General features: G+C 38.1%; 3 protein-coding genes and 1 long non-coding RNA gene across 5 annotated transcripts in view; 1 reads left to right on the top strand and 3 right to left on the bottom strand.

Moving 5' to 3' along the window:
- The window catches only part of hs3st3b1b (heparan sulfate (glucosamine) 3-O-sulfotransferase 3B1b), a 22,279-nt gene extending 13,788 nt beyond the window's left edge, over window positions 1-8,491 (bottom strand). The window contains exon 1 of the mRNA XM_055175358.2: window positions 7,627-8,491. Coding sequence (XP_055031333.1) covers window positions 7,627-8,162 — 536 coding nt within the window. The 5' untranslated portion in view covers window positions 8,163-8,491. The remainder of the gene's footprint in view (window positions 1-7,626) is intronic.
- A 5,886-nt stretch (window positions 8,492-14,377) lies between these two features.
- Window positions 14,378-65,828, bottom strand: cox10 (cytochrome c oxidase assembly factor heme A:farnesyltransferase COX10). Its single transcript, XM_055175357.2, has 7 exons — window positions 65,670-65,828; window positions 64,504-64,646; window positions 62,590-62,878; window positions 62,372-62,496; window positions 22,742-22,812; window positions 18,587-18,819; window positions 14,378-15,413 (listed from the first exon to the last, which is right to left on the bottom strand). The coding sequence occupies exons 1-7, from the start codon at window positions 65,725-65,727 to the stop codon at window positions 14,989-14,991; spliced, it is 1,344 nt and encodes a 447-aa protein (XP_055031332.2). The 5' UTR covers window positions 65,728-65,828; the 3' UTR covers window positions 14,378-14,988.
- A 26,338-nt stretch (window positions 65,829-92,166) lies between these two features.
- Window positions 92,167-152,740, bottom strand: LOC129420906 (uncharacterized). 2 transcript variants are annotated; one of them, XR_008636940.2, is made up of 5 exons: window positions 152,603-152,740; window positions 149,559-149,756; window positions 144,346-144,396; window positions 95,761-95,884; window positions 92,167-92,350 (listed from the first exon to the last, which is right to left on the bottom strand). It is a non-coding gene; the product is annotated as an uncharacterized lncRNA (long non-coding RNA). The 2 variants fall into 2 exon arrangements; XR_012369304.1 differs by lacking the exon at window positions 144,346-144,396 and having other exon boundaries at window positions 92,170-92,350.
- On the top strand, window positions 151,901-202,682 carry LOC129420905 (heparan sulfate glucosamine 3-O-sulfotransferase 3A1). The gene is made up of 2 exons (XM_055176066.2): window positions 151,901-152,858; window positions 201,195-202,682. Exons 1-2 carry the CDS (start codon window positions 152,311-152,313, stop codon window positions 201,817-201,819), a joined length of 1,173 nt encoding a protein of 390 aa, XP_055032041.2. The 5' UTR covers window positions 151,901-152,310; the 3' UTR covers window positions 201,820-202,682.
- The last annotated feature ends 85,676 nt before the right edge of the window (window positions 202,683-288,358 follow it).

Here is a 288,358-nt window from a genome sequence, read left to right as displayed (position 1 = left end):
TTGTTGCCCTGGAGCTTGGTTCACGCTGTGCTCCTGTGGGCAGATCGGCAAAGTGTGTGTTCCTTTAATTGTCTGCTCTTTTCGCGCTGAGGTTAATGGAAACCTCGGGGAGTCTCTACTTCTCCCCTTTTTTCTTTCCCTTCTAATGCTCTGCTTTCACTTTCCTCACTGAGAGACAGACAGACCCACACACAAACACAAACAGTGCCCCTCAAAATCATCTACAGTCACAGTTTTCCATTATACTGCTCCTGTGGACGACCCGAGTCAAATTCCTTTCCAGCGCTCCCTGCTTTCTCATGTGTCACTCCTTCAACTAATAATCCTCCTTGGGGCGTCAGACTTTTACTAAATGAGCTCTGGTGATCTCACACTTGAGAGGACAGACCTGGTTGGAGACATGAGCCAGCCATTACTGAACCATACTGCGAGCTGTGTGAAGTAGCCCCCAGGCATCTTTAAATGTTTATTTAGCTACAGTAAATGAGCAGTTACTGTCTGGAGGAGGAAGGCTAGCATTATTCTGACATGCAACATCCAAATTATCACCTCATTTATAAAGGGTCCAATTCATGGCGAGCTCAGAAGGAGGGTCCGTACACAACATGGAGGGGAGTCTCAAATCTCTATTTTTTCGCCATCTTCTTTCAGGATGAAACAAACAGCAGGAAATTATTGTTTACATTTTTCTTCACACACAACACCCCCTGCCCTCGTTCTCAATGTTCATGTATGTACCTGTCAATAAGGGCATCTTTTCACTGTGAAGGTCAAAAACACAAGTGGTTGACATCCACTTCCAGTTGGGAACTGTCTGCCTCTAGTCTGTAATCCAGTCAGAGGCTCATGTATGGGGCGGCCATGTTATTTAACTTTTTTCTAGGGGGGAACAGGAGCATCTGAATGGCAGACCACCGCAGTGGCCCTCTACTGTCTGGATCTCCCCAGGCCACCCCATTCACAATTAGCCAGTGATCATTTGGTGAATGAAAGCCCCATTCTTTATCCTTAGTCCCTCTCTGATTGGTCTAACACACGGGTAAAGCCATGCCAGCTCAAGCAGGGGACACTGGGGGCCCCTGCACTCTTCCTCTCTGTCCTGACCAATGTGCCCAGTTGGGGGTGGCTTCTGTGGGCACTGAGGCCTACAACAGCCCCGCCTCTGACTGGGGGACGCAAAGCTCGATGTGGGGCCCTGCTTTAATGTGGGATGTAAAGATACATACATACTGTAAGTTCTTATTAAAGACACACACACAGAAAATATGCAGTTTACACACTAAACAGTTGGGCTGTTTCAACCCAAGGTTGGGTAAAATATGGACAAACCCAGCTGTTGGCTTTAAATCAATCTTTGCTGGGTTGTTTTGATCTAAAATGCTAGACTGTTTCAACCCATGGTTGGGTTAAATATGTTTGAACATATGAACAGGTTCATTTAAACTAAAATTTGAGTTTTAAACCATGCAGTAAAACAACCCAGTAGCATAAATTAGTCATTCTATCTCCGAATATACAGAATAAATCAAAACTATATTTCATGGTTGATTCTCGTGAAATTAGACTTATGAGGTGTCATAAAACATTTTGATAAAAAAGTTAATGCAAAGTAAGAGTATCAAAACAAGAAGCATACAATCTCTTCACGTACTATTTTGTACATAAATGACATCATACAAACCAATTATGTTGTTTTTTCCACATTTAAGGGGAAATTTGTCATTACCGCAATGTGTCCATGAATGGATTTGGGTTCTTTGACATGTAAAGCAACATGTGGTATTTGGTGATCATTGGTAAATGTAGAGACAGTTATAAGGAATATAATGTGTACAAGATCAATTTTCTCATTTGTTTAAGCCCTCAAGGAACTAACATTTTTAAAAAATTATTGGAAGGGACATAATTGACTGTGACACTCAAGATGGCTAGCAGGTAAGCAGTTCTTATTTTTTCTCTCCAGATAAAAGTTGAAATTTTGTTCATAGTACCTAGACAACTCTTTAGTTCTCATTACCGAAACATGAGTTTGTAAATGCATATATTTAATGTAATATCATGTTGCGGTAATGATAATTTTTTTATAATGATATTTAAAAAAATGTAAATAATTCTATAGAAAATATTTTTTAAATCCTCTAAAAATAATGGTTATAGTAAGTTCAGACCTTCTTATGTGCAAAAAAATGGCTTCAAGGGCTTTTTAAAATTTCTGATGCTGGACACCTTCTAAATCTGGATTTCGTGAGAATCACCCTTTAGCATTTTTTAAGTAGCCACCCCTTGCCTACAATTAGCAAAAGGTACTATTTTGCGCATGTATCATTACTTCAAACATTTAGGCATATGCCTTTGAATCAAAAGTTTTTTGAAGCCTTGAGGAACAATTCAGTCATCCTCAATATTTGACCGATGGCTTTCGTTACACACGATCTTGTAGCCCCAATGCCACTGCCCTGTCCACCATTACATCTCAGACACGACGACACATCGGTTGAGTGTGTTAACTGCAGCTTACATGTAACAAGAGGAAGACGAGAAATAGAAAGTGTAACAAACGAAAACAGCAAAGCCAGAGACTACTAAAGTAGCTCACTTCTTAAAATAAGTTTAGGAGACTGTAACAGACCGATAGAAATGGAGCTGTGACCGAACACAAAAGCAGAGTAATCCTTTGGTCTAAAGGATGCTGAGCAGTTTAGCCAACACTATAGCATTGTTTGTAAGCGGTCCTTTCAATGTCCTCATCCAGTGTTGTTCAGACTCTCAGCAGAGGATTGTCAACCTGCTGACTGCTGAATGGATGACAGGTTAAGGTTCAGATCCAGCTGAGCAGAGGAAGTCTATTGTACCATGAGACTGAACAGCTTGTAAAGAGGCTCCTTCATCAGTTAATTTATAACAGATTTGCCAAATGTACTATAAGTTAAAATATAATACAAGACGTGTAATTCAGTAAGGGATTTCATTTATATTCCTAAACTCGTATCATTTCATGGGGACAAAGAACACTATGTGTGGGTGGGTGTTTTTCGGAAAGATGAGGGGTTGATCGGGTCTCACCTGCAGTGCAGATGGTCTTTACACAGGCAGTGTTGCTCAACAGATTTTTAGATAACCCAAGCCATAAAGACCTTTAACCCTACACCACACAGTACCCAACATAGCGTAAACTAATCAATACATCTAATCCCACAGGGTCTAAACTGGCTTCAGTCATTGGTTTGTGCTCATCTATGTGTAAGGGTAAATCAGTCACCAATCATCAGTGGTGCACAAAAAACGGACAGCACTGTCATACTCCCAATCCTGTAAACTACAGCTCACTGTTTTCCATCACACCCTGTGTGCACAGACAAACTTTGATCTTTGGTTTGATCTTTCACAGCTCCACTTAGACAGGATGGGCCCTGCTTTGTACAAGCCGGAAAGAGGCGGTCACTGTCCACAGCGTCCTTATGGGTCACCTACACGGTGGTGTAAACTCCCCTGGTGTGTAGGTACAAAAGCAGGTGCACCCATCCAGAACTGACCATTCTATGGATGGGTTCCTCATCTGGATGAGGTGACAGGGGGTCATAACGGCTTTAAAGTTAAGAACTTTCAAGTGACAGACTTCCGAGAGCATTCTCGGAACGGAGCCTTTTCCTCTCATGGAACAATGCTCTAGTCTCTTTGTTAGTCTGCGGTTACAGGTTGCTATTCAGAAAACTCACCCGTAATCTCAGGATGGACTCGGGGATTGCACACTAAAGAGTGTACACTAAAAGAATAGCATTATTCTCAGCTACACCTTTTACCAGAAGCAAAAAAAACCATCGCCTTTAGTCACAGTTGCATATTGGCTTTTTATACTTGGAAGAGATGTTTGACTCCCTACGCTGCTGGTAGATTTAAGCATTACGTAACTATAAGTCACCCACAGCACCAGAGTCTCCACAACGCTCGGCGGTCCAGCTGAGACCCTGTCTGCCTAGGTGGGTGGGATTTTTGTGAAGCCAACATAACCGCTTATTTAATCATTAGAGCTTTTGAAAGAAACCGTGAAAACAGCTCAAAGATTTTTGCAAGATCTTACAAATCAGAAAAATACTTGAAAGTGGATACTATGAAAGCAGAACGCATTATTACACCATAAATCAGCTCACTCTGTAATTTCTTTAACAAATAAAGTGACAGTTTTGAAGACGTTCTTGATAGAAGCTCATTACAACAAAGTGGAAATGTGGCGTGCATGCAGATAACGCTATAGTTTATATAGGTCTGAACCATGCTTATAGCATCTAAAACTGTACAAACTGGTCTATATTAACAAAAGCTCATCTGAAGTCTCTATTTCTCTGTCTGATGCATTTTTTTGATAAACATAGACAGCATATTTATTTTATTTCCTTGCAGTCTGAGAAACACAGATCAATAAAGCACAATTTCTTCTTAATATGGACTGTGAACACATGTGTACAAATGAAACTACTCGACCCGACCTTATTAAAGACACAGCTTGCATGCTTTCCATGCCCTGGGATAGTTTTAAAATACACAGTTGCACACATCTGTACCATGAACTCCCTTTTCCATTGCACAGCAATCTAACACTTTGTATGTGGGACTGTTCGGTCTTGTGGTGAAGACACTTTCTTCTTAGACTTCTCTACTTCTGTATAATGGCAAAAAGGAAATGAACGCTTGTGTCAAAAAGCAGACCGTTTTCCGACCAGTTGGAGACTTACTCCAACGCGTCTGTCTTTCAATTGCTCCAAATACTCCAACACAGTTTTGGATTTTTGTTTTATCAGGGTCACATTAAGTTGCAGACAGAGAGAAAAATAAAAAAGTCTGCATTTGTTTGTCTGTTTAACAGCAGTGCCCAGATATAAAATTTCGTAGTGGCATCAAATGTCCAACTCAAACCAGCTGCAATGCTATGTGAAGGAATATAGTAAAACTTGAGACACAGAAAACCGTTTCAAAACTTTCTTTCATAGTTTATATGCACAATGAATATGGCAAATGGCTCAATCAAAATGTGCATTTAGGATTAACATCTGAGATACATCTTAGAAAGTTCACCAGACAACTAACTTTTCAGCTTGGCATGTTATAAAAGAGAAAAAGTGATTGTAACAAGACTTTATCCTGGGTTTCTTATAGAAATCAACTGTGTTATCTCAGCACACTGACTTATTTAACCACAAGACTTTTATATTAAAATTATAAACAGTGTTTTATATAAATTATTTAAAATATGTATTTTAACTAAACCCTCCATATTATCCCCCTAAGCCCACTTTATTGTTTATTCATTTCTGTTAAAATATATTTAAAAAAAAAACAATATCGCAAGGCCCACTATATCTCAGACTACTTTTTGTTTACATATTTCCGGTAATGTTGCAATTAACACTTTTAATTACTTCCTTGACGTTTGTGTTCTCTGTAAACAGTTTATAAAGAGGGTAATGGCTTAATGTAAGCAATTTATTTAGTTGGACAAGGCAAGGATACATTTAAAGAAACATTTTCGTTACTGCTTTGGTAAATCATTAATGGGATGGGCTTACCGATAATTAACATTTTTGATGAATCTGCTTTAGACAGAATTAAGGCATCTCTGTTAAAATAATTAATTAAATAAATATGTTGTCCTATTGCCTTTTTTATCAAAGGTAATTTTTATCAATTTCGCTATTCTTTTACTCGTCCCTTTATAGAGGGGCAGTGAAACGTCTCATATATTTTAAAGCACTCGGGTTTTAGTCCTCAAACTTGCAAATCTGTTTAAAAGGACGGGCTTGCAGTCCGAATTTTGTCTTCGTTTGGTGCACGGGCTAACCAGAGACTCTCGTCTCGGGCAATAAATCACTTTTTCTCTAATCGGTTTTGTTTTTATACAGTCTATATATTCGTATAAACAATTTTAACAATCGAACAGTAATTGTTTTATTATTTGTAAAATTGTGACACATGCAAATTGTAACATTTTAATAACTACAATAATAACCGGAATATATTTCCCAATCTATAATGCTGAAGTTTATTTTAAAGAAATGATTTAAAAGTTAGAAAGAAACACAGCAATGAATTATGAGCTCTCACACAACCCCCTAAAACATAAGTTGAAAAAACGAAATGGGCCATTTAATGGTTTTCAAAACACGTTCAATTGTAACACTAAACCTAAATTAACTTTCTGAAATAAATTCGTAAGACCGAAATAAGTTACATAAACTATAACAACAGTTTACGGTTTTTAACACCCTGCTGTAAACTGTCCAAAAAGACAAATACAGCTGCATTCAGCTAAACTTTCAATTAGGCCATTATAAACAAGTCAACTACATAATTTACAAGGTACTCATTTTATTGACCAAACCAACGTGACATTCCTGTGGCATGTATACTTATTTATATCATTTTTTATTTTATTTATTTCTCTCCATTCAGACGACCATAAAAACTTCAGTAGGCTACAAAGCACTTGGAAAAAGGTCTAACCTATTGCATTTAATTCTCTTATTTTCTGTTGCACTTATATTTCGGAAATAAAATAGCAAAGCCAACTAGACCGTTTTTAAAAACACAATTCACATGTATAAAGTTGTAAAAGTGAAAGGAAAAGTGCAGCTCCGTTAACCTGCAATGATCCGGTGTGTCCAATAGGGACCACTGCGCTACATCTGTGGTCAAATAGGCTTCCTCTCTCAAACTATTACAATCACAAAATCTGTAATTACCCACCGTTCGTGGGCGATTATGTTTATTTGAATAATATCAGTCGAAATTATTGTGTATTTAAAGGACCGTGTTCAACATTTCCGATTTCGGTTCTTTCCGAATAACTGGGCAAAGTCTAAAACTTTGACAACAACGAAACCAAAGTAAACGTTTAAACTGGGTTGTGAAAACTAAAGCTACTGCCTACGACTTTTTCCAAGTCGGTGTTTTTTTCATCCTTTGTATAAACATTAGAGAATTGTAAATTAGACTGCATCATTAAGAAGTAACATTATGCATTATACCATAAAGTAATAAAAAGTTTGACATTGAACCATATGGTCACATTTCAATAATAATAATAATAAAACAGCATGATATAGGCCATAATAATGCGGGGTTAAGAATATATTTGTACAATATTTGGACATCTGATAGGGCAAACGAAATAATTCAGGACCTATTGGACCATAGTTATAATCAAAAAATCACCTTAAAAATGCTAAAGCTCAGAGAAAGCATTTAGGCTACTTATTTACATTAACCAATAAAAAATAAATCAACACGTGAATTAAACTTAATTGTATTTCTACTATGACTACCGAGTTTTTCAGCATTTAGTCTAAACCTGAGGTCATTGAACTTTTGTGTAAGTGTATGTCACTGTGTATTATTGCTTACGTCTGTCTCTATGCTTATGAGAAACAATATTTCTTGAAATGTCACATATTGACAGAAAAAGCTTTAAAAGCGGACATCTTAAAATAAACATTAGCTAAATAGAAATAGCAGAAGTTGTCTGGATAGATTTGGAATAAGTGCGTTAATAATAATTCGCTTCACTGAATATTGTTATTAAGCCTCACAATTAAGGAAATACACGTTTTTGCAAGCGATTATTACTGATCTTACCTGTACCAGTCCAGTCCGTTGTCATAGTTACGGTCGAAAAAGTGCGGCTCCGCTCCGACCGCTCGGATATCAGGATGCACGCGCAGAAACTCCAGCAGCGCGCGCGTGCCGCCCTTCTTCACGCCGATGATGATCGCCTGAGGCAGCTTCTTACTGCCCGAGCCGTTGGAGAAACTCGAGAGCGGAGACACTTTCTGATCCCACTCGGCTCGTTCCAGCTCCACTTCATTTTTAGAGAAACCTCTGGGAGCCCTCCTGACGATAGGCTCATCATAATCAGACTCCAAGTCCGTCCACGAGCTCTGCGGTCTGGACACCAGTTTGGACATCACCGGGTCCTCTGCGACGAACTCCGTGTCCCTCGCTCGGTTAATACTGTCCGCGACTAAAGTTGACGGCATGGTGGCACAGTAGCCCACGCAGGAGTACAGCATGTAGACCCAGAGGAGCAGCATGATGAAGAAGAGCCCGAGTTTCTTCTTCCCGGGACTGACGGAGAGCGCGTAAAGATGCTGACAGGACGGGCTATATCCCATAAGCCCGGTGGACCTTCACACTCCAGCTGGACATACTGACGGGTCGGTACAATTCTGTCCAGGTCCGGCCTCAGGAATCCCCGCTGCCGTTACGAGCCATGCGTGCGCGATAAAATAAACACCAATCCACGGAAATTAAATAAACTACCCCAAAGTGGACCGAACATCTAGGAGCTCAATTTAAATTCACTATTATGTGCCATAACTCGAGAAAACTGACGAACTCGACCGGTGCACTTGATCCCCTGTCCGAAACCGAGCTGTGGAAGCTGCTCCCGGTCGCATCCCCGTCCCGTCCTCCTATGTGTGAGATTCTGAGCGCACTGAGCGGAGTACTAGACCTTATACAGCGCTGATGCGGGTGATTGACACCTGGGCCGTCCTACCGCAATGCAGTGATTTGAATAATGGCGGAGCTGTTGAAAGAAGCCTGCCAATCAGAGGACGATGGAGGCGGGGATTTGTGAAAGGACGCTCGGTCGCGGTTTAACGCTCTTATTGGATAGATTTTGTTAGATTGAAATGCTTTTATTCCTGCGAGTTTCTAAAAGTATTAGAAATAATAAGCAACTAAACGCTTTACGAAGGTAACACGATTCAAAAGCTAAAAATACGTTTCTAAAAGTTTTAAATACGGGGAACAAATAGAGTAGGCTATTATCTAGGCCTATATCTTCCTAATTTTACTAAAGGTTTAAATACACAGACAAGGCAATTGATGCATAAAGAAACACAGACTTGAATGGTCTGTCTATGTCGTTAACTCTTAATTATCTTATAATGTGTATTACTTTTTAATGTTTATTATTTTAACGTAAATGTTGTGCAAAACTTTGTTTTTAAATGTGCTTTATAAATAGGCTATACTTGTCTGACTCTACTGATTGAATAACTTAATATAAAGCGGGAATACTAGAATACAAACGTGTCAAAGTTGTACGTCCATGCAGTTATTTGATGAATTAAATGGGTCAAGCCAAGCAGAGACAAATATTTAGATTGCTTATAAACTTTTGCAACGCAAGAGAAAATTTGCACTTCACCTATTACTGTAATGTAAAATAAAATCAGATGTGTAATCTCCTTATAATACATTTTAATTAGCAGACTATTAGATCAAAAGTAAAGCAAAGTCACAAGATTCAAAGACAAGTCAATTCTCAAATGGTCGTCTTAGCTATATTAAAGAATAAATATAAATTCTGTAAAATGAAGATTATTTAAAAAAAAATTCGATCCGTCAACTTTATAAACCTTTATAATGGGACAATTTTAACTCAAATATATTGCTTTAAGACGTTTTTAAAAAATTTAACTATTAATGATTTTTTATATTTCTAAGTTTATAATTACATTTATTTGCATATATTTATTTATAATTAATGGCGAGCGCAAATTTAACGGCACAGTAAACCAAAACTTTTAATTATTTTAATATTTCGGTAACTGCGCTTTTAAATTGAAAAGTTTTTAGTAATTTGATATTTTCTTTGTAATAGTTAAAGGTGACCAGCGTGCTCTTGGCCGATTTGGCTATGCATGTTTTCGACAGAAGATATTACTTTAAAACGAAAAATAGAAAAACAACACATGTCGATAATAAAATGTAAGATTAATTTATGTAAAACATTGTATAACAAAATATATAACGTTATCACCGAATGTTAGAAATGTGTTGTACTCCTAAAAAGTGGCCCTACGGACAATTTAAGCTAATATTGAGAGGAAAAACAGTCATATATCAGATTATCCGACAGCAAATTTTATATATTTATATCGTATGGATGGCGCACCGACAATCAAATAAAAATTTAATAAATCATAGGCCCCTATATGTACTTGCCTCGATAATGTGTGTCAGTATTAAAAAGACCACAGAAGATTAAAGTTTAGGTCAACTTTTTGAACATTAAAACATTTTTCTAAATTGTAAATCAGCACAAATTCTCATTGTTTAATTTTCAGATATTATCAATTGAAACTTGGTTAAACCTTTTCCTCTTTCTTATCTTTAATAATCGAGGAGGAAAAAAATAACATGGTAAAATCTTTAAAATCAGTACTGCATTTCCCCCCTCATAATGATGCATATTTCTACATCACTATTGACTCTGGCACAGACCTTACACTTTTCTGTCGCCTTTAACGACTATAATGTATAAACTAAACCACATTTCTAAGATTGATGTCACTGTGTGGGTTAGAGAACGAGTGACTCCCTGAAGAAAAATATATCTGTGCAAGTTTTAAAGAATATTTTGCTTCAGAAACATTAGTTCACCCCATGACTGATTTCAAGCTAGTATAAATCAATTACAAAAAGGCCATTCCCCATACCGTTCCCTGCTTATTTGTGCCAGGAATACTTGATGCAATACTCCCAAAGTCTGCCAAAAATGTTTGCCATCCTGCTTAACATGCTTAGTGGGCAGTTAGGAGTACTTTAAAGTACTGTTTATAGCTGTCATTCAGAATTGGGTTTAGAAAGAAAAAAAATTATTAAACGAGAACAGATTTCTAAACCTATTAATTTAGAGTCCCCAGCTAACTCAAAGTAAACATGCATCTTTTTCAACAATCAAAACTGAAATAATCCTGCATCTCATTCTAATATTTCAAAGCATTTGCTGCCCGTAGATGAAAAGAGAGGAGAAATCCACCTGTTGCAGTTGTAACAAATGAAGGTCTGAGAGGCTGTTAAAACGGTAATGAGAATCCAAGCTGGATGAGAAAAACCACAGAAAGCCAAAGATCATTATGTGAAATGTCCTGAGGGTTCACAGAGCTCATAATGAATGAACACACTGTGAGAAACTCCATGACTGTGTCAAACGTTATTTTTCATGAAAAATATCACTATTCCATTCACTCCATTTTGGCATTAATCAAGACTGCAAAGAAAAATGTGAGCATATACACACAGCATTTAAAAGCCAATATTATAATACTATTACATTATGATGCTCATCTATGGGACAGTCTGTCCTTCATCCCACACAGGGTGCCCACAGACACCCCTATAGCAAAAGCCGTAAAATCATGGTGGGAGAGTCCACGGATCTCGGGAGGGCTGGAACTGCTATTTAATCTATTGACATGTTAGGAACAGCTGTTTCTTTTCCCCCTTCATTCCTCTCTGATGTGAAACGCACTAGCGCTGGCCGCATCCAAGCCGGACTTTACGAGGGTGAAATGGCGTGCTGGCTAAATCTCTCTGGTTGGGAAGACCCGTACAGTATGCACGGGTCTAATGGAGGTGGTGAGAGAAGTGGAACCATATAGCACAACTGGGAAGGAAACGGCAAAGTGGTATCAAGTGTTACAGCCGGACAGGTGCAGAGGTCGATACTTTCGAGATTATAGGTACTGATATCTTAGCCAAATGTGTCCAGAGCAGGCAGACATTGTTTCCAGGCATGGCCTGGTGATGCAGTGAATACTGTAACAGAATTTAGCTATTAGGGTGGTCCTTATTTTTCAACTTGTAAAAGTTCACGCTCTCACCCTAGCAATATGTTTGAATAAAAAAAAATTGGGCAATTTTTTTCAATATTAATTAATATTTAATGGTTGCTCAAGACCTTTGAAGTTTAAAACATTTGCGTATTATGTAATACTTTGTGCTAGCATAGGATATTGTTTTATAATATATACTTATGGCAGAAATTGACTTATTTGACCATGCTACATGCAATTAAAACTGTTGTTTTAGTTGTGATATGTCTTACAAAGCAAGAAAGCTTCAATGTGAATGAAGCACAATATACACCGAGACAATGGCTGAAGCAACACAAAGCAAGTCCGCTATATGATTACTCGGATCAGAAGAGACTGGAACAAAGTTACCCTCCAAGAAGCAAGTTTTATGTGTGTTGTGCATTTTTAAATGGTACAGTTTTGCAAAAATATGTGATTTCGAAAATATTCAAAGGATTTGAGCAACCTCTAGATATTGTAGGAACAATTCAAAATTTTGCACAGTGTATTTTTATTGATATCCTAACACACTTACGGGGTGAGAGTTGAACATTAAAAAAAAGGACCACCCTATTAGCTATGCATCCTATTGCAGGAAGTGAACTACAGTACATGCCACATGCAAATGTAAAGCAAAACAACAAAAAATAAATTTCTAGCAAAAATATTTATATAATTTATATTATATTATCATTTATCATTACCAAATAAACATTCTATGGATGCACGAAACAGAATTCCTGCGATTACTTACAATGGTATCTACTGATACCTATACTGATTGTTTTTCTTTTTCATTCTTGTTTCAAATTATGATGTCATTAAATCCTAGAAGTGCAGAAAGTACAAACTGCCATAATGTTGTCATCGTTACCAAGTTCAAAATAATCACATTAGTTCTGGTGCATTTTTCCACCCCTTATGCTTGCCAGGATATAATTTGGCCTGATAATTGATTGTTTATAAACAATCGGTCAATGTCCGAAAGTGGGGAAAAAAGCGTGGTGCATCTCTAAACATTACACAATAAACCCTTCAAGGGTTAGTTCACCCTAAAATTAAAATTTTATCATAAATCACTTACCCCTGTGACATTTTTGATAAAAACCCGGATGCTTGTAAACGTCACATAGACTGGAGTTTGATTTTTGCAATCAAGCCCAGAAAAGAATAAAAAAACAGACAAATCTATCCCTTTAGTTCATTAAATGACTCACCCTCATTTCATTCCAAACTCATAAGACCTTCGTTCATCTTCAGAACACAATTTAAGATGTTTTAGATTTAGTCCGAGAGCTTCTTGACCCTTCATTGAAAATCTACTACCTGTATACTGTCCATGTCCAGAAAGGTAATAAAAACATCATCAAAGTAGTCCATGTGACATCAGTGGGTCAGTTAAAATGTGTTGAAGCATCGAAAATACATTTTGGTCCAAAAATAAAAAAAACTACGACTTTATTCAGCATTGTCTTCCATTCGGCCTCTGTTGTGAAACGCACGTGCGAGACTGAAGTCACCTGACTGCAGTGACGCGGATGACGTGTTACCCTCAGACATGTTTGCAAAGGTTTTTTTTTCAAACTTACTGCGTGCGTCTCCCTCAGACTGTAAACGAAGCCTGGGCGCACAAAAATAAAACAGCTGGGGCGCACCAGATAACACGTCAGCTGCGTCACTGCAGTCAGGTGACTTAAGTCTCGTGCACGTGGTTCACAACAGACGCGGAATGGAAGACACTGCTGAATAAAGTCGTAATTTTTGTTATTTTTGGACCAATATGCATTTTCGATGCTTCAACACATTCTAACTGACTCACTGATGTCACATGGACTACTTTGATGATGTTTTTATTCTTTCTGGACATGGACAGTAAACCGTTACTAGATTTTCAATGAAGGGTCAACAAGCTCTCAGACTAAATATAAAACATCTTAAACTGTGTTACGAAGATGAACGGAGATCTTACGAGTTTGGAACAACATGAGGGTGAGCCATTAATGACATTATTTTTATATAATACATTTTTAGGTGAACTATCCCTTTAATAATATTATGAAGCCACAAGAACAATTTTGTGCACAAAGAAAAAAAAATCAATTTTATTAAACAATTTGTTCTCCTCTTTGGTCGTCCAGTGCGCGTTCACGAGCAACTACGGCACATGCGCCATGACCGGCTAACGTAGTTGCCTGCATACAGACACAGAATACGCTGGCAAGTAACTTGTGCATTTATAGGGGCTGCTAAGGATTGTTTACAATGTTTGCATAATGGCTTAAAGAAAGTAAAGTGAACGCTCTCTTTTTGGTCATGGGTGCTAAAAGATGCAACATTAATTTAACCTGAATGCAACCGGTTATTGAATAAAAAAAAAATTCAAATTAAAACCCAAACACATGGCTGATCACAAGAATTTTTATTTAAAACAACTCTTCGTTCTTGTGTCTTACAGGTCATTTTTACAGAGAGGTCAGAAGTGGGTAAACCGTAAAGGAGCTGAATGAAGAATAAGAACCCCAATCGCTGTATCATTTGGACTAAGCATTTGCAGAGTGGTAAGCACTGTGTTACATTCATTTAAAATGAACACAATTCTGTTTAGAACAAAAAACTCTGACTGAATTGAAAGAGGGACCTTAAACCAGAAGAGAGCTCTTCAAAGCAAACATTCAATATCATCAGTAAACTCAAAGGGACGGATTTTTAAACCGAGTATGCCGAATAAAGTATTGGCAAGCAGTCACACAGGATTTATTTACCGAATCAGAAAGCTGAAATGTCTTAAATTATCAAATAATATCAGGAGAACAAAACAACGTTCTTACCTGTAGTACTTGTGTTCCTATTTGCATTAAAACAAACCGTTATTTATCTGGCCTATAATGCATCAAGCCAAAATGTCCACAGCAATGACCACATTAGACCAATTTGTAATGTGTGATGCATTGTGGTTCATTATTTTCAATTATCAATGAATTCCTTTGTACATACAATCTACATGAAACTTGTATTTTTTGTACATTAATTGTCTATGATAATATTGACTAATGTCAGTATGTTTATAGACAACAACGGGACTATATTGAATAAATATATTATATATTTACACACAGTATTGATTTGTGTACAAGCAACCTGAGTGAAACCAAAGATCTGTACATGACTTCTGTGTATCATATTTTTTCCCTGAAACCTCGATAACAATAGAGAGGTTATGTCCGTTATGCATGTTCCCTATTATGTCTCTCCCTTTTTTACGCATAACATTTGGTGTCTTTTCTCCAAGATATTATTTTTGAGGCAGCAAGTCGACCAAAACTATGGCAATGGTTTGACTTTGTTAGCTCTACAAAGCCACAGATGTCGTACCGGTCGCCGTTTCTGCCTCGTCCCGCGTCACACGGCTCTTCTTGCAGGTGAGCGCCAGCAGAAGCAACGTGGGCAAATGCCAGAGACTGCAGAAAAAGAGCTTGCGGGCATTCTGCCTGTCGCCATGGCGATAGAACCGAAAGGCCAGGTAGCTGATGTAAAGGTTAATCGGCAGGGACACTAAAGGGAAAGTCCAGGTGGTGACGTCTAGCACAGGACCCAAGGCCGACAGCCCAATCAGGCCCACGCTGTGGCGGAGGGCCACGCGCTTACAAAGGCCAGGATGGGTGACGGACATCATTCGGTAACCGCCGCGCGAGTAGTCCTCTTTCAGGTTCCAGCTCAGAGCGTTAAAGTGAGGAAACTGCCAAGAGAAGAGGAAAGCTCCCAACAAGAGTGCTCCTGGAGAAGAAGAGAGTGCAAAAGAATGAATAAGATCTCTGTGACATTATAACACCATCAGTGAAGGTGGATGTGTACAAGCCGGAAGTGCGTGGCAGAGCATCTAAATAAAAAAATATGAAAAAGTATGTTACAGGCTGGTTTATAAAGCCAATTTTGCCCTTAATGAGAACTGTGAGGGGGTGATTTTTTTAACTCATTCGTTTAATTTATATTAAGCCTTAAAGTTCTGCATAATTAAGGGCGTGGCCACTTAAAGGACAAGTTCAGTATTTTATACTTAGCCATGTTTTCAGATTGTTTATGATGAAATAGAACGGTTTTGACTGAGATTTCGACATATGTGGCTGCCCCGAGAATTTTCGGGTGCTTGTTGTTTCACCTCCCACCTCTACAATGGGTTTGTAGGTGCACTGAAACAACCCTTCCTAAAATGCATTAAACTTTCGTTTACAAAGACGTGAAACTCACCGAGTGGTCAGGGGTGTTCACTGATATGCTCACACAAAAATCGCTGCAAAAGATGCTTTCCAACAGGTGTTTTAGCATTCGTTGTAAACGTGTGGACCTATTTTTCCAAACGCCTCACAGCCGTATATTCTTCCGTTGAGAGCTTGAATAATAGACACTCCAGCCCAGGTGGTGGCGATAATCCGGCTTTGCCAATTGCAAGAATAGTAACAACGTTCCCGGTGCGGAGTAATACCGTACCTCACAGCACTTCTAAAACAAGTCAATGGAGTTGGACAAAAACTACGATAAAACCTGTTGGTTGGAATGCGTCTTTTGCAGCGATTCTTGGGCCAGCATCATATGTTGAAATTTCAGTCAAAACCGTTCTATTTCATCATAAACAATCTGAAAACAGGGCTTTAAGTGTAAAATACCGAACCAACCAAGCATCTCAGATCGACTCACGGTCGGCATCTTTGCTCATTTTCGGTTTTCTGCAAGTGACACGCTGGCACGATGGCGATGGCGACTTTGGGCTTTAAAAAATGCTATTCAAAAACCTACGAGTGACGTCACGGACACTATGTCCATGTTTTATACAGTATGCATATAAAAAATAAAGCGAATATGCGGTCTAGATTACTCGCCAGATTACTTGTTCATCAAGGTGCTTGTGTGAATGGAAAAATATTTTTGTCTTTATTTCCGAATACAACCAGATGTGCCAATAAGCACTTTGCTGATTGGCTTTCGTGACAACGCGTCATGCGAATTTTCGAAAAATTTACTTTTGTGTAAGACACGATTGAAGCAAGTATCACACATTCAATCGTGTTGCCAAATTTATGTAATTTGCATGGCCCGGCATCATATGCAAATAATAAAAGGGACACATCACTTTTTTGAAAATATGCTAATTTTCCATCTCCTAAAGTTAAACCCTTGATTTTTACCATTTTGGAATCCATTTAGCTGATCTCTGGGTCTGGCATTACCACTTTTAGCATAGCTTTGCACAATCAATTGAATCTGATTAGACCATTAGCATCGCGCTCAAAAAAACCAAAGAGTTTTGATATTTTTCTATTTAAAACTTGAGACTTCCGTAGTTACATCGTGTACTAAGATCGACTGAAAATTAAAAGTTGCGATTTTCTAAGCAGACATGGCTAGGAACTATACATTCCGGCATAATAATAAAAGACTTTGCTGCCGTACCATGGCTGCAGCAGGTGCAATGATATTACGCATCACCCGAAAATAGTACCTTTGGTAACTTTTAATAGCAGGGGAGTATTTTCGGGCACTGGTAATACCATATCAATAAATAACCATAACTTTTTGGTCATTTTGGAGCGCGATGCTAATGGTCTAATCGGATTCAATGGATTATGCTAAGCTATGCTAAAAGTGGTACCGCCAAATCGGCTGAATAAATTCCAAAACGGTAAAATAAGTAAATAAGCCAATTTTCAAAAAAGTGGAGTGTCCCTTTAAGTTCGCTTTTGTGTTCACACCAACAGACTATGATAGGTTTATGCCAGTGGTTCTCAAACTTTTTCTGTGTGTGGCCCCCCTTGTGTACAATGCATTTCTTTGCGGCCCCCCCAAAGACAAATTTGTGCTAAAATGTAACATTTTTATTTAAAAAAAAAACATATAAAATGATTCAAATTAGTGCAATTGGTTAGTAGCCTTATATTTTTTTGGTTTAATTACACAGAATTCATGATAAATTAATGTATTTTATAAAATCTCATAAAACTGGGGCCCCCCTGGCACCATCTCGCGGCCCCCAGTTTGAGAACCACTGGTTTATGCAATAGAAAGTTACAACTTTTAAATCTATATCGTTTTTTTTTAGAACCAGCAGAGGGTTTTGTGCACTTTGCTTCATCACAGCAAAGATCTGTCACATCCTGCTGGGTAGAAAACAAACACTGTTCAGCTGAACTCCGAAAGGTGATACCGTACAAACAGTGGCCCGTGCAGGGGTAGCAGAGCATGGCGCGTAAAGCTGCCTTTCTGCGAGTGATCTTACGATCCACTAGGAAACAGAGCGCAGGGCGGTGTGATGAAGATCTGAAACTTTTAGGTTGTCTTTCCTGTCGCTGTGACACTTAGTAATTAGCACTAAGATTTAAAGCACACACTTTTTATTCATCCGTGCCTTTGAAAAACTGATCTCATGGTTGCCACTGTTATAGGTTTGTTAAGCAGGCAACAGGACCCCAAATGAGCTCCATAAACACTTAAGCAAGAAACATCCTTGGAATAACACAGGATGTTGAGTGTATACGTAACTACAACACTCCTAAGTGGACAGTGATCTTGCGTCAAAGAAGAGGAGTCACTTGAAGTCAGACCGGCAATATGGGACACAGATGTCGTTTAAAGAGGCTACATAACCAGTTTTAAAAATAAGTTGCTACACAGCAAGTTTGTGGACAAGACTGTAATAGTGTTGTAACTGAACGAGTAGGACCAAGGACACATTTTTGTATGAGCCGGATATGATGTTTTTGCTCAAACCACTAACATTCAGCTCTGACCTTGTTCACAGACTGTTTTCTATATATACACTCTATTCAAAGTCATTTCATTAGTTAGTAAAGTACAAGCCAGTACTTTTTCACTAATTCAAAGAACTAAAAATGTAATGATCAATTAGTATAATGGATCGTCACTGAGTTTCATGTGTGTGTCAAAAACTCACATACCTGGATCAAGAGAGCCAGTGGCTGCCGTCCAGCCCATTACAGGTGGGATGGCACCCACCACCGCGCCCACCCAGGTGTTAGTGATGCTGAGGCGTTTCAGGGGAGTGTAGCAGCACGTGTACAGGAAGATGTTCAGAGCACCCAAAAAGCCAGTCAGAGGATTCACACCCAGGGTCAACAGGGTCACACCTGGGATCCCACACGCCAGCGCGAATGACACGGCATGAAGGGGGCTAAGAGAAACAGAGATAATGTATTTGAGAAGGGGACAGGCTCACGACTAAAATTTTAAAAAGAAATGGATAATGACCACATGAGTCCCCATATAGTAAATTGCGTCATCAGAACAGTATGTGCGCATTGTATGAACATTACCGGAATTTTGTAACCGGGTGATTCTCGCGAAATTAGACTTATGGGGTGTCATGAAACATTTTGATAAAAAAAGTAAATGCAAAGAGTATCAAAATAAGAAGCATACAGTTACAAACATCTCTTCATGTACTATTTTGCACATGATTTCAAATGACATCATACAAACCAATTTTGTTGAACAATTTCATTACCGCAACGTGTCTATGACTGGATTTGGGTTATCTGATATTAATTTTTTTTTATTTCAAAAATGAAAAGCTTCAGTACATCTTATACTATAAACATTTACAGTAAAGAAACGTGTGGTATTTGGTGATCATTGGTAAATGTAGAGACAATAATAAGGAATATAAATGTGTCCAAAAAAAAAAAATTCTCATCCTCCGCAACAATTTTCAATCATTGTTTAAGCCCTCAATGAACTAAGATTTAAAAAAAAATAAATAAATAAAAAATAGTTGGAAGGGACATAATTGACTGTGACACTCAAGATGGCTACCAGGTAAGCAGTTCTTATTTTTTCTCTCCAGATAAAAGTTGAAATTTTGTTTGTCATATTACCTAGACAACTTTTTAGTTCTCATTACCGAAACATGAGTTTGTAAATGCATAGATTTAATGTAATATCATGTTGCGGTAATAATAATTTTTTATAATGAAAATCTAAAAAATGTAAATAATTCTATAGGAAATATTTTTAAATCCTCTAAAAATAATGGTTATCGTAAGTTCAGACCTTAATCTAATACGTGCAAAAGAAATTGGCTTTTTAAAAATTCTGATGCTGGACACCTTTTAAATCTGGATTTCGTGAGGATCACCCAACCGCGTATACTTTGTACATGTAGCAAGCGCATGCGCATACAGAAGGACGTACTATTATGCAAAGCTGTGTGTTCGACCAAACCTCCGGGATTCAGGGCAACTTTGGACCCAGATGCTGCTAGCATGCGGCAATATGTGCCGACCTCACAGTCTGCGCTACTTTGTTGGCATTGGTTTTGTTGTGTCCCTACCCAATTGTTTTTTAAATGAACAATAATTTGATTTGTCATGATTTGATCCCTTTAGACAAACTAGCAAGCTTGAATTATTATTTTATCCAAAAATAAGTTTTAGGCCATGTGAAACATTACAAAGAAGCAAAAAAAGTGTGTCACATAAATAGAAACACAAAAAGAACCCAGCAGCTAAGATAAATCTGTTGTGTATCACAAAACAAAGCATTCTGCTTCTCTGCACCAGATTAAAGCTTTCCTCACCACATACGCTTCCATCGGACAACCGCTTCCTTTAACGTTTATTAAACGCAGTCCTCGAATCCTGCGCGGGCGTCTGGTTCGAATTCACAACTAACTGCTCCATAAATTAGAGGGGCATTGAGACCAAAGCAGAGAGGAAAGGAGGCCAAATTTTCTGCCTAACAGCAGGAGATTCCTTTCTAATGTAATTATCATTGTTATGTCCATTTCATGTGGTTAAGAGGTCTATATGTGTTCATAGGAATGGGATCAGCTGTTTTAGTGTCGAGGCTATTAACGTTACGAGCAAAACCGCTGGAATTTCCTTCAATTTGTGAAAAATTAGCTAATCTAACTTTTCCACAAATAAACCATGCATTGTTATTGTTTATTTATACACCGAAGCCTACTTTAATGCAATGCAATAAAATAAAACACTTGACCGTCACTTGATGCGATCTCGCGTGGCAGGTTCTCCCAGAAACAGTCAAAACAAAAGGTTGAATGCTAATAAATAAACAACCAACTTTAAATTAGTTTTTAAAAAAGCTAAACTCTTCACAGGGACCTTGAGAATGCCGCACGGCTTTCGTGAGAGATTTTGCGGGTTACGTCTTTAACGTTGACCTCTGTCACATTCTTATAATGTAAGGCAGTCACACACACGCCAACATCAAAGAGTGTAATAACACACTGTCAGATGGGCGAGTGTGTTGCATGGTTGTAAACACGCTACACTAGGATGCATTTAATGGGCGTAATGATATGTTGTGGTGGATGACACTACTGTTAGTATGCTGCATATTTGTGTACAAGTCTAAAAGGTCTGTAAGGTTGTCAGGTGAAGATACGCATGACACAAAAACATCAAACAAATTCCTCCTGTCATTAACGCAGTCAGTCGGGTCCAAAAATATGGTGACTTCAAACTACAAAATTAGTGACTTGCATGTAAAGATGCCTGTGTACCTGTGTCAAACATCAATGTGCCTAAAACGATTTGTGATTCCTTAATCTCATATTTAAATTGGAGCTTCGGTGCAACAGTAAGAACACAAGCACTAGACATTCAAGTTTGAACCCAGCCTGCAATGTATCTATTTAATAAAGCCTGACAAATAAAAACAAAAACAAGGCTAGGGTGAAAGCAGTAGGGTGAGACGAGAGGAGAAAAAGCAGTCAAAGAAAAAAGTGAGCCACGCCCACATACACCTGGATCAGGTTACGCAGGACAGGTGCACAAGCGGCTGGTCAGCGCTACAGATATTAGACAAAGGTGTATAGTTTCTGATACAGCCAGGCTCGCGTATACACAAACAGCGGGCTACTTGAGAACAATGTAAATGACATTACATAACCAGTGTAGGGAAGCTATTTCATTCTGCAGTGAGTCTTTACAAATCACAACAAAGACATCTAGGCTGTGTTTCAAAACCTAATGAACCTAAAACGCCAACAAATTTGTCTGGGTAGGGAACACACCAGGGTTTGAACACATAGCCGTAAGGTTAAGGCCTGGGATCAGAATATCAGGAATGTAACAGAACTTTGATTTGTAACCTAAAACATGCAGTAAACTTATTAGGTAAGACATTAAAGGGTCTTCTTTGAAGCCAGTGGTTAGTTTCTTTAGGAACGGGTTTTCAAACGAAGATCCCTAAGATGCTTCCAGAAAATTTCAGAGCAAAAAAGACAAAAATAAAAATTGGAAAAGTTTACTGAACATTATTACAATTTCATTTCTACATGTTCATATTAATTTCTAAGTGTTAAGCTCTCCTTTGGTGCGACATACATTAAATAACTGTTTATATGGTGTATTTTCTTTATCTCACACACTGGGATTTGTAAGGTAGTATTCTCTTTTAAGCTGCTATGAACAAGATTAATGCAGTATAAATACATTTGAATTGAAAATGTTTGACTTCAAGTTTATACATACAACATTATTTTAATTGTAGCCAATGATTTAAGTTTAAAAACAATGTGCTTCCTTAATAAAATCACACTATTTATCGAACACAGTTTAAATGTTTCTTTTGTTTATGAACAATTAAATGTTTGTTTATGAAATTAAATGTATATTTATATGTAAATGTTTTTATATTTATATGTATATACACACACACGTGTAAAATAAAAATTGTGATTATATAAAGCCAACAAAGCTAAAATTATTTTATACATATATACATATATTTCAAACATCATAATGCCAAGGACCCCCAAAATGGTTTTATATTTTATATTGAGCGGTGTATATATATAAATATATAAATGTGTGTGTATGTATGTATGCATGTATGTGTGTGTATATATATATATTTTTTTTTATATATATACCGCTCTATTTAAAATATAAAACCATATTTGGGGGTACTTGGCATTATGATGTTTGCTAAAAGATAAATGAAAACGTTGGCCGTTGGCAAGGATTATTAGAAAAAAAACTGGAATCAAACATCTAAACAGAAGGAAGAGACACAAAACAGAGAATTATAAAGTAAGAATTATAATGTATGGTTTTGAATAATCTCACCTTATTTGTCCTCTCACCAGAGGTCTGTTTTTGGTTCGATTCATGTTTGAGTCAAACGGCACCTCAAAGTACTGTAGAGGAAAAAATAAAATAAATGAAAATTAGTATGACCTTACAGTTTTAGCATTTTTTTTTTTTTTGAAAATTAGAGAGGTAGAGAGAGATTGTGATATAACATACATTTCATTATCTCGGTTTGACCAAACACTTTTTATAAATTTATAAATAAATGTATTCATTTTTACGTCAAAGTTAAAAACTTTCTTTATTACAAAACATTGTTATATAACTGTATTCAGGTTTCTTTATATTCTTTTTTACTCTCTTCAGCACTTTAAATAGCTTTTCTATGTTTAAATGTGCTATTTAAATTAAATTTACTTACTAAATACTACTCATTTCAAAACACCACAGTAAATCCAAAAATAAATAAATAAATAAACAAATAAATAAATAATAAATTGTATTATGAGCAGATATTATTATATTATATTATTTCCAGCTCTATCACATGCACATATTGGTAAATATCATCATGCAAATCTTAAATCAAAAATGGCATTAGGAAAACTTTTCTTTTAGCCACAGCATTTTGGTAAAACAATCACTGCATATACACTACAAATGTACTATCTAATGATACATTGCTACTAGACAAAAAAAGCAGACAAGAGATATTCAAGTACTCTCCAAAAACATCTGCTCAATATCCACAAATGCATGAAAACCGAACCGTTGCATGAAATCCGAACTTAAATGGATCGATATGAACGCATGTGTCTGAGAAAGCACGACAGAGGTTCCTTAGGTGCAACAGGGACGATTAAGTTTTTAAAAAAAGTTTTGTTTTATGGCCGTCTGCAGGGGAGTCTGTTCAAAACTCACCAGGGGAATCCACAACGCGAGACTAAAATACAAACACGTGAAGCATTTAAAGCCAGGAACCAGTTATTCAGTGTGTGAGAGAGCACATGCATCTAATGAAGAAAACAGAGAGCTCACTTTTCAACTAAAGAATTTCAAGACCCATTTCTTCTAAAATATGGCCCACATAAAATAACTAATAAACAGATAATACATTCTTCTTTTCCTTTCCTAAATTTACTGTCCATTTGACATTGGAAAGAGAGGTCCCTATTTGAAAATGCTCTCGTGGTAGGTAATACATTTCACACGGAAAACTTTTGCTTCATATACCTTTGAGAACGGATCATATCACTTCTGTAGCACAACAGGGGGGGAAATACATATTATCTGTGACGGTGCGAGTCTGTCTGGCATATCTATGTCCCATCTTGAGCCGTCAGAGAAGCGCTGCTAGCGTGAATGGTATGAATGACAACATCCATCATTTATATGACTCTTCACAGCATGCATTTCTATGCATAAACAGAATAACCCAATAGTTCATGAAAGGACTTCATATTTAGTCTAATATTCAACGGACAGGTGAATAAAACATCAAGGATGTCAACACGGGAGATTGACACTTTTTCATTTTGTTGCAAAGTTTTTGGCACCGGTTGTATCCCAAAGTAGCACGACGCAGAGCAGAGGAAGTAAAAGCCCAATGTGTGTCGTATAAAGTTAAGTAGAGGGTCTGTTAAGTCTCAAATTTATTCTCTCGGCCCTCGATATTATTGCACTTGAGATGCAGGGCATGGCAGGTCACAGATGTGGTTTTAGGGCCGAGGTGTTAATTCTATTTCCTGGGTCAGGAAGCGCGTCAGAGGGACGTGAGAGAAAGAGAGTGAATTTTTTGGTGCAAAACTGCTCTCCAAAGTATTAGCCAGATGCTAACAAGACCAGATCCTGGAAGCCAAGACCAAGTTGCATGAAAAGACTCCCAAAAAGCCTTGGAGATTTAGTCTGGGCAGATAACTAGCTTGGTAGCAAACACACAGCATTCTTTGATGCCCTCACAATGTTTTAGGTACCTGTCAGACGCTCTCAGGTTTTAACCATCATCTTATTTCACAGTCTGTCTATCCTCATACAATTTTTCTCTTTTTACACTGGTACATCATCTGGTTTACATCAGCACAGAAAGACCCCTGCCATTTCTGCTTCGGTGCATTTATTGCTAGTGGAGATCATTCTTCACAAAAGAATTTAGTAGTGAGCGTGAACGAATATAAGGAGGGATCATGAAATTATGGCCTGTCACATCTCCTTTTCTAAGGCCCGACATAATCAGATTCTCTGGTTTCATCTGAGGACCTGCATTAATCAGATCGAGTTAGCGTTGTTTCTTTAACAATAAAAAAAAGTTTTCACAGAAAGAAAAGATCTGCTTTCAATTTTAGAAGAACAAAAAGAGTTCTGCCAGTCCCACAGAACAATTACAAGATAAAAAAAACAAATGACTGAAAAACTAAATGATATAAGCAAATTAAACATTTTATATACAGGTAACACCTTTTATTACACGGCTCGTTGGAATGCTTTATTCTGATTGGCCAGTTGCAACATTTGCAGATTTGTTATGTAAGGCATAACGTATAGGCGGCCGGTAGTTAACCGGTGGGTCTTGTATCACACTACAGGGGCTTATTTCGCAATAACAACCGGCTGACTGTACATTATCCCGCTTATTACACAGCCATTTACCTCATACGTAAAGTAAGGAACATTACATTTTAATTTGAAATATTTTATTTGCTCATTTTTAACGAATGCAGATCTTCTGTGAGGAAAACTTGTTTATTTTTGGTTTTAAGATAAGACACATACGTCTTTATCTCATTTGGGCCATGTGGCGCGCATGCAAGCTTGCGGTGTGAATCGCGTCCGCACTAGGGATGTTAACAATTAATCGATCTTCGATTAATTGTCGATAAGAATTAAATCGATAAAACTTAACGATTGTCGAAAAAGCAAGCACGTGTGTCCGGCGTCTGTGCAAAGCAAATACACAGCTGGTGAAAAAAACTAACCAAGCGTGAAGAAGTTAAACTAGCCATGATCACAATGCTGCTCAATGCCAAACACACACTTGGGCTTTTTGTCCTCATTCGAGACGAGGCTGGCTGCTAACGTAACAAAATTGCATCCGCAGAGGATCTGAGAGGGTCCGATGCCGAAAATCTAAACGCAGTTAGGATACTGAAAGCAAAGACCCTCTTCAGGGAAGCCTGCAAGATTAGCATAGCAGCGCTGCTAACGCTGCTTTACACAGGGAAGGCGTCCAGAAGCCGTTTTTAATAAACAGATTAAAATGAAAAACTTAAATTCTGGCAAGAAACTGTTAAATGTAAACTGTAACTGACTGTCGTTACACTCTGAACTCCCGCAACATATATCATTGATCATCATCATGACTGCGCTACACGCTAAACACTGTTGCGGGTTTTCTAATGGAAGGTTGAAGTCTTCATAACATAAGCATCTTTGCTGAAAGTACGCCGCAGGTCAAAAGCTGAGGTAACGACGGGAAAAGTGCCCTTTCGTGTGCTTCTTGGATATAATTACAACAAGCAATGTATCGACGACTCAGAAAGCGAGGTGAACAACTAGAAAAATAACACTTGATGATAATGAAACTTTTATTTTGTCATGGATGCATGCGACTGTGCGGAGTGCCCGTTATGAGGCGGAGTTTACTGTGTCTATTAGTCATTATATTTCGTTACGAGATTAAATTGATGATTTTTATCAAAATACCAACTACATTGACTCATTTTACAATCCCACTAGCATATTATTTAGACAAAATAAAATCTTTTAATTCGCGTGAGGAAGCTGGCGTTTTTATGCACACTTTTATGTCATTGTCTATATGCCACTGCTGTAATGGCTTATTGCACTATTACGGTTAACGATTATTCGATTGATTGATCGTTAATTTAAATGATCATCGAATATGGGAAAATGCATAATTTGACATCCCTAGTCCGCACTATCCTCTGAGATGTTTTATCAACTGGCTAGTTATCCTCCAGACAGTGATGGTCCGGACCACATCTTTCTCGTTTCGGTTGTGCGGCGCGCATGTCCGCTTGTGGTATGAAGCACTATTCTCCAAGATGCACTTGACGGCCTTTTTTGCAGAGAATTTTTTTTTTTTGGACAACCTAGTTACGGCGGAAGGGTTTCCCAGCTTAGGCGGGCTGCCCGAACTGCAAAGTGCTACCGTGTGTTATTAGTTTTGAGCGGCTGTTATCTGAGATTATAACACAGCTTCTTGGAACGCTTGATTCTGATAGGAAAGCCATGACATTTGCAGGTTTGTTATTACCAAATAACAAACACTCAAATCTAACACACGGTTACCCAGATGTGTTAAAAATTAGCTAATAAAATATTTTAAGTGAGTATTTAATGTTCCTTTTCTTACTTATGATCATACCATCAAAGCTTATTTCTGCAATCACAATTGGCTGCTTATACATTATCTCTTACATATATTAACTAATACATAAGGCTTAAAAACTTTACATTAGTTCAGAAACAGAAAAAAAATAAAAGATGTCAATCCCTGGTATAGACACACAACATCATCCTGTCGATATTCTGCATATTCTCAACGAGACACGAACATGCATGAAGTCTAAGCAAATATACTGTACGTGTATACAATTCAGCTGCTGTACATCAGAAGGATGTCGGCATCGGTACCTTAAAAGAGGCTAAAGTAAACAACACCTGCGCAAACATCAACTCAGCAACTTCAACTTGCTTTTTTTCTCTTCCATCTTTCCAAACATAAAGGTACGATCCAAATTTTCAATCAGCGCCGTGCATATTGCCAGTGCACATATACGATGATATATCTCCACGCTGTCCAGGTGCATGGATCAGAGTTCGGGAGTTGAAGTGCTAATACTGAAACACAATTACCTGCCAAATGTCTGAAAACAGCATCAGCTGCAATTCATCTCGAGGTCGCAGGTAAATTTCTCTTAAGAGAAGCGACCTCCAAATTGCGGTTGAAGTTCGACTTGAGGTGTGCAAGTTTTAGTAAAACCCTGCAGAATCGGTTCCCCAGATTACAGCGTTTATAATACACTGCCAAATGCTTTGAGCACATGTATTCACTACACTAAAAAGGTGCACAACTACAGCATGGACTAAAATATAAATGAAAAAAAACCTTGAGATGAACTAGGGGTGCACCGATAAACTGGCCGATAATCCGATGAATGCCTCAATGAATTACGTTGAAATGCCACTACATCCAAAAACCAGAGGGCGCTCTCGTGCAGAAACTTAATATGCGCCGCAGAACAAAAACCATTTACACACACTGCTCCGAGAAATGGCTTTATTGCTGTTCTTCAAACCTTTTCAGGTATATTCATGATTATAAAAAATATGTATAATGATTATGTTTGATGAGTGTTGCTTTTTCAAACGCATGTTATAAACGACTCAAACTAACAGTGATTTCAGATCGATAAGAACTTATCGATCAAATGCCGTAGTACATGAAATAGTATTAGTGCATATCGGCATTTTTATCGTTGCATCACTAAGATGAACTTTCACTGATGTTATTTGTTGTTATAAACCAAATACTTGACCAACATTAAAACGGTTCATTTGCAGCCCATCACAGTTGTCTTCGGTTCACGCCAACCAGTATGGTGTGATCAGCCATTCTGGGTCCCTGAAACCAGTAAGAGGTGCTATTATGTTGGATCCGTGAGATTAAAAGACAGAAAACCTCAACAGATAAACACCATTAGTTATTCCAGATCTATTCCAAGCATTACATTAACATTCACATCCACACATTCTGCTATCTCCACACAATAGCAAGTAAATCATGTGGGTACCTCAGTTTTACCCTTGTATGCGAGATGTGATCATTTGGCCTCGCTGACCATGCAGCACTGATGGGAGCTGGCAACGGCTCAGTTGGCACAGCGACGCGTTTGATGAACCGCCTGTACGAGGCTGAGTTTAGTGCTAAAATGTCCACATGCTAATCAGCCAATTACAAATGTTCTCCTCTATACTACTGTAGTGCTGCCTCGGTGCGAATCAATGCATTCAGTTATTTCGCCAGCAGGCGCAAATGAGATGAAAGGCTGGGAATGGCTTCAGTGCGTTATGGATGCTGTTACCCTGGGCTGAAGACAAAAGGAAATCTGCACGTGATCGGTCGAACTGAAACATGAAGACCCGAAGATTTGGTTTTGAAAGCAGCCTTGTTAGTCACTTTAAGAGAGGGGATATGAGATCATCTCCTCGCACCCAGGATAATACAAAAGCACCCCAATCACTGCTGATGTCCTCCAAGACATCCTGGTTTGGTTCCAGCTCTACCATTTGCAGATGTTGTTTCTACCATTTGCAGATGCTCCATTTATAGGGCAATATTAAAAGGTATTTTAGGGCAACGATGTATGTAAGATGGATGACCGCTGTCTGGGTCAATTGGGAGTTGGAAAAAGGGGCCAAGTTGGTGATTCAAAAACCTCCTGTGGGAAAAAGGAGCTAGTTCATCATCTTTGACCCAGTGTCAGTTCACATAACCCAGGCTATCACAAAGGTGATGCCACACTGTAAACAAAGTTGGATCGACTTAAAAAGTAAGTTACCTGGTTGCCTTAAAATTTGAGTTACTTCAGTTACTTCAATATTAGTAGACACAATATATTTTACACAACTTTTAACTTTAAGTTGAACCAACAATTTTTTTGCAGTCTACATCATAGCACCTACCACTGGTTTCAGATTACAGTCTGCCAGAATGGCTGATGGCACCAACTGGTCGAAGTGAACCAAGACAACTTTGATGGGTTGCAGATATAACATTTTAATGTTGGTCATGCATTTGGCTAACATTTTAAAGGGACACTCCACTTTTATTTGAAAATATGCTCATTTTCCAGCTCCCCTAGAGTTAAACATTTGACTTTTACCATTTTGGAATCCATTCAGCCGATCTCCGGGTCTGGCGGTACCACTTCCAGCATAGCTCAGCACAATCCACTGAATCTGATTAGACCATCAGCATCGCCCTAAAAAACATGACTGCAGGAGGCGCAGCGACACTACACAGCAGCCGAAAATAGTCCCCTTGGTTACTTTCAATGGTAGGGGACTATTTTCGGGCAATGCGTAATATCATTGCGCCTCCCGCAGTTGTGTTACGGCAGCAAAGTCCTTGATTATTACGGCAGAATGAGAGTATAGTTACTAGCCATATCTGCCTAGAAAATCACAAATTTTAATTCTCCATCGGTTTTAGTACACGATTTAACTAAAGAAGAGTCAAGTTTTAAATAGGAAAAATATCGAGACACTTTGGTTATTTTTTATCGCGATGCTAAATTGTCTAATCAGATTCAATGGATTATGCTAAGCTATGCTAAATGTGGTACCACCAGACCCGGAGATCGGCTAAATGGATTCCAAAATGGCAAAACTCAAATGTTTAAATCTAGGGGAGCGGGAAAATGAGCATATTTTCAAAAAAAGTGGACTGTCCTTTTAATTTACACATTTCGTGGTATAAATTTTTTAGTATGCGTGTTACCTGGGTTCAAACCCATGACCTTTTCTGCTGCTAACGCAATTGACTTTCTGCATTCTTCTCTAAGATCTGACACAATAGCAACATTTCAAATGATAATAGGCGTAAAATGCTGGTAGTCTTTTAAATTATAGTGATTTGAGAATAACGCTATGTTCCTTACATTCAAAACATCTTGGCTGAAGTAACAATCGTGAGAAGGCTCAATACCTCCACTATTAACGCACATTAATCATGATCCCATTGATCACAACACTATTTTAAGTCACTGGCAAAAAAAAGACACATTACTCCAAGTAAGAAGGCGCACACACATCAATGTGTTTGAAGAACGCATGAATGTGTGTTTAGATTACATCTGATGCTTCCAGCTGTGTGTGACAGCACAAGGCTCATGGGAATGCGTTCTTGCAAATGCATCCTAAAACGCTTGCTTTCCAAATGTTTACACTCAGACCTCCAGTTTAGTTTATGTCTTCATAGAAATTAAACTCCACTCCGCACTGCCCTAACTCCATTGTGTTGAATTTATTGCCATCAACAACCTGTGGCAAAACGCATTTTTCCTTTAAACATTCTAGCTGAAGTTTACTTCTCAAGAGACAGGCTGACTTCAGATGGACACGGTTTGCTTGTCAGAGCGATAAACTTTTAACATTCCACCTTAATGTAAGTGGGACGACAAAGTGACATCAGTCTAAACATTCTCCAATAAAGGAACTCTGAAAGAAGAGGTTTTATCATCAAGAAGTCAATGTCAGCACCCACTTCATCTACGCCCATCCATGCGGTAGGGATGTCAAATTTCTGAGCAGAAGTGTTTTTGTTGAGAAAGAGGCCTAGCTCGAGAGGTCACACATCCTTATGCGGTAATACACAAACAGTCTGTGTTTGTCGATTCATCTTTCAATCATCTATTCAGAAGATGCATGTACATTACACCGTCCACAGCCACACGCACATTCGGGCAAGTCTATTGAAACATGCCCAGCGGACATGAGAATTCCTAGTGCTATTTCACCTGAAAACCTTTTCAATGGCTAATCTGCTTGATTTATTCTCTTTTCTCTATTAGCAGTTTGCGGTAAGCGCTCAAGACATGCCAAGACACGGGTCACAGGAACCTACTGTATGTTTTCTCTGTTGCAACCACAATCTGTCTCTCTGTGAAACCACAAAAGCTACCGCCAAGATTGACGCTCTGAACGCTGTTTGCATTCCGTAATTAGGCTGCCTTTTCACATCTTTACCTTTCTGTCTACCTGCATGGATAGGACACTAGGACGAGAAGATGAAGGAATGAGCTGATAGCAGACAAGAACATTTGAAGTTACATTGCAAATCTTTAATCATGACTTTTAATCATGTTTAACAGTTAAAGGGGTCACATGATGAAAATGTCAGCATTGCCACCCTGCAGGTTTGAGCAAAAATGTGTCGTTTTGGGTGTGTTTTTTAAAATTCAAATGAGCGGATAAAGTGCAAACACTGATCACAATGATGGTGGTTTGTTGTAATTCAACTCAATTGTGCTGTCAAGTCCTCCTTTTCTCTCTCTTTCTCTCTGCACTAAACGGCAGAGCAGTTCAGATTAAGGAGGCGGTATTATTCTAATAAGATATCCTTATGACATCATAATGAAAGCCAAATTTCAATGACCTGTTTTTGCTCACACCTACAAAGTGGCAATGTTAACATTTTCATCATATGACCCCTTTAAAATACCTTCAAGTTTTTATTGTTGTGTGTATTCAATAAAATTTTATTTATATCAGAATTGTTTAATTGTTTCAAAGCAGCTTTACATTAATAAAAGCAGGAAAAACATAGAAAAATCAGCTGACAAATAAAAGTAGGATAGTACAGCGGCTAAAATTAAACCATGCTAGCGAGCGGAGTAATAATGTAACGTATAGAAGAGAGTTCTAAGTTAAGACCATATCAGCTAACTCCCTAGGGGTTGAAAAAACTCATAGGAGAAAAAAAACCCTAAATATGTCTATATGGTGGTTTTAAAATGCTTTAAGGCAAACCATGTGAAAATTAATCATTTAAAGGAATAGTCTACTCATTTTCAATATTAAAATATGTTATAATCTTAACTACGAATTGTTGATACATCCCTCTATCATCTGTGTGCGTGCACGTAAGCGCTGGAGCGCGCTGCGACGCTTCGATAGCATTTAGCTTAGCCCCATTCATTCAATGCCACCATCCAGAGACAAAGGTAGAAGCGACCAAACACATCAACGTTTTTCCTATTTAAGACGAGTAGTTATACGAGCAAGTTTGGTGGTACAAAATAAAACGTATCGCTTTTCTAAGCGGATTTAAAAGAGGAACTATATTGTATGGAGTAATAGCACTTTTGGGAGCACTTCGACTCGCCTGAAAAGTCCGCTTCCCTTCTCACTCTCATAATGGGAGAGGGAGGGTGTTACTGCGCCGAGTCGAAGTACTCCCAAAAGTGCCACCACGCCACAAAACATAGTTCCTCCTTCAAATCCGCCCAGAAAAGCGCTACGTTTCATTTTGTACCACCAAACTTGCTTGTATAACTACTCGTCTTAAATAGGAAAAACGTTGATGTGTTTGGTCACTTCTAACTTTATCTCTAAATGGTACCATTGAATGAATGGGGCTAAGCTAAATGCTATCGAAGCGTCGCATCGCGCTCCAGCGCTTACGTGCACACACACAGATGATAGAGGGATGTATCAACAATTCGTAGTTAAGGTAATAACATATTTTAATGTTGAAAATGAGTGGACTATTCCTTTAACAACTGTATTGCTGAGTATTTTTTCATAAAATTTGAGTGTTTGGCTTCTTACATCTCAAACATGCAACAAATCATGTCCAGAAAGTTGTAAAAAGTGGATCAGTATTTCGAGACATAGATATAATGTATGGATGGTGCATAGACTCAATTGCAGCACTGCTGCTTCAGCTCTATGTCTATGACATAAGCATGCGCTGCTGCTCATGCGCACAGTGTTACGTTTGAAGCTTTTACCATCAGAATTAAAATGTATGTGTGTTTGTGCTGCAAAACGTAGCTCACATATGCATTTTCCAACCAGACACAACAGCTACGTATCTGAAACTGACGAAAGTAGCATCTATGAACATATGTCTATTGTCCGAGTTTGTGCGATTGAGTGGAGGCAGGGACTAATTTGCACATTTATATCTATGGTCTGAGCTGCTGTGATTAATTAGAGGCAGGACAAATTTTTAAAAATGCATATATCTGTATACTAAATGAGGAAAGACTGTATAGTTACATTCAAGCTATTTTAAAGCGCAGGAAAAACTTTTAAATATGCTATTATGATGCTCAAAGATGAGTTTTACGTGATAAAATTATCAACTACAAGGGGACTTAAAAAATAAAAAGTTAACTCAAAGTAAAATGAAATGCTTTTTGTTTCTAAATTAAATTTAAGACTCTTTCAAAGAATGTAACTTTGTGGTACTGAAAGAGCAGAGTATATTCACTTTTTAAGTATCAAGTGAACATATTACACCAGTGCAGTAAAATAAAATGTTGTTATATAAAAAATTAATGCTTTAAAAAGAATACAGTACAAATATCTTAATAAATAAATATTTTATTGTAAAACCTGTTAAGTGTAGCTGTTCCAGGTCTACATGCATCTATTTTTACCACTCTTTTACCGCAAGGAATTCACTGTATTTTGCTGAATAAGTTTGACAAATTACTGCTCAAGACTGTCTTTCCGATTCAATTTAATGCATGTAGACACTGAATGAGGATGAGAACAAGTAAGTGACCAAAAATGAAAGACGAACACATGTATAATGTCCATTTCTCTGGTCTATAGCACTTAAATATATAGAAACTGGAGATCTGGTCATGGAGGGGGAGGCTCTAGCTCAGGCAAACTATGGTTTGATCGGCATCCTCTCCAACATTAAAGTTGGTAATTACAAAGCAGACACTAATTGTGGTTTTTCAAATCTATATGACAGGGTGCTTTAGCAGCAGTATCTATGGAAACCAACCCTATTATTAGCCTGAAGGTTTCTGACAGATGGAGCATGGATTGAGTTAAAGATGCAAGTCTCGTTTAAATGGGCGACTCAGATTAACCTCCGTGAAAAGGCGCTTGTCAATTCGAACCAACTCTGAAAGCATCAGGCACCGCTGGAAAATCTGGTGAATTATTAACGACTGAAGAATAGTGCCATCCACTCTAACAGATGGAAGCAGGGTGGTTCTGAAGAGCCTGACTACGTGTTAAGAGTTCCTGACAACCCTTGTCCTCTCTAGCTTCAAGCCTTTGGCCCTCGAGACCCTTTCCGCTTCTCTACGTCCCCTGGTCAGGCTTGTCGAGAGAAATGTCAGACAGTTAGTTCCTGTTGATCCCCAGAGTGAGTCCTTAACCATCTGTCACGATTAAAAGCTGCAAAATGGCTTCTGTCAAAGCAGGTTAACTGCGATGACAGAAAGACGTGTTATAGAGCTATAAAAGGGAAATGGAAAAGCTAAGAAAGTGGCCAAGAATAAAATAATGAGCTAGTAATTGTTGATTTCTGCATAATGAAAACATAAACGACATATGTACAAAACACTACTATGCAATTACATAACTTTGAAGTTTTAAAATCATTTAGTTCTGGCAAGCCATTGCTAAATGGTTATCACAATTCTCACATTTGCAGTAGGCTACTGCTTCGTAGAGTATAAAGAAAGACAAAACATGCATAAACCCCCACCCAACACTATCCTCATCACTAAGAGGCTGTTTACACCTGGTATTAAGATGCATTTCGGTCGATTGAATCCCGTTTTGGTCGATCTGATCACAAGTGGACATCGGTCAGATCACAAGTGCAGGGTTTCCCGCAGCACTTTGTAGTTCGGGCAGCCCGCCTAAGCTGGGAAACCCTTAACTAGGTCATCAAAAAAAAAAAAAAAACGCTGCACAAAAGGCTGTCAAGTGCATCTCAGAGAATAGCATGAACAGTCGAAATGGTCCATAAGTGTCTGGGGTGATAGCTAGTTGATAAAACGCGTGTCCATGAGAACTGTAAGTGGCTTTATGTTTTGGGTTTATTTAAGCCTGTTATTGTATTAGTCTATAGTTCTTGCATATTTAAAGTAAGTTAGCTGGTGATTTTGTTGTTTGAGCAACCTGCTAGCTAGGTTGCACGTGCCTGTTGATTAGATATGATTGTTGAGCGCTCTTGCTCACGTTATTTATGTGCATTATTTACAGTACATGCTACAGTAGTTACACTCCTTTAAGATAATTTAATTAATAGTGGGAAATAATCCGTTTTTACAATCTTTATTTTCATCATGAAGCGTACGCCCCGTCCTTTGATTGCCACACTGCCCGGCTCCGCCCACGCTCCAAACCCTACCACCTTAACTTACACATTTTCTGCGGGAAACCCTGAAGTGGACGATTTATCACATTTAAATACATGTATTTATTAAACGTAAATTGGGTTTAAAAAAAATTGAGCTTGTTCACTTTCTACCACATTCAGTAGTTGAAAACGTTTTTGACCAGATTGCTTTTGTGATGTAGACGCTAATGTGGTCAAATGTGTTCGAGCAGCCACAAAAGGCCACCTACTCTCCGCCTATTGATCTGATTGTTCAGCGCTATCTTTAGAGTTTCATTGATAAAACCGAAGCAGCTGCTCTCCGCCTTTCATTTTTGTTTCATTTTGAGAGCGTTTAAAATTTTGCGTGAGCTTATTTCATCAATTGCTTTGAATATCAGAGAAAGCTTGTACGCGGACTTTGACATAATATTAGTTCACGTCAATTTAAACCCATCATTTATTCCGCTCGCATTTAAACGAAAGCAGAGGGACTCGCCCATAGACCACCGCCTCAGAAATCAGGACAGAAACGGTCGAAAGTCGACAAAAGAGACGGATTAAAATACAAGGTGAAATGTCTCTCTTGTCCACTTGTAATCCGATTGACCAAAACGCATCTTAATACCAGGTATAAACAGCCCCTAAAGCCTCATTCATACCAGCTGCGACTTTCTCGCTGTGTATCGGCAGTCTCTTTCAATGAGGCGTTTCTAAATCTGGTTGACATTAACAAATTAGTACCGTCCAATCACGTGACATGAACTCCACTGCTTCGCTCCCATTAATCGCTTATTTGCAAAAACATTTGTTAACTTTCTTGCATCGCTGGACACGGCCATATGGTCGCCAAAGGTCACTTTCACTCATGTTGCTGGAAGTCGCCAAGCTTCCATTAAAATGAATGAAATTGCGTCGTTCTGCTACTGCTGGTCGCTGGTGGTCCGAATGTGGCGTACATTTAAAAAATTCAAGCTGCTGCAAATGTTGCAGTGTTTGCTTGTTTTTTCATTACATTTTGCGATTGCAGAATCATCAAATCCTGGAGGGACTGTCTAAATTATATAAAATAAAAGAATGACAGTAAAAAAATTATAATAAAAATTTTTGGGGGGTGTAACGGTTCTCGGTAAAGAATCTAATCGTCCCGTTAATATATATATATATATATATATATATTAAAAATACACTAAAACCAACTCTAATATACTGTAAAAATTCAAGAATGAATCGTGTATAAAATACTATTTCGCAAGATGTAAACCATTTATCATTAAGCTTGAGACAAAGCCTGTAAACAGAAGCACTCATCTTTTCCACATGTTCTGAGGTTAGCCACCTTTGAGGCTTATTCTGAAACTCAATTAATGGGTCTGGTGGCTGAAGGACAGGAATTCATGCTTCTTAAACCTCAAAAGCTCAACCACATACAGGATATGGCTAAAACAATATTACAGTATGTTTCCAACAATCATTCACAAAATTTCTCTGATGGTTAGCCAATCCATGCACAGTAAAAATCTGCACCTTGATTCCGGCATTGTAGTCAAAGCATTTCCTGTAATCTGATGCAACAATCTGATTTTCATTAGACATCAATGACACCACTGTCATGAAATCAATGGGGTTGTACAAACACCAGTAGGGGGATTTAAAAAAAAGAAACAGAAAGAATCGCAAGGCTGATACGATCGACCTCGCATTTATCACCTGTCTGTAATGAAAGCATTATTCTGAAACCAACAACAGCTGGCTGTTTACTGCTTTTGTGTTCACTGCATTTAGCGAGACAACCGATAACAAACATAAAATGAGCGAGTAAATCAAACGTCTTTACACTTTAAAGCTTCTCTGCTTTGGAAAGGAATATAGCCAAATTAAACTCAAAGGAGAAACACAAATCTTTGAGCTGCCAAATGATGTCTTGGATCTAAAGCAAGGAACTGAAAAATATAGCAAAAACTTTTTGAGGTTGTGAAGCGAATAAAAGACAGACGATATGGATTCACTGTTCCTTTCAAACAAACCGGTCAGAATTTATAAAATATGGTTACAGCATGCTCATTGGTGTACCTTCAAAGGAAAGACATTAGATCAACAAGCGCACAATGGTCGATATTACATCACTAAAGAGGGCAAAGACATCTGCAGCTGATGTGTAGCTAGGCAAACTTTCCACAAAATACAGCGAGATAAAGACAATCCTGCCCGCAGTCATGCTTTAATCCCAAAGATGTTTCATGATGTCACATCTGCAAAGATCAGAAGGAGGAATTAATACATCTAAAAGTCCGCTAGGAGCCGAACAAAGAGCAAGAGAAAACATTTGTGAAGGCGCGTTTCAAATCAACACTGAACCGTTCCACTTAAATCCCAAGTCAAAAAGCTATCCACAATCTAATAACCTGTTGACTATTTCTGCCATGTTAAGATTTAACATGCAGACAAGTTGATACTTCTTTTTCTTGTTTCGGTCTTTGCTAATAATAGATCAGCGTGGCATGTAAGATGCAGACTTTGACTCACAAAGTTTTACCACAAAAGACAGGGCCCGCAGGTGAGTCATGCGCTGGTACAAACACCGAAAAACCAACACCCCTCCTTTTAAGCCACTTACACGGACAGTAATCCACAATTACACCGTTCGTGACAGACCATGAGATGTCAACAAGTCTCCTAGAACCAAACTGAGTCGTAACTGCGGATGCAGAGGATACAGAGGAGACGTGACTGGATCACATACAGGTGGTTTTATCCTTTTAAACCTAACAGAATCCTAAAATGAGTTCAAATTAAAGCAAAACTTTTGAAATGATTCACATGGGTTAGCAGGATAAATGAATGGCTTGGTTGTAAGAAAGGGTCAATATTAGCAAGAAGGGCTACTCCCCGCCGTTGAGAGCTACTATTAGTCAAAAAGCAATGTTTTTGGAAAACAGCGTGCTGAAGAACATGTCCGAAACTGTAACAGACGGCAAAGTGCAATTATGCCAATGCAAGCTGATTTTCATCTCGTACTTCAAGGCTAGAAACATTTTAACAGCTCATCACACATACAGCTTTTCCGAGACCACAAATCTACTATTTAAAAGGTACTAGACATTTATAAGCACAAAAGAAAAGCAGGGCACCTGTCTAGTGCTGAAAGTGCAATAAAAGGCAACCATTAACAATGGAAATTTTTTGAATAAAAGATTGGAGTGGGATAAAAGCTTTCTGGGAATGTAATATACGTTTAAAACCACTGTTACAACAGATAATAATAAGGTACTAATAAAGAGGTGGACAAAAAAAAATTCAGCCTAAATATTTGCACCTATACACTAAGAAATGCTGGGTTATTTTTCAACCCAGCGTTGGGTCAAAAAGGGACAAACCCAGCCTTTGGGCTAAAATAACCAAGAAAATGTTTATATTTGACCCAACAATGGGTTAAAACAACCCAGCATGTCAAATTTAGGGATAGGCATGAGTAATCGATTGCTTGAGTACTTGGACGTGGCATCGATGATCGATCACGAAAACAATGATCATGTGGGTTTTTTTGTGGTTATGGTGGCATTTGGATATCTGGTTAGCGTTACAGCGCCTGTGGTAGTAAAGACTGGGTGCGTGTTTGACGTCGATGTAAGCTGCGCAGACCGGCGTATGTTTGGATGTGTTTAAAAGCGTGCAGTTTGGTGCACATACACAATTTTGTGCAGATATATGCAAGTTGTATAATACATTTATGTTATAAGGCTTAATATTATGTAGAGTTATATAGAAAGCACTTCAGAATGCGTTTATTAACCCTTTAGTTTCACTTAATAATGCAGCTATTCCTGTTAAGAGGTTTCTGTTAAAAAACATTAAATTCATTAATAATCTAGCATGAGTTTATTGTTCTGTCATAGTTTCTTCAAAAATTTTAGTTTTTTTTAATATTTTGTTTTCACCATGACGCATTTGATTGCCTCGCCAAAGTTTGAACCCATTACTATTTTTAATGCTTTTGAAAGAAGTCTTTTTGCCCATCAAGCCTGCATTTATCAAGTAAAAAAATCGAGTACTCGTTTGTCAGACCTATGGATTAATTGAAATTAAAAAAATAACATACATGCACATCCCTAGTTAAATTACAAACCGATGTGTTAGGTTTGACCCTTTTTGACCATCGCTAGGTAAAAAAAAATTTTTTTATGTGTATGCAAAACGCAGGGCTCCCTGTACAGTTTAAGCGATCCCGAATGGAGAATGAAAGTAAACGCAAGCACGCATTCAAACGCAATTTCAATACCCAATGCCTGAATTACATATAATATAATTACCTATCCGAATCTGATAGAATACAAAAACATTCAAATCTATTTTTCCTACCTAAGATAGCCCGATGGGGAGGGCGGAGATACATCTTTGTAGCCCGAAAGGAATTCACAATACCCCGGAGATGTCGGGCTAGTGATTTTGCGAGCCCTGCAACAATGCCCACTGATATGCAACAAATCTACTTCTGCATTTAACCCATACCATGAGTAGTGAACACACACACACCCAAAGCATTGGGCAGCTATACCTACAAGGTAGTAAATTTACCTTGCACAAATGCACCACAGTCACAGCCTGCCAAGTGCCATGATTTGAAGCTGAAACTCTTGGGTTACAAGCCCAACTCTCTAACCATAGGCTACAACTGCCCTCCTTTGTAAGTCAGACATAATTTTTTGATTAATTATCTTGAAAAATAGGTCACGAGCCAAAATTTTGTGTCAAATTATTTTTTATCGAAACATTGGATTAGCCTAAAAACAGTGCAATATCAACACTAAAGGCTGCACTGGTGGACACTTTAATTTTGCGGCATTGGCAATTTCTTCATATGCAACTAACTCTTGCAGGTTAAAATTAGCATTCAACACCAGCATGTGCTAACAGGGCTGCTTTTGTTAATTAGTTACGCATCCTAGTACCAAACAAAGTGTCTCTAAGTGTCTCTAGACTTAACAAACACCTAACTTCAACCAACTTGCATTGCAACATTACACAGGCAAAAGATATCCATGAATTTGTATAAAGTAAAATAACAATTGCATTAAATAAACATTGTTATTTCCTTACGGCAAGTAAGTGTGAGTTTAGGACATGAAATAGACAAAAACAGCAGTATATGCTTGAGTTATATTTACACCCTACATCTGCTTTGCCTGCACTGTCTTTACATGCATCATTTTCACTGTTTATTGGAAAAGATAGGGAACAGCATCTCACACGGGAACATTAGTATGCTCATTATATAAAGTAAACAGGAAAATTACTGCTATGATAACACATTATTCTTTCCAATGACGGATGCTATTCTGATTTCCTACAATCTAATCTATTTGGTGCCCTCTATTACATAAATTACGATTTTGTTAAGGTGGTCAGAATACAGGCTGAAAATAAAACATCTGCAAATATCTAATTTTTAAAATTAGTTTGTTCTAGAACATTCGCATCAAATGAAAATGACAAAAAAGCAGCAGCTAATCTTGATCTCAATAATGTATGCCTCTATTACAGTACATCATTAAGGATGTAGAAAATATAACCTACGAAAGTAAAACCTTCGAGAGGTTTACCTAACAAAAACTTACACACGGATTCAAACCATTATACTTCTATGAAACACTACAGCCTTATAGGAATTTAACTTTCATCATAAAATACACTTAAATGTGACCCTGGAGCACAAAACAAAAGTCTTAAGTCACGGGTGTATATGTAGCAATAGCCAACAAAACATTGAGTCAAAATGACTGATACCAAAAATCATTAGGATATTTTGTAAAGATCATGTTTTATGACAATATTTTGCAGATTTCTTACCATTAATATATAATAGGCGATTTCTCATTTTTATTTATTTTTTTGCATGCTCGTATTCCAGATTTTCAAATGCATCTCTATTGTCCTATCATAACAAACCATACAATCAATGGAAAGGTTATTTTTTTCAACTTTCAGATAAAAAAAAATGGACCCTTATGACTGGTTTTGTGGTCCAGCCAGGGTCACAAATAGTCATTAAACATGTCTATCATTTAAAGAAACACGCCGACTTTTTGGGACTTTTATTCACCGTATCCCCCAAAGTAAGAGAAGTCCACACATACCTTTTTCACATCTCCATGCATGCAGTAACTCTGTCTGACGCACCGAACGCTAGCCTAGCTTAGCACATAGACTGGAAGTAAATGGCTCCAGCTAGCATACTGCTCCCAATAAGTGATAAAACAACTTCATAATTTTCTTATTTATATGTTGTGATTTTGTATGGTCACAGCGTGTACAAATAACGAGGTCATATGAGACACAGCCATCTCTAACTGTATATATACTGGAAACTATATTCTCAGAAGGCAAATAACTGCTGCTTGGGTGGAGTGATTTGCTCGCAGCACCTGAGAAGCCTGATGGTATCTTATATAACCTTGTTATTTGTACATGCTGTGACTATACAAATCACAACATATTTTGGAAAATGTTGCCGTAATTTTTCACTCATTGAAAGCAGTATGCTAGCCGGAGCCATTTGCTTCCAGTCTTTGTGCTAAGCTAGCGGTGGGTGCGTCAGACAGGGTTATGGCATGCACGGAGATGAATAGGGTATGTATGGACTTATCTAACTCTGAGGGATTAGGTGAATAAGATGATGTCCCCAAAAGTCGACGTGTTCCTTTAAAAAAAAATCTCAAAAGAAAGTTTTTATTCGAAATATTGAATATAGTGTGAGTAAATGAGAGAAATGAGAGTAAATAATCCCATGAAGCACTACAGCGTTTTTGTACTTGTCAGTCAGACGTACAGAGAAATCTAATCTAATCTAAAATAAATGGCCTTTAGCATTTTAAGAGCTCAAAAACAGTAAAACCTCTTCTTACAGTAAAGTGGTGCATGTTCCTAAGAAACCACCTGGTGTTATTACCATTAAAAAAATTACATTGCATAACATGTCAGATTCCCTTGAACTTACTCCTAAAACTGAAACTTGATTAATTGGTTAACAAAGAGTCTGCAACATCAGCACGTCTAGACCTGTAACCTCAGCTAATACAAACCTGAACTGCCTGCCAAGCGCTTCTGTGTTGATGTGTACTCATCCTATTACGGTAAATACAGGGATAATAAAGTGATGAGAGCACGGTAAGACACTTCGCGTGCAAGGGTGCTGTCACAGCGTGAAAACAGCTTTGATCAAACGCGCCGACGACGCACCGCTCCACCTCAAGAAACGAAACCCCTGGAGAAGGTTTGTTTTCTTTCCTTTGTACGATATAGAAGCTACCTGCGCGGCTGGTGACATCTGAAGTCAATGAAGCCTCGCAGACATGCATAGAAGAGTGAACGCCTGAACCACAAATACAAAATCCATGAGAAAAGCCATAAACCACAAGAGCACCAAGGCTCTCAGAGAAGGCCGCAATCTTTTGAAATCCTAAATAAATACAAGGTAGCCCCAAGGGTGACCAAAAGAGCTTTTGAGATCTTAAAGACCACAAATTGTCCATTGCACAAGAAAACAAAACCAACTATGACTAGCACTTCATCAGAATGCAAGAATAACCCTGTATAAACGAAACATGCCTGAAGGTGAAAGGCAATAGATTTTGCACAATGCAAAACCCAAAACGCAGAGGATCATTTTTTAGCCCGACCACGGCTTTAGATTTAAAACAGGGTCAAGGGATATCAAAACTGACAGCGGTAGAGCAGATTACCCCTACAGAAAAACAATGCGATTGTAAAGACCTAACCGAGTTATGTATCGCTGTGACATGGCACTCATTTGGCATCCAAAAACCTCTGGGCAATCCTTGCCCCGCAAATACACAATGTAAAAAAATGTTTTTAGTCCACAATAAACAAACCACAACTCTCACAATGTATCAAAGCATCGTATGTGGGTGATTCTCACGAAATCCAGACTAACAAGGTGTCCAGCATCAGATTTTTTTTAAAAGCCCTTGAAGCCAATTTTTTTTGCACACATAAGATTAAGGTCTTACTATAACCATTATTTTTAGAGGATTTAAAAAATTATTATTTACATTTTTTAGATTATCATTATCAAAAATGATCATTACCGCAACATGATATTACATTAATATATGCATTTACAAACTTATGTTTCAGTAATGAGAACTAAAAATAGGTACCATGACTATATGTCACAGTCAATTATGTCCCTTCCAACTATTTTTATTTATTTTTTTTTGAAAATGTTAGTTCATTGAGGGCTTAAACAATGATTGAAAATTGTTGCGGAGGATGAGAAAATGTTTCTTGGACACATTTATATTCCTTATTATTGTCTCTACATTTACTAATGATCACCAAATATCACATGTTTCTTTACTGTAAATGTTTATAGTATAACATGCACTGAAGCTTTTTTTAATCATAAATATTTCCATGTCAAAGAACCCAAATCCAGTCATGAACACATTGCGGTAATGACAATTTTCCCCTTAAATGTGGAAAAAAACAACATAATTGGTTTGTATGATGTCATTTATGTACAATATAGTACATGAAGAAATGTTTGTAACTGTATGCTTCTTATTTTGATACTCTTACTTTGCATTTACTCTTTTAATCAAATGTTTCATGATACCTCATAAGTCTAATTTCGCAAACATCACCATGTTATGATTACATCGCAAGGCAAATCTGCAGATCTATATTTGCATATACATTATAGACGTGGGATATGTTATTCAAGTTATTAATGGGATGCGTGTGGGACATTTTTGGCCGGTTATAGCATTTATTTAGTGCCTGATAGTACCGTGTATACATTCAGAATGACGTTGGTGAGAAAAGCCAAAAACTATTACAAAATCCCAGAAGACTGTAAACAGCTTGAACCAAAAAACGAATTAAACTTCTCTTCTATGGTGCAAACGAAAATTAAACGAATCCCATCTGGCAAACACTACTCCAGCCATAGCCATAGCTACTCAAGTCCATACGGAGCCTGCGGCGTAATATCCCATCGAGTACAGTTTGACATAGATTGACACCTTGTGGATCGCAGCGAATGAGAAAATTAACTATTAAACAACTCCCTCTGTTTAAAAATTCATCATTATCCCGAACACCATGAAGAAGGCCACCGAACAGCCCGTGCCAGATGATCAGAGATCGCCTACTGATTAAGAGTCTTTTTATGCCAACCTCCCGATTAAAGGCTTACAGCAGAAATGAAAGCAGAAGCGATTTATCCCTATTGTTACAGAAGAAGTGTTACAGACCTATAAAAAAATAAGTGGCTACCTACCTCGAGAAATGCTTTCACCTCCAAAACAGGTGGCCACGATTTGAGTGCCCCTTCAAGACACCAGTCACATCACGAGCAGAACTAATGTGATTACCGACAGTAATAAAGGCGTCATAAATAATTGATCAGGTACAGCACGGACCCCTGAGCAGACACCATTGGAACATTTTAGGAAAATCTTAATAGAGTTCTGGGCTCTTAATGGATAGGCAAAAACAGACAAAGGAAATATTGTACAGCGTGGTTAATGACCATTTGCCAGCCGGTCTTGCTTTGATTTGAGGACACATTGGCAGTAAAACTACAGACCACAATAGCGTCATGTCGGTGGAATTTTTAAATTGTTTGAAAACGTATCGCCTGTCGCCGCATCTCACAGAAGAGCAGATAAAACTGCAGGATGGGGCTTCAGAACGAGACGGGTCGGGGTGTGCCTTGACGGGGCATCTGGTTACAGCTTACGATTCCTCCAGAGGTTCTACGTAGCAGCGGGCCAACCTTTAACATGATGAACGGCTGTAACACACACAGGTCCAAAGGGACAGAAAGAGCTGTCAGTGATTCCTGATCTTTAACAGATGGGTGACGAGGTAAAGGGATTATAGCACAGGAGTGAAGGGATAGCCCACTGGTTTAGACATGTGGCCCAAATTAAGATTTGAAAGGTGTCTGCCAACATGAGGTGGACTTAATTGGTAATGAACTGTAACTTTTCACTGCATGAATCCCACCTAAACATGTACAGGTCATTTTTTACCCCAAAAATAAGTTAAAAGTTTAACATTTTTTAAAATATTTTTGCAAAGGCAGCAAAACACATACTAATTATAATCATTTGTGTTAATTTTTTACACTTTTTGTGTTATGCTTTTAACACATTATCTGTCATTTTGTGTTGCTTTTGTGTTAAAAGTAACACAAAATGTGTTGTTCCAATAATAACACAGAAATGTGTGGATTCTGTGACAACGCATTTAGAGTGTCGTCCCTAAACGAACACTGATTGTGTTGTTTTTCACAACTCCATTCTAATGCTGCGTTCACACCAACCGCAAATAGAGTGTCTGGCGTGAATGATTTCAATGTTAAGTCAATGTAAAGATGCGCGTTTAACCGTGTCTGCAGGTCTCACAGCGCGAAGAAGACGTTTAGCGCTGTGCGATTCCGCTCGTTTGCGCGAATGACGCAAATTGAGCGTAGCTGCGGGAAACGCAAAGTTGAAAAATCTGAACTTTGGCAGAAAATTGCGCCACGTTAACCAATCAGGAGCTTGCTCAAGCAGTGCCGTGATGACAGGAAGCGAGCAGAGTAACAGAAGCCCCTCCCATGACGTGAATTTCCGCATGAATGTCTTGAATGACTAGAATTTCACATACAAATAAAGCAAGTAAACTCAAAATGTTCAAGCGTCCAACTATGGGCGAATAACGCGTTTTTGCCGCCTCTACCGCGTCTGGTGTGAACGCACAGTAAGACTGTGGTTTTGACTTGTTTGGGAATATTTAATTAAAAAATGAAACGGTGCTGGACCAAAAGACAAGTCAGGGCTTAATTACAATACAACCAGCATTGTGTCGAAAAGGGATGAACCCAACCCACTAGGCTGCATTTTAACATGTGCTGGATTCTTGCAACACAAAAGTGCTGGGTTGTTTTAATCCATTGATGGGTCAATTAAACAGTATCTGGGTTAACTCAAACCAATGGTTGGGTTCGTCCCTTTTTGACCCAATGCTGGGTTATTTAGTAATAATAATTTAATAATTTGTTACATTTATATAGCGCTTTTTCTGCAGACCTCAAAGCGCTTTACATATGAATGGGAGAATCTCCTCAACCACCACCAATGTGCAGCATCCACCTGGATGATGCGACGGCAGCCATATTGCGCCAGAACGCCCACCATACACCAGCTTATTAGTCGAGAGAAGACCGAGTGATATAGCCAATTAGTAGATATTGGGATGATTAGTAGGCCAATGGGCAAGTTTGGCCAGGATGCCAGGGCACACCCCTACCCCTGGACCATAGAGAGTCAGGACCTCTGTTTAACGTCTCATCCAAAAGACGGTGCTTTTTGACAGTATAATGTCCCCGTCAATATACTGGGGTGTTAGGACCCACACAGACCACAGGGTGAGCACCCCCTGCTAGTCTCACTAACACCACTACCAGCAGCAATCTGACTTTCCCAGGTGGTCTCTCATCCCAGTACTGACCAGTAGCAACCATTGGGTAAGTTTGGGGTGTAGTAACCAAAAACTGCTACAGTAAAACCTTTCAACCAACACATTGCTCGCGAGACTTTGCCAACAAATATATCACTGCCGACAATGTCACATAATTGTTGCAAACATATTTTACAGAATGTTTCATAAGGTGTAATTCCAACATGCAAAACAACGTCGCTTGATGTTAATGATACTCATCAAAAATAAATAAATCTGCACATTTCTCTTGCAGATAAAGTTTTATGTCTTAACATTTCCCTTCAATTTAATCTCTTACACCGTTACAGTACATTGCTTCTGAAGCGGCCGCCATATGCATGCAAATATGGATTTTAAAAATGCATGGAAGCTACAAGCAAGCTGCAATCAATTCTACTGTTTATGTCAGAGAAGATTAAGGGCGTGATGCCTGCAGTCAGAAAGTGAAGCCTCGTGGGATAGATGAAAACTTTAATTCCCCATCTATAGGATCCCCCGTACTGAAAAACATTCGGTGCTGTCAGACGTGGAGATCTGACCAGATTGTTTCCTTTATACGCTACACATTAAAATTTCATGACACGCATCATTAAGGAAAACTAAATCAGTCTGAACTTAAGGTAAGTAAAAACAGAGAAGGTAGTTATGTGTACGGCTGTGATCAAATCAGAACAAACCAGAAATTTTGTTTAACAGCAGTGCTCAATGCTAAGGGCCAAAATTTTGACTGGCCCCACCAAAAAGCACTAAAGTAAAACCGGCCTGATAATTGTCTTTATTGTTTTTGACCCATTAAGACTTATTAAATAAGGTTATAATGCCAAAAACTACTTGATTACCTCGTACATTTTGTTAAATGTTGTACTTATTGAAAAAACTCCTGAGGGTTTGAAATCATCTTGTACCAACAGGGACAGAAACACCCCAGAAACTGTTTAAATGTCCGTAAAATCATTAATGCCATGAGAAAAAAAGTCCAGATCAAAACGCAATCTGCTCAGATGAAACAAACTCACATTATAAAAATTAAATAATCAAGTATAATTATACTCAAAGTTGTATTCTGCTCACAAAATGTTCACAAGGGCAACAACCTGTTTGACGAATTGATGAGACTATTAAGCATTATTTTACATTTTCTTACTGGCACATGTTTGAGCATTCCCTTGTTGATTTGTGTACAATACAAGAAAGATGAAGACATCAGAAAGATAAGGAGAGAAAAGGTTAGGAAGGTTAGTTAAATTGACTAGTGAGTTACAATTATGTACATTATAAATAATAAAATATTTATTGTCAAAAATAACAAAACAAATCAAAATATTTTGATACCTGATTTTATAATAATCTCTATTTCCAGCATCCTACTTGACCTCCAAGACAATTACTGACAAACTTGAAAAATGTTTTATGGTTCGTCATCAGCATTCAACATTCTGTTCCATTCTGTCCAGCATGAACACGTTCAATGTAAACACTGCATAAGAAACTATTTTAACAATCATACAAAGCTTATTCAAGTAAATTTGTAGTTTACACAGCCATATAAGAGACATGCAAGAAAATATGAGGTGAAGCATAGAGAGGGGGTCAGGGACCTAGGTGTTTTGGTTTGGTTTGACAGCGTGTGTTTACACTCTCACGTGCATGCAATCCTCGGGCGGCCCACCGCAGGCCTGCACAAAAAACAGCACTCATGTCTCTTTGTCTCACCGTGTGTCATGACACAAAATCATGCCGGAATACCAGGACAGGATTTACAAAAACAACACAAAGTGTGATTCACAACTGACAACTTTCAAAAAGAGAAATGACAGGAAAATGTGAATGGAGTTCTTGTTGGCAAGAAGCAGCACAAGAAGTATTTTCTTTGCATTTCCCTCTTAACCTGACTGTTGGTGTTTAAGCTTTAGCTTGAGAAAAATACTCATTGGACCCAATTATATCATTAAGTGAAATTCAGGGTAAAGTTTTGATTGCAATCAACTGAACACCCATTGAGCACTTTACAGTACACTACTCAGATTAAACCCTAAAAGCAACATCTCCTCAGGACCAGACTTGCAATAATTTAGCAATCAATAAGTCACATATCCATGGAAACGTATCTCATTGATCAAATCTCATTGGTTCTTGCGTGTCCTGTCACTAGTTGTCCAAATAAGTCATATTTGGACTTACTGTACTGGGGTGTGTTTCCCAAAAGTAAGGGTGTACAGGATCGCAGTTGATCTGTGGTTCGGCTCGCATGCGATTCGCTGATTAATACGCAAACTTAAATAGGGAAATGTTATCATTTGCATGCGTTTCAAAGGGTTGCAAATGTTAACACTCAAGTTATTTTAAACAATTTAACAGCAAAAAGGTGCTAAAGTACGCAGTTTTCTGTAGGATCAGACACACATGCGGTTGAATGTGTCTGGTCCAACTCCAATCAGAGGTGATTATCCCTATGCCCTTCATAGATCAGAACTCTTGATTAGTTAACTTTAGAGAGAGTTGCGGTACTGTTAGAGCTGCATAATTTTGTATAAAATGAGAATCACGATTCTTTTGCTTACAATAAAGATCACAATTCTCTCACGATTCTCAAGAACTTTGTAAATTATAAAGATATACAAGCCCTGAACATTAGTTTAACATTAGTTTTTACAGGTGCAAAGAATTATGCTTCTGAAAGTTTCAGATAAGTGTAGATAATCTTTAAATTCCGTTAATGTTAATTGTAGAGTGATTATGTATTCATTTTATTTAAAGAAAAATTTAAAATATACATTTTAAGTAGCCTAAATAAAAAAACAAATTTTACGATGTTTTGGTGCAAATTGCTGCCACATGGATTGACATTACTTCATGGTAATGAGCTATGATGCGGTTTGGTGGCAACCAATCGGAAGGCGGAAACCTTTGCTTGAGAGGATTACAGAGAATGCATTCGAGCGTCAAGGTTCTTGACGAACGTACCTTCGCATTGCTCTGCCTTACTCATTCTCTTCAGTTTCTGTTTCTTTCTGTCTAACTTCTCTGTACCAGTGGAGCGAACACAAGAACATCTGGCTTGCGCAATAATAATTGTGACGTCAAGACGTCATCGCGGCCGCTGTGATTATGTGTTGTTGAGAGAACTGACGAGACTTCTGCTTTTTTCTTCCTTGAAAATATAATTACCTGAATTGTTGAAATGCTGGATTAGGATCATTCGGTGGGGTCAAATCGAGATCACGATCTTTTAACAATTAACCGTGCAGCTCTAGCCACTGTGTTTCATACTGTAGTCAATTAAAATACATTTGGCAAATAGAGCAAAGGAAAACAACTCAATTTTCACTTTATATGGAGCGACTGTTTATGCTGCATCTCCTTCCCGAAGCGGCGTTCGGAATTCACCCTCCGTCTGTGTGTGTGTGTGCGTTTAAGTCCACTTAAGTGCATACACAGAGAGACGCATTTCAAAAAGCAAGCAAACACAGAGCGCCAGCATTACTAAACGGTGCAAATTAGCATGAGAGCGAAATAAATAAATAAAAAACGCTGATGGGAGTGGTAATATCTTCGGGTTACTTACTAAAAAGCGCAAATTAAATAACATGGGCGCAACAGCTTTTTTCCCCAACAGTGACTGTTGTTGACAGGAAGTTGGTGTGTCTAGCTAAGCAAAAAAGTTGAGAAAAGTTCAACTTTATGCAAATAATGAGCGACTTTTGGAAGAATAAGGGTGAGTAGGAGAGAATGTTCAAATTTGGATGAACTCTTCCTTAAATAATGCAGTGTGTGCAATTTCTGCACCACTTGCAGCATCAAAGTGACTTGAAATTTGTTTGAGAAAACAAAGCATCTAAGTAGTAACACCCTAAAATTGTGGTGACGTTTACCACTCAAATATTTCCTATTTAGTTTACACACTGTAAAAAACGTATAAAATCTAAAAGCCCAAATCTAAAGTCACGAAAGTCGTGACTTTACGTGACTTTATGTGACAAAGCGCTGTGTCCCTTGGCAGAATGCAGTATCAACTTTGGCTGGCCATTGTTAGGGGCTTTGGGTTTTCACAACATTCCTGACAGTTTCTAAACAAGCATACTCTGAAATAAGAAACCACAAAATTGCAATGTGACTTCAGGAAATACTACACGGCCCCAAAGACTAAATGCTACAGCGTCCGATTCCCTGCCCTGTGTTTCTTCTGTCTATTTTATGGTAAACATCATGGTCACAAACAAAGATGAACTTATCTGACTCCAGAGATCACACGAATCAGCTTTTAACTACGTTTGATGCCACTGAAAGCAAAGCTTAACGGTATTCACCTTGGTTGAGTGTATAGCGGCCTCCACGAGCTTGAAAAGGTTAATCTTTGATCATGGCAAACCGCACAGATGTGACAGAGCTTTTTTCATAAAAGACAAAATACTACAGGCACCACATTTAAAGACGTCATTCATCTCTTTTATTATCTTCTTTGGAGTTATAGTAACCAAAAGAATGAGTTAAGAGTGAGGATCAATTACCAGCAGGTATGGGTGCGCCCAATAACCGTCACATTACACAAGATGAGTCAGGATTAGGAGAATGAGATCAGAGAGTTGTAATGACCAAACTGCGCTGCACGTGATTTTGATGTTGTTCGACCAGACTTTCCAACTTGGTTTAATTTACATAAAAACAACAAAATTGCGATCTTTGCAAAGAGACCAGCAAAAACTAGACAGACAGAAATGTAAACAAACACAATGAACTTTCGCTGGCCATGTGTATGACAGAACTGTGTCAGTAGGGTATGTGCCTTCATGTAAGCTGCTATCAGATACAGTGACAATCACGTCACAAGAAGATTTGCATGCATACAGACGTCTAAAGCTTCAAAAAGTGCTCAAGGCTTCAGGAACAAAGAGACAGACTGTATACAAAATCTCTGTTATTGTATTGCGCTGTATTTAGAGTCTTACACAGTGTAAACAAATCTGCCTTCAAAGCACTTAAAGTGCAGTTTATATTTAAATTAAAGGCACTCTACATTTACATCAAATTCAATTTATTTATGTTGACTTCATTTTTCAAACATGATCCATGATCTAAGTGTATTTGTGAATCAACCCATGAATTTGTCATTGCTATTACCCATGCTCTACTAGTAGCTACAGAATCCAATTCACATAATTCGACTCTTTGAATGTCCTGCCAAATTGTATTTTTTTGCAGTTTTGGCCCTAGGCTACTAGGTTGTACAATGCTATATAAAGTATAGAGTAGTGCGCAAATTTGCACTGCTATTAGTATGCAAGACTTTTGAACAAACATATACAAGTAACAAAAAACAGTCTCCATGCTTTTAGATGTTGATGTCATGAAGTTGATGTATACATTTGATTTGCATACATGTGACCATGGACCACATCATTGCATGGCTATATATGTAGCAATGTCAATATCAATTTATTTCAGCTATACACAATCAATTTTCAACTATATACAACACCAGTTGACCAGTTTGCTTTACATCAATGCAAAAGACAATAAAATATCATTACAGTACAGCAATAGCGTTCTTGAGCTCTGGAAAGGTGCTATATAAATAAAACTTATTATTAACAATACTTTATATGGGTCAAAATCATAGATTTTTAATGCCAAAAATTCTTACGCTGCATTCAGACCAGCCGCGGTAAAGGCATCAAGCGCAAGTGACTTCAACGTTAAGTCAATGTAAAGACGCGTGGACGAATAAGGCGTTTAGCGCGGCGCGGTAGATGTGGTTTGCGTAAATTGAGCACTGCCGTGGCAAACGCAAGAGTTAAAAAATTTGAACTTTGGCGGAAAAACACACCGCGTTATCCAATCAGGAGCGTGCTCTAGTAGTGACGTGATTACGGGAAGCAAGCGGAGTTGCAGAAGCCCCTCCCATGACGCGAATTTCTGCGTGAATGTCTCGATGACTAGAATTTCACGCGCGAATGAAACGAGTAAACTCAAAATGTTCAAGCGGCAAACTATACACGGTAGACACGAATTTGATGCCTCAAACGCGGCTGGTGTGAACCCACGGTTAGGATATTAAGTAAAGATCATGTCCTATCATAAATATATCAAAAAATGTATTTATCATTAGCAATATCTGTTGCTAAAGACCTCATTTGGACAACTTTAAAAGGCGATTTTCTCAATATTTTGAATCTTTTCAATAATATTTTTCTCTGGCATTACAAATAAATTGTTACATGTTAAAACAATCCACTGCATTGTATCACACGTTCTCTGCTCTCCGTGATGCAATAATTTCAGCCATTTTAAGCGCAAATTAATATTAAGATTTTTTTCAGTACTAAATAATCGTGCAAATGGCAGTCATAAAACATGCGTAAACATTAGTAAATCGTGTTGCTTGATTCATTTAAATAATGCGTCTAAAAAAATTTTTTGCGTCTGAAAGGGAAACTCCTAGAAATGCATATGCATTAAGGTCAGTCGCAAAAATAACTAAACCAAACCTTTTCAGCGCTAATGATCCACTGCGCGTCTTTAGTAAATACCGACATTGTTATTTAATGTTAAAATGGTGGTTTGCGCTGGCGCAAATCTGGCCCTTAGTGTATAAACCATTCAACTTTAACATGTAGGGCAGCTCATCAATGCAATTTCCAGAACAGTGGACCAATCAGAAGACCTTGCAGGAAGGGCAAGCGTTGCAAGCTTTTCTTTACAGCACTTTAACAAGAGTTTTAGTAGACTGCAACATGGCAAATGAGGCACAAATGCATCCCAACAGCTTCATGTTCTGAACGGCGCTTTTTAAAACCATTCCAATCCTATCAGTATGACAGTGTTTTGTTTATTCGTACCATGTGTGTAATTTAAACTGGTTTACTGATGTCACTAGTATATCGCTTAGCATTATAACACTTTTACAACATACTCAGTATTGGAGGATCAAACCAATAATATTATTAGTTTAAGTAGGATCAAACCTACTTAAAACTACAATTTAAGATTCTGTTTTTCTAGTTTGGGCGAAATTTTTGAGCATGCATGTATGCACACTCAGACCCGATGCTAAATGAGAGCATACAGGAGGCGGTGAGACAGAGGTACCAGACATAGTCTCTTTCCATACTGTATGTGTGGAGTGAAACCTCTCTCCAAATGCCAACTGCTCACCACAAGAAAGCAAGCTCCACAGCCTATGGATTAAATGTCCTCTGAAGCCACAGAAAGCCTATTAGTCTCAGGCGGATCTTCTAGAAGCGCTTGCGGATGTCACAAGGCCATCAAGACGGCACAGAGCAAAGAAGTCACAATGTGCTTTTGAAAAACCAAGTCGCATATAAATACTAATGTGTCCGAATGTTAATTGTTCAGAATGATTTACATAAGAATAACGCCTGATATCCAGGATCTAACGTCGTCTTTTGCTTAAAAAGGAGCTTGTGTGATTGATGGGCCTGTTGTACTCTATCACTCCTCTGTTTTTGCTCAATTAAAACATCAAAAGACAACACTTCAAACGTAACAAATTTACAGAGAGACCATCTGTCCACCTTCACATGCAGCATACTGAGCCATTACCTCCGCCTCTGACATCTCGTATCCATTTCAAGGCAAGAAACTTCTCAAGCGCAGGTTAGACATGATTATACCAAATAAATAATAGCGTGAATTACTAATTTTGCATCAGTTTAAACACTGCTTATAGCTGTCCAGTCGGCTATTAAGTATGCTGATCAAATAGTTTCCCACCTTGGTCATTCCTATAAATACCAGATATTAGAGGTGTGACGAGATCTCGCAATATTTAATGTGTCTCGCGAGTTTAAATTTGTCTCGCGAGATTTCTTGTGGAGGTGAAATGGCGGCCGTTTCTCAAATAAAACACAAATGTAATGTGTTTGTTAATGTAATGTTGTTTAATGTAACTTGGTTTTAATACTTTATTTGAACCAATTATTATTGCATAATCTTCGTTATTATGTAATTTTAAAGGCTACTTCTAACTTGGGTCTATTTTTATTAACCCAAAAATAACAAATTACTTCATTATCAGTTAGCAAAATAATTGTTAGGGACAATCCTTGATTAGTTAAAACTTTTAAAAATAACATGATTTCAGTTTCTTATTCATTTATTTTATCATTGAGGATTTCTTAAAAAGTGTAAAAATATCGCCTCGTCTCGTTCTCGTGAACCCAATCTCGTGTCTCGTCTTGTCTCGTGGATTAAGTGTCTCGTCACACCACTACCAGATATTTAAACAATGAATTTAGAAACGAGATTAACAAAAAAAAGTGTAAATCGCTGCTTTTATTTTGTCACTTAAGATTTTAATTTATTTTTACGGCAGTATACTGTGACACTTTGCAGAGTAAACGTATATGAATTTGAAGTTTTACAAGAACGTGAGAATCCTCAAACAAAGTGTCTTTAGCATTAAAATCAAGACAGCAGCATTCAATCTCACACCTTGGGGATCATGAATAGCTTTTGAAAAAAACAGCATTCATCCCAAATACTTCCTTGTTTATTTCCGCACTTCTCGGCCTCCACATCTTGAAACAACAAAGTGAGGTGAAAGAGTTACAGCACAGTTATTAGTACCTGCAATGCACTTACAGTCAAAGTATGAAAGGTTGGATGTAGGTGAGCGTCACCAACCGACCTGTTTTTAAAAACCTAACCAAGGCTTGATGCAGTGTGTGATCGTGACCTTTTCCAAATTATAAGGCACACCTACGTTTTGATGAAGCTCAAGGCGTTATCGGGCTCATCAACTTGGCTGACATTTTAGAGTCACAAGCATTCCTGTACCGAAAGCTTTATGCTCTGAGCAAAGAGCAGATTACGATTCACAAACCAGAGCATTTAAATGTGCATCTCTCGCTTTCTGTTTCTTTTCATTCTAGTCTCGGCAAAAGCTTTCCAATGAAAAGCCAATCTGCCCTAATTTATTTTTTAAGATACACAGCAAGAGCAGAAAGCAAAAGACTCAGCATGTGACGTACAATTGGCTCACTTAAACGCTAATTTCGCTTTTCTCTGTAAAAGAATGACAAAGTGCACCCATATCGAGAGCGTTTCTTAGCATTTGTGCAATGCACAATGAAACTCTGCTGGGCATTGGAGGGCCATGTGAAGTCAAGCCAACCCTGCAATGAGACTTCATCCATCTAGTTGTACACAACCAAAACAATTGAAAGATCAACAAACCGCCAAGCAGGCAATTACTCCAGCAGGAATGCTTTTGCAGAGTCAAGGTTAAGTAAAAAAACAGCGAATAATGCATTTCTAATGACCTACAAGTGGATGCAAGTCATTTGCTGAGGACTCGTAACATCACACATCTAGCCAAATCTGTGAGTATTTTGTGAATGTTAGCATCTTTTTTTATCATAAACCCTTTCTATATACACTAGGATTAAAGCATCAAAATTTTGAAAACTTTGTTGGAGAACCATTAATAAATTATTGTAAAACTATGTAGAGCAACACGAACAATGTCCTGTAGGCCACCATTGTTGTTTTGGTTACACTCACGCATGCATATAGACGGTTTCAGCAGTAACAAGCAGCTTTCGTGGAAAACACGTAACTTCCGGTAAACTCTGCTAAGACGAAATAACAACAAAATCCGTCTAAAGTAGTTTATTTACATAACAAGCAAAATAAACAACACGTAGATTAAATAGGAAACCAAAACATTAGTTTTTTCGACGAGGTATTTGTTTAAGAGTTCAGTTTCAGCAACTAGTCAGACCATTAAACAAACAGAAACCGTAAGTAAAGTTCGGACCAGATGCGTCCGACGTCACCACACGTGCGTTCGATGAAACAGTCTATTAGGGCTGTGACGATACATCGCGTTTTCCATTAAAAAAAAGACCTGTCTGAAATCGATTCTGAATCGCAAGGCTCCCATTCCGTGTTTCATACACAGCTATGCTTAGCGTACTACGGCTCTGTGATCAGTAGGAAGTCCTTATCAATCTAAAATCACTATGAGTTTGAGTCATTTATAATGTGAATTTGAAAAAGCAACACTCGTCAAACACAATCCTTCAAAATATTTTTATTATCATGAAAATACCTGAAACAATCTGAAGAACAGCGATATAGATATCCCTTTAGACATTTCCTGGAATAGCGTTTCTATTGCTACTTCTTCTATGACACAAATGGCGTTTCTACACGAGAGCGCCCTCTGGGTTTTAGATGTGGCGGCATTTTACCATAATTCATTCAAATTGAGAATGAATTGAGAAAACGTGCATTTGCACGATAAATCGTCACAGCCCTACAGTCTATAGACTAAATGAACACATACACATGACGTCACCGTTACCACAGAGGCAACAATGTGTCATTATTAAAAACTTGCACTTTGAATCCCATCTAGTGTTGGGCGATATGCCCCATTTTGAGATCGTCCTATCATCAGCCTGTGAGATCGGCGATACACGATAGTATCGTGGGGCGGGGCAGTAGTTTACTCATTTTTTTCATTTGTTATTTTTTTACTCATTTAACAAGTCACTTGATGGGTGGACAAAAAAGAACAAGAGCAACACCGTCATGACCGCAACCTTCTTAAAACTGATGCCATTAATGTGAGCGCGTCATTTAAACCCTAACCATGATTACTTAATAACTGTAAAAACATGCATCTGCGCGTGCACATACAAACAATTCAATGCATTTGTTTAGTGCTGTTGCAGAAGGCTACACGTGTCAAGCAGTGGTGCTCTCAGATGAGCCTTTTTAAACGCATTGGTCCAGCGGAATGCAATCATATTTGAAACACAATCATATATAAAACACGAGGGATGTATTGCTACAACTCCTTGAAATGCATATCATAAACAGTATTAATACTAGTGATGCACCGATGCATCGGCCGCCGATATTTATCGGCCGATTTTTGATAAATTTGAAACCATCGGCATATCGGCAATAGCACGAGAAAGGCCGATACCGATTGTTTATTAATTAACCGCATAAAGTCAATGAATTGCATGTCTGTTGTTCAATTAAAATGATTTAATGTTTGGGTGTGCACTAGGGCTGTTCCGAATACCATTTTTTGAGCTTCAAAGTAGTAGAAATCAAATCAAATATGCAAAGCTTCGGAAGGAGGGGCTGAACATATTTTTCTCTTTGATAAAGGCAGGAATCTGTGTGTGTATGTAGCGGCGTGCCTGTCACACGTGCTGCGAGAACAGCATTAGTGAAACAAAACACCAGCAATACTTTTAATAAGGTAACCTAACATTTTTCTAACAAACAAACACTCCCGTATCAGAAATTAGAAGCATAGTAATTACTGATAACGTAAAGGGTAACTTAGGCCATTTAAATAAAACAACGTAAAATAAATGAACGAATGAATGAAGTTCAACAAACTGTAATAAAACGGTAGCATACTTTCAAAATCAAGTTTATTTACTAACACTTACACCATCCAATATGTTTTTTTCATCAGTAGAACAATAAAGAAGATATTTTGCAGAAACCCCAGTGCTCCGTCATGCAAGTCAACCGATCCGCCACTTTAAACATGTATATCTAATACAAAAGTAATCCCCCATAACTCCGTGTGACATATTGATGTCTTGTGAAGCAAATCAATCAGTTTTTGCAAGAAACTGAACGTTATTTACAACACTATTAGCGTGAATGCCAAAGCAGGAAGCCCACTTTCCGTTCAAGGCGATCTCTTTCTGATCTCTTCTACTGGTGGCGTTTGGTGCTGTTGGCTATGGATGTTGGTCTCTCTGCGCCACCTATAGAGCGGGAGCGTGAGGCGCACTTCCTGCTTGGCAAAAGCTCTGCATTAACGCTGTAAAATATATATATATTCGAATCTCAAAACTGAAAATCGAATGTCAACCAACGGAACGAATATTCGAACATTCTGGTCCAGCCCTAGTGTGCACTATACTTAAGCACCGACAGAAAACCTTTGTTGAGCAGGCTCAAATGTCTTGAACAATAAAAGAAACAGACTGCACTTTAGTGGGGCAAGAAGTCCAACTTTTTTGAAGTAGCAATATTTATATTCTGTTTAAAGCAATAGCACTGGCATTATTTATGTTTATTAAAGAAATCCATTATATGTAAAAAAAAATAGTTAATGTTGTTAATAAAAGAAATGCTGAATAGCAAAAACCACCTTTGAAGGTTGTCATGTTGTCTTATTATATTTGTTTTAGCTTAATTTGTGCCTCTCTTATTATGTCAGTTGAATGTTAATTAGATACAATCCATGTTTAGTAAAAATAATTTGATGCAGAAATAAACTAGCTAATAGACCAACTGTATAGTATTGTATACAAGTGTTTAATATCGGTATCGGCATCGGCCAGAAGTTGTCTGCTTAAATTGGTATCGGTATCGGCCCAAAAAAATCCTATCGGTGCATCCCTAATTAATACCTAGTGATCTGACTTCGGACAGAGCGCAGCTCTCTGCACGTACGCGAGAGTGAGAGAGGCGCCATGCAGCGGGTCATATTTTTAACAAAAAGTAAAGTTTGCCTCAGCTCGCATGAAACGCATTAAACTGAACAAAGACATAAGGATTACTACTTTAGTTTATGTTTAGACTTCGGACAGACGCGAGAGCGCGTGCACGTGAGACAGAGAGAAGCGCAGCTGGTCATGACACGATGGATTTAGTGCTAGAAGGAGTCCAAGACGCGCGCATTAAGTGCAGGTACGTGCAAGAAGGAATTCTCTCTTTACAAGCCCTCCGCGTAAAGTGAAGCCCACAAACCCTCATGCGAGGAAAAGCATGCAATGTGGATGTTAATGTAAAACTATGATGATAATAATAATAATAGTAACCATTCGCCAACTAGTGTCATGACTAGGCTTGGGCGGTATCCAAATTTTGATACCATCAAACCGCCTCCCTATTTTACCCCGGTATACGGTATTACCGTGAATAATTATAAAATTATGACGTAATCAGACAGCGTCACTATAATGTTGGCTAAAACCTTCAGAAACTGAATACTAAACACTAATACTGAAATAACAAAATAAAATGCACAACAATATTAACAACTTTTATTAGCAACAACTAGCAGTTTATAAAAAAGATAAATACAAAAGGTCAAACAGAATTAACCAGTTGTCGGTTAAAAAAAATGATCTCTAAATTAGGCTATTATAGACAGTGGACTAAACGCGACTACAGTTAGCCATCTCATTCCAATTTCCAGGATATTTTTGTGTGAAGTGAACACATCCCTCACACTCAATATTTCGTAACTCGCCTGTTTGTACTTGTAAACCAATAAAAACATTTGGCGCAAGGTCACGGCATTTGGGTTCTGGCGCGAGGTCACGGCGTTTGGTTTTGTGCACTCAAATTGCATTAAGCTAAAATTTAATCAAAGCAACAGTCTCAGACTTGAAGAAAATTGCTGAACATTTAAACCTATTTTCTGCACATTCCGCCATATTTTAATGAAATACAGAAAGTCCTCCTTCTGTTAACTTATATTTCTGCATATTCCAGCATAAAAAATAAAAATATTTTTTGTAAAATCCAGCAATTAAATAATTAAAACGAAAGTCTTTCCTGGTTGTATTCCAAATTATTAACATTTACGTCTTTTAACAGTAAAGTGCAGATTAAGTTTTGTTTTTGTAAATCATTAGACATTTTTACCACTTAATTAGGTTTTGCTTTGTAGAAAGCCTTTCTTTAAAGTGAATTTCGTTTTGTATAAATTGTGTCTTAATTTTAATAAATGTTTTATCAACCAATTGCATGTATTTAATAAATTAAAAGCAAATATAGACAATATAATAACCGTGACATGGAGGCGCCCGCCCCGCACGGCGCGTTCGCTTGCATTGCATTGTTAACTAGAACGCACGGACCTCATCATAAATGAATGAAACTCATACATTAGCATTAAATATCTTTGCTGCATTCTTTCTAAAACAGACAAGGGCTTTCTCGCGGCTCGCATCAGCAAAGCATTGCATCGTCCATGTTTCACTTAACAGAAGTTGACACTTGTCTTTTTGAAAAATGAAAAAGTCATAATAATTATACAAAACAGTTGTTCTAGTCGTTACTAGAAGGCACAGAGTGAGTTAGACCTGCCTTGGCGGTGCGTCTTTTATGCATTCTGAAGGTGCCTGTTTTATCCATCGTGTTGCAGTCTATTAGGCAACATTCCGCACAAGTTGGGTTTAGATTTGGAAATACATTACATCTACATTTCAGTGCTAACTGATAAGGTGATGATGATCATCATCTTTCTTTATAATTTTTAGCACTACCTCAAACTTAAGCGGCGTCTGTCATTTTCTTAAATAAGCCGCGACAATGTTTCAAATGAGCTTCTAATAAGACAAACGCCTTTATTTTCCACGCGATCACCTTACCAAAACCATTTTTAAACTAAGAAATCATTTGTCCTCCGATTACATACAAGCAGCATACAAGCTCCGCGGCGACGTGTTTGCGGGAATGATGTTTCGGATGAGCCGGAGGCAGAGCAGCAGAGAGATGCGACAGAGATGCGAAATTGCAGCGCAGCTCGAAATGGCTGTTATTTCAAACAGCGTAACTTGTTTTAAACTAATCATTAAATTAGGGATGGCGAAAACAAAAAATTAACTATTTAATCCTTGTCTGCTATATAAGTTCATTGTTTTTTTAAAATGCCGGTATGGCGGTATAGAAACTGATACCTTTGCTATTTTTAGATCCCGCGGTATACCATATTACCGTATTACCGCCCAAGCCTAGTCATGACTATCGCCATGAAAACCTGCCATTGGCAATATGTCTGAAGATCGTCGATACACGATACTATCGTCTATCGGCACAACCCTAATCCCATCTTCAAAAGTTTGCATTTTCAGGACACCAAAACACCATTTCCGTAAAACCGAACAGCAAAACGTTACCATTTACGATTGAAATCATTGTCGTGTAGACAGCCCCTTATGCAACACTTCAAATAATCACTAAACAACATTTAGGTGAAATTTACTGAAATTTGAAAACAGAAACCAATTAGCATCTCTCAACAACACTGTTGATACATTTTGAAGCTAGCTTAGTTAATAACCACAAAATATACTCTTCTATTTACCTGCAAAACGGATAAAAATGCATTTTGCATCATTAAACATATCCAGACAAGCACACAGTGAAGTGGTCTAACACTTGCTGGCAAGTTCCAGCTGAGAGTCAGGCTGCCTGGTTCATCTGATTTGTTATGCCGAGTGTGCGGTTATTTTGTAAAATCGCATGAGGTGACTGACCTGATTAATAGAATTGGCTGTACAGGACGAGAGACCTGTTCCAACCACGGCCATAATGAAAGTGATGGGGTCGAAGGGAACTGGAGCCATGGCAAAGCCAGCAGCTGCCGTAGTAACCACAAGAGCTATGAAAAAGAAAAAGGTGAGATTAAAAAAATGATCAAAGGCAGCAAAAAGACTAAACTGCTTTGTTTTATTTCATCACTCTCATGTCATACCTGTCAGTTTAATTTTAGAAAGTCGTGCATAAATTCCTGGTAAATCACTGTATTCCACCCTCAGCTCTTTCCACTGTCTGGCCTCCAAGCGGGCCGCCTTGGCCGCCTCCGGTTCACCCTGGACATTCTGCGGGTCACACGGCGGCACCGCAGTATCGGACTCTGGCTTTACGTCTTGAATTTGATGTACCTGCCTGAGCACTGATTCATCTCGGTCATCCAGCACAGCAGTAACAGGCTCCTGCTTGGGTCTTGCTCTTTGACAAAGAACACTGATGCGTGTCACATACTGGAAGAAATACAGATGATGACACAAATGTTTTACTTTTATATAATGAAGATGAATCTCTAAGTAAACTTTATCAGCACATCCTGTTCAGAATGGCAAACCTAGTGGTTTTGAATTGCGATGTATGCATGTTATGGAGGACTATCATTTATTTTTTTTTAGAAATACATGCATCCTATACAGCTTATTCAACCTGTTGATTACAAAACGAGGCTGTGAGGGATGGACGTCCAGACCGTGCACTTTACACAGGGTTCCCACACCTTAGTTAACCTTAAATGTAAGGACCTTTAAGGACTTTCCAGGTCCCATACCCTTAAATTCAAAGACTAAATGTGGGGACATATTTCAAGTGAGAACGAGGTTACATCGTGTTACCTTTTAAGATACATTGTTACAGTTCCCTTTTGAGGGAACTCACGCTGCGTCACTGCGGTGACACTTTGGGGACGCCTCCAGGGGTAATTTCTTCTGAATCTGTATATCAAATTTATCCAATGGTGAGGCTTAATGACAAAGACAGGGTGACGCGGGAGCCAGGAAGTTTATTGCTATCTGAAATATTACCAAAGACGGCGTTACAGGGACGCAGGAAGTATGGCAAGGGAGATGCAGTGTCTCATTCCCTTCTTAGGGAACAACAGTTACATACGTAACCCGAGACGTTTTCATATGTCAAACACAACTATGCAAAAAGCATTTTTGTATTAATCAACATTCACATACAGAAGATATAAGCATTTAAAGAGAAAAGTTTAGCATGTGTGCTTAAAAAGTGTAGAATTTTTATTTTATTATGTTCTTACCTCAACTTAGACAAATTAATACATACCTATCTTTTTCAATGCGTGCACTTAATCTTTGTTTTATCTTTTGTTTGCACTTAACCTTTGTGTGAATTAATCTAAGTTGAGGTAAGACTTCGATTAATTTAAGGTTTTGGGTTGTTATTTTGTGTCTCTGATGCTCCCACACGCATACAAACTTGGAAAAATCCATCCATGCTGTTTTGAGTGAGATACAGGTTTCTGGATGTCCTCTGCCTTGAGTCTCAGACTGCGCGAGTTCAAACTCAGCTCCGTTGTTACGTAACTAACCGTTTCGTCACAGTTTGAATTTCAGGTCTCCACCCACCAGCATTTAGCCTAGCCCCATTCATTCCTATGGTACCAAAAAAAGTTTTATTTTGTGGCATCATACTTACTGTTATAACTCCTCATGTAACAGTCTTTAAATAGGTAAAAACACGGAAGTGTTTGGTGGCTTCCCTGTTTGGTACCATAGGAATGAATGGGTCTAGGCTAAATGCTAACACATTCACAACGCGATGTACAGTGCACGCATTGAAAAAAAATAGATATGTATTAATTTGTTTAAGTTGAGGTATTAACATAGTTTAATATGGAAAAATGGTAGACTATTCCTTTAACAATCCATGTTTTCTGATGTTCTTTGTCCTGTGAAAATGTGTAAAACTATGTATTTCTGTGTTTTGATGGCTGAATGACCAACATACTGATACAAAACAACAGGATTAAAGTGCACGCTCTGGACATCCATCCCTCACAGCCTCGGTTTGAAATCAACATGACGGCGGACTGAATTAGATGTACAGATGTCTGTACCTGTCTCTTCAGAAAGCAGAGATGCTGAAATGTCATCCATTCTGCTTGATTCTTCCTGCAGAGCTGAATGAGATTTCGGGCACTGAAGTGACTCCTGGATGCACCTATGATGAGCTTTGGCTGCCCGCTGACACCTACCAAACCTTTAACAAGAGAAGACATCACTCCATCACTCTCTAATAAAACCATACCCAAACAGATTCAACCTGACAAGCTGTCATCACAGCATATTTACTAAAGGAAACTTTCTAATACATAGAAATAACATCTTCATATTATCCATATGATTAATGTAAGCTACAATAGCATTATGACATTATGAAACAAATATAACAGCAAGGCTTTCTGTAAAACTGATTTGAAACAATGTGTATTGTGAAACACTTGTAAAGTCATATGATAACACATGTGTTATATAGAAGTGATTTTATGTATTGGCTTCATAAATGTAACTTAAATACTGTCCAAATATATAATCTTAAGTAAAATGTCTGTATCACAAACAAGTGAACAAAACAAAAGCACATTAGCTTTAATCATTCTCAAACCAGTGATATTTACATATACAATATGTAAGCTGCCACAAGAATTGAAACAGTGTACACATACACATATTTGTATTTATCTATAACTGTATTTATGACTAAAACAATAGGTTGATATTTTTGTAGTTGGCTTAATAGTTGGTTTATTGACTCTATAGCCAAATAGCTATAACAGGCTACATGTCACCCCATATCGTGTGACAACATGACTTGTGTCACACGTGTGAATAATAAACTGAATCTTTATTCACGGGGAGTAACTTAATGGTGTAAATATTCAATAGCGAGACCTTAAGGTATATGCCTATACACAAATAAAACAAAAGTAACGTTATGTTATGACAGCTCCTGTCAGCATCCCTTCTGTTATAATAAAGCATATAGAAGTAAATCAATGATGATCAATCACAAACCGCACCCTCATGCAAGATTACATTTTCATGTTAGTGTTGTGCATCGTTTAGTATTCATGACGAACATGTGTTGCCTAATGTCATAAAGAATGTGGTGCTATTTTAAGGTCATTGTGCTGCATGAGCTGTTCAGTGGAAAAGCTAACCGGCTAGCATTCCTTTAACATTCGATTAAATCGTTTATTAGAAACAACATAATCATTGATACCATCGTGTGGAAGGCATTTCCAAACTCCCTTCAGTCTGCTACATGATGTTCTGTACATGTTCTTCAAACGAACGACCGGCTACTCATATGTCCCCTTCACATGCTGCAGCGCGCCATCTTGACCTCGCTGTCGTAGGAAGTACTTCCGGTCACGAGTTCTGCGTGCAGCGCTGCGCAGACAGATCGAAGTACCGCGAGAACGATTTGAAACCAAAGCCCATTCAACCGTTCTCGCGGTACTTCGATGTCACAAGACAATCAGTATGCATAACCCTACACACAAATGTTTTTATTTTCTCTTTTAAATTATCTAATTTTGTGTTATTTTTTGTTTGTTTTTCCGGACAGTTTACATTTGGATACATTGCTGTAGCATTTATATTACTAAAAATTATAAAATAAAACCAAAAAATCTAAAACAAAAATCTACAGAAAAATTAAAAAATGGGAATTCTTTCTATTAGATAATTTTATATTAATAATTCAAATCAAATGTTAAAAAAATAATTCAAATGCAGATTATTTGGCAAATAATGTGATGTCCAAAATGTGCATGTATGTGTCACATAAACTTTTTTAACGATTAAATGTTTTTGTTTATAACATATATGTGTGTGAACTGTGAATAACTTTGTATGGATAAATGCACACACATGCACGTATATTTAAGAAATGTTTACTACAGTTTATTATTGTATATACATTTGTATATTTATGTATAATTTATATTATATATAAATGAATTCTTAATATATAAATATTTTTTTTCTTAAAATAATACATGCATGTGTGCACATTTATATACACATAATTATTTTACAGCGTTCACACACATATAAAATGTAAACAAAAACTTTTATTCTGCAATAGATTAATCGCGATTTATCGCTATCCATCTTAAAATGTATAAAGTAAAAAAAGTAATTTTTTTATTCATTTTACAGTAAAAACAACAATTCTAATATTTTATGTTTGCTGTGGCTGTTTGATAAACCAGTGAACACTGCATTGCTGTTGTAATGTGGAAAGATGTCTTCTAACCCTGCTGAAAAAAACAGCATACCAGCAAGACCAGCATATGTTGTGTTTTGGTGGTTTGCTAGTGAACACCAGCTAAACCAGCATCAAACCAGCATCAGCACCAGCATTAGCACCAGCTAAACCAGCAACAAACCAGCATTAGCACCAGCTAAACCAGCAACAAACCAGCATTAGCACCAGCTAAACCAGCATTAGCACCAGCATCCCATGCTGGTCATACCAGCATATGTTGTGTTTTGGTGCTGGTATGCTGTGACCACCAGCTAAACCAGCATAGACCAGCATTCCCATGCTGTTCCCATGCTGGTTTGATGCTGTTTTTTTTTCAGCAGGGAAGGACCTCTACATTTATTAATTGCAATTTCTGGTCATCAGAATAATGGTAGTTTTTCCTAAATTTTCCTAAGTTGTCTTTCTTATTATGAGATACTATTGGGGCGGGCATGTTGTCACAAGTCGACAGGCACACACTTTTACCCAACGTGATTTCAGTCTGGGATTGAACATTTGTGTTGCTTACATAATGCTTTACCAGCTGAGCTATAGAAACACAATTTTCTTTGTAAACAATGCACATATTTAATAGCTTGACGACTTTATGTAATGTCCCATACAGAAACTAATTTCAAAATAATCCTTACCTGAGAAATAATGAATGGACTGAAACGTGTGACAACTAGTTATGTCTGCCATGAGTACTTAAATTATTTTTTTTTACATTGCTCTACAAGGCTTATATCTAAGCTATACCCAGTAACATTCACCAATAAATCTGTGCTATATATGGGATTCTGTAAACCTTAAATTATCATCTGATTCACTGTTTGTTCCTTTGCCTCTCTGCCCTTCTCTGTCCTCTATGCAGCTTGCTGTTATTTATGTATGTGATTACTCCAGAGCTACGATGGGTTTCTATCTCATTGTACCACTCAGGCCTGGTGATTCAATAACTTGCGATGTCTGATAACCCAGTATAAAAAGTCGGATTGAGCCTATCACAGGTCCACTACTGTGAACACAAACCAAAGTGTTGGTTTACCCAGAATCCCACTGAGAATATGCAGTTGTTGTAAACAATCCTACATGTGATACTCCTCATGTCATCTCAACTGAAAAGATCAATTTCCCCTTCATGAGTAAATGCACACAGGCGTTCTCTAATGTTTTTGGATATCTTCCTCCTGTATTAAAGGCATGATGCTCTTAACCAGGCATCCAAACCCATTTCCCTGATTCATCTCATACATTACGGCCGTTTCCTGGCCAGCCCTCCCATCCTCTCCTGGCAGATTGCATGATCTAATCTCACCCCCTATCCAGATTGCAGCCCTGATGAATGTCAACAATGCCCGGCGGATACTGGACTTGTTCAGCTCACACGGATAGAAGGAGTTGTGCAACAACACTGGATTTGAGCTTTTTGAGGGAGGTTTGTTTTGAGGTGCGTTTGGGGTGATGGGCTTTGTTTGACCTCTGAATCGCATTGTAAGAAACATTTTAAATGAGCCTGTGTTGTTTTTATATAGGCTACTGCCAAAGAAATGCAAAAAAAACTTAAATTTAGTTTAAGCAAAATGAGAAAGTCTTTTTCATGAAGTCTTAAATGGGACATTTGCATGTTTGGTGTCAAGCTATTCTGACCTTTCACGAAGACAGACAAAAAAGTTAACTGTTGTTTATCTACACTGTTTACGGCAGTTCATCTAATCTGATTGCCCAAGAGTCAAGACTAACATAATTTGTTTGCTTGTTAACAATACACCGAACGGAAAGCCAAGGATGTGAAAATAAGATCAGGAAATGATTAAAAGACTTCTGTAAAAGACACATTATCAGAAAAGCATTTTCATAATGCATAAAAAGATAAGAGTGGAAATTTACTACTGTGTAAAATTATGCGCTTTGCAAAGCTAGTATTCTTAAACGAAATAATACTCAAGACAGTATGGTAAACATGTGGTATTTGTCCTTTGAAGTGTCAATTTGTAACCAAGGCTGCTAATCGAGAATGCTTATGCCCCTTTGTGCTTAGACTTTCCTTAAGGTCTGCCCTCATTCTTCAGTACAGACACCACAGTGACTATTGTCATACAGAACGCGTGCGATAATTGAATTAAGTCGCTTCACAGGGTAACCACTATAGGTATGGAGAGGTCATAAAGCTAGACATGCCTCCACATCCTGTTCACCACAAGGTTTTCAGCATTGACCAATCTGAGAGGCAGATGGCCTGAAGGGCTTCAGAACAATACAGCTTGATTAGGTGGATCTGCTTGACACACGGTGCTTTTCAAAACACAAAAACAGAGGTCTCATCCTCTGCGGTGGTCTTTCTTCATGTCAGAATGTAACATCTTGAGATAGTCTGTAGGCATTCTTTCAGGGCAAGAAGAAGTTGAAAGAATGGGGGAACGAGGAACAAAGGGTTTGTGATTGAAATATATTGAAGGGTTTGTGTGCTGGCATGTATGATGCAATCTTACACTGTTAGAAGAAAATGGTCAAAATATCTACCTCCGCTGCCACTGGGGCTATACCCTTTCAAAAAAAAGTACAGCTTTGCACATATATTAGTACCTCAAAGGCATATATTAGTACCTAAGAGGTACATACTGTATTGATGCCAAAGAGGTCATATAAGTACCCCAGAGGTACATATTGATACCAAAGAGTGCATATTAGTACCTCAAAGGCATATATTAGTACCTTAGAGGTATATATTGATACCAAAAGGGAATGTCAGTACCTCAGAGGTACATATTGATACCAAAGAGTGCATAGTAGTACATCAAATGCATATATTAGTACATTAGACGTAAATATGAATAACAAAGAGGTCATATTAGTACCTATTAATACAAAAGAGTGCATATTAGTCCCTCAAATGCATATATTAGTACCTCAGAGGTACACATTGATACCAAAGAGTGCATATTATTCCCTCAAATGCATATATTAGTAACTCAGAAGTACATATTACCAAAGAGTGCATATTAGTACCTCAATGCATATATAAGTACCTTAAAGGGACACATTGATACGAGATTAGTACCTCAGAGGTACATATTGATAACAAAGAGGTCATATTAGTACCTTAGAGGTACATATTACTAAAGAGTGCATATTAGTACCTCAAGGCATATATTAGTACCTTAGAGTTACATATTGATTTGAGGTATTAGTACCTCAGTGGTACATATTGATACTAAAGAGTGCATATTAGTACCTCAAAGGCATTTATTAGTACCTTAGAGGTACATATTGATACCAAAAAGGGAATGTTAGTACCTCAGAGGTAAATATTGATAATAAAGAGGTCATATTAGTACTTCAGAGGTACATATTGAAACCAAAGAGTGCATATAAGTACCTCAAGGCATATATTAGTACCATAGAGGTTTTTATTTTTATTTTTATTAGTACCATAGAGGTACATATCGATACAAGGTATTAGTACCTCAGTGGTACATATTGATACCAAAGAGTGCATATTAGTACCTCAAATGCATATATTAGTACATCAGATGTAAATATTGATAACAAAGAGGTCATATTACCTCAGAGGTACATATTGATACCAAAGAGTGCATATTAGTACCTCAAAGGCATATATTAGTACCTCGAAGGCACATATTGATAACAAAGAGTGCATATTAGTACCTCAAATGCATATAACTCAGATGTACATATTACTAAAGAGTGCATATTACTACCTCAAGGCATATATTAGTACCTCAGAGGCAGATATTGATAACAAAGAGGTCATATTAGTACCTCAAAAGTACATATTGAAAAAGTGCATATTAGTACCTCAAAGGTACATATTGATACCAAAGAGTGCATATTAGTACCTCAAAGGCATATATTAGTACTCAGAGGTACATATTGATACCAAAGAGTGCATATTAGTACCTCAAAGGCATATATTAGTAACTCAGGTGTACTAATTGGTACCAAAGAGAGCATATCACTACCTCAATGGTGTATACTTATATCTTAAAGGTACATAAATGTATCTGTCCCTAATGGTACCTCTTAGGACCTTTTAAAGGGTCCTGCCCATTTGGCAGCTGGGGTACATATTTTGACCATTTCTTTCTTCTAACAATGTACTAAGCAAAATAGTAAATTTTTGCAGCTCTTCAATACTTTATTTTTTTTAAAAGACCACCATAAATTGTCAAAACCTATATTATCTGCAAAATAGATTCATATTGGTTTTATATAATATAAATGTTTAATAATGTAATATGAGGTTGACCTTGCAATGTGTTGGTGCAACAAAATGGCGACATGCTGAAACAATTGTGAACAATCACGAGTCCCAGGTTGTGTAAGCCAAACCCTAAAGGGCCATTAGAGGACATTAGAAAGTGATAACCGTAACTCTGCGCAAACTTCTAGCGCCCTTTAAGCCGTTCAAAGTCATTTTTTATGATTGTTTACATGTTCAGCGCAGGGGGCTGTGCAAAGCAAACGGCAAGGAAAAACATCCCAACTGCTCCCATAAAAACTGGTCATCCCAATAAGCGAAGGGTGCCACGACCTGTCATCACCCCTGCTTACCAATTCACGATTTACACACTCTGTCCTGTGGGTTTAAAAACAAGCACTAATCCATCTGGCGTGTTCGTTTGAACTGCCGTCGAATTTTCCCAAAGAGGGAGGATAAAACCGAAATCCAAGACAGACAGCCCTGCAAAACTACGAGCAGAAACAGATGCAAGAAAGCCTTGTGTTTATAATTGATTTTCAAGGGGAACATCTTGTTGTCAGAGTTTGTCTAACAAGCTTTTGCCTGGCGCCCTGGTGCTCCTCAACCATGCCACTGTGTCTTTACTTGGACATCATCATCCATAAATGCCAGGATCAGTCAGTGGAATGACGTTATTTTCGGAGAAAGCCTCATCTTGAGAGATGCAGATAAAAGAGGGAGTGCCGGGTTCATCTGAGATTTAAGACTGCTGAAAGATTAAACCTCAACGGTAGAATTGGTAGACGATACTCAAGGCTGTTTTTTAAAGAAGACAAGCAACAGGTATTCCCAGCCCCCGTGTCTTTATCCCCTGTGTTTACATCCGTGCTCTCGCTTTCTATGCGAAACGCAGGAGCTAAGCCAGTAATTGGCCATGGATCATCAATCTCACAAAGCTTCCCCTTTCACCCAACATTGCGAGAAGATGAATGGAAGTGAAACGCCTCCCAGTTGCCAGCAAGCAGGCCATGGGTGGAGCGATCAAGCAAGCCTGTGGTCTGTGAGAAGCCACAATGTCGAGTCCTACTGAAAAGTCCATCTGGTTTATGTCACATAAGCAGCTCTTTGTGTCAAAAGTATATGAGACACTTCGTGTCCCTTTGAGGATGTATGGCAGGCGGACAGACAGGCGCATTGTTTGTGTAGAGTTGGGTGTAACGCAGAAGAGTTTGTTCCTCCTTATATTACACAAATGTCTTTAGCATGGTTTCTGTGCCTTGCATGAAATTGAAAATGTCTTCAGAATTCCCACGTGAAGAAAAACGACTGTCCGCCTGTCTTCAATCAATTCCACATTTCTGTTTTTCATTCAGTCTCTCTGTCTGATTTATTGACCGAGTCTTTCGTTTAGCTATCTTTGCTTTTTTAGAGGATAGGGGGCTCTCGTTGTTGGTAAACTAAATAGCATCTCATTCGTTGGGAGCCGACTGTAAAACATAAGCGTAAAGCAATCCTACTTAGTCAAGCGTGAGGTTTCTCGAACCCTGCCGTTGGTTTTCAGAGTGTATTGGGTTTGGCTGAACTCTGGATGTCCACGGTTTGGCCTCCGCAGGACGCACAGGAAGACTCACAAATTTGTCAAAACGAGAGACGTGGAGTCAAGCGGCTCTTACGGAGAGTGTGGTTTCTGGGGTCAAGACAATGTCTCCCTGTTTCTTTTCCACGGAGATACAGTATGGGTTTCCCATCAGTCTGCGCATGTTATTTATTGACTTGAACTTGTTCAGGTTGGGGCGTGCGTGTCCGTAAGCGAACCCAAGTGCCATCGCTCGGGGACAGAGACTCAACGCTGATCAGTCTCAGTCTAGTCCAGTTTTTAAAAATAAAAAAGGTGAAAAACAAACTGTGCGTTCGTCCTCAGCACCTAAAAGTAATCAGTGGTGTCATTGCACCCGTAAATCTGCACTCCGGCAGTGGCTAGAGTCCCGGATGGGAATACATCCCTCCATAAATCTTGAATCATCCTCACAGAATCTGAGTTCAGCTGTGCATTTTTCAAAGTGAAGGGTGGGTGGATTCAAAAAGACTGTGGGTATGTAGCCTTCGATGTCAGGTTGCAAAGTGGGCCGCATTTATATTCCTGTGGATAAAAGTAAATGATCTCTCTTTTACTTTCTTCACTTTCTTTGAATATATCTCTCGCCTTCTGAAGCAATGCCGAGCAGTTTTGATTCAGAATAAGCTTTAAAAATTTGATTTAAAATAATCCTGCTTATGTTCCAGCAAAGCGGCTTCCTCTTGTGCCTCGTCTTCATCCTGTTGAGTCTGAAAGACACATAGCATGACAAACATATAGGAAGTGCACATACATAAAAAAATGACTCAAATTCATGGGCAGGAAACATATGTTGCCGTTCACGAGTCGTAACATAACAATATGGTAAGTACATTGAAAAGCTTGTTTATCACAGCTTTAGATATTTACTGCCTGAAAGATGCATGCAGTATATACTTTTTGCATTTCCTATCAATAAAAACAGACATAAACAACATCTTTCCTATTACAGTCTGGCTGACTAAGACATCTGTTTTTATCTCTGTAACTGTAAATCTTCCACGAGCATGCATCTGAAGTACTTTATACTGATTTGGGAAGTGAAACTCACTTTTTTGTGCTCATAAATAGTACAAATTTACCAACATGATGTCTTTGCAAAACGTTAAGAGTATCCAGTCTAGCAAGCTATTTGCTTAACTAAAAAAGGTCCCTAGCTACTCTTTAAATAAGTATACCTTTGCAATTGAAGAGGTCATATTAGTACCTCAGAGGTACATATAGATTACAAAAAAGTTATATTAATACTGTACCTTAGAGGAACACATGTTGACACCAAAGAGGTCATATTAGTACCCTTAGAGGTACATATTAGTTTCTCAGAGGTAAATATTGGTACCAAAGAGGTCATATTCAACGATATTAGTACCTCAGAGGTACACCAAAGAGGTCATATTAGTTCCTCAGAGGTACATATTGATATCAAGGAGGTCATATTAGTACCTCAAAGGCACATATTAGTTCCTCAGAGGTATATATTGATATCAAAGAGGTCATATTAGTACCTCAAAGGCACATATTAGTTCCTCAGAGGTATATATTGATATCAAAGAGGTCATATTAGTACCTCAAAGGCACATATTAGTTCCTCAGATGTACCAGCCCAGTCTCCTGAAGATGCGTATAAATAGCACGAAGTGTAAAAATCGTGCAATACATACACCAAATTCCAGTCTTTCCCATTCACTTAAACGGTGCAACTTTTTTGTCGTTTTATTTATTGGTTTCTCAATTTTTTTGCTATTTTTTTTACAATTTTCGCTTGGTTTTAGGGTTAGAACAACTTTTTGTTATATAAAAATGACATCCTAACCCAAACCCCAAATCTAACCCCAACTCCAAGCGACCATGGCTTAAATATGGACAAAAACATGGAGAAACCTGTATATTAAATAACCTCATTAAGCAAATCTAAAATCTAACCCTTAACCATAAACCAATAAATAAAATGACAAAAAAAGATACACCGTTTAAGTGAATGGGAAGGACTGGCATATCATATGCACGCCAAAGTGGAATTTGGCGTATGTATTGCACGGTTTTTACACAGGTCGTGTTACACTATTTATACCAAAGAGGTCATATTAATACTGTACCTAATAGGTAAGCATATTGACACCAAAGAGGTCATAGTAACCTTAGAGGTACATATTAGTTCCTCAGAGGTACATATTAGTACCCTTAGAGGTACATATTAGTTCCTCAAAGGTAAATATTGGAACCAAAGAGGTCATATTTAACGATATTAGTGCTTCAAAGACACATATTAGTTCTTCAGAGGTACATACCTATACCAAAGAGGTCATATTAGTACCTCAGAGGTACATATTAGTTCCTCAGAGGTACATACCTATACCAAAGAGGTCATATTTGTTCCTCAGAGGTACATATTGATATCAAGGAGGTCATATTAGTACATCAAAGGCACATATTAGTTCCTCAGAGGTACATATTTATACTAAAGAGGTCATATTAGTACCCTTAAAGGCACATATTAGTTCCTCAGAGGTACATATTGATACTAAAAAAGGTCATATTAGTACCTCAAAGGCACATATTAGTACCTCAAAGGCACATATTAGTTCCTCAGAGGTACATATTGATACTAAAGAGGTCATATTAGTTCCTCAAAGGCACATATTAGTTCCTCAGAGGTACATATTGATACCAAAGAGGTCATATTAGTACCTCAAAGGCACATATTAGTTGCTCAGAGGTACATATTGATACTAAAGAGGTCATATTAGTTCCTCAAAGGCACATATTAGTTCCTCAGAGGTACATATTGATACCAAAGAGGTCATATTAGTACCTCAAAGGCACATATTAGTTGCTCAGAGGTACATATTGATATCAAGGAGGTCATATTAGTTCCTCAGAGGTACATATTGATACTAAAGAGGTCATATTAGTACCTCAAAAGGCACATATTAGTTCCTCAGAGGTACATATTGATACTAAAGAGATCATATTAGTTCCTCAAAGGCACATATTAGTTCCTCAGAGGTACATATTGATACTAAAGAGGTCATATTAGTTCCTCAAAGGCACATATTAGTTCCTCAGAGGTACATATTGATACTGAAGAGGTCATATTAGTACCTCAAAGGCACATATTAGTTCCTCAGAGGTACATATTGATACTAAAGAGGTCGTATTAGTTCATCAAAGGCACATATTAGTTCCTCAGAGGTACATATTGATACCAAAGAGGTCGTATTAGTACCTCAAAGGCACATATTAGTTCCTCAGAGGTACATATTGATACTAAAGAGGTCATATTAGTTCCTCAAAGGCACATATTAGTTCCTCAGAGGTACATATTGATACCAAAGAGGTCATATTAGTACCTCAAAGGCACATATTAGTTCCTCAGAGGTACATATTGATATCAAGGAGGTCATATTAGTAACTCAAAGGCACATATTAGTTCCTCAGATATACATATTGATACCAAAAGAGGTCATATTAGTACCGCAAAGGCACATATTAGTTCCTCAGAGGTACATATTGATATCAAATAGGTCATATTAGTACAGTACCACAAAGGCACATATTAGTTCCTCAGAGGTACATATTGATACCAAAGAGGTCATATTAGTACCTCAAAGGCACATATTAGTTCCTCAGAGGTACATATTGATATCAAGGAGGTCATATTAGTAACTCAAAGGCACATATTAGTTCCTCAGATGTACATATTGATACCAAAAGAGGTCATATTAGTACCGCAAAGGCACATATTAGTTCCTCAGAGGTACATATTGATATCAAATAGGTCCTAATTAGTACCTCAAAGGCACATATTAGTCGCTCAGAGGTACATATTGATACCAAAAAGGTCATATTAGTACAGTACCACAAAGGCACATATTAGTTCCTCAGAGGTACATATTGATATCAAATAGGTCATAATTAGTACCTCAAAGGCACATATTAGTTCCTCAGAGGTACATATTGATATCAAATAGGTCATAATTAGTACCTCAAAGGCACATATTAGTTCCTCAGATGTACATATTGATACCAAAAAGGTCATATTAGGACAGTACCACAAAGGCACATATTAGTTCCTCAGAGGTACATGTTGATACCAAAGAGGTCATATTTAACAATATTAGTACCTCAAAGGCACATATTTGTACCTCAGAGGTACACCAAAGATGTCATATTAGTATATAAAAAGGCACATATTAGTTCTTCAGAGGTACATATTGATATCAAAGGTGGTCATATTAGTACCTTAGAGGTACATATTGATATCAAAGGTGGTCATATTAGTACCTTAGAGGTACATATTGATATCAAAGGTGGTCATATTAGTACATCAGAGATACATATTGGTACCAAAGTTGGTACCTCAAAGGAAATATTAGTTCCTCAGAGGTACACCAGAGAGGTCATATTAGTGCCTCAAAGGCCCATATTGATATCGAGGTCATAGTACCTCAGAGGTACATATTGGTACCAAAGAGTGCACATTAGTACCTCAAAGGCATTTGCAAATGTATACATATCTGTACCTACCTGTAAATGGTACCATTTTCCTCTACATTTTCTTCTGACAGTGTAGGTGGTTTAGTATCATACTGGGCTGGTTTATCTCACAGTTTCTGATGTTTTTCACATTCAGCCAATATTCTAGACAGGACGGACGCAGCTGACAGTTAATCATTGTACAGATGAGACCATTGCACAAATGTACTAATGAGACATCAAGGTCAGTATCTGTTGTGCACGTGGGTGATTCCCAGCAGCTGTGATACATTAAACATTATGTCTTACAGTGATGGCTTGCAGACATATAAAACAGTCTTTTCTCCTGGTTAACATCCCTTTTAATGACCTAGATGTTTTACTTTAACATTTTATAATGGCACTACAAGCAATGCAAAATTAACGTGATCCCAAACAGTTTAGGAGATATGGGTGACCCAGCACTGCATGAACAAACTAAGTAACCTTCAAAATGTGATCTGTCTTGTTTTACATTAAACATGCACTGTCACTAGGGCAGTACGCTTTAAAGACGTCTGACTTAATATATAACATTTAGGTATAGATGTGTATGCATTTGGTACCAATATGTACCTTTGAGTTAATAATATAAACTCTTTAGGTGTACTTTTTTAAAAGGTACCACCCCCAGTGACATCCATTTGATTAATACTTGAAAAGCAAAATGTTTTTTGATAAATCTAAAAAAAAAAAAAAAACATGAAAAGTTTTGTGATGTGCTTCTCAGTGCTTCTTGTGGTCACCTACCCATGATTGGGTAAATTGTTGGTTTAATTAACCTAGAAAAGGTCCACAATTGACCCAATCATGGTTAAAAAAAACAACCCAGTATTTTTAGCATGTGTGGTTAAGACAAACTTACATTCAAACATTGGTTAAGAAATGGCATACAGTAATGCTTATACAAACATACTTTTATCCCATAATCACCAGCATCACAAGATCCAAACAAAATAATTGCCCCAAACGTCTGTCTAAATGTTCATCACAGACAGGGCTCTATCTAAACCAACAGAGGAATTCCCATTCATCAAGAAAACGTCATTGTTGGTGGTCTATGTTATTTACCGGCTTCTATTCGCTAGACCTACTCTCGTTTTTCCAGTCCCCCTCCCTGTCAAAAAAGTGCCAGAATGACAGAGTGCAATAGGGAAGCACAGTGGCACAGAACGCACCATTCCCTTCAGTGCATGGCTTTAATTATCAGGCCACCGGTTGGGCATAATGGGAAATATGTGGATATTCAAAAGACTGCATAATTCATCCAACTTTTCCTCATTTAAACTTTTCTCTCTCTTCCTTTTCCTTATTGTTGTTCATCTCGTTTCTCTGAAGCATGCCCAATAATTTCCATTTAACAAAAACCATTTGCATAAAGGGAATTACCTACACAGAAAGAATACGCTCGGCACAGGTGGCTGAAATCAGACTTTATGGCTTTTAGTTGCCTGCTCTGTCTTTCTTTCTCATTTATCCCATTTGCTAACTGACTCTCTTTAAGTATAATGGATATCAGCGTAGCAGCACAGTTACTCCCAAGTGTTCGTATCTAAATGACTAAAGCTGGTGGGGGTGTAGCCGCTTTGAAGAATGAAAAATGCCGTCAACCAGATTTCATCTTATACTCTAGAGTCAAAACTTCGAAAGAATTGGCTACTGGTTCCCATTATATCAAGCTCTATTGGGATATACATTTGTCATCTGTATTTTTGCATGAAGTGGACACCTTGTTTGGCAATCGGTATCACCATACACTGACAGAAAAAATGCTCAAAAATGGTCCATAGATGAAACCCTACCGCCTTAACTAGGTCGTTCAAAAAAAAAAAAAAATTCGCTGCACAAAAGGCTGTCAAGTGCATCTCGGAGAATAGTGCGTACGCACTTCACACCGCGAGCGGGGACGCGCGCCACACGGCCGAAATGAGAAAGACGTGGTCCGGACCGGCACTGTCTGGAGGATAACTACTAGCCAGTTGATAAAACATCTCGGAAAATAGCGCAGAAGCGCTTCACGTTGGAGGTAAAAACTTTTAATTCAATAATAATCTAGTATGTGTTCATTTTCTGTCATAGTTTCGTCAAAATTAAGTTTTATTTGAGTGTCTTAAATAAAAATATTTAAATTTTCATCATGACGCATACGCCACGCCCATTCGATTGCCACGCCCCCTGCCCCACCCACTCGCCCAACCCTACCACCTTAACTAACAAATTTTCTGCTGGAAACCCTGGTACCCTTTAAAAAGTACACATTTGTACCTAAAGAGTTCCTTTTAGTACCTCAGAGGTACATACTGGTACCAAAGAGTGCATATTAGGGTACATATTGGTACCAAAAATATACATATCTGCACCTAAATGGTGGACCTTTTTCAGACTGATCTCACGAAAGTCGGGTTATAGTCACAAGAAATTCAGCTTTTTTCGTGCCTTGAGCACGAATGTCTTTTTCATGTCATTTGCACAAATTTCTCTAAATAGTTTTTCATTTTCGTTGCACGACTTTCTTTTTCGTGTCATTTTATGTATTGTTTTCTCATTGTTTCTTACCATTGTCGCTTGGGGTTGGAGTTAGAATCTAACCCAAACCCCAACTCTAACCCCAACTCCAGGCGAGAATAGTTTTAAAAGCGGGAAAAAAACATGTAGAAACCAATACATAAAAGTACATCCTAACCCAAACCCCAAAACGAACCCCAAGCGACAATCATTTAAAAATAGGAAGAAAAAAAGAGAAAACAATACATAAAATGACATGAAAAAGAAAGTCGTGCCACGGATACAAAAAAAAAAACTATTTAGAGAAATTTGTGCTGAGTGACATGAAAAAGACCTTTGTGCTCAAGGCACGAAATAAAGCTAAATTTCGTGTCATGAACATAAATAAATTAATTAAATTTTAATGATTATAACACCACTTGCCGTGAGATCATCAACCTGCGACCATTTTTGCCAATTTTTTTCTGACAGTGTATGTAATGCTTCGAACACAGACAGAAATAATTCAAATCCATGAAAAATATTAAGACGTTTAAAATAAAAATAATAATTTTCTTATACTTTTTACGTAATGTCATGAATAAAGCACGTAAGGCGGGACTGCCCCCCCCCAAACCAGAGTCAATTATGATTTTGTCTGAGCTATTAATGAAATAATTCATGTTTTATTTGTCTAATCTTAAAATTGTAATGAGTAGATTGAGTAACTTAAGGTTAAAATAAGTTTAATTAAAAGTGCAGTGTGTAAATTTTAGCGGCATCTAGTGGTGAGGTTGCGAATTACAACCAACAGCTCAGTCCACTGCTCATCTCTCGTTTTTGAAACACATAGAGAAGCTACGGTAGCCGCCACCAGACAACCATGTCATCATCGGAGACAACTTGGTAAAAAAGTTTGGGCTTATGTAGAAACATAGCGGCACAAAATGGCGACTTCCATGTAAAGGGACCCTCTGTGTATGTAGATAAAAACGTCTCATTCTAAGGTAATAAACACATAACGGTTCATTATGAAAGGTCATTATACACCCATGATAATATAGTTTTGTATATTATTTTGCATTTCTGTCAAGAGATCCTTCTAAAAATTACACACTGCACCTTTAATTTAAACCATATTTAAAAACCACAAAACCGCACTCTCCGCAAAACCCACAAAACTCTGCCTATGGACTTGATTGCATTTATTGGAAATCGATTGGATCTTGATTGGAAAGTGAACATTCCAAATCTAAACAAAACTTATTCATAAAAATAATTAATAATTTGTATGATAATTTGCAAATTTTTTCAATTTTTAATTTATGCCAAGCACTACTTTTGTGTGAAAACGTCAAGTTTGTAATGCAAACATATGTACAACAGGTGATGTATCAAGCTAACTGTCAAAAATCCACGCACAATCACGCTCTATGATAAGTTGTATATAAACTGTGAGAGAGTGTTGTCATTTTGGCCTTACTTTGAGATGTTAAAACAACAGTCAGACAGCCAGCAGCAGCTGTCAATCATCTGCCGGTCGTCCTCTCTCACTCAGCTTTGGCTCCAGTTGACCCAATTTATAGATTATAAAAACCTTCATTAGACTGAATTCCAGCTGTTGTTATAATAAACAAAGTCTGTCAGAAAAGTGGCCCTCCGGAGAAGTCAAACATTTTTACATGACACGGTTTAACTGTGTGTCGGGCGAGAGGGAGAGACTACGATGTCAGAGGTCAGCATTTGAAACTTAATACGGCGGCTGTAAGAATCCTCGTGAAGGATCTTTTTTCATATGTCTGTCTGTTTGCTCGAAATTAGGTGTTACTTTTTTCAAGTTAAGTGAAAAGCTTCCTTATGCCAAGTGTTTATCTACAACTTAAGAATATTAAACAAGGCGTGTGTGAACGCTGAAGGTGTAGGAGCAAGGTTGTGTGAATGAATAGGTGCCCCACTTATATGGCTGAAAATTGGCTGGTTGTGCTGGTTGGAAAAACTATTATCGCTTGTTAAGGAGGTACAGTTCGACGCCGTTTTAGTGTTTCAAGTACTAAAGTGCTTGGTAATAAAATAAAACAATGTGACGTAAAGAGTCAAACATTTTATATGCTCATCATATTCCAGAAGCTTCCGGCCCATATTCCGGCCCTGGGCGTTTCTGGCAGACTTTGATCCGTGTATGTCTTTTCATTCAGCCCCAAAAACCTTGTGCTTGAAAAACAACAAGGGATGTATGGGCACGAGTAATCGATTGCTCCAGTACTCGAATGTGGCATCAATGATCGATCAAGAAAACGATGATCGTGTGGGTTTATTTTATCTTTTTTGTGTGTGGTTATCGCGGCATTTGGATATCTGGTTAGCGTTACAATCGTCTGTGGTAGTAAAGACTGGGTGAGTTTAACGTCGACGTAAGCTGCACAGACCGACGTATGACATCAGTACCATGCATGATTCAAAAGCAAACAGATACATTTTATTTGAGTTTTTTTATTTTAAAATATTTTTTTTGTTTTACCATTACGCATACTTCCCGCCCTTTTCATTTTTCTCATTTTTCAGACCCAGATATTGATAATGCTTTAAGTCTTTGAAGTCTTTGATAGCACATTCTGGCATTAATAGCAATCATAAGGATTGAGGTCAACATTAGCATCCTTCAATCCTATTTTCCATTCGTCTTAATCTGCATGCCATCTACAATCCTGGAGGAGTTTGAGTCCCCTCTTAGACCTTTTCTCAGGAAAATTTTATCACTCTTTTATAGTTCAGTAGACATAAGGGAGTTTCTAATATTTGTCTCAGAATATTGAGTTCTCATGTAATTCCTTAAGAGAGATAAAAATACAAACTGACAGCAAACAGTATTGAGATATAAAATTAATGTGTATATATTTAATAAGAAATTTTGATACGCTCTTGGAGGCAAATTTGAGCACAATTTAAGGTCACTTCTAAAGTCTAAAGGAGACACGTTTAAGATTATTGGGGTATTTTTCTTTTCAGAAAAAAAAAAAATATATATATATATATATATATATATATATATATATATATATATATATATATATATATAAGAGAGAGAGATTTTTCTTAGTGTTTTAAGTGTTTTTTAATTTTTTAAGTGTTACCAATTGAAGTAATTTTTTAAGTTGATCCCACCTTTCACTTTTTACAGTGTGAATAAAGGTCTTACAGGTGTAGAACGACATGATGGTTATTAAAGGGCACCAATTGTCCAATTCACGTTTTATGTGTTAGGGGGCGTGCACACCAAAACTTTTACGGCCGCAGTCGGCGCATGTTTTCAATTGATTCCTTTTTTCAAATAAGCCGCCGCTTTTTCAGCGCTCGTCGCTTAGCATCGAGAGTTGAAAGCGATTCAACTTTGGGTGAAAAGCTCCGCTCGTCAATGTGAGTTCTCACACGGCCGTCCAATCACAGTCGAGGAGGGGCGGGACAAGTATCACAACAACCAACTATCACAGCAAGTGTCACAGCTAAAAACCGCTCGGCTTAAAAAAAACAGCTGGCATTAGGTGTCCTCCAGGCGTTTTCAGCCACGTTTAAAAGTTTTGGTGTGCACAACCCCTAAGTGCGTATTAGTACATATTAACGATATGCAAAGGTACAAACTCTCATAAGTGTTGAGGACTGAACCCAAGTGCAGACAGCTCTCAACCAAAAATACTTTTATTATATAACAGAAACTCCCTCAAGGGGTAAACAAGGCAAGAATATAAATGATTACATAAGACAAGGCACATTTCCAGCTGACGTCAGAGGTATTCAGGCCAATGACAACGTACAGATTAGCTGGCCAATCAGGGATACAGAGCTTTTTTTAAATCTGTGTGTTTCAGGAAGAGAGTGAAATCTGGAGCTACAAAATTTGACGGTATACGGAAAAAGTTGTTTTTTTAACCATAAACCATGCGAATAATTCTTGAATAACCTTTTAAGAGATCTGATTTGTTATTCTTTTTTACTGTATACTGGTTATTCACTTCTTTGATTGTTTATTCATTTTTAGTTTTTCTGTCTTATTCTCTTCCATTCGGTTAATCAGCTTTGGTTCCAGAATTTTAATAAATGAGGCGGCTATAAATAGCTGTGGGTTAATTTGATTTTAACAGAAATGGAAACATGCTGTGACCCTTAAATTACAAACGGCTGGCAGTCAGGCCTGGTAGGCACCTGTGGATGTCTGTGTTGCGAAATATGTTTTTCACTTTTTTTTAATTGTCTGAATTTCATAATTCAGCTTGTTTCTAAGGTTTGAAATGTGGTCCATGCCAAGTTAATAAATTACTGCAAGAAAATTTACAAATATTAGCAAAGGGCTTTTTGAATCAACCAAGCTTGTTAGCTGTCTGTGTGGTCCACAAAGACACACATGACAAGTGTGTATGGGAAATCACTCTCTAAGGGTCACATTCATTTGTTTGGTCCCAAGAGACTAAGGTCCGCGTTGTGGAGTCGGAGCACATATGAGACCTTGAATCATTTCTCTTAGACTATCAGTAGATCACAAATAATATACAATTGCTTCATTCGTGTATACGTTATTTTGTCTTAATGAACTTTAGGAGAAACATCTAAAACTAAGTTTATAATTACACAACATAACTGAATAACATAAGTGAGAACTCTTGCGACTACTTTTGTGCATTTTCATACATCCCGCTTGCTGCACAAGGTCTGTCTGTCAAACGGCAGTCTCTCTGTTTGATTAATCCAGCTTCAGGAATCCTCGTCTCACACCTCCACAGTTTATATTTTTTTCCTTTTGCAGTGAGTGATGGTATCAATCATTCTTGGAGACAAGCCCACTGCTCAAAGTGACTGAATAGCTGCAGACATCTTCACCCAAGGCTACATTTTGCAGACTTTTAGACATTTATTCCTAAGACTGTACAGTTTAATGTAGCATCCTTGGTTACTTTGTTTCAATGGCTTATGATCGGCATTACTGCTTCTTAGATAGATATACACTCACCTAAAGGATTCTTAGGAACACCATACTAATTTTGTGTTTGACCCCCTTTCGCCTTCAGAACTGCCGTAATTCTACGTGTCAAGTTGCTCAAAGCATTCTTTAGAAATGTTGGCCAATATTGATAGGATTGCATCTTGCAGTTGATGGAGATTTGTGGGATGCACATCCAGGGCATGAAGCTCCCATTCCATCACATTCCAAAGATGCTCTATTGGGTTGAGATCTGGTGACTGTGGGGGCTATTTTACTACAGTGAACTCATTGTCATGTTCAAGAAACCAATTTGAAATGATTCGAGCTTTGTGACATGGTGCATTATCCTGCTGGAAGTAGCCATTACAGAATGGGTACATGGTGGTCATAAAGGAATGAACATGGTCAAAAACAATGCTCAGGTAGGCCGTGGCATTTAAACAATCCCCAATTGGCACTAAGGGGCCTAAAGTGTGCCAAGAATACATCCCGCACACCAGCCTATACAGTAGTAACAAGGCATGATGGATCCATGTTCTCATTCTGTTCACGCCAAATTCTGACTCTACCATCTGAATGTCTCAACAGAAATCGAGACTCATCAGACCAGGCAACATTGTTCCAGTCTTCAACTGTCCAATTTTGGTGAGCTTGTGCAAATTGTAGCCCCCTTTTCCTCTTTGTATTGGAGATAAGTGGTACCCGGTGGGGTCTTCTGCTGTTGTAGCCCATCTGCCTCAAGGTTGTGCGTGTTGTGGCTTCACAAATGCTTTGCTGCATACTACAGGTGTAACGAGTGGTTATTTCAGTTAAAGTTGCTCTTGTATCCGCTTAAATCAGTTTGCACATTCTCCTCTGACCTCTAGCATCAACAAGGCATTTTCGTCCCACAGGACTGCCGCATACTGGATCTTTTTCCCTTTTCACATCATTCTTTGTAAACCCTAGAAATGGTTGTGCGTGAAAATCACAGTAACTGAGCAGACTGTGAAATACTCAGACCGGCCCGTCTGGCACCAACAACCATGCCTTGCTTAAATAGGTTTTCCTAATAATCCTTTAGATGAGTGTATGTATGTATATATATATATATATATATAGTAGTGAACATTTGAAGTAGATCAAAACATTTCATAAAATTCCGATTACCCGTTCTTGTTTTTGGAAATTTTTGATGAACAAATTTTTTGATCCACTTCAAATGTTGACTTGTGTATATGTTAACAATTTAAGCACTTTGTACAATGAAAGTGTAAGACTGCATACTTTTTAATTTTAATAGGTTTATATTTCATTTTAATATGTTATGTAACCCTTAGCTTGATCCTTTCAAAATTCACTGCCCGCTATTTTTAATTAATCCTAGCACAGACCAAACAGAGAGCTTATTAAAAGGTTAACATGTTGCTGGTGTAAAGGAAATTGAGAACAGGGGTTTTGTTGAACCTTACATTGCTGTTGTTCAGTACCATGGTGAATAGCACCTCCTCATTTGCCGCCGGCCCCTGAACTCTTCATCCAAAGACGAGCAGGAATTCTCGGAGTATTGTGCGTGCAGGCTTCCTTCCAAACTGGCTTCTTTCTCCTATAAAAGCTTTTCAAGAGGATATAGGAGAATGAATGAATAACATTGATAGCGTGCACAGCTTTTTAAGGGATCGACTGGGAGCGTGGCACAGTGCCTAAGCAAACCCTATAGCGACATGCCCAATTTTAAGCCATCCTGACACAACACATCATGTTCTAGGATTCATTTAGTGAAAACAATGGTTTCATTGAGTATAATCAAACTAACTGTGAAAGACCTGTCATCCTCAACAGCATCACCACGGTTGAAGGTGAGATATAGACAGGCGATTCCCCTCCTTATGTTGAGTCACTTTACATAGAAACTGAAGACTATAAGCATTTGGCAGAGAGCTTTGAGTGTATAAGATCTGTCTATTCCTTACTCCTGACTCTCTGACAAGAGTGGATTTTATTTAAAACCAAAGGGTGATATCAGACCAAGCCTCAGTTCGGTGGGACTATGGGAGAGATACTGTGAAAAGTGAGGGTGGATTTCTGTTGACAGCACCATGTGAGAAACTCATCTGTGGCACCAAGACATTCAGAGAGTTTCATATTTAAGCTTCTGACAGCCAGAATTCCCATGGAAATCCTGGAGAGGCCTCGGGGAAGATCTGTGTCAGATACTTAACAGGAGATTCTGTAAAGCCTCTATGGAGTCTCCTGTTCAAAGAACGACTCAACCACTGACATCTAATCTTACCTACCTACATTCTTATAAAGAAATGAGCTTTAAAGGTTCTCCACAGTGATGCCATAGAAGAACCATTTTTGGTTCCTCAAAGAACCATTCGGTCAAAGAACCATTTCTTTCATACCTTTTCATAATCTAAAGAACCTTTATTCACTTAAAATAACCCTTATGTAACACAACTTAGCTAGTCCAGTACTAAACCAACACTAAAGCATAAACCACCCTTAAACTTACTCACTTTTTTATGTTGGTCTAAATAGTTTTTATAATTTTTGTTAGATGCTCCATACTGGTTGAAGTAAATAATGCGGCCTATGTGGAGATATTATACTGGATGGACTGGACTGCATTTATATAGCGCTTTCATAGACCAATGGCCATCCAAAGCGCTTTACTAGTTGCCTCACATTCACCCATTCACTCACACACCGACGGCAGTGTCAGCCATGCAAGGCGCCATCCAGCTCGTCGGGAGCAGCTGGGGTTAGGTGCCTTGCTCAAGGACACCTCGACACTTGGTCAGGTGGAACCGGGGATTGAATCACAAACCTTCCGATTTGTAGACAACCTACATGAACCACTGAACCACTGCCGCCCATACTGCTTGGGTGGGCCTGAACCTGAAGGTAATCTCAGCCTCACAGCTGCTGTAAATGACAACACGAAAAAACCTGAAACGTGGTAAACTTTGGTTAAACGACACCGTGGAGCACTACTCGTTCAGCACAGGTGTCATGTTTAATACCTGCCATATATCAAGAGGAGAGCAGGCTAATAAAACAGGATGAGCACCATATGGGATGGCGAGGAAAAGTGGATGACTTCTGCTCTCATACTCCTCTACAGGTCCAGACACTCAAAGTCTTAGGGCCAGATTTACGCCAACGCAAACCTCATTTTGTCGTTAAATAACGTTGTTGTGATTTACTAAAGATGTGCAGTTAATAATTAGCGCTGAAAAGGTGTGGTCTAGTTATTTTTGCGACTGACCTTATTGCGTAATGCATTTCTATGCGTAATACGTTTCCCTTTCAGAAGGAACATTTTTGGGAGGAGATTATTAAAATGATTCACAGAACGCAATTTACTAATGTTTGCGCGTGTGATATTACTGGTATTTGCATCATTATTTAATGCCGCCATTTCGCGCGTAGTTGGACGCTTGAACATTTTGAGTGTACTCGCTTCATTTCCGCGTAAAATTCTAGTTATCGAGACATTCACGCAGAAATTCGCGTCATGGGCTTCTGCGACTCCGCTCGCTTCCTGTAATCACGTCACTACTAGAGCAAGCTCCTGATTGGTTAACGCAGTGCAAATATCTGCCAAAGTTCAGAATTTTCGACTGGCGCGTTTTCCATTCGTGTCTTTGCATTGACTTAACACGTAAATCACTCGTGCTTGCCGCCTCTTCCGCGTCTGGTGTGAACGCACTGTTAGAAGATTCTTATCAAAATTCCTTACCTGACCTTTGACTAGAGGAAAATGTCAGCAAACGGCCAGCTGAATAGAGAGAGAAAGAAAAAAGATGCACATTAGCTCTGTATAATCTATAAACACCAATCCATTAACTTGTTTTTTGACCTTCTTATGTTAATTTAGATGCGTATTCATAAATACAAACTGCTACTGTATATACTGTAGTAAATAACACTTTTAATAGGTCTAGACCATGCTGAGATGAATTTTCATGAACCCACTCCGTCTCATTTCTTGATTCTGCCTTTACTCTTGTTTCTCTGGAATCAATCAATCCGGCTAAATTGTTCTTTGCTCTTGTGTGTCTCTGTGACTTGAAAAGGGCGAGAAAAAAAATCAACCCTCACATTTAGTTTTTCTTTTAATTTTGGCTAAATTGTTTATTCTTCAAGAAACAACACATCCCTTGGCCGACACTAAAGCACCACAATGTCTAATTAATCTAAACACTTGGTATAGGGCTTTTCTCCTTGAGCTTGCTTGCATGCATGCACAACACACACAGAAACGCACATACACTTACACATATACACACAGTAGTACAGTATATGAATCGCAAAGACAATAAAGAGCTTTCTGGAATAAATGACAATTATATAGTGCATAAAATGTGGTGCAGTTCATTAAAAGGTGATTGATGATTAGAGGTCTGTGTGACATATGCTTAATGGGTGGATGATTATCATCTGAAAAATTAAACACTTCTTGTCCTTGAAACCCTTGGGCTTTTCTCTTTTTCTTGTGTCTGTTTGAATTTACTCTGGTGATAAATCTGTGTTTATTCTCTCATTCAAATCTCAGAGGCCTGGGACAACCCAGTCTCACCCCATGGCGTCAATATTTGACGCCACTTGACCATGCGTCAACAGTTGGCGCGGAGGGTATACCTTTCGCGTAGTTTTTTGACGAGCTGGGGACTTCAATACTATTAGGTCCGTTGCATTCTCTTTCCTATTTTCTTACCATTTTCGCGTCGGTTTAGGGTTAGATTTACATAATGACATCCCTACCCAAACCTAACCCTAACCCCAACGCAAGGTGACAACTGTTTAATTTCGCGTACCTAATAGTATTGAAGTCCCCAGTTCGTCAAAAAATGACGCGAAAGGTATACCATGGGATGAGGATGTGTTGCCTGGGAACGGACAAAGGAATTTAAGAGGCTGTGAAGTTACTTGCTAAGACAAGCATTTGTTTTTGCACCCTTGATAACATAATGTGGGACTACACTATAAAAAAGTGCAAGTTGGATCTAATTAAAAAATGACTTCAGTTGGGAACACTCAGTGCTTTAAGTGGCCCAAAAGGTGCCGGTACTCAATTTTTTTTTTTTTTTTTGCTGACTCGACTCCTATATTGAAGGGGTTTTATATTCAGCAGTCAACAGACGACCTTGTAAAAAAATAATAAATCCTTTTATAAGTTTGTGGATTTGCTTGAGCTAGAAATAGCTACTGAACATAAATAAAATGTGCAAAAGGATTTTGAAAAAATACCCTTAGAAAGAGCTACTGTAGAAAGATCTATTGAACATAAATAAAATGTGAGTAAAATTTTCAGCATGGTTAAATGCTAAAAATAGTTGTTCAGATAGAAAGAGCTTGAAAAAAAACTTTAAAATGAAATGAAGACCATGTCTATTGGTTAAATAATAAAAAAATACTGGCCATTTGAAACTCGCAAGTCATTCATTTTGTCCCATTGTTTTCCATTTTGCGGGTGGTAAAACTACTGTGCACGTCGTTCAAATTCTCATTCACTTGTAGTTTAGCAATTAAACTAAATGTATATTACAATTTCAAGAATGTTTTCTGCACATCGCCCTTAGGAAATCCGAAGTTGCGTCGAGGGGAACCAAACTGACAGCCGCGACAGCGGAGATTATCACGTACCTACAAAAGGGTATTGAATAAGGCTTACGTCAATAAGTGTTCATTGTATTTTCTGATTTTTAAACAGATGTGCAAATGAGCGTTCCGGTACGCTAAAAGCACGTTCTGGGCGAACGGAGAGGTGGTGGTACGCTCAAGAGCTATATTTGGAAGTGGCGGTACTGAGTACCAGCCCACTTAAAGCACTGGGAACACTTGAACATTTTTTGTTTTATCAACTTAAGTTTTCTCACTTCAAGTGAATATTTTAAGGTGAAAAAACGTTTGAAAATGACTTAAATTAATAGCACCTAAAAAATGTAAGCTTTATCAACTTTAATCAAGTTAATCCAACGTCTTCGGTACCAAGTCGGTTCCAAAAATTAATAAAGTCCAGGTTTTCTTAAGTACTGGAACCACCACAGAACTGCTTCGGTACCGAAATTGTGGTACGACTACTGAAATGTACCGTGCCGTGACAATACTATGTCGGATAATAATTTGTCTACACTCCACAGTTGGGTCAAATGGACACTTTCTATGTTAATTTAAACCATTGGTTGAGTTTGTCCACAGTTTAACCAAGCATGGGTTGAAACAACCAGGGTGCACTATAAATACAAGGTAGCAGACATATCCTAAATTGTGTTTCATACAATAATGGCAAGTTAGTTGGGAACCAATGTTGGGTTGTGTTTAAAAAACATTTATTTCTCATGAAATTAAAAGAAAGGGTTTGATAATGTCTTGGTCTTTTTTCCATTACAGTATATAAAACCACTCCAAATGATGTTTCTTGTTGAATGATCTGTTTCTTAACTAAGGGGAACAGGGCTCGACATTAAGGCTTGTCCGGGACAAGTGGATTTTTTGTAGGACAAGTGTAATAGAAAATTAGTTGTCCGACTGGAGAAGTTAAATTTCAAACAAAATAAAATGGCATGTAACTTTACATTATGTGCCGTTAACGACAGAGCAGAACGCGCAGCGCAAACACCGAGCGGAATACTGAACAGAGAGCGCAGCACGTCGACACACACACACATTTACACCTTACTGTTATTGTTACTAAACAAGCTGCGCGCGCATGAAACCTGATGCCAAACATGGAGGTGCAGGACGGCATATTTTCTGCCTTTTCGGCAGCTGGAACTGGCCTTTCATTGATAAAACTAAAGCAGCAAATCTGCGCGTAGTTTCATTTCGCAAGCGTGTGAAAGTTGCGCGATCTTATTTCATCAATTGCGCTGAAATATCAGAAAGCTTTAACATATACATGTACAAAACACTGTCCAGCATGTTTACTTACAACAAAAGCAGTGGACTCTGACATAATATTAGTTTGCGTCCATATAAACTCGTCATTACTCCCGCTCGCGTTCAATGACAGCAGAGAGACTCGCATACAGTCTCGACAGACCACCCCCTCAAAGTATTCAGGACAGAAGCGGTCAAAAGTGAACAAAAGAGACAGATTTAAATACCAGGCGTAAACGTGATGTGTCTCTCTCGTCCACTTGTGATCCGATCAACAAAAACACATCTTAATACCAAGTGTAAACAGCCCCCAAGAGTCACCACTACCTCTGGTGATACACTGTGCACATCGCCGTGCAAAGTATTACTTTTTATTATACTATGAGTCTGGAGATCCTTCTACTGTTCCTTTACTTCTACGTTCCTTTCTACTGTTTCAACTGAATTGTATTAATATTGACAGTGTTTGGATGCTTTCAATGGTTTGTTCGAATTCTGCATTAGCAAAACACAAAAAATAAATTATATTATAAATCTTTACCCGGACAAGTGACTTTTTGCATGGACAAGTGAGACATACATTTACTTGTCCGAAGGATAAGTTCCTCAAAAAGTAAATGTCAAGAAAGTCCCGCAGTAACAGGGCTGTGCAAAAAATTTGAAACACTGGATACTAAAATACTACATTGCAAGTTTAAAAATAAATTGCTGGTTAATTTAGTTTGCAAAACCTATTTAAATCCTAACTTTCTATAGAAACAGCTGAAACCTTACGGCTTTGTCAGTGTTTCCTTCAAGTTCAGCCTGTAAAGAGGATGTACACAGATTAATCAGAGTGCCACTTGTCTGTTTAATGTTAATGATTTATTGTGGATGTGCCCTTCAACTGACTGTAACTGACAGACAGATTTTGACAGGAAATTGCTTTTAGCTGACTGTCTCTCTTTTGTCCTTTCTGGGTTTGACCATCATTTTTCATTCTGTCCCCTCTGCAAATGAAAGTGGAAGACAAAGAGAGGAGACAATGGAAATTTGAGCTTTATGGAATGAAGGAGATAAATTGGAGGTTTGGAACAAAAATACCTAATTTATAGACAAACATTTTTTTTTTAATTGTTTTGTGAATGTTTATTAATAGCATACAGGACATTGATACAGTTGATACAGTGAGAATAAAATCTTACACTAAAAAACATAAGCCCTTTTCACACACAGAATACATAAAATACACAGAAAAACACGTCCCTGGATTTATCCGGGATCATTTGATGATTCAATCGCAATGTCAATGATTTTCTGAAATCTGGGGGGGATTCAGAGTGACACGTCCTGTAAAGATCTCATAGAGACATGTGATGTGTTTAAAGTCCTGCATTAAGTAGTTTTTTTCCGCAGCGGCTAAAATGTACTTATTATGAGTGATTTTTTCGCAAGAAACAACGCACGTGCATTTTTGTTTATTATAAGATCAAAACGCTGGTGAATGATCTCAGCTTCATCGCGGATAGTGATGAGCTCCCTGACCTTTCCTTCATTACAGTTTGAAGACATTTCTTGTTGTGAATAGTAATCTGCATTTAAAGGAACAGTATGTAAGAAATTTATATCAATTAATCATAAAATGGCCCTGATATGTCACTAGACATTAACTCTTTCACCGCCATTGATATCTCGTCAATTAAGAGAAAACGCTTCCCCGCCAATGACGAGATTTTCCGTCTTTCCGCAATACCGCTATTATCCACCAGGTGGCGCCCTTCCGCAACTTTTTAAACCCGGAAGTATTGCCCTATGGCAAGCTGCTGCATGTCCGTGTCTGTTTTAAAGATCGCTCTAAATGGGATCTCTATGAAAAGTCCGTCACAAAAATGGAATTATCTCTGCTTTTTGCTCAAAATGTGGTTTTTGCAGAAACCTACCCATATTCAAAAGCTGATTACAAAAGAACCACTGAAGGTAGGAGGAAACGGTTTTTTGTTTGAAAGCAGAGGGACTGTTCTTTCATTTGGTATATTGTATGTTTATATATTTAAAGAAGAACATTTTCTGTAAGGCATTCAACTTTGGTTAAAATCATGAAAAACGCTGGCGCTGGCTGGCAACTTTTAAAAAAAACGCTGGCGGTGAAAGAGTTAAGAAATCATTTTCATTTTAAATACTTATATCACTAACAACAGTGGTCTGGCCAGGATATTGTCATTTAAAAATTGGAGTTGCAGCCCTCAACTGATGTTTATGTTGTCATATTTTGTATTGGCCACCAGTTGTGTGATTGCAGTACCAGTTTTAGCCACAAGTTTTGTGATTGCAGTACCAGTTTTGGCCACAATCCTACATACTGTTCCTTTAAATCATGTCAAAGAGCAGAACGATAACTTCTTGTTGCAATGACACACACGTCCTCACGACGACACGCCCCTTATGGCATTGTTTCAGCCTTTTGTTCACACAGGACACATTCCGTAATGCTACCCCAATGTTAGATACACTTTACAGGAGCAATCCCAGAAACACATTGTAAAAATACAGCATTTTTGTCAAATAAACATATTTTTTTATGTTTATTTAACTTAACAAATGAAGTTAAACAATTTCAACTTGTTTTTATAAGTTATGTCAACTTATTACAAGTCCAAGCTTAAAATATAGGTTAAATTGAATAGCAAAACCAAGCTGATTTAACTTCACCAAAGGCACACTGGCAAATTTACGAGATCAGTATGCTGTGTGAACGTAGACATATTTTTTCTTATTTTTTCCTAAAACAATAAAAGCTAATGAAAGGCCTATAATGCTTTATTTCTAGGTCTGGATTATTAAAATCATTGATTGCATTCAAATTGTTGTTCTTGTATTGAAACATATCAGCTGCAAATTTTTAGATTCATCAAATCATGAGACATTTTTCAATCACAATGAATCTAAAATTACATTTGCATTCACGAATAATCCAGAGTAGGCTACTCTCATAAAAAATAAGTTTCGTTTTTTTGTTGGCAGCTGATTTTGTCTTGGTTTTCCCTTTTATTACACTGTAACTCAATTCCCCCAAAACGACCAATACAACACCACAAAGTCAGTTCTGCCAACAAGACTTATTTAAGTTAGATGCTTATATAGTCAAAACTACTTGAAACGACACTGTATACAGTACATTTGTCATGAAAGATACTATCATATGCAGTGGCGGCTCGTGACTGCTCTTTCGAGGGGCGCAAATTCCAAATAAGTGTTCGGAGTGTCATGTGTTTTGCTCGTGTTTTCAAAAAATGTGTTTGTTGCGTCATGTGAACTATGTGCATCACGTGTTTTGTCAAAATAAGTGCTGCACACGCGTCAAAACCGTTTGCGATAAAAGAGACGCTCACGTTCACAAAATACATGCAAGACACTCCCTTAACAGTAAACTCTGATTACACATTAGATTATGTCAAACACGAGCGTCTCTTTTATCATAAACCCTTTAGACGCGTCTGCAGCAGGCACTTATTTTGACAAGACATGCGATGCACACAGGATCTCTTGATGTGCAGAACACATATTTTGAAATTACGAAACCACACATATGACGGGCTACATGTTGTGACGAACTTTGCATCGAGCGCCCTTGAAAAAAGAAGTCACCGGCCGCCACTGGTCATATGATCGCTTCAAAGTCATGTCTTGAACTGATAATTCGGTGTTTCACACACAGGATGGCTCCGGTCTGTATCACTTACATTAAATCAAACACATATTTAATCCTTGATTTCCTCAATGAAAGTGAGAGTCTGAGCGATAGACGTAAATGATCTGGAGGAGAAATATTTGTACAGCTTATTTCATCTGATGATTTGATAAGGTTCGTATTTAGCATAACAAATAAAATCCATTGGCTCCGACATTCACTTTAGACAAAGACTCACTCATCACTCACATCAATGACGGCTCAAATCTCTTCTCTGCTTTTAAACAATGTTACTCTCTCTAGAAGCCAAACAATGAGTCAGTTAACTTGCGTACTAATACATATGGTGTTGTGTAATGGGGCTGATGCTAAGATAGGCTGACGCAGTCACAGACACCTGCGATCTGGTGATGCCCTAAATATACAGACAATGTTATGTGCTTCTATGGTCTTGCAACCATTATGAGGCATCGGACCTTCAAAGCACACCAGGGTTTGGGTTTAGGCCTGACAACCCAATTGCAGATTACGGAAATTCTAATCCTGCTCCAGGATACACAGCAGAGATGTAGTTTTTTACAAAACTGATGGAAGTTCAAGAGTAGGCGCAGAGATTTCATTTTGAAATGTTGTGCTAGTATTGGCAAGCTTTCCTTACATGCAGTGCTCTACGTTTTGGCATTCTCTCTTTACCCATCACAAATCTCTTCCTCTATCCACAGAATGACGTACCTCTTTGTCTTATGAGCGTTACATTTCTGTCCCTATATAATTCACCCCGTGTCCAGTAATGTCCATCGTACATGGTTTGTTAACAAGTCTGTTCTGGGTGGAGTAGTGTCCATCTGCAGAGAACCTGACATCATGATACAAAATATAAGCATGAAAATTAGTGTGAAGGAGAAATGTTAGATGATGTGAGCACATGTCAAAAAGCTGAAATCATTGAGACGAACTGTATCTAAAGGTCACTGTGCTCAGATCTGTTGTCAGAAGATACCAGTATGACATCAATATCTGATTCTGAGTAATAAAAACATCTAATACGGCTTTTTCAAGCAACACTTTATGCCATTTTTTTGCACATATAAGATTAAGGTCTGAACTTACTATAACCATTATTTTTAGAGGATTTAAAACATATTTCCTATAGAATTATTTTTTTTAGATTATCATTATAAAAAATTAGGGATGCACGATATATCGGCCGACATATCGTTATCGGCCGATAACTGCTTATTTTTAATATTATCGGTCTGATAGCAAAATTAGGCCGATAAATGAAAGCCGATAAATTATGGATTATTTTGGTTTGTTGAACCACTTCACTTGCTCATTGTTGGCCATGTGGAGTTTTGATTGGTGCTTTCTGTGACATAGCACGAAGATGACACGTGTTGCGGGCTTAAGAAGAGTATGCTAGTCTACCGCAAAGACAAGATGTCCGCGGTCTGCGAGTTTTTCATTGTGATAATAATATGAATATTTATCGGCCTATAGATATCGGTTATCGGCCCCCAAATTTAAAGAGTTATCGGTTATCGGCCAAAGTTTCCATATCGGTGCATCCCTATAAAAAATTATCATTACCGCTACATTACATTAAATATATGCATTTACAAACTCATGTTTCGGTAATGAGAACTAAAAAGTTTTTTAAACACTATGACAAACATTTCAACTTTTATCTGGAGAGAAAAAATAAGAACTGCTTACCTGGTAGCATTATAAAAAATTATCATTACCGCAACATTACATGTAATATATGCATTTACAAACTCATGTTTCGGTAATGAAAACTAAAAAGTTATTTAGATACTATGAAAAACATTTCAACTTTTATCTGGAGAGAAAAAATAAGACCTGCTTACCTGGTAGCCATCTTGAGTGTCACAGTCAATTATGTCCCTTCCAACAATTTTTTTAAAAATGTTAGTTCCTTGAGGGCTTAAACAATGATTGAAAATTGTTGCGGAGGATGAGAAAATTGGTTTTGGACACATTTATATTCCTTATTATTGTCTCTACATTTACCAATGATCACCAAATACCACATTATTATTTACTGTAAATGTTTATAGTATAACATGCACTGAAGCTTTTTATTTTTTAGATTTTTTAATTATGAATATTTTCATGTCAAAGAACCCAAATCCAGTCATGGACACGTTGCGGTAATGAATATTTTCCCCTTAAATGTGGATAAAATAAACAAAATGGGTTTGTATGATGTCATTTGAAATCATGTGCAAAATATAGTACATGAAGAGATGTTTGTAACTGTATGCTTCTTATTTTGATAGCATTTACTTTTTATCAAAATGTTTCATGACACCTCATAAGTCTAATTTCGCGAGAATCACCCAGTTATCATTCATAGATGGACTCGTGAAGTGTTCAAAACATCATTACAGCTAATAACCTTCATTTCCTGGGTAGAATTCATTATTTATTTGGGTACCTTATTCACGGCGTATTCTGTTTTTACAAGACATCATAATTGAACCTAATTGGACAATTTGGTTCAGGTGAATGATGCTCGCCAACGTGTCGCGCAGCTGGTATTGCAAACACACTCGGATGGCGTTCTGTGCATTCTTTGAATGGGTTCACACACGCTGTCAGCACGTCGCTGGTGACAACTGACAAATTGCATGTGAAACTGGAAGAATCTCTGTAAAATATAAGAATAATTTGCTCTTGTTTGGTGTGGCTTGGAGAATTTCCTCTTGGCCGGAGTGCATTGTTTTGAAATGCATTCAAGCAAAACGGACTACATACTATGAGTTCGGGAGATGAACGTGATTTAATTACTGCTTGATGAACTAAAACAAAGAACTTTGTGGTGAAACTGGTATTTCTTTCCATACTTAGCCTGAAGCAAAGGAAAGAAGGGCCCATTTGAGGTCTGGCAGAGGTTTCCGGTCCAGTCCAACATTTATTTAGACTTAAAGTCACAACCAAACAGCTATTCTTTTGAAACAGGAGGTTGGAATAGAAAAGATAAAAGGTGCTATATTTTAAAGCTTCAATTTGCAGCTTTCTTGATTAAAAATAAACCTTTATTTTTGACAGTGTAATAGGAAAAGATACTACGATGGAAGTCAATGGTGTTCAAGAAGAGATGGCGGCAATGGGTTACGAACATTGCTCAAAATATCTTCTTTTGTGTTCAGCAGAAGAAGGAAATTAATACAGGTTTGTAACAACATGAGGAAATAACAAAATATTAATTTTTGGGTAAACTATTCCTTAAGTATGTTAAGTAACCAGTAATTTAATGTTTAGATAGAGATGGTGATAAAGAGGCAAAAGTTGCACCTGAACCTTTAATGAAACAATAGCTTTTAGTTTAAGTAAAGATTACTTAAAGGATTACTCCACTTTCATTAAAAAAAAGAATGAAATTTCTGATAATATATTCACCCCCATGTCATTCGAGATGTTTATGTCTGTCTTTGTTCAGTCGGGAAGATTTTTTTTTTTTTTTTGAGGAAAACATTTCAGGATTTTTCTCCATATAGTGGACCTCAACAGTTTACAGTTTCAGTGCAGTTTAAAATTGCAGTTTCAATGCAGGGCTTTAAACAATCCCAAACGAGACATAAGGGTGTTATCAAGCAAATCGGACGTCATTTTATCCAAAAAACAGTACTTTTAGACTTCTCATCTTGGGCTTACCTTGTGATGCGCCAGTGCGACCTTATGTATTACGTAACTACGCCGAAAAGTCATGCATGACGTATGCGAAACTACCACTCCAGTGTTTACAAGTGTGGAGAAAGAGGACCGTTCTGACGTTGTTATATGTGGAAAGATACAAATTATGTAACACGTAACCTTACGACGTAATTGCGCAATACGTAAAGGTGCTCTGCTGCGTCACACGGTTAGTGCAAGACAAAAGTTGTGGTTTAAAAGTACTTTTTTTGGGCAAAAACTATGATAATTTCGCTAGATAAGATCCTTAAAGGCTCATTATAGTTGTCCGTACGTCCAGTCGCGACGTTGTAGAATACGCATCGGTTTTCATATATTCTTCTGCATTGTCGTCCGCGTCTATGTGAAAACTCACATGCAGACCGCTGGTAGGGAGTATCCACAGATGTAACCATAGTAGCAGCGCGACCGTCAATGAAGAAGTAGCTTGGCAAGTTTAACCCACAAACAAAGAAGAAACAGCGGCTTGTTGTGTATGTTTTGAGAAGACCAGCAGTGATGGAAGTAATTAAACAGCGACTTTTGTTGCAGTTTCAGCAACAGTAAATCACTCCCCAACTTGGCCCATCTTTGTTCTCATCTTTGCAAACGGAAATACCTATGACACAGTTTTTTTTTAACCTGACAGGAGGGGTTCTGGTGGACCAATCACAGCACTTGCAGTCCGTGTAGAACTGACGTGCTGTTAAAAATTTGGCAAGGTGACCGTCAGGCTATGCAGAGGCTATGGATAACCTACGGTGTGGCCCTTTGTAGCTGCATTGAAACTGTAAACCATTGAGGTCCACCAAAGTCCACTATATGGAGAAAAATCCTGGAATGTTTTCCTCCAAAAAAATTAGGTTTTTTTCGACTGAATAAAAAAGACAAACATTTCGGATGACATGGGGGTAAGTTAATTATTATTATTATTTAATGAAAGTAAAGGAATCCTTTAAGTAAAGATTTTATGGAACGATACAGCCTGACAAAGAATATTCTTGAAACCTCTTTAAGAGTGTAGATGGCATCAGATGGCACCAACAGCGGTTTCACACTGGCAGTTTAACATTGGCACAACACGGGCGTGGTTCAACTGGCACGTGGCTCAGAGCCTAATAGAGACATCTCAGATGCTATTAGCACAGATGGCTGTCTGCTGGTGTATGCAAATAAGGTGCACACTAAATCAGGCATCCCCATCAACACCACCTGTCTAACACACACACACGTCCCCCACCATCCCTTCAATACAAGACTCTACCTTCTTGTTCTTCATCATATTAATTAAAGCACATACATTAATCTTCATCCTCTGAAGAGCACAGGAGATAAAGAGACAATAAGAGACGCACAAAGAACAAAACAAGAAGAGAGAAGCAGGTTGTTGTGTTTTTTAAAGATGTGTCCTTGGCTTTCCGTGTTCAAGGGTGTTGCCAAAGAAGACAGCTCTGTCTCTGTGGATGTGACAGTGTTGGCAATGTCCCAGCAACAGAGGGGTTTAAAAAGTCCCCAGTGGGTATTTACATGTCTGCTACACTGCATTTACTTCCAGGAAGGAGACGAGATGTAGGCTTAGGGAGAGAGTTAATCACTAATACACAGATACACGTTACTAATATGGTAAATTACTGTACATTGCATACCAATTTACAGTTAAGACATGTTCATTTAATTATCAACTTTGTCTGTAAAGTGTTTCTCTGTTTACACCAAAACATATTTTATTATAACAAAACACATTGTTTTGTCTTTTTTTTTTGCAGCTGATCTGTATAGACTGGCATCTGTGGTAAACCTCAGAGAGAAGGAGTTCTGTTTTGACCAAAGAAAACTAGCACTGGGTAAAAATAAAGAGTAAGGAGACTTGGATTTTCAGTAATGTTTTTGCTTAATTTCCTCCTTTTGCTGTGGGCAGGACTGTCATAACACAACTTAATTAAGTCTGAGGTGACTGGAATTTGCTGTCCTGTTAAGTATAACAGGAATAAAACTAAATGGAGGTTGAGTGCACTATTTATAAATTTTGTGCTGCCGTGTCTTTACATATACATGCAAGTTAGCTAGAATGAAACTAAACAAGTCATTAAAGGAATATTCCATTTCCCTAAAAGAAAAATCCAGACAATCCACCCACCACCATGTCATCCAGGGTGTTGGTGTCTTTCTTTGTTCAGTCCAGAAGAAATTATGTTTTTTGAGGAGGGCATTGCATGATTTTTCTCATTTTAATGGACTTTGATGGACACCAACAATTGATACTTGGCTCAACACTTAACAGTTTTTTTCAACGGAGTTTCAAATGACTATAAACGATCCCAAACGAGGCATAATGGTCTTATCTAGCAAAACGATTGTCATTTTTGACAATAAAAACAACAAATATCCACTTTTGAAGCACAGCTTCTCGTTTAGATCCGGTCGTGATGCGCAAGCGTGACCCGACGCAATACGTCATCACGTCAAGAGGTCACAGAGGACGAACGCGAAACTCCGCCCCAGTGTTTACATGTGTGGTGAAAGAGGACCATTCCTATGTTGTTGTATGTCAACTGATACTAATTAATGTCTTTGTGGCAGTTTATTGTTTAAAATGGTCCGCAAATGTGCGTTTTATATATGTAACACGTGACCTCCCTACGTCACTACGCATTTACGTTAGGTCGCGCTGGACCGGACCTTGACGAAAAGTTGTGCTTTAAAAGTGTATATTTGTTATTTTTATTGTCAAAAATGACAATCGTTTTGCTAGATAAGACCCTAATGCCTCGTTTGGGATTGTTTATAGTCCTTTGAAACTCCGTTGAAAAAAACTGTTAAGTGTTGAGTTAAGTATTAATTGTTGGTGTCTATTAAAGTCCATTAAAATGAGAAAAATCCTGCAATGTTTTCCTCAAAAAACATAATTTCTTCTCGACTGAACAAAGAAAGACATCAACATTTTGGATGACATTGTGGTGAGTAAATTATCTGGATTTTTCTTTTAAGAAAATTGAATATTCCTTTAAACTAAAACCAGCATCCCTGTTTAACTCTCTGAGGGAAAAAGTGATTCTCATCTGGCTTATTAGAGGCCAATTACTCCTTGACCCCAAATTTGCATTATTGACGAGTACATAAATGCTTTTGTTCTGTATAGTTGTAAATGCAAAACTCTATAGACAAAGGCTTTTGGAACAGATGGCCTTCAGATTTCAATATGTGATGTCACTTTCTTACCTCTTGAGTCTACTTAAAGTCAACAATACATCTAATGGCGCTTTTCCATTGCATAGTACTCCACGGTTTGGTTTGGGTCGGGGCAGCTTACTTTTGGGGACTTTCCAGTACCACCTCGTTTGGGGTTCCAAGCGACCCGAGCTGATACGAAAACGTGACACGAAAACACAGTAGATCACTGATTGGTCCAAGACAATCGTCACTACCAGTGTCATCGCTATAATGTAAAAGATTAGAGGTGCGTTCCATTCGACCGTTAGTGGACTGCGAAGTGGACTTCACAGGGTATTCCGCCATCTTAAGTGAGATTCCAATCTGGGGGGAGCGAACATGTTCAGTTCGAAGGGCACTGTGCACGGCATAGGGAATCAGGGAACATCGATACATCACTTCACAGGAAGTGGAGAGCAATAATCACCCAACTGTCATTGCGCGCATCACGTGATCACCAGTCAGAACAGTCAGACCGCTATGCAATTATATGACAATCGTTTAAAAACACATAAATACACATAGTTAACCAAATAAAAGTTTACTTTCATATTTGCATGACAGTTACAGCAGGGCTTCAATTCTGTTAATAGTCAAGTAATAGCAGCAATAGTCAATTAAAGTGTATAATAAACATACATTTTTCATTACGTAGTACTAAATGTATTTTTATTGTACAGTGTACATATTTTAAATGTGATAGTAAACAAAAATTAAAATATGAATGTAGTCCTATATATATTTATGTTATATCAATCTGCATGACCCCGTCGTTGACTTTCTTTGATGACGTTTGCAGGCCGTTCCAAATGAGCGGTTATTGTCCGTGAAGTCCACTTCAACTGATATACCGTGCTCAGGGAGTAGGGAGCAGTGAACACTCCGTAGGGACCATCTCGAATGGAACGCACCTTAGCTTTACCTTCATGCTATCTTGCGCTGTCTCGAGTAAACATGTTGTCATCTGTGCTCTGCTATAAGTTCCCAAACTCCCAATGTATGGAAATGTACAACAACGCTTTCACTTGTATGATGTCACACAGCAGTAGGCATCGCAAATATAACAACACGCCTATAATCTTTCCCACTCGGAAGTGTTACTGAGCTCGATGAAAAAAGCTAAAGTGAAGTTAGGTGACCCGACCTGACCCAAACCGTGGGGTACTGGAAAAGCGGCATAAATTGACTATTTCTGAATATACTGTATCAGAGCTTAACATAAAGGACTGCCTGGTGGCCCGGGGCAAGCGTGAGAGACTTTTGGGCCAGTAAAATGTATTGTCACTTGCCAGATCGGGCCAGTGCTTCACCCTCAGTCACTGAAATATATTTTCATCAATGTATATTATTTAACATCTTGGAAGCATACATTTACTTGGATAAAACACGATGAAAGAAACAATGCAATATTTTGCACAATTTGCTTTCAGTTTACAGGTAAAGCGGAAAAAATGGGAGCCTTTTTTTGTTGGAACATGTCTGTTGTATATGTATACAATTATATTTTGAATTATTATTTTTAAATATATGAAAATTTTGGCAGGGCAAGTGAAAACCTGAACCACTGGCGTGACCGGGCCAATATAAAAAAAATATTTTCCATGAGCCCTGTGTATGTTCATGGTATTATCGATCTAACATTGCCTTTAAAATTATTTTCTATTTGTCTGACATCCTTTTCTACCGAAAGTTCTTAAATGCTGCCTTTTGAGGCATTAAGGCATCAAGTCATGTCCACATCCAATGTTTGGTTTACTTCCTGACTCCTGAGATACCTCCATGGCCCTGTCCCACAATTCTATGCGTGGCGTGCATGGAAAATGTGATTGGTCGAGCCTGGTCAAGTTCAAAATAAAAAAATGGCGGCCAAGGAAGCGGCTGGAGCACAAATTTAGTTTAAATAAAGTTATATTTTCACTTTTTACACTTTTTAATTGCATTTCTAGCGAGAAATTTGTATTACAGTTTTCAAATATGTGATTTATTATCACAAAGGCGCTCTCTGTTTATATTTTGATGCCTATGAAGTGTGTCCGAAAGCATTTCTCAGAGCCTCTGAAGTCATTGCCTCATAAGGCAGTGAGGCAACAAGTCAGCTGCATAAGCTTTCAGATGCGGCCTGCATTGCATAAACTGTGACAAATGTGACCCAAAATGTGACCCAAATGTCCACAAAACAAAGCCATAAGAATTGATTTTTTGAAATGAAGATTTATACATTATCTGAAAACTGAATAAATAAACTATCCATTGATGTATGGTTTGGTAGGATAGGACCGAGATACAATGGAAACTGAAAATTTGGAGTCCAAAGGTGCCAAATATTGAGAAATTCGCCTTTAAAGTTGTCCAAATTAAGTCCTTAGCAACACATAATGATAAATTATTAATATATTTACAGAAGGAAATTTAGTAAAATATCTTCATTGACCATGATCTTTACTTAATCCTAATGATTTTTCTCATACAATGTATTATTGGCTATTGCTACATGGTTTTGTTGTCCATGGTAACAAAATTCCTTCACTGGTATTATTCCTACCTGAAATACTCAACATAAACAAACTATTTTTTACATAGAATAAAGGTTTTTGTTAATCTTGCATGCGTGATGGTAAAATGACATTCTCAATGTTATGCTCAAAATCTGGAAAACCCTTAATATCCCAGCATTCCCGCCCACATCAGACTAAGCCTCAACAGCGTCTGCGCTTTGCTTCATATCGCCACACCATAAAATTCCACGACACTGTAGAGTCATTACAGCCCATAATGACAGTAAAATGCACTGTGTTGTACGCAGCCTCTCCGCCCACTGAGGGGAGTAGCTATGTTTAATATCCCATAATGTAGGCAACAGAGGAAAAGCGCCCACTAATGACTCATCGCCCGGACGTGATTTGCAAAAGAGCCTTGCCACCCAGCAGGTACAGGGCCACAGCTGAGAAACAAATCACAATATCCCTGGAGACTCCAGTGACTCGAGGCATATGTGTTCACAGAGAGAGCCTGCAGAAAGCTCTGTTGATTTATGTACCTGCATTATCAGCCTTGTTCCTGTTTGGTTCAGGGTTGACTTCCCCTCCTCTAACGCTCAGTTTTTACTGGTCTGAAATCAGCAAATTGATGGTTACAAGCTGATCACTTTAACAGGGAAACCAGTGTTCTGGATCAGAAGAATGAGCTTAGATAGTTCATTTTTACTAGTTCACCCAAAATGAAAATAATGTCATTAAAGGGATAGTTCACTTTAAAATGAATATTCTGTCATTCTCATGTTTTTCTAAACCTGTATGAATTTCTTTTTTCTGATGAACACAAAAGAAGATATTTTGAAAAATGATGGTAAACACACAGTAGTAAGTGACCATTGAATTCCATAGTAGGAAAAAAATATTTTGGAAGGATTGTGATAAATGACTAAGAAAATATTTTGATAAATGATGGTAAGCACACAGTTGACGGCATTAAATTACATCATATTTTTATTCCTATTTTTTTATTTTATTCCTACTATGGAAATCTATGATCACTTACTGCTGTGTGTTTACCATCATTTCACAAAATATCTTATTTTGTGGGCTCATCCTCATGTCGTTCCAAACTCATAAGACCTCCGTTCATCATCAGAACACAGTTTAGGATGTTTTATATTTAGTCCGAGAGCTTGTTGACCCTTCATTGAAAATCAAGTAACGGTATACTGCCCATGTCCAGAAAGGTAATAAAAACATCATCAAAGTAGTCCATGTGACATCAGTGGGTCAGTTAGAATGTGTTGAAGCAACGAAAAAATAAATTTTGGTCCAAAAATTAAAAAAAATGACGACTCTACTCAGCACTGTCCTCCCCCCCGCGTCTGCTGCGAAGCGCATGCGCGAGACTGCAGTGACGCGGTTGACGTGTTATCTGGTGCGCCCCAGCTGTTTTTTTTTTGTGCGCCCGGGCTTCGTTTACAGTCTGAGGGAGACGCACGCTGCAAGCTTGGAAAAAAAACTTTGCAAACATGTCTGAGGATAACACGTCATCCGCGTCACCGCAGTCACGTGACTTTAGTCTCGCGCATGCGCCTCACAACAGACGGAAGAGAAGACAATGCTGAATAAAGTCGTAACTTTGGTTATTTTTGGACCAAAACGTATTTTCGATGCTTTAACACATTCTAACTGACCCACTGATGTCACATGAACTACTTTGATGATGTTTTTATTACCTTTCTGGACATGGATAGTATATCGTACGTAGATTTTCAATGAAGTGTCAACAAGCTCTCGGACTAAATATAAAACATCTTAAACTGTGTTCTGAAGATGAACGAAGGTCTTACGAGTTTGGAACAACATGAGGGTGAGTCATCAATAACATTATTTTCATTTTTGGGTGACCTATCCCTTTAAGTGCACTTTCAGAAAAAAGTTACAAATGTTGCCACTGGGACAGTGCATTTTAAGAAGGACCATTTATGTACAGATATGTACTCTTGAGGTGCCAACATGCACCTTTTAGGTACAAAAGTGTACCACGAAGGTTGTGGGTTTAAATCCCGGTTTTAAATGTATATCTTGAATGCACTGTAAGTCGCTTTGGATAAAAGCATCTGCCATGATTTATTACAGTAAAATGATGTTTTTGTTAAAAGTGCCATTTAGTTCCTTATGCGTGAAAGAAAAAGTTATTGCAACTTTCATTTCAATGTATTCATAGGTTTTTAAAACATATACGGGAAAACCCCTAACATTTGACAACAACCGCTTTTGACATTGCAACCAGGAGCAGAACATACTGTAGCGGAGTAGACCTGTCAAAGGCTTTGAATACAGATTGACCATCTACCCACAATCCCACAGGTGCCCACAAGTTCACTGCGGTGTGCCTGCCATCCAAAACTCTACGCTAAAACCACAGCTGCATAAACACATGTCACATGTATGCAGTACGCAGGTGTAGAAATCTCTCAGCTGCAAATCTATTGAAAGACAACGTTGCTTAGCCAGAGAGGTGGTCTATAGACTCCAGCATAAGGAATGTGGCGTCATATTTACACCAGAAGGTCAGGACGGCTGAATGCTTTCAACTTTTGCCTAATCACAGTCGTCATTACTTGTCTGTGAAATAAGCTCACCTGGTGTGCCAAGTGGAAATTGTTGCTTGATTGAGACCAAAGAGACGGTGTGCAAAAAACTGTGTTATTCTTCCAGTTCCCAAAAGACCTCAATCAATTGGTGTCCACTCAACTTAGAAATAACAGAACTCAAATTTGCAGATTTTTGTAGGACCGGATGGTCAAGCGTATTTAGCTCAATCTGTAAAAGACATTAAATCAAGAGTTAAGCTAAGAAAAAACAATGCCAGAATGTGACTCATAAATAAAAGGTACTGTTAAACTTGAAGGTATAGTTCACCCAAAAATAAAAACTCTGTCATCATTTACTCCCCCTCATGTTGTTGAACCCTCACGTCTGTTGAACACACAAAAAAGATATTCAGATAAAAGACGGTAACCATGCCGTTGACGGTATCCATTGATTTTCATAATAGGATTAACAAATACTATGGGTACTGTCAACTACTGTTTATGTTGTAATCGAGATTTAAGAACTATTTTATATGAATAGGTAATCTAAAGTAGCACACCCACATACAGTAGCATACCAGGTGCCAATGCCCAGTATCATTAAATAAAATATTGCACATTAAACTTGAAAGTATTTTTTTTCAAGTCACATGATCTGAAACAGAACGATTTTAAGACACGTTTTTTAACCAACCATATTTCATGTGCCACCCTTTCATTGATTATTATTGAGGGGTCTAGGAAAATATAAACAGATGGGTCAAAATATTTAACATTTATTCATTGAGCAGATGCTTTAATCCAAAGTAACTTACAAATGAGAGAGCATTCAACATTTTGTCAGAGGAAAAAATTTTGCTGCCTTACATTTTTTTGTGTTGAATCAAATCAAATCAACTCAGATTTACAAGTCATGTCAACTTACTATTATTTATCTTGATAAGAGATCAGTTGCTACAACTTATAAAATGGAGTTGACTTTTTTAACTAGATTTTATTAGTTATAACAAATCATTTGTAGTTATAACAACTAATCTCTAGTCAAGATAAATAATAGCAAGTTGAAATGACTTGTAAATCTGAGTTGATTTAACAAAAAAATTAAGGCAGCAAAGAATTTTTTGTACTGGAATAACTTAATAAATAAAAAATATTTTAATTGGTAACCTAAGAAGTTTTTTTTTTAAATCTTCTCACTTTAAGTTGAAAAAAAAACTTTTAGGTGTTACCAATCAGAGTAATTTTTAAACGTTTTTTCGCCTTAAATTTAAAAAAATAAAGTTGAAAGAAAACAATTTTTGTGGTACAAATTGAAATATTTTTTAAGTAGATCTAACTTTCACTTTTAACAGTGTATGCACATAGGTAGAAATGGATTAAAAACACAGTAAAACAGTGTAAAAAGCTTTCACAATATTGACATAATTCAATTTTCTTCTGACAGTGGTGGCAATTACAAGATTACCAGTTCATTTATTTTCAAGTACATTTATTTACATTTATTCATATAGCAGATGCTAACTTGCAAATGAGAAAGCGTTTAACATTTCATTCATATATATATATATATATATATATATATATATATATATATATATATATATTTTTTTTTTTTTTTTATTGAAAATGTCACGTCCAAAATGCTGAAATTGCTAAGTTATGCACATTATTAGATAAACAGATTGTAACTTTTTTCGCTTACATTTTTATGTTTTTCTTATGTCCTTTTGAGTAAACTTTTAAGGAGACTCACTCTTTCTTGCCTACTCTGACAGACCGCCACTGTATGTCAGGCTTGTGAATGTCTCTTGCCAAGCCTCAAAGCAGTTTTTTGGCAATGCAAGTTCAACTGAGAGCTGCCTTTCCTAATAACTCAATCTTTAAGGTTTAATGACATGACAAAGACCCTGACCAAAAAAAAAAAGAAGTGCTGCAAGGTTCTATTCATTGACTTCCAAAGACAAACACTCTGGACAGTATGACCGTATTGGCCTAATTTCTCTCAAATGTCTGCTTTAGAGGCAAATTGACTTTGTCGCTCTGTCTCTCTGAGGTGTACCTCACATTTGTCACGAACACATTCCACCACATGCGGATTCAAAATGAGTGTTTGTGAATGTGTGTTGCTGTGACAAGCAAAAGATTGATGACCACATAAAAACAACCAAATCTTACTTAAATATGCTGGTCTTATTGTATAAAAGACGTGATTTAAGCAATTGAAATTTCCGCCCTTTGTCTGGTATATAAACTCTGCAATTAAGTTCATGCCAGGAAAAAAATTAATTTCCAGTGCTTTACTCCACATAAACTAAAACGAGAGTCTTTACAGCCTGACAACGACTACAAAAGTGAGCGTCTATAATGCTGGGCTTCACATAATTATTGATATGCCATTAGAGGAAATTTCTGACTAATAGCCGTGAGCTCACATTGACCTGTTGTCATGCTTATGAAAAATGACAGCATCACATTTTGATTTATTACAGCGAGCAATTACTGTCTCCGTGGCAAATGTAGTTTAAACAAATGCTGAAGTCGATTGCCACACAGTGAGATGGCTTAATCTGCCGGTGAAAGTGTGCTATAGGAAACTGTACATCAACAATACACATGAGTATTCTGTTATTCCTGTCAGCTAAATCACACATGGCCAAACTAATATCACTGATTCATTTCTAGGTCTTGCACTGAATAGGATTTGATTTTGCAGCCAAATGCTTGATAAATTATTCCTGTACCTGTGTACCAGTTTTTAGATTAACTCTAAATGTTTCATTGCTTCTAGAATAAATGTTGTTATACAGTTTTCATGAGCAAAAGTATGTGCAACAAGAGGTATTGCAATTTGTCACAATGTGTAGGCATCGAATGCCTGTGTACGGAGTATGAAGTATACTTTGCAAGGCTACGTGTACAACTTTGCTCCTGCATACACGTAAAACAACAAAATATACTCAGGCCCTTAAGTGTGGAATATTGTGGCCATTGTACTGAGACCTGTAAAGAGCATCCTGCTTATACATGCACTTTCAAGCACACATGCTCATCCACTGAAGATTTAGTGCTAAATACTGACTTATTTAGTGCTAGATTTAGTGTAAATACTCACCGAATTCTAGTCTCCATGGATGTGAGCCATCCAGCCACTTGCTAGCTATCACATTTTTCTGATTTAGGAACCTCAAGGGTGGCATCCTTGGCTGCCCTGTAAACGCCCTCATCAGTCCTGTCTCTGTCCTCAGCCCTGTTGCTTTTATAAGCTGTCCTGATATTGGTTTGCAGCCTTCGGGGATACTAAATTCTGCTGAAGGTGCTAAGCGAAAGGAAAAGAAAAAAGGAAAAAAGAATGAAGGGGAAAGGGCTCCACTGGCTTACTGATTTACAGCTCGACTTTAATTGGGTTGTAAAAATCAAATCCAGTGTTGTTTCAGGAATGCCAAGATGTGATTCCGGCACTGTTTACAGGAGGAGCCAGACTGCCAAGGACACAGGGAATGATAGGGTGAAAGAGAAGAGAGAAGAAAAGCAAGGAAAAAAGATTGAGCAGAAAAAAGGGGATAAGAGCAGAGAGGAGAAAAAGGAGGTGGAGGAGATGGAGAAGAAAGGAGAAGAAAAGATTAGACAAAAGAGAACTGAAGTGAGAATGAGAGAAAAGCAAAGAAAAGAAGAGAAAAAAGAATAAGCAGAAAAGAGAGGAAAAGGAGGAGAATGTGATAAAAACAAAGTGAAAAGAATGAGAAGGAGAAAAATTGGAGGATAGAAGAGGAGGTGGTGGTGGAGGAGAGGAGAAGAGAAGGAGGTGGTGGAGGAGAAGGAGGAGAAAGAAGAAGAAAAGAGTGGACAAGAGAACAGAAGTGAGGAGGAGATAAAAGCAAGAAAAGAAGAGAGAAAAGAATAAGCAAGAAAAAAGAGGAAAAGAGGGGATAATAAGAAAAAAACAAGGAGAAGAGAAGAGAAAAAATGGCAAAAAATAATAAGCAGAAAAGAGGGGAAAAGAGTGGAGAGGAGAATGAGAAAAAACAAGGTGAAGAGAATAAGGAGGAGAAGAGGGAAAAGAGGAGGACAGAAGAGAAGGAGGTGGAGGAGAGGAGAGAAGGAGATAAGGAGGTGGTGGAGGAGAAGGAGGGAAAGGAGAAGAAAATAGAAGAGTGGACAAGAGAACAGAAGTGAAAAGGAGAGAAAAGCAAAGCAAAGAAAAAAGAATGAGCAGAAAAGATGGGAGAATAAGAAAAAAAAACAATTAGAAGAGAAAAGAAAAAAGGGCAAAAAATAATAAGCAGAAAAGAGGGGAGAGGAGAATGAGAAAAAACAAGGTGAAGAGAATAAGGAGGAGAAGAGGGAAAAGAGGAGGACAGAAGAGAAGGAGGTGGAGGAGAGGAGAGAAGGAGATAAGGAGGTGGTGGAGGAGAAGGAGGGAAAGGAGAAGAAAATAGAAGAGTGGACAAGAGAACAGAAGTGAAAAGGAGAGAAAAGCAAAGCAAAGAAAAAAGAATGAGCAGAAAAGATGGGAGAATAAGAAAAAAAAAACAATTAGAAGAGAAAAGAAAAAAGGGCAAAAAATAATAAGCAGAAAAGAGGGGAGAGGAGAATGAGAAAAAAACAAGGAGAAGAGAACGAGGAGGAGAAGGAAAAGAGGAGAGGAGGAGAGAAGAGAAGGAGGTAATGGTGGAGGAGGAGAGAAGGAGTTGGTAGAGAAGAAAAGAGCAAAAAAGAATGAGCAGAAAACAGAGTAAAAGAGCGGATAGGAGAATGAGGAAAAGATAAGACAATGAAGAAGAGAAGGAAAAGAGGAGATGAGGAGAAAAGAGAAGTAGGTAATGGTGGAGGAGAAAAGAAGAGGGGGTAATGGTGGAGCAGGAGAAGAAAGGAGAAGAAAAGAGTGGACAAGAGAACAGAAGTGAGGAGAGAAAAGCAAAGAAAAGAAGAGAAAAAAGAATGAGCAGAAAAGAGGGGAAAAGAGTGGAGAATAAGAAAAGAAAAACAAGGAAAAGAAAAGAGAAAAAGATCGAGCAGAAAAAAGGGAGAAGAGCAGAGAGGAGAATGAGAAGGAAAAGAGGAGGACATAAGAGAAGGAGGTGGAGGTGGATGAGAGGAGAAGGAGGTGGTGGAGAAGAAAGGAGAAGAAAAGAGAGGAGTGGACAAAAGAACAGAAGGGAGGAGAGAAAAGCAAAGAAGGAGGAGGAGAAGAGAATGAGCAGAAAATAGGGGGAGAGATAGAGAGGAGAATGAGAAAAAACAAAGAGAAGAGAATGAGGAGAAGAAGGAAAAGAGGAGAGGAGGAGAGAAGAGAAGGAGGGAATGGTGGAGGAAAAGAAAAGGAGGTGGTGGAGAAGAGAAAAGATGAGAAGAGAAAAAGGGCAAAAAGAATGAGCAGAAAATAGAGGGAAAGAGCAGAGAGGAGAATGAGAAAAAAACAAGGAGAAGAGAATGAGAAGGAGAAGAAGGAAAAGAGTAGAGGAGGAGAGAAGAGAAGGAGGTAAGGTGGAGGAGGAGAGGAGGAGTTGGTAGAGAAGAAAAAAGCAAAAAAGAATGAGCAGAAAACAGAGAAAAGAGTGGATAGGAGAATGAGGAAAAGATAAGACAATGAAGAAGAGAAGGAAAAGAGGAGATGAGGAGAAAAGAGAAGTATGGTGGAGGAGAAGAGAAGAGGGGGTAATGGTGGAGCAGGAGAAGAAAGGAGAAGAAAAGAGTGGATAAGAGAACAGAAGTGAGGAGAGAAATGCAAAGAAAAGAAGAGAAAAAAGAATGAGCAGAAAAGAGGGGAAAAGAGTGGAGAATAAGAAAAGAAAAACAAGGAAAAGAAAATAGAAAAAGATCGAGCAGAAAAAAGGGAGAAGAGCAGAGAGGAGAATGAGAAGGAAAAGAAGGAAAAGAGGAGGACATTAGAGAAGGAGGTGGATGAGAGGAGAAGGAGGTGGTGGTGGTGGAGAAGAAAGTAGAAGAAAAGAGAAGAGTGGACAAAAGAACAGAAGGGAGGAGGAGAGAAAAGCAAAGAAAAGAAGAGAAAAAATAATAAGCAGAAAAGAGAGGAAAAGGAGGAGAATGTGATAAAAACAAAGTGAAAAGAATGAGAAGGAGAAAAATTGGAGGATAGAAGAGGAGGTGGTGGTGGAGGAGAGGAGAAGAGAAGGAGGTGGTGGAGGAGAAGGAGGAGAAAGAAGAAGAAAAGAGTGGACAAGAGAACAGAAGTGAGGAGGAGATAAAAGCAAGAAAAGAAGAGAGAAAAGAATAAGCAAGAAAAAAGAGGAAAAGAGGGGATAATAAGAAAAAAACAAGGAGAAGAGAAGAGAAAAAATGGCAAAAAATAATAAGCAGAAAAGAGGGGAAAAGAGTGGAGAGGAGAATGTGATAAAAACAAAGTGAAAAGAATGAGAAGGAGAAAAATTGGAGGATAGAAGAGGAGGTGGTGGTGGAGGAGAGGAGAAGAGAAGGAGGTGGTGGAGGAGAAGGAGGAGAAAGAAGAAGAAAAGAGTGGACAAGAGAACAGAAGTGAGGAGGAGATAAAAGCAAGAAAAGAAGAGAGAAAAGAATAAGCAAGAAAAAAGAGGAAAAGAGGGGATAATAAGAAAAAAACAAGGAGAAGAGAAGAGAAAAAATGGCAAAAAATAATAAGCAGAAAAGAGGGGAAAAGAGTGGAGAGGAGAATGAGAAAAAACAAGGTGAAGAGAATAAGGAGGAGAAGAGGGAAAAGAGGAGGACAGAAGAGAAGGAGGTGGAGGAGAGGAGAGAAGGAGATAAGGAGGTGGTGGAGAAGAAGGAGGGAAAGGAGAAGAAAATAGAAGAGTGGACAAGAGAACAGAAGTGAAAAGGAGAGAAAAGCAAAGCAAAGAAAAAAGAATGAGCAGAAAAGATGGGAGAATAAGAAAAAAAAACAATTAGAACAGAAAAGAAAAAAGGGCAAAAAATAATAAGCAGAAAAGAGGGGAGAGGAGAATGAGAAAAAAACAAGGAGAAGAGAACGAGGAGGAGAAGGAAAAGAGGAGAGGAGGGGAGAAGAGAAGAGAAGGGGGTAATGGTGGAGGAGGAGAGGAGGAGTTGGTAGAGAAGAAAAGAGCAAAAAAGAATGAACAGAAAATAGAGGGAAAGGGCAGAGAGGAGAATGAGGAAAAACAAGGAGAAGAGAATGAATGGGAGAAGGAAAAGAGCAGAGGAGGAGAAAAGAGAAGGAGTTAATGGTGGAGGAGAAGAGAAGAGGGGGTAATGGTGGAGCAGGAGAAGAAAGGAGAAGAAAATAGTGGACAAGAGAACAGAAGTGAGGAGAGAAAAGCAAAGAAAAGAAGAGAAAAAAGAATGAGCAGAAAAGAGGGGAAAAGAGTGGAGAATAAGAAAAGAAAAACAAGGAAAAGAAAAGATAAAAAGATCGAGCAGAAAAAAGGGAGAAGAGCAGAGAGGAGAATGAGAAGGAAAAGAAGGAAAAGAGGAGGACATAAGAGAAGGAGGTGGATGAGAGGAGAAGGAGGTGGTGGAGAAGAAAGGAGAAGAAAAGAGAAGAGTGGACAAAAGAACAGAAGGGAGGAGGAGAGAAAAGCAAAGAAGGAGGAGGAGAAAAGAATGAGCAGAAAATAGGGGGAGAGATCGAGAGGAGAATGAGAAAAAACAAAGAGAAGAAAATGAGGAGGAGAAGGAAAAGAGGAGAGGAGGAGAGAAGAGAAGGAGGGAATGGTGGAGGGGAAGAAAAGGAGGTGGTGGAGAAGAGAAGGGAAAAGATGAGAAGAGAAGAGAAAAAATGGCAAAAAGAATGAGCAGAAAATAGGGGGAGAGATCGAGAGGAGAATGAGAAAAAACAAAGAGAAGAAAATGAGGAGGAGAAGGAAAAGAGGAGAGGAGGAGAGAAGAGAAGGAGGGAATGGTGGAGGAGAAGAAAAGGAGGTGGTGGAGAAGAGAAGGGAAAAGATGAGAAGAGAAAAAGGGCAAAATGAATGAGCAGAAAATAGGGGAAAAGAGGAGAATGAGGAAAAACAAGGAGAAGATAATGAGGAGGAGAAAAGAGAAGGGGGTAATGGTGGAGGAGAAGAGAAGGAGATGGTGAAGAAGAGAAGAAGAGGAAATAGTGGAGAAGAGAAGGTGGTGGAGGACAGGAGCAAAGAAAAGAAAAAAAACAGAAGATAGGGAAACAGAAGAACAGAGAAGACAAAAAAAGTTAAAAGACACAAAGCAAAAAAGAAAGAAAGAAAGAAAGAAAGAAAGAAAGAAAGAAAGAAAGAAAGAAAGAAAGAAAGAAAGAAAATAGACAAATGTAGAGCTCTGTTCAACTTCTATTAAAATGTTATACAGAACCACAGAATGCTATCATTACTAAACTAGCCATTAATGTTTCTCTTCTCAAGCCAAAATATTTTCTATTTGCGCAAGACTTCATAATTTTACAAACGGGCCGAATTACTTTGTTAACAACTGTGGTCATTAAAATCCAGTCTAACACAACAATAACAACAATAAAAAGTTATATTTTTATCAGCCGGATTGATCTGAGCAATTGCCTTGCTTCAATAAACTAATTTAAAAACAATCTAATCTAAAAGCACTTACAATGCTTATGGCAACAGTTTACACATCCAAAAGCACCCAATGTCTGCCACATTTGCGGTGAACTCCCGAACTCTCATTATCCGCCTCTAGAAAATCACATTCTCCATAAATGCTCCTCTCTCTGCAATAAATTACATCTGCGCCCGAGATACTGCAGCATTATCTGACTCATTATTCTGCAACTGTGGGCTAGGTTGAATGGTTGAAGGCAGCTGATGTAATTGGATGCAGGAATATGAGGGTAATCCCATCTACAGAGTCATATACATGTCCTGTAAATGCACACTGTACTCGGATGAAGTTCACTGCATAATTAGGTGTATGTTTTAGGTCTCTAGAGATCATTTTTGTTCACTCTATTGCTCTCCTACAAAATAAAGAGTAGAACAGAGAACACAGGCAAGAGATGTCGATAGGAGTCCATATTAAGACCTGCGCTCATAAAAATAAAGGGCCTTTAATGGTTCTTCACAGTGCTTTACATCGACTTATAAAGATACAGATTCTTTAAAAAGCAGAAAGTTTTTGATGCTACACTACTAGAAAAAAAATCCAAATTTGTGGTACAGATATGTCATCAATCATAGGGAAACTATTTTAAGTGCCATATACTGTAGCGCCTATGTAGTGCTACATCACCCATGGATGGTCCTTCATAGGTGCTTTATAGGTGCTATGTAACACACAAAAATGGTTCCCCTATGATTACGAGCTTTTAGTGCTATTTATAAGGGTGTCACGTTTCGATTTTAAATCGAAATCGATCGAAATTAAGTCACAACCTCGAACTTCGAATTAAAAAATTGAATCGTCGATGCTGCCACGCCCCCATGTCATGTCTGGTCGGCTTGCCAAGCGAAAAAAAAAAACATGTTGAGTGCTGCGAGTCAACCTCCTCTAACTTAGCTAGCTACAGCCAGTGTTGGGGAAAGTTACTTTTAAAAGTAATGCATTACAATATTAAGTTACTCTCCAAAAAAGTAACTAATTGCGTTACTTAGTTACTTTTCATGGAAAGTAATGTTTACGTTACTTTTGCGTTACTTTTTCTTACTTGGCTGAGGCTTAGGGCCCTATTTTAACGATCTTAGCGCATTGTCTAAAGCGCACAGCACAACGTCTAAATGGGCGTGTCCGAATCCACCTTTGCTAATTTAATGACGGGAAAAATGGTTTGTGCGCCGAGCGCATGGTCGAAAAGGGTTGGTCCTATTGTAATGGGAGTATTTTGGGCGTAACGTGCAGTAAACCAATGAGAGACTCAGCTCTCATCCCCTTTAAAGCAAGTTGCGCTGGCCCTATGTCTAATCCCTATTTAGATGACGAACTTTGTAAACTGAAAAACTAAGCGGAGGAAGAAGATCCCCAGTTTAAGATTAATGTTAAATAATTGTGTTGTTTTTAATTGTATTGAAATAGTTCTTTTTTTATTAAAACCTTTAAAACCCGTTTTCTTTTAGTCATGGAAGTAAAAAGCAGGCTTGTAATTGATTTAAATGTATGGCTATCCAATATCATCAAAACATAATTTACAAGTATGTAAGAAAAGGTTTGTACTCTAAAAATACTTTATTTGTAACAAACAAGAGATAAAGAATTTACAAACGGCTCTCTGCGCGTTTCAGCCCTTTGGACAGCGGGGTTTTTTAGCAAAGAGTTTTTTTTAAGCATTACTTAAAAATGTTTCTCATCTCACCATATCCGCAGGTACAGAGTTATCATATACAATAAATCCGTGAGGTAGCATTTAAAAAAACATTTAAAAACACGCATTTGTTTAAAGCAAAGCATTTATTTACTTACCAGGCTACATGTGAAGCAGCTCTTTGCGCCTTCTAACGTCTCATAATTAGTCCTCATTTATGTCCAAGAGACTCAATAATAATCTTTTACATTCAATCCTTTAATCTTTCATATTTAAAAGCATTTTTGTGCTGCTGCGCATTCGTGTACTTTGTGATAAGCAAACCCGCGTTGTCCTCCCGTTTATAGGCGCATATTACTAATGCGCTCTTTAAATAACATAAAACACATTGCGCCATTGACTTTAGACCAGGTTTTTGTTGGTCAATGGCGTAGTCTATTTTAGTTGCCTCAAAATAGCAACGCGCCAACAATGCGCCTGAACACTAGGGGTGGAACGGTACACAGAAGTCCCGGTTCGGTTCGTACCTCGGTTCAGGGGCCACTGTTCGATTCACTTTCGGTACAATGGAGGGAAAAGCAAAACAAAAAAAAAGGCTTTTTTTTTTTTACTTAAGATAATCTTAAAAACAAAGGTGTCCTTATCAGTGTTATTTTGAGATGTCATGAATATGAACTGAAATGCATTTAACATACTATCTCGAATCTCGTATTTCAAAAATGTATATTTAAGTAATCTTGTACTCATCTTTCATACAAATATGGGTTCAAATGTATTACAAGTGTTACCTAAATACATTTTAAAATTACATTTTGGCCTTATTTCATATTAATGTACTAAAGAACAAAAAAATAGGCTTGTAGGACGAATTAATAGGTGTGTACGACTTCACGAGGCGCTGCAAGAAACTACAAGTGGATGACGTCAGAGTAACGCGAGAGCGATTTGAAATCAGCCTCCTCCGCAAGATTTCTCGCGGTACTCTGACGCTGATGGCGCTGCGTAAAGTTGAGCACGCTTAAAAAACTGAAAGCAGCTGAACTCGACAGAACTGCCCTGCGTATGCCTGTTGTATATAGCAGGACAATTTATCTCCTACTTCTCAGCGTGAGAAATACAAAGTGTGGCGTTTGAACTGACTGAAATGCGTGTCAAGGTGAATGCGTGAGACTTGAGAGCCCTGATTAGATGTATATCCACTCACATACCTAACAACTGCTGAAAACGCTGACGCACAGTCCTCGTCTTTTCCACCAATCTCTCGCCTGTACTATTGTAACTGACTGGAAAACTGAAGTTTTGCCAAACTTGCGATCTTAAAGAGGCTGGCGGATCCTCACCACCATTTGCCATACTCGCTGTCGGCTGCTCATTCACTGACTGGACCGGCGTCGATGTGACAAAACAATGCAGAGTGCCAGAGAATGTAGACGGTCTCTGATAGAGCGCATACATAGGCGGAGCTCGGCTGCATCGGCGCCAATCAGAGCTTCAGAGCTAAAGCGGGGCAACAGATTAGCTGTCTATAAAGAACCTGCGTATCTAACAGTAGTTCCGCATTACATTAATTATTTTGCACGCAAGTTTTTTTATTTTCATACCGTGTATTCTCAGTTTAAATTCATGCACCGAACCGTGACCCCCGTACCGATTCGGTTCGAAACGAATACATGTATTGTTCCACCCCTACTGAACACACCTCGTTTTCAGACCAGAACGCCCATGGGCGCAAAAGGGGGCGCAAATGCTTTTGCTATTTAAACAACGCGGCGCTAAACGTGAAAATTAGGGTGGAAACTAGCGAAATACACTTGCGTCGCGCATTGCGCTGCATTGCGCCGGGTGTAAGATAGAGCCCTTAATCTCTTTTAGGCCTTGCAGGTTTTTTATGATCGCAAAAATGTCAAGGTCTGGCCTGCCATCTCCATTTCTGAATCAAACTGTTCCCGCTCAGGCGCACAGAGTGCGTAATTCTACGTTAATATGTTCAGTTTAATTCAGTAAATTATTTTCTTTTTGAATTAAATTAATTAAACTGAAAAGTAACTCGCATTACTCGCATAAGTAACTCAAATATTAATGTGTACATTTATAAAGTAATGCATTACTTTACTCGTTACTTTAGAAAAGTAATATTATTACGTAATGCGCGTGCGTGTACACTGAAAAAATTAGTCATTGAATTTAATCAATTTTTTTAAGGTAAGTGGTTGCAATCAATTTATTTAAGCTACATTTAAACAAAAGTTTTATATTTTATATTACTTTACTAATCTTTTTTGTTTAAATGTACCTTAAATAAATTGATTGCAACCACTTACCTTAAAAAAATTGATTAAATTCAATGAATCATTTTTTTTTCAGTGTAATGGTATGTGCGTGTACCATATTATTCCACTGGCAGCACGACTAACATGGCAGGGCATCTCTGGGTTCAAGGTCAGATATTATATTTTATAAAAGTCTAGTCTAAAAATTGCATAGCATTTTTTGTGCTTTCAAAAAAAAGAGAGAATCCAATCAAATCATGACCTGAGAATCGGAAATGTAATTGAATAAAGGATTTGGAGAATCATGACACACCTACCTATTTAGCATCATTTTTTTGAGTGTCGTGAAACCTATAAAGGTTCTTCTATGGCATAAGACTATAAACCTGCTCCTGTATAGCTTACCATTAGAGCATTGGGTTAGCAGCACAAAAGGTCCCAGGGAACCCATGCAGGGAACACGCATGTACAGTATACGTTGCAATGCACTGTAAGTCACTTTGGATAAAAACGTCTGCCAAATGCTAAATGTTTGGTTCTAACAGAGGAGCGTGTACATAAATAAAAGCTTGCTATAAATGGACTTTAACCAAACCAAAAAGACATAAAGCCACACGGGACATTTTAAACTGTATGTCTGTTAGGATATGTTTACTAAGTGTACAATTTTCCAAAGTAATGGTAACAAGCTATTTAATTATTGTAAATTAACATCTATGTTTATAATGAATTCAGCTCTTTGTTTAAATTACCCACTACGCCAAGCGAACTAAATGGCTATAAGCTAATTTGTGTATACACCCATCATTAATCTAATAAATTGAAATATACTAACCACTGTAACCATTTAAATCACGTCTGCATTAATATGTTCATTGCAGTGCCTATATGTTGAGTAAGTATGGGATCATTTATGTATGGTACTACAGGAAGGTTTTCATTTAGTGTTTGGGTCCCTTTTCTTGTGTTGTCACAATAAACGATAATTCCTGATTGGATAGATAAAGAAAAAAAAGGGAAGAAATGAAAAAAAGAGTGTCAGTGTCTCTAATTAACCATGCAAATCCTCAAGCGAGCGAATTGAGTTTTGAAATGAAATTGCTGCTTTGGATCTGCAGTGCGTGTGTTAATCTGTAAGCATGTGCCTGGTTGAAGGCAGTTTGTCGTTCTGAACAGCGAGTTCAAGAGGTTTCTTATTGCTTTCTCTGTCTCCGCGACTGAGCCACTGCTGAACATTTATCCTCTACCGACAGGCCTCTCCCCCTCTTCCATATTCATCAGGCATTTATAAATTATTCTCATCTCTTCTTATAACGACCAGATATGCCACTGTGTGCCAGAGATTGGTGTGCAGAATTGGATCGTGCATGATAAATCAGCTACAGTTTCTGGAAGGCAAAATAATACGAAAAATATTCAATAGCACCGGTTGGATGAGCAGACCAGAATAGTTTGGCCTGTGTAAGTTATGTGATGGGCTTTTTAACTATCTTACGTGGCATTTGAAGTACAGTCATTAAATGCTATGGTTAATAAATAATAAAACCATATTGATCATCTATGGGTGCGAATTGTGCGATGCAATGATAAAATGAAAAAGTATGCACATCCATACTGTAATAAATCAGAGCATAACATCTGCATACTGTTATTTATTTACTTATATATTTATGAATGGTAAATTTATAAAAGATCTTGGCAAGGCACGCTGCTGTACAATGATACAAATGATGGCATAGCTTTGCTTTAACAGTCGTATACTGTATACATAGGCTATATACTGTAAGGGTAAACTATTTCAACCCAGCATTTGGTAAATATTGGACAAAACACACAGATGGGTTAAAATGTATCCAATGCCAGGTTGTTGTTACCCAACCATGGGTTATAATAACCAGCCCAGTCTCACGGAGTTGCGTATAAATAGCACGAAGTGTAAAAATCATGCAATACATACGCCAAATTCCACTTTGGTGTGCATATGATATGCCAGTCCTTCCCATTCACTTAAACGGTGCATCTTTTTTGTCGTTTTATTTATTGGTTTCTCAAATTTTTTGCTTTTTTACCATTTTCGCTTGGGTTTAGGGTTAAAACAACTTTTTGTTATATATAAATGACATCCTAACCCAAACCCCAACTCTAACCCCAACTCCAAGCGACCATGGCTTAAATATGGACAAAAACATGGAGAAACCTGTATATTAAATAACCTCATTAAGCAAATCTAAAATCTAACCCTAAACCCAAGCGAAAATGGTTTAAAAAACAGAAAAAAAATTGATACGACAAAAAAGATGCACCATTTAAGTGAATGGGAAGGACTGGCGTATCATATGCACGCCAAAGTGGAATTTGGCGTATGTATTGCACGATTTTTACACTTCGTGCTATTTATACGCATCTATGTGAGACTGGGTAGCAATAACCCAGCAGTTGGGTTGAAACAATCCAGCGTTTTTAACCCATCAATGTATTCTGTCCAATATTTACCCAACGCTGGGTTGAAAATAACCGAGCATTTTTTTATAGTGTAGGTTGGTTGGCCAAGCACTTCAGCAAAAGGTTTATATTTAGATGTTTTTGGATCATGTGAATAACGGAGAATGTAAATCTGACTATTTAAATAAAAAATGACCTAGGGGGATCTACCAAATTTCCAAAATAAACTAGCAAACAGGTCCACATAACCGAGAATGCCATGTGATACTAAACCCCGACTGCTAAAAACAATACCACAACACTGTGTAAAATTCATGGGAGTACAAGACGAATGTGTGCTGTGAGTTCCAGTTCTCTCCTTCACCTTGATGAATGTCTGTATTTTTCTCCTCCACTAATCCATCTATATCTGTTTTAACTACCATACTGTAGTGGAAAAAGCCCCTGGATATATGGAGCTCTGATTGAAAGACCACGTTGTCGCTCTTTCATAAAAACCAGAGCTGACTCCCATCCAGCCAGATCAAAAGGTCAACATCGCATGCACTAATTCACATGTCAGGGATTTGTTGGTTTGGATGTGGTATAGCAATGTAATTTACAGTACAGGAATGGATCAAAGACAGTGATGTAGTAGCTGGAACATTCTTTCGGAGTTGATGGAGAGATGAATGGGTCACCCGTGCTCTTCTTGGCCATAGTGTGGTGCAGTACAGTACAGAAGGATTTGACAGTAACGCACCTCAGTCTTGGAAACTTCTGGAAGAGCCAAAGGCTCCACGTGTTCTGGCCAAAGTTCCTTACTATATTATAAGCACGAGTTAGGTTGTGCTGTACTGTACTGGCCTGAGCTGAGTACTACATTATACACTGCCATATGCAAGTATGCAAACACTACGTAATTAAGCAGCAATTCTCAGCACATCAGTTTGTCATTTATATTGTAAAGAAATAATTTGTGAAAGAGATAGTTCACCCAAAAATGAAAATTCTGTCATCATTTACTCACTCTCATGCTGTTAAAAACCTGTATACATTTCGTTGTTCTGATAAACATGAAGGAAGATATTTTAAGGAATGTTTGTAACCAAACTGATCAGAGGCCCCGTTCACTTCTATAATAGGAAAAAAGAATACTATGGAACAGTGGCGAACCTGACTTCTTTTTTCGAGGGCACACGATGCAAAGTTTGTCACAACATGTACACTCACCTAAAGGATACTGTGTTTTACCCCCTTTCGCCTTCAGAACTGCCTTAATTCTACGTGGCATTGATTCAACAAGGTGCTGAAAGCATTGTTTAGAAATGTTGGCCCATATTGATAGGATAGCGTCTTGCAGTTGATGGAGATTTGTGGGATGCACATCCAGGGCGCGAAGCTCCCGTTCCACCACATCCCAAAGATGCTCTATTGGGTTGAGATCTGGTGACTGTGGGGGCCATTTTAGTACAGTGAACTCATTGTCATGTATAAGAAACCAATTTAAAATGATTCGAGCTTTGTGACATGGTGCATTATCCTGCTGGAAGTAGCCATCAGAGGATGGGTAGCCTACATGGTGGTCATAAAGGGACGGACATGATCAGAAACAATTCTCAAGTAGGCCGCAGCATTTAAACGATGCCCAATCGGCATTAACGGGCCTAAAGTTTGCCAAGAAAACATCCCCCACACCATTACTCCACCACCACCAGCCTGCACAGTGGTAACAAGGCATGATAGATCCATTTTCTCATTATGCCAAATTCTGACTCTGCCTTCTGAATGTCTCAACAGAAATTGAGACTCATCAGACTAGGCAACATTTATTCCAGTCTTCAACTGTCCAATTTTGGTGAGCTTGTGCAAATTGTAGCCTCTTTTTCCTATTTGTAGTGGAGATGAGTGGTACCTGGTGGAGTCTTCTGCTGTTGTAGCCCATCCGCCTCAAGGTTGTGCGTGTTGTGTCTTCACAAATGCTTTGCTGCATACCTCGGTTGTAACGAGTGGTTATTTCAGTCAAAGTTGCTCTTCTATCAGCTTGAATCAGTCGGCCCATTCTCCTCTGACCTCTAGTATCAACAAGGCATTTTCGCGCACAGGACTGCCGCATACTGGATGTTTTTCCCTTTTCACACAATTCTTTGTAAACCCTAGAAATGGTTGTGCATGAAAATCCCAGTAACTGAGCAGATTGTGAAATACTCAAACCGGCCCATCTGGCACCAACAACCATGCCACGTAATATGTGTTCTGCGCGTTGAGTGAACCTTTGTGCATCACGTGTCTTGTCAAAATAAGTGCCTGCTGCAGACACGTCTAAAGAGTTTATGATAAAAGAGACGCTTGCGTTTGCCAGGTTTTGGCGCGAGTGCAGCAGGCACTTATTTTGACAAAACACATAATGCACATGGTTCACATGATGTAACAAACACATATTTTGAAAACACGAGCAAAACACATGACACTCCGAACACATATTTGAATTTGCGCCCCTCGGAAGAGAAGTCACAAGCCGCCACTGCTATGGAAGTCAATGGGGCCTCAGATTGGTTTGGTTACAAACATACCTAAATATCTTCCTTTGTGTTCATCAGAAATGCATACATGCTTTTAACAACATGAGAGTAAGTAAATAAAGACAGAATTTTCATTTTTGGGTGAACTATCCCTTTAACAGCAATTTCTGCTCAATAAATACATGTATGCATCTGTCTATCCTGAACAAATGGCATATATGCCTTTAAAATACATTAACAGCCTCTGAAGATAGATAACGCCTTCCTATCGGTGACACTGATGGCAGAAAGCTGGACCCGACACAAAGCAGCTTTGATGGAAAAGCTTTCACAGTTGTTTAGGGAGAGCTGACATCTTCACGTGGAGTGGTGTTGGCTGAGAGCGATGCTTTTTGTGCACAAGCAAAGATTCACAAGAATAGAGATAAAGCTGAGAGTAATGGAATGGAAATTTTGGACATGCGATATGTCACTTTGCACAACAGGATTTAACTGTGCTTTTATACGTAAAACAAAATACACATGTACACACATTCACCTACAAACACACGAAATGGTTCTCAGTTTGCTAGGCGTCCAAATCTAAAACATACAATGCTCCTGCCCTCCATAAAAACCAAAAGAAAACAAGAGAACAAAAAAGCCCTGTTCATATACAAACACATCAGTCTGCATTCATTTAGCACAGATCAAAAGACGCAAACCTCAAATGTAAACACAGGTGTGAACACTTTTCGTACGAAACTGTTCACTAACAAGCGTGTAAGGACATCTATATACACTTTAGCATGTTAAAAGATATCATATTTATATACGAAAAAACAAAACAAATATGCATTGCAGAAGAACCCAAAAAGGGTCGTCTAAGGCCATGCAACCAGGCCATCCTCTTTCCAGCCTTGCTAAATAATGTTAAAAAGGATCTTACAGTAACCACATGTGCCTTCAATATGCATGGCGGTTGTAACTTTCTCAAACCCACAGAACAAAGTGTCCCTGTCACTATTTGTGCTTTAGCTGGCATTGTTAGGTATGTTTCTCCAAATTACCTTTCATGGCATGATTTATGCTCTGTTAAATTCACAATCCAGCGTGGTTTTTGCTTTTCATTACTTTAAATGTCACGGTTCTTAAATTTTCGCCAATGGCTTCTTTAAAGAGCTATAAGACCCACACCATTGCAGTGTTCTGCAAACCAGAAAGGTTTGGCTGTGGAGCAAACATGCTTTATTAGAAAAACTAAAACACACTATTGCTGCTTTGTCAACAGGGCTTATATATCAAGCTTTTGCAAACTGTTCTTTTAGCCTCCAGACTATTTATGCAGGTCGACAGGACAGTAAAATAGCAAAGGTAAAATGTCAAGAAAAGTTCAATCCAAACAAACAAAGCACTCCAACATAAACTCAAATTGCCATAAAATATAAACATGACATGCCCACCTCTTAAAGGGGTCCTGTAGCTAGCTCAACCAATCCAAAATGTAATCGTGACTTACTTTATGGACAAGTCGAGCACGCTGCAGGTGACGGGCTTTAAGCCACCCTTACTCCGCCAGACCCCCAATATAACACCTCCTGTGTTTCAGAGGTCCAGAGCCAGGCATTATGGCTGCCTATATACCTCCAGACAGGGCATTAAATAAAGCTCAGAGCCTGTGACAGCTGGGATATGGGTGTGCTACAAAATCCTTGCTAGGTTAGGGCTTTCTGGCAGACCGATTATTGGAAAGCTTTGGTCTATTGTGAGAAAGAGTTCACATGCTATGTGTCCTAAGAATTAATGCAAAGCACGTATGGCCAGACAAACTGTTCACATTTAAACTCACTGTAATGTATGCAATTGCACAAAAAGTTGTTTGTGATGTTGGGTATGGTTGGAATGCTCTCGGCCTTGACTGAGTTGTCCGGTATTTGATTTTTCTGGGCACTGGGTGTTAAACTAGTCTACAACCACAGACACAAACACAGTCTTATCATGAGCCAACCATTCATGTAATGTGCAGTGTGAGACGTAACTAATCTAACAGGTCATGTGATCACAACGTATATGACGCCATACCAGGATGAGGATGTACCTTGACTGAGTTGTCGGTATTCAATTTTTCTGGGCACGGGTGTTAAACTACAACAACAGAAAAAAACACAGTCTTATCATGAGCCAACCATTCGTGTAATGTGCAGTGTGAGACATAACTAATCTAACAGGTCATGTGATCAGAATGTATATGATGCCATACCAGGATGAGGATAGGGATGCATAACGATTAATTGCGATTAATCATTGTGTGCATATTTATATAAACATAATTATTATTCACAGTTCACACACATATATGATGTAAACAAAAACTTTTATTCTGCTATAGATTAATTGCAATTAATCGTTAAGCATCCCTAGGATGTACCTTGACTAAGTTGTCCGCTATTCGATTTTTCTTGGCATGGGGTGTTAAACTGCATCCACAGACACAAACATACAGTCTTATCATGAGCCAACCATTCATGTAATGTGCCGTGTGAGACATAGCTAATCTCAGGTCATGTGATCAGAATGTATATGATGCCATTCCAGGATGAGGATAGGGATGCATAACGATTAATTGTGATTAATCGTTGTGTGCATATTTATATATACATAATTATTATTCACAGTTCACACACGTATATGATGTAAACAAAAACTTTTATTCTGCTATAGATTAATCGCGATTAATCGATAAGCTTCCCTAGGATGTACCTTGACTAAGTTGTCCGGTATTCGATTTTTCTTGGCATGGGGTGTTAAACTACAACCACAGACACAAACATATAGCAGTCTTATCATGAGCCAACCATTCATGTAATGTGCATTGTGAGACATAGCTAATCTCAGGTCATGTGATCAGAATGTATATGATGCCATAGCAGGATGAGGATAGGGATGCATTACGATTAATCACGATTAATCTATAACAGAATAAAAGTTTTTGTTTACATCGTATATGTGTGTGAACTGTGTATAAAAACTGTGTATAAATAAACAGACACACACACACACACACATGTAAACCAAAACTTTTATTCTGCTAGATTACGATTAATCGGTATTCGATTTTTCTTGGCATCGGGTGTTAAACTACAACCACAGACACAAACATACAGCAGTCTTATCATGAGCCAACCATTCATTTAATGTGCAGTGTGAGACATAACTAATCTAACAGGTCATGTGATCACAATGTATATGATGCCATACCAGGATGAGCATGTACCCTAGGCTAAAATCAAAAGGATCACATCCATTATCCCCAGCTATTATGACTGGAGCCACTATGTCTTATCATTCTGTCTATCTACTTAACTCGGTATAAACTCTTTATCTGGCCTAAATTTACATGTTGAGATGTTTGCTGCTTAAAAAGAGAGAGAGAGAGAGAGAGAGGGAGAGAGAGAGGGAGAGAGAGAGAGAGAGAGTTGGTGAATAGTGGGCGAATCTCTAAACTAATGACACTAGTTGCATTCATCCCTGATGTGTGTTTAATAAATAAACAGTGTTTAGTGCCAGTTTAGATCGATTTCAGTGTATATAATAGCCAAGTTATTATGGAGGTTAAGGAGAATTCACCTTTGGAAGCCACATAGCTATGCGTTACAGAAAGCATGCTTGTTTGAAGCCAATGTTGTTCTAGCTCAGCTGGAGTCTTTGCAGACCAGTCTGACTGCCTCCACATGCCAGGGGGTTTCTGACCCTATCATGGCAACAATTAAAGTTGATTGACACGAGGACTCAACCCTCATGCCCAAAGACAATCCCGTGCGATGTGGTTTGACATAGCTGTCAAAACTGGGAAGGCGAGAGCTGCCATTATTTGTGACTCTGGGGCCAAAACATCAACAAAATAATTGCATTAAGGAAGATTGCGAATGGCCCGCTGATCAAAATCATGCGCTCATTTTGCCTCCAATGAATAACATTTGTCAACGAAAGGCACGCTAATGTAGTCTGAAAAGAGCAGACCTGTACTTATCAGCAGGCAGCCGTACAAACCACCACATTTAAACCCGACTTCAGAAAACGTGGACATTAATCAGCTTGAACAAATAGGTCATCTCCTGCTACGCCGAGAGCTTTCAGCCAACACACCTATATATGTCTCATCTAAACACACTATGACATGAGCTCAAGAGACTTCCAGGTGTTCGCCAATAATGACTTCACCCGTCTCAGCACAATGGCTGGAGAGAAAATGAACATTCAAGGACAAATGAAGGCAAAGATGTGAGTTTAAAGGTATGCGATTGTAAGTATAGGAAAAAATGTGTTTAAACTTATACATGGAAAAAAATATCAGCCAGCAGTGTGTATGCTGTGTGAACATGTGTAACATTTCTCTTCAAACCCACCATGGTCAATTTTCCTTACCATAGTCTGTACTTATAAAAACAAAATAAAAGTTCTATTTTTAAAAACATAATCATCTCTGACACTTTTGCCATTTTTAATAAAAAATATTTGTAAGAAAATGCACTGACAATAAGAAACTTCATTATAAAGCATGTGCATCACTGTCAGACATGTTTACAAAATGAAAGGAATGAAGTTAAGTAATTGCATTTAGAGATTATTTAGCTTATTAAAAGCAGTCAATGGTGTGGCACACTTTTTAAAGGGACCACCCACTTTTTTTGAAAATATGTTCATTTTCCAGCTCCCATAGAGTTAAACATTTGTTTTTTTCCTTTTTGGAATCCATTTAGCCCATTTTCGGGTCTGGCGGTACCACTTTTAGCATAGCTTAGCATAATCCATTGAATCTGATTAGACCATTAGCATTGCACTCAAAATTAACCAAGAAAGAATTTCGATATTTTTCCTATTTAAAATTTGACTTTTCTGTAGTTTCATCGTGTACCAAGACTGACAGAAAATTAAAAGTTGTGATTTTCTAGGCCGATAAGGTTAGGATCTATACTCTCATTCTGGCGTAATAATCAAGGACTTTGCTGCCGTAACATGGCTGCAAGAGGCGCAATGATATACGCAGTGCCCGAAAATAGTCCTCTGCTATTAAACGTTACCAAGGGGACTACTTTCAGGTGCTGCGTAATATCATTGCGCCAGTTGCATCCATGTTACCGCAACAATGTCCTTGATTATTATGCCAGTATAGTTTCTAGTAATATAGGCCTAGAAAATTGCAACTTTTAATTTCTGTTAGTCTTAGTACACAATGTGAAGAGTCAAGTTTTGAATAGGAAAAATATCGAAACTCTTTGGTTATTTTTGAGCACGATGCTAATGGTCTAATCAGATTGAATGGATTATGCTAAGCTATGCTAAAGGTGGTAGCGCCAGACCCGGAGATCGGCTGAATGGATTCAAAAACGGTAAAAATCAAATGTTCACATTTTCAAAAAAAGTGGAGTGTCCTTTCAAAGGTACAGCTTTGCACCTAAAGAGTTCATAATGCTACCTCAGAGGTAAATATTGGTCCCAGATGTATACATATCTGTAACTATATTTAATATATTAGGTCATTTTAACTCTTCCGCCGCCATTGACGAGATATCTCGTCAATCAAGAGAAAAAGCTTCCCTGCCAATGACGAGTATTTCCGGCTTTCCGCAATACCGCTATTATCCACTAGGTGGCGGCTTTCCGCAACTTTTTAAACTTTGATGGAGCTTTGTCTGTTTTAAAGATCGCTCTGAATGGGATCTCTATGAAAAGTCAATCACAAAAATTGAATTATCTCTGCTTTTTGCTCAAAATGTGGTGTTTTTGCAGAAACCTACCCATATTCAAAAGCTGATTACAAAAAAACTACTGAAGGTAGGATGAAACGGTTTTTATGTTTGAAAGCAGAGGGTCTGTTCTTTCATTTGGTATATTGTATGTTTATATATTTGAAGAAGAACATTTTCTGGAAGGCGTTAAACTTTTGTGAAAATCATAAAAAACGCTGGCGCTGGCTGGCAACTTTTTAAAAAAACGCTGGCGGCGAAACAGTAAAAGGGCCCCAGTGACAGCATCTCAAAACAGGGTTGGCTATACTCAATCATTATACTCAACTTTAAGCTACCTTAAACGACGTTTCCTGCAAAAAAACAGGCCAGTGTATTTGTAAATATTTGAGATTAGGAATGCCCCATTGAAGAGCAGAAGACATACATAGTTTACAATATCTATAATAATAATAATAATTAAATAATAATATAATAAAAGCGTCTATTCTGAGACCCCATTGTTTTTTTGTAACTTTCATATTATTTAATGAGCATGGAGGCAACCTATTTGAAATCCACCATGTACGCCCTCATTGCATTGTATACCTAAACTTGCTCAAACAGCAAAGCTCGATCTGTCAGCCCAAAGCTTATTAAAATGTCATTGACCCTTAAACTGCATATTTATGCCGTGTTAACTGAGCTGATGCCAGAGAGGTGCACACAGACTCATTGTCACCGAACTGGGCTGTGTCAGACAGACTGTGGCAGTCTGAGATAAGCTTTATTGCACAACGTGTGCACAGGCTCCATTTGATTGATGCTTCTCCATTATTATTACGCCAGTGCGAGGAAATACATTCGGGGTGTCATTAAAGCCTGGGTCTAAATTAGTCGTGTCAAACCCTGTATTTCCTATCGCGCCATCGAAATGAGGTAGCACTGACACGGCAACGACGGGAGGAGGGAGTTTAACATCAAACAGCGATATGGAATTTTTCTCATTAAATAATATATTTTCTTTCTCTGTCTTTGTGGAAAGGCCCATTTTTTGACACCTGTACTGTCGGAAAAGCCAGCGAAAGCAATTTGGAGCAGTCAAGGGGTTTTGCTGGAACTTGCTAACCTCTAAAGACAACTGAGTATTCGATGAGAGCCTCACACCGGTGCCCCGAGCTATCCTCCCTTCAAATTCCTAAGCAAACAAATGTGTAAATCATCTTGGATAATTAGTGTGCTCAAAGGAAATGAGTCCGATCTCTGTCCCAGCTCTCCCTTTTTCTGGGCTCATTAGAAGAGTTGTAGGAGGATGAGCTGACTGGCCGGAGTACTATTTTATCACCTGCTTCTCCCAGGGGTGGTAACATGAGGAGTGAGGTTGCTATATATGCTCTTTTCTGTACAGGGGAGGAATTTCTTTGTTAGCGGAAGGGAAGGGAGAGAGGAATGCTCTTGTCACTTGGAGTTTTAGGGAGGAGAGTTGGAAAACAGAAGTGTGTATAAATGTTTGTGTAGCAAAAGGTGAAAGATTGAGAGAAAGAGATTAGATGTGAGTGTGTGGGAGATGGTTGGCTTTATGCCATCCATTATCATGTTTGTGTGCCTGTCTCTATGTTTTTATGAATGTGAACTTGGTGTGAAGAGGTTTGGATATGGAGGGGGACTCTCCACTTAACTACTCATCCAGATGTGCAGTTGCAGTCATTTTTTCCTTAGACCCCTCATTTGTACTCTGTTAACATATGTGCAATACAGGATAGCTTGTGAAGGATCACAGGAGTTTAGTGTTTCTGCTGGTATGCTATTTATACCAATGCACTGCACTGCAATAAACAAAATCTTTAAGTTTTATGATAAAGCAATAAAGGACATCCTACAGTAAATCCCACAGTGTTCCTGTTGTTTAATTGGTAAAGCATTGTAATAGCAGCGCAAATAGTCATGGGTTCGATCCACAGGAGTCGCTTTGGATAAAAGTCACTGCTTAAAGCGTAAACTTAGGAGATTATCCCTACTGAAAAATCCAGCTAAAACCAGCTCACCATCTTATGCTGGTCTTAGCTGGATTTTTCAGCAGGGATGTCTTTACTGTGTTCTTAAAGTGAAGTGTTTTTAATGATATAAAAGAATGTAGCTTTGGTGAACTAAAGCTAAAGGGTGTAAAGGCCCTTTAGTGAAGTCGAGCCAGGCGGCCATGTTTGCAACGCCTTCGGGCAGTGATTTTATTCATGCAAGACTAAGTCCTATTAACTTGAATCGGGAAAGAAAAAAGCCTATTCATTTTTTCAATAGACTTTTGAATTATTGCAAAAAAAAAGCTCTGTGTTTAACACATTATGACACTTGCACGTTTTGTCCAACAAGATAAGCTTCACAGATGTACAATTCAATTCAATTCAATTCAATTTTATTTATATAGCGCTTTTCACAATACTCAATTGTTTCAAAGCAGCTTTACATTAATAGAAGCAGTAAAAGCACAGAAAAACGACAGATAGCACAACATAATACACAATAGCATAAGCAGTCAAATTTGCTGCGGCTATGACTCGACATTATGAGCGAGCGTATTACTAATGTAACGTCTAGGAGAAGAAGCTAAGTTAAGCCCAAGCAGGCTACCTCCCCGGGGTAAAAAACCCCCTAGGAGAAAAAAAACAACTTTTATAAAATTTGAATACTAAATGCATTTACTAGAAAATAAAACTAACCTTACTAACCGACATCAACGCCATCACCAACAAGTAGAGGTGGGCGATAAAACGCTAGATATGATAAACCGTTAGAAATTTGTCAACCGGTAGAGGTTTTGGACTATCGTCTCTTTCGAGTTTACACGCCCATGTTACGTTGCTGTGCGTGTGGTCACAAAAACGCAATGTTTGTACACGTATTTAAGCACCGCAGTTTTAAAACAAGTGATTTGAAGCCATTGAAACACAAACAACAGATCTTTATGCACACTGTTTTTGTGTGATAGGAGCGTGCAAGTAGCGCATCCGCTGCCCATTAAGCTTGTGTGCATTTTTGCTGCTTTACTGGCAAATAAATACACGTATGCGTCAAAATTCCCGTCTTTACAAGTATCCTCATAAACACAACCATTTAGGGCTTAAGAGAAAGTAAACAGCTGAAAATGAAAACGGATGTGTAACAGTAGATTTCATCCGGACTTTGGTCTTCAAGGGGAAGTTACCAAATTGTTCTCCTGTCTGTCACACATGTTAATCAAACAGCATTGAAATAATCATTATTTCATCACTGACTGTTTATCTTCAGTGCGCTTGAGTTTTGTTTGTTTTTTTATCTTCATTAATATGCTTGTATAAGTTTTTTTAAGAATTATGAAAATTATATGGCATTAAAACATAAAAACCTTATTAACAGATAAAAAAACTCTCTATCGTGATAGATATAGTTACCATGATATAAAATGAATCCAATCGTGATATAAGATTTGTCATATCGCCAACCCCTACCACCAAGCTTTAGACAGCTCGTTCAAACTTTATTAAACACAATTAAAAACATGTTTCTCGAAAAGGACATACTCTGTGAATAAATATTTTTTGGGAACTGTGCACATGTTGCATTGTTTTTGAGATCGTCATGCGTGCGACATTTCAAAGTCCCTGACAACGTCTGTAGTCCCATGTTGCAACTTGTTAGCAACTGCCATTTTATAGATGTTAAAGCTTTAAAAATCATGAATGGTGAGTATTATTGGTGTGTTTTATGAATAAAACGTGAAAATATCTTGGACTAACCCAAGGTAACCCAAGATTGTATTTAAGCAATTTAACCAAAACCCATAAAAAAAAACATTGACTTTAGGACAATGAAACAGGAAGTGGAAAATTCTAACTGGCTTCTGTGTTTTGCTTACAAAAATACATCTGACATCAAATGTACGACAACTTTTGTTTCTTAATCTCAAATTTCACAAAAAAAAAAAAAAATTCTTGAGCTCATTTCAGCCATAGACATTATATACGCAGACGCCTCATAGACTGACGCTGCCTATTGGAGATGACATATCAGTGCAGCCGCCATCTTGAATGGGCTACCAATGCTCCCCCTGCATTTATTTCTACTGAGGAAGGTGTTTCCCCAACTACAATAATCATAACTCCCCAAACCTTTACCGGATTTTGGTAGATGGTAAAATAACCAAAATTATTGTTCATTCTTACTTGTGAAAGGTAATCCCATGCGATCTGTTATCAATACTGTGCCAGTTATTGTTGCAACCGTAACATGCACAAAATAAGGGCATAGTTGCCCACTCTCCGTTGACTCCAATTGGCTCTAGTGCTAGCATAGCGTGAGGAGACCCAACCAATATGGCGGCGACGCTGGATTACGGTCCAGCACGTCATGAGGTGTCTACGTATATAATGTTTATGATTTCAGCTACTGAAACACATGAGGCATGTACACGGTTGGCAAGCACCTCATGTGATGCTGTACAGAGCCTGTCACGAATTCGGTTTGGTCGATTGTTTTGCTTTGGGTTTTTGTGTTGTGTCTGTGTGTGTTCTTATTTTGACAGCTTTCATGTGCGCGCCGTTTCACTCGGGTGCTCCTCCCTTCACTCATCATTCTCACCTGCGCCCGCACCTGATGGTAATTATTTCCTCCTCTCGGTTTGTTATTTAATTCCCCTCTTCCTGCAGTTCTCTGCGAGTCCGTTGTCTTATGTTTATCGCCTATCTAGTCTTGCCCTGTTTATTTGTTTTCTAGTCTAGTATTTTTTCACTTGTGCATTCTGTCGTGTTTTTGCCCGTGCTGCCTGGTGTGCTTTTTACTTTCTCTGCTTCAGGATTACGCTCTGTGTATCTCTGCTGTGTTGGACTGTGATTGACAGATCTTCAGTACTGGCGCTGTCCAGTGGTGCTTGCTGACCATACTCGCTGCTAGTTCAGAGACTCTACTGACTGTTTGCTTCCATCTGCTCTCCCTGCGGTTTACAGCGAGTTTTTTTCTCGTAGTGTTGGTATTGTGGATTATCTTACCATTGTAATCTACCACTACTTCTCCCTGTTTTTATACAGAGAAATCTACACGTTGGTTACGACCAGCGATCTCATCACCCTGTCTACGCGCAGCGGAGCTTGTCACAATTTGAAGCTAGCGAGTGTCAGAGATCAAGCATCACCGCGCTGTCTATTCGCCTGTCAGTTATAGCAGAGATTTCTTCACCCTGTCACCAAGCAGTGGATACGTACTTGATCAGCAGAGATTTCTTCACCCTGTCACCAAGCAGTGGATACGTACTTGATCAGCAGAGATTTCTTCACCCTGTCACCAAGCAGTGGATACGTATATGATCGAGCAGAGATTTTTCACCCTGTCACCAAGCAGCGGATACATTCACATCGGAACTCTCCAGCTAGACTCTTTACATCTATTTCACCCTGCTCTTCAAGCAGCGGATCTCCTCTCTCTCTCTTTGTTTTTGGTGACTTTATTAAAAGAACACATTGCAATTGGATCCTTGTCTGTTTGTTATTTCCTGACAGACGGACTCGCCAGAAATGGATCCAGCGGATGTGGATACGGTACGGAATGCACTTACTCAACAAGGAGCTTGGCTGGGACAGCAGGATTCCCAGCTTTCTGCCACCACTCGAGAGGTTGCAGGTCTCACTGCCAGGATCACAGAATTAACCACCCAGATGGATCGACTGCGGCTGGAGTCTCGCCGTTCTAATGAATCAGAACCTCACATCACTAATCCTCCCACTTACGATGGTGACCCAGGTTCGTGTCGTTCCTTCCTCTCTCAATGCTCTCTTGTGTTTTCTCTGCAGCCACGAAGATTCACTGCCGAAAATACTCGTGTGGCTTTTGTCATCACTCTTCTTACCGGAAGAGCTAGAGAGTGGGCAACGGCAGTATGGGACACTCAGTCTCCGTGTTGTCACTCATTCGAGGTCTTTAAGACGGAGATGATGAGACTTTTCGATCGGTCAGCACAGGGAGAGGCGGCTGCAGCCCGGTTGGTTCGGCTGAAGCAAGGTGACCGGACAGTCACGGATTTCTCTGTGGAGTTTCAGACATTATCTACTGTGTGTGGTTGGAACGATGCGGCTCTACGGGCACAATTTTTGGAAGGATTACGAGACGATATCCAGGATGAGATTACCGTTCACGAGATTCCTCGCACCTTGGATTCACTGGTTGAGCTGGCCCTTCGCATTGAGAGTCGTATGTTGTATCGCAGCCAGCGCCAGTCACTTCGTCATCGGGTTTTTTCTGATGAGATCGTTACTTCTGTTTCACATTCTAACTCTGTTAATCCTGCTGTCCCCAGCGAACCCATGCAACTTGGCAGAATGCGGCTCACACCAAAAGAGAGAGAGAGGAGACTCAGCAATGGACTATGTCTGTATTGCGGGAGGTCTGGACATCTGGCGAGGAGCTGTCCGTTAAAAGCCAACGCCCACCGGTAGTTCCGGGAGTTCTGGTGGGCACTGCTGTGAACGAAATCTCCTCTTCTTCTTCCACGCATCTACCTGTCACGGTTTCGTTTGAGGGTACGGATTTTTTGTCGAGGGCTCTCGTGGATTCGGGAGCTGAAGGAAACTTTCTGGATGAGAGGACGGCTCGAGAGTGGGGACTTCCGTTTCGTGAACTCAGGGTACCTCTGGCAGTATGGACACTTAAGGGACAACAGACTGCACAGGTCACTCATTGCACTCCACCCGTAAGTCTTTTTGTTTCTGGTAATCACCGTGAAGAGATTGTGCTTTACCTTCTGCATGATTCATTATCTCCCATTATTTTGGGTCATGCATGGTTGGCACAGCACAATCCTCACATTGATTGGCAGCGTAATGTTATTTTGAGTTGGTCCTCTTCTTGTCACGTGTCCTGTCTTGGTGCAGCTGTTTCGGGCTCTTCTTCTGTTTTTCAGGTTCCAGCGGTCGATCTTACCGGAGTCCCGGCGGAGTACGCTGATCTCTCTCAGGTGTTCAGTAAAGCCCGGGCCACTTCTCTGCCTCCTCACCGGTCATACGATTGTGCTATCGATCTCCTCCCAGGCACTTTTCCGCCTAAAGGTAGACTTTTTTTCTCTGTCTGCTCCTGAGAGAGAGGCTATGGATAGTTACATTAATGATGCTCTTCGCGCCGGTCTCATCCGTTCCTCTACCTCTCCAGCTGGAGCAGGGTTCTTTTTTGTTAAAAAGAAAGACGGCTCTCTGCGTCCGTGCATAGATTACAGAGGGTTAAATGACATTACTGTTAAGAACAGGTATCCCCTACCTTTAATGTCTACAGCCTTTGAATTGCTGCAGGGAGCTCGTGTTTTCACCAAATTGGATTTACGCAACGCTTACCATCTTGTGCGTATCAGAGAGGGAGATGAGTGGAAGACAGCATTTAATACTCCGTCCGGACACTTTGAATATTCCGTTCTGCCGTTCGGGCTTTGTAACGCCCCTTCTGTCTTCCAGGCTCTGGTCAACGACGTATTGAGAGACATGATTAATAAATTTGTCTTTGTGTATCTCGATGATATTCTCATCTTTTCTCCCTCTTTACAGATACACACTCAACACGTTCGCAGAGTTTTACGGCGTCTGCTTGAGAACCAGTTATTTGTTAAGGCGGAGAAGTGCGATTTTCATAAGGAGTCAGTTTCGTTTTTGGGTTTTGTTATCGCCGCCGGAGAGATACGTCCTGACCCAGTTAAGATTAAGGCGGTAGCCGAGTGGCCAATTCCCGACTCACGTAAAGCGTTGCAACGATTTCTGGGTTTCGCCAATTTTTATCGGCGGTTCATCAGAAATTTCGGTCAGATTGCTAAACCGCTTACTGCGCTCACCTCCACTAAGGAGAGTTTTCTCTGGAATCACGATGCTCAGGAGGCCTTTGATAAGTTAAAGGTCCGGTTTATCTCTGCTCCTGTGCTTTCTTTTCCAGATCCTAAGGCTCAGTTTATTGTTGAGGTGGATGCATCTGATGTCGGGGTAGGCGCCGTCCTTTCTCAGCGGTCCTCTAAGGATGGGAAGGTGCATCCTTGCGCCTTTTTCTCCCATAGGTTAAATCCCACTGAACGAAACTATGACATAGGTAACCGGGAGTTGTTAGCGGTCAGGCTGGCTTTGGGTGAGTGGCGTCATTGGTTGGAAGGTACCTCGGAACCCTTTCTGGTCTGGACGGATCATAAAAATCTGGAATACATCCGTTCAGCCAGGAGGTTGAACTCGCGACAGGCTCGTTGGGCTCTCTTCTTTGACCGGTTTAACTTTACCCTCTCGTACCGGCCCGGTAGTAAGAACGTTAAGCCCGATGCTCTCTCTCGTTTGTTCGAGGGTCCCGATGCTGTGAGAGCCGAAACCATCCTTCCTGAAGGAAGGGTGGTTGGAGCTCTCCGCTGGGGAGTCGAACAGCGGGTGAGGGAGGCCGGACGAGGGGTAGAAGTGCCAGAAGGGTGCCCGGCGGGTCTGTTGTGGGTTCCGGCTGCACTCCGTTCCGAGGTCATCCGGTGGTGTCATGAGTCCAAGTTTGTCTGCCATCCAGGAATTCGGAGAACGTTGCTTACCGTCCGTCAACGTTTTTGGTGGCCCTCTATGAGTCAGGATGTCAGACAGTTTGTATTGGCCTGTCAGGTTTGCGCACGCTGTAAAACCTCTCATCAGTCACCTGTTGGTCTGCTTAATCCCCTTTCTGTTCCCTCCCGCCCTTGGTCACACATAGCCGTAGATTTTGTTACCGGCTTACCTTTATCTAAAGGCAACACCGTGGTTCTTACGGTGGTGGATCGCTTCTCCAAAGCGGTTCATTTTATTCCCCTGCCCAAGCTTCCCTCTGCCAAAGAAACGGCCCAGGTATTAATTGAACACGTTTTTCGGTTACACGGTTTGCCTACTGACGTGGTATCTGATAGGGGTCCTCAATTTGTTTCCCGTTTTTGGCAAGAGTTCTGTAGACAGATCGGTGCCACTGCCAGCCTGTCTTCAGGTTATCATCCGCAGACCAACGGCCAATGTGAACGTGCTAATCAGGATCTCGGTCGAGCCCTCCGCTGTCTGACATCGCGATATCCGAATTCTTGGTGCCAACAACTTCCCTGGGTAGAATACGCTCATAATTCCCTGCCCGTTTCATCTTCCAATATGTCCCCGTTTAAAGCCTCGATTGGTTATCAGCCCCCTCTTTTTCCCTCTCAGGAACCCGATGCGGCGGTTCCGTCTGCTCTAGCTTTTGTTCGACGTTGCAAGCGCACTTGGAACAAAGCTAGGTCAGCCTTGTTATTGGCAGCGAGACGAAACAAGGCCGCGGCCGATCGTCACCGGCGACCTGCCCCTCGTTATATTTGCGGGCAGAAAGTATGGCTTTCCTCCAAGGATCTGCCTCTCCGGGAGCCTTCTCGCAAACTTGCTTCTCGGTTCCTTGGGCCATACACTATCACTAAGGTCGTTAGTCCGGTGGCGGTTAGGCTCAGATTGCCTCCTGCTCTCGGTCGGATTCACCCGGTTTTTCATGTGTCTAAGATCAAACCTGTGATTTTTTCCCACATTAACCCTGTTCCCTCTGTCCCCGCTCCTCCTGCACCCCGACTAGTGGACGGGTCTCCTGCTTACACTGTCAGGAGATTACTAGATATGCGTCGTCGGGGCAGAGGTTTTCAATATTTAGTTGACTGGGAGGGGTATGGTCCGGACGAGAGGTGTTGGGTACCGGCCCGGGATATTCTGGACCCTGGCCTGATCGAAGACCTCCGTCGGCGACAAGGTAGGCCCCTTCCTGGACCGCCTTGAGGCGGTCGTTGGGAGGGGGGTACTGTCACGAATTCGGTTTGGTCGATTGTTTTGCTTTGGGTTTTTGTGTTGTGTCTGTGTGTGTTCTTATTTTGACAGCTTTCATGTGCGCGCCGTTTCACTCGGGTGCTCCTCCCTTCACTCATCATTCTCACCTGCGCCCGCACCTGATGGTAATTATTTCCTCCTCTCGGTTTGTTATTTAATTCCCCTCTTCCTGCAGTTCTCTGCGAGTCCGTTGTCTTATGTTTATCGCCTATCTAGTCTTGCCCTGTTTATTTGTTTTCTAGTCTAGTATTTTTTCACTTGTGCATTCTGTTGTGTTTTTGCCCGTGCTGCCTGGTGTGCTTTTTACTTTCTCTGCTTCAGGATTACGCTCTGTGTATCTCTGCTGTGTTGGACTGTGATTGACAGATCTTCAGTACTGGCGCTGTCCAGTGGTGCTTGCTGACCATACTCGCTGCTAGTTCAGAGACTCTACTGACTGTTTGCTTCCATCTGCTCTCCCTGCGGTTTACAGCGAGTTTTTTTCTCGTAGTGTTGGTATTGTGGATTATCTTACCATTGTAATCTACCACTACTTCTCCCTGTTTTTATACAGAGAAATCTACACGTTGGTTACGACCAGCGATCTCATCACCCTGTCTACGCGCAGCGGAGCTTGTCACAATTTGAAGCTAGCGAGTGTCAGAGATCAAGCATCACCGCGCTGTCTATTCGCCTGTCAGTTATAGCAGAGATTTCTTCACCCTGTCACCAAGCAGTGGATACGTACTTGATCAGCAGAGATTTCTTCACCCTGTCACCAAGCAGTGGATACGTACTTGATCAGCAGAGATTTCTTCACCCTGTCACCAAGCAGTGGATACGTATATGATCGAGCAGAGATTTTTCACCCTGTCACCAAGCAGCGGATACATTCACATCGGAACTCTCCAGCTAGACTCTTTACATCTATTTCACCCTGCTCTTCAAGCAGCGGATCTCCTCTCTCTCTCTTTGTTTTTGGTGACTTTATTAAAAGAACACATTGCAATTGGATCCTTGTCTGTTTGTTATTTCCTGACAGAGCCCCTCCCCCAGAGAATCATCAGTCAATATCGATTAATGACTGGTTCTTTTAACTGGAAGGCGGGACTTCTGTCACCAAAGTGGCCATATTGAGCGTTGCATTGTCCCTTATTTAGCAATATCAGTGCTCAATCTTGTTATATACAATATCTTTGATTGTGTGACAATTACAATCACTTCCCAAGCCACTTCAAAACCAAATCAATACTTATCTGAACTGTTAAAAAATTAATATAATTATAACATGCATATTGAGTGTTCATTAAAATCAAGTCTCATAATTACTAATGAGAAATTCACAATTAAAGAAAAGCACCACAGGAATCAAATAGAAGAAAAGAACACTAATAAGTTCTCATCTAGGCCATGGTGACAAAAATCAAATAATTGTTTCTGCATATTTGAAGCAACTATAATGTAAACAGCTTTAACCTTTAAAATCTTTCAAGCTAAAAATAGAATACAAAAAACGCACCGGATAACCACTTAATTATGTTGAACTAAGGGGAAGAAAAGTTTTGACTATGCTAAGAATGCGATGAACAGGTAACAAAATATTTGTCTCCAATTAGTAATTCACAGATAGCTTATCAGTCAGACCACACTCACACAAACACACAACCTATATCTCCCCTCTTGTGTAACCCGTAGCTTCAAAGCTTTATCAAGCAACACCCCACCCAGAGTCACTAAATAGAGTCTGTCGCCTTTAAGTCTTCACCAGACTGTAATTTCTTGGTTAAAAACAATGTTCAATGAGCCATCAGGTCAGCACAATTTTGCAGAGTATCAATTACACTGCTGTCCTAAAGCAAACAAAACATGTCTCCATCAGCGACACCTTTAAAAACATAGCACTTCAGAGATTACCCAGGCACTCGCAGAAATGTTTAACCATGTTGAAATCTTACAGTATATCATAAGACAAGAAGACAATTCCTTAAAAAAGTCAAGCCTCCAGTTTGTTTAGCCGCAATAATTCGAAACAATGCATGATAACTTCCGTAAAACAAAATGGTTAGTGCAATTCAGAATAGAGCAGTTCTTCTTATGATGTATTTGGGTGATTCTCACGAAATTAGACTTATGAGGTGTCGTGAAACATTTAGATAAAAATGTAAATGCAAAGTAAGAGTATCAAAATAAGAAGCATCAGTTATAAACATCTCTTCACGTACTATTTTGCACATGATTTCAAATGACATCATACAAACCAATTTTTTTTCCACATTTAAGGGGAACATTTTCATTACCGCAATGTGTCCATGACTGTATTTGCGTTCTTTGACATGGAAATATTTATAATTAAAAATCTAAAAAATTAAAAGCTTTAGTGCATGTTATACTATAAACATTTACAGTAAAGAAACATGTGGTATTTGGTGATCATTGGTAAATGTAGAGACAATAATAAGGAATATAAATGTGTCCAAGAAAAATGTTCTCATTCTCCGCAACAATTTTCAATCATTGTTTAAGCCCTCAAGGAACTAACATTAAAAAAATAAATGTTGGAAGGGACATAATTGACTGCGACACTCAAGATGGCTACGTTGTAAGCAGTTTTTACTTTTTCTTTCCAGATAAAAGTTGAAATTTTGTTTGTCATAGTACCTAGACAACTTTTTAGTTCTCATTACCGAAACATGAGTTTGTAAATGCATATATTTAATGTAATATCATGTTGCGGTAATGATATTTTTTATAATGATTATCTATAAAATGTAAATAATTCTATAGAAAATATTCTTTAAATCCTCTAAAAATAATGGTTATAGTAAGTTCAGACCTTAATCTTATATGTACAAAAAAACTGGCTTCAATGGCTTTTAAAAAAAATCTGATGCTGGACACCTTTTAAGTCTAGATTTCGTGAGAATCACCCATTTTCTTTTTTAAAGGCTAGAAAACATTGACTCATACAAGCAATGTATGTCTCTAGAGTACAAACAGCACAATGCTAATGTCAATACGAAATAAATGGTACAATTAAATAAGCCAAATTTATATATTTTGCATGAGTGAGTTCAAGCATGAGTTAGCGTCATACATTTGGCATTAAAAATAGTTGTATTCCCTTTACATTTAGCTTTGTAAACAAGCCAAAAGAGCAGGAACTAGATGCACATATCGCCACCTTCCTCAACCTTTCCTCAGATGCAAAACTGATCTAATTTTTATCACTCTTTGATTATGCAGTGTGGCTAACAAGGTATCTTTCACGCTCCGGCAAATATTAACAAGTCATGGATAGCAGAAATTTAATTATAGATTTGGGGTCTCATAAAAAAAACTGCTAACTGTATAAACGGGAGCTCTGCTTATGTCCTGGTTAATGGCATTAGGGTAGACGCTGACATTAACAAATAGTGTTCATTACACATTTTCCATTTGATCGGGTCAGATCTTTCTGTGATGCAAATATCATGGGGGGTGGAAGCTCATGCGTAAGAATGAAAAATGCTTGTGTCTGATAGCAAATGATTATTGATAATCCATCAGAAAGTATTATAAAAGTATCATTGTGCTCTTACTCGGGTAAAAATAAATAAACTATATTTTGTTCGCTGCATATTTGCTGTTTGGCAGCATGTATCCCCCCTGATCCTTTTTTAAGCTTTTATTTGCTTTTATTTTGGCATTTGGAATCTGAGATGCTTGTACAAACAGTGCTGTTGCGAATACAAACACAATTAGTACTAAACATTTTTTATATGTCAAACAGAGGATCAGCAAGTCAATGGGTGCCAAAAAGCAGTTATTTCTTTATTCAGCTATCATAAAAAAGGTTCCACGATTCAGTGGCAGGATTTCCATGCTCTATAAATTTAAGGAAGATAAATGGTTTCTGGACTTGGACTGCTTTAAACAATAACCCAGATGACAAACTGCGCAAAACTGAACCAAATTCATATACACCTGAAGTGCTTCAGACCTTGGATGATCACATGGGAAAAGATAAAACGCAGACAAAAAAAAGCAGCACTCCTTATTTCATCTAGAATCTTATGTGTACTTAGAAACAAGCATAACACCTATGGAGAAGCTTTCAGTGACTTTAAGTGACCCTACTGGTACTATTTCACCTAAAAGACTGCTCTGTTGTACCTGGAGTAAGTGCACGCCTGCCCTGTTATTACTATAAAGGCTATAAACCAAAAGCACAGTGCAAACATACAGTACAGTATAAGAGTGCCTTAAGCGAATCTGGAACCATGCACCAAAGCTCTCCGACAAACTTTGTTTGCTGGCCTGTGCAAAACCCTAAATGGTGACCAGGATGGTTGCTAAGGTGCCTGGGGACCAGTTTTGAGTTTGGTTTATTGTTTTAGAGATAGTTTGTTCAAGCTATTACTGTTCTTTTTTTAAAGTGCAATGTATAAAAAGATACTCACATTTGGGTTTTAGGCAACAATAAAGAAATATCTCGTGCTTCTGCCTTCAACCTATTGCAAACAGAAAGAAATCAGAGAACATGTCAATCAGCCGATATTAGAATAGATTGTCCCTCCATTTGTGGTTTCTTCATTTACATTCTAACACATCAGCATGAGAATAATGACATCTGGCACGGCTCGAAATCATTTTAGAGGAATGCGGTAAAACCAAGTGCTGGAATGGATTAAATCTATGCACAGTCACTCTAAAAGGCAACATGTTACAATTGATGTGCTTGTAAAAGATGAAAACAAAATAAACAACTTAAAGCTCACATAACACATGCCGTTTCTGCATTTCTGATGTTAATCTGGAGTACCTATAAAGTAGCATTACATCCTTTATATCTCCGAAGAGTCTTGGTTTAATCAGATTTATAAAAAAAAGTTTAGCTTTACCGATTCTTTCCAATAACGTACAATAGATGAAGAAGGAGGAGTTACTACCGTGGGAGGAGCGAGTACGAGTCATTCAACACTATACAACACTTATGATTCACTACCTGTTCGTGTCATTTATATATTATGTACAAGCCTACTTCCAACATAAGACAGAAGACAGAAGTCTTACTTACAGCATGCAACTCATGACCCGGTTGGGACTTTTCAATGAAATCCAGCGCATCAAACACACATGCAGAACTCCGCTGCTACCCTGGATAAACAAACTATATCCATTGTTTCAATAAGGCTGGTTTTCTTCTCCTTACATCCAAAAACACACTGCTTCTTTCGTGCCATTGTTAAATTTTGAAATTAAAAAAGCTGTCGCATGATGTGATAAGTTCTAGCGTCTCCCGCTGATGGATGGGTGGGCGGGGTTTTCCGGGGGAAGTGCCCATAAAAAGAATTGATACGTATAGAAACCCCTGAAACATCAGCTGGACCTGTAATCGAAAAAAATGGAAGTCTATGGTGCTTCTGTTTCCTGCTTCATTACAAATATTTTTCTTCGTGTTCATCAGAACAAAGTAATTTATACAGGTTTGTAATAACATAAGGATGAGTAAATAAATTTAAGTAAAAATCTGATGCTATAGATCAGTGTTTCTCAAACTTTTTCAGCCCAAGGACCACTTTATTTTTTTTATTTTTTCTGAGGACCACCTAACAGAATCCCACTCTAACACTCCCCCAAAAAACAACATAATAGGAAGGATAAGCAAAGTTTAAGTTTAATATCCAACTGTTTCAAGTCAAAAACTATTTTTTTTAAACAAATGCTATGCTATGTTCAGAATTATTATATGAATTTTATTTCATTTGAAAAAGTAAATGTGAAATGAGTTGCAGCTTAATATGAACAACAAACTGCACATGTGAAAAAAAAAATGCAATTAAACATACTTATTCTGAGGTAGTGGGTATATGAAGTCTATGGTTGTAACTATGGTAACAATAAAATACTGAAAAAAAGAAGTTCCCCTTAATGTCCAAAATCACTGAAATCACAGGGTCTTTTATTTTGACTCCTCTTTGATTTAGCCACCGATCCATTTTTACGTTGTTAAAACAGAAAGGCAAGAACTGATATCACAGTTTCCCAAGTGCATTAAAAATCTACTTAAATAAGTGACGATTGTATAAACACTTGCCTAGTTTAGGTCATCTTTTGGCGGACCACTGGGGGGTTTGCCGGACCACTAGTGGTCCGCGGACCACACTTTAAGAATTACTGCTATAGACAAACATTTTGCCCCCCCGCGGGATGCCCCATTAATAAAAAGGTTTGACTGCTTTAGTAATTTCTGTTAGCAAAAATGTTAATGTATCTTTTCTATTCCAACAAAACAATGCCCCATCTTTGCACAAAGCAAGGTTCATAAAGAAATTATTGATTCATTATAGTGTGAAAGAACACTTGCAGGCTTTAAGCCAATCACTCATCACCCAAACCTATCAACGAGAAGTAGACACTTCCAAACTGTTGCAAAAAAACAAAAGTATTCAAAATTGTCTTGTATGGTAAAGCATTAATATTTGTTCTGATTGTAAATACTGGAATAGGCAAACATGTTTCTTAGAAGGGGGCATCCCAATATTTTGCCCATATAGTGTATTTTACATTTAGAGATAGTTGTATAATTTGTATAACAAATAAGATAAGATAAAAGTTATCAAATAAAAATCTGAAACACTCAGAGGATTCACATTTCCACGATGCTTTTAAATAAAGTTACCGATTGGTCTTTAATGAACTCTGAGAGCTTGTTTGGGTCTCAGCACTCCTGATATTTGGCACATTTCTGGTCCTTCAGCAGAGTAACAGGGAGGTCAGGAAGGGAATGCGGCAGACATTTGTTTATGTAAGAAAGCAATCAATCTAATGACTAAGTCATCTTCTCAGACGGAACTCTTTAACAGAGGAGAGTCACACGGGGTAGCTGCAAGACTCATCTCCAAAGCCTGGTCCATTAGCGTGATCAATGTATGTGTACGTAAGAAACTGTATTGACAGAGCATTGTGTTGTTTTTGAACCAATTTTAGCAAGTTTCAATATAATCCCTTGAAACACTTTGTAGAATGGATAAAGAGCGTGTATCAGGTTTTTTGGATATTTTAATATAAGTTTATTCTCATTTTTTTTCACATGATAACTTTCAATTATGCCAGTCAAACCAAGTTGGTCTAAGTCTTGCTGCCTCTTAAAGGAATAGTCTACTCATTTTCAATATTAAAATATGTTATTACCTTAACTTAGAATTGTTGATACATCCCTCTATCATCTGTGTGCGTGCACGTAAGCGCTGGAGCGCGCTGTGACGCTTCGATAGCGTTTGGCTTGGCCCCATTCGTTCAATGGTACCATTCAGAGATAAAGTTAGAAGTGACCAAACACATCAACGTTTTTCCTATTTAAGACGAGTAGTTATACGAGCAAGTTTGGTGGTACAAAATAAAACATAGCGCTTTTCTAAGCGGATTTAAAAGAGGAACTATATCTTATGGCGTAATAGGACTTTTGGGAGTACTTCGACCCGCCTGAAAAGTCCGCTCCCCTTCTCCCTCTCATAATGGGAGAGGGAGGGTGTTACTGCGCTGAGTCCAAGTACTCCCAAAAGTGCTATTACGCCATAAAATGTAGCTCCTCTTTTATATCCGCTTAGAAAAGCGCTACGTTTTATTTTGTACCACCAAACTTGCTCGTATAACTACTCGTCTTAAATAGGAAAAACGTTGATGTGTTTGGTCACTTCTAACTTTATCTCTAAATGGTACCATTGAATGAATGGGGCTAAGCTAAATGCTATCGAAGCGTCGCAGCGCGCTCCAGCGCTTACGTGCACGCACACAGATGATAGAGGGATGTATCAACAATTCTTAGTTAAGGTAATAACATATTTTAATATTGTAAATGAGTCCTTTAAGCTGCGTTTACACCAGACGGGGTAGAGGCGGCAAAAACGCGCTATTCGCGCATAGTTAAATGCTTGAAAATTTTGAGTTTACTCGCTTCATTCGCGTGTGAAATTCTATTCATTCGAGACATTCACGTGGAAATTTGCGTCATGGGAGGGGCTTCTGTGACTCTGCTGAGACTCCGCTCGCTTCCTGTAATCACGTCACTACTACAGCACGGTCCTTATTGGTTAATGCGGCACGGAAATCCGCCATAGTTCAGATATTGCAACTTGCGCGTTTCCCATGGCAACGCTCAATTCGCGTACCGCGCCACAGGATGCCTATTCGCGTCTTTGCATCGACTTAACATGTAAATCACTCAAGCTTGCCGCCTCTACCGCGTCTAGTGTGAACCCTGTATTAGAGCTGTGGTTCCCAACCTTTTTCACTTTAGGGCCCCCTAGTTGCCCACAACAATATTTCACTTAATTTTTCCAAATAAAATTAACTATAGCTTGGAATGACTAGACGAAAAAATAAGAAACATGTTGATTTTTGCTTGTTTTAGATTATTTTAATTGTTTTGTCCAATGTTTAATAATTTTAAGTCATCTTGAGGCCCCCTTGGAAATCTGCCGAGGCCCCACTGTGGGCCCCGGCCCCCTGGTTGGGAAACACTGTCTTAGAGGATGTAATGTGTCATCAGTACTGCCATTCTAATTTTTAATAACACATTTATATTTATGCATTTGGCAGGTGCTTTAAACCCAAAGCATCTTACAGTGGAATCAGTCTTTATATTTTTTAAATCAGTATATGTTTCCGCTGGGGATCAAACCTCTGGCTAACGCAATTCTATACCAACTGAGCTGCAAGAACCAGTGGCGGCGCTTGTGAATGCTCATCCGAGGGGCGCTAATTCAAAATACGTGTTTGGAGTGTCATGTGTGTGGTTCTTTTTTCAAAATATGTGCTCTGCGCATCCAGAGATCCTGTGTGCATCACGTGTTTTGTCAAAATAAGTGCCTGCTGCACATGCGTCAAAACCGTTTATGATAAAAGAGACGCTCACGCTTACAAAATACACACAAGACACTCCCTTAACAGTAAACTCTGATTACGCATAAGATTATGCGAGTATCTGGTAAACGCGAGCGTCTCTTTTATCATAAACCCTTTAGGCGCGTCTGCAGCAGGCACTTATTTTGACAAGACACGTGATGCACACAGAAAACATGACGGACTACATACATGTTGTGACGAACTTCACACCGAGCGCCCTCGAAAAAAGAAGTCACCGGCCGCCACTGAAAAGAACACATATTGAAGATCTGTGTTACCTATTCTCTGTGCTAATAAACCTCGGCAGTTCTTTTTCTGGCTAATCTTAAACGAAACGTTCAAGCATTACCTCAAGTCAGACTCTTAATTTGATTAAAGCAGGATTTATTTGCATTTCCATGCTTCAGAATGAAAGCCCTACCTCTTCGGTGCTGGAAAAACAACACTTTGCTGGCACGTCTGAACCGCAGATGTGAATGTAAACCTCTGTTTGTTTCCTGTCCATTTGCTTTAAAAACCCAGGTGAAGAAAATGTCTGAATCGTGCTATTTAAGAAATAAATATTTATAAATATTTTAGAAAATGCACTATATATTTATTTCATGCCAACGTGCTAATATATCTATTATAGATTCACCAATCATTTTACACCAGTTTTAACATTTTTGAAACAGGAATACTCCTATTTTATGTATAAGCAACACAGATTGTTACCTTACATGCCCTTCTGTGTTTCTTCTGTGGTTCTGTGACTAAGCTACATTACCTGCCTGTATTTCTCAGACAATGCTGCCCATAAAGATGTCTCTCTCATGCTGAGATGTCCCAAATCGGCACATAAAGCTGTCCAGAGTAAACGGGCCCCCACAGCTTGTTGTTGTTGCCTAAGATTCACACTCTGATCCATAACAGGTCTTCTTGTTTACTTGAGGTTACGCTTGCCAACCGTAAAAGCATTGTGATCCTATAATCACAAATAAGGAAATAAGTCAACAGTTTACCTCATAAACATCTGTACTGCATTTTTATTCACATTTGTGCAATTTCAGAATAGGCTAAAACAACTAAATAATGGGCATATCTTAACTCTCGGAACAAATGACAGCAGATGCTTGCAATTATTTATTGTAAACCCTTGAGCTTACTTTGCAATTCTGGGCACTCTGTGTTAAATATCTTGAGTAAACAGAAAAGTTCAGAGTGGGATATCTATTATTTGTATATACTGTAGACTATGCCCTTATTTTTTATTTAAATCAAAGGCTGTGGTGTAATTACAGTATGCAGTCTGCATTAAGCAAACGAAAAAGCACATACTTGCACAAAAGTTGCAGTAACAAAAGTGCAAAGAGAGAAAAACAGGACCCAGAAATATACAAACACTGGCAAGAAATTGTGCAATGAAAATGTTGACCTTTTGACTAAATGCCTGTGCCATAACAATCCTCTTTCGAGGACTCTCAGTGGACTGATCTGTTCACTCAGCAACACTGACCATCTCTCTCTGTGTGGAAATCTATCTCCACACATTCCTTTATTATAAAACCGATAATGGTGTAAAAACATTTGACCCAGAGGGCATCACAGGGGGATGGCCCGGTTATGGTCGTTGCCTCCTCTTTCTCCCGGAAAGGCCGAAAAGGCCAGGGTGTGATTTGTTAAATGCGAGTCAGCCCCAGCATTGTGTCTTCATCACAAGGACATCTGGCACAAGCAAGCCAGTGTTTTGACTGAGGTCTTCATCTCTATTCTGAAGCAGTGGGCTGTGCTGCATTGAAACACTCCTTTGCCTTTCTCATGGTAATGGCACAAACTACAGGAGCAGATGTGAAACATTTGGTTCTGTTCTTGTTCACTTGTAAAGAAATAATGTGCTGCTTTTACTTTTATTTCACCATGCTGTGTTCCTATTAAAAGTGAAAAAGAATATGGTAACAACAGGAAAAAGGGATGGTCGTCCTAGGTGGCCTAACAGCACTGAGGTTGTTGTGTAATTTGAATGTGCAGAATGACAGATTAGGTGACATTAGCAATAAGAACAGCCAAAGGTTTCTGAAATTTGCTGACATACTTATCTACCGATTCATGCAAATAGAAGCAAAAGTAATAAAAACTGCTGAAAGACATTGGGACAAACAAGCATGTGTTCCTAACTCTCTTATTTATCCAAATGATGACGTACACACACCCTGGAAATCATTTTTATAGCTTTAGTTATGCAGTATTGCGTACCTAAAATAATCTTATTAAATCATTACAAGTACTGTGTAAACACACAGACACAGCAGATTTGTTCCTACGAGATTAAACATATCAATTTCATGCCCAAATTTTCCAATATCCGTTGGTTTATTAAATCTTTATCTGATTAGATGAAGCTTTATATATTTTTCCTCATAAATCACAGAACCAGATTCCTAATTTTATTTTGTAAAGGATTTACTGCAAAACATTTTTTATCATTCTAATATAAGATTTATTAAAGGGATAGTTGATCCAAAAATGAAAATTCTCTCATGTTGTTACAAACCTGCATTAATTTTCTTATTTTGAGAAATGTTTGTACCCAAACCGTTTGTGAGCCCCATTAACTTCCATAGTAGCCTATTCTTTTTCCTACTATGGAAGTGAATGGGGCTTACAAACGGGTTGCAAGCAATTTCTCAAAATATCTTCCTTCGTGTTAATCAACAAAAAAAAAAAAAAAAAAAAAACTTATACAGGTTGTAACAACATGAGAGCAACTAAGTGATGACACAATTTCATTTTTGGGTGAACTATCCCTTTAAGATCCAATATATTTTAGAAACTGGAGTCTAAGCAGTGCATTTGCTGTTAAAAATGTGCTATAAATGATAAATCTGCAAACCATCCACGTAAAGTGTAAACCTGCATTTGTTTAGCTGCAGCCACAGGAGCTGAGAGTGACATTAGCTTTGAACACGAGCGTGACTGTTCTTCACCTAGCATGACAGGTGGGTGGAGTCTGTCCTGCCCACCCCGCACCTCATTGGTTACCTCCATGCAAATTAAGTACGCTCGGAACATGACGTTGGAATCTGATTGGAGCACAGCAAGCCCATCACTTTTAGTGATGTCATACTGAAGTTAGATACAGGGCACACGTGCGTGAGGTCTACTAGTGGAATTGAAGTTTATCAGAATTTCACAAATAATTTCGGAGCAACAAATGGATTGAACATTAGTATTTTTTATTTGGCTTTTTTACATGCTGGAGTTACATATAGGGTTCTCTTTTTTCAACTCTTCAAAATTGGATTACAAAAATAAACATCCTGAGGGAATTTATACTCATTAATTTAACATTATCAGTTCACTGAAAACAGACTATAAAGCTTCACAGATGCGCGCGAAGGTTTAACGTTATACTGGAGAGAAGCGCTTGCGATAAATTAATCCACCTTTGAGGTAAACTCTGCATTATTTTTTGATGGCAACACTGGATGATGCCAGTCTAGCATGGCTATCTTTTCAACTCGTGCCACCCGTGAACCGACATGGCATTTAGCCGCGTCTTTTCGGACCCGCCGTCCAAGAGCATCTTTAAGACATTGGCAGTCATGTTTCTGTCAATACTGGCATCGTTATACTTTTTACACTGCCTCGCGGACCGATGCGGGACATGTATACCCACTGACAGAATACATACAGGTCCGGTCGAGGTATTACACGTCTCGGAAATAAAAGATTTTGAGTCGTTGAAGAAAAAGAGACTTCTTCAGAAATGGACGTCTGTGATGAAGCGCGACAACTTGATCAATCGCCTCAAGGGTGTCGATGAAGATTTACCTGTAGTTGAGGCAAATAAGCAGGTGTTCAACCCTCTGGATGTTGATTTAGAGGCTGGAGGTTCGTATTTTTCAGGTAAATTAAGTTCGTTGGGTGAGGGCAGTAAGAAGCTGCCTCAGGCGATCATCATCGGCGTGAAGAAAGGCGGGACACGCGCGCTGCTGGAGTTTCTGCGCGTGCATCCAGATATCCGCGCTGTCGGAGCGGAGCCGCACTTCTTCGACCGTAACTATGACAACGGACTGGACTGGTACAGGTAAGATACACGTGAACTATAAAGATGATGATGTGCTTAGTCAGCGTCTACAGCTTAAAAACTTATCAATATATTAATTATTTCATAAGGTAGCCTAAATATATTTTTCTAATTATAGGCTATTTGGTGAAAATAAACCAAGCTAATGCATAACAGTGGTAATTTTAATTAAAATATATTTTTAAATTAATAGTTTTCCTAACAATAATGATAGTAACTATAAGAGCACTAAATGTATTATTTATATATAATATTAATTATTTTGTTTGGATCTGGTGTTTTAGATCAGGTGTTGTTGAGAAAGCTGTTCAACAAGTAGGTTTAAACTAAGCATCTTCAGTAAATGTCCACACAAACATAAATTCAGTTATGCTGAAAATATTATGTATTTAGAATAAAACACTAAAAACGTAATAATACATATATTTATTGTCTGTTTTTAAAATAGCAAAATTAATAATAATAATAATTAATAGAAGTAAAAAGAAATAAAAATAAAAAAATTACTTACTTAAGAGGAATATTATTATGTTTTGGTAATTATTTCAAATATACAATTCGGGAAATTTTCTTATGTCCCCGGGATTTTGAATTGTGTGTGTGTGTGTGTGTGTGTGTGTGTGTGTGTGTGTGTGTGTGTGTGTGTGTGTGTGTGTGTGTGTGTGTGTGTGCGTTTCATTCATTTATCTTCCGGCTAATGTTAGAGTTTAACACAAGCTTGTCTGTGTAATGGGGCATATCAGACAGTACAACTCTGTTATTAAGAGGGATTATGGTTGTAGTGAAAGGTTACCTGTCAGTCTCCACAGGTATATTTTAGCAACAGGTTTAGCTAACATACTGGGATCATTTAAAAGTGCAATGACAAATTTGCCTCAAAGGATTACTTCACTTTCATAAAATAAAATTCTGATAATATACTCACTCCCATGTCATCCAAGTTGTTTATGTCTTTATTTGTTTAGTCGAGAAGAAATTAAGTTTTTTAAGAAAACATTTCAGGATTTTTTCTCATTTTAATATTTTAAACAATAAACTGACACAAAAACATTAATTAGTATCATTCCACATACGACAACGTTGAAAGGGTCCTTTTTCTCCACACTTGTAAACACTGGGGCGGTAGTTTTGCATACGGCATGTGTAATCTTTCGACGTGCTTACGCAATTACGTAAGGTCGCGCTGGGCGTCACACAGCTAGTGCAAGATGAGAGGTTGTAGTTATAAATGTTGTAGTTCTCTTGTCAAAAATTACTATAGTTTATAAGTTTTATATTATTATAATTATAATCGTTAGATAAGACCATAATGCCTGGTTTGGGATCGTTAGAGTCCTTTGAAGCTGCATTGAAATTGTTGAGGTCCAATAAAGTCTATTAAAATGAGAAAAATCCTGGAATGTTTTTCCCTGTGAGTAAATTTTGGTGATTTCTTTTTTATGAAAGTGGAGTAATCCTTTAAAGGGAGGGTTGTCCCAAAAATGAAAATTCTGTCATCATTTACTCACTTTCATTTTGTTACAAACCTGTATAAATGTCTTTGTTCTGATGAACAAAAAGGAAGATATTTTGAGGAAAGTTGTAATTAAACCGATCATGAGCCCCAAGAATACTATGGAAGTGAACGGGGCTCATGAACGGTTTGGTTACAAACATTCCTCAAAATATCTTCCTCTGTGATCATTAGAACAACGACATTTATTCAGGTTTTTAACAACATGAGGGTGAGTAAATGATGAAAGAATTTTCATTTTTGGGTGAACTATCCCTTTAACTCTATGATTTTTGGATTAAAATAAACAGAAAATCGGATAAAAATAAACAGACATATAAAGTGCATAAATAAATCTATCAGAAACTCTCTTTCACAAACACGCACTCTCTTTTTCTTCCATCAGTCTTTCACACCCTTCTAAATTGCTATTCATCCTTTGTGCTTTGTTATATCCATGAGGATCCCATCCAAAAGAGTTGCCAGGAATCTTGGGAACGCGACACAAGACTCTGATAACTGGCCGCGTCCTAACAAACACCCATCACTGAAAAAGAGAGTAGTCCTGAAGTTAAAATTAACAGAGGATAATATAAATAAACAACTGCAACATCAATGGTACTAGAAAGAACAGTTTCTAGGTGCAAGATTACTAATGTACGTCTATGAATAACAAATGTGTTTGAGTGCCGTCTGTCAGGTAATATGCTGGTGTGAATGGAATAAATGAGCTAACAGATCCCGCTTCAAGAAGTGCATTCAACTTGAGCTTAAACACAACTGTGGGTGGGTGTCAACTTTCCACGAGACAGGAAAAAATAAAACATTAACTAGTGGCCAACTATTTCTCTCCCAGTATATTTCCCCAAACGCAGAGACCTGAAAGACATGTTCTGAATTTACGTACAAGGCGCAAGGTTTTGATGGATCTGTGCAAAGGTCTTAAAACTAAAGAAAACAAACATAAAATTACTTTTGCGGCATAAATTCTCAGCCTTTGTCAAAGCCTCTGGGGATAATTGTGTTTCTCTCGACCGCTTTAGTTATGAATGGGCTCTGTTTTTTTCTCTCCCTTCACTAATCACTGTGTCCAATTTGCTGGAATTATGTGACTCTTTTCAGACCAGGCTGTGAATGTTTAAACACAGAGACTTCCATCTGCAGGGATGAAGGTCGTAATTGCTGATATGTAGACTGTGAAAGAATCACACAACTTTCCTTTTCTGTGGGAACGTTGTGTGTGTGTGTGTGTGGGATCAATTCAGCTTTGGTCACATCGATGGTGGATAGAGCCTGAAACATTTACGTGCACGTATTTGAGCTTGACTGAAAATATGAAAGGAAGTAATTTGGTTAAAAAGTTGTCTTTTTCTTATGGGGCTATTGTTTGTACAGCACTTTGGTCTACGTTGTTGTTTTTATTAGGGCTTTATAAATACATTTGAATTAAAAAAGGGCAAATCTTTGATGAGGATTGTTGCTATATTCCTTTGTCAATTAACAAAAACTAGTCAATGAGAAAGACATTGCAACATAATGTAAAACTGGATGTGTGCTACTAGCAATATCAGCATTGCTTTTTTTTACCAAATAAGAACACCTGTGTAAGGTAATTTATGGCATATTAGATTATATCATTATAAAAGACACAGCCTTATTATTTGGGCTTCCAATGAAAGAGACAGAGTTCATCAGCTCACTAACTTACACAAAACGTTCCTTGGTCTTTTGCTAAGACAGCTCCACTAAAACCCCAAGGTCCTTTGTTATGGAAATCTGGTCTCCAAATGCAGAATGGGATCATCTGAAAGACTCGATGTAATGAGAGGTCTTTACTTAAACTAGAGTCCGGTACATTCAAGGCTCCTAAAATTACTCTCCCAGCAACCTGTTGAGACCAAGGGTGTGTTTTACTCATTGAAGTACTACATGAGAGTAGATAAAGAACTTCAGAATGGGTCATCTGACATTAAACTGCAAAAAAAGCATGGTTTTTATATTTTAATGTCTTAAATTGGGAACCTACTGTTCATCCCATATATCCTATAATTCTCAGATGATAGGGCAGTTATGTAAATAAAATTTAAGTTAGACTAAAATTTTAGTATACCTAATGAATAATTATGTTGTGGATGTGCTATTTTCTTAATGTTATTTATAAAAATGATAGTTTTGTTAAATTAAACACGCTGTAAAAAGCAACACGCTGTAATATTTCTCGATTTGTGCAAAGAGGTGATGCTTCTTTAAGTGCAATGCCAGTGAGCAAGAACATTTTATAATTGTATTCATTGAACCTGTTTATAAATGATTCAGGCCATTTTGTTATTATTATGTTGTGTACTATATGCAAGAAAATGTTATTGTAGATCTGAAGAGTTTAAGTGGGTGTAAGTGTGAGTGTAGTTAGTTGAGTGTTTTCTTTGCACTCTTCCCTGTCTGTGGCCCCTGCGGTAAGGACTTCTCTCAAGTGGATTCAAGGAACGCATATCAAAGCACAGTCATTCAAACTAGTGTACACTGAACCTCTCTTTAAAATTCAGGCCAGAAAATGTGGAAAGATATTCTAAGGTCACATGTCTGTAGGAATTGTCTAGGACTTTATATCGATTCTCATTTTTCTCCTTAAAGCAACACTAAAGAAGTTTTTTTTTACCTTAAAATAACGTTAAATAAATAAAGTTTCAGTCGTTCATCCACTCGAAACAGGGTGAATGGCACTTTCACATTCGCTTTGCAGCCCTCTATTGGCCAAAACTGCACTAAATAAGTTTCCAACCGTCGGGTAGCGGTCCTGTACTGCAAGTGAAAACTACAAAAACTTGCTTTCAGGCAGACCTACAATCCAATCAGAGCCAGCTTTGCTGCAGTAGGCTAAATTATTTATGACAGTGGTAATGGACAATACCACTTCCAACCTGTAGGGGGAGCGAAGAGCAAAAATTCTTAAGTGTTGCCTAAAGGCTTTTCTAAGCTGAAATTTTAATTAAAAAAAAGTAAAAAGGAGTGTAACAATACATCGATTTGGATTGATACATCGATTTTATTTCTAACGATCCGATGCATTGATGCCACACATAAAAAAATCGATATGAGGTACCTTTTTTTGGGACACTCGCCACGTCCTCATTACTTGACGTAATGTCCATCTACGCATTTCTGCCAAAGCGCACATTTTTGTTTATTGCGATGCACCAACAAAGCGGTTATCCTTTCCAGGTTATCCTTTCCAGTGAAAACACAGTGAAAGATATGTGCTTAGCACAGCAGGTGATATTGTCTATGCAAAACGCAGTGTAAAATCTCCTAAAAGAGACCACTGCAGCACTTGTTTGACTGTTAGATCTGATGTCGTGCGACAGATCAGATGCTTAAGTTTAACAGCTTATATTTATATTAATTTACTTTTCAATTTAATATTTTTTTTTCTAAAACTACCTCAGTGATTGTCACTATAGCACATTTTGGCACAAACTACTGAAAGACTTTAACTGTTGCCATCATAAGCTTGATTTTATGTGACATTTTGATGTGATTCATTAATAATGTTTCATTATTTAAAAAAGTGTATTTTTGTTAGTTTGTTGTTGTAAATGTTCCGCTTGGGACAGATATTGTGCCATTTTCAAAGAGTTTAAATAAATGTTCAAATTTTCTGATAGTTGTTAAAAGGTTTCTTGTTTGTCATGAGCCATGAAAACTGTTCACTGGTCTCATACACAATTATTTATTACAATAGATAGAAACAACCTGATCTCACAAATTTCCGTGAAATAGTCACGCATTATTTTGCTCAGTTTTGCGTGACATTGTCACGTTTTTCCACCATATTACGTGCCCCTGACACGACTTTCTTTTCCGTGACAGTTTCACGTATTGTTTACTCAACTGTTTTTCCTATTTTTAAACAATTGTCGCTTCGGTTTGGGGTTAGATTTGCTGTTTGCGTTACAATGTCACTTAATGTATTGGTTTATAAAAAAAATTTGTATGCTTTTTAAACCATCGTCGCCTGACATTAGGGTTAGAGTTGGGTTTGGGTAAGGATGTCATTTTATGTAACAGAAAGTTGTTCTAACACCAAACCGAAATTAAAATCCATAATTTGATTTTCAAAGATTTATTATAAAAAAGTTTTTTTTTCAAAATGCTATAAATCTATTAAATCAATATATAAATGTCTGTTCATCTTTGCCATGTTATATTCATTTAGTTGACTAGTGGTATACCCTGATAAAAAAATAAACATTAATAGCATTATTCAAAAAACGTTCAGCTGTAAAATGTTTTGGTCCTGCTCGATTTTCGTTGCTTTCAGTTTTTCAAAAGATCCCCTGAGGATCCCGACAGCATGACAGAAGCTTGATTGCAGAAGCGGTTGCCCGAGTGGCTTACGTTTCTTCCCCGCCACAGAAAACCACAACAGGTTTATTATTGCCATCAAAATTATTATTTTGTTTTTGTTTGTTTGTTGATCACAAAGTACAAAGTAGATGAGGAAAACTAGGATTCATTGTGTATTCAAAGTGACGCCATAGTTGTTTACAGTGCGTGGAATGGTGCGATGTGATTTGTTGAGCAGATTTATTGCATTCTGCAGAGAAGCAGGACTGGCGTTTAACACGTTTTGGGAAAAAAGGGAGAAAAGATGACAGAATAACACGGTGTATATCGGATTTTGTGTAAAATTAAGAATTTACTTTTTAATACTGACCTGATACAATACTAATTTTGGTGGTAACTATTTTTTTAAAATGGCGTTTATTGCGTTTTGGAACCAAACTCTTCATATCTTGTTTTTCATTTAGTAATAGCCTTCAGAAGCTCTAGAAAATACATACATGTTTTCCTAGAAGACAAAATAATAACAATTTACATCAATTTTCATTATATATTTAGAGGTTTACACCCACCTGACTTTTAATGAATCGTGCTGACTTAAGCTTAAAAGCACTACAGGTGCCAGTTCTACACCTTGTGTAAATACACTCAAAAAAATTATTCATTGGATAAACTCAATAAAATTGTGGGCAGGATTTCCATCCAATATGATTGTGTATCCCTAACTCATAAAAAATTGCTTTACACAATTTAAATAAATTAAGATAGTCCAACTCAATTTAAATTAAATGGCAATACTCAATTAGTTGCCTCAACTCAATTTAGTTTAGTCTGAATAACTCAATTTAGCGTGGTTTGAATAACTCAATGTAGTGTAGTCTGAATAACTCAATTCTGTTATTTTATATAAAACGTTTTTGTATCATACTATTTTAGCATAAGCACATGTTAGCATGCTAATAATAATAACATATGATACTTTGGATGAGCATGTGAGAAGAGACTAATCTCCAAACAGGCATTAACACAGTTAGTGCTCATTGAGAGAAATACGTCACATCCACAACCTAACCACAAGCGACACTCTTCTGCACGATGGTAACCAAACAATTTGAAAAAATATAACACAAACGCTTCTAAATCAATAAGATAAACGGACATTAAACACTATTAAGTCTTTCTCTTTACCTAAAAATGTATAAAATAACACTTAATTAAAAAAAATTACTCTCCAAAAGCAGTTGCATGCAAAACATGCTGGGAAATTCTTTCTCCAGAACCCAAACTAATTGTGTTAACACAATTAAAAAGAAATCAATAAATTATAGTACATATTCATTTTGTGTTAGACTAATTAAATGTATATACTTATTGCTCTTAATGAGGTATTTTACATTAATTGAACACAATTTTAATGTGTCATTTCTAAGAAGGGCTTGAATCATTTTTTTGAGTGTACATGTGAACACAAATGAGATCATCCTGAAGGGCCATGTAGTCAACTCAGGAACTATATACAGTAAAACAGTGTGGAAAATACACCCAAAAGACCCTTTTTGTAAGACTATGCAGCTGAGACATTACCTACTACATAGGGATATTTCATTCACCTGTCTACACACCCTCACATACACACACCTGCATTTGCTTTATTAGATCATTATAGACTTTTCTACCTGAGCCAGCCTGAGGGCAGGTTGTACTGTAATGTTGTAGTGTTAGGATGACAGAAGCCAGCTGGGACATGAGATCACACTGAACAAAGAGACCACTGTGTTTGTGTGTGTATGTGCGTTTGTGTGTGTGTGTAGGGCTTTGATCTGGTTTGGCTAAGGGCACTGCTGTGACATGTTTGCTCGAGTTACCACAAATACACAGTAAGACACTCATCTCGTTCTGCCATTTTTATACAGTTCATTTCAGTTCAGTGAATTGTTAACAGGATGACAACATAATTACAAATATCCTAAAACACTTAGATAACTCCAGTGACATCATTAGTGATGGTGAACAACACCTCTCACTTCTGTTATTTGACGGACAATTTGTTTATGAAACACTGCAACACTGGTATTAAAAGATTTAGCTGGTTCTGATTTGTTTTGGTCACTCATGTAAAACAGGTGTCTTTTGAAAGTTTAATTTATCTTGTAACGTCACAGGGCGAAGGTTCCTTGTCCAGTCCTATTGAAACTTTAACAGAATCAAAATAATTCAGAAGTTGTCGGTGCTTCTGATCTTGCTAATAATTTTGTCACCATAAGATAAGCATATGATCACCTACATTTACATACGCACTTTTTATTCTGGAACCTGGCACGACTATAATTAACTTGAATTTGCAAGTCATCTCAGATTTTTATTTTTACTAATGAGGAGTTGCTGTAACTTATAAAATAAAGTTAAAATAAGTTTAAGTTAAACTTATCAAGATAATAAAATTGTAAGTTGAAATGACTTGCAAATCCAAGTTGATTACAAACAAAGTTAAGGCAACCAGGATTTTTTTGCAGTGCAGGTTAGTCCATCACAACAGAGGTGAGTTACAAAAAATGTTTGCATTTAAATGTTTAAGTATAATCAACTTGGTTTTACGAGTCATTTAAACTTATCTTTAATAGTGATGAGTTGGTGCAACATATAAAATAAAGTTTAATTAGGCTAAGTTTATAAAGTTAAAGATAAAAAATGTTGAAATGACTTGTAAATCCAAGTTGATTACTTAAAAATGTAAGTGTAAAAAGTACAGTGTATATAGAAATATTTAAGCTATACTAGTAAAAACTGAGAGAGATCATCCATATTTTTATTTTTGCTTGCCTGTGATCACGAGATAACAAAAGTTGTTTTCTCGTTAACCTGACTGATAATCTAATGTCATAATGTAATTTCCTATCCATAATATTTTGTTTATTATGAAGTGGACTGCTGATGCATATGAGTTGGAGTCTTCGCCGTTACCACACGTGTAGCTTTGCCGATATACTTAATAAATAAATTAAGTTGGATGTTTGATGTTCGTGAATTTGGGGACCATCTCTAAAGCAATAATGTACACGTTTCTATCTTCAATAGTATTTAACAGTTTATTTTAATAAATATCAAAAATCTAAAAAAGTGTGCATTAGCTGACAACCACATGAACACTTTACAGTTGGGTTTGTAACTGTTTGTTGACTTTAAGTCATTCCATTTAAATGCATGTTTAAAGTAGAAAGTATATATTATGTATATAGTATATATTATAAAAGTTACTTTAAAGACGATCCCTAAATTCACCACTATCAAATTGTCAATTATTGACAAATCTATTTCATCTTGAGTGAATCCCTGATCCAAGTAAAATGTAATTTGTTCATCCATGCTAATTTAGCAAAATATGCTTTTGTTGTCTACAAACAAAACTACTTGAGTACACGCAAGCTTATCACAAGAGTACAAGAAAATTAAGTCGAGATGACGAGAAAACAACTTTTGTTATCTCAAGATAACGAGAAATTAAGTCGTGATCACGAGAAAACAAGCAAAAATAAATATAGTACAGAAAAACAGCTGGATATGATAAAAATATGTTCAGTTTTTATATTTAGAAATCTTCACATGTCAAGTGTTCTCCTGTAGTTCACCTACAATGTTTATTTCTATAATGTAGAATAGGCTTCTTTAAAGGAATAGGTCAGACTCAGTGGTCACCAAACAAATTTGTAATTCTTATACGTGCCCTCATGTCATCCCAGATGTATATGAATTCTTCAATTAAACAGATAAATTTATATTAAAACCAACTTCAAAGCACATTGGTTCACATTGCTTGCGCATCTTGTGACAAAACATGCATTTGATCACCAGTCAGGAGACATGCATGAACCAAAAAGATAAGTTATTGAAGATGAATGTGTCCCTCGGATTTGTTTGTTTGTTTGTTTGTTTATTTTTTACTTTCACTAAAAGTTCAAAATGTTTTCTCACAAACTTATAATTTAGTATATTAACCAACTGGAGTTGTTTTTTTTACTTGAATGTGCTTTTTGTAGCTTTAGCATGTTTGTTTCCATATAAGATGATAACATGGTATTTTAATATAAAAATGTTTTTGTCAAGTAACAAAAAAGAGAAGACTGGCTCTATACTGTACAGTACGAGCCTGTTATTTAGTTGGACATAACTGAACAGAACTGTATTTACTTTAGGAGCCAGATACCAGCAACTAAAATTTAAGCCAAGTTTGAGCTCTGTGATTTACAAGAAGAGACCGGGAATATAAATGTGCTTGTGTTTTGTGTGTGTGTATAGAAGTTGGTCAGAGAAGGGTTCAGACCTTTAATGTAGATCATGTTAGGGGCGTAAGAACTGATCTGTAAAGAGGAGGACGTATGAGAGTTAACTACCGATATAAAGAACTTGGTGTCTCTCACCTGCTGCTTTACATAGAAAATTTGATAATTGCACAAATAAATTAATAAGCAAATAAACATGATGGAATCTAAAGTTCATTGCAATATTTTAGTATGTGCTCGACTGAACACTGTTGCTTAAATGGTAGAGCAGTATATAAAAATGCATACTATGTCATGTACTGTAAGTCTCATTGGATAAAAATGCAGAAATGTAGTCCTAGGGGCACACACACACACACACACACACACACACACACACACACACACACACACACACAGTATCACCACTTTTTAAGCCCTTCACACAAACATGCAGACACTTAAAAGAAGTGTCTTATGACCTTCTCACCAGAAAACACATTGTGTTAACCCTTCTCGAATACATGCATACACACAAGCAAGCGCTGTCTTAAGCAGCTGATCCCCAGGGCCGTTTGAGGGGCCGGGGTACAGTGCTGGCTGTCAACAGCTGCCTGAAAGGCATTCTGGGAATCCAGATCCCAGTGGACACTAAAGAGAGAGGAGAGCAGGTGTAGACTTCTCCCCAGACACCTCAGTCCACACACACACACACATTTACTAACACACACATATCCACAAACACACACGAGATGCCTTCACCTGCCACAGATACCACGCAACCTTAACACATCTAACTGGCCACATTTTCGGAGAAAATAGGGCTTTAATGGCACAGGGAATTTGCAGATCATAAGGACCTATAGGGCAAGAGATATCCGTAAAGCCTTTGAACTTTCTGTCATGAAAGTGATGCACATGCAGACGCAGATGGGAATGCGAGGGATCAGTTACTCACAAGTCAAGTGTCACCAAGCGTTTATGTTGTTCGATTTGTGCAAGCTTTGATCCACAGAAAACATTCAGGCACTATATTTAGCTGCAGTGATGGTTACTTTTTGTGCTGTGTACAGAAAAACACCTGCACAATTAAGGGACCGCGTCTAAAGCATACACGGAAACCACGTCACTTTCCTCCTTTTTTCCAAAGCACTCAGGCAGTTGCGTTTCTGCTAAGCAACCATGAGCCACACTCTCCATAGATTCAGTAATGCATCTCCATGCATGTTTTTTTTTATTTGTGTCAAAATAATAGCCGCTTGGCAGATTGTACAACTCTAAACAGACTCCACCAGCTGGTGACTGCTCTTCCGAGGGGTGCGAATTCAAAATGTGAACATTGTGCATCATGTGTCTTGTCAAATTAAGTGCCTGCTGCACACTCGTCGAAAACCTTTATGATGAAAGAGACGCTCACGTTCACAAAATACTCGAAAGACACTCACTTAACAGTAAACTTTGATTACACATGATATTAAAAGGTTAGTAAATTTTCTTTGAAAAAATCCAGATAATTTACTCACCACCATGTCATCCAAAATGTTGATTTCTTTCTTTGTTCAGTCAAGAAGAAATTATGTTTTTTGAGGAAAACATTTCAGGATTTTTCTCATTTTAATGGACTTTAATGGACCCCAACACTTAACAGTTTTAATGCAGTTTAAAATTGGAGTTTTGAAGGACTCTAAACGATCCCAAACGAGGCATAAGGGTCTTATCTAGCGAAATTATTGTCATTTTTGGCAAGAAAAATAAAAAATATGCACTTTTAAACCACAACTACTTTTCTTCCTCCGGCTTTGTGACGAGCCAGCGCGACCTCACGTAATTGCGTAATGACGTCGAAAGGTCATGTGTTACATATGTGAAACGCACATTGGCGGACCATTTTAAACAATAAACTGACACAAAGACATTCATTAGTATCATTCCACATACAACAACATCAGAACGGTCCTCTTTCTCCACACTTGTAAACGCTGGACAGCTTGCAAGAAGAGATTTTTTTTAGAAAGCAGTAACTACTATACCTTGACTAGTGGTGTAGCCTAGTGGTTAGAGTGCCGGGCTTGTAACCCGAGCGTTGCCGGTTCGAGGCTCACGACCGGCGGGTTGCGACTGTGGTGCCCTTGAGCAAGGCACCTTAACCCTAATTGCTCCCCGGGCGCTGCAGGGATAGCTGCCCACTGCTCCGGGTGTTTGTGTGTTCACGACTTGCAGTGCGTGTGTTCACTATGGGTTAAATCAGTGCTTCTCAATTATTTTCTGTCACGCCCCCCCTAGGAAGAAGTAAACATTTCACGCCCCCCCAACTCTCCGCCGTTACTGTAAATAGTATAATTTGTCTATAAAATGACACATCTGCAAAGCATTGTATCCTTATTAACATTAATGAAAACACAAAAAAAGAAATATCAATCAACTTACAACAAAGAATAACTTTATTAACATTGTTTTTTAGTCTGTAACAGAAAAGACATAAAATGCATCAATTTGCCTGAAATAAAAAAATCAATCCTTATTTACAGTATATTTTTTGACCATTTGATACTGAAAAATTAAATTAAATATAATCAATAATTAATAATAAAAAACTCAAGCGGCTTATCAGCGTGTTTGGGGTGTAATGTCTTTAAGTGATGGTGCAAAAAAATCACTTCCTGAAAAAGTATTTTCCCCGGGGTCTCACGCGCCCCCCCTGGTGTCGCTTCGAGCCAACCCTGGGGGTCCCGCCCCACTATTTGAGAAGCACTGGGTTAAATGCAGAGGTCACATTCCAAGTATGGGTTACCATACATTGGCAAATACTCACTTCACTTCACTAAAACGATTCACAATGATAAAATGAAAAAATGAGATTTGGTGATTTTAGGTGAAATGCGAAACTAAGACAGGAAGCATTCTGGAAGCCGAATTCAAATGTATGCAAATATGCTGCAACACAATACAGTGACTACCAAATACATGTACACCATCTAAAAGGATTTGGATGTAGTGGAGGAGAAACAACTAAAACACTATCACAAAAACTTAATTCAATCCTCTACACCTGTAAAATGACTGTTAAGTATTCAACGAGCCCGGTTGGGTATACATTAACAGGTCCAGAATTGTATTTATCTAAATACAAAAAAGACAAACATTGAAAGTGGTAAAACGGTGTTATACTATCAGAAAGAAGTTGAAATAGTAAACCCAACACTTGGCAGTAGAAACCTATTCGGGTTTATATCTGTGTAAAGCCTGCCTGAACAATTCAAAGGGGGTCTTGCCAATATAAGTGGCTGTTGTCTGTGAACTAAACTGCAACGCATCAATCCCATGTGTGAGATATGCTGGTGCTATAGCCAGCCAAAGACGGTACAAAAAGCAATCGGGTGGAGAAACAAAGAGGGAGAGGGGGTGTTGTGTGTAAATGATGCATAACAAGAGCATATATGTGTTACGAGCCTCAATGGGGCGGAATGGTGAAATAAACCCTCTCTGTCACAAGATAAATTTCACTTTCCCTGCACACAGGCAACAGCTTTATCACGGGAAAGGGAAAGAGCAATTTTCCATCCAAAGACAGCCGTAAGAGAGATTCAGGAAACCGTAAAATAGAGGAAGCCCTTACTTCACATTTTTGCTATCCTTGGGTTAGTTCCCCAAAAAATGAAAACCAACTTGATACTCTGTAATATAAAAGATGTTAAGCAGATTGTTAGGGATTGATAGCCTTAAAGGAATAGTCTACTCATTTTCAAAATTAAAATATGTTATTACCTTAACTAAGAATTGTTGATCCATCCCTCTATCATCTGTGTGCGTGCATGTAAGCGCTGGAGCGCGCTGCGACGCTTTGATAGCATTTAGCTTAGCCCCATTCATTCAATGGTACCATTTAGAGATAAAGTTAGAAGTGACCAAACACATCAACGTTTTTCCTATTTAAGACGAGTAGTTATACGAGCAAGTTTGGTGGTACAAAATAAAACGTAGCGCTTTTCTAAGCGGATTTAAAAGAGGAACTATATTGTATGGCGTAATAGCACTTATGGGAGTACTTCGACTTGGCGCAGTAACACCCTCCCTCTCCCATTATGAGAGGGAGAAGGGGAGCGGACTTTTCAGTCGAGTCGAAGTGCTCCCAAGGGTGCTGTTGCGCCATAAAATGTAGTTCCTCTTTTGGGTCCGCTTGGAAAAGCGCTACGTTTTATTTTGTACCACCAAACTTGCTCGTATAACTACTCGTCTTAAATAGGAAAAACGTTGATGTGTTTGGTCACTTCTAACTTTATCTCTAAATGGTACCATTGAATTAATGGGGCTAAGCTAAATGCTATCGAAGCGTCGCAGCACGCTCCAGCGCCTCATGCACGCACACACATGATAGAGGGATGCATCAACAATTCTTAGTTAAGGTAATAACATATTTTAATATTGAAAATGAGTAGACTATTCCTTTAAATCCTTTTTACTTACACTGTATTGAATTAAAACATTATCATTCTTTAAAATATCTAGTGTTACTAGAGGAAAGTATGAGTATGGGTTTGAAATGACGTAAAGGTGAGTACATGAAGACGTTCTGTAATGGTTTTAATAATAATAATTAATAATGTTATCTAAAGCCTTTGGTGATAATGAAGTGCAGACCCAAAATACAGTAACCACCCACTGTAACCACTTATTCCATTCAAAGCTTTACAGTAGCACAAAGGGGTCTTTTGAAATGCAAAGCATTTACATAAGTAGTCTATTTCCTGCATCTTCGGCACACTTTGTTCCTCAACCACATTTGATATATTATAAGAGAACTTTAAAATTGTTAGTTTGCAGTAGTGTTGATGTGGTTGTTATTGTTAAGCGTTTAACACGATGGGTGTCCTGTGACCCACGCCAGCAGTACAATCCATGCCAATCCTGTGGTGTCCCTTTGCCATCGTGAATCACAGTGAAAACAAGTAAGAGAGAAAACTGCACCAAGAGAAAATATATTTGCATGTTGGTCAGTCCCAGATCTGCAGAAATCTCCTCATTCAAAGGCACATAAGATTTTGACATGTTGTCTGGTTTGAGAGATGTAGGGCACAAGATAAGTAAGACTTTCTGTGGTTTGTTAGGATAGGTCTATATTTGGCAAAAAATCTGAAATCTGAGGGTCCAAAAATGTAAATATTGGGAAAATCGCCTTACAAGTTGTCCAGATGAAGTTCTTAGCAACACATATTAATACTTATAAATATGTTTTTATATATTTAATTACAGCAGGAAATTTTACAAAATATCTCTTTACATAAAAAGCACCTATTTCATTGCTAAAAAAAACTATGTTATTTTGTGTATTTGGTATAATACAGTATGTTCGCGTGGTTTAAACACATTATTTTCCGCATACCGTACATTTTTGTAGCTCCAGATTTCACTCTCTTCCTGAAACGTACACATTTGAAAAGCTCTGTGTCCCTGATTGGCCAGCTAATCTGTATGTTGTGATTGGTCTGAATACCTCTGACATCAGCTGGAAATGTGACGCTCCTTACCATGTTTGAAAGATTCGCTCACAATGCAATGCTAACAGGAGTTAACTGAGTCCAACCGGGAGGAATTATGATAATGTCGGTCTTTACTATATCATAAATCCCAGGAAGTAAACTGTTGCTTACAATCCGTCTGTTTGTTGTAGTCCAAGAAAAGAGATTAACGTTGGATAACTTGCGTCATTGTTTACTTTGGGGTTTGTACCTTTTGCATATCGTTAACATGTACTAATACACACTTACACACCAAAGGAAATGTAAAATTGGGAAACGGACCATTGGTGCTCTTTAATATCCTAATGGTTTTGCATAAAAAAATGGATAATTTTGACCCATAGAATGCTGCTTATGAGTGCTTATGTAGTTTAAGGTCACAATTGGTAGTGGTTTTTAGCTGTTAAAAACAACTTTGCAACATCTAAACATATTTGTGACGCTATCTGTGAAATCCAGGATAAGATTAGGGGCATCAAAGTTTGATTTTAATCACTGATTTCACATCTTCAATCTTTGACATGACCTTACTCAGTTAATATTATACATATTAAGGTTATATTTTCACAGAATTATCTTTACAATATGTAGGGTGATTTTATGAAGTAAATCACAAAAAAATTAGTTTTGCTGGATTTTTACAGACTGGGTCACTTTAAAGGTTTGATACTGTATGGAAAATAACCATTTTTTGTACCTTTGTAGTTCTTTAATAATGATTTCAGATATCAACACATGGATCCATTTTAGCAAGTGTAGAAGCAGCTTCAAGTACAATCTCATAATTATACAGCATTGAGACATTATCAATTATAATAAAACATGAATGAGAATAAACAACGGTGGAGTACCGTACAATAGCCCTGTCATATTTCTGTTAAATTCCAACCGACAGGAAACGTAATCCACAGTCTGCGGTTAAGATATGCACGGATTGATTTCATTGTCAGCCACGATGTGTTCGTGTTTAGCCGTATTGTTTGGACTTCAGAAATGAATTTGGGAAATGTATTATGGCAGTTGCAGTCTAATCCTGTGTTCCAAAAACACACGAGAACACTTTCACATACCACAACCCCAGTAACAGACACTTGAGGGCTGGCAACCTCAGCACGACTCGGCCGAAATCCCACATAAACACGCAAAACAGACAGAGAGAGACCAGCACTGAACAGATTTATTACACTTGTGGTAAAAGAGCGATATTGTACCTTACATAAAATATTAATACTACTGTAAGCTTTGAGTATTAATGTGGTGAAATGTCTTAGGTGGCTACTGTCTATAAACAAACAGTGTGCAGACAGCAAATGGCTGCGTATGGTGCCATTAAATACATTTAGATGTTTGAAGGACTAGTCAATTTTCTTTCAGATAAAAATTCAGATAATTTACTCACCGCCATGTCATCCAAAGTTTTGATGTCTTTCTTTCTTCATTCGAGAAGAAATTATGTTTTTTGAGGAAAACATTCCAGGATTTTTCTCATTTTAATGGACTTCAATGGACCCCAATACTTAACAGTTTTAATGCAGTTTAAAATTGCAGTTTCAAAGGACTCTAAATGATCCCAAACGAGGGTCTTATCTAGCGAAACTATTGTCATTTTTGGCAAGAAAAATAAAAAATATGCACTCTAAACCACAACTTCTCGTCTTCTTCCGGTCGTGTGACGCGACAGGGCGACCTCACGTAATACGTCATCACGTCACGAGGTCACGGATGACGTATGCGAAACTACGCCCCAGTGTGGAGAAAGAGGACCGTTTCAATGCTGTTGTATGTCGAATGATACTAATTAATGTCTTTGTGTCAGTTTATTGTTTAAAATGGTACTTTGCGTATATATAACACGTGACCTTTCGACGTCATTACGCAATTACGTGAGGTCGCGCTGGTGCGTCACACAGGTGGAGGAAGATGAGAAGTTGTGGTTTAAAAGTGCCAAAAATGACAATCATTTCACTAGATAAGACCCCTATGCCTCGTTTGGGATCGTTTAGAGTTCTTTGAAACTGCAATTTTAAACTGCATTAAAACTGTTAAGTGTTGGGTTCCATTAAAGTCCATTAAAATGAGAAAAATCCTGGAATGTTTTCCTCAAAAAACATGATTTCTTCTCGACTGAACAAAGAAAAACATTTTGGACGACATGGTGGTGAGTAAATAATCTGGATTTTTTTAAGAAAATTGACTAATCCTTTATAAAGGCCCAAGGATACTTCGTTTTTACGCATACGCAAACATTCCCAAGTCGAATGCAAAGTATACTTCATTTGACTCAAATGTGTACAAAGGCATTCGTATGTGCGGTTACAAAAATCTGGCGGTGCGCGTAAAGTATGCGTGTACTATTCTGATGACGAAATTTGCATCACGTGCACCGTACGCTAACCCTTGCATATAAAGTAAAGTATAGCCTGGCTGTCAGTCTGAATATAAAATGGATTTATGTTGTGTAAAATGCTTAGGATTTTCTATTCAAGTGATGATTTTGGTTGTGATTTATAAACCCCTAAAGTTCCCTGTGGAGACATTCCACACATTTTCCTGGACTCGTTTCAGGCTAGATATTCTTTTGCTTATAATTCACAATCTAGATTGATAACATGACCCATCTATGTGCACAGCATATGTTCGGCATCAACATTAAATTCATTCATTCTTTATATGTATATATATACAATAAAGTATGTACGTTCAGCTGCGACAGGCAGACGTTTCGGCTAGGTGCTGCGAGCAGACAGATCAGTCATTGGGAGAGATCGGCCCTCTCTGGCAGCCAAGTGAAATGAATGAAGCCCACTGGCAGAGCTCAGCTCTTTTGCATAAAGATAAACTACACCTCCGAACATCTACCAATGAATCTTGTAACCACAGAGTCCTCAGACGAGCTCAAGTAATTTAATGAGTCCCAAACCGAAACACTTGTAATTGCTAATGTAACCAGACCTGTCTCTTCATTAAACAGTCTAGAGGAACTCTTACAAAACGACGTGTCCGAATGATGGAGGAGAATCACTTCTTCCAATGTTTTGCTTTCTCGTACATACTACGGTGAACATTTATTTTCATTGTGGGTAGGGATGCTCCGATCGATCGGCCGCAGATCGGTATCGGCCGATAACGGCATTAAATGCATCGATGGGTCCTCGTTAAATTTGCCGATCTCGTGAACCGATCTTTCTGTTTACTTTTGTCTGCCATGATATGGCTCCTCACTGCGGCTGCACGTAGAGACCTTTTTTACGCAGTGAGAGCATTTTTATAACCCGTGGGCCGTGGCTGATGAGCAACGTGTAGATTTGCATTTCTCTCTTTGCCTTCACAGAGATATGTGTATTTTCTATGAGGACGCGGTCCCGTCCTAACAGCGCGACCCGTCTTCACATCCCCATCAAACAGCGTATACAACACATATCTATCGCGGACAATTGCATCCTCGTGTCAAAAGTTTATTTGCATGCGTTTTAAAGTTTTGAGCGTTTAAACTTTCATTTTCCTCACAGCTGCTCTCGTCTGCATACACCCGCCGCGCGCACACAGCAGCCTGTCATCAGTGCACGTGAACAGAGCGATCTCTGTCAAGTCTTAAAGCTACAGTAACCTAATTCATCTCTCAATAAAATCACTCTCTGCTCTTCACTAAAGAACTGTTGTACTTCATACGAATGCGTGTATATTTAATTCATACAGTAAAGACTGTTAACTGTTTTATTTTCATTAGTTTTTACAGACATAAGCCTTTTTAAAGGCATATTAAATTTCTCTTGGCAGAAGAAATATTTGTTGTGCTAATTTATTTGATTCTCTATTAAAACAATAATATACCTAATTACTGCAAGTAATATAACAAAGGCAACATCTGTGGTTTTACTTTACCTAGAAAAAATGTTAAAAGTTACAGTCATCAAAGAGCTTGCATAGCAGCTTGAAAAATCGGTATCGGCATTGATATCGGCCGATCACAAAGACAACAAATCGGTGATCGGTATCGGCCTGCAAAAATCCTGATCGGAGCATCCCTAATTGTGGGCATCAATTAGACTCTCAACAAAATGAAAAGGGGGCTGTATTTGTTGAAAAACAGTGCAATGCCTAGGGGAAGAATTAATCAAGAAGAATGAATGTTTCTTACTTCCAAAAATGAAAATTCTTTCATCATCTACACACCTTCATGTCTTTCCAAATCTTTTCAAGTTTATTGCTTCTCCAGAACACAAATAAAGATATAATTTGAAGAACGTTGCTAACCATTGGCTTAAAAATATCTCTTTTTGTGCTCCACAAAAGAGTCACAGATTTTAAAAGACATTGAGGGTGAATGATTGAAAAGGTTAGTTGCAAAAGCAGCTAAATGTCACTTCTGTCAAAAATGAGATAATGGCTGGCCGCGCACTGAATCCAAAAAGACTGAAAAAGTCTAGAAAGTACAAAGTTTATTAAATGAATTGCAATAAAGTGAAAACTTTTTTGGATTCAGTGTGCGGCCAGGCATTTTTTCTCTTTCGTTCTAGATATCTTTTTTTGGCTCCACGCACCTGAAGTAATAGATACAAAATTTCTTTTCAACTGACAGCGCAACATTTTTTTCTGAAAATAAGATAATGGCATTGACGAATGCTCTCAGTATGTATGTTCATCAGGTTTAATCCCGGCCTCAGGCCGTTCAGGAATACCGGATTGTTGCCAGAATCCACACTGATTTTTCAAGTCCCCTAAGTATGTGGAAGAAGAATTGAATGAACAACGGCACGCCTACGCCAAGGTGGAACAGTTTTAGCGAACATGTTAGTGATATTGACCAAATTTTTGAGTCTTTTTCTTTTATTCAGAAAGCACAGTAGGGTGGCCATTCGTGCCAGATCCGCCGGACACGTCCCGAACATGTTTTCGGGTTCGTTCTCCGGAAGTCGCGTTGCTCGACCGCATACGTCATCGAGGTTCTCACATTTAAGTTAAAATACATTAGAAAATTAAGATTTATTTATTTTAAGACATACAATCATTGTAGTTTCATTCTTACCTTGAAATGTAACGGTTGCTTTTCTGAAATTAAGCCCGAATTATTAAACCTTGATGACGTATGCGGTCGACCAACGCGACTTCCGGAGAACGAACCCTAAAACATGTTCGGGACGTGTCCGGCGGAACTGGCACGAATGGCCACCCTAAAGCACAGTGAAGAGTGACCGGAGAGAGATATGGTGGAATTGAGAAACAAGTTTTTTGTAAAAATAAGTTAAATACCTATAAAATTGGTGACATTGAAAATAAGATATTTTAATTACTTACTAATAACCTTTTTATTGCCGTTAAAGTGAAATTACTGAACCTAAACATAACACCCTGATAAAAATTGCTCATTTACAAGAAAACATTGGAGATTGGTATCTATTTGTAAACTGTTTGACCCACATGAATCATATTTATTTGAACCGTATTTCCGTGTTTTTTCAAACAGCGGATAAGTTGGAGTCAAACAAAGGTCATATGGAAACCTCTGACATGTACGACCTCTTCATGACCTCAGTTACAAACCTTAAACATTTAATAACTCTCAGATATACAATACTAGTGCATGGTCTATGTCATTCTTTTGACAGCATTTTTAAAAAAGCTTGGACAGATGAGACAGGATAAGAGATTTTAATGACATCCTCTGTAACAAGACACCATGAGAACTACTGATGGTTCTGAGCTTCTTCAAATCTCTCATTCCTTCATCCTCTTGAGAGACACACCCTTAAGCTACTGTCTTAAGTACTGATGCTTCCTCTGTTTCTGGCTGATACAAGTAGTTAATACTTGTTACCAGAACATCTCGCATTTGACCGCAGTTCACTGTAAAACTACCAATGAACCACCAGTATATGAAGAGTTTGGTTCCAAAACACAATAAATCCATTTTGACTAATTTGGGTAAAAACATGTTTTCTATACCAAGAAAGTGACAAGATGAAAACCACTATTTTCTGTTACAAACTTTCACATAGCATCTTAGGTTATAATAACATAAAAAATTCAAATCTATAATCAAATTTTCAAAGATTTATTCGCAAAATGCAATTTCTTTTCAAAATGCCATAAATCTAGTGAATCAATCTGTAAATGTGCATTCATCTTTGCCATGTTATATTCATTTAGTTGACTAGTGATATACACTAAAAAAGTAAACATAAATGGCATTAATCAAAACACTTACTTTGTCATATTAAGAACATCCTTGCTGTCATCCTTGGGACGTCGTCGCTGAACTTTTTTGACAGCAATCAGATGTAAACAATGTTGGTCCTGTTTGATTTTCGTTGACTTCAAGTAAAGTGATGGAAAGTTTTTCATAAGATCCACTGGGGTCAATGTGTTAGCATGACAGAAGCAACAGCTTGTTCTCAAACGACATAAACGACAACAGCTTGTTCTCACACAACCAAGGCCGTAGCCAGGATTTTTCAAATACCGAGGACAACCCCTAAATTTTTTTTTTTAAATTATTTATATTTTTTCCATATTACAGAATAATAATAATAAACACGTCCAAACTACGACATAGCACAAATGTAACTGTGTCTGTGAGAATTTTGTTGGTGACTAAAAGTATCCAAAATAAACTGCAAAACTATGTCATTTTTTCAAGAAGCTTCTTAAATGTTCAATTTAGGATGAATTTTTAAGAATATAGAAGGAGTTTATATATAATATGGGCTCTTATTGGCTGATTTTTCTTCAATATTCAGTGTAAGTCATCTATTTCAAAAATACATTTTTTGCTTTCTAAAAATTATTAACAAAAATTACTAGTCAGTTTGGCACAGGTATATTTTTTGTCTACAAAAGTAATTTCAAGCATTTAACCATGCGCCTTCAGATTAAATGATTTTTAAGATCATAGTTAACATTTAGTCAAGTGACCTTAAACTTTTGAACAGTAGTGTAGGTTTGAATCTAATTGGTAGCCGTAATGCATCCCATATTGTAGGCTATTTGCTGCATAACCATTAACTATAACATTCTTGCATAAACATTCTTGCCTTTCTTGCAAACTATTCAGGTATAAAAGCAGTGCTTATCATACATTGTGCTTTGTGCTTGTTGTACTTGCCATCGTTGTAAAAAATTAAAAATCTAATAATCGTGCATTTTTGAACGATTCACTTCGTACGTAAGCATACGTATAAGCCAACTCTACGTACAAATTCTCGAGAGATCAGGTTAAATTAAGCTTTTCTACAATTAGATTATAAGACTTTAGTCTGGATTTTATAGACAATATAATTTATAGGCAAAAATATTCAAGAATGAAAAAAATATAAATTTACATAAGAGATGTTTCTTAAATTGTGGTATTATTTTTGTTTATTACTAACAAATTGTTTGCCAACAGCATTAGAAAACTTGATGAAAGTTTTTTGGAAATCTGTTTTGCTTTACAATTAATTTTAAGCAATTCATTTATCTTGCTTAACCCGTTAACTGGCGCTGTCCCATGAGCAGACACCTAAGTTTACACTGTAAAAAAAATTGCTGTAATTATGCAGATGGTTGCCAGTAACTTACTGTAGACGATAAAAATTGAAAATGTTTCATGTTCATTTAACTGTGAACAAACAGTTGCCAGTAAATAACATAAATGTAAAATCTACAGTAAGTTACTGGCAGCTAGTTGGCAGTAATACCCATTAATACTGTAATTTCTACAAACATTTTTTAAAGTGTACTTCAATTTTTTTTTATGTAAATGATGATCTATCACGATAAACTATATATTGTTGGAAAGGTCTAAGAATGTAGTTTTCATATTTCAAAACCTTTTAGCAGTAATAATAATGCAGTAACTGTAATTTATTAATTTGTGACAAGAGTATGCAGCAATCATCACAGCAAACCAACACAAACCTCAGTTTTTTGATAATTTTATGTATTAAAAATAATACTATATTGAATTTTTTTATTTGTTACAAATAAATGTAAACTGGTATGAAAAATAATATTTTCTCTTCCAGACACTTCCGTAAAAGTGTATTCTTTATAACAAGACCAAAATTAGGCTTCTAGACCAAATAAAGCCACAGTTATATTAATTTGAAAGTGTACATGTTAATTTGAAGGTGGCTTAAATATTTTTTGGCAAAGATGACAAAATGTACTTAGTCTAAATTATATTTGTTAATTATGTACACTCAAAATCTCATAAATGTACATGCTCATTTAAATATACAGGCACAGAATAGCAGGCATTACAGCAGAAGGGCAAGAAGGAATTAAAAGCCAAACTGTCAGAAACTTCAGAATCATCAGCTCTGCTGGGCTACGATCAATCCTACAGGGCGATGACCTTGTCCTGTCCACATAAGTCTTTTAAACTCATATAACTCGAGATATTTTTAGCCATGGTCTTTTGGAAGCATACATTGCTTTTCGTCATCTTATCTTTGTGGAGGAAGTTTCAAATCATCCTTTTGTTCCGAGCGAGAGACCTTTGGGAAAACAACTTAGGAGTACGCAATACCGCATCACTGAGATTTATGTCGTCGTTTTAAATCTCTCACAAAGATCACTTCCTGTTTCCTCCCGGTGTTTACTGTATACACAGGCCCATTGTGGGTGATTTATTTTCATTACCTTATCGTCTTAATTGATGTCCCCAAGAGTCTCTGCGACAGCCATAATTCCATTACACAAACTATTTTGAGACATTTTATTAACACAAATGAGACTTCAGGCTCTCCCACCACACCTAATGTCGCTGTAGTATAAGCAGTACACAGCAATCCCACAAGCCCATGCAGTGACATCCGGCCAGGTCAGGACCCGAGATACTTAATAGCCTCCACTGTTGGGAATGGGGGAGGAGAGGTTGCAGCAACAGGGAAGCAACTGGGGTTAAAGGGAAAGTTCACCAAAAAAAGAAAATTCTGTGATCACTTACTTATCGCACATTGTTCCAAACCTATATATATATTTATTTTATACACAAATTAAGTTATTTTGAAAAAGATTATAACCAAACAAATCTCGGGCACCATTCACTTCCATAGTATAAATGGTACCCCAGATCTGCTTGATTACAAACATTATTCAAAATGTTTGTTTTTTTGTATTCAGCAGAAAAAAATAATTTTATACAAGTTTGGAACAAATTATTTGGAGCTACGGCCAAAAATAAATTATAAATGTCGACTTTGAGGTTTTCATAAAAATTAGTACATTAAGCCCACTTCTAGTGATCCCAATGCTCTAAATAGTCATTAAACATCTAAAATTATCTTTATTTGTAAGTTTTCTGAGAGGGGTACCATCCTAATCTAATACAAAGATGGTGTCAATCCACATGATGTCTAACATTTTGAGAGACAAGTAGGGATGCACCGATATGGAAATTTTGGGCGATACCGATAACCGATAACTCTTTATATTTGGGGGCCGATAACCGATATATATAGGCCGATAAATATTCATATTACTTTCACAATGAAAAACTCCCAGGCCGCAGACATCTTGTCTTTGCGCTAGACAGGCATACTCTTCTTAAGCCTGCAACACGTGTCATCTTCGTGCTATGTCACAGAAAGCACCAATCAATACTCCACATGGCCAGCAATGAGCAAGTGAAGTGGTTCAACAAACCAAATAATCCATAATTTATCGGCTTTCATTTATCTGCCTAATTTTGCTATCAGACCGATAACCGATAATATTAAAAATAAGCAGTTATCGGCCGATAACGATATGTCGCCCGATATATCGTGCATCCCTAGAGACAAGACTCAAAAATGATCTTCCTCGCGCTGACTGACAGATCTGGAGCTTTTACACAGATGCAGACTTTTGTTAAATTATTAGTTTTGATTAGTTTTGCACCTTCAAAAGTCTTTAACTCGACTTTTTGTCAAAACTGAATTTGCTAACTCTTAGCAATTCCAACAAATCATACATCGTTGAACAAACATTATGTTTTTTTTAATGGAGAATGTCAAAATATAACTAAATATAAAAAAAAAAAAATTTGCTCAGTGACTCGTATTGTATTTTTTTGTGAACTATCCCTTTGGGGAAGCGCGCATACTTTTTGGGACTTTGGCTTATTCACCGTATCCCCCATACATACCTTTTTCATTTCTCATGATTCTGTCTGGCGCACCCCCCGCTAGCCCAGCCCAGCACAAAGACCGGAAGCAAACGGCCCCAGCCAGCACACCGCTCCCAACAAGCGACAAAATAACTCCAACATTTTCCTATTTATATGTTGTGATTTTTATAGTCACACCATGTACAAATAACAATGTCGTATGAGACACAGCCATCTTTAAACTGTATACATACTGGGAACTATATTTTTAGAAGGCAAAGCATTGCTACTTGGGCGGAGTGATAAGCGCAACACTTGCGCGAACTCTCTGATCCTCACCACGGGGCTTTTCAAGTGTTGCGAGCAAATCACTCTGCCCAAGTAGCAGTGCTGTGTTGGCGTTATTTTGTCACTTATTGCGAGCAGTATGCTAGCTGGAGCTATTAACTTCCAGTTTTTGTGCTAAGCTAGGCTAGCGGTGGGTGCGTCAGACAGAGTTACAGTACGAAATGAAAAGGGTTTGTATGGACTTATCTAACTCTGCGGGATATGGTGAATAAGCTAAAATCCCAAAAAGTCTGTGTGTTCCTTTAAAGGGACAATAAGTAGGATCTATCCCCATCTAGTGGTGAAATTGTATTTTGCATTCAAACGAATAGTGCTCTCTAGCGCCTCGCTTTTCCAAATGCGTGTTGCAACTACGGTAGCCGTTATGTACTCATTGATCTCCTTGTCCATTTCAGCTGGTTCACGTGAAAACGAGTTGTGGAAACGCATTGGTAGGCTAGTTAGGGGTGTGACGGTTATTATATAACCGTGAGACCGACGGTTATAGTTGAACACCGTCATTAGAACTCTATAACCGACAAAACCGTGTTATTAAAATATAATAAAAAATATCATAAAGAATGTTTAAATACTAATTAAAAACAATTGTCAACAGTCTGTGTTACACGCCTCACCATGTTATCACGTCACGCAATGAAAAATACAGAGCGGAGCAGACACTGACAACGCGCTGACATACAGGAGAGACCTGGGAACTTTTTGGTTACATTTTAGATTAAACATATTAAACAAAGTCTCACCTTTCAAATCATCTCTTCCTTCTATTTAATTTATAGAATCAAATAAACATGAACGACCATAAGATGTTTTAACCGCGGAAAGGCTCCGCCCCGCTTTTCAAGTTCAAATCCTCCCATGTTAATCTACTAACTCTCCTGAAAGCACATTCACTGCTAGTTGTCTTGCTGTTAATTGTAAATAAACGTGTAGAGCAAGTAGCTAATCAGTGTTTAGTTTATTCAAATGCTGGTTTCACATCGCAAGCATGAGCACTGAGCAGCGCGTATGCGGAGAGCGTTTGCCGCGCGTGGCCATTGTGCTTTTACACGGCTGCGTTTGCAGCGCATATGGCGCAGTTTAAAAACAATATAACGATCTCAAGTTCACATTACTTTATTTTACATGCATTTACGAGCAAAACCTCTTCAAGACGCTTTTTAATCCACATTGTTTTCGTTCTGTTCTGGTCCATGTAATGACAGATATAGACACATATAGACATTAAAAGCCCATGGCAAAAATCTGTTTCTCTGAAGATTAAGATAATGATAGATAGAGGATTCGTTTATGCTGGGCAGAGATTGACAGCGCAGTCTTCTGGCAACAATGTGTTTTTTAAATATTTAATTGCTTTCTGTTAAATTTCTCAAAGTCACATGTTTAAAACACACTTGGCATCACATTCATGATTTTATGGTAAAATGACACTTTCGCGTCAATCCACGAGCATTTAAACAAGCAACACCCCCCCCCCCCAGACGGTTATGTGACGAACCGTCACATTTGACTCACGTCATAACCGTCATCACCAATTCTGAAACCGGCACAGCCCTAAGGCTAGTGCTTTTTGGCCCTCTCTGCTATTATAGTTTATCAATACGGCGGAACGACATGGAAGCCTCATTGGACTTACCCGTTTAATGTAAGTAAAGAAGAGAAATTCTAAGCTTACAAAGAAAAGTCAGATCACTGGCAGAGGTCATTTGACACCAACGAGGACATATTTATGAATAAAGATTTTGATTAATAAAACACTTAAAATCCTACTTACAGTCCCTTTAAAGCTGTGAGACCCGAACCGGCAACCTTCGTGTTGCAAGCCCAACACTCTCACCACTAGACTATGACTGTCCCCACACACGTATACTTATGAAAAATGTATAGATCATATGCACTGTAGGTCACTTCGGAGTGTCTGCCAAATGCATGAATGTAAAATTTGGAGAAATGTAAACCTGGCTAGAGGATTGAGGGAAGAAGGCCACTATGTGTGTTTTGTTAGAAAATCCAAGAATGTGCTTAGTCTACACAACTGCAAGTGATGAAATATACGTGTTAATAATACTGTGATATGTTTTATTATAGATATAAATTATATGTGTGCTGGTGGAAAACAGCTGTAATGTACATTGTTTAGAAACATTTGATTTTAAATTATTATGCAATAATCATAAAAATCTTTAGTCAAATAAATCAATCTAATATCTAATAGTGATGCCATCATATAATGAATTTACCCTGTGATTTTTGGATGGGAATGCACCACTGAATTACATTCTTATAAAATATGTCAAATCAATATCTAAAATGCAATCAGTACATTTCTGATGCATGTATTTTTATGCAAAACCATGTAGATTTGAGTTTACATTTCTACATTTATGGTAAGTCATATGTGTTTCCCACCTGTACCAATTTTTGCTTTGAGCCATATTAATAGCAAGAAGCATCATGGTCTGTGCCAGTGGCGGCCGGTGACTTCTTTTTATGAGGCCGCTTGATGCGAAGTTCGTCACAACATGTATGTAGCCCGTCGTGTGTGTGGTTCCTTTTTTCAAAATATGTGTTCTGCGCATCAAGAGATCCTGTGTGCATCACGTGTCTTGTCAAAATAAGTGCCTGCTGCAGACGCGTCTAAAGGGTTTATGATAAAAGAGACGCTGGCGTTTGCCATATACTCGCATAATCTCAAGCGTAATCAGAGTTTACTGTTAAGGGAGTGCCTTGCATGTATTTTGTGAACGTGAACGTCTTTTTTTAGTGCCCCTCGGATGAGCAGTCACGAGCCGCCACTGTTCTTTGCTCTTCAGATGACCTGAGTTTGAGTCCCGCCCCCTGTTCCTCCTCTTTCTCCTATATGATTTCTTGTCCTCTCCACTGCTGTCTAATAAAAGCAAATAGATGTGATTGGTCTTTTAGGAGCTATGTGGTACTGATGCAGGGTCACAAGCATCTCAAGAGGCTTTCTCACACTAACATACATGCTGATGCTGCACTGAGAGCTGCCGCTGGTGGTGTCGCATGCAGCATAATTGCGAGAAAAACGTGATTCTGCTTGTTTTTAATCTGTCATATAAAAGCATAAACTAAATTACCAACCGCCTCCACTTTAACTTCCATGCATCGTACTCCTCATAATACTGTAGCTAATGCATATGCAAATCAAATGGCAAATACATACTGCACGTTAAATCGTTGAGAAAATGAATGCGGCTAATGCACATTTTATTCCGTATATATTCCGGCAAACATTTGTTGAGTGATTTACAGTACGCACAGCAACTCGGTCCTCATTACAATCTACTTTATTATCTAATCGGCATTTCCCCGCTCCTTTTTTAATTCATAGACTCTGTTTGGTATGTACGTGGCATCTGTTATTCAGGCACGGCATCCCGAATGTTCACACATTATCTTCCCTCAGCACTCTCGCGTAATGCTAATGTGCTTCGGAGCGCGATTGGATCGGTATGAAAAATCGCGTAAACTCCTGCTGATTGATTAGGTGACACCTCACCCCCAACACCTCCTCCCTCCATATGCATTACTCCGCAACACGTAAACAACTATTCATTCGTTATCACTTTCATGATGGGTGTGCGAGGAGTGTGCCTGTGTGTGTGACAATCCGTCAGAGTTATTTTTTTTGGAATAAGCACATTGGTTATAAGACAGATAACTCAGATTTATGTCTGGCTGTTGAATATGGCAGTAATATTGTGAATAAATACACGGCAGACTTGTTTGTAAAGAAATAAGAAGTGCCATCATTTACACAGACAGCAGCTGTTATATAGCGATCAGTTTGTGTTTAAATCAACTTTCATTTTCTAGAATACACTGCATGATCCTTGCCAACATTCAAAGCTTAAAAGCTCCCATTGTTTTTCTTATTTGCAAACATGGCTGATTTTGCAAACACAGTCACTCTATCAAACCAATCTTTTCATTTGTATAAAGACAAAGGTTGAGTGTTCAATAGATCCTTTGTTGAAATCTTAAAACAGCATCAGTCTGTAATCTATTCCTCTTCATTTAAACAACAGTGCCGAATAGAAATCTAACCATTGCTGACAGCTTTTCACAACACCCTCAATAACGCCCTCCATCCATACAGGGCCTGTTTCTACTCTAACCTTCAGGACGTAGTTGTACATGCGTCTATCCTCCAAGGGCGCATATTTCTTTTAATCCCGGTTCACCGCATATTTTTCGGTTCTGTTGAATTTGGGTTCGATCCCAGTCCGACCGCGGCACGGTCTACTTGCCTTTCAAATCAATTCATTCACCATTACAAACTACAATGGCTTTCTTCATCGTCTTCTCTCATCAACTATTTATGTTTCCTACTCCATTTCAATTTTCTCACATATTAGCCTAACTAATACAGCCGCTGCAGATAGCTCTTTTTACTTTACATTCACCTGTGCCTCGCAATTGCTCCGCCGTCCACGGTTGTAAAGGGAGAGCGTGCCGCTCCATTTTTCCTTGGGCTATTTACTTAATGGCTAATGCAAAGAAGGCCTCCGAAATGGAAATGGCACATTAACCCACTCCTTTTCCCATTTTCCAGCCCTCCTGCTTCACTCCTTTCACCTCGCTCGGATAAATGAGCACGCTAACATGTTATTATGAGGCATGTTAGTTGTTACGCCCAATATGTAAAAGAAAAGGGCCAAAATCCTATCAAATATTTAAAAGACCTTGTGGGACATGCACTGGTGGTTATTTGATTGTGAACTTTAGATGGAAAATATATGAAGAGTTTGGTTCTAAAATGCAATCCATTTTGACTAATTTTGGTAAAAACGTGTTTTCTATACCAAGAAAGTGACAAGATGAAAAGCACTATTTTCTGTTACAAACTTTCACATAGCATCTTTAGGTTATAAAAAGATAAAAAATTCAAATCCATAATTTGATTTTCAAAGATTTATTATAAAAACTGATTATTTTTAACACAAAATGAAGTTTTTTTTTTCAAAATGCTATAAATCTATTGAATCAGTATATAAATGTGCATTCATCTTTGCCATGTTATATTCATTTAGTTGACTAGTGGTATACACTGATTAAAAAAACATTAATGGCATTAATCTAAACACTACTTTGTTGTATTAAGAACACATTTCTGTGGTTATAGCCTACTTGGGACGTCATCGCAGAACTTTTTTTTACAGCGATCATCTGTAAAATGTTTTGGTCCTGCACGATTTTCGTTGGCTTTGCGTAAAATAATGGAAAGTTTTTCATAAGATTCCCTGGGGTCAATGTGTTAGCATGACAGAAGCTTGATGTTGTCGGAAGAACAAGCAACCGGCATTTTTCCATCTCCTAAGTGCGTCTCACGTAAATTATTAGATGTTGATGGCTTACGTTTCTTCCCCGTCACAGAAAACCACCACAGGTTTATCAATGCCATCAAAGTATTATTTTGTTTTTGTTTGTTTGATGATCACGAAACACAAGTTTAATTGCCACGGCCTACCTGAGCATTGTTTCTGACCATGTTCGTCCCTTTATGACCACCATGTACTCATCCTCTGATGGCTACTTCCAGCAGGATAATGCACCATGTCACAAAGCTTGAATCATTACAAATTGGTTTCTTGAACATCACAATGAGTTCACTGTACTAAAATGGCCCCCACAGTCACCAGATTTCAACCCAATAGAGCATCTTTGTGATGTGGTGGAACGGGAGCTTCGTGCCTTGGATGTGCATCCCACAAATCTCCATCAACTGCAAGATGCTATCCTATCAATATGGGCCAACATTTATAAAGAATGCTTTCAGCACCTTGATGAATAAATGCCACGTAGAATTAAGGCAGTTCTGAAAGCGAAAGTGCACAAATACAGTATTAGTATGCTGTTCCTAATAATCCTTTAGTGTATATGTGACCCGATTGTGAAATCCATGCTAAAGTCTGAAAATCGAATTATGAGATCTGGAGCATCAAAGTTTGATATTGATTACTGATTTTACACTGATTTTTAATATTTAACATGACAAGGTTATATTTTCTTGGATGATTTAATGTAGAAAACAGTAAATCACAAATGACTTTAGCTGGGTTTTCACAGACAGGGTCACATATCAGACAGTGGCACACAAAAACAAAGAACTGTGATCACTTTTAAGACAGATTTCTAGGACTTTTTAACCTAACCAAGCCTAACCTGATTGTTTGAGCAATTTCAATACAGTGCAAGCTTTGTAATAACTTTATTTTCAAGAGGGATGAAATGGCAATTATAAACATGCTAATCTAAGCAGCAAAGCCGTAGCAGCACAGAGAAGAGTTATGAGCATACGGCTGCTCTGTCTCTCGCTGCAGCTTGGCATCATGACAAGCAGAACAGGATGGGAGTCTTTTGTGTTAGCAGGGCTCAAAGTATTATGGAAATATAGAGAGAATTGATGAGGAACAGAAACTCAATGAAGAACAGAATCAGGCATAATCATGGGGAAGAAGCTCAGGAAGAAAGGAAGAGATGGAGAGAGAAAGAAAGAAAGAAAGAGAGAGCAAAGTTTAGGGGAGGCTGATGAGAGAGCAGAAATTAAGCAAGAAAGAAATAAAGATTATAGCTTACAGTAAAAGAAGAAAGTTTGAGACGAGCAGAGTGGGTAGAGAGAGAGAGAGAGAGAGAGAGAGAGAGAGAGCAGACTCTGTGTAATCAGCTTTGCTCTCCACTCTTCCGCAAAATTCTTGATGGTTCATCCCTAAGCTTTTATTTCTCTTTTATCATCTCCCGGCCCAAACCGCATTGCCCGGCTTCTCCATCCTTCGGCTCATAGAAGCTTGCCTAAATAGGTCAATAAAATTGGGGAAACAATGTAGGGTCTGTAGTCTAATAAAAATGAATTAAACTGCTGACTCCTGCAGAAATTCGATGACCAGAATGACCCCACATAGTTTGCATGCAGTATTGTGTCTGAGACAGAACTTAAAAGAAATGTTCAGACGAATATGAAAATTCTCATAATTTACTCACCCTCATGCCATCCCAGATGACTTCTTTCTACAGATGAACACAAACAAACAGCACATGAATCCATCTTCATAGTACAGTGGTTCTCAAACTGGGGGCGGGGCCCCCAGGGGGGCCGCGAGATGGTGCCAGGGGGGCCCCAGTTTTATGACATTTCATAAAACACATTAATTTATCATGAATTCTGTGTGATTAAACCTAAAAAAAAATAAGGCTACTAACCAACAACACTACTTTATATACTTTAATATGTTTTGTCTTATTGAATGTTACGTTTTAGAACAAATTTGTTATAAAAAAAAATTTGGGGGGCCGCGAAGGAATACACCATATACAAGGGGGGCCGCAAGTTGAAAAAGTTTGAGAACCACTGTCATAGTAATACAGATGACTTCAGTGGGTTAATATATTAATAGTTTGGTTCCAAAACGCGATAAACTCTATTTTTTAAAAAAAGTTACCGCAATACACAATATTGTATCAGGTCAGTATTAAACAGTCAATTCTTCATTTTACGCAATATCCGCCGTATTATTCTGTCATCTTTTCTCCCTTTTTTTCCAAACAGCAACAAACGCCAGTCTTCATTCTCTGCAGAATGCAATAAATCCGCTTAACCAATCACAGTGCACCATTCCACGCATTGTTAACATTAATGGCGGCGCTTTGAATACACACGGAAATCCTAGTTTTCCTCACCTGCTTTGTACATCGTGATCAACAAACAAACAAAAAGAAAATATACTTTTGATGGCATTGATAAACCTGTGGTGGTTTTCTGTGGCGGAGAAGAAACGTAAGCCATCAAAATCAAATAATTTATGTGAGAGGCACTCGGGCGAAGGAAAAATGCCGGCTGTTGCTTGTTCTCACACGATAGTATCAAGCTTCTATCATGCTAACACATTGACCCCAGGGGATCTTATAAAAAACCTTTCATTATTTTACTCAAAGTCAACAAAAATCAAGCAGGACCAAAACATTTTACAGCTGATCGCTGTCAAAAAAGTTCAGCCACGACGTCTCAAGAATAACAGCAGCAATGACAGTGTTCTTAATATGACAAAGTGTTTTGATTAATGCCATTAATGTTTACTTTTTTAATCAGTGTGTACCACCAGTCAACTAAATGAATATAACATGGCAAAGATGAATGCATATTTTTATATTTATTCAATAGATTTATTGCATTTTGTGGAAAAAATAATCAGTTTTTATAATAAGTCTTTGAAAATCAAATTATGGATTTGAATGTTTAATGTTATTATAACCTAAAGATGCTATTTGAAAGTTTGTAACAGAAAATAGTGGTTTTCATCATGTCACTTTCTTGGTATAGAAAACACATTTTTACCGAAATTAGTCAAAATGGATTTATTGCATTTTGGAACCAAACTCTTCATATGTCTTCTGAACAAACAAGAAAACAATACTTTGCATTTTTTTAGTAATTGATGCTTTGCATATCAATGTAAACTACAGATCAGCGTTCAAATATGCCGCCACATCCATAAATTATGTGTGTCCATCTGAAGAAACAAAGTCAGAGAAGATACAGGTCTGAAGGTGGCATGAGAGGGTAAATAAATTATGATAGAAGTTTAATATTTGGCTGAATTTTGACACAATTTGCATATTATTGTCCTACATTTTTTGTCCCCAAAAGTATATGCATTTATGCATGCATTAGGTATGCATAAAATAGCATGTCAACTGCAAATCACAAATGCAATCTAGTTTATTGTAGATATATAAGAAAATATACACAACTAAAAAGAACAATGGTTGTCTTTCATTACCTAGCTGCTGTTCTGCAGGTGCCAGAAACAGATACGCAATTTCTTTTTCATCTATGGCAATTTCGACATTCGCTGGTACACACAAGCATGCACCCGTTATTAAAAAGACAAATTTACATCAGGTTATTACTTGGGTTTCTCTTCAGTGACAAAGGCCAACTGTATTTCATCGGATTGGCAGTGAACAGTGAACATGCGATTACACAGTCACAGGGCATTGATTTCCGAACCGCTGGTCTATATTACACAGTGAAAGGTGCAAAATTTAATTTATAGCCATGTTACCAGAGTCATGCACTAAGGAGAGGAGTCTGAACACAGAGGAGCTTGTTCATGTCAGTCGGGCACAGCTTGATTTATAGCAGTCCTGATGTTTCTCTTTCTCTCCCTTGGAGAATCCTGCTACATATCTGGTCCTAAGAAGTAGAAATAGCGCAATTATGTTACAATAGGTTCAAGTACAACTGATTTAATTTTAAAGCCTGACTACTTTAATACATTTCAATTTGTAATCATGAATATACAAATTTTATAAGTACTTTATTTGCTTTATTTTAAGAAATATTACATAGATTCTTCATATTGCATATGTATAGGCAGAGAGGTTCAAATGCAGAGGCAAGTATCAGGGAACCTGATGTAAATTTTTAAAAGTTTACATTATGAATAACTGTCACGGGACAGGGGTGAGGGATGGCTATATAGACAGATATCTTTGCGTGGCAGTGTAGGTTGGGCTTTAATTCCCAGTAATGCAGCAACCATTTAATAATTTTAATTAATATAATAATTTATACTCTGTTATTATTGCATCCTGTTAATGTAGAGAAATAATGAAGCGCAAATAGCATCCTTCGATATAAAGTATAGATACTGTATCTATGGAGGCTGCACCCGTGCCCTCATAACAACGCTCTCTCAAACCCCTGCAGTGATCTCAAAGTACACCCCATATGCTAAACAATTTGGCAAACTGTCTAAAGTGAATAAATCATGCAGAAAGAGTTTAAACTAATTATTATTAATTCAGAGATTTACAGTGGTCTGGACCTCAGTGACGTTATACTGTAGCTGGTTACGGCACCCCGAACCTAAAACATCTCCCAGTGCCTTTGATGTTAAATAAACTTCATAAAAAACTATTTCAATCACACCGCCACAATTAACGTTAAGAACTGACATGTGGAGTGAATCCTTTGAGCTTTGTATAACATGCAAACCAAACAAACACAGCCCAACCGTCTGAAAATCGACTTCCCATTGTCAATGGGGAAGTACCTGCGGGGTTTTCTGTACGAGTGCTAGACTTAACATAGTGCATGGTTGCCACATGTGTAGAGAATACAGAGGGACATACTGTCTGCACGTGTGTTTTTTATGTTTGGCATGAGATCAGAATACAGAATAAGGGAAGTGTGGGTTATTTTATTATGCATTTATTTATTTAATTGTATTCATTTATGACAAAAGTGTCATATGTCCACTCAAAACAGGAGGTTGTGCCCTGAATGTCTATTTTCTATTTAGCCCCATATATGGTATTTTTTCGCACATAAAAGCGTACAATTATTTCACTATTTTGATTACACTTTACACAAGGTTGTATTTGTTTATGTATTATAACTAATGTATTAACATAGCTAAGAATGAACAATATTTCTACTGTATAACATTTATCAATCTTAGTTCATGTTATTTTCAGCATTTACCTATAGAGAATGAGACGTGGTCTGGGAACCATATGCTAATTTTCTCGTATTTGAGGCGTAGTTTACAAATGCCCAGAGCCGTTTATTGGGCACTACGAATGTCTATCAAATGCGTCTGTACGTAGCTCATGGCCAATCGTTTTAAATTATACCAGATGGCGCATGTAGAGTGACATCAATTCAAACGTAAACAACTTTTATCAGTTCGTGTTCACACAGCTGAAAGCTATGCAACTAAACCGGTAGCTGTATATTTATATTGAAAACAACACATTTACGCAAACACAGTACAGGCATAATGACAATATGATATTAATAAATACCACTTACCATTTATAAGTTAAAGGTGCTCTAAGCGAATTCACGCGTTTTAGACCATAAAACATTTTTTGTTATATACAGCAAACATCTCCTTACTATCTGCTTGCTGCCTGTCCGCTGATCAAACTGTAAAAAGGCGATCTCTGTAGACAGCCCAGGCTCCACAAACTTCAATATAAACACAGTGGCCAAACCTGCACCACGAAACAAAACAAAGTGTTCCAGCCAATAAATGACAAAAAGGATTTGGGTGTGGGGGTTGGGCACGTTCATGAAAGCACGGAAGGGAGGGGGAGGAGTTAGCTACGCTCCATCTATTTGAAAACAATTCAAACATCAACAAAAACTGACGTCTCGCAGATTCGCTTAAAGCGCCTTTAATTGTACTTGGTTGATCCTATAAAATTCTGTGGCTATCATGTCTTGCCATATCCAAACATCCTTCTTCGATATTAAATTGTTTAACGCATAAATGTGCTTTTTTAAAATAAATTTGCATTCAAAACTACTTAGAACACTATCTAAGGCTGCATTGAAAAGTAACTTCGCATCTGCTGTGTTAAATAAACAAAACTGCTTCGGTGTGTCGCATAAACCTCGTCATTGTCTTGCTGCCCCTCCCCGTTCTCTGATTGGTTCGCTATTTCAGGGGCAAAAAAGGTCCATAGTTTCCATGCTAGACTTGCAGAGTGAATAAATTTGCACGCAAGGCAGCATGGGGCAACCCAGGCTAGCATTTACCAATACAATTTAAAAATCAAAAGTTGTAACTGTTAACACAAATGAATTAATGCACAATTAATTAATTTGAACAGTTGTATTGGTATTAATAACTGCTTGCCCATTGTTAGTTCATGTTAGCAAATGTATTTACTAATGCTGTAATGTGTTAATACTTTTAAATAATCGGGCCGAGTACCAAAACACACTTGTAGCCAATCAGCAGTAAGCGTTTCTACTAGCCTCTATCAAAAGAAGGTCTAGATTCTTTTGGTGTAGGGGTGTGTTTGTTTAGGTGATTTCAAATGTCAACATTGGCTTTCAGAGATCATGGACCCCACCTTTAAAGATTCAGTATATTGGTTCAAAGCACTGTGAAGTCAAGTAGTCTATAGCTGGTGACACTGATTGTTGTTGTCAGAGTTTTCATTAGTTTTGCCTTCATACTCATACATTTTTAATAAAGCTAAATAATGTCTAATCTTCGTCTGCACTAATATCTGTAAATGACAAACTTTATTGACCTCTCTGATACCCACAACATTTCGCACAAACACTCAGATCAGTAATGCATCCCCAGAAACCTCCTGAGGTATCATATTTAGTCCTGGCAGAAAGAATGAATCTGTCACTGATTCACTGACTCTAAACAGCTTACAGTAAAGACGACAGACTGAGGAACAGGCTGTTTAATGCTAACTAATCTCTGCACGGCTCAGCAATGCAACACACAGCCTGTATTTGGTACATTGAGGTGTAAACTATGCAGTGCTGACTTTTATTAAACAGCCAAGCAGGGTCTTAAATTAATTCTCGTCGGTTGCCAAGTGTGCTCAAAAACTGGGTTTGGTGAGTAAATAAAACTTGAGTTACAAGTTGGCTGGTAACTTTATTATGAACTGTATGTATAACACATGATCAGAACAGATTTCAAAGACATACCAACCTTCTATTGATCTCCTGAAACTTTAACCTTGGAAATAAAGCATCAGGGGCCGGTTGCACCAGCTGTGCGTAAGTTACAACGTAGCTTAGTTACGACGTAAATGGGCACTAAGTTACAACTTACGCACTACTAAATGTTTTTGCGTTGCACCATTAAACTTAGTTTAAACGTAACAATACGTTGTAACTAAATATTTACGGAAGCCTCTGTCCATAAATAGCGATTGGAATAAGATGTCAGCCAGATTATATTACATCGATGAGCTCGTATAAATTTTGAAGAGCCGCAAATTCGTCATCGAGTTTTCAAGAACTGTTTAATTTTCTCTGTATCCATCAATTAAAATAAGATTTAAAATTTCTTCCTGTTTATTTTCTCCTCCATGTGTGAGATAGATATTTTCAATTAAAAGTGTAATGTTTTGAGTTCGATAACGTTTGCTTTTACGTCTTTTTTATCTTTCACTTTAGGCGAGACAAGAATGAGTTTGAAATTACGTACTGTTCAGACTATTTCCTGTTTACCCATTATAAGACTTGTGATTGGGTTAAGAAAAATAGACGTCATTCTATGCGACAACACATTACTTTACGGAGAGCTTACGACCTACTAGCTACGTTCTGCCTTAAGAACAGATGGTGCAACCGAATTAAGTAAAGAGTTAGTTATAAACTAGCTAGTAGTTACTAAGCCTCTAGTTTGGACTTTACGTCCCAGTTTAAGTAAAAACTTACGAACGACTGGTGCAACCCTACCCAGAAGATCATCTGGGATTTTACTCCAGGTGATGGCACATGAAGAATGTCTACTGCATTAAAAAATATAAGAAACAGCATCACTGTGGCTCAGTTCCAAAATCAGCTGGTTGGTTGCCATACGTTGCACAGTGACTCGTGAATTGCGTGAGTCCAAGATGGCGCCATCACTGGAAGCTAGTTATAAGATTATAAATTTATAAAGATCTCAAATCAAAACCTGAGCATCACATCCTACCATGCACATCCACATACAGTATTCAATCATCACAGCATCACATACACATGCAATTATTTATTTAACATTTTTCTAAGCATGCATTTCTGGGTCCAACTTGCTGCCTTTCAGCAGATCAAGAAGGGCTAACATAAAGTCCAGGACACACACAGGCACATTGAGGCGTGAACTGGGTTCCTCCGTCGTAACTCGTGCCGTTACGTCTGTTTCTGTGACTACCGCGGGGTGGGGTATCAAGACTATAAATCCACAAATGTCAGCTCATTTCAAGCATTCACTTTTCAATCCGCAGCCCAGTTTAGCCGCCAGTAGTATCACAGGGACCGGTTTGGGTTTTCCCTAGAGCAAACGCAACATTAAAGATTCCCCTCTTGTAACGGTAGGTTCTGCAAGTGGATTTTAACCGGTGGAACGTAAAGGCGTGTCCGCCCTAAGATGACTACCAGTGTGCTTTCTCTCTATCTTACTGAAGTAAATTATTCACAGAAGGGTTGCCACCCAGTAACAGCTTATTTCACCTCTCTTACGCAGTGAATTTGGGACAAGAGACATGCTAAAATGCTGCTGATAAATTTATAAGAACATACAGTAAAGATAACTTTATAAAAAATTGACTAATTTGTGCTGAAGTAGATGGTACAGGAAAATTTAAAAATAAAGGAAAACACCTGCTCGCCCAATGCAACTCTCTTTTCGTCTTCAGTCCAAACTAAAATTAAATAAACAGTAAGTTTTTGTTAGTTATAGTAAAAATAATTAGTTGTTTACGTTCTCCTGATGTATTAAGAAAATTCCCCAACATTACTGTACAGGCTTACAGTAAGAAACATTGCCCATGTGTGTAACTTTCTGTTGGTATGCATTTTTCCTGCACCGGCCCAGACTGACTGTGGTTTGAATAAAGCCCAGCGTGTGTCAGGTCTGGAAACTTTACTCGAATGCCCAAATTAGATTTTATTGGATTACGGCAGGAGTTTAAATCACTGAGTGAATTAATACCATACGGTCCTGTAAAAGATCCTTGTGTGCATTCTTGAATATGTCATGAAATGAGGCATTTGTTTAAAACTTTCATCTCTCTTATTTAGTCTTACTTAGAAATATGTCCCTATAGTTTTGTCCAGCTATATGAAATGAAATATAGAAAACCTTTCGGGACATTTACCAGAACAGCCTGCAGCTGTTCTCCTTGAATTCCAAAGCTTTTATACTATTTAATATAATTCACTTTTATTTTTGTTATTCTTAAATCAATCTGAATCACCATATTTTTAGCTGGCCATGTAATTTTAAATGGTATACTGTAAGAAAGCAAATCATGCACACACAAACACAATCCCCGCAAATATACACCAAACAGTTTTTGTTATACCTCTATGGCTTATATCTGTTATTTCAACCCTGTATCACGAAATGATGTACCTTTAGTCACGTAAATTTGTCTTTTCCGTGACACTGACACGTTTTTCCGCCTTTTCGCGTGAACATGTCACGCATTTCTGTTTATGTGTCACTGTCACTCAACTGTTTTGTCCTATTTTCAAACCATTGATGCTTTGGTTTAGGGTTAAAAATCTGTTTTGACAAGAATTCATGCAGATATAATCTGTTATGTCTTAAGTTAATGTTTGGTTAACTGTTACGTACAAATATCTGATGTGTAACATTATATTAGATCCTTGCATTACATTAGATCTTAAAAATTTCTGTCTTAATTTCAATCATAGATTGTTCCTTAAGATATTGTTTTTTGACGTTGTGTGTGCTAAATCTATTAGTTTTAGCAGTGATTTTAAGGTATGGATGCTGTGATTTTTGTTTTTAACCTTCAAAAATCTTTAATTCAAATTTTCTCAAAATTGACTTTGCTGACTTTATCAACTTTAAACAGGTGTAGCTCTGTCATTTTTGTCAGATTGCAACAACAATTCATACATTGTTTCGAGGTTGTAATAGAGAATGACACAATATAACTAATTTTTGAAAATTTGCTCATTCAACTCATTTTGCAAGTACGGGTCACATTGGTCAGATGCCAGAGTACAAAGAATACATTTATAGATTGAATGCAAAAAAGCATCTTTTCCATTTGAAGAGTTTGGTTCCAAAACGTGATAAACGCCATTTTTGAAAAAAATAGTTACTGCCAAAATCAGTATTATATCAGGTCAGTAGTTAAAAGTAAATTCTTAATTTTACGCAAAATCCAATATCCGCCGTGTTATTCTGTCATCTTTTCTCCCTTTTTTCCCAAAATGCGATAAACGCCACTCCTCCTTTTTTACAGAACGCAATAAATCCATTCCTGAGTACACGGAGTCCTAGTTTTCCTCATCTACTTTGTACTTCGTGATCAACAAACAAAACAAAATTATACTTTAATAGCATTGACAAACCTGTGATGGTTTTCTGTGACGGGAAAGAAACGTAAGCCATCAACATCTAATAATTTTCGCGAGAGGCACTCGGGTGCTTGTTCTATCGACAGCATCAAGCTTCTTATGCTAAAACATTGACCCCAGAGGATCTTATGAAAACTTTACATTATTTGACTCAAAGTCAACAAAAATCGAGCAGGACCAAAACATTTTACAGCTGATCGCTGTGAAAATGTAAAGAGTCGACGTCAAGTATAACCGCAGCAATGACAGTGTTCTTAATATAATAAAGTAAGTGTTTTGGTTAATGCCATTAATGTTTATTTTTTAATCATTGTATACCACTAGTCAACTAAATAAATATAAAATGGTAAAGATGAATGCACATGTATACATTGATTTAATAGATTTATAGCATTTTGAAATAAAAAACTGTCATGGATTTATTGCATTTTGTGGAAAAAAAGAATCTGTTTTTATAATAAATCTTTGAAAATCAAGTTATGGATTTGAATTTTTTATGTTTTTATAACCTAAAGATGCTATGTGAAAGTTTGTAACAGAAAAGAGTGGTTTTCATCTTGTCACTTTCTTGGTATAGAAAACACGTTTTTACCGAAATTTGTCAAAATGGATTCATTGCGTTTTGGAACCAAACTCTTCATTTATTGGTTGAAAAACACGATCACAACTTTTCTGATAAGCCAAGTCTAAACTGTGCGGATGGCTTATAGCAGCAGCTCTCTCTCTCTTTCTCTCTCTCTCTCTCTCTCTCTCTCTCTCTGTCTCTCTCTCTCTCTCTCTCTCTCTCTCTCTCTCTCTCACACACACACACACACATCACACACAACACAGTTACTACGATCCTTATGCCATGGCCTCCCTCAAAAGCCAGAGCTTACTTGATGGTTGAGTGATCTCAGAATGGAAACCCAGATATTTTTTCCAACATTATCTCACTCACCTGCTCTGTGGTCAGTCAGCAATGATCAGCACTCACATACCTGTCACAGATCATAACGCCTTGGCCGCCTCAGGGCAGGTGAACCACTGCGACTGTGTATGACTAAAAGGGTCATAAAGCAAGACACTTGTGGTCAGGGTGCCAAATTTACTTTGTGTCACACCTGTTAATCTTGAATGAAGTTTTTGGACAGAAATATAAAGTAATTTGGCCAAAAGTGAGATACAACTATTTGAAAATCTAGAATCTGAGCAAAAATCTAAATACTTATAAAATTGCCTTTAAAGGCGCTCTAAGCGAATTGAAGCGTTTTAGACCATAAAACATTTTTTGTTACATAACGGAAACATCTCCTCACTATCTGCTTGCTGCCTGTCCGCTGATCAAACTGTAAAAATCGCGATCTCTGTAGACAGCCCAGGCTTCACAAACGGCAATATCAACAAGTGGCCAAACCTAGCATCACATAACAAAACAAAGTATTCCAGCCAATAAACGACAAAAAGGATGTGGGGGTTGGGCGCGTTCATGAAAGCACGGAAGGGAGGGGGAGGAGTTAGCTACGCTCCGTCTGTTTGAAAACAGTTTCAAACGTCAACAATAACTAACGTCTCGCAGATTCACTTAGAGAGCCTTTAATGTCCAAATGAAGTCCTTAGCAACACATAATGATAAATATTTTTTTATAGACTTCCACCTGCTCCATGTTTTTAATCCCCATTAAACCAAAGCAGTCTCATAGACATGCTGTTTTGATTCTCTTATCAATGTGAGGTCACATTGACAAAGCCCCGCCCACTTTCAGTCCTGCATTATCATAGTTTCCACCCTCAGCGAGTGGTACTCTGCCCACTAGATACTAATCATATCTCAGACTGTATTAATCATATAAATTTTTCTGAAAGCGCTCAATCTCAGTTTGTAAGGAAGTGAAGAGCTCTAGCTCATTTGCATTTAAAGGTACAGACATTAAAGCGTTTTTGCTCACATCCAAATAGGGGCATTTTGGACATGCTACAGTATAATACATTATCTGTGATTATTTTGAGCTGAAACTTTACAAACACATTCTGGGCACACCTGAGACCATAATAGGTGCCCTTTAATATCCTAATGATTTCCCCCGATAATTTTGACCCATACAATGCATTGTTGGCTATATATACAAATATACCTGTGCGACTTATGACTGGTTTTATGGTCCAGGGTCATAAAGAAGTTAAAAGTTCACTTGCATTGCTAACATCAGTAACAGTACTTCTTTAAAAAACTTATCAGCCAACTAGAATGTTTTATCTTTTTAATAAACAAAGCCAAAATGTACTTGCATTTGGTGCTTTGTTAGTGTTCTTCATGCACCCCATATGTGGGCCAGCAGTATAATTTCCAAAGACACAAACTTAATAGTGGCTTTAAATCACAGACAAGTTCCTTTCACCCCTTCTGGAGTTCACCGGTCGAAAAAATGATGAGTGAGGAATGTGGTTAGAAAGAAAGAACAAGGATGAAAGTCTGTCTGGCCAAAGGGCAGAAATATTGAGTCAATTAGATGACGATTATCTGCTCAGGATGCCACTGAAGCGTTGTGGGAGATATTTATGTGCGTTTTACCTCTCTACAGGGAGTCATGAATCTACGGCAGTGTGGCCTGGGTACCCTCGTGTCTTTTGTGATTACCGTCCATTTGATTCAACATGCCCTGTATCCGTCCCTAGGGGCATCAAGCACATTTTTTTAGTCCTGGTCCATCTGGTGCCATAAAAAGCCAGGTATTGCACATTTTGGACATCTGTCCGTAATTCATCTCATCAGGTTGTCAATCAAGTTCTCTGCGACCTGAAATGGGTGTGTCAGAAAAAACATACATTATCAATCATTATATAAGTTTAAATCTATCATGCAGCCTTTAAAAAAGCAATAAAAAAGGTTCCCGGAGTTGTTCATGCCTTTATATGGCAAGATCCAATCTACACATCATTAACTGGTTTTGCTTAAAGTGCATTGTCTAAATGCGAGACCAAGCGTTTGGGTGATATTCTTCGTGGTTGGATCGGTACGTGTCAGACCCCGCAATGATCCGGATGTGTTTAAAGGCTGCGGTTTTCCGCCTGTATTAAATGCCCAAATGCGTGTACAGGGAGTCATACTCTTACGGCATGAAGAAGACATCAAACGTTGCTCTGAAAGGGACCGTAAATCAGATGTACTCGGAGGCAAAGCTACTTCAAGTGTTACATCATTTACACTGCCAATAAACATCTGTTAGAGAGACTCACTTTCCCTGCCAGGGGATGGAGGAAAATATTCCAGCATACTCCCTTTTATGCGGCTCCTAAGAGAGCATTAAGACTTTGAGGGCTGTCCATCACGTCTTCTCATCTTCCCAAGCCTCCTTGTTTCTTAGTTTCTCTGGCTAATATTGTTTGAGACTTATAAGCATGTGAGACTTCTCATATCACTAGACTACACCGCTTACCTGACTGATTAATTTAATTAATGATGGTTATAGAAACTAAGTAAAGAACTTGGAAGTTCTTCTGACCAGCTGCATAGTACACTAACACTACATAGACACATCAATACTGCATGCTGGAAAGCTAATGTTTGCATTTTTATCACGTGACTTGGTTTTGCAATGGCATATGATGAGTGATACAAATGGAAGCATATTTCGGGATGACCTGAATGGCTATCTGAACCTGCTGACCGCGGACCACTAGTGCTATTATGGCCTATAAACCACCACAAGGGTTAGAGTGGGCCATTTTGTCAGAACATAAACCCCCCGGTGGAGGAAGATAAATAATTGAGGGCTGCATTCTGCACTTGGACTGAATTTAAAGTGAACGGGCCTTATGAGCTTCTAAATGGTGAAGTAGAGCGCTGTAAATCATTAATCCACTGCTTTTATCCTCTTTGGATCAGGTCACTGTCCTGAAGGCATTGAAGAGCACTGGAAAGATAGAGTGAGTGAGAGGGAGAAAAAGACTGTCATGGACAAACAGATTAGACTTTTTCTTCATCTTCAATACCCAACACAGCCAGAATGCAAAGCAAGACCCCCAGAGAAAGAAAGGGTGAAAAAACGCAAGCTAAATATTATGGCAGCTCCTACTGGCTTGCTAGAATATCTTATAAGTTAGCATGGCAGTATGTGTGTATTATGTCTACAATAAATCATCTTTTCTAAGGTTATTTTGGTATTCAAATATTTTCTTTAATTGCTCATCAAGTCTGGTTCTTTTATGTTTCTGTTCATGTAAACTTGCGCCAATGGTCAATGGTTTAATGGAGGCTTCATAAATCACTTATAGGGTTCACCATTGTACTAAAAGCCTCTTAGAAATGCATTCTCCTTCATATGGGGCGTATACACCAAACGCGAAGCATCACGTTCCTCGCTCTAGATTACTCGCGGGATGACAAAAATATTTTCAACTTTCAAGATGCGTTTGAAGCGAATAGAGTGTGTTTCAAATTGGCCATCCAATTTCTGTCATCCGCATTGCCCCATGCAAATTCACATCTATTCGCATTTTGTCTTTGCATTGACTTATACAGGTGCTTGTCATATAATTAAAATTAGGGTTGTGCCGATAGACGATAGTATCGTGTATCGACGATCTTCAGACATATCGTCAATGGCAGGCTTTCATGGCGATAGTCAAGACGATAGTTGGCGAATGGTTATTATTATTATTATCATCATAGTTTTATATTAACACCGACAATGCATGCTTTTCCTCACATGAGGGTTTGTGGGCTTCACTTTAAGCGGAGAGCTTGTAAATAGAGAATTCCTTCTTGCACGTACCTGCACTTAATGCGCGCGTCTTGGTCTCCTCCTACCACTAAATCCAGCGCGCCGCGTCATGAGCAGCTGCGCTTCTCTCTGTCTCACGTGCACGCGCTCTCGCGTCTGTCCGCAGTCTAAACATAAACTAAAGTAGTAATCCTTATTTGTTCAGTTTAATGCGTTTCATGCGAGCTGATGCAAACTTTACTTTTTGTTTAAAATATAACCCGCTGCATATTAGCGCCTCTCTCTCACTCTTGCGTACGTGCAGAAAGCTGCGCTCTGTCCGAAGTCAGATCACTAGGTATTAATCCTGTTTATGATATGCATTTGATGAGTTGTAGCAACACGTCCCTCGTGTTTAATATATGATTGTGTTTAAAATATGATAGCGTTCCGCTGGACCGATGCGTTTAGAAAGGCACCTCATGAGAGCACCACTGCTTGACACGTGTAGTCTTCTGCAACAGCACTAAATAAATGCATTGAATTTGTATGTGCGCGCACGTGTGTGTGCGTGCGCAGATGCATGTTTTTACAGTTATTAAGTAATCATGATAGGGTTTTAATAACGTGCTCGCTTTAATGGCATCAGTTTTAAGAAGGTTGCAGTCATGACGGTGTAACGGTCTTGTTTTTTTTTTGTCCACCCATCAAGTGACTTGTTATAATGAGTAAAAATTAACAAATAAAAAAAAGAGTAAACTACTGCCACGCCCCCCGATAATATCGTGTATCGCCGATCTCACAGGCTGACGATAGGACGATCTAAAAATAGGGCATATCGCCCAACACTAATTAAAATATCACAAAAAGTTGATTTATTTTACTAATTCCATTTAAAACACTTTAATCATCTAATTAACTCAAAACTGCAAAGGCCTTTAAATGGTCTCTCAGTCTAGTTCTGTAGGCTACACGATCATGGGGAAGACTGCTGACTTGACAGTTGTCCAAAAGACGACCATTGACACCTTGCACAAGGAGACACAAAAGGTCGTTGCAAAAGAGGCTGGCTGTTCACAGAGCTCTGTGTCCAAGCACATTAATAGAGAGGCGAAGGGAAGGAAAAGATGTGGCAAAGAGTGGACTGCAGCTGGAGTCAGTGCTTTAAGAACCACTACGCACAGACGTATGCTAGACATGGGTTTCAGCTGGATATATTTTAATTATATGACCAGCACCTGTATTATTGACTAATGATTAAATTCGCTTCTGGTGTGTACATCCAATTAGACATAAACAGATGTCAACTTTGACAACAACTGTGAGTGTTTGGTGCTGCATTAAAGGTGGAACAAAGCTTGGGTGATTTAGATGAAGAGCCGGTCACACTACAGTTTTCGTTCCACTGACTTCATTTCATATGCGTGTGATTACGTCAGATCGAAAATGCAAGCTTATGCGAAGATATTTCGCTGTGTACCAAAGTCTGGTGAACTGCAAATTCGTTTTAAGTGTAACCAGCAGAAAATCTGTACTTTACTTAAAAGCAAAGATGTACGAAGTGCTCCCCGTCTGTCTTCGCAGCAACATCCGAAAAATAATTAGCATGTTTAAACTGTAGTGTGTCCGCACCCTTACAATTTAATACATCAACATTGTATTAACAAATACAATACATTTCAACAGCAAGTATAGACTAAATATGTATCAGTTAATTTATTTTCTGTCTTTTGTCTTTCTATACAGAGACCTGATGCCTAAGACCCTAGAGGGCCAGATCACAATGGAGAAAACCCCAAGCTACTTTGTGACGAGTGAGGCTCCGGCCCGTATCTATGCCATGTCCCGTGACACCAAACTGATCGTGGTTGTCCGGGACCCCGTCACACGAGCCATCTCCGACTACACACAGACATTGTCCAAGAAACCGGACATTCCCACTTTTGAGAGCCTGGCGTTCAAAAACAGGACTACAGGGTTGATTGACACCTCGTGGAGCGCCATTCAGATCGGCATCTACGCCAAGCATCTGGACAACTGGCTGCAGTTTTTCCCAATGAGCCAGATTCTGTTTGTGAGCGGAGAGCGTCTGATCACCGACCCGGCCGGAGAGCTGGGCCGTGTGCAGGACTTCCTGGGTCTGAAAAGAATCATCACAGACAAACACTTTTACTTCAATCAGACCAAGGGCTTCCCTTGTCTTAAGAAGGCCGAGGGCAGCAGCAAACCCCATTGCCTGGGCAAAACCAAAGGGCGGACCCACCCAAACATTGACCCTGAGGTGGTGCAGAGACTTAGAGACTTTTACAGGCCTTTTAACATGAAGTTCTACCAGATGACTGGCAGGAAATTTGGCTGGGAGGATGACTGATAATTTATATTGAAGAACCAAGACCATTTGAAAGACAAGGGAGAAATAACCTCAATGTGACCTCACCAGCTTCAGGACAGGTCCGTGCAAAAACCCCAAAGTGGTCTAATGTGGTTATTTGTATGTTTATACATTTGAAAGCCATGTATTGAAGAGAAACTTAAGCTAAAGAGAAGTCCTCTATGCATTATCTCGCAATGGGACCGTAAACTGTGAATTATCCACTGTGTGTCTGGGATTAGAGATCAAACCAGTTATTCCTGCCATATTTGATGTGGAAAAATGCTAGATGCTTTTATACTTTTGCAATCATTCTAAAGATAAATAAGTGTATTTTTTGAAATGTAAAGTTATTTATTTAAAAACAAAAATGTACACATACAGTTGACCTATTTTGAATAATCTCCACAAATACCTCTTTTCACTTTTGCATGAGTGGAGGCAGAGCAATTTCGAACAAATGCCTCCATGTTGACACCAACATACACAATTATTGTTTTCTTTACAATTATTAAAGATATTTGGTTGGAACACAAGATAGCAATGTAATTTCAAGAATATTTCAAGTATCACTGGATCAAAGTCAGGAATATGGTCCACCGTGTGACATACACACAGAATATGATGTCATTTCCTGTCTTTTTCTCCCCAAGGTCCACTTCATAAAGCTGTCTACTTTGTGTGTAAAAGAGAGACTTTGTCTCAAAGTGACACATTCAGATTTTATTTTAATTCAGCAATTAAATTTAAAACTTTTGAAATATCAGTCATATTATGCTGTTCTCATTTTTTTTTATTTAATACTAATTATGGATTTTATAAAGCACACTTTTAATAAAACGAAAAGCATTTCTTAAAAACAATATATTTGACTGTTTAATAAATAAAATTATTGTTAAAGCTGAAATGCAATTTTATTTTGTTATGTAAAATACATTTGGTAACACTTTACAATAAGGTTGTGTTTGTTAGCATTAGTTATGGCATACATGAACTAACAATGAATAATACTTCTACAGCATTTATTAATTCATGTTAATTTTAGCATTTACTAACACATTTTTAAAATCAAAAGTTGTAACTAACATTAGTTAATGCACTAAACTAATATGAACAATTGTATTGGCACAAAGATTAATTAATGCTGAAAAACTACAATATATCGCTCATATTAGCTAATGCATTTACTAATGTTAACAAATACAACATGATTGTAATGTTTTTTTATCCATTATCCATTTAGTTTCCTATTCTAGCTTAATAAGGACAGACAGGTTAATGGGGAGATAACCACCCTAATTATGGAAACTTGCAATTACACCCCACCCCCTTTTTTTTTACATATAATTATACATAAAATGAAAACATATGTACAGTTAATACTTCAACACACCCCAACCAAATCAACAACTTTGAGGAGAGACAATAAAAAACAGTCAAAAAAAAGGTAAAAAAAAACCTTTCTGGCACTGGGGTGGTACCATACGGCAGTGGTTCTCAAACTTTTTCCGCGTGCGGCCCCTCTTGTGTACAGGGCATTTTTTTGCGGCCCCCCAAAGAAAATTTATGACAAAAAACTGTTCTAAAATTTAACATTTTAATTGAGCAAAACAAATTAAATTATACAAAGTAGTGCTGTTGGTTAGTAGCCTTATTTTTTCAGGTTTAATTACACAGAATTCATGATAAATTAATGTATTTTATAAAATGTCATAAAACTGGGGCCCCCTGGCACCATCTTGCGGCCCCGTCCCCCAGTTTGAGAACCACTGCCATAACGACGAAAAATCGTCACAAAAAAATCTATTCATTTATTTGTATCAATGACACGAAATTCAGCTTTTTTCGTGCCTTGAGCACGAATGTCTTTTTAGTGTCAGTCGCACAAATTTTTATAAATAGTTTTTCGTGTCCATTGCACAACTTTCTTTTTCGTTTCATTATGTAATGTGTATTGTTTTCTCATTGTTTTTTCCCCTATTTTATTACCATTGTTGTTTGGGATTGGGGCTAGAATCACTTTCTGTTACATTTTTAGACATTCAAACCCAAACTCTACACTGTAAAAAATACTTTGCTGCCTTAATTTTTTTGTTTAAATCAACTCAGATTTACAAGTCATGTCAACTTACTATTATTTATCTTGACAAGAGATGAGTTGTTACAACTTATAACATGAAGTTGACTTTTTTCAACTATATTTTATAAGTTATAACAGCTCACCTGTAGTTGTAACAACTCGTCAAGATAAATAATGGTAAGTTGAAATGACTTGAAAATCCGATTTAATTCAACAACAAAAAAAATAGGGCAGCAAAGTATTTTTTACAGTGTACTCCATCTCCAGGCGAGAATAGTTTTAAAAGCGTAAGTAGGAACCGATACATAAAAGTACATCCTAACCCCAACCCAAAATCTAACCCCAACACCAAGCGGCAATGATTTAAAAATAGGAAAAAAATTGAAAACAATACATAAAATGACATGAAAAAGAAAGTCGTGGCAGGACATGAAAAACTATTTATAGAAATTTGTGCGACTGACACGAAAAAGACATTCCTGCTCAAGGCACGAAAAGGCTGAATTTCTTGCCATAGACTCAAATAAATGTATCAAATTTTTGGTGACTATAACGCGACTTTCCTTGAGATCACAATGCTGTACCTTTTGGTGTACATTACTATACCTTAATGACCCATTTTGTACCTTTAAATGTACAATTAAATGGTTTCTACCTATAACATTTCACTGGACCTGTATAAAATAGTTCCTTAAAGGTACACAATTGGTCCTTAGGGTATAATATTGTACCCCAAAAGGTCATTTCAATATGTTGTATACCCATAAAGATACAAAAAGCTACCTTTTACAGTACCACCCCATCGAAAGAAAAGGTAAAATCTGTTTGAAAATCAAAAAGAACGTGTCAGTTTGCAAAAGCACTTCCCTTTAGTAATTTCGTAATTTTTTTATGATGTCCTTGTGTCCTACCTTATGTCCTACTTTTTTTCAAAATGAATAACGTGATGTTAAACAATCAAAACCATGTCACCATCCCTCGTCTTCCTTCACTTTCCAGCCCTTGGCTTCTCTCCTATCTGTTCCACTCCATTCATTCTCATTGTCTTAGCTTATCTCTGTTTCTCCTTTACGCCAGACGGTTGCCGGATGCTTGAAGCGGTCCAGAAGATGCTTCTCGCTGTTGGTTTATTATTTTGTGGATTATGCATAAGCCTGTTGGGAGTTTGGTCTTCAGTGACCACATATAGGCTAATTTGGCTGTGTATCGGCTGTCTGTTTAGCACAACTGGAAACCACAACGGTAAGACAAGGATGATGTGCACAAGCACTGGCAACCACAACAACTGCTTGAGGAAGAATTGCATTTTTAATCCAACCCTTATCTTTCTCACATGTCCCTTTCTTTGCCAACAAGGTGCGTTTCCAAGGACAAATTTGCTAAAACCTGCTTATATCTGGGGCAGGTGGGGAAAGCATACGTTTAATATAACGAATGAAGCAATTTAGCCCGTAAAAGTGAACTTTAAGGCTCCTGACAGCCATTTGCACTTTTAAAGCGAAGCTCTCTAACACCCCCTGGATTTCTGTTTGTTTTAGTTTTCGTGAGGAATCTCTTTCTCTGTCCTCTACGCTCCCTCGAGTGCCGTCAATCCACTCCATATGTTTGTTTAAAGAGTCTCCATAGTCAGGTTGGAATCTGACAGCGTTTATTATAAACCTAAACGGAGTGTTAATTTGACACAGAGTAAAATGAAATACTACAGGTTGGGTTTCTTAAAAAAAATTAAGCTGTTGAGCTCAACCACAAAATTTTAATCCAACCTGTAGAATTTAAGGATTACTTATGAATACTTGCTAATGAACCCACAGAAATGTAAACACACCCAGGAGTCAAAATAAATGTCTATTACTACAAATCTACAATGCTTTATATAATGTACAAAACAAATGTAAACTGGTTTCAGTTGAATTTCATTCTGTGGGAAACTTAAGGTATAGTTTCTGACAAATTACCACACTACAGTAAAATCTGTGGTAAATTAACATTATACATCACATAAAGAAACTAAATAACAGTGTTTAATGAATAACCCATTTAAATGGACCACTATTCTGAATATACCGTATTATCGTGCTACTTTTGGCAAACCGCATACAGTATTTCAATTCATAAGATCTGGTTATACAATCTGGAAATTTGGACAGCGTTATCTTCAATATTCATGCTGCTTTTAAAGGATTAGTCAATTTTCTTTAAAAAAGATAATTTACTTACCACCATGTCAACCAGAATGTTGGTGTCTTTCTTTGTTCGGTCGAGAAGAAATTATGTTTTTTGAGGATTTTTCTCATTTTAATGGACCCCAACACGTAACAGTTTTAATGCAGTTTAAAATTGCAGTTTCAAAGGACTCTAAACGATCTCAAACGAGGCATAAGGGTCTTATCTAGCGAAACGATTGTTATTTTTTTCATGAAAAATAAAAAATATGCACTTTTAAACCACAACTTCTCGTCTTCCTCCGGTCCTGTGACGTGCCAGCGTGACCTCAAGCAATATGTCATCACGTCAAGAGGTCACGGATGACGTATGCTAAACTACACCCCAGTGTTTACAAGTGTGGAGAAAGAGGACCATTCTGATGTTGTTGTATGTGGAATAATACTAATTAATGTCTTTGTGTCAGTTTATTGTTTAAAATGGTCCACAAATGTGCGTTTCATATATGTAACACGTGACCTTTTCAACGTCATTACGCAATTACGTGAGGTCGCGCTGGCGCGTCACACAGCCGGAGGAAGAAGAGAAGTTGTGATTTAAAAGTGCATATTTTTTTATTTTTCTTGCCAAAAATGACAATCTTTTCGCTAGATAAGACCCTTATGCCTCGTTTGAGATCATTTAGAGTCCCTTGATGCTGTGCTGAAACTTTTTTTTTAAACGACATTAAAACTAATAAGTGTTGGGGTCCATTAAAATGAGAAAAATCCAGGATTTTTTTACTCAAAAAACATAATTTCTTCTCGACTGAATAAAGAAAGACTTTTATATCATCCAACAAACATTTATATCATCCAACCAAATGTATATATATATATGTCTAAATGGACCATTTTTGACCATTTATTTTGACAATGTCTGTATACATATCACATGCTTCATTACATTAATGATTTAAATTTAGGTGAATTTAAACTGCTTTATTTCACCTTTGTGAAATTGTAAACGATTTTTAGGCGAGAACATACTACTTGAAGCGTAAAGCGTTGGGTAAACGTTACAAGCCGTGCCTAATAGATTTTTTGCTGCCATAATGATGTAAAAAAAGCCCCTTGATATTAATTATAAAGCATTTTATAAAAAGCTGAAATATGTTGTTTACCCAGTCTGCCTAGGATTTGAGCACAGGCTGCTCACCCATCATAACATGCGAAATTAAACCATTTGTCCTTAAGTGAAATGAGCACCAACCCTTTTAAATGGACAGTAAGGGAGCTCGGCGTGAGACGAGCGTATAGTCTTGTTTCTTGGTGGCCTGCAACAAATGGTTTAAATAAGTAATGGACACGTTTGTTCGTTCAGTGGGCGGGTTGTATGGTTTATAAATTAATGAAATGCTCAGTGTGTCAGTCTTCTCATTACAAAGGGCAGAACCCACAAACGTTACCACACACACACAGGCTGAAAACCACACACACACAATTAAAAATGCACTCGCACACACACATGCGAACAACACAGGTCAGTCAAGCAAAGCAAGTGATGATGAAGACGATAAATATTTAACGTCATCCGAGTGCCAAAGTGCCTTGCTAAGACATGACACGCAAACAGACGCGGGACAAAGTCGGTGACACAGGCGGGAATTATTTACGACACTGGACGACCACATGCACTGCTGGATCAATGATAAAGAGCTCGCAACCTAAATACTGCACTCGTTCGGTAAAGGTAAAAAACCACACTCACTTAGGAGAAAAACGGCTTGGAAATTTAGTTTGCTCTGGATTTATTGGGATTTTGCACATTTTGCCTGGATAAATCAGGCTGAAGTCGGGAAGGTCGTATGTGGTTAGGATGGAAAATGTGGGAGTTTATAAATTCAGCTCGAGCAGCAAAGGCAAAAGGGCATCAATATACGCCTCTATTGAAAAGTTAAAAAACTATAAGAAAGTGTTTGTTTTGGAAAAAGTGAGAAGGAATGAAATAAAATCCTGGGAGTCTAATAATCCAACGTGATTACGTGTGTGTTTTTACGTAAAGTGTGGTTGCACCACATGTACATTTACTTACGTATTAAAAAAAACTTAAACGTATTATATCAACGTTTTGACAGGACTAATACGTTAATTATTTACGTATTAACAGCTTTACAGAAGTACAAATTTGTAAATCATAAATATTAAAATTGCGGGCATTGGTGTTTTTACTCATATTAATGACATGTTTTCAGTAGATTTTTGATTGTTTACTTATTTACCAAAATGTTCATGAATTTTAGAGAATTACACAATGACTGCAGATTAAAAGTGTAGAATGAATGATATTTCTGTAATCATTTAACCAACATGATCTCAAGGAAAGTCATGTTATCTTTGTTATAGTCAGGAAAAATCTTGATCCCAGTTCTCATCAGCGACTGTAAACGTCAAATCTTGTGTTGATTATGAATTTGAATCAAATTTTTCGTAGCACGACTTTCCATGAGATCAGTCAGATTGAACCATTTTGTAATATTTAGTTTGTTTGCCATGACACCCAAAAATGTGCTTTCTCCAAAACAACAAAAATGCACAAAAGATGTTAATTTTATTCATTCGCTGTAATCCACATCTTTAAAATTCATATGATTGCGAGGAACAGATACAAATTCAACCGATACAGATACAAACAGCGACCGTAAACATCAAATCTTGCGAATTTGACCTCAAACATTGGCCATAAGAATATTTTCGACACATTGCTTTATGGCAGTGATATCAAACACTCATTGGCTCTTGCGTGCTACGTCACAGATTTGCGACATTTCCGTCTGTCAGTCGATGTACATTTGAAATTCGGAATGCACGCCGTGACAGAGAGAAGCTAAATAAGTTATTATGATTATTACACTGTTAGACTTTTTATTGTATATATGCAGTAATGTTGCCAGTGAGTTACTGTAACTGCCCCATTACAGTACCATAACTGTACATGTTTTTTACAGTATGATGGCTTTACCGCAGTTCCATTTTACAGTATAATACCCTTACTGTAACCTAGTTTTAAAAAATATATTGCCTTGAAGGGGAATCAAACCCACACTGTAAACAATTTCTGTAGAAATTACAGTATTACTGGCAGCTGGTTGCCAGTAACTACCACAAATTCAAAACGCACAGTAAATAACTGTAAATTAAATGTTAATACCCATAATACAATGCATATTACAATAATGAACTGGAAAAGTAAATGATGGTATTTTACTGGGCATTTTGTGGTAAGTAACAGTAGAAATTACAGTTAAGTCTTACAGTGTAGGGTAAGGTTTGAGGTAAGGTAATGGTGGTAACATTATTAAAAAAAAGGTTAAATGTAAATTATACAGCAATCTTTAAGGTATGAAAGGTTTAAAAATGTTTTACATTTTGTAGCTGTAAAAACTTTTAAATTTATTAATTACGCTTTAAATGTACAAAAATATTTTTGTGTTTTTTAAATGTACGTGTTAATAGTGAGACCAGGCTGAATAATCTTGATTTGCCACCCTGTTCTTATGTGTTTCCCTGTTCCTTTATCCAATGCCACAGGAAATCACAATAAATATGCTATCTTTTGGTACCCTCAGCTCCCTGTTTGGTAGTGTATGAAGGTCACACCAGTGCACTGCATATAAGTACCTCAGAGGTACATACTGATACTGAATGTATGCATATCTGTACTTAAATGGTACATATTAGTACCTTTTAAAGGGTACTGCCCCGGTGACAGCTAGGGACTATTTCTTGACCATTTTTCTGACAAAAAGCAAAAGTCCATATTGAGAGGTCATAGGAGCAACAGATGGGGGACTTTTAACCACATTTTTGAAGCCTAAAATGACACATGGCATCCTAGTCTTGCATTTTCATTTTTGTTTTAAGATTTTAACTTCTGAAGGTAATACCTAAAAATAACGGATTGACAATGTCATTACATCCAAGTTATATAGTAACTCAAAAGATGTAACGGCATTGTCTCCTAAGTAAATCCTCTGAGTTATGAAGTCATTTTTCTCCATAATGTGTCACTTCCTCATTTATTTTTGTTTTTTTCCAGCAATGACAAATGTCCCCCCTAGTCTTAAAAGACCCAGTCCCCTTATAAATACAGCAGGTATGACAGTTTGTTATTTTTTCACAGGCCTGGGTTTTCTCAGCCTCGCGCTCTCTATGATTAATGCATTTAAAACGGGTCGACAGTGTAAACAGGGTACATTACGTCTGAGCTGTCTGTTGAGTCAATGGTTGCCAGGTATAGTTCACTCAGTCACTTCACGTTAAGCTTTGGGCTGAAATGCGCCATTGTTTAGCTTCAGGTTTTTCTGAGACATTTACATGAGTTACACAACATATTTATTTATGGAGTACATTGTGGAATTACAATAAGACGTAATGCACAATAACAGACAGATCGCCTGGCAGACATCGATAATGTTGCTGTATTTTGGTGACTAACCTCAAGCTACAGCAAACAAAGACTTTTACAAATGCTTCATTATGGATAAACACATAAAATGGCGTGTTTTACAAACACCACACGCCACAATAAATGATTAGCACCAATGGTCAGATTCATGATTTTACATTTCCTTTGGTGTGTAAGTGTGTATTAGTACATGTAAATGATATGCAAAAGGTACAAACCCCAAAGTAAACGATGACACGAGTTATCATCTCCAACGTAAATTTCTTTTCTTGGACTACAACAAACACACGGATTGTAGTCAACAGTTTCTTCATGGGATTGGTGATGTAGACAAGACCGACATTATCACAATTCCTCCCGCTTCGGACTCACAGCCTGTAAGTTAACTCCTGTTAGCACCCGAATCTTTCAAACATGGTAAAGAGCGTGACATTTCCGTATGACTTCAGAGGTATTCAGGCCAATCACAACGTATCAGGGACAGTTTTGTACAAAATCTATGTGTTTCAGGAAGACAAGGAAATCTGAAGCTACAAAAATGTACGGTATGTGGACAACGCAAACACATTATTATACCAAATACACAAAATAACATTGTTTTTTAGCTATGAAATATGTGATCTTTAATTAATTGTGAATGACTCATAACAGCCCATACCAAACCCATAACCCCTACATTGTCAGAAAAAATTGACAAAAATTGATCCCTAATTGTCACTAGGCAGTCCCTCCAGAAAAACGCGATTGTGCGATTGCGCGATATATTGCATAATCAGTCAAAGTCCGCATATTTATGCGGGGCTGCATTTTTTCCAAATACCCCGCACTTTCGCCGCATTAATTACATATTTCCGAGCACAAAATATGCGGCTTGCATGATTTCATAATCTCCGCATTTTCGTAGCAAAAAGTCACATATATATTAGCAGAAAGTTGAAAAATGTTGCATTTACTTCCGAAAAGCGCAGCCGTGTCCTCTATTGCCATGGGAACGTTATGAAGTGACATGATTATGTGACGTGAACATCATTGCAGCTTTTGCAAATTTCCGCAGTTTTTGCAAGTACCGCAATTTGAGCAAATTCCCGCAATTCCATCGCATAAATTGCATAAATATCTCGCATATTCCATCGCATTTTTTAAGAAAACGTGCCGCAAAATTGAGGATTTTTGCCCGCAACAATCACAAAAAAACTCCGCGTTTTTCTGGAAGGACTGACTAGGGCGGTACCCTTTCAGAAAATACACCTTTGCACATTAAGAATTCATATTAGTACCTCAAAGGTGCATACTGGTACCAAATATATACACATCTGTACCCTTAATGCTACATACAGTACAGTATCAGGACAATTTTTTACAATTTTTTCTGAGAGTGTACTTTAGCTGAAGGTGATGTAAGTAATATGATCCAAGTATGCGTGATGGCATGCATGTGCATCTGCCTGGGTCAGATATCCAGTCCAGGTGGGAAACCTGGATCACCCTGGGGACATGCTAGCTTCGTCTCACATCGCTGGTCCCTCATTCCCTTTCTCCCGTGTTGGCGTTACCCGATCCAAGGTGAGGTGAAAAGAAGGATCAGATCAGCACAATAGAGCCCTTTTAATTAGCAGCAACGCTGGGATTCGCTCAAGAGGAGCCGATGAAAGGCGAGCGTCACCAGAACGGGCTGTACAGTAATTGCTCTGTCGCGCATTTTATCAGTTGAAATCCACCGGTATCGATTTCGAGAAGTTTAAAGTGAACATGAACTCCAAATGGACCCTATTACTTTTTAATGACTTCATTAACTTTCTTAATTTCTTGTTTAAGTAAAAAAAGGTTATACTTTATCAGCCCTTTGCCTCAAGCACTTCATTCTGGAGCTCACCTAGGATCCAAAATGGTAGTATGCTCCATTTTTCAAATTGAATATCTTGTTACTCAAAAAAATTATCTAATCGATTATAACTTATCGATTATATTTCATGGGTTTCAGGACAACATATCTGTATTGCACACTTGACTTCCCTTAGAACCCAGAAATCTAAATATGGGCGGTCAGCAATGACGGCTGGGGTTCTCCTTCTTCCTAGGAGAAAAATGTTTTAAATCAATTACTTAGACATTTTGCACAGAGCGAGCACGCCACCGCGTCTAACCTCCAGGATATAGAGAGTCTGTGTTTGTTTAAGCGCTCTCTCTGGCCCATATTACTGAAACAGCTTGTCATAATGAGCAACACGCTATGACTTCTTTCAACAGCGGAAGTCTGACACGCCTGCTGGGCCTTTGGCTCTCCATCTTCCATGTTTTGTGGACCGACCGCACTTAAATCTTAAATCCTGCCCCCTCTATAGTGTACAACACCTGGGACCACTATGACAAATGAGGCTCTAAAGTAGCAACAAATGCCAACAAGGTACAAATGGGGTCTTTCCTGAGGTTCTGAGGTGACCTCAACCATCATCACATGAATACAGTAGTCCAGGGTGACTTCTGTTGGCACGGTGTCACCAAACAACCCACATGTTCTCATATTTTGTCTATCATGGTGACTCTCTCTGGACTTTCTCAGGCAGTATTTCAGCCCCGCAGCTCGACTTTGCCTGGGGAACATCAATTTAGGACGAGGGCCAAATGAGATGCTGATATGAATCATGACAAGAGGAGGAGTTGTGTTCGGTCACTCAACAAGTTTGGGAAATTTAAAATGAATAATTGTAAGGTGTGAGCTATATATCAACCAACGGGAAAGGAAAGCCACAAATAACACCAAACTCCTAGACTGAAATAGGATGGAAAGAGTACTAAATCTTCTGAGACCCAATTATCTATCCACAAATATTTCTATATTTTTACAGCATGCAAAGTATTATGCCATTACAAACCTGTACGACATGTAGACGTTAAGCAGAATGATAGGGACTGACAACTTAATTCACCATTCAGCATGGGAAAGAGTAACTTCAACATTTTTCATACACTGTCAGAAGAAATGATAAAAAATTTGTCCCAAGCTCACTGGGGCAGTACTCAGATTTAAAGGAAAACACCACTGTTTTTCAATATTTTACTATGTTCTTAGCTTAAGTCCGACAAATTAATACATTCCTATCTTTATTCAATGCGTGCACTTAATCTTTGTACAGCACGTCGTGAATGTGTTAGCATTAAGCCTAGTCCAATTTATTCCTTAGGATCCAAAGAGGCATGAATTTAGAAGCCACCAAACACTTTAAAGACTGTTACATAGTTACACGAGTAAGTATAGTGGCACAAAATAAAACGTGGCGATTTTTAAAGCAGATAAAAATGAGAACTATATTGTATGGTGGAAGAGCACTTAGTTTGCTGCACTTCTACCTCAGCGCGCAGTATCATCAACACTCCTGACTACTCCCCGGCTGTTTCTCAATGTCAAGGAAGGATCCTCGAAAGCCAGAATTTCGAGGATGCTACTGTAATGACTTGTAAGAGACGGAAGCAAACGCAGATGTAAAATATAACAATGTTTATTAAATATAAACAGAGAGAGAGTATTCAATGTCAATGCGGAAGTAATCCAGTCCGGTGTTGTTGATGGCAATGGTGACGATGACTACGGTGGAAGTTGGTGCTTTGAGTGCGACGTTGGTGGAGTGGTGAGCAGTGGTGAAATCCAGACTGACATGGAACATCCACACGAAGACGACGACGACAATACACATCCAAACTGAAACACGTAATCCAAAGCACAGGGAACAACCAAGCAACACGGAGACTGAGCAAACAATAGAATCTGGCAGGGAACAGAAAGTCAGGTGAGTATTTAAGGAGATAATGTAATGATGAACAGCTGGAGCGAGACAATCAACACACAGGTGAAAGGGATCGCTCTAACGAGCACATGGCAGGGTAAGTGAACAACACACACATACAAACATGACACGGAGGAAAACAATGGATTTTCCTACCGTGACAGTACCCCCTCCCCTAGGAACGCCCCTCGGCGTTCCCAGCCTGCTTTACCTGTTGATTGAACTCATCAATAAGGCGGTGATCCAGTATGTCCCGAGCAGGAACCCACCTTCTCTCCTCCGGACCGTAACCTTCCCAATCCACCAAGTACTGAAATCCGCGTCCCCTCCGTCTGGAGTCCAGAATACGGTTAACCGAATATGTGGTTTCCCCATTAACGATACGAGGCGGAGGGGGAACCGGGGCAGGCGGATTAAGACGGGAAGAAATCACCGGTTTAATTTTGGAAACATGAAAGACGGGGTGAACCCTCCTGTACGCAGGAGGAAGGCTAAGACGCACTGTTACCGGATTAATGATTTTGGTAACAGAAAACGGGCCAATAAATTTGGGAGCAAGTTTATTCGAGACGGAACGCATCGGAATATTCTGGGTTGAAAGCCACACTCTTTGACCGACGACGTATCGGGGAGGCTTTGACCGGTGGCGATCGGCCTTGGCCTTGGTACGTGACCTTGCCTGGAGCAGAGCTCTGCGAGCTCTGGTCCAGGTGCGGTGGCACCTCTGGACTAGTGCGTTTGCGGAGGGAACCGACACCTCGGATTCAGTACTGACAAAATTAGGTGGTTGGTACCCTAAACTACACTTAAATGGAGACATGCCCGTAGATGACACCGGCAGAGAATTGTGTGCGTACTCCACAATTGAGAGTTGCTGACACCAGGACGAAGGATTCTTGGAAACCAGACATCGCAACACCCTTTCGACGTCCTGATTGGCTCGCTCGGTTCGACCGTTGCTCTGGGGATGAAACCCGGACGAAAGACTAACAGTCGCCCCTAGCAATTTGCAGAACTCTCGCCAAAATTTGGACACAAACTGGGGACCCCTGTCAGAGACCACGTCTGTCGGGAGGCCATGTATTCGGAAGACGTGGTCAATGACAGCTACCGCTGTTTCCTTGGCTGATGGTAATTTGGGCAAGGGAATGAAATGGGTCGCCTTCGAGAACCGGTCCACTACGGTCAAAATCACCGTATTACCCTTAGAGGGTGGGAGGGCGGTAATAAAATCTAGCGAAATGTGGGACCAGGGTCTCGAAGGGACAGACAGCGGTAAAAGTAACCCATCTGGAGGACGATTGGAAGTCTTACCAACGGCACAAACCGAACAAGCCAAGACGAAGTCGTGGACGTCACGAGCCATACCAGGCCACCAAAATCGTTGCTTGACTAGAAACCTAGTTCTACTAGCCCCTGGGTGACAAGCAACACTGGAACCATGACCCCACTGGAGGACGTCTGACCGTAACCCTTCCGGCACAAATAAGCGGTTCGGTGGGCAGCGAGCCGAGGGCGTTACCCCTTCTAAGGCTGTCAAAACCTTCGATTCGACCTCCCATCTGAGCGCAGAGATAATGATTCTCTCTGGTAAAATGGGCTCGGGAGTAGCAGTACGATCGGAACGCTCAAAAAGACGGGATAAAGCATCAGGTTTGATGTTTTTGGAACCCGGCCGGTAAGAAAGTGTAAAATCGAAACGACCGAAAAACAATGCCCACCGAGCCTGCCTGGAGTTAAGTCTTTTGGCAGTTCTAATGTATTCGAGATTCTTATGGTCCGTCCATACAATGAAAGGTACACCCGACCCTTCAAGCCAGTGACGCCATTCTTCCAGTGCTAGCTTGACCGCCAACAACTCTCGATTGCCAATGTCATAGTTAACTTCCGCAGGAGATAAACGATGGGAATAATACGCGCAAGGATGAACCTTTCCGTCTGAGGATGCGCGCTGGGACAACACTGCTCCTACCCCCACCTCTGACGCGTCGACCTCCACTATGAATTGACGTGAACGATCAGGGGTAACGAGAATGGGAGCTGAAACAAAGCAGCTTTTCAGTTTGGCAAACGCAGCCTCAGCTGCGTCTGACCACCTGAACGTCAAACCAGGGGAAGTCAAAGCGGTCAGAGGTGCGGCTAGTTGGCTGAAATTGCGAATGAAACGCCGGTAAAAATTGGCGAACCCCAGAAATCTCTGCAGGGCCTTGCGAGACTCTGGGGATGGCCAATCTACCACAGCCTTAACCTTCTCAGGATCCATGCGAACACCCTCAGTCGAAATGATGTGTCCTAAAAAAGAAACAGACTGTGCATGAAAAACGCATTTTTCCGCCTTGACAAAAAGCCCATTCTCTAACAACCGCAGAAGCACTCGTCGTACGTGTTGCAAATGTTCCTGGAGAGACGAAGAAAAAATCAATATGTCATCCAGGTAAACATATATGAACTGGTCTACCATGTCTCGCAACACGTCATTAACGAGTGCTTGGAAGACTGCCGGCGAGTTCGTGAGACCGAAAGGCATCACGCAGTACTCAAAATGGCCACGAGGGGTGTTAAACGCAGTCTTCCATTCATCCCCCTTCCTGATGCGAACCAAATGATATGCATTACGTAAGTCCAATTTAGTGAAGACGGACGCTCCCTGCAACCTCTCGAAAGCTGAAGACATCAACGGCAAAGGATAAGTATTCTTTACCGTGATGTTGTTCAACCCTCGGTAGTCAATACAAGGTCGCAAGGATCCGTCCTTCTTCCCCACAAAAAAGAACCCCGCCCCCGCTGGAGATGAGGAAGGGCGAATGAACCCCGTTGCCAGAGAATCAGAAATATATTTCTCCATGGCCTCCATCTCCGGAACGGACAGAGAGTATAACTTGCCCTTAGGCGGAAACGTACCTGGCAATAAGTCTATCGCACAGTCATAGGGACGATGAGGAGGAAGAGAATCAGCCCGCGACTTACTGAACACCTCCTTCAGGTCGTGGTACTCCGCGGGCACGGTAGACAAATCCACTGCTTTCCCCTGAAACACAGACTCAGACACAGAAACACAAGCAGAGACAAGACAGGACTTATGACACTCCTCGCTCCAGCTGGTAACAGAACCCAGTTTCCAGTCAATTCTTGGGTTATGGGAATGAAGCCAAGGATGTCCAAGAACTATGGGGGAGAGAGTAGTGTCAGTAATAAAAAATGAAATAGTCTCTGTGTGGTTTCCGGAAGTAATGAGTGTGATAGGTGCAGTGGTGTACTTGATAGTAGGTAACTGATGTCCGTTGAGGGCGAAGGGCGCAATCTGGTGGGTGAGTGGAATGAAAGGTAACTTGAGCTTACGTGCAAGTGCGCTGTCGATGAAGTTGCCCTCCGCCCCCGAATCCAGAAGTGCGTGCCCTGAGTGTGACATCGTGGACCACCGTAGTCTCACCGGAAGGAGAGTGGATGTTGTAGAGGTCTTCTGTGCGGAGATCCTGCCCGATAGTAGCCTCTGTCTTACTATCGGGCTTGGTCTTTTACCGGGCACCTCTGGCATTGGTGACCCGACTCGCCACAGTACATACAAAGACCCAAGGATCTCCGCCGCTTCCTCTCCTCCCAGGGTAACCGAGCTCGACCCACCTGCATGGGTTCCGGATCTGAGAGACCACCGGCGGAAACTTCGATGGGTGGATCCGTGGACTCCGCTTGACGTAGGGACGGACCTTGAGTCTTCCTTCTGGCAACGGTAGAAAGGCGTGCGTCAACCCGGATCGCCAAGTCCACCAAACCGTTGAGCGACTTCGGTAATTCCGCCGTGATGATCTCTCGATGGATCCGATCCGCCAACCCATGCAGGAAATGGTCCCACTGCGCTTCCTCGTTCCACCTGCACTCCGCCGCCAGGGTACGGAACTCGATGGCGTAGTCCGAGACCGACCGCTCCCCCTGCTGGAGATCCGTGAGGAGCCGGGCGGCCTCCCTCCCGGCGACGGAGCGATCGAAAACCCTCTTCATCTCGTCAGAAAGCGAGGCGAACGAGGAACAACAGCTGTCCTTGTTTTCCCATACCGCCGTCCCCCAGAGGGCAGCCTTGCCCGAGAGCAGCGAGAGCGTGAACGCTACCTTGGTCTCCTCGAGGAAGAATGTCCGGGGCTGTTGGGCGAAATGTAAAGAACAATGAGAGAGAAAAGTACGACAATAGTTGGGCTCACCGGCGTATTTCTCCGGGATCGGCAGTCTCGGTTCCTGGATGAAACTACCCCCTGGAGGTGAAGATGGTGCGGGCGGCATGGGTGGCGCAGTGGGAGGCGTGATGTTCGGAGATCGCTGAGAGAGCTCGGAAACCTTCGCCACCATTGCCTGGACGGCCCTCCGCATGTCTTCGATGGTTTGATCCTGATGATCCATACGAGCCAGAGATCGCTGGAGAAACTCCTCCAACGCGGAGATCGGCTGACCACCTGCTGCTTCCATGTTGGCCAGATTCTTCTGTAATGACTTGTAAGAGACGGAAGCAAACGCAGATGTAAAATATAACAATGTTTATTAAATATAAACAGAGAGAGAGTATTCAATGTCAATGCGGAAGTAATCCAGTCCGGTGTTGTTGATGGCAATGGTGACGATGACTACGGTGGAAGTTGGTGCTTTGAGTGCGACGTTGGTGGAGTGGTGAGCAGTGGTGAAATCCAGACTGACACGGAACATCCACACGAAGACGACGACGACAATACACATCCAAACTGAAACACGTAATCCAAAGCACAGGGAACAACCAAGCAACACGGAGACTGAGCAAACAATAGAATCTGGCAGGGAACAGAAAGTCAGGTGAGTATTTAAGGAGATAATGTAATGATGAACAGCTGGAGCGAGACAATCAACACACAGGTGAAAGGGATCGCTCTAACGAGCACATGGCAGGGTAAGTGAACAACACACACATACAAACATGACACGGAGGAAAACAATGGATTTTCCTACCGTGACAGCTACGTCATCGACATCCGTCGAAGGACTGATCCAATGTCGACGATCCTCGGAAATGCAACTAAGGACTGAGTCCTTCATTCGAAAAATATCCCATATACAGGAAAGAATGCATATGTGTATCCTTTGCGATCTTCACGCTCTCAAATCACCCACAATCCTATGCACGCAAGCGCTGAAAGCACACATTTTTACTGACGTAATGACGCAATGACGTGCACTTGCTAGCCTGTTCCATTTATGTGCTTTCTAAATTCTAAAGAGGAGCCTCGCCTAGCCGTCCTGCTGAAAAAAACTATAAAACCATTACAAAAAATTCTAATGTTTTCCATTAAAATACCAATAGGAACCGTTAGCTTTTTCCATTAAAACCACAACACTGTAGTGTGTTTTGGGCCATATTCCATTAGAACCAATACATACCATTAGAGACCAACAAAAACCAATACACTGTGGTGTGTTTTGGGCAATATTCCATTGGAACCAATACAATCCCAATAAAACCATTAGAATTTTCTGTAATGGTTTTATTGTTTTTTTTTTCAGCAGGGCTCTGAAGGAAGTGACTTGTAAGGACTAGTATCCTTGACATTGAGAAACGGCCCCCCTCTCGCTAAAACTTCTGTCAATATTACTGCGCCCGAGGTCGAAGAGCGGCCAACTAAGTGCTCTTCCACCATACAATATGGTTCTCATTTTTTATCTGCTTAAAAAAATCGCCACGTTTTATTTTGTGCCACCATACTTACTTGTGTAACTACTTATGTAACAGTCTTTAAATAGGGAAAACAGGATAGTGTTTGGTGGCTTCTAAATTCATCCCTGTTTGGATCCTAAGGAATGAATGAGGCTAGGCTAAATGCTAACACATTCACGACACGCTGTGCAACGATTAAGTGCACGCATTGAAAAAAGATAGGGATGTATTAATTCGTCTAAGTTAAGGTAAGAACTTACCAAGTCTCCTGAAGATGCGTATAAGTAGCACGAAGTGTAAAAATCGTGCAATACATACGCCAAATTCCACTTTGGCGTGCATATGATACACCAGTCCTTCCCATTCACTTAAATGGTGCATCTTTTGTAGTTTTATTTATTGATTTCTCAATTTTTTTCTGTTTTTTAAACCATTTTCGCTCGGGTTTAGGGTTAGATTTTAGATTTGCTTAATGAGGTTATTTAATATACAGGTTTCTCCATGTTTTTGTCCATATTTAAGCCATGGTCGCTTGGAGTTGGGGTTAGAGTTGGGGTTTGGGTTAGGATGTCATTTTTATATAACAAAAAGTTGTTCTAAACCAAAACCCAAGGAAAAATGGTAAAAAAAAGAAAAAAAATTGAGAAACCAATAAATAAAACGACAAAAAAAGATGCACCGTTTAAGTCAGTGTTTCTCAAACTTTTTCAGCCCAAGGACCACTTAATCTTCCAATTTTTTTCTGAGGACCACCTAACAGAATCTCACTCTAACACTCCCCCAAAAAACAACAAAATAGGAAGGATAAGCTAAGTTTAAGTTTAATATGCAACTGTTTCAAGTCAAAAACTAATTTTTTAAAAACAAATGCAATGCTATGTTCAGAAATTATTATATGAATTTTATTTCATTTGAAAAAGTAAATGTGAAATGAGTTGCAGCTTAATATGAACAACAAACTGCACATGTGTAGAAAAAAAATGCAATTAAACATACTAAAACTGAGGTGGTGGGTATATGAAGTCTATGATTGTAACTATGGTAACAATAAAAATACTGGAAAAAAATGTTCCTCTTAATGTCCAAAATCACTGAAATTACAGGGATTTTACACATGAACAAAAACTAGTACATTACAAAACTAATAGATCTGTGGATCTGTGGATTTTAGCTGCTTTCAGTTGATGCTTGATCTTTTATTTTGACTCCTCTTTGGTTTAGCCAACCAATCCATTTTTATGTTATTAAAACAGAAAGGCAAGAACTGATATCACAGTTTCGCAAGTGCATTAAAAATCTACTTAAATAAGTGACATTGTATAAACCAGGGGTTCTCAAAGTTTACATTCAAAGGTCCAAATCTGAATTCTCATCATTTACATAGGTCCGGAAAAACTTTATGTAAATCATTTGTTTATATAACAAATCAACACAAATAGTTTGGGAAAAACATAAGTGTATTTTGCATTTAAACTCAAAATAATTTTTTAAACATAAACACAAGAAATAATGCTTACTATGATTCTCAATGTCTCAATGAATGACGGTCAAATGACGCTACATCCATAAGCCAGGGGGCGCTCTCGTGCAGAAACTCAATATGCGCTGCAAACGAAGAACCAGACACACGCAGCTCCAGGAAATGTCTTAAGGATATATTTATATTGCTGTTTTTCAAACGTTTTCAGGTATTTTTATGAGAATAAAGAATATGTATAGTGATTATGTTTGATGAGTGTTGCTTTTTCAAATGCATGTTTTAAACGACTCAAACCAACAGTGATTTCAGATTGATATGGACTTACTGATCAAAAGCCGTAGTGCATGAAGTAGCTATGCATAATATCTGGGTGTGATGGCTACAGCGTCACACAGGACATTTTTAAATAACTCGTTTTATTTTCGGACCAGGAATACTCTTACAGTAGCAAATGCACACATTTAGCAATCACATAGAAATTAATGCACTTGTAATATGAAGTGGTCCGGATCCGGACCGCAGTTCGGACTTTGAGAACCCCTGGTATAAACACTTGCCTAGTTTAGGTCATCTTTTGGTGGACCACTGGGGGGGTTTGGCGGACCACCAGTGGTCCGCGGACCACACTTTGAGAATTACTGGTTTAAGTGAATGGGAAGGACTGGCGTATCATATGCACGCCAAAGTGGAATTTGACATATGTATTGCACGATTTTTACACTTCGTGCTATTTATACGCATCTTCAGGAGACTGGGCTGGTAAGAAGTAAAATATTGAAAAACGGTGGTGTTTTCCTTTTAATGTCCTATTATGTATCATGTAGGTAGATAATGTACATCTAAGGTACTAATATGAACTCCATTAGATGAAATGGTGTAGTTTTTGAAAGGGTACCACGCTAGTGACAGCTAGGGACCATTTTCTCTGACAGTGTAAAAGTGTAAGAAAGAAAGTCATACTGGTTAGAAATAATGTTAAAATGATGGTTGTGCTGACCCTGAAATCTCTTTAAAATATTTACACTTGAGATCATGTCTCTCAATTTATTAAAAGAAGATAACAGTGTAAAAAAAGTATAATCTGGACCTTACCTGATCCATGCAGAGACCTTTGCGGGATTTCTTCGTATTCAGTGGAGAGATGACTATTTCAGCCACTTCAATCGCAGCTATATCTCTTCATGCCAGAGCAGGTTATATGGCCCATATTAAAAGGGCTTTATTTTCTGGTCTCAAATCGTGTCCTCTCCAGCATACCGTGGAAATCGAGTTTCAGGCCAAAAAAAAAGCAGCAAGCCGTTAAAATCTCAACCCAGCCTTCACTGACACACAGACTTCCCCTTTGAGGCCTAACCAGGCAAATCGAAGGAGGATTGGCTCTTCATGAGAGTTATGGAAGCCTTGATCCCATTATTCCCCCCTTGAAGAATGTATCTGTGTGGCTCAGGCGCTTTTAACCTTTCCCTGCTCCTGATTCTGGATCACCCGGCCAGTCCAGCTCCGTTTTAAGGCTTTGCTTTTTGTCAATCTGATGGGTCGTATATAGGATGTATTTCAGAGGGCTTCAGCTGAATAGTAGCAGATCCATTTTAAAAGCACTCGCCTCTGGACACACGGAGCAATTTTGTAGTTGTATGGTACTGGGAATGGTATAAGTGGTGCCATTTTGACTAATACCATCACAGGAAAAAAGGAAACAAAAGGAAGATTCATTAATATCGCAATTTCTTAAATTAGACTTTTGCTTGGGTCTTCTGTTATAAAAATTATTGTGTTTGGAAAAAGACCAGAGAAATATTACATGTGTCTCAACAATGTCTTAAAATATGCCTAGTTTGCCTTCAATTAAACGTCCAAATATTTCTATATTATAATATCAAACAGTCATAAGGGTTCATTTTTTAAATTAAGATTTATTTATCTAAAAGCTGAATAATTAAGCTTTCCATTTAAGTATTAGGATGTGACAATATTTGGTAAAGATACAACTATTTGAAAATCTGGAATCTAAGAGTGCAAAAAATAAATATATTGAAAAATATCTCCTTTAAAGTTGTCCTAATGAAGTCCTTAGCAACACATGTTACTAATGATAAATCATTTTAATATATTTATGGTAAGAAATCTACAAAATATCTTCTTGGAACATGATCTTCACTTAATATCCTAAAGATTTTTGGCAAAAAAATGATGATTTTGACCCATACATGTATTGTTGGCTATTGCTACAAATGAAGAGTTTATTGCCAAAATTGGTGGTAACTCATTTTCTTTAAAATTTCCGCCAAATCAGTAAATTTTAATTCTTAATTTTTCGCAAAATCCAATATCCGCCATGTAAATCTGTCATCTTTTCTCCTTTTTTTCCCAAAACGCAATAAACGCCAGTCCTTCTTCTCTGCAGAATGCAATAAATCCGCTCAACAAATCACAGCGCACCATTCCACCCATTGTAAACAGTAATGGCAGCATGTTGAATACACAAGGAATCCAAGGTTTTCCTCATTGACTTTGTACTTCGTGATCAACAAACAAACAAAAACAAAGTAATACTTTGATGCATTGATAAACCTGTGGTGGTTTTCTGTGACTGGAAAAAATGTAAGCCATCAAAATCGAATAATTTACAAGAGAGGCACTCGGGAGATGGAAAAATGCCGACGGCATCAAGCTTCTGTCATGCTAACACATTGACCCCAGGCAATCTTATATAAAACTTTCCGTTATTTTACTCAAAGTCAACGAAAATCGAGCATGACCAAAACATTTTACAGCTGTGTAATGTTTTGATTTAAGCAGTGTTTTGATTAATGCCATTAATGTTTATTTTTTTAATCAGTGTATACCACTAGTCAACTAAATGAATATAAAAGATGAATGCACATTTATATATTGATTCAATAGATTTATAGCATTTTGAAGAAAAAAATAATCCGTTTTTATAATGAATTTTGAAAATCAAATTATGGATTTGAATTTTTAATGTTATTATAACCTAAAGATGAAAGTTTGTAACATAAAATAATGGTTTTCGTCTTGTCAGCAGAAAAAAAGACATTGGGCTAACCTGTCATTGATACTGGTATATATAAGACAGGGAAACTGAACTAGGTAAAGATTAGTCTTTGGTTACATACAAGGTTGGGTTTGGTGTCAGTGTTCAAGGACACTTTTACTTGCAAATGGAGTTGTATGTAAAATGAGCAAAGGGTTGGCCGACGCTTCTGAAACAGCCAGAAAGTGTCCTGCTGAAAAGAGCACCTTGCACCAGCATACTTCTTCATGCTGGTTCAGACACGTTTATGCTGACCTTGCTGGTGAACCAGTATAGCAATACTGTTCACCTGATAAACAACCGTCTGGTGAAAGCTTGGTCACCAGTGGGCAGCTGCATGAATATAGCCACTAAGACAGTATCTGAAGAATTTACCATTTTATGTAACTGACTTAAAACGATTAAATGACCAACTTATAAGACTAAGGCATCTGGACCCAGACTAAGGCATTTGGACTCTTGTATACTTTACCAATCCCATTAAGTAAACTGTTGCCTAATGTACAATCCGTGTGTTTGTTGTAGTCCCAGAAAAAGATTTAAGTTGGAGACGATAACTTGCATCATTGTTTACTTTGGGGTTTGTACCTTTTGCATATCGTCTAATACACACCAAATGAAATGTAAACTCTTGAATCATATAATTGGTGCTCTTTAATTTTGCGATTGTGGACATTGTCAGTATGAACTATAACTTTTTTGTATGTGAAGATAATAAAATTATCTTCTTTTGTGTTTCAGGGGTTTCAAGCTTTTTAATTTTGAACTATAGTACACAGTAATGCAAAATCCCAGAATTCACATTTTGCTTTAAACTATTTCTTAATGGTTATAATGTATCTGTATCTTTCTTTTGATGAGACAGGTGCAAAATTGATGGGAATATAAAATACATGCTCATTCTTAAAAACATATGCGTGTGTGCCTAAACAACTCAACAACAGCTGCTGATAAAAGTTTTGCTGAAACATATGAAGAGCAGATGTTAAGAGTGGCAATGCTTCAACAAGGTGTGTGCATTTATCAGACGGCTCCTAAAGGGTTTGTGTCAGGTAGCCTGAATGAAACATCTTGAAAGCAGAGTCAAACATTATACATTGAGAAGAAATCAAGGCAGAGCACTTTGAAGACAAAAAAATATTGAGCAACCCCATTTGGCGCATCTACTTTATCAATGTCTCTGAATGCAAATCTTGCATTCACATATGTAACGCACAACCATCCGACATGATTACGCAATACGTAAGGTCGAGCTGGTGCGTCAGACGGCTTGTGTAAGGTGAAAAGTTGTGGTTATAAAGTACATATTTTTTATTTTTATGGCAAAAATTATATTTTTTTCGCTAGATAAGACCCTTATGCCTTGGTTAGAACCCTTTGGAGCTGCATTAAAATTGCAATTTTAAACTGCATTGAAACTGTGAACTGTTAAAGGATTAGTCCATTTTCTTAAACAGGAGATCCGGATGGTTTGCTCACCACCATGTCGTCCAAGGTGTTGATGTCTTTCTTTGTTCAGTCGAGAAGAAATTATGTTTTTTGAGGAATACATTGCAGGATTTCTCTCATTTTAATGGACTTTAATAGAGCCCAACATTTAATACTTAACTTAACACTTAACAGTTTTTTTCAACGGAGTTTCAAAGGACTCTAAACGATCCCAAACGAGGCATAAGGGTCTTATCTAGTAAAACGATTGTCATTTTTGACAAGAAAAACAAAAAATCTGCACTTTTAAACCACAACCTCTCGTCCAGGTCCCGTTGTGATGCGCCAGCGTGACCCCACGCAATACGTCGTGACGTCAAGAGGTCACAGAGGACGAACGCAAAACTCCGCCCCAGTGTTTACAAGTGTTGAGAAAGAGGACTGTTCCAACGTTGTTGTATGTGGAATGATACTAATGAATGTCTTTGTGTCAGTTTATTGTTTAAAATGGTCCGCAAATGTGCGTTTCATATATGTAACACGTGACCTCTCTACGTCACTACGCATTTACGTTAGGTCGCGCTGGCGCACCACAGGATCGGACCCAGACGAGAAGTTGTGGTCCAAAAGTGCACACTCTCTATTTTTCCTGTCAAACATGACAATCGTTTTGCTAGATAAGACCCTTATGCCTCGTTTGGGATCGTTTAGAGTCCTTTGAAACTCCGTCGAAAAAAACTGTTAAGTGCCGAGTTAAGTACCAAATGCCGGGCTCTACCAAAGTCCATCAAAATGAGAAAAATCCTGCAATGTTTTCCTCCAAAAACATAATTTCTTCTGGACTGAACAAAGGAAGACATCAACATTTTGGATGACATGGTGGTGAGTAAATTATATGGATTTTTCTTTTGAGAAAATGGACTATTCCTTTAAGGTCCACTAAAGTCCACTATATGGAGAAAAATCCTGGAATGTTTTCCTCCAAAAACTTAATTTCTTTTCGACTGAAGAAAGAAAGACATAAACATCTTGGATGACATGGGGGTGAATAAATTATCGGGATTTTTTAAAAAGTGGAGTTTTCCTTTAAGTTACTCTACTGGGATTTTCAAGTCTTTGGTATCTTTGGAGTCATGAAACACGCATATTAGTAAAAAAACACATTTAATCTATTTTGTCTTGGAGGTCTGCTCACCATAGCAAAAACAGCAACCATTAAAAATTGTTGGGTGCCATTGAGACAAATGTGAAGTGCCACATTTTGAAATGCCATGGTTAAAGGCATTAAAAAGTGATTTAGCCCACACAATAAACCATTTAACTGCATGTCAGTTAAAAACCCCAAAATGCTTCTTTAACATATAGACATTCAACTTTTGTTTCCAACTTTTAGGAAAGTACAGAGCTCTACAAAACCTTGAATGTTTATGTTTGAACACACACATTCTTGTGCTATGGTAACGCTAAGGAAAACCATCATAAATTTGTCTTTGTAGGTTATGCTCTGGGGTTTCTGGGGCTTGAAACATTTCATGCAGTTCAAGATTGTTAATTTTAATATAGAGAGGTAAAAATCTAAGTGTAGAGTGTGGAACGCTCGATGAAGCATCAGAATGGATTTTAAAAGAGTACTTCTACTTTATCCTCACAATTTTGCCATCATCCAACACCACAGATGTACAATAACAATGTACCAAATTATTCAAAATCTCTTCCAAAAAAATAGAATGCCAAACTGTGTTAAACCCCACTGATAAGCCAAAAATATTGGATATAACAAAATTGAGCACGACTGCACAGTAAAGCCTCATTCACATTAGCAGCGACTAGCAGTAGCTGAGCGACGCAATCTCATTGATTTCAATGGAAGCTCAGTGACACGAGCGACAGTGGCCCTGTCCCAAATGGCACACTCTGGACTAGTGATACTCCTCAGAGTCCCCACTTTGATGACATCATGTAGTGCAGACTAGGGACCCTTGACGCGAGTCCACGTGGGTGCACCGGAGTCGTATTTTGGGACAGACTCGAGCGTCACGCCGGAAATAGGAAGAGAAGTTGCCTGTCAGTGTGAACTCCTCCATTTCGTTGTCTGATTGATCTGATTGCTCTTTCGCAAGGAGTTCTGGGTTGGTAAAGTGTGCGAAGCCCGCATCAATGGGGCAAAGGGCTGTTGATGAGCACACTTCAAAGCATAAAAATGACAGATGGGACACCCTACGGACTCGTAGACTAAGGGAGCACGCACAATTTAAGGCCACGAGATCGAAAGTTAACATGAAGTGCGCCATTTGGGACAGGGCCAGTGAACGTTGGCAACCGGATGGGGTGTGTCCAGTCGCGCGACAATGTTGAGAAAAGTTTAACCTTATGCAAATCATGAGTGACTTTCTGTAGCGACTACCAATGAGAGCGAAGCAGTGGAGTTCACGTTATCCGTCTCTCGTCCGTTACTGGCCTGGACTTTATTCATTTGTTTACGACAACCAAATTTAGGAACGCCTCCTAACAATCTCATTTATAGAGATGAGCGACAAAGTCCCTTGTAATGTCTTAAGCATGGCCAACAGCCAATCACAGTGGCCGCAACACATGCTTCTCGGTTTTCTTTTCTTGCATAAACGTAATTGGCTGGCTCGTAACGTAATTGAGGATTGCATTAGCAGCACAAAACATTATGGGTTCGATTCACATGGAACACGCATACTGATAAAATGTATAGCTTGAATGCACTTTAAGTTACTTTGGATAAAAGTGTCTGTCCAATAGGTAAAGTAAATCATTCTGAGTGATGCTGTTGTGATATATTTCAATAGCTGCCTGAATCCCTGTATTCTCAGCTCATGAATTGCAAAGTGTTGACTGCTGTATACTGTTATGGTTTTGTGGTGACAACTTCCTAGACGGTTTGGTGCTCTTAGGGTACACAGTGTATTTTATGAATGACCCTGGCTGTTGAGAGTTGATCCAGTGGCTTAGAAATGGGTCCGGCACGCACTTTACAGCACAGCTTGGAACAGCTGTAGAAACATTTTCTCAGGCTGTTTTTCAACCACGGATTTATTAGTAGCTTCAAGACGAACCTTCAGCAAGCACCATGGAACGGATTCCTTTGACGGCATCGAAAAGAAATATTTGAAATATAATGAATAATACTCACAGTATGGAGCAAGTATTCAATCCACACCAGGAGTTTAGTCTGCCTTCAGATCTCTCAACCGAAACCGTTCCCCGGCCCTCTCTTAATGGATTTATGATCGATAATCACATTAATCTGCTATACCGATCACAGTCATGTCTGTATTGTCAATATCTACGACGCCAGGTCATCTGAGACGCAATGTCAGACATACACATACTGATGAAAGAGTGCAGATGTTAATAGTGGGTGTCGAATTAATGTTTATCACTGCAGAAACTCACATGAACAAATATAATGAAAGTGAATGTGAGGTCATACGCATAATACTTACAGAACAATTGGAAATTTTTATTTTAAACAGTTTAAGGTTATACGCATCATACATTTCCTGTGAACTACCAGCCTGATCTCACGAGAATTTGTACATATTTTACGAGTTGGCTAATTTGTATAAATTCATACCATAGACTGTAAAAAAGATGGATGACGCCTGTTCGCTCTCTTCCATTGGTGAATAGTTAAGCCACTAGTGTCCGGATACAGCCCTGACATCTTGGGTCTTGAGTATGCGCAGTAGCGATTTCTGGACCAGTTCTGCGTAGTAGTGAGCAGGAAGTAAAGCCGCGAAATCAATACCCCACCCTCGCTCTCGCAGAATGTGCATATCACAGCTGTCAATCATGACGTGACCCCACCGTTTTTATATCATTAAACAACTAACTAATCACAAACTTATTTTAAAAACAAACATTTGAATTTACATCAGCGTGATAAAAACTACAGTAAATGACAGAAACCAGCTTCGGAAAAAAGATAGTTGAAGTGTAATAATTTTTTTAGTTGGTCTCAAGTCCAATTGAATAACATGGGGAGGCGGGGTTTATGACCTATACTGGGACCAGTCACTGGGGGGGGCGATCGAGACGTTTTGGCTTCACTTTTCAGGGCTTGTGCGGCATGCTTGATTCATACGAAGTTAATCGTGCAAAAACGTACGATTCTCATGAAAAAAAACCAACAAAACCGCCCCCCCGCCCCCTAAACCCAATGTCACATGGGTCAAAGCAAGGCATTCTCGCGAAATAGCGTTGGAACTACCCACCTGCATGCAATCACCGTAAAACAAATAGCTGACTGGAGATAATGCCAAAATGGCCGAAGAGTAGGGTTGCAAAAAAATCTGGAATTTTTGAACCTTTCCATTGAAATTGCACAGGGATATGGGAATTGTGGCATGGATGAAGATGAGTTTGATGCTGAGGAAGGTAATGTTTGTATGTAATACAGTTTGTAAAAATTACCTAACATTTACAATTAGTTCCTTAAAGGAATAGTCTACTCATTTTCAATATTAAAATATGTTATTACCTTAACTAAGAATTGTTGATACATCCCTCTATCATCTGTGTGCGTGCACGTAAGCGCTGGAGCGCGCTGCGACACTTCGATAGCATTTAGCTTAGCCCCATTCATTCAAAGGTACCATTTAGAGATAAAGTTAGAAGTGACCAAACACATCGACGTTTTTCCTATTTGAGACGAGTAGTTATACGAGCAAGTTTGGTGGTACAAAATAAAACGTAGCGCTTTTCTAAGCGGATTTAAAAGAGGAACTATATTTTGTGGCGTAATAGCACTTTTGGGAGTGCTTCGACTCGCCTGAAAAGTCCGCTCCCCTTCTCCCTCTCATAATGGGAGAGGGAGGGTGTTACTGCGCCGAGTCGAAGTACTCCTAAAAGTGCTATTACGCCATAAAATATAGTTCCTCTTTTGAATCCGCTTGGAAGGGCGCTGCGTTTTGTTTTGTACCACCAAACTTGCTCGTATAACTACTCGTTTTAAATAGGAAAAACGTTGATGTGTTTGGTCGCTTCTGGCTTTGTCTCTGATTGGTACCATTGCATGAATGGGGCTAAGCTAAATGCTATCGAAGCGTCGCGGCGCGCTCCGGCGCTTGCGTGCGCGCACACAGATGATGGAGGGATGTATCAACAATTCTTAGTTAAGGTAATAACATATTTTAATATTGAAAATGAGTAGACTATTCCTTTAAGTTTCCAACTTGGAATATTTCTGAAATTCCCAAGCTTGCATCCCTATTGAAAAGAGAACAGATTTGCTTTAAAAAAAACTTTGGTCACTACATCTATTGGTTAAACTATTGATTGTGTAACTTTAGTCCTCAACTGCAACAGAATATTAAAAGGTTATGCATCCTTTACGAACACACATGCACGCACGCTCTCCTTCTAGATGCAGCGCGATTGTTTTTTGGCAGTGCTGGAGCCCTCAGCAGCAACGCTACAACAGATGTGGTAATGCTGATGCTCTCTGTCATTCTCATTGGTTCTTTTTTCATTCCTCCAGAATGATCCAGACGTCATGGGGTCTGTGTGCAAATGTGATAAGAGCAAACAGAGATTGCAAAACAACAGACAGAGACGGACAGAAAGAGGGAGCGAGAGAGAACCAGAGAATCATGTGAAAACAAAAGCAAAGCAGCTGAATAAATTAGTGGATTATGGGACCAAGAGAAAAGAAGCAAACCATGCACCACAGATAAAAATTCAAGCAGTAGACATGATGGATGAATGAGTCTGCTTGTTTGGATGAGTGCAGAGAGGTCTGGATGTGGGATCTTTTGAGCAGGTTGTGGGGATGTACCCTGGCAGCCGAATACAAGCCGTTTGTTAACAGCGGAGCATTAACAACCTGTGCCAAAAACGTGAACGAGCTTTAATCAAACCATGCCTGTGTTGCAGCTGCAACAGCACTCCGGAGGAGGAGGAACGATGTGGAAGAAGAGGAGGAAGGGCTCAGGTTTGGGCCTAGGCACTTGTGATTCCTGGAGTGCAGAGGAGGGAGGCTGTGAAAACAATTTGGGCATCTGTATGTGGAGCACATGTGGAGGAAATGGGGAAACATGCTGATCATTTAAAGCATGGGGAGAAATGGCGAAAGCATGAAGAACAAACAGGAGATCTGGAAGAGATTTTTAGGGGCTGGTAAAAAAAAGGAAGGCACATGTTTTGGGAATTTGCGTACAGTATCTCTTACTAACTTACCCAGCAAGACGTTCCGGCTCAAGCTGCTTACCACAAAGTCATTGGTATAAATAGAAAAACAGCAATCTGAAAAATCTAGTCTTTCAAGAAACTTGATTATTGAACACTAAGTGATATCACTTCACCTCTCTCAGTAATGCAGATATGTGTATTGTTTTTAAACATTGATTAATGTGACCTGCCCACTGGCTGCATCTGTGTCGCATTAGTCTGTTTGCTGAATAATTCTGGTTCCTGTTTATAGTGACTTGTCTAAATATACCATGCACTGAAGCTAATGAAATCACTGCTCATCTGCTCCGGTGGGAAGAGGCCTTTACAGCATCCAGCACAGCTGTTCCCAGTGCACTACACACATCTCTATGCAACACCTGTTGGTTTAACCTGGATCAAAGTTTATGGGGCAGGGAAGTCATTTATTGCATAAAAGGGCCACAATGATCTCACAAAGCATCCATGATTCTTGAAAGTCTGGACATATTCAGACTAAGCAAAACTTGAATTTGTTAAAAAAAAGATATGAAGAGTTTCGTTGCAAAACGAGATAAATCCATTTTTTTACATTTTTTTCAAAACATGTTTATTATTATGTTATCATGTTATTATTTAGTTTTATGGTGCTACTTAGCTGTATTTTTTAAGTTATGAAGGTTTAAATCAAAACAAACCAACTGCAGTTGCATTGAAATTAATTGGAATGCACAACCAAAAAACAAGATTTCTGAACAATTAAAAAAGTGGTGGTTATCTCGTTTTGCAACGAAACTCTTCATATATAAATAGTAGTAGCAACTATTAAGAATTTAGCACCCAATTACAATTACTTACAGTCAACGCTTTGAATGATATTAAAACCTACTAGTTTAAGTTTTGCTTTGTGAAACCTTGACATAACTTACAAAATCAAGTTGAAATTGTTTCATTTTTTGAGTTAAAGAAAACATATCATGAAAATCAAACTTTTTCCATGTTTAAGTGCTATAATTGGTTCCCCAGTGCTTCTATCAACCTAGAAAATGTGATAAAAGAACATCTCAGTAACCTAGTATTGGTGGTAACACTTTACAATAAGGTTCATTAGTTAACATTAGTTAATGTATTAACTAAAATGAACAAACCATGAGCAATATATTTGTTACAGTATTTATTAATCTTTGTTAATGATAGTTAATAGAAATAAAGCTTTTTATTGTTTGTTCATTTTAGTTCACATTGCATTAACTAACGTTAACAAGATTTTAATAAAGTATTAGTAATTGTTTGTTTCATTTCTCTTCCATTCTTTTCATGAAAATGCATTATTTGTACAAGGCACATAAAATTCATTTGAATTTTCCTTGACATTTCCATGATCAGAAAGTAGCAGATGGAAGAATAATATTGTTGAAATTAACATTAACAAAGATTAATAAATGCTGTATAAGTGCAGTTGATTATTAGTTCATGTTAACTAATGTAGTTAAAGGCGGAGTCCACGATGTTTGAAAAACGCTTTGGAAAAGGAGACGGGCCGACTACCAAAACACACTTATAGCCAATCAAATCAAATCAAATGCCGGGTTGCGTATGTGTGGGGCGGGTCCATCAACAGAAGGTCCAGATTCTATTGGGGTAGGGGCGTGTTTGTTTAGGTGATTTCAAATATCAACATTGGCTTTCAAACATCATGGACTCCGCCTTTAACTAATGTTAACTAATGAACTGTCAGGACTCTGCCTTGAGGTCTTGTTATATTTGTATTTTGTCATGGTGGCGGAGTTCTGGCAGTCCCTGGCCTTGTGTGGAGGTTCATGCCTTGTTTTTGTGTTTGGCATGTGCCTCCGGTGTCTTGTCCTGTGACCCCGCCCCCTCGTTCTCCTGCTTATTAGTAATCATTGGTTTTCTCCCATCACCTGTTCCCGCTCGTAATCTTGTTTGGTTTCTGCTATTTAATGTCAGTGTATCTTTAGTTCTGTGCAGGTTCCTTGTGTTCTATATCGTGTTTCGTGTTCCAGTCAAGTCTTGCTATCTAGTAATAGTTAAGTGTTCCATGTTTTCATGTTGTGTACCCCCTCGTGGGTTTTTGTTTTTGTATAAATAAAGTGTTTTCTGTTTTCCCCCGACATCGTCTGCATTTGGGTTAATCTGTCCTGCCAAACCCTCACAGAGGAACCTGCCAACACTCAACCCAGCGACGATGTTGGAGCCCTCTGCAGTTTCCCCCTTCTTCCCCTTTAAGATGACCGAACGAGAGCGTTTGGCCGTCTTTTCTTTGCTCTGGAGAGCCCTCGCCAAGTCGGATCGGGCCCTCCGGATGTCTGCCGCCGTGCTCTCCCCGGTTCTCGGGTTGACCGCCGCCGTGTTTGCTCCAGTTATGGAGATGGCCGAACCAGGGGCGGTGTCGACCCAGCCCGCGCAGCCCGCACAGTTGACCCAGTTTGCGCAGCCACAGCCGGAGCCCGCGCATTCCGCGCAGCCACAGCCGGAGCCCGTGCATTCCACGCAGCCACAGCCGGAGCCAACGCATTCCGCGCAGTCACAGCCGGAGCCCGCGCTTTCCGCGCAGCCGGAGCCTGCGCATTCCGTGCAGCCACAGCCGGATCCCGCGCTTTCCGCGCAGCCACAGTCGTTTACCACCATGGTTTTTGTAAACCATTCTCTGCAACATGTGAAAAATGATTAATTGAAATTTGGCTCCCCTTGTGATGTCAGAAGGGGAAAATACAGCCCCTTAAGCTGCACTATCCAACAACGACACTGCCATTTAGTGCAGAGATCAGCTCATTTGCATTTGAGAGGACACACCCACAAACGTCGTATTTTTGCTCACACCTACAAAGTGGCAATTTTAACATGCTATAATAAATTATCTATATGATATTTTGAGCTATAACTTCACATATGTACTCTGGGGAGACCAAAGAATTAGTTTTTGAGATCTTAAAAAAGTCTTGTGTAAAAGTAACATAACATAATATATATATATATATATATATCTATATATATATATATATATATATATATATATATATATATATATATATATATATATATATATATATATATATATATATATATATATATATATATATCTATATATATATATATATATATATATATATATATATATATATATATATATATATATATATATATATATATTAAGAGTTTGGTTCCAAAATGCAATAAATAAATTTTGACTAATTTTGGTAAATTGTATTTTCTATACCAAGAAAGTGACAAGATGAAAAACACTATTTTTTGTTACAAACTTTCACATAGCATCTTTAGGTTATAATAACATTAAAAATTCTAATCCATAATTTGATTTTCAAAGATTTATTATAAAAACTGATTATTTTTTATACTTGTCTGCAAAATGCCAAGTTTTTTTCCAAAATGCTATAAATCTATTGAATCAATATATAAATGTGAATTTATCTTTGCCATGTTATATTCATTTAGTTGACTGGTGGTATCCACTGATTTTAAAAAATAAACATTAATGGCATTAATCAAAACACTTACTTTGTCATATTAAGTATACTGTCATTGCTGCTGTCATCGTTATGACGTCGTCGCTGAACCTTTTTGACAGCGATCAACTGTAAAATGTTTTGGTCCTGCTCGATTTTCGTTCACTTTAAGTAAAATAATGGAAAGTTTTTTATAAGATCCCCTGGGGTCAATGTGTTAGCATGACAGAAGCTTGATGCTATTGTGAGAGAACAAGTAACAGCCGGCATTTTTCTTCGCTTGAGTGCCTCTCACGTAAACTATTTGATTTTGATGGCTTACGTTTCTTCCACACCACAGAAAACCACCACAGGTTTATCAATGCCATCAAAATTACTATTTTGTTTTTGTTTGTTTGTTGCTCACAAAGTAAAAAGTAGATGATGAAAACTAGGATTCCGTGTGCATTCAACGCGCCGCCATTATTGTTTACAATGTGTGGAATGATGCACGTTTATTGCAAAGGGGAAAAGATGACAGAATAACATACCGCATATAGGATTTTGCTTAAAATTAAGAATTTACTTTTCAATACTGAGCTTATACAGTTTTGTAAAAATGGCGTTTATCGCGTTTTGGAAGCAAACTCTTCATATGTTGATTTGACAAAAACGCTGCATATTTTTACAGTGCATTAACCTGAATGCATTTTCAATAAGATCTGGATAAGTACATCTGCCTTTAATATTAAACTCAGAAGTTGATGCATGAGGGAGAAATAAGCATTATTGCAGGCCTTTATATGTAGGGTTAAGACTATAATTGCTAACTTCCACTTCTACTCTTGACAGATTCATTCGACTGACCTCTGAAAAGTTTTAGGGAAACACTTTTTCTGCCAAACAATACATTTCTCAAGTCACATCAGAGATCTCAAGTCTGTGACCAAGGAAAACCATGCAAACGCTCACTACTAAACACAGCTTGTCAAGTTTTATTAAAGCTTCATGTGGTCACAATAACATCTTCTATACTTGCTGTTTATTGAATGATGACAACATCTTAAGGCTTCTCTTATCTCTGGATGTCTTTAACCACTCATCTTCTCCTTCTCGGCTGCTCCGAGACTTTGGCTCATGAAGAAAGGGAAACCCTTCTGTTTAATTGGCAAGCACTCTATTTTATTCATTACAAGCTTTCACAACAAGCTGTTAGACAGATTTCATCCATTACAGGAACAACATTACCAAGCGAGGAACGGAGCACAAGGTTACACTGCTTATAAAAACACAGACCATAATTTCTTCACCAAGGGAAAGCTTAAAAATTTATTTTTCTCTATGAGGTTACATAGCTGAGTTACAGTAAAGCCCCTGAGAATGACAGTTGGTGTGGTGTTTTTGAATGGGAAAAATAGAGAATAGAAACAGTCAAGTCCTTGACACCCTTGCAGGTGTCCAGAGGTCCAAAGTGTTGGTAAAATTCTGGATCAACTCCATACTCACATTAAACATTTTCCTTTCTTGTGGTGAGACTGTCACTCTCTGTGATTGAAGGGTTTAGTACCGTGTTCCCAAAGCAAACACTAACAACATCTTCCCATGAGCTTTGAAATTAAGTATTTCATATTAAACACGTTGATAATATCCACATTTACTGGAATGGTTTATATAGAGCAGAATAATAATCTTTGGCCTGTTTAGACTTCTTACTGTGTGACAAAATGACATTAACACCTGTAGAGACCAAGTTATTCTCTTTGGGTAAACAAAGCTTCATTCTAGTCGTTCAAATTACATTCCCTCATGTTTGGATGAAATTGACTGTACTATTTAAATGTTTGGGGTCCCTGAGTCTGATGATGTATGTGTAGAAATAATAATATTCATTTCAATTTAAACTCTTATTTTCTCTTAAAATTCCCTCAAAAAGATAATCTGGCTTAATTAAAACCCAGTATTGAAAGAGTATGCTTGTTTAATCAAAATTATGGTGTAGTTGTACATCTGGGCATGTGTTAATTAATTTACTTGTACATGTTTTATATCTGGAGTCTCTGAAACCACAAATATAAGTAATGCAACACTTCTTATTGTAGACTGAAAAATGAAGGAATAGTTCACCCCCACCAAAAAAATAAAATAAAAAATAAAAATCATTTACTCACACTCATTATCTGATTATCTGATGAATCATATTATTTTTTCTCAACATTAACTCTTTAAATTAGGGATCTTATTCATTCAAGACCAGTGTTGGGGAAAGTTACTTTTAAAAGTAATGCATTACAATATTAAGTAACTCCCCTAAAAAGTAACTAATTGCGTTACTTAGTTTATTTTTCATGGAAGGTTACTTTTAAGTTACTTTTGCGTTACTTTTTCTTACTTTGCAGGTGTTTTTTTATGACTGAGAAGTTCTGCATTCAGAAATTGCAGCCCAGTCTCACGAAATTTCATTATATAGTCACATTTTTTTTTTTATTCTTTTTTCGTGCTATTATCAAGAAATGTCGTGTTTTTTCGTGATCGTATAACGAATTCCTGTTTTCGTGTGATTATCACATATTGGTTAATCAACTGTTTTGTCCTATTTTCTTACCATTGTCACTTCGGTTTAGGGTTCGATTTACATAAAATGACATCCCTACCCAAACCCAACTCTAACCCTAACGCCAGGCGACATATAAAAAAATCAGAAAATATAGTATAAACCAATATATAAAGTGACATTCTAATGCAAGCACCAAATCTAACCCTAAACCAAAGCGACAATGGTTTAGAAGTGGGAAGGGGCAGTTGAGTGGCCAATGCGTGGTGGTCACACGAAAACAGGAATTCGTTGTACGATCACAAAAAACCCCGCAGAGATTCGTGATAATATCACGAAGGAATAATCAAAAAAATACGTGACTATATCACAAAACTTTGTGAGACTGGGTAGGAAATTGCATATTTCCATCGCAAAAATGTCAAGCTCTGGCCTGCCAACTCCATTTTTGACTAAAACTGTTTATGCATAGAGTGTGTAATTCTATGTTAAATGCAGTTTAATGCAGTACATTGTTTTTTTATATCTTATTAATTAAACTGAAAAGTAACTTGCATTACTTTTAAAAAAGTAAATCAAATATTAATGTGTACATTTATAAAGTAATGCGTTACTTTACTCATTACGTAATGCACGTTACTTGTAATGCCAACCCCCAACACTGTATATAAAGAAAGATTTATTCTCAATTTAAAGAGAACACATATGTGGCCTAAAAAGCCTTGAAAATCCAGAATTGGATTTTTGATTTGAGAAATTATATGAGAAAGTTTGATTTAACTTTATGATGTACTCCTCTGCAACAAAGGTGGACAGATATGAGTTTCTTTAAAGGCAGCATATCTCATTTGATCCAGAAACATTTTTAGTTATGCTGGTTAAAAGTCTCCTCACATCCTGATAGCAATCACTGTTAAGTTGTTTAAATGTATTTGTAGAAATTTATGTCATCTGTAAAAGGTGTTGGACCAAAAAATGTCGTTGCCTTTTTTGTCCCTCATCCATAAGCGTAATTTGAATGCCACCGCGCAGCTTGTTCACACAGACACCATACGTCATTGGCGCATTCAGGTGCACTCCTCTCCCGTCTGTAAACAGAGGAAGAATGGCAAACTTTCCTGCTGAATTGACAACCTACACAAGGAGCCTACACATTTTGTTGCTTAGGAAATTTGTATTCGTTTACAGATTAGCGTAACGATATAGTTACTACATCTACAGTACACAACCCAAAGTGTGCTTTAACTAATTCCAATGTAAAACAGTTGTTTATGTTGGTTATTTTGGTAATGTTATTCACTTTGTACTGTGAAATTTTTTTTTCACTGGTGAATGACACTTGAGATGTGACCGTCTGATCTGTGCGTGTTCATGTGTTTTGACAGAGGTGTGACTTTGGATTGCGATTTGAATGGAGGGTGGGATCGTGATTTCATTGTTAGTCGGCTACCGTTAGCATTTTTCAAAATTAGATACCCTACCTTTAAAGGGCCAATATTATATGCCCATTTTTTAAAGATGTCTCAGTTTTGCCTAGAATGTGTCTGTGAAGTTTTAGCTCAAAATACTCCACAGATCATTTGTTATAGCATGTCCAAAATGCCCCTATTCTGTGAATACAATCTGAGACAAAGTGCTACACATTTAGAAAAGCTTTTGGGTAAAATTACCAGTCCCTGGGCGTGGGCGGGGCTTTGTCTGTGTGACATCACAATACCAAGTAGAGGTCTTCTCGGGTCCAAAGACATGTACCCGACCCGAAATGACCCGAATCACTTCATACCCGAACCCGACGTGCATAAATAAAAATGTTTTTAAGAAAGACCCGACCCGAGACAAACCAGAGAAAATTAGACCCGAGTCCGACCCGAACTAGTGAAATTTTTTTTTAACCCGACTGGAACCGAATGTAAACGGCACTGACGTGTGTGCATTCTGCAGACCCACGCGCAGCAGTCAGACACAAAGAAACTCCGGTGGCCTTGCAACCAATTTGGCGAGCTGCTCCATTCGTTTTACTTTGTTATCTGACGACGACACCAACGTAACCGCTAAAATGTACATTTATAATTGACTGACATGTTTGTCTCAACGAAAATGAACCTTCCGACAACCACACAATGTCGCAAGCGCTCTTGGCAAACAGATGAGAGATTTGAAAAGGACATTGACGCACACAGGCGAGAGAGTTCGAGTCTTCTTGGGTCCGTTACGAAAAAACACAATCATTTTTAAATTACCCGAGACCCGATGCCGCTATTATGTGAAACTTTTAGACCCGAACCCGATCGGGTCTCGGGTCTGACCTCGGGTTTTCGGATCTAAGTGGACCCGTGAAGACCTCTAATACCAAGACAGCATGTCTAATGAGCCTGCTCTGGTTTAATGGGAATTAAAAAATGAGGAGTGGCTGGATTCTTTTTATTGTTAGTTGGTTGTGTTCACACATTTATGTCCAAACACCTTGTAAAAGTGGATTTTGCATATTATGGGCTCTTTTAAAGCTCACGTAACACACACCGTTTCTGCATTTCTGATGTTAATCTGGAGTACCTATAGAGTAGTATGACATCCTTTATATCTCTGAAGAGTCTTTAGTTTAATCAGATTTATAAAAGAAAGATTAGCTTTACCGAATCTTTCCGATAACGTACGAAAAAATGAAGAAGGAGGAGTTATACCACGGGAGGAGCGAGTACGAGTCATGCAACACTATACAACACTGTTTTAACTGATTCACTACATGTTCGTGTCATTTATATAATATGCATGCGACTATTTCCAACATAAGACAGAAGTCTTACTTACCACGTGCAACTCGCCATGACCTGGTTGGGAAAATCCACCGCATCAAACACACACGCAAAACTCCGCTGCTACCCCGGACTATATGGAAACTATATCCATTGTTTCCATAAGGCTGGCTTTCTTCTCCTTACATCCCAAAACACACTTCTTCTTTCGTGCCATTGTTGACTTTTGAAATTAAACAAAGCTGAGTGGCGTGATAAGCTGTTAGCAGCTCTAGCGTCTCCCGCTGATTGACGGGTGGGCGGGGTTTTCCGGGGGAAGTTTTCCGTGGGAAGCCCATATAAAGAAGTGATACGTATCGAAAACCCCTGAAACGTCAGTTAGAACCGTAATCGAAAAAAATTAGCCGAAACTTGTACGAACCCTGGCGAAGTGCATTCGGCACAGAAATACTCTGTAACACGTCCAGCTGCTGTTTTGACACTTTGCCTACATTTAGCATGAGGAAACAACTCTATAACTGTGTTAATAAGTCAGAATGCTTGAAATACCATTAAACCCACCTTTAAATATCAAGTTGATTTTCGCAAATCAAGAGCCAAAAAAAATGAAAAGTATTTTTATCTTTAAAAAGAGGAAAAATGGAAAAAGATGAAGAGCAACAGGTCAAGGCACAGAGAGAAAGCAGAATGGATTGTCCATGTGAAAATTAAGCAGATTAAGCAAGAGATACTCCCAACAAATAAACAATAAATTACACCCAAAGATCCATTTTCCTAAAAACCTAAGTCTGTTGGCTTGCTTTTAACCTATTCTTGCTTTTAGAGCTGACTTGCTGGTCTCTAATAACAGTTATCAAGGTTTTCAAATCATTTTATCCCAGAGCAATGGACTCACGGAGATGTTGTCAACAGACAGTTGGAGACTTTCAGCTCTTTATCAAGAGCCAGTGTTCTTGTCTCAATAACATTGAAAGTTCTTTTGATTTATAATGCAGTGAGCATGATTTTCAGATATGGTGCTTATAGTTTTAGGAGCCTTTTCAAATAACTGTCCAGTAAATCTGACAATCTAAGCGTTCTTTATGGGGCAGTAAGCAAACCTGTGAAAAGTGCTCATGTTGAGAGTTAAAATCTACCATCTGACTTTGTTTTAAAACCTTCACAGAACTGTTTTCACAGTGGCACAATCCATTATTCGATTAAAACCACAGTAAAACCATCAACCGCAGTATTTTCTATATTCTCCACTGAGACACACGTGGGTGTTTCCTGAATTATATAAAGGCACTTTAATGTCCCTGGGGTCGATTTATTAAAACCGATTTTAACTTTTCTCTCAAAGCCTTAAAGTTATCCTTGGCACTAATAGCCGTTATATGCCAAAATGTCATTTTAAAATGTAATTTCTGCCACTGAGTGCTTTAAAACACAATGCATTATTTGTGGAGTGGTGTAAACATGAATAGAATTCATAAAAAGCCTGTATTGTATTTATGCATCACTATATTTTGTGATGCAGTGTATCAGTTACCTTACCTACAGTATAAATAGTAGTTGTCTTGTCTCTAATCTTTATGTGCACATGTTGTACAGGCTGTCCTTCAATAATGGGGGTTAATGGGGCAAAAAAAGATTGACTGTTAGACACCGCAGGTCCAGGAGCAGATGTCCACCAGGCGCTTCAATGCTACTGGCAGATAATGATATTCAACAGTGCATTGCTAAATATGAGAAATTACATTTTAATATATCACAATATATCATGTTTTACAGTCTATCGCCCATTTTGGTCACAAAATAATTGGAATAAATACTCTTTTTTGTTCTCTTGTTGTTGATGCATGACAGGACAAAGTGTTTTGCAGTCTTTTGAAGTAAAAATGCTGTGTGGTTTGTATATAAGACAGGAGGGAGAAACTGAGTTTAGATGATGAGACTTTAAAACTGAGAGTCTAAGTGGGTACGATTTCTCAAGCACAGCAGTGCTTCATGTTTTGCGGTTTACATGACAAGAAAAGTGTAAAGACTCAAGCAGCCTAGTCTCATGTAGCCAAACTTTTGACAACTGGCATAAATTCTGGTCAACATTTTTTATTACATGGTGCTTTTCCATTGCATAGTACCCCATGGTTTGGTTTGGTTCAGCTTAGCTTACTTTTGGGGGCTTTTACATCGGTTGGGGTTCCAAGCGACCCGAGCTGATACCAAAACGTGACACGACAATGGTTTAAAAATAGGAAAAACAATTGAGCAACCAATACGTGAAACTGACACGGAAAATAAAGTCTGTGGTACGGACACGGAATAATGCAACCCTATATCACGCAAATACGTGACTATTTCACGTATGGACCAACGTGAAAATGTCACGTTTTGCCGGGTTTGAACGTGAGCATGTCACGTTTTCTGTTTGTGTCACTTTCACGTTTTGGTTACTCAACTTTTTTGTCCTATTTTCAAACCATTCTCGCTTCGGTTTAGGGTTAGATTTGGTGCTTGTGTTATATGTCACTTTAAGTATTTGTCACTTTAAGTATTGGTTTATAAAAAAAAAGATACAAGACTTATTCTTTTATATTTTCTAAACTTTAACCAATTGTCGCCTGACGTTGGGTTTAGAGTTTGTTTAGGTAAGGATGTCATTTTATGTAAATCTAACCATAAACCGAAGCGACAATGGCAAGAAATTAGGACAAAACAGTTGAGCAACCAAAACGTGAAAGTGACACAAACAGAAAACCCGACATGCCCACGTTCAAACCCGGCAAAACGTGACATTTTCACGTTGGTCCATACGTGAAATAGTCACGTATTTGCATGATATTGGGTTGAATAATGAGGAGATCCGTGACAATGACACAGATAAATGAGCAAAAAATTCTGTGACTATTCCACGGAAATTTGTGAGATCAGGTTGTGTGGGTGTCTTGCGTTGTAGAGGTCTTTGGCATCAAAGTGACAGCTCTGAAGCATTAAACATTCACTCCAATATTTAGAAATGTAATCGTCTTTGACATTTACACAAAACGGTTTTGAAAGAACAAGACCCTTAAGTCATTTACAAACATGCAGTGTTGGCTTCAGCAAATAAGATTTGAGCAAAGACATTCATAAAGTTCACAAAGCAATTTTCTCCAACATCTCTGTTAGACTCTACAAAACCTCCAGATTGTGTCTTATGGTGTTTTTATTACTCTTATCATTGCTCTTTTCAGAGAAGATACAACACTGAAACAACATCAGCACCATCTCTTTGTGTAATGCCTGTACTGACAGTAACTGCAGATGTCATGGCTATTAACATGATCTCACATTAAAACTGCTTGCTCAAAATATGAACAAACCCAACCTGGAAACTCTTCCTATAATCATGCTGGGTTAATGCAGGAACTTGGCATAACAGAAATGAATGATGGTTTCTACATGTTTTGCATTATAGTAGTTCTTTATAAATTGAAAGCACTGTTCAAAAGGACACTTAACAAGTCAGAATGAAATCAATATTAGAAATCTAAAATTATGTGTTGAGGAAGAAGCAGCTATTCTTACTGGCTTAACACATCTTTTAAAAGAGACTCAGACCCTACACAGACTACAATGAGGGATTGGATACATGTTTTAGGCAACACTAGCCAAGTAAAGTTCATTTAGACACATGTGTTTTAACTTGCAAATGAGTGTAGTATTTGTTTGTGCTCATGTGTAGGACAGACATTTGTCTTTTTGTTTACAAACCACTGTGGGTTTTAGTAAGACAAACTATTAGAGATGTAAGACAAACTTTTAAAGATGTTTATGTTTCTAGTTAAGACATACGCCAATTAAGCTTTTTTTAAACATAATTTCTTTCTTAGTATTTTTGTCTTGTTTTCAGTACAACTATCTAAATCAAGATGTAAGAGTAAAATGACCTACTGTAATGCTGGGTACACATCAAAAGAAAATCAGGCTGATTTTGGGCCGATTTCCCCCCTTTCGACAATCCTAGCTGTGTTCTGATTATCTTGATGGTTTTACAGATTATCTTATCAGATTTTCCCTTGGTGTGAGGTGTGTTAAGAGTGTCCAGAACCTGAACGGAAGAACGTTGGAGCGCCCGATCACGAATCGTAAATATTAAATATGTTTATACCACATGTCTGTTGAAGGCTGCATTCTGATTGGCTGAGAAATGTTCTATGGGTGTTGATTATTTTTCTGTAAACCGCACACCTATCTTTTCAAATGTCTTAAAAATAGGCACCAGAGCAATGTTTGTGGTAACCGTGGTATAAGCGGAATAATTGACTCCGGTCCTTTGAATTATTTGAAAATAATGCACACCTGCGGTGTAACGGCACTCCGCTTCGCGTCGTGCCGCATTACCACCTTGGTGTGCATTATTTTCTTATAATTCAATGGCCCGTCTTCAATTATTCCTAACTTAATATTCACGATCAGAACTCTTGATGTGTGGGGGGAACCCCAAGGACAAACGTGCACCACTCTTGAGATTATCATGTGAAATGAAACAATATCCAATCAGAAAGCGAGATGATGAAAGACAGAAACAGTCAAGGCACAGCACAAAGTAAAGTTGATGCAAAGTAAACTTGTACAGACCACATTCCCACTGTCTCCAGCTGGCTCCACTGACTTCACCCAAACCTTTTCTTTTATTTTATGAATTTTTTGTGAAAATCATTCCAACCACTATTATTGAAATTTCTATCCGGCATGCTTATTCTGATGTCTCACGAGACTTTGCGAGATTTCCTTTTTTCAAAGTCAAGACTCTGGTTGAAAATCATGTGTGGTATGTTGTCTTTGATACATCATGGCACACCACCCTACTGAAAAATCTAGCTAAGACCAACATAGCTGGTGAGCTGGTTTAAGCTGGTATTGCTGGTGTAGCAAGCTGGTCTAGCTGTGTTTTGGTCACCTTTTAAGCTGGTCTATCTGGACTTAGCTGGTCAGGCTGGAAGACCAGCTGACCCACCAGCTTGACCAGCTTTGCCAGGCTGAAAGAACCAGCTTAGACCCGCTACTGCCACCTTAAACCAGCTAAAACCAGCTACCAGCTTATGCTGGTCTTTACTGGGTTTTTCAGTAGGGCACACACTATAGGAGCAAAACGGTTAAATCTAGGATTTTTATCCTCATGTTTGTGGTCTGTCACATTTTGAAAATCTTATAAGATGTAAAAAAAATTTTGGTGAGTACCTGCCATTAGAAAAAAAGTCTAGTTTTTAGACAAAAAAAAAAAACACAGATACAATCTAAGGGAATTTGTGCTTAAAACAAGCAACAAAATTCTGCCAAAAGTGTAAAAATTGTTTTGTTGTAGTTTGAATTGTTCTTGAATTAAGTGTTGAAGATTTTTTTTCTAAAAACTAGACTTCTTTTCTTTGGTTAATTTTGCTCATTAAAAATGCATCTTAATTCAAGAATTGTCAGACATTTGTACTGAAAACAAGACAAAAATACTAAGTCAGAAAGTAATTTTTTGCAGTGTAGTTGTTTTTAAAGCTGTATATTGTTCAAAAGATTTGTTCAATATAAAACAGATTTAATCACAAGTAGAAGTTATTGTGCAATTGTAAAGCAATTGTGGAGCTCAGATGCAAAAGCTGCTAAATGGCACATCCATCAAAAATGGGATAATGATATTAACAGAATGCCCCTGGCATGCATTATACGTTCATTAAATACTTTCACTTCAAATCCGATTAATCCAATGCTCAGGCAGTTCAGGATTATTGGTTTGTTGGCAGAATCCATTAAGAGTATGCTGAAAAAAAATGCTTACATGTCAGACAAGCTCCTCAATTGTCTTTGAGGCATTTAATCACTTTTTGTTCCTCAAAGCTTGTAAACATGCACTCCAGTGACATCTAAAATAATCAGTAAAGGTTCTGCTACATGTGACATTTGTCGTAGTCTTAGCTGATTTCTTTATGTGCATTGGAAAGGAAATTTACAAACACAATGGGTGCATTTGCATGCACAGTCTTACTTTGATCACTCATAATCATTTACTCATTATGACGATTGTTTTGCTAAATAAGACCCTTATGCCTTGGTTGGGATCATTTAAAACCCTTTGAAGCTGCACTGAAACTGTAATTTTAAACTGCATTGAAACTGTAAACTGGTGAGGTTCATTAATGTCCACTATATAGAGAAAAATCCTGGGATGTTTTCCTCAAAAAGCATGATTTCTTTTTGACTGAACAAAGACATAAACATCTTGGATGACATGGAGGTGAGTAAATTATCTGAATTTTTTATGAAAGTGGAGTATTCCCTTAATAAACTGATAACATGAGGTCATGTAAACTTGTAAAACCATTTTCTTTTTTACGAGGAATGGTCATAAGCGGCTAAAGCCGGGTTTTGGACTAGGCTTCTTTGACTATGACTAGGCAGACTATACTGAAGTTCGATGATGTCACTGCCTGCGAGAAACCTGACAAATCTCCAAATCCTGTTTTTTGCATAGCCGGTTTGTGATTTGCATGTAAACATATGACAACAGGTTTCAATTATAAGCTGATTTTTGGCAGCACATACTGTATAGATCATGGGTTCGATTTCTAAGAACCACAGCTAATAATAAAATGTATAGTTTGATGTACTGTAAGTTGCTTTGGATAAAAGCCTCTGCATTTACATTTATGCATTTGGCAAAGCAACTTATAACTTACAAGCATTATAAGGTATACATTTTTATCAGTATGTGTTCAACCCATGATCTTTTGCACTGCTGTACCACAATGCTCTACCACTGAGGTAGATACAGGAGCACTGCCAAATGCATGCATTTAATTAAAAAAGTGAATCAAATGCGTATGAATGGCTGCATCCCCATTCCTTTCCACCGAATGCACATATAGGACATAAATATCAAGTTCACTAGAACATGATGATAATCATCATCTCCCAATGCCAGGAATTACTTGAATTACAAACCCTTAGGTAATGAATAGACACATTAGCTTTAGTGCTATTCAGCATATTCTTTCCTCACTCCCAGCATGGTCCTTTGCATAAACCGAGTGAGGGTATGTGGGTGCCAGTGACATGGAGTATGCATACCTGTGGTCACGCTGAAAAAAATTCAGGGGGGTGCGGTTCAAAACCCTCTGGGTTACAGGTGGCCAAAGGCCAAGTTCAGGGTGGACCTCGCACTGGCACGATGCCTGCAGTCTGCTCCACAGAGCCAGAGCATGTGGAAGTGCTTTAGGACGAGGGACGGAGGAGCCAGCCTCACGCAGAATCCCTTACCACAAAGACAAAGAAGCTGAAAGCAAATTACTCTTCATTAGAGCCACACAAGCATTTGCCAGGGACCCGACCGTGGAAAAACAACAGGCACCAGAATTTATGATGAACGCATCATACAGGAAGGAGTCTGACATGAAACGTACCACCTGCTGAATGAGTTTCAATTTCGCTGTGGATGAGAGAACAGAACCTCTCATCGCCAAAGATGAAGTAGTCTGTATCTGAACTGCACATTTTTTACTTTATAGCTCTTGTCAGTGGAATAAAGAAATGCCGATTGCCATTTCCACAACCTGAATTCATCTATTTTTTCTTTTTTTACATTTGTAGTTAGCATGTTGGTACAGCAAGCGAAATTTGAATGGCCATATTGAAAGCATTACTCTTTAAACAGAACATCTTGTCCTTCAGATGTCAATAGGATCAAGTGACACGACCATGCTGAAGCTGCGTAAAATCCACTAAGTCGAATCGAAAAGATTTTCACAGATGTTTTGAGGAATAGTTGTGTTTGAACAACTATAGATTTGGTTTCACAGAGGTTATTAACCTCCTGAAACGTTTCAATCTTGGCCACACCAGAGAGCAGAGACCCATTACTAACATAGTCAGCACCCCTGGACCTGATGACAGGACTCAGTCACCCAGGGATGTCATCAGCTCTAGTCCAGCGTCTCCACCGTCATAATATCATTGTCTCTGAGGTGTCTTGAAAACCATCATTTCCTCAAACGCAGAACCTCCACCCGGCCCCTAAAGAAAATGGGCGTCTCTGAACTCTGTTTTCGCTCTGGTCCACAGAGTCGGTAAAACGTTATCATTAAATTACACGGCCAGCGGAGTCATAATGACCCCCTCCAAGACAAAACAGGACATGGAGCAACGTGTCATCTGAAATTGAGAAAGTGTTGTTTTGGTGCTCAAGAAAACTAGAGGTGAGGCAGATGGTGCGACAGCAGTGCAAGCACGTCTGCTAAAACATTCGAATGTGTTACTGAAATAAGAAAAAAACTGAATTGGCGTACTCACTGTAATAATTTAAAGATGTCTTCTTTTATGATGCATTAAAACAATGAATATATGAGACTGAGGTCTGAGCCAAGCTGATGTATCTGGAGGGCCTCCAGGTATCACGCTGGACAACTGCTTGGCCAAAACACAAAGACTTCCAATACGGACTACCTGGAAAATACAGGGAGCTAAAAGACAGCAAGAGAGTCTAAAAGAGCACAGTGCTGGAAAAATGAATAGAAATCCCAAGCTTCAGTTCTATAAATAATAAATGAAGGCTCACAGTTCTTTCTACAAAAACATTTATGAAATATTATATAATATTCTGACTTTTGAATTATCCTTATACTGTTTAAACGCAAGCTTTAAAGTCTGTGTATAGTCCGATATTAAATGTTTTCAGTTTGTTACACCACAGAAAAATTGACCCCCAAAGCCTGGTTCGTTTGACTAGTGTGACTGCTCTGTACCGCACCCGGGCGCGGATTGGTTTATCGTGCCCTGGCCGTGTTGCAGAGGTGGGCTGAAGCGAGGTTCACTTGGGCTCAGGCGCGGAAGGCGCAGTGTGATCGCTAATCCCACCAGAGCGAGTTTCAAAAGGAGAGACGTCAATTGCGCGACCACTCACCTTCATCTACCTTTCTTAAAGCGACACTAAAGAGTTTTTGCTCTTTGCTCCCCCTACAGTTTGGAAGCGGAATTGTCCATTACCACTGTCGTAAATAATTTAGCCTACTGCAGCAAAGCTGGCTCTGATTGGATTGTAGGTCTGCCGTAAAGCACGTTTTTGTAGTTTTCACTCGAACTACAGGACCCGCGACCCGACGGTTGGAAACTTCTTTAGTGCGGTTTTGGTCGATAGAAGGCTGCAAAGCGAATGTGAAAGTGCCGTTCACCCTGTTTCGAGTGGATGAACGACTGAAACTTTTTTGGAAACATTATTTTAAGGTAAAAAAAACTCTGTAGTGTTGCTTTAAAACCTTATTATGCACGCAGCTGGGTTGCGTGGATGTCTACGCTGCACACGTACACGACAGCTCAACTAAGCAAAATGAGGCATGTGAGAGGGTGCTTTTCCATTGCATAGTACCTTACGGTTTGGTTTGGGTCAGGTCGGGTCAGCTCACCTCAATTTGACTTGGTTAGCTTTCCCATCAAGTTTAGTAACACTTCAAAGTGGTAGGGATTATAGGCGTGTCGATATATTTGTGCTGCCTACTGCTGTGACATCATAACAAGTGAGAGCATTGTTGGAATATGCCCATACATTCATTTAACGTTATTTCTCAGTCTGCCACAAAATTAAAATTGACCACCACAAACCTCTATCACTACCTCTGTCTCACATGACAATTTTTGTACAAACACCCTTCTTGATTCTCAACCTGTGGATGTTTTTCATAGCTAAAAGGGAGTTTGGGACCTTATAGCAGAGCACAAATGACAACATGTTTGCTCGAGACAGCGCAAGCTAGCAAGAAGGTAAAGCTAATCTTTTACATTACAGTGATGACGCTGGTAGTGATGATTTTCTCAGACCAATCAGTGATCTACAGTGTTTTCGCGTCACGTTTTGGTATCAGCTCGAGTTGCTTGGAACCCCATCTGAGGTGGTACTAAAAAAAGTATTGGGTAATACGTACTGCATCCAGCGGAAAAGCCCCAAAAGTAAGCTGACCCGACCCGACCCAAACCAAACCGTGGGGTACTATGCAATGGAAAACCGCCATAAATAAAAAACACATAACATTACGATGGGTTCCAGTGTTAAGAGAACGCTTTACTTCCTGCTTTGTTCAAAACAATCGCATCCTAATGACGAAAGCACGCCCGGGCTCGGATCGATAAAAGTACAGTGTGAGTGCGTGTATCCGGGCGAGTAGGGAGGGAGGACAATTGCGCTGGGGCATGGTTTGGTTTGGATAATATGGGTGCGCCTTTAGAGGTGGGGCCATGCTTGGTGGCTTCAGTGCATCATTTTAATGGTGTAACTCCACAATTCAGTACTACATGTCTTTGTAATGTGTTTTATGAATACATTTCTCTGAAATGACTTTACACAGAGTTTAAATAAAAGCGTCAACTTGACGACTAGCCAAAATGATTTCCTGTATTTTGGTGTTTACAAGTCCTGGGACTCTCTAAACATCTATGTCAATAATAATTGTATGTGGTAAGCCTAATAAATAACTAGATAAGCAAATATGTCCTTTATAACAACTTTAGGGCAAAAATTACCATCTTCATTACCAGGAAATAATGCAAAAATATAATAAGAAAAAAAAATCACAGAGCTTCTAAAGAGTCAAAGTTGTGAATTTTCCTGAGCCAGACATTTGGAAAAAACACAACATGTCTATCTGTCACAGCCAGGAACTGTCTCTTGTCGCCATACTCTCGGATTCATAGCGAGCGTGAAATGGAGTTGCCGCCATTACTCAATGAGATGTCCCATTTTGCAAGCGGTCAAGACCAAAAGTTGCATGCTGGGTGTGATTGTCAGTCTATGTCTCCATGCTGTTCTTCCAGATCTCCTAAAAGACAATCACTGAAAACTATCTATCTACCTACAGTATCTATCTATTTATCTAAAATAATATATAGTAGGCTATATAGTAATTTATATTTATTAATGTACATGTATATAATAATTGTATAATTGTAAAATTTTAAAGGGGACATTTCACAAGACTTTTTTAAGATGTCAAATAAATCTTTTGTGTCCCCAGAGTACGTATGTGAAGTTTTAGCTCAATATACCATATAGATAATTTTTTATAACATGTTAAAATTGCCACTTAGGTGTGTCCTTTAAAATTCAAATGAAATGATCTCAGCACTAAATGACAGTGATGTGGTTGGATAGTGCAGATTAAGGGGCTGTATTATCCCCTTCTGACATCACAAGGGGAGCCAAATTTCAATTACCTATTCTTTCACATGCTTGCAGAGAATAGTTTACCAAAACCAAGTTTCTGGGTTGTTCTTTTACAAATTTTCTAGGTTGATAGAAGCACTGGGGACCCAATTATAGCACTTAAACATGGAAAAGGTCAGATTTTCATGATGTCCCCTTTAATATTAATAGAAATTAATAATCATAATAACTATTATTATATCCCCTTAATCGCCCCTCCCCCCGACATGCAAACATAGGCACGTGCCTATAATGCCTATGCACAAATAATTTTGGAAAATATGTAGAGATACTACAGAAGACTTCTGTAGACCTCACATCCCACTTTTTCCTACTTCATTTGTACATCATTTGTGGTCGCTGACTAGATCTGCATGATCTATGGAGATTTCTGGTAGCAGGGAGGGTTGACAGGGCCTCGCCTCTGTTTTGTGGCGACCAAAGTGACGGCGTACTTGTTCATGTGCTTCTCTCTGTAATTATGCTCTCTCATCACCCCACCCCTCTCCTCTTCCACATAATTTCCAAATCAAATCTACAACACGGAGCCAGAACAGAAAGGAGGGGAAAGCTTGCTCTTTGGTTGACTGTGTACAGCTTCACTGGTCGCATTTTACTTGTTGATATAATCTCTTAGATGAGGAAGCTGCCATTTTTAATTCTGTCAGACAGATTTAAGGTTTAGCCCTGTCTAGTCTGTTAGGGATGGTAGGTTTCAATCACTCGTGTTGTGGATTCATGGACAGATTCTAATTTAAAAATCAAATATGGTATGAAAATAAACCCTGAGACTTTGCCAAGCCCTCTGACACCTCCTAAAACAAACAAACAGATGGCCAATGTACAGTACTAGACAAATCTCAAGGTCATGGGTTTGAACCATGCAGGGAACACATATGCTGATAATAAATGTATATGCACTGTACAGTAAGTCACTTTGGATAAAAGTAATTGCCAAATGTGTACCGGTAAATGAAAATGTATAGGGCTGCATAACAATTAATCGCAACTAATCGTTTGCGGAATAAAAGTTTTTGTTTACATCATATGTGTGTGTATGTGTGTATTGTGTATAGTAATTATGTATATATAAATACACACACTCCACTTTTTTTGAAAATGTGCTTATTTTCCATCTCCCCTAGAGTTAAACATTTGAATTTTACCTTTTTGGAATCCATTCAGCTGATCTCCGGGTCTGGTGCTAGCACTTAGCATAGCTTAGCATAATCAATTAAATCTGATTAGACCATTAGCATATTGCGCTAAAAAATAACCAAAGAGTTTGGATATTTTTCCTATTTAAAACTTGACTCTTCTGTAGTTACAACGTGTACTAAGACACTATAATGATATTACGCAGCAGCCGAAAATAGTCCCCTTAGTAACTTTCAATGGCAGGGGGACTGTTTTTAGGCGGTGCGTGGTATCGCTGCGCCTGCTGCAGCCATGTTACAGCAGCAAAGTCCTTGATCTTTACGCAAGAATGAGAGTATAGTTCCTAGCCATATCTGCCTAAAAAAATCACAACTTTTAATTTTCTGTCGGTTTTAGTACACAATGTAACTACAGAAGAGTAAAGTTTTAAATAGAAAAAATCCAAACTCTTTGGTTGTTTTTAGCGCGATGCTAATCGTCTAATCAGATTCAATAGATTGTGCTAAGCTATGCTAAAAGTGGTAGCGCCAGACCCGGAGATCAGCTAAATGGATTCCAAAATAGTAAAAATCAAATGTTTCACTCTATGCACTGCAAAAAAATTATTTTCAAGAAAAAAATTCTTAGTATTTTTGTCTTGTTTTTAGTAAATATATCTAAAAATTCTTAAATTACGATGCTTTTTCTTGATGAGCAAAACTACCCATGAAAATAAGTCTAGTTTTTAGACCAAAAATACAAAATTTTAGTGATTTTGTGCATAAAACAAGCAAAAAAAAAATCTGCCAATGGGGTAAGCAATTTTTTCTTGAATTTAGTGTTTAAGAAAAATGTTCAATATTTTTTTGCTTACCCCATTGCTTGTTTTATGCACAAAATCACTTAAATGTTATATTTTTGGTCTAAAAACTAGACTTGTTTTCTTGGGTCATTTTGTTTATCCAGAAAAAGCATCTTAATTTAAGAATTTTTTGATATTTTTACTGAAAACAAGACAAAAATACGAAGATTTTTTTTCTTGAAAATTATTTTTTGCAGTGTGTGAGCTGGAAAATGAGTATATTTTCAAAAAAGTGGAGTGTCCCTTTAAAAAAACAGATGTATATTAAGTATTTATATTTATAATATAAATATAAAAATGTATGCACATGTAAATATTTCTTAAAATGTGTGTGTATTTATAAAAACATAATTATTATTATACACAATACACACACACACACACACACACACACACACACACACACACACACACACACACACACACACACACACACACACACACACACACACACACACACACACACACAGACACACACACACACACACACACACACACATATGATGCAAAAAAAAACTTTTATTCTGCAAATGATTATTCTGCAAACTAAAAATGTATACTAACCTTAAAAAACATTCTTTGTAAGGTGATAATACTCATAATTTTCAGATACTCATAGTTTATCCGGCCTTCAGGTATAATGAAAGACAGACAGATGCAATAGCAATTTTTTCATCCAAAACTGACCTGCATTCAAGAGCCAATATTTATACTACCTTTGCCATCACTTCACCTGCTCTGTTACTCTGTGTATAAGGCACAGCTGTCTCACTTCTAAGTGCACTAGCTGAGCAGCACACCGGGACAGCAGATGTTACACTGGACTACTCATGCACACATTTCTGATCCTACATGATTGTGTGTAATTACCAGCTGTAAGCTGATAGCAGGGGGAATAAGGAGCCTATTGAGCTGTCAGTGAAGCAGCCTGCTGACATGGACAGGTACAGTCTGAGCTGCAGTGCCAAAGAGGACTGTAACCAGACACTTATTCTCTATTGGTCGAGCGTTAACAAATGGCTGTCAGTCTTTGTTGTAAGCACAACCAGTAAACAGCCTATTCAGCTCGTACTGAGACTCAATTGGTAGACCATTGCATTAGCAAGGTCATGGGTTTGATTCCCAGTGAAAACGTATAGTTTGTAATGCACTTTGGGTATATAGTAGGTGTCTGCCAAATGCAAAAATGCAAATTTGTTTTAGACAGGCAGACAGATAGAAAGCTGTCTGCTATAGAAAGTCTGAGCTTTTTTTGGGAGGCACCTAATTGTCTGCTGTGGCATATACAGTAATTACAAGCTTACTCAATACATCTTTCATTATTAAGCACTATTTCTGGAACAGTGATGATGTGCATCCTTTAAGGAGTTAGAGAAACCTCTGCTTTTGCCTAATTTAGACAGAGAGATCGAAGAGGCTATTTAAATGCCATCAATACGAAAACATTGTTTGCATATTAATGTAAACAGAAAATAACATCATATAGAGTCATAAATCATGTCAGAAAGATACTTAAAACAAGAAAAATGGAGAGTGATTCCCTAAGGTCACAAACCTTATCAATTCCTATCTTGCCCTTTAAGTGCAAAAGTGGAAAAAGATACAACTTTGTAAAATTAGGTTTTGCTCCGTGAAGCCAAAAGTGGACGTAAAAAGCTAAATGCAATTATAGCATTCATATCAATGAGTCATGTACAAGAGCTCAACCTCAGGCTCTTTTCATCAACACCCTGTCCTCAAAACCATGAGAGAATCAAAACATACTATTACATGGCCCTTGACGTATGTACTGTATGAGTAAACAAGGATCACAAAAAGACAGCATTTTTCAAAAACCAATCAACTAGTGATGGACATTTTTTATATATCCCAAGAAAACATCTATGCATTTGGATTACATATTTCTCATCCAAAAGTGATTTGTGCTCCATAGTGCAAATCCACAATATGTGCTTTTTTACATATTAATGTCATAAGAAGGAAAGGAAGAAATGTAGGCTAATTTGAAATTTATTTTAGCATTGTTGGGCCTACGGGTGAACATTATATTGCAGTTCAGCACGCCACAATGTTTTATATAGACATATTATTTAAATTGACAAATATATGAAAGTCTCTATCTATATGATACTACAGTAACAAAACAGCATTCAAACGCGCAGATCTGCAAGAATTCAAGGGATTTTATTACCTCTAATACAGCCTATTCCCAGTTATGCTTGTGTATACTGCCCCCTATGGTTCAAAAGTGCAATTACATTCTTATCATGTGAATGTAAAACACTGATAAAATTTAGAAAGTCGTGGGGGGATCATCCAATAATAGTTTCATTATTTTATTTAATAATAAAATATAATGAATTTTAAACTGAACCAATCATATTAATATAAGTACATATGCATATAAATAAATTGATATAATATGTATAGAAGTATTTTATACTTCATACAATAATAGTTAGATCATCCAATAATAGTTTTCTTTATTTTATTTAATAATAAAAGATGAATTTCAAACTGGAGTTACTGAACCAAACATATTTTTATTAATATAACTACATATGCATATAAATTCATATGATATAGAAGTATTTTTTGAACACAGTGCCTCGCCCTCAACCAATATGACTCCTTCACGTGACTGAATGTCACGGCCTGCACTTTCAACTGTCCTGAGTTATATGTAAAAAAATATTAGAGCAGGATTCGGGATTCGGGACAGCAGCTTAGATTTCGGGACTGTCCCAAATTTTTCAGGACGTCTGGTCCCCCTAATGCCCTTATGTTTGCTGCCTTGTGCTGATTCGTTTTGTACTTACCTGTAAATTCCCTGCAAGTCTAGTAAGTTATTGTCAAGTTTATTACAATAAAACTTGGGTCTTGACGTCAAAACCCAATGTTGGTCTGACACCAAAACCCAATGATGATCTGACATCAAAAACCAACGTTGGCCTGACATCAAAACCCAATGTTGGTCTGACGTCAAAACCTAACAATGATCTGACGTCAAGACCCAACGTTGATCTGACACCGAAACCCAACGTTGGTCTGACGTCAAAACCCAATGATGATCTGACATCAAAAACCAACGTTGGTCTGACTTCAAAATCCAACGTTGATCTGACACCGAAACCCAACGTTGGTCTGACGTCAAAACCCAATGATGATCTGACATCAAAAACCAACGTTGGTCTGACTTCAAAATCCAATGTTGGTCTGACATCAAAACCCAACGTTGGTCTGACATCAAAACCCAACGTTGGTCTGACATCAAAACCCAACGTTGGTCATGATGTCAAAACCTAACGATGATCTGACGTCAAGACCCAACGTTGATCTGACACCAAAACCCAACGTTGGTCTGACGTCAAAACCTAACGATGATCTGACATTAAGACCCAACATTGATCTGACACAGAAACCCAATGTTGATCTGACACCAAAACCCAACGATGATTTGATGTCAAAACCCAACGTTGGTCTGAGGTCAAAATCCTACGTTGGTCTGACGTCAAAATCCTACGTTGGTCTGACGTCAAAATCCAACGTTGGTCTGAAGTCAAAATCCAACTTTGGTCTGACACCAAAACCAACGATCATCTGATGTCAAGACCCAATGTTGATCTGACACCAAAACCCAACATTGGTCTGACATCAAAACCTAACGATGATCTGACATCAAGACCCAACGTTGATCTGACACCAAAACCCAAGTTGGTCTGACTGACACCAGAACCCAACATTGGTCTGACGTCAAAACCTAACAATGATCTGACATCAAGACCCAACATTGATCTGACACCAAAACCCAACGTTGGTCTGACGTCGAAACCTAACCATGATCTGACATCAAGACCCAACGTTGATCTGACTCGAAACCCAACGTTGGTCTGACAACAAAACCCAACGATGATCTGATGTCAAGACCCAATGTTGATCTGACACCGAAACCCAATGTTGGTCTGACATCCAAACCCAACGTTGGTCTGACGTCAAAACCCAACGATGATGTGACGTCAAGAGCCAACGTTGGTCTGACACCAAAACCCAACGATGATCTGATATCAAAACCCAACGTTTACATTTTTATGTTAAATCAAAAAGTCATGTCAATGATGACTTGCTATAATTTATATAACTTAGGTTGAGTTATTTTAAAAAATATGCTAATATGAATTTTATTTTTTACAGTGTATAAATGTGCATTTTACATAAAAAAATACATTATTTAAATCCATTATTTTTTTGTTGACTGCATTTGGAACTGCAGATGAAAATTTGCCATTTACATAGGAGATGTATTGTAAAAATCTGCAATATATTTTTCTTTTGTACGTACATGGGTCGATATAAGAGTAGATCTGACAGTAAATAATAAATACTCATGTAATCACAGTTTGAAACTGCAGGGCCAAGCTGTTCAATACAAAAAATGTGAAATAAATCATAGCAGTACCGCCATGTCTTTAGCATTGCAGACAGATGAATTTAATATGGCCCTCAGCTGTGTCATTAATCCTCCATAACAGGTACCCAAGCCAGTCTTTCATCAAGTAGCTGCTTCAAGAAATTTGCTTCATAAATAAGCATTTTAATAAGAATTTGCATAGTTTATTTTTTAAGAGAAATAACTGTATTAGTAAGCTCACACACTTTGTGTTTTATTCTTGTTTGCTATACTTGTTATTACTAATTGCTATGTCTGTTAGATTGTTGGCAAGCCAACGAAAGATTAATTTTACAAATAGTTTCAATAAATTTGTTGGGATGTTTTTCGATGCAAGAACTGTTCATGGTGTCTTGTTTTATACTGGAAACCAAGACAAAAGTATTTTCTGCAAATTATTTTTTACACTGCTTTATGAAATATACATGAATAAAAATACAGTAAGTTACAATAAACCTCTGTGGACAAAGAACGTGTTCAACTCTGTTCTATGGATCTTAAATTCCGACTGCTTTTCCAGCTGTTAAAAACATGGCAGGCATGAGAGGGATCCATAGAGTAGTAACGGATGTCTATCCTGTGGGATTATCCTGCTGAAGACATCCTGGTGCTGAGCAGCAGTGGATTTAAAAGCACTTTACCGATAATAACGCCACTCCTGACTGAAGAACAAGGTCCCACAGAACAGTAAAAGAGAAAAAAAAAATGGAAACCAGCAAGCCAAGCAGAGTGCCGTGCTAAAGAAAACACTGCCTCATCTTTGGATACTTTGAACTCCCCAACCACCTGCTCTTCAGCAGAATAATCCCTTGTCCTTTGCTTTTTTTCTCCCCACAGTACTAAACCATATGTACAGTGTAAGTTTGTTTCTTTTTCAATTCAATGACTGGGATCTTTATTCAGGACGTCCATTACAGAGAGGGAAAGGAATTTCCAAGGTTTTCTTGGGGAGTTTCTTGTATCGGGTGTGATTGATGGCCCTCTATCATGTTTGGTCTAAAGCTTTCATCCCATTTGGATGTGATTTTAGGCACATGTAAACTGTTATATTTTGCGGTGAGGACATTTTATAGTGTTAAAATTCAAATTCAGAAGTGAAAAAATACTGACAAATTTCATATTAATGGTTAGCTCATACCGGCTATTTGGCACCTATTTGGCCGTCTTTTTTAGCCGTTAAATATTTGTTGGCTTTTTAGCACACATTTTTAACCTGTCAAAACTATCCATATAATTATGATAATTATTTTCAGTGATCTGGTATAACAAGCCACTTTTGGCATTTTTTTAGGTCTGAGTTTGGCTTGTAGTCAGTAGCTGTGTTTCCATTATCTTTTAAATGGTTGCAAATTAAAATGACCTTGCAAATTAAAAATACGGCCAATGGAAACACAATTTTGCCAAAACTCCCATATATATCACAAAAAAGTTTTTACGCTCACATGAGGTGGTTTTTCCAAACCAGCAGTAATGTTTTAGGTCACCTGATGTAAGTAAGTCACATAATTATTATTTGAAGATGACGCGGTATGCAGGGACGTGCACAGACATTTTAAGGGGCAGGGGCTCAAGTGAAATAAAGGGCACCTTTCATAATTATGTATTTTTTTTCTTTTTTTTTAAACAAAAAGTATATATATTAAAACAATTCTGAGTTCGTTTTTTAAAAAATTATTTAAAAAAGTTAATTAATTTTATCTTCCTCAAACTCACGCAATTGTTTAATTTTCAAAAGATGTCTACGAAATAATCAGTTCACACAGACACCATGGTCTCCTTAGTAGTCTAGGTTTATAGAGCAGCAAAGGTAGCCATTACACAATGTGCATGTTTTGAAAACATTAAATTACATATTAATTACAAATTTGTTAAAATGCTAATAACAGAGTTGTAACTGCTGAGTTAGCACTACATGCCAATAAATGCTATATCATATGCTAGCGTTTAGCTGATTAGTTGTTAGTTGTTACTCAAAATGTATTTTTGTCTGATAAGGGCTCAAAATATAAGGTCTGTTTACTAATATGAGCTTCTGGCATGAGCCTCAGAGCAGAGCAATCAGAGCAGAGCTCAACATTATTATTCATGACCCTTTCAAATAGGGCAAAAATAGACCATTTAATTAAAATGACAAATTCTAGGGTTGTAAATAGACATGTAAAAACGTTTCTGGATAATTTTTGCACTTAATAAAGCAACATACCTTCAATGTCATTGTCAAAGAACAATTTAACATATTATGACAACACATCCTACGGCACCTTTAATCTTAGGTTTCATATTTATTAGGGTTACACATGTCAGAAACAACAAATATAGATTAGGCCTATTTTATTTGTATTTTATATTTTACTTTTTTGTGATGTCAGTGAAAATTCTGACTGGGCAAGTAAAATACTGAACCATCAGATTTCTTCCCAATCTACTCCAGCACTCCAGTATAACACATTATACTTATTTAACAGACATTACAAAAAAACGCAAACAAAAAAGCTTACTACTGCAGTTAGCAATTATTTTATTGTTTGTGCTTTATTATTTTCTGAGCAGTCTGTTTAAACTACATACACTACACTGTTACACGTTTGCAACTCTTCAGGTTAATATGGGATTGCCATGGAAAACAATGTCCCTGAATCGTTATGTGTAACAACGTGTCCCATATTTTGTGCATAAAACTGTTAATATAAGAATGCTTTCTTCCTCACACACTTACCGGTAGCTGCCTGCATAATCATGGACATCGCGTCTCGTATTCAGGCTGAGCAGCTTTGGCGCTTGAAGCGCGAATGATGCAGCACGAGTGTAGACAAGCCAATCATAAAGCGAAATAAGTTAGAGAGGCGGGACTAAGGAAAGGTTAAGCCAATCATATTAGCGATGTGAATTTTGGAGGCGGGACTCATCTGTTAACCGTTTGTGTGCCACAAATAGCGCTATTTTTCTTTATATAAGAGTTTAAATCTCATTTAAATGATTCCTGAATAAATTCATGTTAAATTAAATAAGCAACAAGTAAAAAACACAAGAAACAGACAGACATCAGTTGTTATATGAATAAAGATCATATATATATATATATTTTTTTAAAAACACCCCAGAAAAAAAAGGGCACTTTCTCTCCAGGAATAAAAAGGGCAGGTGCTCAAGCCCCCTTTGATGTCTATGTGTGCACGTGCCTGGCGGTATGTAAAACCTCCTAGAAACATCTCAAAATTGGCTGTTTTGCCAATAATGTTTGGATAAAACACCTACATCTCTTTTGTTTTAAAATAATGTACGATTACCTCCAAGAAACACCTAAACGTCGCCGCTCCTAAAAAATTAGGGGCTTTCCTTGGCATTAATGTTTGGATAATACACTTACGTCTCCTTCCGTTAAAAATAATGCCTAGCATTGTTGATATGATAGAAGTAAACCCTTAGTGACGTGATGTTTGGAATGACTTATCATGAGAGGAAAAAATATGTTTCATGATTAATGGAAACGCTGTCATTTTGCAAGTAATTTATCGACATTTAGAAAATAATGCTTGACATATTGATGATCATTTTTTATTAAAGTTTTGCGCAAATCTGCAATGGAAACACAGCTACTATCAAAACACTGATTGTGAGGCATAGTAACATATCACCAATGTATTTTTTTTTAATCTAAACTATTTTAGCTTAGCCTGGAATACTAACACAATAACCATTCACAAAATGCATTGGCGGGACAAACAATGTTTATCTGTTTTCCACTTTAACTAACATTAGCCAGAGATTTTGGTCTCAGATTTACTCATGCATTCTTTAAAATGACCATACAAGTTGTATGTGTATTTCAAGAAGATATGTGCATCTTTCTTTTTGCCTATATGCTTCTTTAGATCAGACATACATGTTGGCTTTGGGTACTTTTGTCTTCTTTTGCCAGCTGCTTTATTTTGACATCATACTGTTCTTCATCCACATGACCGAATGAGCCATCACCTCTCGGTGAACCCTGTGTCTTCAGAATGAGTTTGAACCATCATTTAATGCTTGCTGATGCTGAAAATGTGGCTTTGTGTAGTTGTGGACTCCTCTGAAAGTTGAGGATTTGTAAACATGCATTATTAATGTTTTAGAGGGATTTGCTTCAGTGCTTACTCTTTCTTACAGTATTCCAGATCAAGTGTAAAAATGTTGGCATCTACACATTTTTTAAATGAATTTAAGATCCAGAATAACTGTTACTGAAGAGTACAACATGTTTTAGGATAACATAACATCTTAGAGTTTTGACTGAAAATGCATCACATTTATAAGGAAACATGCAGCAGGTTATTTTCACTTCATCTATTCACAACCGGTCACAGCGGTGTCTTCAAGAAAAGTTGGGTTAAAGCAAAACGTCACAGGAGACCTGTTTATCTTAACTGACCTGTCATGCAAAACCTTTCATCTTTCTCAGCTGCCATCTTGAAAGGTCACAGGGTTTTGGGCACCATGGGGCAATGCATGCTGGGATACATAGGCACTGAAGAGGCCACTCTCCAGTGACTGTGACCTTCACATGCTTATGTGACTCTTGTTGCCAGGGGGAGTTGGCAGCTGTCTGGCAACAGAAGCCATTGCCATTTGTTCTGGTTCTTTCAGTTAATTACAACAGCTCTTGTATGTTGATGCATCACCTATATTCAAATTCAGTTTAGAGTGAACTTTTATACTCATATTCTGTTTTAATATGCTTTATATTTGCTATGTGATATGCTGAGATTTATTGAGGCGTTAAATAAAAAGCTACAACGTCAGATATTCAGAAACATTTTTCTTAAAAGTTATTACCTTTGCAGCACATGAATTCTTAGGTTGAACTTGTTTTTTTTTTGTTTTTTGTTTTTTGCATTTATGCATGCAAAGAAATGATCAAACTTTTACATTTATGCATTTTGCAGATACTTTTATCCAAAGTGACTCACAGTGCATTACAAGGTATACACGTATTTATCATTATCAGTATGTGCAGTATTCACGGGGAATATAAAAATGAATATCTTTTAATTGGTTAGTGACAAAAATGGTTTGGCAAGATGAGAAAAAAAAAAAACTTGTTTTAAAGGCACACATCAGGTTTATTTCAATGCACATAGTGTATTTATGTTAATGTTATGCACTAAAAAATTACATTTGCACAATTTTTATGAAAGTTAAGACTGAATGGACCTGAAAATGTCAAATGGTGTAACCACCAATTGCGTCAAAGAGTGAGAAATATTAAATATTTTATCCACCTTGATGGCATGTAAGCATAATCATCAAAATAAAAAATAAAAAAATTCTAGTTATTTCTAGTTAGTTATTTCTAAATATAAATTTTAATGCATTTTTATTTGTCCTGACATTTGCTGAAAACAGCTCTGTTTTCTAAATAATCTTTGACAAATAATGTAAAAAAATCATATTACACTAAACTAGATGATTATACTTTATTCCACATTTTTTATGAATATATTTAAATTTTCATTGAAAAAATACTAGTTACACCAATTGACATAGACCGGTTACACAACATTGACATTTTTGCAACAATTCCCCAAATATTTTTTCAAAATGAAATAAAACCAGAAATTTTAGACTTGTTTAAGAGAAATGTTAACCCTTTTATATTTAATTGAACAATGCGAACACAAAATAATTAATGTCACATCATTGACCCAAATATAAAAACTGCAATGCTAACAATGTGTAAGCAAAAGTTGCTAAATGTTTTAAAAATATTTAACAGTAGCATATATAGCCACAATCCATAGTTTTATAACTTTTTGGCTAAAAATTAACAAAAATTTGTTACTAAGCAAGTAAAAATAGGTGTTTAAAGTTTCAGTGTGTAAATTTTAGTGGCATCTAGTGGTGAGGTCACGAAATGCAACCAATGGCTTAGTCCACTGCTCACCCCTCGCCTTTGAAACACATAGAGAAGCTACGGTAGCCACCACCAGACAAACATGTCATCATCGGAGACAACTTAGTAAAAAAATTTGTCCGTTAAGGGCTTCTGTAGAAAAATGGCGGCACAAAATGGTGACTTCCACGTAAGGGGACCCTCGGTGTATGTAGATAAAAAGGTCTCGTTCTAAGGTAATAAACACATACCGGTTCATTATGAAAGGTCTTTATACACCCCTGAAGATATAGTTTTGTATATCATTTTGCATTTCTGTCAAGAGATCCTTCTAAAAATTACACACTGCACCTTTAAAACGTTCTCAATACTTTACCACAATTCACAGTTAGCATACTATGTAATAATGATTTATAATTTGAGCTGTTGGGTACATTTATATAGGAAATGTTAGTTTGACATCATTTACGTTAATCTACGTACATAAAGTATTTCAAACAGAGATTGCGATATACAGTACATTGCAGCTTAAAATACACTAAATGGGTCTCAGTGTTGTGCTTTGAATAGCATTTTTGTTTTAATGCGGATTTATCCCCGTCTGGCTATACTACACTCTGCTAACCTGACAAAGCAGCACCATTAGCTATAAATGTGCTTGATCCCTCTCCTAATCCCTCTGACTAGACATGCTAATGTAGGTTAACACCTTCAAGTTCTCCAATTAAACTGATCAGACAAACAATGTTCGGGTTCATTTTCCTTAATCTGCCCATGCAGAGGGCACATGAGTGTGGGAACATGACACCCAGCCTATTAAAGCGCTGACATTGAATACAAGAGCTTTGTAAATGTTCTAGTAAATAACGTACTTATAGCTACATTCATCTTCATCTTACTTGGCTAGTTTTACACACACATCACAACATATTATGTAGTTTGAAAAACAGCTCCATAAATCTCTAAGAAAGACTTTGTACAACACTCCTTTAAGGATTATAAAGCTCTTTACTAAGCCTCAGATGCTATTTGAAGATAGAGACAAATGGTTTTGAATCTTCTGAGCATGGTTTTATACGTCTACATGTGTACATTCATATTGTGGATCGGCGGTTCCCAGTTTCCCATGGAAACAATGCAGGAAGGGCTCCTGTAACTGGAGAGGCCCAAATGGCCTACAATGGCACCGCTGAGAGATAAAATGAAATCAAAACAAGCTGATGACAGTGACGGCACTTGTGTCAGAATTTGAGAAGAGGGCCACCATCTCTCCCGCTGAGATATTTTAGTATGTTATCTCCAAAAACACACACACACACATGTCCAGTCTTAATGCTAGCCAATTGCATTTCATCTGTTTATTTACTTTAAACAACCTTCGGTTTTAATATCCACCTTTCTACACTGAAGTGAAGGTCTAAAGATGAGAATTATGAAAAGAGTTTTGGGATTCATGTCAAAAGCAGGGGGCTCCAATTGGTTGGGCCTCCCATCACTCATTCATGGTTTTGGCCCGTCCTTTGAGCTTGTCGTCTCTGTCGTTCTCAATGACTATAGGGATCGGTCACACATATAGCACTGTCCTTTAGGGGCCTACAGAGAAATTCTTATACTTTAGGCTTTCTCTGATAAAATGAGTCGTCGGTTTACCTTTCCCTGACATTTATAATGAACACAGTTTCGAGTTCCTTTAAACCCTGTTGATGGACAATGTAGCATACAGGACCTGAGCTAATCTAATAATTTCTTAAAGGACCAGCTCATGCAAAAATGAAAAATCTGTCAGTATTTACTCATCCCTACCGTTTATCAATCTAAACCCATATACGGTTACTTTCACAAGATAGAATTGAAAAACGAAAAAAAAAAAAAATTAAGTGTGCTTTATTTCTATTTTATAAAACAGTTAGTTCCAATCCTTGATTCTGATTGGTCAATAGCTATGTTTTATTCATGATGAAACACAGCTATGACCGCTTCACCCATTGATTCTGTGTACAGTATCACAGCATCCTTAGCAACCACCCTTAGCAACGTATGAAAGATTCTGTTGCTGTTCATAGTCGGTCAGGGACTATTTTTTCCAGCGGAAGGAAGACTTTTAGTGATTTTACCTTATGAAGTTGCATTGATACATATTTTTAATATTTGCCAAATCATAAAATCAGTAAGGTACTCAAGGATAGTGCTGTATCGTGAATAAGTCACAGCTTAAAGTCATGCCTAATGCCCTTCGTGATTTATTCACTATACAACACAGCTTCAAGTACCTTATTTGTTACTTAGTGGAAATATTCATCAGTTTTCTGTGCAGGAGAAATATCAGCATATCAGTATTGATGAATATCCTGAGGGTGAGTAAATGGCAACATGATCTCACAAAAAGTTGTGTTATAGACGGTTTCATCGGACGCACGTGATACACGTCTGGATCCAAACCTTACTTCCGGGTTAGTTTTTTTAATGGTCTGACTAGTTGCTTAACTGATCTCTTGAACAAATGCCTCGTCGAAAATAACAAATGTTTTGGTTTCCTAGGTAATCTATGTGTTGTTTTTTGCTTGTTATATAAATAAACTACGTTTAAAGTACTTTGTGATTATTTATTATTAGCGGAGTTTACCGGAAGTTACGTGCGGACCGCAACAGCCGCTTGTTTATGTTGTTACTGCTGAAACCGTCTATAGTCACAAAAATTTTGATAAATTTATTCGTGTCCATGGCACAAAATGCAGCTTTTTTCGTGCCTTGAGCCCGAATTTTTATAAATAGTTTCTTGTGTACGTGGCACGACTTTCTTTTTTGTGTCATTTCATGTATTGTTTTCTTATTTTTTATCCTATTTTTAAATCATTGTCGCTTGGGGTTTGGGTTAGATTTGGGGTTTGGGTTAGGATGTATACTTTTATGTATTGGTTTCTACATGTTTTTCTTCTGCTTTTAAAACTATTCTCGCCTGAAGTTGGGGTTTGGGTTAAAATGTCTAAAAATGTAACAGAAAGTGATTCTAACCCCAACCCCAAGCGACAATGGTAAGAAAATAGGAAAAAACTATGAGAAAACAATACATAAAATGCAGAAAGTCATGCCACAGACACGAAAAACTATTTATAGAAATTTTTGCGAGTGACATGAAAAAAAAACATTCATGCTAAAGGCACAAAAAAGCTGAGATTTGTGCCATGGACGCAAATAAAAAAATTTTTTTGTGACTATACGCAACTTTTCATAAGATCAGTCTGGTAAATTATTACATAATAACCCCCCCACACACACACTTACAGCTGGGGTACATATTTTAACAAATATGTTACCTTCATGAGGAGCATTCTGAGGAGCTTCAGATGTTCTCGTGTATCCTGGACACCAGTGGCGGCTCGTGACTGCTCAACCGAGGGGTGCAAATTCAAAATGTGTTTGAAGTGTAATGTGTGTTGCTTGCGTTTTCAAAATATGTGTTTGTTGCGTCATGTGAACCATGTGCATTACGTGTTTTGTCAAAATAAGGGCCTGCTGCACACGCGTCAAAACCGTTTATTATAAAAGATTCGCTCACGTTCACAAAATACACGCAAGACACTCCCTTAACAGTAAACTCTGATTATGCATGAGATTATGTGAGTATCTGGCAAACACGAGCGTCTCTTTTATCATAATCCCTTTAGACGCGTCTGGAGCAGGCACTTATTTTGACAAGACACGTGATGGATATAGGATCACTCAATGCGCTGAACACATATTTTGAAATTACAAACCGTCAGGTGTGTGGTCTACATACATGTGACGAACTTCGCATAGAGCACCCACAAAAAAGAAGTCACCGGCCGCCACTGCTGGACACATGATTATGATGAGACAAAAGTTCGGTCAGGTATGTGCAAACATTTGACAGTGTGTTTATATGTAAAATAGCTTTCTTAGGAGTGTTTTGGTTCTATTAATGTCCTCTTCCTCTGAAAATCCATCAGTGCTGATGGACCACAGCAGTTGTGTCATTTCAGTGAGTTTTTACTTTTTATTTTTTCCAAGAAGTCCAGGCTTGGCCCCGATTAGATATGTACTGGAAATTTTACACCACAATGGCAGATCTCAAACAGCATATGTTTTCGATTTGAGACAGTTTTTGCAATCTTGAAAGTGTAATTTCAAAACAATTTGAACAATTGGATGGTTTACATTTTTTGTAATTTGTTGGAACTCACTGAAACTGCAGCTCTGTTGTTCATTAGGCGCATTCGAGCGCTCACATTATCACCTGCTTCAATGCAAAAAGTGAGAGCGAAAGAATCAGTATACATTTCATATTCATGTCATTTTTTTTCATTTGAAAGAACTACGCTTTCCATTAAATCAAATTGAAATGCTGCTACTTAGCCAGTTTTGCTTTTAGGGCTTTCCAAGTCTAACTCTGCACTTAAAAGCAGCACAAAAACATGCCAGTATTACCAGACTAACTGTATGTGACTTGCATGTTGCATGAAAGGATTCCCCCTCTGGTTTCCATCCATTCCCTGTGCATTTTCTTTTCGAAAGGGCGAGCGTCACGCTACAGTATGTGTAGGCTTTCTAACACCTCTCCACTCCCTCGACCCACCACAGACACCGGTGCATCACATTGAATACAGTAGACAACTGCTTATATCCAGCTGGGTCATTAAAAACCACATCCTGGACCAAATGAAACGCAGCCCCTGCCCACAGACAGCCAATAGTCCACTTCCTCATGCATTCTGTGGGAAGGTATTAAATCGAGAATAGTTACGTTTTTAAGAAAGATGTTATTAATTATATCCATTCATCTGCAAATGTCAAACATATGGGCCTTGTGTGTTATTCAGAGGAGGTATGTGTTCTTTGTTGTTTTGATATATAAACATTCACTGGAGCTGCATAGCTTAAACTTGTATTAAGTCTCTTGTGTGGCCATAAATCACATAAGCAAATGCTACTTATGCAAAATGACTGTAGGTGACATTTAAATATTAGTGGTAAGATTCATGCCAGCTTACTCTGTAAGTTCGCGTTTCCCCGCTACTTCTAATCCTGTTGATTTTGGGTCTGCGGTTTTCGCCACAGATTGCTGAAATTTATAAACTGTGCTATGCCCAGACAAGGAAGGACATTTGCACATTATAAAAATATTACTCTTCAGCATTGCTGTTTATTTAGTTTGGCCAATATATCATATTCATGTGTTTTTGTCTGGGCAGAGGAGAGTGAGAAACTTAATAAAGACATTTATAATAGTCTGCAATTTATAACAAATAAAGATCCAAGGTTTAACCAGATATATATTGTAAATATACTGTAAGATCAGTTAAAACACTGCATGCTAATTTGTTCCCGGTCCTACATTTATTAGTCTTCCCGCAAAAGTCAGGCAGGAACGGACTTTTAGTAGGACGTGGCTTCTTTGCATTAAAGCAAAAAGTGCAGGATATATTTTATAAGTCATTTACAGCCTGTCTCATAACATAAGATTTTACCAAGATTTATAGTACAGGCACCTCTTACAGGGCATTTTCCTTTCTGTCTTGCATTACTAATTAACCTGTAAAACACACAGACGGACCGGAGGAAAAATAAACGATGATCAGCGGGTGTCTATAAACTTTGGGCAAAATGCCCATTCTCATAAGTGCCGTGTTGGTTTTTGTAACTAAACAATGACCAAAGCAACTACTGTAGTCTGATGGATGAAACCCAATTCAGAATGAAAGGGCCGTTCACACTATGATGATATGATAACTTTAACTATACTAGTGTTAACACTAACACACTGCAAAAAATGATTTCTCACCAAGTATTTTATTTTTCTTGTTTTCAGTACAAATATCAAAAAATTCTTGAATCAAGATGCATTTTCTTGATTAGCAAAATTACCTCAGAAAATAAGTTTAGTTTTTAGACAAACAATATCCACACTATTCCTACGCCCCATAACGCTTTACGTGAATTATGGGTGCGACTTCCGGTGCGCCGGAGCCGGCATTTTCCATGATGATTACGGTCATAATTTCATGTATGAGCCAGTGTGAGGATGAAATTAAGAAGTGTCCTCTTGATACATCATATGAAGATGTATTCAAGTTTTCAGTATTGTTTTCGTTTTATGGAAAATTATTATGCAGTAGATAATACATGATACATTTACATAACAAAACTAATGTTACACGCAAACACATCACAAACTATTATAAACATTAACTAATAAGCAATTTATGTCGTAGACTATATATTCTGTACTGTAATCTCATTTTGTAATAATATATAGCAGAATAAATAAACCATATTTTTATCAGCATAATACCGAGCCCCTAAGGTGACATTGGAGTAAAAAAAAATCTAAAAAACTTTCGCTTTCACGTGCGCGCGCGATAGTTTCACGTGAGCTCGCGATAGTTTCACGTACTCGCGCGAAACTAAACTTGAAAAAAAATTCTGCACAGGAAAGTTTCACTTGAGCACATGAAACTAAACTTTATTTAATTTTTGCTCCATGTCCCCTTAGGGGCTCCGTAGAATAATATGTTGTTTTTGAATAATTATTGTATTTATTGTTCACTGTCGGTTTCTATGAAAGGTTTTACTGGATAGATGTTTGGATAATAGATGCACGTGCGCCACATACACATTCAGTTCTTGTGTGTATCATAGTTAAAACAAATTTTTGTAGAGATTTACTGCATTTATATCATCTATTATGGCAACCCATAACTGCACAAGTTATGCCGGTCTTCCTGGATTTCATAAAAGCATTAAAATGCCAGTCAAAACGACTCGTAGCCCTCGCAATAGGTCTACCATTAGCTGTAGTGGCTCATTGGAAGTTTTACCCATATTAGCTTAAAGATGGCGGCGCCATCAAGAATAAAGTAGATACAGTTTAAGTGAATATGTGCTGAAAGGGATTTTTACCATTTTGGAATCCATTCAGCCGGTACCCCTTTTAGCATAGCTTAGCATAATCCATTGAATTTGATTAGACCATTAGCATCATGCTATAAAATTACCAAAGAGTTTCAATATTTTTCCCTTGAGTTTCGAGTTACATCGTGTACTAAGACCGACTGAACATTTAAAGTTGCGATTTTCTAGGCCTATATATGGCTAAGAGCTATACTCTCATTCTGGAGTAATAATCAAGGAATTTGCTGCCGTAACATGGCTGCAGAAGGCACAATGATATTACGCAGCAGCTGAAAATAGTCCCCTGCTATTGAAAGTTACTAGTGGTGGAACGGTACACAGAAGTCCCGGTTCGGTTCGTACCTCGGTTCAGTCGTCACGGTTCGATCCAATTTCGGTACAATGGAGGGAAAAGCAAAACGAAAATGCAGAAGGCAAATAATCTTAAAAACATAGGTGTCATTATCAGTGTTATTTTGAGATGTCATGAATATGAACTGAAATTCATTTAACATACTATCTCGTATTACAAAAATGTATACCACTTTAAGTAATCTTGTACTCATCTTTCATACAAATGGGTTCAAATATATTACAAGTGTTACCTAAATACATTTTAAAATTACATTTCATATTAATGTACTAAAGAACAAAAAAAAATAGGCTTGTAGGATGAATTAATAGGTGTGTACGACTTCACGAGGCGCTGCAAGAAACGACAGTGGATGACGTCAGAGTAACGCGAGAGCGATTTGAAATCAGCCTCCTCCGCAAGATTTCTCACGATACTCTGTTGCTGATGGCACTGCGTAAAGTTGAGCACACTTAAAAAAAGCAGCTGAACAGAACTGCCCTGTGTATGCCTGCGCTTCGTCTATTTATTGTATATAGCAGGACAATTTATCTCCTACTTCTCGGCGTGAGAAATACAAAGTGTGGCGTGTGAGCGTGTAAACTGACTGAAATGCGTGTGTCTCAAGATGAATGCGTGAGACTTGAGAGCCCTGATTAGATGTATTTCCACTCACATACCCAACAACTGCTGAACAACGCCGACGCACAGTCTTCGTCTTTTCCACCACTCTCTCGCCTGTACTATTGTAACTGACTGGGAAACCGAAGCTTTGCCAAACTTGCGATCTTAAAGAAGCCGGCGGATATCCTAACTCTGGTGGAACCACTTGCCATATTTGGTATAATACAATGTGTTTGTGTGGTTTATGGTTAAAAAAACACATTGTTTTAAACATACCGTACATTTTTGTATCTCCAGATTTCACTCTCTTCCTGAAACACACTGATTTTGTACAAAACTCATAGATTTGAAAATGATAATGATTATTATGATTATAATGTTGATCTTGTCTACATCACCAATCCGAGGAAGTAAACTGTTGCCTACAATTCGTGTGTTTGTTGTAGTCCAAGAAAAAAGATTTACGTTGGAGACAATAACTCGCATCATCGTTTACTTTGGGGTATGTAGCATTTGCATATCGTTAACATGTAGTAATACACACTCACACACCAACGAAAATGTAAAAACGTCAATCGGACCATAGGTGCTCTTTAAAAAAACTTACTCCATTGGCAGATATTTTGCTTGTTTTAAGCACAAATTTACGTTAAAAAAAAATTCTCTAAGAAACAGACTTATTTTCTTGGGTCATTTTGCTCATCAAGAATATACATCCTAATTTAAGAATGAAAAAAAATACTCTACACTGGTCACAAAAATGGATGTCCTGCTGTTTAACATTGACTATTTGTAGTCAAAATCATACAGGCCTATGACACAAACAAACGCATTTTATGCAATGACAACAGACCTTTAGAAACATGCATGTGGGGTCTTAAACAAATCCTACATTTTCAGTGCCCATTACTCCACTATAACGCTGATTTTAAATCAACAGGTGCCAACGGTTCTCACTGGTGCATTATGGGAAAAGCATTGATAAAGACAGCTGAGTGAGGCTGCTTTGTGTGAAAAGCGACACCAGAAAATCATTCATGTGTCTCACTGTAAACTCATCTCCTCTCAGACCAGTAATTATATGTGACAAACTAAAACAAACAGTAGAAGACGAACATATCTGTCTCTCTAAGCGTGGATCACCATCCAGCACGCACATTTCAAATCCCACATGGGGGAATCAGAGAAAACTGCACAGAGGCTTCGCTTGTCTGTTTGATTTCATTTTCATAAGACATGCTTCTCACATGACCAGATAACTTTCTTGTCCTCCAACAGCTGGACCCGACAGGTGGGTGCCGGCCTTTTCATTGGACAAATTCAGTAGCCAATGGCTACAGTCAAGGGGACTAATTGGTTTAAGATGAAGAGTGGATGATGGAGAACATGCTTCAGAATGAACTTGAGAAGGCCACAGCTCAGGTCTGAAGTTTACTCAAGGGACTGATGGAACTTGTAACACTTTTGACAAGCTGTGGAAGGCATGAAGGGAGAACATCTCATGGGGTCCATTAGACATTCAACAGCAGCTTTGTAAAATGGCAACTAATTAGACACTATTGAGTCTCACAGCCGGTCTGGTCTGCAGCAGGTTTACTGGGGAGCAGTCCAAATTCTTGAGCATTGTACTTTTCATGCCTTTTAACTGCACGAGTTTACATTAGAGGCAGATAACATTATCTTAAATATTTTTCCATTTTATTTACAATGTTTGTATATTTAAACTAAAGTGGTCCAGTGTTTGGCTTGTTAGCACATTCCTTTGCTATGGTTGGTAGATATACTGTAACATGGTAATCTGGGACTTAAGCATCTTAATTGACAGCTCCAATGAAGCTGTGTATTCTGAGGAAATATGGACATTTTCAAGGTCTATTTAAACCAAACGGTTGGTTTTGTCAATATTTTAGCCAGCCATTTGTTAAACTAAACCAGTACTTTTTAGTTTAGAAGGTATTTACTTTTACTATAATAGATGTTTTACCGGTGACTGATTTTTTTGGTTGGCTCCCAACAGTGGCGGTTCTAGACAAATTTCACTAGGGGGGCCAAGGAGGGGCCAGTGTTTTACCAGAGGGGCACATAAAAAATGGCAAGAAATTATATTTAAAGGTTATAGGGGTGGTTACAGGAATTAGTTTAAGACGGACTAGGCCTTAGTTTAATTAGGAAATATAACTAGTTTTAACAAACATGCCTTACTAAATACATTACTTGCGTGCATTTTGAAGCAAAACAAAGGGCACTGGTGTATTTTAAGATATGGCATTGCAAGTTGTTTTCAGTTTGGACAGCTCTTACATTTATTTTAGTCTATGATTTCCGTGGCATAGTCACAGAATTTTTTTGCTAATTTTTCCGTGGCATTCTCACGGATCTCCGCATATTTCCGTGGCCCTGCCACGGACTTTCTTTTGAGTGGCATTCTCACGGATTGGTTACTTACTGTTTTGTCTTATTTTCTTACCATTGTCGCTTCAATATTTTGCTCCCATTCACAGCTGAAGACAGTTGTTATTTAAAGTCATGCAACTGTGCATGCTCCTGTGGTGCCATCAACAAAATCAGATTTTTTTAATGTATCTGTGAAGTTCTATTGAAAATACAAAGCAGCTCTTCTTTACAAAACACAGTGTAGTGTGCAGAAAACTATATATGAACTATATTGTAATCTTTGGGGGGAAAGGAATATTTTAATGATCATTTAATGACACAAAAATGTTGTTCTTGACTCGTTTCCATCTCTGTATCACTAAGGATATTCAGAATATCAAAACAAATAGAAAGAGACAAATTATCCGTGCACTAGTCTAATCCATCTCACGGAGAAACAACATTTTGATGCTATATTCCTGAACGTGGACAGAGCCAGAACCACTAATATGTCTTTGATGCGTAGGGTTTTCCGTAAGCGGATCTGGGGATGAAGTCTAGTCCCTCACCGTCTGTGACAGCAGGGCTTCTCATTATTATGTAATTAAGAGGTATTTTTTGTCCAGCAGTATAACTTAGTCAAATAGGGTGTCTGGAATAATTAGGGCTGTAGCCTTGTCTGGTTTCTGAGAGACGGCAAGTCTGCCAGGAGATGCATGAAACATTTTAGAGAGCTGGAATTTACTGGAACAATTTGGAGACAGTGACATGAGCTCAAATAGTTTGTCAGGATAATGTGGCCAAAACCAAAGGCTCCTTATGGAGTTATATAGTGGTTACTCTGATAGACTTTAGTGGCATCACTGTAAATCTTTAGTGTGTAGTGGAATTCAAAACGAAATATTTTTGGTTGGTTGTCTGGATATCCACCTAATTGGTCTTAAGAAAACCATAAATAATTAGGCTGGTTTTGGGATCTTAAGACACCAATTGTGCGCAGCTATTACGGTGGCATTTACACGAGATTGCATTTAGAAAAATGTGTCTGTGTGCATAGCAATAACAGGGCAGCTTTCTTCTAAAAGCAATATATAAAATAAACTCTATATAATTTTATTGTAAAATGTAGCTTTGCAGTAGCAGTGCAAAAGGTCGTAGGTTTGATCCCAGGGAACGCAAATAACTTAAATGCACTGTAAAAGTCAAAGTACCGTCCATTTTTTACGGGTATGTGAGGGTCCGTGTATTGTGCGTGTGGCACAATTTTCGTCGTTATTAGAGTGCGCATTGCCTGATTTTTGAAACCTCAGATACATTGAACGCGTCGTTGCGCAAGTCAGCCCAGCATCACGAAATTATGTACGTTTTTTTGTGATCGTATCATGAATTTCTGTTTATGTGTCATTGTCATGTATTGGCTATTTTCAAGCCATTGTTGCTTCGGTTTAGGGTTAGATTTGGTGTTTGCGTTAGGATGTTACTTTAAGTATTGGTTTATTTTTTAAATATTTTCTGATTGTTAAACCATTGTTGCCTGGCGTTAGGGTTAGAGTAGGGTTTGGGTAAGGATGTCATTTTATGTAAATCTAACCCTAAACCGAAGTGACAATGGTAAGAAAATAAGACAAAACAGTTGAGTAACCAATACGTGATAATCACACGAAAGCAGGAATTTGTGATTCGATCACGAAAAACGCAGAAATTCGTGACAGTATCACAAAAAAGAATAAAAAAAATTACGGGACTATAGGTACGTAATTTCGTGAGACTGGGTAGCGCATGTGCGTGCCTACAGCAAAATGTAGTATGTTGCCCAGAGTATGCATTGCATTTTGTCGCAATGCACATGCATTGAAGGTCTGTGTACACGTACGAGTCAAATAAACTATAATTTGCAAGATTCAACCATGCGCATATTTGCGTACACATTAAAAAAAACTGTACTCCGGGCTTAAGTTGTTTTGGATAATAGTGTCTAGTGTGTAAATGAAAAAATGAAAAGCACTACAGAAATAAATTTTAATTGAACTGAATTAAATAATTTTATTAATCTTACTAACTCAATGCATTTATCTGGTCTTGTAGCTCAATATATCTTACAAAAAGGAATTGGCATCCTGATCATTGTCAAACCCAAGGGCTACGTTAGAGGTCAGTGAAGATCATAACCTTGAGGTCAAGCCCTCATTAGGTCACTGCAGGTCTGCCGTGACTGATTACGTGACAGGCCAATCAGGAAACAGAACAGGTTGATGTATGTATTAGAGCCTGTGGTGTCATGCATAGATGTATGAAGCGAACGGGCGACAGCGCACCATCAGGACATTAATGCTAGCAGCAGGTGACTAGACAAATGACTTTGACAACTACCAACATACACACACTCCCCTCCTCTTCCTGAATAAGCTCGGCTTATTTATTTCTGGCAGCCGTGAGTGCCCGTGGGTGTTTTTCATCCCGTGCATGACGACAGGTCCATACTAAAAATGAGTCTCCTTAGGAATCCTCTTCTCAGATGTGGTTAAGCAGAGAGGGAGCAGTTTGCTTGCCCTGTCAGCAGGCCGGAGTGATCATTGGGGATTTTCACGGATCGGGATAAATCGGTAGCAGGGCCGGAGTGGGACTCATTTTCAGCCCTGGAGTTTCATGCCTTAGACCGGCCCACTTTAGTTCACGACTGACTATTAAAATAATATCTTTAAACCCTCAATACTATAAGTCTGCAGTAGTGCGCTGCTCTCTGCAGCCTTGCAATTCACTGTATTTTTCAAATCATATTCTGTGCAAATGCAGTAAACAATTATAATTTTGACCATAATCATGCAGCCCTACCATAAGACCATAATATTACTAAAGTAAACTTATTCAAAAACTAAAGGAAACAAATGTGTTTGTGTTTTCCTCTATATTTCTATTTCTAAAAAATTATGAGTCTTGAGATTAACTGCTGGTTTGATAACGTTTGGAAACCCCTGATATACAATACACAAGCAAGATTTATCAAGTATGCATTGGAAACAAATGGAAAATATCTGTATCTTTTTTAGTACTTAGATCATGTCTATTGCTAAATAATGTAGGCCTACATTGTGTTAAAAAAAGAAAACATCATGGATATACTTTTGAAACTAGTTTTTTTTTTTTCAAATAAACTAATGAGTTTTGCATCAAATAGATTTTTGTTCCTCTTGCAATAAACGATGAATAATGACTATTCAATTCATCTATGACTTGGATAAAAAAAGACGTTTTGTAAATTCTTTTCCTTTTAGAGGCCAGCCCGTTTGTATTAAGACGCGCTCAAGTTTATTTAAAATATAATAGACGCGCGGCCGGCAAGCGCACTCAAAAGACGCGCTCAAGTTTATTTTAAATATAGATGCGCGGCCGGCGAGCGCACTCAAAATAGGCGCTCAAGTTTATTTAAAATATAATAGACGCGCGGCCGGTGTTGTGTCGAACTCAGTTCCCCCTATGTTTCCCTTTAGTGTAGTGCTTTTATAGCGTTTTCATCACGTTACATTTAGAAAGATTAAAGATTTGAATTGGTTATACTAAAAAGGCATAATATCATGTATTTTATAATACAATTTATTAAATATTTCATACATTTGACAGTTTTCTATTAGGGTATTTCTTTTAAAATATAGCCTGCCTTTTTCTTTTTTCTTTTCTTTACTGATTGTTTTAAAAATGTAATGTTTGCATACATAATTAAATAAATATTATACATATAGGCCTAATATGATTCATACTGTAAAAATAATTGACTTACCATTAAGAACAATACAGATACATTACAGAAATGCACACATATACATCTCAGTAGCCATTAAAACTTTAAATATATAAATAATAAAACCTACAACGTGATAAAAACGCCATAAAAACACTACACTGAAGGGAAAAATAGGGGGAACAGACTTCGACACAACACCGGCAAGCGCACTCAAAAGACGCGCTCAAGTTCATTTAAAATATAGACGCGCGGCCGGCAAGCGCACTCAAAAGACGCGCTCAAGTTTATTTTAAATATAGACGCGCGGCCGGTAAGCGCACTCAATATAGACGCGTCTGAAACAAAACTCGTGTTCAAGTAAGCGCTTTGAAAACCAGAAGACAGCGGCACGTCCTGCGTTTCCCATGCGTTTAAGATGTTAATGAACCATAATGCAAGAATTCTTCCAATAAGTGGTCGGGACTCGGACACAATCAACTTGTGCATAAAGCGGGGGGAACATCTCTCACCCGCAAATACGCGTCATCCCGGTGGCATGACAACACCGGCCCTCATGGCCAAAAAAAACCAGACCGGCCCACCGGGAATCCTCCCGGTTCTCCCTATGGCCAATCCGGGCCTGATCGGTAGGCAGCATAGTTAAAAAAAACACACTGAGAAATGTTGGGAATGAAGGACTTGTGGCTGGTTGTCCATCTTTGCTACGTTCCAGACTGCAAAGACTCACAGGGGTCATTCATCTTGTTCCTAGGCTGTTTTTCTTTCATCTTCAACTTTATTTTAAATGTATATTGTTTTCTTAATGGTCCAAGGAGGGAAAATTCAGGGTAAAGAAAGATGAGATGGCACCATAGGACATTTTGCTTGCTGTTTTCTACTACGCTGCCGTAATCTATAGAAACACTTGTGTCTGAAACACATGGAGACATTTGTCATGTTTTAGATCTCTCTATAGCATACGAATGGCAATGAGGAATATATACACCACTGAGACCGGCTAATATAATGTTACTGGGTATAGCCACTCCATCATAATGTGATACAGTGTCCTTCTTTTCAACCGCAGAAATCTCATAATAAATGACCTAATGATTCAAAATGCTGGAAGTCTAACTAAATCCGTCTTCCTGAATTTAAATCCTAACTACACACAGCCTTTATGAAGTACCCAAATATTAAAACAGAAACTTTGTAGTTTTAATAGCCCAATGCTTTGCAGCCATCTATATGGTTAGGGTTCATTTTGACAAATGGTTTTGACAAAATTTATCTTTAGCAGATTTACAGTCATAAAATGTCCTCTTCTAGGCCAATGCAATTCAGATAATATTCCACGCAGAAATTATTTAAAGGGGAAATTCCATGAAAATCAGACTTTTTCCATGTTTAATTGCTATAATTGGGTCCCCAGTGCTTCTACCATCCCAGAAAACTGAAAAATAGCAACCCTGTAACTTTGTTTTGGTGAGGCTCTCTCTGCAAGCATGTGAATATATAGGTCATTTGGATTTCGCTCCCCCCATGACGTATTAAGGGATCTTCTTATAATGATACCGCCCCTTCATCTGCGCTATCCAACCATGAAGTGTCCTCACGAGTGCGAGAGTCAGAGAGAAAGAATGACTGACAGAGAGAGAGAGAGAGAGAGAGAGAGAGAGATAGAGCAATGCGACGGTTCACTTTCATCAATACAAGTATGTTGTTTAATATGTTTCTCTGAAGTTTATATGAATGAACACGAGGATTAATGCACTGCACGAGACAGATTAAGAGAACAACGCGTATTCACTATCATACTCAATAAGCATAAATATGTTGTTTAATATTTCTCTCAAGTTTCAAATGAATACGAGAAGTCACAAGATAAAGAGTGAGAGACTGACAGAAACGCGAATGTGTTCAATCACAATAAACTTAAACATGTCATTTGATCTGTTTCTCTAAAGTTTAAGCATTAAACGTGTTGTTTTATTACAGATAATTTCAATGTGCTTGTGTGGTTTGGTCAAAAAGTAAACTTCTGAGTGTTTGTGGAAGTGTAATTTATGCTGAAAATCATTGTGCCTGTTTAAAAGTCTTTATTTTTATTCCACTATGTTCCCCATCTGCTGATAAACATGTATTTAGTATGGATAAAACAGATGATTGACTTTTTTAACTTGTTCAAATATATAACGCTAAACATCGCTTACTAACTTCTTTCTTTCGTAAGAGAATCTCCCTCTTGATACTCTAGCCTTTTCTCAATATGCGTTCTTGTCTGTACTTGCGTTCTTGTGGACTTGTGAAATGTCATCAGTCGCGGCCCAAGTACTGTTCCAATTCAAAGTTCGCATCAAGCCCAAGTTCACATAAAATCCCCGGATGTGTTCTTGATCCGCCCATTTTATCGAGGATGCATCAGAGGAGACTTGTGTGGACTTATGACAGCGAAGTTTCCCAGAATGCATTTCGCATCAGGAGTTCGTTCTTCCGAGTCTGAACTTGCAAGTTCGAACTACGAAGGACACAAGTCCGAGTTTAGCGTACTTGGTATTGAGAAATGGCTTCTGTCTTCTCTACAGCGCGAGCGCTTGAGACTCCGCCCACCTGAGCAGCTCATTTGGATTTAAAGGGATACACACAAAAACTGTGCATTTTTGTTCAGCCCCATAAAGTGCCTATTTTGCCACAATAAATTACCTATATGGTATTTTGAGCTAAAACTTCACATATGTACTCTGGGGACATCAAAGATTTATTTAATATCTTAAAAACGTCTTGTGGAATGTCCCCTTTAACAATATTTTTTCTGTAAAGTGTTTTACAAAGCTGAAAATCACGATTTACTCTTTGCCGAATTAGTCCGTGTCAATTCTGTTACTGTCAAGCTCTGTTACCTGGGAGTAACAGTGTTGACAGTCATGTACAGTATGTGTGTGTGTGTGAGAGAGAGAGAGAGAGAGAGAGAGAGAGAAAGAGAGAGAGAGAGAGAGAGAGAGAGAAAGAGTGTATGCGTTTTCTGTGTATGACTGTCAGTTCTGTTACATACAGTCAACACTGTTACTCTACTTTGGTAACAGAGTTTGACGGTAACAGAATTGGCACTAATTTGGACAACAGGAAATCATGATTTTCAGCTATATAAGAGACTTTTTACGGGAAATATTATATTGTTATGGCCTGTAACATCTTGTGGTCCGTAACAATGAGTACCAAATTATAATTAATTAAATAATTTAAATAATTTAACAATATAACCATTTGAGAAAAGCTGAAAAATAATGACTTTCGACAACAAAGGTACCTAGAATTATACAATCACTCTTGCACAATATATATATATATTTTGTCCAATCAAATGCTCTTTATGATTACAATACCACAAATGTCACCTGCAGTTTGACAAGCAGGTAGAAAATCATTGGTTGCTCAGTGGGATGTAACTTAAAAATAAAACCATATGCCAGATAGCTTTGGAAAGTGATGCATTGTGTTTATAAAGTCTGATAATAACTGCATGGCAATTTCTCGACAAACAGGAAAACTAAACCAGTCATATCAAAACACAGTCTAAACAGAAAACTGTGGATTTGGTCCAGGAACACATCTGAACCTGCAGCACACACAAACTATATTTTTACCCAGCTGACAACTGGAAAAGCACTTATCTTTGTAAAAACCAAGTGGTATCGCTTTTCATCATTTAGAGGTGTTTTATGACTACTGTCTGAGACTCAAGGGTGCTTATTAAAATTGAATATTATGCCATATTTTACACACGGTTCTGTTGTGCATTTGTCAAACGGTGGTGAAAGTGTTTTTTTCAATTAGGCCATATTAAACTGTCATAAAACTGATACAACACTAAAACTCTTTACTATCTAATGACTTTTGTTGCATTGATGAATTTAAACCTTTACTGTATATATAAACTGTACCTTTTTTACATTTTGCACTGTAAATGTACATTTTTATAGTATTTATGTTTTACTTTATATTTCTATATAAATATTTTATTGACATGTCAACAATGTTTTTCAGCAATATTTCTTTCCATGTATCCATATGGACCACCTCTGTAGACCGCAGAACATTGCCAATGGCACATCCTATTTTTTTAAGCCTGCCATCCGCTCATGCGGGGTACAAAGTGGCTGTGTTATGAGCTTTTCCTGTTTGGCCCGACAGCACTGATCTCAGGTAAGAGGCTCATTGCAGGATTGCTGAATCTGCAGAGTCACAGAACATGCTGGTTACTCTTCGGGTAGCCTCCGTAGTCCATAGGTGGCATTGTTAAAGAACAAAGCCTATAAGCCAATTCATCTTCATTTCCAGGAAAACTTTTAATGAACCAGACACAGCATCTGAAGGTTTCCATGGCAACCAAGCACAGTTTTTAAATGACATCTTCTACTGATCAACTTTATACTAATACGTCTGCAGTTAACCATCAGGGTTCATCCGTTCTATTAATTGTGAGTTAGACAGACATTAATAATGACATATGGTTTTTATTATAACATCATTATGGACAGAATACCTTTCTGTTGCAGTTGAAAGCCAGTCTAAGTCTAAAGAAGGGTGGTGTTTGTGCAGAATAGTAGCAACTATCAAGCTTAAAATCGGGCTCAGGTGACCAATGATTAAATAAAAAAAAATATATATAATTTGGGTCATATTTATTGGATATTAACAGTCTATTGCTTGGTTTCCTGTGTTATCCTTAAATGGTTTCCTTAATAGTCTATTTGCTTAAAAAAAATCCAGAAAATGTACTCACCACCATGTCATCCAAAATGTTGATGTCTTTCTTTGTTCAGTCGAGAAGAAATTATGTTTTTTGAGGAAAACATTTCAGGATTTTGGACTTTAATGGACCCCAATACTTAAACAGTTTTAATGGACTCTAAATGATCTCAAACGAGGCATAAGGGTCTTATCTAGCGAAATGATTGTCTTTTTTGGCAAGAATGATACTAATTAATGTCTTTGTGTCAGTTTATAGTTTAAAATAGTCCGCAAATGTGTGTTTCATATATGTAACACTTGACCTTTCGACGTCATTACGCAATTCATTGGAGTCGCGCTGATGAAAAGTGCTTTTTTGCCAAAAATGACAATCGTTTTGCTAGATAAGACCCTTATGTCTCGTTTGGGATCGTTTAGAGTCCTTTGAAACTGCGTTGAAACTGCAATTTTAAACTGCATTAAACAGGATTATTTTCCTCAAAAAAAGCATAATTTCTTCTCGACTGAACAAAGAAAGACATCAACATTTTGGATGACATGATGGTGAGTAAATTATCTGTATTTTTTAAATAAAATTGACTAATTCTTTAAGTCTGATATATCTGTTTAATAACACACTGTATCTCTATGAGAGTGGGAGCTGCCAAAAAGGGTTTGCAAGCCAGATGTGTAAATTAAAAAATCTGTCCTGTAGTTGCTTTTTATTTTTTATAAAGTCATGCAATGTTGCATTTTTTGCTCTGCCTTCAGAGGAACATTTTATTGCCCTTTGAAATTATTTTTCATTATGTCTCAGATGTTATTTTGTTTCATTAAAATCTTATAAGAAATAAAAAGAGACATAAATGAGATTTTCCTATTCAAATCTCTGGTTTTGTTTACAGACTTTTGAAGCTTGGTACATCTGTTTGGCACAGTTTATGATTTTTTCCAAAAATCTAAAGTAGTAATGAATGAGATATGTGAGAGACTGCTAGGGTGTATTTTACAGAAGAAAACTCTATCAAAGCGTTATGATCTCATTCATTTCAATGAAAGCTTGGCGATTTCCGGCGACACCAGTGACCATTGGTGGTGACAGGAAGTGGGTGTGTCCAGAAAAACATTTAACTTTGTGCAAATTACTTTCAGGATCGACTACCATATAAGAGAGCGAAGCAGTGGAAGCACCGTTTCCTAACTAGAAGCGACGCGATACGATTAGCTATAGGCAATCTGTCTGTTCATATTGAATGTGGAAAAGGGGCGTGACGCAATCTTTCTTTATTTATTCTTCACACTATTCCAGCATCTATTGCTATACTCATGGCAAGAACTGGTTTATACATACATAAGTTGGGGGGGTGGGCAATTTGTTATCTCAAATGTACCTAACTTGCATGTTTGGCCTGTGGGAGGAAACCGGAGTAAACCCATGCTGACACAGGAAGAACATGCAAACCCCATACACAAGAAATGCCAACGAGTTCATCCGACTTTTTGCACTGCAGCTAAGGAGCGAGTGCACACACATACAGAGACGTATCCCTCCGCTTTTTATGGCTTTCTTTGTGCAACTTGAGGGATCCCATATGGCAAAAATAATAATAATATTAATATTCTCTGAACAAAAATATGTTTTAAATATATGCTAAATACATTTTGTAGAAAGTAAAGCTTAAATAAATATATTTTTGATTTTAAAAATATATTTAATTTTAACCTTCATATCAGATATTTCAAAATGTATTTTCAGGGGAAACAAATAAATTTTTACAATTCATATGGCAAAAAAATATATATTTTTCCTGGCCAAAGTATAAAAGTTTAAATGCATGTATAAAATATAAAATTATAATTTTTTCAAACCTGTTATGTTTACAAGTTTGTAACATACAACGTTTTTCTTCAATGCAACGCAAATTGAAATGCTTCAAAATATATTTATTTTTAGAAAATATATTTTAAAACATACAAAAAATTGTCAAAATATATATTGGTGAAAAATACATTTTTTGTAAATATATTTCAAAAAATATTTTAGCACATATAGCCATTTTTTATATTTTAAAATATATTTTAAATTATATCTGAAAATGTATTTTTGTCATATGGTATTTGTTATATATTTCTGAATTTAAACATCTAATCAGTCTCTCCTCGTCCGTGTTTGATGATTAACATTTATAATGCGCAGAACTTTCATTGAATGAGATCTCTGTGGAGACGGAGCTGTCAGCCCACATGTCAGCGACCACACAGAAAATAGAAACCGTGTGGGGTAAAAAAGGCTTATCAGTAATGGTGCGTTTACACCAACCGCGTTTAAGGCGTCAAAATCGCGTCTACCACACCTAGTTTGCAGTTTGAATGCATTCGCGTTTGTAGAGCGAAGTAGACGACCGGAAAAAGCAAGCATTTGACGGGCGTCAGAGGCAAACTCCGCTTCTTGTGGGAGGGGCAAGTGCTATGCTGTTGTCTGTTTGCAAGATGACTGATGTTGATTGTGCATTTTATCGAAAGAGTTACCAGTTTGTATTTGGTAACCTTACTATAGGGGGAAAATAATGCTGCGGGTCGATAAACGTCACATGACTCAAAAGTGAAATGTGTATTACAACTTACCAGGTTGCCCAATGTCCTCACTGACACTCTTCCAAGTGAGGTCCTTTTTATTCCTGTCTCTATAGAAATAAGAACTTGTGTCGTATAGCTCCGGGTGACTGCTCACGGACAATATCAAGCATTCCTTCATGTTGAATGAGTGACTCCGGGCGGGGTTGCCACCACAGCAGCAAGCAGGCTCCTGATTGGTTAACGCAGCATGAAAATTTTTCAACTCGGGCGTCAGCCGGCAATTCACGTCAAACACAAAATGCACAAAAAGCAGGCAGTTATTACAAAACAACAGATGTCTTTAGCATAGATATCTTTGCCATGCTTCCAAACGCAACGCAGCACAATGTCATTTAAGTTGAACAACTGAAGTTACATGATTTAAATTGGTACATTGTTATACTATTTAAATCACACAGATGCGTTGGTGTCAGCAGCCAGCTATATATTTAAACTACATGCGCGAATAGGCCGGAAACGCATCTTCCGCGCCGCGCCAAATGCCTCATCCGTGCCGAGAGACCTCCATTGACTTAACATTGAAATCACTTGCGCTTCACGCCTCTACCGCGGTTGGTGTAAACGCAGCATTAGACTAATCATGCTTTAATTTGAATCTATTAATGTAGATAAAAATTGGCCTAAACGAAATAAAAAATTAAATAATATTACAAATCTGAATAGTTTATTGAGATGTCTGTGGTCTTCATTGTGTTTTCTCTTCACTGTGCTTGACTAGCATTAGTTAGACGGCTGATTTTAAATGGTCCATGCATCAAGAGACAAAGGATGACCCTTGAAAAAACATTACATGCAATTTTCTGATCTGTGCTGTGCTTCCTGTCTGTTTCAGGTCACATGCAGCAAAGACAGATGTACATACATAAAGCCAACTTTGGCTTAACTTAGCACTTTACGCTCGCTTGTACGGTTTAACCTTAGCCGCTATATTCTACTTCTTATATTATCTATTGATTTTCTGTGTTCTCCTCTACATCTACTTATGTAAAGCTGCTTTGCAACAATTAACAATTGTGAAAAGCCCTATATAAATAAAATTGAATTGAAAAAATTGAATTGAAAAAGAAAAATGGTTCATTCTACATCTGTCATCTTTACCCATCTACACACGTGCGGTTTGAACCCTCTGCTGCTCTTTCAAATTCTTATGATCCCGTTAGACAGGATTGAACTACATGTATGTACCAATCCTTTATCTTGCAAATGATTTCCTAATTTCTCTGTTTTTTGTATTTATTTGTCTCAAACGTTGGTCCCAGTGGTGAAAATTTCACATCTGTAGTAAGACCAAAACGCTCTCAAGACCTTTTCCAATTTCTTGGAATTGGAGGAGATTTCTGGTGTGGTCTGGGCATCCCAAAGCAGATGTTGAATATGGCAACATTCGTGCGATGTGCATTTACCGCTGCATTTCCATGGTAACATTTGTGTAGGTTCCAAGTGGTTTATTAGTTTATCCTTTTACACCTTTAAATCGATCTCTGACTGCACAAAGCACCAAGATCTGTAAAATCTATATGAGCCGCAAGAGATTCTAACAAAATCTGTGTTTTCCACTCGGGTGGATTACATAAAGCAATTCCCTCGATCGCAAAAAGCCTATAAACGTGTGACTGGATTGGTGTGCTCTGGTCTGCTTGTGATATTGCTGACGTGTGTTTGTTTTTCAGAGCTAATAACTGAAGTGTAACTTTCTTGACTACTTTTTTGGCTTGTCACTTGGAACTAAAATAAAAAAGAAAATGAAAGAAAAACATGGAAAATGGATCTGGGGAACAACAAAGTGTTGTTTGGATTGGTGTGAGTGCAAAGTTTTTGTATTATTATTCTTCATCAATACTGTAGTCGAAAGCACAATATGCAGCTCTGGTCAATATCATTATGAATAAGAACTGTGCCTATGCTGTACTTTTTTTTTTACAGCAGTGGCGGCATGTGACTGCTTATCTGAGGGGTACTAATTCAAAATAAGTGTTTGGAGTGTCATGTGTGTTGCTTGTGATTTTAAAATATGTGTTTGTTGTGTCATGTAAACCATGTGCCTAACGTGTTTTGTCAAAATAAGTGCCTGCTGCACACGCGTCAAAACAGTTTATAATAAAAGAGACGTTCACGTTCACAAAATATACGCAAGACACTCCCTTAACAGTAAACTCTGATTACGCATGAGATTATGCGAGTATCTGGCAAACGTGAGCGCCTCTTTTATCATAAACCCTTTAGACGCATCTGTAGCAGTTTTGACAAGACACGGGATGCACACAGGATCTCTCGAAGCACTGAACACATATTTTGAAAAAAGGAACCACACACATGACGGGCTACATACATGCTGTGACAAACTTCGCATCGAGTGCCCTCGAAAAAAGAAGTCACTGGCAGCCACTGTTATACAGTATATGCTCTGTTGCTCCATTGGTAGAGCATTATGTTAGCAATGAAAAGGTCCAGATTTGATCCTCATGGAATACACATACTGATAAAACATGTAGCTTGAATGCCCTGTAAACGCATAATGTTGAGGCTGGACTCACCAAAACTTTTAAACACGGCTGAAAACGCCTTCAGGACACCGAATGCCAGCTGTTTTTCAGCTGAGCGCTTTGGTAGCTGTGATACTTCAGCTGTGAGCCGGA

The sequence above is a fragment of the Misgurnus anguillicaudatus genome, chromosome 4, assembly GCF_027580225.2.
Source record: "Misgurnus anguillicaudatus chromosome 4, ASM2758022v2, whole genome shotgun sequence".
Classification (NCBI taxonomy): domain Eukaryota; kingdom Metazoa; phylum Chordata; class Actinopteri; order Cypriniformes; family Cobitidae; genus Misgurnus; species Misgurnus anguillicaudatus.
This window is presented reverse-complemented; position numbering and strand designations above follow the sequence as displayed.

What these genes read in the sequence shown, in the direction of transcription:
- cox10 (XM_055175357.2), bottom strand. Translation starts at nt 65,727, where the DNA reads ATGTACAGAACATCATGTAGCAGACTGAAGGGAGTTTGGAAATGCCTT. An exon ending in TTCTAAAATTAAACTGACAG is followed by an intron (nt 62,497 to 62,589) that starts GTATGACATGAG and finishes TCTTTTTCATAG; the next exon opens with CTCTTGTGGTTACTACGGCA. An exon ending in CAGCCAATTCTATTAATCAG is followed by an intron (nt 22,813 to 62,371) that starts GTCAGTCACCTC and finishes TTTCCTCTACAG; the next exon opens with TACTTTGAGGTGCCGTTTGA.
- LOC129420905 (XM_055176066.2), top strand. Translation starts at nt 152,311, where the DNA reads ATGGCATTTAGCCGCGTCTTTTCGGACCCGCCGTCCAAGAGCATCTTT. An exon ending in AACGGACTGGACTGGTACAG is followed by an intron (nt 152,859 to 201,194) that starts GTAAGATACACG and finishes CTTTCTATACAG; the next exon opens with AGACCTGATGCCTAAGACCC.